Genomic DNA, 288,358 nt, shown 5'->3' with positions numbered 1-288,358 from the left:
CGCAACAAGGTCCTTCTGGTACTGCCCCATTTTTGTACACCTGTCCGCCTCATGAATAAGAGATATAAAGTTCTTCCTGTAGCCTGGGCCTTGAAGTGTCACCAACCAGTAATGACTGTCACCCAAAATTTTGAGAACGCGAGGGTCATGGGAAAGGCAGCGTAACATAAACTCAGCCATGCGTGCCAGACTACTAACAGGCAAGACTTCCGTGTCCTCACCCAGAGGATGACTGACCATGCTCTCCTCCTCCTCCTCTCTGTCCTCTGGCCATCCACGCTGAACAGACGGTATGACAGCTGTGCAGGTAGTACTGTCTATAGTGCATGAAACTAGCTCCTGTCCTTCCTCCTCCTCGTCACCCAATCCACATTGGGATGAGGCTTGGCTGTGTGTAATCACCCTGTATGGTTCCTTGCTCCATCTCATCGTGCTCCGCCTGCAATGCATCCTCTTTGATTGTGAGCAGAGAGCGTTTCAGAAGACAGAAAAGCGGGATGGTGACGCTAATTATGGCCGCTCTCCATCTTGGTGGAGTCCTCAAAGTTTTGGAGGATGGTACATATGTCTGAGGTCTTATGTGTGGAGTCTGAACTGAATACCGACGGCCTTGTTGATGCTGGTACTCAACAACTGCCCTCTTCTGCTCACAAATCCTTCCCAACATCTGCATTGTAGAGTTCAAACGCATAGGGACATCACACACCAGTCTGTGAGCCGGAAGCTGCAAACGCTGCTGAAACACTGCAAGGGCGGCGGAAGCTGTAGCTGACTTTCTAAAATGGGCACACAGGCGGCGTACTTTAACAAGCAGATCTGGCAGCTCCGGGTAGGAATTGAGAAACCGCTGAACCACGGGGTTAAGCACATGTGCCAGGCACGGTACATGTGTGAGCTCGCCTCACCTCAGAGCCATCACCAGGTTCCGGCCATTGTCACACACGACCATGCCTATCTGTCGGTTCATCGGTGTGAGCCACAGATCTGCCTGCTCTTTCAGAGCTGTCCACAACTCTTCAGCATTGAGCGGTTTTTCACCTAAGCTTATTAGCTTTAGCCCACCTGTTGCCGATTGGCCGAGGCAGTGCTGCAGTGCTTCCAGCTTGTGACTGATGTGGTCATTTTGGAGGTGGAGGCTGAAGAGGAGGAGGAGGATGAGGAGGATGAGGTGCAGGAGCTGTAGACTGTGGGGGCAACCCTGATTGACCTAGGGCCCGCAATCCTTGGCGTCCTGAGGACGTGTTCCGTCCCAAGATCCGACTGGGTCTCGGCTTCCACTATGTTAACCCAGTGTGCCATCAGCGAGATGTACCGTCCCTGCCCACAAGCAATTGTCCACGTGTCCGTGGTTAGGTGGACTTTACCGTTAACTGCGTTGTTGAGAGCACGGCTAATGTTTTGGGACACGTGCTTGTGTAATGCGGGGACACCAAACCGGGAGAAATAGTGGTGGCTGGGGACCGAGTACCGAGGGACGGCCACCGCCATCAGGTTGCGGAATGCTTCCTTTTCCACGAGCCTAAAAGGCAATATTTAGAGAGCAAGCATTCGTGAAATGTGAGAATTTAGTAGTGTGGCCTGTGGGGCGTTGGCTGCATATTTGCGCTTGCATTCCAAGGACTGGGGTATGGACAACTGAAAGCTGTGCAGGGACAAGGACGTGCTTCCTGATGCTGCTACTTGAGAGTGTGCAATGACAGGTGCAGGGCAGGAGTCATCTTCGCATGCACCATGGACAGGGGATTGGCTTGCATGCACAACAGTGGAAGAAGCAATGGTGCCACCCGCAGACACTGTTCCTGGACCCTGGGGTTCGGCCCACAAAGTCGGGTGCCATGTACCTGATCATGCTGATGGTGGTCAGGCTAGTCGTTTTGCCAACCCTGCTGATGCTGGCCTGGCAGTTGGTGCAAATGGCCTTTTTGGGGTTATCGGCAGAGTCTTTAAAAAACAACCAGACTCGGGAAGACTAACAGTTGTACTGGCTACTTACTTTGTGTTGGTGTTACGGGCAATGGTTGCCTGCCTACTTTCTGCGGCCACCACACTGCTTCTTCCTGCCTGTTGGGGTGCTCTGCCTCCCTCCCCCTGTGTGCTGCTGTCCTCGCTGTGCATGTCCTCCTGCCAGGTTGGGTCAGTTTCTATGTCATCCACCACCTCATCTTCTACTTCAGCACCCTGGTCCTCCTCCTGACTTTCTGGCAATTATCTGGCAATTATCTGGCAATCATCGTCCACCTCTTGTGACACTTTCCCACCGTCGCCTTTGTGTGACCATGGCTGCTCTAATATTTGGGCATCGCTACACGCGATCTCCTCTTGCCCCACTTCAAGTGGACCGGGCGAGAGGCCCGAATCTATAAATGGAAAAGTGAACAGCTCTTCAGAGTGTCCAACTGTGGGATCAGTTGTCTCTCGGTACTTGGCATGGTGGGAGGAAGGGTGAGGAATATGCGGTCCAGACTCACGGCTACTGAGACTTGACCATGTGGAAGACAGGGTGGTGGTGGTGGCTAAGTGACTGGAAGCATTATCCGCTATTCAACCAACAACCTTTTGACACTGCTCTGGGTTCAATAGTGGTGTGCTGCGGTCCCCTAGAAATTGGGACAGGAAGGTCAGGCGAGAAGATGTGGATGTTTGTTGTGGCACAATTTCGGCTTGCCCACGGCCTTGTACTCGGCCTCTGTATGCACCATTACCATCACGTCCAGTTCCCCGTTCCTTGCTACGTGCCTTGCCCATTTTAAATGGAGTTTGGAGTGAACTTATTTGTGATCTGTGTGATGGAGAAAACAGAGTTTTAAATACCTGGCCTGTAGGTAAGTAGTTTGACCAGCAAACTGCTGTGAATTGCTTCACTGACACACTAAAAGAAATTTTTAATGGAGGCCAGAAATGGTAGTATTTTCTGACGACGTATAAGTGATCCGTGTGACGGAGAAAACAGAGTTTTAAATACCTGGCCTGTAGGTAAGTAGTTTGAACAGCAAACTGCTGTGAATTTCTTCACTGACACACTAAAGGAAATTTTTAATGGAGGCCAGAAATGGCAGTATTTTCTGACAACGTATGTGTGATCCGTGTGATGGAGAAAACAGAGTTTTAAATACATGGCCTGTGTTAAATATTAATTATGGATATTCATTTTATACTGAATTCTGAATTCTGTACCATACATACATAGGATTGCATCAGTCATTGTGCTATGGTTTTTTGAATGACATGCGCTATTTGTGTATTTTTAGTTCAGCACCATAATTAGAAGAGCAGGTGCTATAAAAGCCCATGTCAGAGACGGAGGGGCTCTCTTGCCATTCCACAGGACACAGGATGAGGGGCTGTGTGTAAACCAGCTGCTGATGTAGGCCCACGGAAACACGTTCTTCACCCGGACACATGTGCTGGACAGAGACAGACGCAATCTACCATCCAGGATCCCAGGGAAAGATGGGTGAATCTGAACAATTAAGCTAATTATGGACAAATGGACAATCACTTTGTAACTAATTATTGTATGTACCTTCTATAATAATTCTTTTTAATGGACAACCTGAGAATAAATAGATACATTTTTTTATAAGAATATCTTGATATTTATACTTTGAGAAGTCCTTGATAGAGAAAAAATACAGCCAGTCCTGATTTTTCGTGTTTGCAAATGAATTTCCTTCTTGAACAAAGGGGGAGAGAAGAGAAGAGACGAGCTGAACAGCTGTTGTTCACGTGTCAGGAAATCCACTAACTTGTCACAAGAATCAGAAAGAACCTACAGATTGAGGACTGATCTATTCTACAGATGGACTGACAGGCACCAGAGGTAATACAAGGATCAGATCAGACGAACTGACGATAGTACGTGCTGATCATCAGAAGCTAAGAAATCTGAAGATAAGCAAAATATGGATATATTTTCTTCTTTTTCTAAACAAAGTAAGATTAACTTCAAAGTTAATGAAGGAAATGACTTAGATGTTTTGTGGCTTAGTTTATATAGAGAATGTGAATTGCAGAATTTACAGTTAACTTATAAATTGGTAAATAGAGACAAACACAAATTGAGGAATATTCTACATTTAATACATGTATTTCATCGTCTTATGCTTGAGAGGTCTAAGCAGGACAATAGTGTAGAAATAGTGTCAAATGGTGATACTGATTCTGACTGTAATGTGGAAATTGAGCAAGAAGTAAGACACATGTCTGTAAATGAAGGTGACCTTCGGTCTGACGAAGAGATGGACATACAAAAAACTGACATGGAAGGAGACATGAGTGACATACGAGAAACTGACATATTAGGTGATTTGGGGGGAGACATGAGTGACGTAGGAGGAGGTGATGTACAAGGGCCACTAAAAATAGCAGAAAATTTAGGAGCTACCGAGGCCCAACTTCAAATTAAAATGAGGAAAAATTTGCTAAAATTATACAAAATCATGCCAAAATATGATGTCAAAATCCATGTCTGTAGAAATTCAGAGATATTTGAGAGCTTTTCTGATAAGTTTGATCTATCCAATGAGGAGAGGAACTAATTATTTAAAATGTGGATTCCTGTGACATTTTCCAGACGTTTAAATTTAATGCCCTGTGAAAATGACTCTCCTAATGAATGGAGAAATGATTCGGACAGATTAAAATATTTGATTTATTGTGCCACAAAGGATTTCCCCAACATAGATGATCTACGAAAATTAAGGATTGGTAGGAAAGAATGTAAATACAGTGCCTACAAGTAGTATTCAACCCCCTGCAGATTTAGCTGGTTGACACATGCGGAATTAACTTGGCATTGTGACATTTGTACTGTAGATCAGCCTGGAAGTGGGAAATGCACTGCAGCAAATTTTTTTTTTTTTTTTTTTTTTAAAAACGTTAAAAGTTAATTCAGAGTGTCATTTATTATTCAACCCCTCAAACCACAAGAATTCTGTTTGGTCCCTCAAAAGTATTAAGAAGTAGTTCAGGCACCAAGAATAATGAGCTTCACATGTGTGGATTAAAGATCTCTTTTGCCAGCCTTTTCTGACTATTTAAGACCCTCCCCAAACTTGTGAACAGCACTCAGACATGGTCAACATGGGAAAGACAAAGGAGCATTCCAAGGCCATCAGAGACAAGATCGTGGAGGGTCACAAGGCTGGCAAGGGGTACAAAACCCTTTCCAAGGAGTTGGGCCTACCTGTCTCCACTGTTGGGAGCATCATCCGTAAGGGGAAGGCTTATGGAACTACTGTTAGCCTTCCACGGCCAGGACAGCCTTTGAAAGTGTCCTCCCGTGCCGAGGCCAGGCTTGTCCGAAGAGTCAAGGCTAACCCAAGGACAACAAGGAAGGAGCTCCGGGAAGATCTCATGGCAGTGGGGACATTGGTTTCAGTCAATACCATAAGTAACGTACTCCACCGCAATGGTCTCCGTTCCAGACGAGCCCGTAAGGTACCTTTACTTTCAAAGCGTCATGTCAAGGCTCGTCTACAGTTTGCTCATGATCATTTGGAGGACTCTGAGACAGACTGGTTCAAGGTTCTATGGTCTGATGAGACCAAGATCGAGATCTTTGGTGCCAACCACACACGTGACGTTTGGAGACTGGATGGCACTGCATACGACCCCAAGAATACCATCCCTACAGTCAAGCATGGTGGTGGCAGCATCATGCTGTGGGGCTGTTTCTCTGCCAAGGGGCCTGGCCATCTGGTCCGCATCCATGGGAAGATGGATAGCACGGCCTACCTGGAGATTTTGGCCAAGAACCTCCGCTCCTCCATCAAGGATCTTAAGATGGGTCGTAATTTCATCTTCCAACAAGACAACGACCCAAAGCACACAGCCAAGAAAACCAAGGCCTGGTTCAAGAGGGAAAAAGTCAAGGTGTTGGAGTGGCCTAGTCAGTCTCCTGACCTTAACCCAATTGAAAACTTGTGGAAGGAGCTCAAGAATAAAGTCCACATGAGACACCCAAAGAACCTAGATAACTTGGAGAAGATCTGCATGGAGGAGTGGGCCAAGATAACTCCACAGACCTGTGCCGGCCTGATCAGGTCTTATAAAAGACGATTATTAGCTGTAATTGCAAACAAGGGTTATTCCACAAAATATTAAACATAGGGGTTGTATAATAATTGACCCACACTTTTATGTTTAAAATTTAATAAAATTCAACTGAGCAACATAACTTTTTGGTTTGTAAGATTTATGCTTCTCTTCATAAAACCTACTCTCGTTTGCAGTTTGAAGGCTCTAACTTATTTGCATCTTATCAAACCAGCTAAATCTGCAGGGGGCACTGTATACATTCATGTCCATATTTGAACGGTTGTACAAAGCTCTCATCAAAAATGGAAAATTACAACAAATGATAGCAACTTTTGTACAAAAATTCAACTTCTTAAATCCAGTATCTCGAGTTACAAAAAGTTTCTCTATTTAAATGTGCGCAGTTGCTTGATTTTGTTAGAAAACATGAAAATCGTGAAAAGAAAATAAATCAAGCTAAATTTGTAAAACCAGAAAAGAAATCTTACCAAAAGCCAATGAGTCATCCTCAAAATGAAATCTATGAAATAAGCAGAAGATTTCAAATATGTTATAAGCCATATCAGATGATTCAAAAGTCAATTTCTTCACAGAAAGAGTTAACACTCAGTTAGAACTGTGACTAAAAAGGAAAATGGCCGAAATTGACGGACAGAGGCAGGTGAAGCGACCAGCTGAGAGTGACGTCATGGAATGTGGACTGAAGAACAGGCAGTTATCTGAGCTTTTGAAGGATAGGAAGATGTATTTTCTAAACAGAGCTTTTCTGGAGATTTTTGACAGAGACAGAAGATTTGGTTTAGGGAGTGGCTAAGAAAAAATTGTAATTATATGTTGTGTCAAAGTGTTATACAATGTATCATTAGCAGTGTTGAGCGAGCATGCTCGACACTGCTCGGTACTCGCCCGAGCATCTCACTACTCGGGATGTTCGGCGAGCACCGAGCATTTCCGGGTTACTCGGACGGGAGCTCGGGTCTCCGCCCTGCACGTTTGGCGCTCTTTACAAAGCCAATGAACATGCAAGGATTGCCAGTCACTGTAATGCCACAGCCATGTTGGTTGTGGGCATTACAGTGATTGGCTGGAAGCACAGCGTCACCTCGAGTATTTAAAACCGGGCGCCGCGATCTTGGACACAGTCATTCCGCATCAGACGGTGTAGGGAGAGTTCCGCTGAGCTAGGGAGAGATTTATACTGCAAAATAGGTAGTGTAGGGTCTCTAAAGCCGGCAAAATCAAACAAACAGTCCTTCTCGGGACTAATATCCATCCCAGATATCAGGCAGGCAGGCAGGCTGAATAGGAGACGCAGTGGTTATACCAACAAACACTGCATTACAGTCCTGTGTGCTGCTTTTCAAATTGCTAGACTTAGCCCCAGGTCTCAGGGGCCAGGAAAAATCCTTTTTTTTTCATCTAAATCCTCTTTTTTTTTTTTTTCCTCAGTCAGACTGTACAAATACCCGTCTTATTAACCTTTTGGTATCCCCCCCCTCAAAAAAAAATTAGTGTGTTTGTGAGTGTTCAGACACAAATATATCTGTTTAAAAGAGTCTGGTGTAGACCAGATAACTAGAACTGTGGTTTTGCAGTTCCATGGTTCAAATCTCTGTATTATCCACTTTTTTGCCTTTTTTACATAAAAAAAAACATTTTGAGTGTCTCGATGACTGTTCAGACACAAATATATCTGTTTAAAAGATTCTGGTGTAGGCCAGATAACTGGAGCTGTGGTTTTCCTCTTCCACGGTTCAAATCAGGGTGTAATCCACCTTTTTGCATAAAAAAAACAGTTTCAGTGTCTCGCTGACTGTTCAGACACAAATATATCTGTTTAAAAGATTCTGGTGTAGGCCAGATAACTGGAGCTGTGGTTTTCCTCTTCCACAGTTCAAATCAGGGTGTAATACACCTTTTTGCATAAAAAAAAAACATTTTGAGTGTCTCGCTGACTGCTCAGACACAAATATATCAGTTTAAAAGAGTCTGGTGTAGGCCAGATAACTAGACCTGTGGTTTTCCTCTTCCATGCTTCAAATCTGGGTGTAATCCACCTTTTTGCCTTTTTTCCATAAAAAAAACATTTTCAGTGTCTCGCTTTTTGGTCTGTACTGTATATAATCTGCTAGTTTATATACATATATATATATATATATATATATCTACAATATATATGTATACACACTTGTATACAGTAGAGATTGTGTATAATTGTATTTATATATACAGTACAGACCCAAAGTTTGGACACACCTTCTCACTTAAAGATTTTTCTGTATTTTCATGACTATGAAAATTGTACATTCACACTGAAGGCATCAAAACTATGAATTAACACATGTGGAATTACATACTTAACAAAAAAAGTGTGAAACAACTGAAAATATGTCTTATATTCTAGGTTCTTCAAAGTAGCCACTTTTTGCTTTGATGACTGCTTTGCACACTCTTGGCTTTCTCTTGATGAGATTCAAGAGGTAGTCACCGGAAATAGACTTCCAACAATCTTGAAGGAGTTCCCAGAGATGCTTAGCACTTGTTGGCCCTTTTGCCTTCACTCTGCGGTACAGCTCACCCCAAACCATCTCTATTAGTTTCAGGTCTGGTGACTGTGGAGGCCACGTCATCTGTCGTAGCACCCCATCACTCTCCTTCTTGGTCAAATAGCCCTTACACAGCCTGGAGGTGTGTTTGGGGTCATTGTCCTGTTGAAAAATAAATGATTGTCCAACTAAACGCAAACCGGATGGAATAGCATGTCACTGCAAGATGCTGTGGTACCCATGCTGGTTCAGTATGCCATCAATTTTGAATAAATCCCCAACAGTGTCACCAGCAAAGCACCTCCACACCATCACACCTCTTCCTCCATGCTTCATGGTGGGAACCAGGCATGTAGAGTCCATCCGTTCACCTTTTCTGCGTCGCACAAAGACACGGTGGTTGGAACCAAAGATCTCAAATTTGGACTCATCAGACCAAAGCACAGATTTCCACTGGTCTAATGTCCATTCCTTGTGTTCTTTAGCCCAAACAAGTCTCTTCTGCTTGTTGCCTGTCCTTAGCAGTGGTTTCCTGGCTGCTATTTTACCATGAAGGCCTGCTGCACAAAGTCTCCTCTTAACAGTTGTTGAAGAGATGTGTCTGCTGCTAGAACTCTGCGTGGCATTGACCTGGTCTCTAATCTGAGCTGCTGTTAACCTGCGATTTCTGAGGCTGGTGACTCGGATAAACTTATCCTCAGAAGCAGAGGTGACTCTTGGTCTTCCTTTCCTGGGGCTGTCCTCATAGGAGCCAGTTTCTTTGTAGCGCTTGATGGTTTTTGCAACTGCACTTGGGGACACTTTCAAAGTTTTCCCAATTTTTCGCACTGACTGACCTTCATTTCTTAAAGTAATGATGGCCACTCGTTTTTCTTTACTTAGCTGCTTTTTCTTGCCATAATACAAATTCTAACAGTCTATTCAGTAGGACTATCAACCTTGTATCCACCAGACTTCTGCACAACACAACTGATGGTCCCAACCCCATTTATAAGGCAAGAAATCCCACTTATTAAACCTGACAGGGCACACCTGTGAAGTGAAAACCATTTCCAGTGACTACCTCTTGAAGCTCATCAAGAGAATGCCAAGAGTGTGCAAAGCAGTCATCAAAGCAAAAGGTGGCTACTTTGAAGAACCTAGAATATAAGACATATTTTCAATTGTTTCACACTTTTTTGTTAAGTATAGAATTCCACATGTGTTAATTCATAGTTTTGATGCCTTCAGTGTGAATGTACAATTTTCATAGTCATGAAAATACAGAAAAATCTTTAACCCCTTTACCCCCGAGGGTGGTTTGCACGTTAATGACCAGGCCAATTTTTACAATTCTGACCACTGTCACTTTATGAGGTAATTACTTTGGAACGCTTCAACGGATACCCCCTGATTCTGAGATTGTTTTTTCGTGACATATTGTACTTCATGATTGTGGTAAAATTTCTTCGATATCACTTGCGTTTATTTGTGAAAAAAATGGAAATTTGACGAAAATGTTGAAAATTTTGCAATTTTCAAAATTTGAATTTTTATGCTCTTAAATCAGAGAGATATGTCACATAAAATAGTTAATAAATAACATTTCCCACATGTTTACTTTACATCAGCAGAATTTTGGAACCAAAATTTTTTTGTTAGGGAGCTATAAGGGTTAAAAGTTGGCCAGCGATTTCTCATTTTTCCAACAAAACCATTTTTTTAGGGACCACATCACATTTAAAGTCACTTTGAGAGGTCGTTATGACAGAAAATACCCAAAAGTGACACCATTCTAAAAATTGCACCCCTCAAGGTGCTCAAAACCACATTCAAGAACTTTATTAGCCCTTCAGGTGCTTCACAGGAATTTTTGGAATGTGGAAGAAAAAAATTAACATTTAACTTTTTCGCAAAAATGTTACTTTAGACCCAATTTTTTTTATTTTCGCAGGGGTAATAAGAAAAAATGGACCCCAAAATTTGTTGTGCAATTTCCCCTGGGCACGCATATAACCCATATGTGGGGAAAAAACACTGTTTGGGTGCACGGCAGGGCTAGGAAGGGAAGGAGCGCCATTTGACTTTTTGATTGAAAAATTGGCTTGAATAATTAGCGGACGCCATGTTGCGTTTGGAGAGCCCCTGTGTGCCTAAACATTGGAGCTCCCCCACAAGTGACCCCATTTTGGAAACTAGACCACCCAAGGCACCTATCTAGATGCATAGTGAGCACTTGGAACCCCCAGGTGCTTCACAAATTAATCCGCAAAGATAAAAAAGTGTTTTTTTTTCCACTTTTTAATTTTTACGAATCAATTTGTGAAGCACTTAGGGGTTCAAAGTGCTCACTATGCATCTAGATAGATGCCTTGGGGGGTCTAGTTTCCAAAATGGGGTCACTTGTGGGGGAGCTCCAATGTTTAGGCACACAGGGGCTCTCCAAACGCGACATGGTGTCCGCTAACAAATTGAATGGAAAATCGGCTCAAATTGTTAGCGGACACCATGTCGCGTTTGGAGAGCCCCTGTGTGCCTAAACATTGGAGCTCCCCCACAAGTGACCCCATTTTGGAAACTAGACCCCCAAAGGCACCTATCTAGATGCATAGTGAGCACTTGGAACCCCCAGGTGCTTCAAAAATTAATCCGTTAAAATGAAAAAGTGGAAAAAAAAACACTTTTTTATTTTTACTGATTAATTTGTGAAGCACCTGGAGGTTTCAAGTGCTCACTATGCATCTAGTTAGGTGCCTTGGAGGGTCTAGTTTCCAAAATGGGGTCACTTGTGGGGGAGCTCCAATGTTTAGGCACACAGGGGCTCTCCAAACGCGACATGGTTCCAATTTGTTATCGGACACCATGTCGCGTTTGGAGAGCCCCTGTGTGCCTAAACATTGGATCTCCCCCGCAAGTGACCCCATTTTGGAAACTAGACCCCCAAGGCATCTATATAGATGCATAGTGAGCACTTTGAACCCCCAAGTGCTTCACAAATTAATCCGTAAAAATGAAAAAGTATTTTTTTTCCACTTTTTCATTTTTATGAATCAATTTGTGAAGCACCTGGAGGGTCCAAGTGCTCACTATGCATCTAGATAGGTGCCTTGGAGGGTCTAGTTTCCAAAATGGGGTCACTTGTGGGGGAGCTCCAATGTTTAGGCACACAGGGGCTCTCCAAACGCGACATGGTTCCAATTTGTTATCAGACACCATGTCGCGTTTGGAGAGCCCCTGTGTGCCTAAACATTGGATCTCCCCCACAAGTGACCCCATTTTGGAAACTAGACCCCCAAGGCATCTATATAGATGCATAGTGAGCACTTTGAACCCCCAAGTGCTTCACAAATTAATCCGTAAAAATGAAAAAGTATTTTTTTTCCACTTTTTCATTTTTATGAATCAATTTGTGAAGCACCTGGAGGGTCCAAGTGCTCACTATGCATCTAGATAGGTGCCTTGGGTGGTCTAGTTTCCAAAATGGGGTCACTTGTGGGGGAGCTCCAATGTTTAGGCACACAGGGGCTCTCCAAACGCAACATGGTGTCCACCAACAATTTGAGCCGATTTTCCATTCAATTTGTTAGCGGACACCATGTCGCGTTTGGAGAGCCCCTGATGTGCCTAAACAGTGGAGCTCCCCCACAAGTGACCCCATTTTGGAAACTATACCCCTCAAGGATTTTATTAAGGGGTATAGTGAACATTTTGAACCCAGAGGTGCGACACAGAATTTGATAACATTAGGTCATCATATTGAATAAGTTGTCATTAGTCTTGAGCGCAAGTGCTCGCTATTGAGTTTGCATCGGGTACTCAGGTATGCACCATGTACTGCGTGTGCTCGAGTGACATGCTCGAGTCCCTGCCCCGCATGCTTCACGGTTATTAGACACCCCAAAAAAAACATGCTGGGATCGCTTGCGCATGGCAGGCAATCCCCGCAAAGTTTTTTTGGCCGCGAATCATATGGGGCGGAGACTCCAGCATGTCACTCAAATACCCACGATACTCAATGCATACCAGAGCACCCGATGCAAACTCAAGTAGCGAGCACTTGCGCTCAACACTAGTCGCCATATCGTCATCTTTTTTTCTTACTTTTGAAAAAAATCACAACCCCATCACAACCCTAACCCCAAACCCAGCCCTAACCCTAGCCCAACCCTAACCCTAGCACAAACCTAACCCGAGAGTTTATTTTTTACTCCGTTCCTCGTGCGGTATAAGTGATTAGACGACTTTATTCTTCGGGTCGGTGCGACTACAGCGATACCAGAATCATATGGGGTTTTTATGATTGACAGCTGTCACACACTAAAAGACGCATTTTTTGTAAAATCTAGTTTTTGCATCGCCATATTTTGAGAGCTATAATTTTTCCAGATTTTGGCTGACAGAGTCATGTGATGGCTTGTTTTTTGCGGGATGAGCTGACGTTTTTATTGGTGCCATTTTCAGGCAAGTGACATTTTTTGATCGCTTTCTATTCCGATTTTTGGGAGGCAGAATAAACAAAAACCAACAATTCAGGAATTGTTTTTTTTTGTTTTTTATTCTGTTCCGCATGTGGTAAAATTGATAAGGCAGCTTTATTCTTTGGGTCCGTACATTTACAGCGGAACCACATTGATATCGTTTTTCTATGTTTTGCACTTTTACATAAGAAAAGCAATTTTATAGAAAAAATTATTTTTTAGCATCGCTTTATTCTGAGAGCTATAACTTTTTTATTTTTCGGCTGATGGAGCTGTATGGCAGCTTGTTTTTTGCGGGATGAGATGATGTTTTCAGCGGTACCATTTTTATTTATATTTGTCTTTTTGATCGCGTGTTATTCCATTTTTTGTTTGGCGGTATGGTGATAAAGCATTGTTTTTTGCTTCGTTTTTTTTTTTTACCGTGTTCACTGAAGGGGTTAACAAGTGCTACAGTTTTATAGGTCAGGTAGTTCCGGACGCGGCGATACCAAATATGTGTACTTTTGTTGTTTTTTTTTTATAATAATATTTATTGATGGGTACATTATATTTTTATTTTTGGTGGATTATTTTTTTTATTTTTTTTTTATATTTTTACAATTTTTTTTTTTTTCTCTTTATGACAGTTTTTTTACTTTTTTACTTTGTCCCACTATGGGACTTTCACTTCTTTTTCTCTGATCGCCTGCATGGCACAGGAATGGAGCACCATCCCTGTGCCATGCAGGCTGTCAGCGCTGGAGAGGGAGAAGATAGTTTGGAGATGCACTGCGCATGTCCAAAAAATCTTACTGCTGTCTGGTGACCCGGATGTTGTCATGACGACATCGGGTCATCATGCCAACATCCTAGAAGCCACGGCAGACAGCGCTGGAGGCCAGAAGAGGAGGTGAGTATCCCAATCACCTCCCCTTGCCACCGCAATGCTGCGATCGACTGTGATCGACTTCGATCGCAGCATTGCGGGGGTTAATGTGCCGGAAGCGGTGCGGGACCGCTCCCTGCACATAGTACCGGGTGTCAGCTGTGACAATCAGCTGACACCCGGCGGCGGTCGCGCCTGCACAGCCTGTGTGCGGGCGAAATCGCCAGGGCGTATAAATATGTATCTGGTCCATAAGTCCCAGGGCACAGATATGTACTAATACGCCCTATGTCGTAAAGGGGTTAAATGAGGTGTGTCCAAACTTTTGGTCTGTACTGTATATTTATAGTAATAATTAAAAACTAATTAATAAATCAGAACCTCATATATAAATCAAAGTAGCAATATTTTGAATTACATTAGAACAAATATATGTATAAGATATTTAAATAATTCTGTTTCTGTATGAATTTGATATTTAATTTTATTTTTTATATTTCCTTAGAGTTTTCATTCCAAAGCAGGATTTGATCAAACAACTCTAAAATGGATTTATTTCTTTATTCACACAGGAAGTTGGAAAAATTGCATGATTTTATGTGTATAACATTTTTAAAAAATAACAATATAACTAGTTAAACTATATTATGTGTAACACTTATTAATTAATTCTTCTGTGCATGAAGTGTTTGCTTTATAACTAAAGTAGCTTTACAGCATGACGTGTGACAGCTGCAGCCTTTGAACTTTGAGCAAATAGTATAGAATCTCATTCATTCTATTTTCAGCTGAGGTAACTAAAAACCTGTTAGCCAGTGAAAAGAGAATCTAAGACATTTCTATTTTTGCAAGTCAAGAGTATTTTTTTTCAAGCGTCTTAAATTTCAGGAAAATCTTATATTATATCATATGTACTTGGGGAATATTCAAAGAAATATTAAGACATTACATTTAATAGTTTACTATGCGCATTGATAAATTATACAAAAAAATTGGGTTAAATATATATATATCTATAAGTTCATATGTGGAATGTTTGAGTTGAGCGAATCTGTGACAGTCAGAGTGAAATGTGATGAATTTATCAGCAGCTGCTAAGTGTGATTTGTGTGACAGAGGCCTCATGTATGCTAGGAAAAGAAACGTTTCTTTATGTGAAGGTACACAAATATACTTTAATTCAGCGGCTTGCTGCATTGCTAGAATGTCCAGGGGGTGTGCTCTAGCTGACCATTTACCTCCCCCTCAGGTGACTGATCACTAGAGATGAGCGGTGTTCGACTCTAACTGTTCGCCAATCTCAAATTTGAGCTGTTTTGGGCGGTGTTCGAGCCGTTCGGCGAACACAAACAATTTGAAAAAAATTCGGATGTTCGAGGTTATGTTCAATAACTGTTCGTGCACCAAAATCTTAACTGGATTTTTTCTCAGTAATGCTGAAAATTAATGTTAATACGCAGTTTGAGTGTACAGCGAGGCGGGGGGAGGGGCAGGGGATGGATCTCTGCATAAATAATGAAGATCTCCATTTTTTTTTCTCTTTCCCGCATTTACAGTGGGGAGGTGCAATCTGTCAGCTTATCAGCAGCGCACACACGGAGCGAACTGCTTTTTTTCACACAAGCAAGGGCATGTGTCATTGGCAGTGTATGTCACATGTCCTTGCCCTATAAGACCCAGCCATTTTCCACGTAGCCACCATTTTCTCACTGCTGAAGCTGCGTGTTAGACGGCACCGCTGTTGCTGTGTGCGCTATACTTTGAGTGTTAATTTCAAGCCAATTTTCGCACAAATCTACAGATAGCTTGGAAGTAGGGAACAGTTGTGATTGCAGTCCTTTTCAGGGCTAGGTTACATCAGTTCCCATCACTTTTATCAGGCAGGTCTGTGCTCTTAAATAGATAGGTTGGGAGTAAAGACTAATTGTAATTACAGTCCTTTTGAGGGCTAGGTTACATCAGTTCCTATCACTTTTATCAGGCAGGTCTGTGCTCTAAAATAGATAGGTTGGGAGTAAAGACTAATTGTAATTGCAGTCATTTTGAGGGCTAGGTTACATCAGTTGCCATCACTTTTTGCCAGGCAGGTCTGTGCCAGTGCTGTGCAAGTTTTTTTCACAGCATTTGGCTAAATCTAGCTAAGCAAATCCTTTTTGGCCTTTTGCAGTGTGTGTTAGTCAGGGGAGTAGCCTATCTGTGTTGCAAGCTACACAACCTGTGTATAAAATAATTTTTTTTTTACTGCACCTAGCCAAGTAAAACCTTTTGGGCTTAGCATCATTCTATTAGTCCATCTATACTAACTTCCACCAGGTTTCAAATTCAAAATAATTTTTATCTGCATCTAGCTCTGAAAAAATATTTGGGCTTGTAGCAGTGTGTGGGACTTGTTCTATTAGTCCATCTATACTAACCTCCACCAGGTTGCAAATTCAAAATAATTTTTATCTGCATCTAGCTCTGAAAAAATGTTTGGGCTTGTAGCAGTGTGTGGGACTTGTTCTATTAGTCCATCTATACTAACCTCCACCAGGTTGCAAATTCAAAATAATTTTTATCTTCATCTAGCTCTGAAAAAATTTTTGGGCTTGTAGCAGCATGTGGGACTTGTTCTATTAGTCCATCTATACTAACCTTCACCAGGTTGCAAATTCAAAATAATTTTTATCTGCATCTAGCTCTGAAAAAATATTTGGGCTTGTAGCAGTGTGTGGAACTTGTTCTATTAGTCCATCTATACTAAACTCCACCAGGTTGCAAATTCAAAATAATTTTTATCTGCATCTAGCTCTGAAAAAATATTTGGGTTTGTAGCAGTGTGTGGGACTTGTTCTATTAGTCCATCTATACTAATGTCCACCAGGTTGCAAATTCATAATAATTTTTATCTGCATTTAGCTCTAAAAAAATATTTGGGCTTGTAGCAGTGTGTGGGACTTGTTCTATTAGTCCATCTATACTAACCTCCACCAGGTTGCAAATTCAAAATAATTTTTATCTGCATCTAGCTCTGAAAAAATATTTGGGCTTGTAGCAGTGTGTGGGACTTGTTCTATTAGTCTATCTATACTAACCTCCACCAGGTTGCAAATTCAAAATAATTTTTATCTGCATCTAGCTCTGAAAAAATATTTGGGCTTGTAGCAGAGTGTGGGACTTGTTCTATTAGTCCATCTATACTAACCTCCACCAGGTTGCAAATTCAAAATAATTTTTACCTCCATCTAGCTCTGAAAAAATATTTGGGCTTGTAGCAGTGTGTGGGACTTGTTCTATTAGTCCATCTATACTAACCTCCACCAGGTTGCAAATTCAAAATAATTTTTATCTCCATCTAGCTCTGAAAAAATATTTGGGCTTGTAGCAGTGTGTGGGTCTTGTTCTATTAGTCCATCTATACTAACCTCCACCTGGTTGCAAATTCAAAATAATTTTTATCTGCATCTAGCTCTGAAAAAATATTTGGGCTTGTAGCAGTGTGTGGAACTTGTTCTATTAGTCCATCTATACTAACCTCCACCAGGTTGCAAATTCAAAATAATTTTTATCTGCATCTAGCTATTAAAACATATTTGGGCTTGTAGCAGTGTGTGGTACTCATTGTATTAGGCCATTTATGCCAAGCTCCACCAGCTTTGAAATTAATAATAATTTTTAGCTGCATCTAGCCCGGAAAATAATTTTTCTTCCCAATAGTGGTAGCAATAGAAATATGGGGCGCACGCCTGACTAACAAAAATATACGCTTCATAACAAAAAACACCAGCCTAGCGCACTGCATTAATAAGATGGCATCATCGTCTCTCCCAGAGCTAGGCCTACTACGCCGGCTAGCATTCCTGTGCCTAAAACACAATGTATGGTTCCGCGCTAGCCACGATGCTGAGGGGTCTAACGCTGCTGCTAACGCTTTATCACAATTCAATTGGCAGATTTTCACAGAGCTCCTCCCCAATGCCCACCCATCGGGCAACAGTTGCCCACCCTCCCTATGGGATCTAGTGGCGAATAGTTGATGCCATTAATCAGAGCGTCAGTTGCCCCGTCGATGTGGCAAGCATACGGTAAGGCATGGGAAGAGTGGACACGACTAGTAGCAGGCAGACGGGTTGACCAAGCCAGATTACAAGTCACCATAGAATTTCTCACCAGCTAATGATGAGGGGCATATCAGGGGCGTCAGCGCAGCGGTGTCTGACCGGAGTAGCATTTCACTTCCAACTACTGAATTGGGGAGATGTGACAAAGAGATTCATCATCAGACAATCCATAAAAGGGTGGAAAAGGGGTCAGCCAAGTCAGGAGTGTAGACGTCCCGTCCCGTGTCACTAAAACTGATTTCTCACATCATATCCCTAACACCATTAACATGACACTCACAATTTGAAGCAACACTACTGTCTACTGCATTTGCGATCGCCTTCTTTGGGGCGCTATGCATAAGCGAATTAGTCCCTCAATCGAAAATTACCACCAGTGGAGGCTTATTACACCAGGTACACATAGTCATAGCCAATAATGCAATACATCTACACATACACAAATCGAAAACGGTTTCAGCGGGCAGGGGCACTTGGGTACTTCTACAACCCACAAACGGTACACTGAGTCGGGTAACAATAGTAAAAACATATATAACCATCAGATCACAAAGTAATTTCTTCCTATCACACATTGATGGAACGCCATTATCAAGATACCAGTTCCAAGCTATATTTAATAAATGCCTAACATCGGCAGGGAACCACCCCAAAGATAAGGGGACACACTCATTCTGCATAGGCGCGGCCACGGAAGCAGCAAGAGCAGGACTGTCAGAAACGGAAGTTCAGAGGATAGGGAGATGGCGATCCACGTGTTTGGCGAGATACCTAAGACCGGACTTGTTATCCTAACGTGGTTTGTTTCTTTTACAGGTGACGCTAAGCCAACAGTGTGGGTGATAGGCCACTCGTATATATATTGGGCAGAAAAAAGGGCGAAAGTCCGCTCAAGCGGGAGGAAATTAGAGTTTCATAACACATATTTCAACTGGAGAGGTATTAGAGGCCTGCTATGGCCACAGGTACTAATGGAGGTAATCAAGGTAGGGAGAGAGGCAAGAGGTCCGGTCATCTTAGTTACACAGGCCGGGGGAAACGACCTAGGTCATCACAAGAGCGCATAACAAATGGCAATAATGAAACTAGACACTGAGCGCTTCAGAGAATTTTTCACAAAACTAACTATAGTATGGTCAGAGATTGTGCCGATAGCGGTATGGCAAGGTGCGCGAGACATCATGGCCATCGAATGGACAAGGCGGGTAATAAATATTCGGATGGCAAAATTTAGAAGAGACAGAGGCGGTGTAGTGATACAACACCGACAACTAGAAGGAGATAAAGCAGGCCTCATACGGCCCGACGGTGTTCACTTAATGGATATTGGACTGGACATATTCCTGTCAGGACTCCAGGACGGAGTGGAACAAGCGTTAAGAGTGATAGATGGGGGTCAGAGTCCTGCATAAGAGTACGCAGGATCCTCCGTGGCCTGGAAATAGAAAGGACATGTTGGAGAGTTACACTTGTTAGCCAACTTGCTGGTGTGGAGACCCAGGGCATGCTGCAACAAGCTGAATTATTTTAGAAATAACATGCCTTTCTAATGGAAAGGGGGGCGGTAAGGGGGCTGAGCATCTGGGTTTGGTTGGGGGTCCCCATAGTCTGCCTAGGCTAGATGCATTTAAAAATTCTTATTAGATACACAGGCGGTGCAGCTTGCTTCGCAGCTGGGCTACTATGCCCAAAGTATTGCCTAAGCTAGATGCAGTTAAAAATTCTATGCTGACTAGCAGACACTGAAGCTTTGGAGCAGACCTCTGAGTAAACAGCTCTTCAGACTCAACCATCTGTGTTACCCCAAGCCATAGTGTATGTAGTTTCTTACAGTTAAAAGGGGGGGGGCACCCAACCCACCTGGAATTGACGATGCCAACGTCAAGCAAAACACAGCAAGGGGACTCCAAAAAGAGTCTCCATTTTTTCCAAAAATTGTGGCACAGACACCACTTAAGTGGCATCAATTGCCCCAGAGTTGCTTAAAACAGTTGGTGAGGTGATTTTACCAAATCCTCAAGCTTTTAGTCTCCCCAGGATGACACAGGGGTAGAAAAGTCCTTGCGGATCCATGATTTGTTTATCTTTATGAACGTGAGTCTGTCTACATTCTCAGTGGACAGCCGTGTGCGTTTATCTGTCAGCACACCACCAGCAGCGCTGAACACACATTCAGAGAGAACGCTGGCTGCAGGGCATGACAAGATCTCCAAGGCGTGAGTGGCGAGCTCCGGACATTTTTCCAGATTGGAATCCCAAAATGAGCAAGGGTCCAGTGACACAGTCATGGCTTCGATGTTCACTTGGAGATACTCCTGTACCATCCTCTCTAGGCGTTGACTATGTGTCAGACTTCTTGTCTCCTGTGGCCTTGCAAAGGATGGTCTAAAAAAGTGGTGAAAGATTCCACAAAATTGCTGTTACCAGCAGATACTGTGTTACTGTTACGGTTTGAGTGATGAAGACTCGACAGTCCCACGGTTTGCAAGTTAGAACTGTGAGATTCACTACGTGCACCACTGGTGTTTTATGGAAAAGCACATGTAAGATTCTGCAACAGCCTCTGCTGATAATACTGCATGCGTGAATCCCTTTCTATGGCAGGAATTATTTCAGCAAATTTACTTTTGTACCGGGGATCTAAGAGTGTGGCTACCCAGTAGTCGGGATTACTTCGAATTCTGACAATCCAAGGGTCATGTTGCAGGTAGTGCAGCAAGAAGGCACTCATGTGTCTTGCGCATCCAGGAGGAACAAGTCCTTGTTGTGTTGGTAGCGAGGTAAGAGTTATGCTTCCTTCCTCTGCCCTCTCCCCCCAACCTCACACAACAGAAATGTGATCAAGGTCTCCCTCATCTGATGAGTCTTACATGCCCATCGCCAGTTCGTCCACCACTTCTTCCTTGGCTCCTGCACCTTCCTCAACAGTTTGGCTGCTACCATGCACCCTGGTTAATCCCTCTCCCCCACACTCCCATGCCTGCCGCCTTGGTGCTGCCGACCGTCTGGACCTTGGAGATGTTATCCCTTCCGCATACAACTCCTCCTCTACTTCCTCCACCTCCTCTTGTCCCACCACCTGACTCTGAATTCTGTTTAACGTGTGCTCCAGCATGTAAATCACCGGAATAGTCATGCTGATAATGGCATTGGCGTCAGCACTAAACATCTTCGTCGCCATTTCAAAACTGTGCTGAAGGGTGTGTGGCGCCCCTGAGGGTTCGGTCGCCACAGAGGTACTGCATCTCACCCAGAGGTGTGGTATCTCACCCTCAGGTAAGGAAGGAGTATGGTTTGGGACCCTAACACCTGCATCCAACACATACCCGCAGTGGGGGTAGGGCGAGATTGCTCCTAAGGGAGAGCACAGTCCCAGGTCCCTAGCTGGCGGGATTGTCCTATGTAGTGGGTGTGGGTGGAGAAAGCAGCTTAGGGGAGCACATGACAGGGAGAGTATAAATAGGAAGCCATCTTAGAAAGAGCAAGCCAGTCAGAGGAGGAGAAGTGACATGAGCTCTGCTCCGGAGGCGGGCCTAGCCTGGGAGGCCCAGGACTGAAGGAGAGAAGAGAGGAGCGGGAGCAGAAAGGCTACAGGAACCGAAGGGACCCTAGGAGTACGGGCCGTGCAGAAGGCCAGCCGTACGCCCGCTGCTACCAGGAGGTAGAGGGGTCAGGCCAGATAAGGGGAACCGGTCCCTCAACTAGCGGAGAAACAGCAAGGCTCAACTAGAAACCTGAGGCTGCAGCATTTCATGTACTGCAGGCCAAAGTCCACACCAGTCTCACTAAGAAGGTAGCCACATAGGACCCAGGGGACGGAACACACGTCGCCCGCCAAGGCCCGAGGATACCGGATAGAAGTGTCATTGGGTGTGAGGTGCAGGGAGAAGGCCAGAGAAAGGACACACAGAAGGGGGTCCTGCTAAGTACTCCGGAGCTATCTGGGGGTGGACTGAGCCCCTCACTGAGTACACACAGCATGACGGGGGAGATTTCTCTGGCACCTGTAATCTGGACTGCAACAACTGTGAGTAAAGATCTTGGGACTGCATCACAAGGACTCTGTGTTCATTACTGACTCCCTGCACTACAACCATCATCATCCACCCACACTGCCCTGAAGCTACACTCTTCCTGTGGGGAGTAATAATACCATTGCTGCAAAACCACCAGCTTCAGAGGACTGTTACGCAGCGGCGGCCCCTTTGGCCACACTCCACAGGTGGCGTAGTCGGACATTATAAAACCCATATATACAAATTACCCTTGGATTGACCACCTTGGGTCATGGACCGGGTCACCGCCACAGTGACTACAACCCCCAGCGTCTACCGGCCCGGCTCCGGGTACCCCACGGCCCAGGGGGCACGTCAACTTCATAGGTCCCTCATCTGAGACCACTCCTGCAGCATGATTTGCCCCACCTCTGGATCTCGTTGGCCCAGGCTATATGTCAGAACGTATTGCACCAGGGCTTGTCGGTGCAGCCACAGTCGCTGCAACATGTGCAGGGTTAAATTGCACCGTGTTGGCACATCGCATTTCAGCCGGTGAACTGGCAGGCCCAACAACTTCTGTAGAGATGTAAGTCATTGAGCTGCGGGATGCGAACGGCGGAAGTGAGCACACAGCAACCGTGCCCTCTCCAGAAGGCCATCTAGTCCGGGATAGTGGGCTAAAAATTGCTGGACAACCAGGTTCAACACGTGAGCCATACAAGGCACGTGTGTGACATTGCCCCGGCTAAGGGCCGCACCTAGGTTTGCAGCATTGTCGCACACGGCCTTCCCTGGTTGCAGGTCCAGTGGAGACAACCATTCATGAAACTGGGTCTCCAGAGCTGACCACAACTTCTCAGCTGTGTGACTCACATTTCCCAGACATTTCAAAGTAAACACCGCCTGATGCCGTTGAGCCCTGATGCCAGCATAGAAAGGAGGTGTGCAGGATTCCTTCTGCGCAGTTAGAAAGCGGGTGGCATTACCAGACAGGCTTTGGGTGCAGGTGGAGGACCGAGAGGAGGTTGAGGAGGCAGAAGCAGTGGAGGAACTTCTAGATAAAGAGGATTGACGCACAACTCGTGGTGATTGCAAGACTTGGACAGCAGCCCCTTGTCCAGCTGTCACCATAGTTAGCCAGAGCCCAGTCAGCGACATGTAACGCCCCTGTCCATGCCTACTCGCCCAAGTGTCTGTGGTGAAATGCACCCTGTCACACACAGAGTTTCTCAAAGAAGCGGTGATGTTGTGTGCGACATGAAGGTGGAGCGCAGGCACACCTTTCTTTGAGAAGTAGTGCCGACTGGGCATCTGGTACTGGGGCACTGCGACGGACATAAGGTCTCGAAAATCCTCTGTGTCCACAAGGCGGAAAGGCAGCATTTCTGTAGCCAACAGCTTGCAGATGGTGAAATTCAACCTCTTAGCTTTGTCATGGCTAGGAGGAAATGGTCTTTTACTTGTCCACATCTGAGGGACCGAGGGATGGCTGTTGTGCTTAGACGGGGTTGAGTAGGGTGTCCCCGGCAAACTTGCCGGTCGGTGAGGAAGATGCAGGCGGAAAAGTTAGGTTGCCTTGATCCAAAGGTGGAGCTCTTGATGTCGGAGAGCGCTCAACACCAGCTGGTGTTTCCACTTCCAAATGAAATGATGACCTGCCAATCACACTGGCTGTTGCGGGTAAAGAGGTGGCAGGTCTGCGTCCCAAAACAGGTGTGACTGCTGTCCCCCCAGTCACAGAGGATGAAGAGGCCGCGGATGCACAAAATGGGGCAGACGGTGGTTGGCCCGGCCCGCTAGGCCGCTTTGTAGCACAGTGAGCTTCCCACTGCAACTTATGCTTCATATCCATGTGACGGTTCATGCATGAAGTACTCAAACTATGGATTTTTTGGCCTTTACTTAGCTTTTGGTGACAAATATTACAGATAACACGAGTTGGGTCATCCTTATTGATCTGAAAAAATGCCCAGGCTATGCAAGGCTTAGAGCCCATGCGACCTGAAGAGCCACTACGACTTGTGGTCAGAGGCAGAGTTGTGGTTGAGGATGCAGTTGTTGACGTGCTTCCAGTACTCCGTCTCTGTCCAGGAAGGCGCGACCTAACCTCGTCGTCAATAGCATCTGTGACGCCCAGCTGCGCTTGGTATCACAGATCCTAGAAGAGTGCATTGATGGAATCCTCCACAAGAGGCCCCCATAAACATTCACACATCTCCACCTTCCACCTCAGACCAGCAGAGGGAGCCCGTTAGGGATATAAATAGGGAAGGTGGAGCTAGGCAGTTCAGTTCCTCTGAAGAGTTCCTGCAGTAGAGAAGCCTAAAAGAGGTCAGTCTGCAGTGGAGCTCAGTCTAGTCTAGAGAACTCAGTTAATAGTTCAGCAGTGGAGCACGAGGCTCCTGTTAGCTAGATTCAGGGAGCCCAGTTAGAGCTTAAGGTGTGCCGGCGGCATAAGATCGGTGAAGCGCGGCAAGCTGCCGTTAGTGTGTATAGCCTAGTGAGGGCCCGAGTAGATCGAAGGCGAGTGGAGAGTTAGTACATAGCTCACCCCGAAGCATTTACCGGACACCGGATCCGAGCTTACCGGGATCTCTATGACCCAGTAAGGCATAACCGAAATCCCTGGAGAACTACAAGTCCCAGGATCGCTAAGGTGCTGATACGTAACAGAGCCAGGAGACGCTTAGGCCCCGCATACTGGGAGCGTGAACTCCAAGACAAGGCCCTACCACAAGGTCAGCCAGCGCAGGACAGAGACAAAGTTAGGCCTAGCTCCAGGCAGGTCAGAAACTTACTACGCAGAGGCAAGAAACAGGAGGTCCTACACCCGCTCATTGGGGAGGATCCTGATATGCACCCTTCACCGTACAGTGCTCCGGGATGTGCCTGAATTTCCACCAGTAAAAGGTACTGAAGTGACTACCGTGTCCGTTCCCGTTCTTGCTCTGACCCAGCTGGGTCTCGCCTGTCCTGCATTCCCCCTGCATACGCTTTTCTGAGGCCTAGCTCCACCTGTGGGGAGCTATATCATCGAGCTGCCTTATCACCGGCCTCAGTGGACTTGTCCAGCGCTGGTGCTTCTCACCAGATACCACAGTGGCATCACGAACTCTTATAAAATTAACAATTATCCACCCTTTTAAAGAGTGACCCCAGGGTACGGGCCCGGGAGCCGACCACCGCGACATCCCCAAGGCCAGGCAAAGGCTCGGGTACCGAGTCATCCCCATCCCCTGGGCTAGTCACATCCTCCTCCACCTCCTCTGCTGACCTCATTGACTGGCTGACTGTGGGTTGACAGTAAGTGGGATCTCCAACCTCGTCATCATCACCCTGTGTGTTCTCACACCCGTCGTCCTCAGAGCCAACCTCTTCCTGCCCTGACCGAAAAGTCAAGTTGTCGCTCCAATCAGGTATTTGAGTCTCATCATTGTCTTTCATCATTGTCTCCACGAACAGGAGTTACAGTTTGGGAACGAGGGTCTACATTATGCTCAGAACCTTCTTCATCTGGTCCTGGATCCGACTCATAAATATTCTGGGCATCAGTGCAGATCATTTCCTCATCTGGATTAACAGAAGCTCTGGAGCAGACCTCCGTTTCCCAGGCTATAGTATGAGTAAATAGCTGTGCAGACTCAACCATCTGTGTTACCCCATACTCAGACGGGCAGCTGGAGACTTGGGAGCTGTGAGGAAGCAAGTGCGATTGGGGTGACACCTCTGAGGACTGGAGTATTTGTGATGTTGAAGTTGAGGTGGAGGAGAGCCCACTTGAAGGAGCACTTGATATCCGTTGAAGCACCTGCTGTTTTTGTGCCTCATCTGGAATTTGTAGCGATGGGCATGTCCGTAAGAAAGGGATCGTATCACATTGTCCACGAAAAGAAGTAGACATCTTAGTTTGGCTGGAAGATGGTCTTTCTTCTGCAGATGTTACTCCCTCCCCACCGCAGGGGCGCTCGACCCACCAGCGGACAGGCACCAGTATTGGGAGAGGGGGGCTGGCAGTCAGGGTCCACTGCGGCTCTGGCACAAACCCTGCGACACGGAGGTCGCACGGGCAGGAACGGACTGGCCGTGTCAGCTTCGCACTCCAGCATAGTCCCTCTGCCCGCTCGCGCCCGTAACCTCAAAGGGATGCGCAAGCGGCTTTTCTTCCCAGGGCTGTTCCCCGCCCAGCAGGAACGAGGGGGAGCTCAGGTCGGCCTTCCACTGTACTCCCTTACCTCCCTCGCCCTGTTTCCTTCTTCCGTTCTCCATCTAACCCCTCGGCTCTGTGGTGTCCGCTCTCCCTCCAGCTCTCTCCTTCTCACAGGTGGACTACCGCGTGTATTCACACTGTGGCGAATCTTTTGGGCCCAGGCATAAGAAGTTGTTGAGGTAATGGATAATATGTGCCCCCTTAGAAACGTCCATTACAACCCATTTTAGGAAGCAACTAAACGCCTCAAATAGTGAGCAGGATCTGGAGCACCCCATGGGCAAACAGCGATCTATATAGTATGCTCCTTCCCAGAAGCAGCCCAATAGGTGGACACTATTCGGAGGCACAGGTAGTAAATAACCGGAACGCCGCATCAATGTCTGTTTTGGCCATTAGGGTGACCCTTCCCAACTTCTTGATCCGCCTGATTGCCTTGTCAAAGGATGTACAGTATATACTACTGTACTTGGTTCCACTTCCATGTTGTCGTTTATGGACCTGCCCCTTGGATATGACAAATGGTGGATTTGTCCAAATGTATTGGGTTACGTTTTTGGCACAACTCACAACGGGGATACCACTACGTCTTGTAAGGAAAGTGTTCTGAATGGAACCGCCATTCTACCTAAAGATATTTCTTTTTTTAATTTTCTTGTCGCGACATCTGGGTGCTGGTAGGCTGATTTTAGATTTTTACTCCAGCCTTTCTTGATTTTAGAAGTGCATGACATGCCTATATCTGTGTCTCCCCCTCCTTTTACTCCTCCACCTCTTTTCTTTTCGCATGACTATATGTACTTGTCACTTTTCCGTGTGTTAGTTGTGTCTTCTGAGCAGTTTGTCAGCTTTTGGGCACCTTTGAAGTGTTTTCTATGTGTTTTTTATGTTTTTCTATGTGTTTTTGTTTGCCTGCCATTGGTTTTGACGGTGTTCGACGAACAGTTCGGCGAACATACGGGTGATCGACGAACCGAACCGAACTCGAACACTACGGGGGTGGCTCAACACTAGAGATGAGCGTTGTTCTACTCGAACTGTTCGCCAATCTCAAATTCGAGCTGTTTTGGGCGGTGTTCGAGCCGGTCGGCGAACACGAACAATTTGAGAAAAATTCGGCTGTTCGAGGTTATGTTCGATAACTGTTCGTGCACCAAAATCATAACTGGATTTTTTCTCAGTAATGATGAAAATTAATGTTAATACGCAGTTTGAGTGTACAGCGGGGCGGGGGGAGGGGCAGGGGATGGATCTCTGCAGGAACAATGAAGATCTCCATTTTTTTTTCTCTTTCCCGCATTTGCAGTGGGGAGGTGCAATCTGTCAGCCTATCAGCAGCGCACACACGGAGCGAAGTGCTTTTTTTCACACAAGCAAGGGCATGTGTGATTGGCAGTGTATGTCACATGTCCTTGCCCTATAAGACCAAGCCATTTTCCCCGTCGCCACCATTTTCTCACTGCTGCAGCTGCGTGTTAGACGGCACCGCTGTTGCTGTGTGCGCTATACCTTGTTAATTTCAAGCCAATTTTCGCACAAATATACAGATAGCTTGGGAGTAGGGAATAGTTGTGATTGCAGTCCTTTTAAGGACTAGGTTACAGCATTTCCTACGACTTTTATCAGGCAGGTCTGTGCTCTTAAATAGATAGATTGTGGGAGTAAAGACTAATTGTAATTGGAGTCCTTTTCAGGACTAGGTTACATCAGTTCCTATCAGTTTTTGCCAGGCAGGTCTGTGCCAGTGCTGTGCAAGTTTTTTTCACAGCATTTGGCTGAATCTAGCAAAGCTAATCCTTTTTGGCCTATTGCAGAGTGTGTTAGTCAGTGGAGTAGCCTATCTGTGTTGCAAGATATACCACCTGTGTATAGAATACCAATTTTTTTACTGCACCTAGTGAAGTAAAATCTTTTGGGCATAGCATCATTCTATTAGTCCATCTATACTGACCTCCATCAGGTTGCAAACTGAATATAATTTTTTTCTGCATCTAGCTCTGAAAAAATATTTGGGCTTCTAGCGGTGTGTGGGACTTGGTCTATTAGTCCATCTATACTGACCTCCATCAGGTTGCAAATTAAAAATAATTTTTTTCTGCATCTAGCTCTGAAAAAATATTTGGGCTTCTAGCAGTGTGTGGGACTTGGTCTATTAGTCCATCTATACTGACCTCCATCAGGTTGCAAATTAAAAATAATTTTTTTCTGCATCTAGCTCTGAAAAAATATTTGGGCTTCTAGCAGTGTGTGGGACTTGGTCTATTAGTCCATCTCTACTGACCTCCATCAGGTTGCAAATTAAAAATAATTTTTTTCTTCATTTATCTCTGAAAAAATATTTGGGCTTCTAGCAGCGTGTGGGACTTGTTCTATTAGTCCATCTATACTGACCTCCATCAGGTTGCAAATTAAAAATAATTTTTTTCTGCATCTAGCTCTGAAAAAATATTTGGGCTTCTAGCAGTGTGTGGGACTTGGTCTATTAGTCCATCTATACTGACCTCCATCAGGTTGCAAATTAAAAATAATTTTTTTCTGCATCTAGCTCTGAAAAAATATTTGGGCTTCTAGCAGTGTGTGGGACTTGGTCTATTAGTCCATCTATACTGACCTCCATCAGGTTGCAAATTAAAAATAATTTTTTTCTTCATTTATCTCTGAAAAAATATTTGGGCTTCTAGCAGCGTGTGGGACTTGTTCTATTAGTCCATCTATACTGACCTCCATCAGGTTGCAAATTAAAAATAATTTTTTTCTGCATGTAGCTCTGAAAAAATATTTGGGCTTCGAGCAGTGTGTGGGACTTGGTCTATTAGTCCATCTATACTGACCTCCATCAGGTTGCAAATTAAAAATAATTTTTTTCTGCATCTAGCTCTGAAAAAATATTTGGGCTTCTAGCAGTGTGTGGGACTTGGTCTATTAGTCCATCTATACTGACCTCCATCAGGTTGCAAATTGAATAAAAAAATTTTCTGCATCTAGCTCTGAAAAAATATTTGGGCTTCTAGCAGTGTGTGGGACTTGGTCTATTAGTCCATCTATACTGACCTCCATCAGGTTGCAAATTGAATAAAAAAAATTTCTGCATCTAGCTCTGAAAAAATATTTGGGCTTCTAGCGGTGTGTGGGACTTGGTCTATTAGTCCATCTATACTGACCTCCATCAGGTTGCAAATTAAAAATAATTTTTTTCTGCATCTAGCTCTGAAAAAATATTTGGGCTTCTAGCAGCGTGTGGGACTTGTTCTATTAGTCCATCTATACTGACCTCCATCAGGTTGCAAATTAAAAATAATTTTTTTCTGCATCTAGCCCAGCCAATAGTTTTGGCCTAATACCACAGTTTGGCCACTCAGCTCTGCTCGGTTACCATCCATTGTTTTTTTGTGCAAACAACTCCAGAGTTGTGAATTAGTTAACCACCAAAATGAGTGGAAAAAGGCCTGCTGCTGGTGGAAAGGGGAATAGGCGTGTTGGGAAGGGGAAAAAAGGTTGTGTCCATGGGGTAGGTGCAGAAGAAAGACCATCTTCCAGCCAAACTAAAATGTCTACTTCTTTTAGCGGACAATGTGATAAGATCCCTTTCTTACGGCCACGCCAATCGCTACAAATTCCAGATGAGGCACAAAAACAGCAGGTGCTTCAACGGATATCAAGTGCTCCTTTAAGTGGGCTCTCCTCCACATCAACTTCAACATCACAAATACTCCAGTCCTCAAAGGTGTCACCCAAATCGCACTTGCTTCCTCACAGCTCCCAAATCTCCAGCTGCCCGTCTGAGTATGAGGTAGAACAGATGGTTGAGTCTGCAGAGCTGTTTACTCATACTATAGCCTGGGAATCAGAGGTCGACTCCAGCGCTTCTGTGAATCCAGACGAGGAAATGATCTGCACTGATGCCCAGAATCTTTATGAGTCGGATCCAGGACCAGACGCAGAAGGTTCTGACCATAATGTAGACCCTCATTCCCAAACTGTAACTCCTGTTGGTGGAGACAATGAGGAAGACGATGATAAGACTCAAATACCTGATTGGAGCGACAACTTTAGTTTTTTGTCAGGGCAGGAACAGGTTGGCTCTGAGGACGACGGGTGTGATAACGCACAGGGTTATGATGATGAGGTCGGAGATCCCACTTACTGTCAACCCACAGTCAGCCAAGAGATGAGGTCAGCAGAGGAGGTGGAGGAAGATGCTAGTGACGACGAGGTCAGGTTGCGCCTTCCTGGACAGAGACGTAGTACTGGAAGCACGTCAAGAACTGCATCCTCAAACACAACTCTGCCTCTCACCACAAGTCGTGGTGGCTCTTCAGGTCGCATGGGTGCTAAGCCTTGCATAGCCTGGGCATTTTTTCAGATCGATAAAGATGACCCAACTCGTGTTATCTGTAACATTTGTCAGCAAAAGCTAAGTAGAGGCCAAAAAATACATAGTTTGAGTACTTCATGCATGAACCGGCACATGGACATGAAGCATAAGTTGCAGTGGGAAGCTCAGTGTGCTACAATGCGGCCTAGTCGGCCGGGCAAACCACCGTCTGCCATATCTTGTGCATCCGCGGCCTCTTCATCCTCTGTGACTGGGGGGACAGCAGTCACACCTGTTTTGGGGCGCAGACCTGCCACCTCTTTACCCGCAACAGCCAGCGTGATTGGCAGGTCATCATTTTCTTTGGAGGTGGTAACACCAGCTGGTGTTGAGCGCTGTCCGACATCTATAGCACCACCTTTGGATCAAGGCAACCTAACATGTCCGCCTGCATCTTCCTCACAGACCGGCAGTTTGCCGGGGACACCCTTATCAACCCCGTCTAAGCACAATAGCCAGCCCTCGGTCCCTCAGATGTGGACAAGTAAAAGACCATTTCCTCCTAGCCATGAGAAAGCTAAGAGGTTGAATTTCACCATCTGCAAGCTCTTGGCTACAGAAATGCTGCCTTTCCGCCTGGTGGACACAGAGGATTTTCGAGACCTTATGTCCGTCGCAGTGCCCCAGTACCAGATGCCCAGTCGGCACTACTTCTCAAAGAAAGGTGTGCCTGCGCTCCACCAGCATGTCGCACACAACATCACCGCTTCTTTCAGAAACTCTGTGTGTGACAGGGTGCATTTCACCACAGACACTTGGACGAGTAGGCATGGACAGGGGCGTTACATGTCGCTGACTGGGCACTGGGTAACTATGGTGACAGCAGGACAAGGGGCTGCTGTCCAAGTCTTGCCGTCCCCACGAGTTGTGCGTCAATCCTCTTTATGTCAAAGTTCCTCCACTGCTTCTGCCTCCTCAACCTCCTCTCGGTCTTCCACCTGCACCCAAAGCCTGTCTGGTCATGCCACAAGCTTTCTAACTGCGCAGAAGGGATCCTGCACACCTCCTTACTATGCTGGCAGTAGGGCTCAACGTCATCAGGCGGTTTTTACATTGAAATGTCTGGGAAATGTGAGTCACACAGCTGAGGAGTTGTGGTCAGCTCTGGAGAACCAATTTCATGAATGGTTGTCTCCACTGGACCTGAAACCAGGGAAGGCCGTGTGCGACAATGCTGCAAACCTGGGTGCGGCCCTTCGCCGGGGCAATGTCACACACGTGCCTTGTATGGCTCACGTGTTGAACCTGGTTGTCCAGCAATTTTTAGCCCACTATCCCAGACTAGATGGCCTTCTGCAGAGGGCACGGTCGCTGTGTGCTCACTTCCGCCGTTCGCATCCCGCAGCTCAGCGACTTACATCTCTACAGAAGTCGTTGGGCCTGCCACTTCACCGGCTAAAATGCGATGTGCCTACCCGGTGGAATTCAACTCTGCACATGTTGCAGCGACTGTGGCAGCACCGACAAGCCCTGGTGCAATACGTTCTGACGTATAGCCTGGGCCAACGAGATTCAGAGGTGGGGCAAATCACGCTGGAGGAGTGGTCTCAGATCAGGAACCTATGCACCCTTCTGCACAGTTTTGAAATGGCGACGAAGATGTTTAGTGCTGACGATGCCATTATCAGCATGACTATTCCGGTGATTTACATGCTGGAGCACATGTTAAACAGAATTCGGAGTCAGGTGGTGGCACAAGAGGAGGTGGAGGAAGTAGAGGAGGAGGAGTTGTATGCGGAAGGGCTAACATCTGCAAGGTCCAGACGGTCGGCAGCACCAAGGCGGCAGGCATGTGAGGGTGGGGGAGATGGTTTTACCAGGGCGCATGGTAGCAGCCAAACTAGTGAGGAAGGTGCAGGAGCCCAGGAAGAAGTGGAGGACGAACTGATGGAAGACTCATCAGATGAGGGAGACCTTGATCACATTTCTGTTGTGCGAGGTTGGGGGGAGAGGACAGAGGAAGGAAGCATGATTGTTACCTCGCCACCAACACAACAGGGACTTGGTGCTCCTGGATGCGCAACACACATGAGTGCCTTCTTGCTGCACTACCTGCAACATGACCCTCGAATTGTGAGAATTAGAAATAATCCTGACTACTGGGTTGCCACACTGTTAGATCCCCGGTACAAAAGTAAATTTGCAGAAATTATTCCTGCCATAGAAAGGGATGCACGCATGCAGGAGTATCAGCAGAGACTGTTGCAGAATCTTACATGTGCTTTTCCACAAAATACCAGTGGTGCACGTAGTGAATCTCACAGTTCCAACTTGCCAACCGTGGGACCGTCAAGTGTTCAGCACTCAAACCGTAACAGAACCACAGTATCTGCTGGTAACATCAATTTTGCGGAATCATTTCACCACTTTTTTAGCCCATCCTTTGCAAGGCCACAGGAGACAAGAAGTCTGACACATAGTCAACGCCTAGAGACGATGGTACAGGAGTATCTCCAAGTAAACATTGAAGCCACGACTGTGTCACTGGACCCTTGCTCTTTTTGGGCTTCCAATCTGGATAAATGGCCGGAGCTAGCCACTTACGCCTTGGAGATCTTGTCATGCCCCGCAGCCAGCGTTCTGTCTGAACGTGTGTTCTGCGCTGCTGGTGGTGTGCTGACAGATAAGCGCACGCGGCTCTCCACTGATAATGTAGACAGACTCACGTTCATAAAGATGAACAAATCATGGATCCGAAACGACTTTTCTACCCCTGTGTCATCCTGGGGAGAGTAAAAGCTTGATGATTGGTTAAAATCACCCTAACAACCGTTTTAAGCTTTCAAATTACTAATCATGTTTATCTGTATCTTGACTGGAAAATAATTTGGGCTTTGTAGCAGTGTGCAGCACTGATCCTATTAGGCCATCTATAATAAGCTTCACCAGATTTAAAATTAAAAATAATTTTTAGCTGCATCTAGCCCGGAAAATAATTTTGGGGCTCCGAGATGCGCAAGACACATAAGTGCCTTCTTGCTGCACTACCTGCAGCATGACCCTCATATTGTCAGAATTCGAAGTAATCATGACTACTGGGTTGCCACACTCTTAGATCCCCCAAACTTTTCGATCAACCTTTTCATTTTAATAAAGACCAAAAAAATGGTCATTTTTGAAATTATAAGCATTAGCAGGTTGTTAGAAACTGAAATCAAACAGTTTTCAACTCAAAACTTTATTCTAGGTGATGTTACATTTTCACATAGGACCCCTTGTTCGAAAGGAGCTTCTGAACTCTCTCGTCCATTGAATTTGTCAGGTTTTGGATGGTTTCTGCTTCAATTGTTTTGCATGAGGACAGAATACCCTCCCAGAGCTGTTGCTTAGATGTGAACTGCCTCCCGCCATCATAGACACTCCTTTTAATGATGCTCCAAAGGTTCTGAATGGGGTAGAGGTTAGGGGAGCATGGGGGTCACACCATAAGTTTGTCCCCTTTTATGCCCATATCAGCCAGAGATGCAGATGTTTTATGTGCAGCATGAGATGGTGCATTATCATGCAGAAAAATGATCTTGCTGTGAAATACACGGTTCTTCTTCTTGAACCATGGCAGGAAGTGCTGTTTGAGAAAATCCACATACATTATGGAGTTCATCTTTAGCGCCTTCAGGGATCCTAAAGGGGCCGACAATCTCTCTCCCCATGATTCCAGCCCAAAACATTACTCCACCTCCTCCTTGTTGGCGCTGTAGCCGTGTTTGCGTGGGGTGTCCATCAACCAGCCATCCTCCACTCCATTCATCTGGACCATCGAGCGCTGCACGGCACTCATCCGTGAACAAAACAGTTTTGAAATCAGTCTTCATGTAATGTTTGGCCCACTGGAGCCGTTTCTGCTTGTGTGAAGTGGATAGAGGAGGTCGACAGGATGGCATATGCACAGCTGCAAACCTCTGAAGGACCCTGCATCTTGTTGTTCGGGGGACGTTGGAGGCACAAGCAGCTTCAAAAACTTGTCTGCTGCTATGACAAGGCTTTTTTGCCGCTGCTGTTTCAACCTGACGTAATTGCCTGTAGGAAAGAGTCCTCAATTTGCCCTTATCAGCACGCACACGTGTGTACTGTGAATCAGCTACATACTTCTTGATTGCCAAGACACTTCATCCAGATCATCGCACAATGTTGATTGTAGTCATGCCTTGACCTAAACACTCCACAATTTGTTGCTTCTCAGCAGCCGACACATCCTTTTTCTTTCCCATTTTGGCAGAAAATGTAGGCTGCTTAATAATGTGAGAGAGCCTTCTTAAGTAGTCTTGCCTTTCATTGGACACACCTGCCAAACTAATTAGCACAGGTGTCTGCAATTGCTTACAGTGATATAAAGAGCCCTGACACACATCACCATCAATGAGTTTAACTGACAAACAAATTCTTCCCTTATCACTCCTAAACACTTTTTGCATAATAATTTGGAACGCGGTGTACATGTGCTTTTCCACAAAACACCAGTGGTTCACGTAGTGAATCTTACAGTTCTAACTTGCCAACCGTGGTCTGTATGGAATTGTTCAATAAAGGGCCCAAAATTAAGATAACATAGATGGGAGAGGTCTCTATGAATAGGAATTCCTAAGTATTTGATACCCTGTGAGGGCCAGGCAAAGGGAAAGTTGGACTGGATGGAATCCTATATGGATTTAGGGAGGGAGACATCGAGGGCCTCAGACTTCGCTGCATTGATTTTAAAATTTTACCATGTAACAAAGTGATCTATTTCAGCCATAACAGCAGGGATGGATATATGTGATTGAGTGATATATACTAGGACATCATCAGCAAATAGAGAGCACTTGTACTCGGTGCCTCCCACCTCAATCCACCTAATATTGGGGTTATGGCGAATTGATGAGAGCAGGTGCTCCGTCACTAGGATGTATAAGAGAGGGGACAGAGGACATCCCTGCCTTGTCCCATTGGTGATTGTGAAAGGTGATGAAAATGTTCTGACGCACCCCCTGGGCCTTGGGACACCCGGAGCCGGACCCTTTTTGGTGGATGCTGGTGGTTGTAGTCTTCGTGGCGGCGATCCGGTTCCGTGGCTCAGGGCGGTCAAACCAGTGGCGGAACTATTTATGTGGTTTTGATGTTTAAATGTCCGACTACGCCACCCGTGGATTGCGGTCAGAGTGAACCGCCGCTACAGGGCAGACCGCTAAGGCTGGTGTTGTGGGTGCAGCAGAGCGTAGCATAACTCCCCACGGGAGGAGTATAGCCTCAGGGCAGTGTATGCGGAGGATGGGGGTGATGGTGCAGGGCAGCAGCAGTAACGACACGGAGTCAGTGATGCAGTTCAGGGCCTTTACTCACAGTTCTTATTATCCAGACCACGTCTGCAGGTAACGGCTGCCCACGTCGTACTGTGCTCACCAGGTGAGGGGCTCAGACAACTCCCAGATAACTTTGGAGCGCTTCACAGGACCCCCTTTGTGTGTCCTTTGTCTGGCCTTTCTTACCAACACTTCTGTCCGGCTGCCTCGGGCCTCCTCTTGGTAAACTTGGCGCCAGTTTCCCTGACCCTATGTGGTGCCTTCCGAGCGGGTGGAGCAAGGGGCTGCGCCACATAAAATGTCAGAGCCTCCGGTTTCTAGCTGAGGGTCGTTTCCTGCCTCCACTAGTTCGGGGACCGGTCTCCCCCTTTGGCCTGACCCCTCCACGCAGGTGGATTCGGGCGTGCGGTGGCGACTCGCCCGTCCGCACCCCTGGGATCCCTTCATTCCTCGTTCCTGGAGCCCTCTCCGCTCCTCTTCCTTCCTTCTCCCTCTTGCAGGCCTGGGCCTCTGTTACTAGGCCCGCCTCCGGAGCAGAGCTCATGCAGAGCCCCTGCTCCCTGCCACTTCTGCTCAGACTTCTCTGCACTGAACTAAGATGGTGCCCACCTTTTATACTCCCTTCTCAATGCACCCAGGAACTGCTTCCTCCCTGCTCCTGCACTGCAGGGTTCCCCTTCCTCAGTGTTCCCTCCCCCCACTCCAGCCAGGGACAGGGACTGTCGTGCCCATCTCAGGGGCATATTGGTCGCCCTGCCCCACGGCAATGTGGTGTAATGCATGCAGGTGTCGGGTCCTGATCCACACTCCATCCTTATCTGAGAGTGAGATATCACACCTCTGGGTGAGGTGCAATACGTCTGTAGCAACCGAGCCCTCGGTGCTACAGTTCCATTTATCTTCAGCCTAGGTGACGTATTGTGATACAGGGCCGTGATTTTGGCTATAAAAGGGTCCCCTAGACCCCTACCCCAAGCTTTTTAAGAGAATCATATATGGCGTGCCAGGAGACTCTATGGAATGCTTTCTCAGCATCCAACGAGAGTATCTACTTACAAATTTTTAACTGCATCTAGCCCAGGAAATACTTTGTGCCTAGTAGCAGTGTCTGCTAGTCAGCGGATTATCCCGGCTGTTAAGCAAGCTACACCACCTGTAGTTTGGACACTTAATTTTTTCAAAGGAAATGCTTCGGGACCACGGGATACTTAGTGAAGAGCATCAGGAGGCACCCCAAGGCATAGGGGCTGGGACTGGCACTAGGATGCCTTGCGGTGGACAGCCGAGCTCGATCCTTATAAAAGCTTTTTAACTGCAGCAGCTTTAGTGGACGCTACTGGAGCTGGAATTACGCGGCTGCTGGCATGAGACTTGCCCTCCAATAGATCCTTGTAAATGGATTTAAAGTGTATTCATTCAAATTAGAGGGACAATTTAAATTAAAAAGCTTAGAGCTGCCTCCACCACAGGGGGGCTCTCTCGACCCACCAGCGGACAGGCACCAGTATTGGGAGAGGGGGGCTGGCCGTCAGGGTTCACCGCGGCTCTGGCACAAACCCGGCGACACGGAGGTGGCACGGGCAGGAGCGGACTGGCCGTCTCGGCTTCTCACTTTTTGGATTTTAGAAGGGCATGACATGCCTATATCTGTGTCTCCCCCTCCTTTTACTCCTCCACCTCTTTTCTTTTCGCATGACTATATGTACTTGTCACTTTTCCATGTGTTAGTTGTGTCTTCTGAGCAGTTTGTCAGCTTTTGGACACCTTTGAAGTGAAGGTGTTTTCTATGTGTTTCTATGTGTTTTTGTTTGCCTGCCATTGGTTTTAACGGTGTTCGAAGGTGTTCGACGAACAGTTCGACGAACAGTTCGGCGAACACACGGGTGTTCGACGAACCGAACCGAACTCGAACACTACGGGGGTGGCTCAACACTACTCAACACTACCAGAGATATCTGGGATCAGACTCAGGAGTCTTTGTGTGCTGCTAAGGAGCGTATGAGAGTCATGGCCGATAGGCATTGGCGTCCTGCTCCAAGTTATGCTCCTGGGAACTTGGTGTGGCTTTCTGCATGCAATATTCGCCTCCGGGTGGTTTCGACTAAATTTGCTCCCCGGTATTTGGGGCCATTTAAAATCTTGGCCAAAGTGAATGATGCGGCCTATCGGCCGAAATTGCCGGCCGCTTGGCGAATTTCTAACACCTTCCATGTTTCCTTACTCAAACCGGTTACTCTCAATGAATTCTCTGGTTCCTTTCTGGCTGAATCGGAATCTGCACAGGATGACTTTGACGTAAGTGAAATCATAGCTTCTAAGGTGGTTAGGGGCAAGAAGTTTTATTTGGTGGACTGGCGAGCTTATGGTCTGGAGGATAGGACTTGGGAGCCGGTAGACAAAATCAACGCTCCGGATCTTATTGCCGCTTTTGAGCGTATCCATAATTCCGGGGGGGGGAGCCCTATAGAGGGGGGGTAATGTTAGGCCAGTACGCAGGAGAAGGGCTTTCTCGCGGCGTCCGGCCAGGCACTTTCTTGCTGGTCAGTAATTGTCAGCATTTAGGTAACGTTCTAGGGATTCTAAGTGTGGTTTCTGCGTTTCTGCTCATGTGCCACTAAGCCACACCCCCTTGTGGTCATGTGCCGCTAAGCCACGCCCCATTGCGGTCATGTGCCGCTAAGCCATGACCCCTGCTGTCTGGTACAGTGTAGTTGGTTGTCCTGGGGGGCTGGGGCTGTCTCTAGTGTATTTAAGGGCTCCGTGGGCTCTGCCCCGGTGCCTAGTCTATCTCTTTCTAACCTGGGGTGAGGTCTCTGGCAGTAAATGCAGTGTGTGAGAGTCGTTGTCAAGGGTTCCTGCTGAAAGCTCCCTAGTCATCCTAGCCATCAATTAGGGCTAGGGGAATGCTGTGAGCAGCACGCTCAACCGTGTCGGTTCACCAGTTGGTGTCCACACCACGGAGGCGTCCTTGCTGCCGATCCAGTATTCCAGGGTCCGCCATTGTATGTGCGGTCACACTGCCACTTTTACACCCATGTGTTGGGTGCTGCAGAGATTCTCCTCCTCTTTAGGAACTTAGGTTCCAGGCCTTTCCTGGCCAGCAGCTATCTGCAGCTCTATACACCGCCATCTAGTGCTCAGGCGTTTCATGCTGCCAAATCCTTTCTGCTCTGCACAGCTGTGTCTTGCAGTGCAGAAGTTTATTAGTTTAGTTTCTGGAGTGTTGTTAACTCCCAGTATTGTACCTTGTTTAATTACTACTAGTGTGTGCACTTAACACACTAGTTCATTTCTTTCTCTGTGCTTAGCTGAACATTCCTCTGGGACTCAGCTGCTGCAGCTCCTCTGCAGTCCGGTGGAACCCGACGTGTCCTTTAAGTTTTATTTTATTAAAGGACACGCCAGCACAACATTGTGTTAGGGTTGTGTTTGGGTTAATGTTGCGTTAGGTTTAGGATTAGGGTTATGGTTAGGATTGGGGTTAGAGTTGTGTTAGGGTTGAGTTGGGATTTTTTCAAAAGTAAAGGAAAAAAATGGTGACTAGTTTTGAGCACAAGTGCTCGCTACTTGAGCTTGCATAGGGTGCTCAGGTATGCACCAAGTATCATATCTGCCCCATATGTTTCGCTGCTGATAAACCGCCAAAAAAAACACGCGGGATTGCCAGCCATATATGAGCAATCCTCGCATTTTTTTTTTTGGGTGTCTAACAACCGTGAAACATGCGGTGTGGGGACTCAAACATGTCACTCGAGCACCCATAATACTTGGTGCATACTTGAGTACCCGATGCAAACTCAAGTAGCGAGTAGTGATGGGCGAGCACTAAAATGCTCGGGTGCTCGATGCTCGGGTCGAGCACATTGGAATACTCAGGTGCTCGACCCAAGCAACAAGCCCAATATAAGTCTATGGGAAACTCAAGCATTTTTCTGGTGGCTCCACCCAGTGGAGGGGGCCTAAAAATTGCTCGAATTGATGGGAACAGTGCTCAAATGACATGGGAACAGCATGGGGAAGACGCCTGGAAGAATTTCTGACTCCCAGGTCACTTCTGTCAACAACGTTGTCAGAGGTATTACGCCACTTTTACGGACTCACAATAAAACATACAAAAACGAAACCAAAATGGATTTTCCTGGGAAATATGTTAAGGAACATCCTTTCCAGGGTAATGACTTGTATATAAAGCAAAATAAATAACCAAACACAAAAATACTCCTCAACACCTTTGGCTATGTTCACACTTAGTGTTTTTGATGTGGTTTTTCACTTTTGCATTGCTTTCAACCGTGACAAATGCATTCACCAGGAAATGTCATTTTAACATTTTACAACCTTATCTGGCCATGTGGTGTGTGAAAGATCATCAGACACATCGTGTTTCATTTATGAAGGAGGGACTCTGAAAGTCACAAAGCCTATTTTTATAGGGCCATCAGGCTGCCTTTACTATTCTTAAAGGGCCAGCAGTCGGCCCTCACTATTCTTTCCATTACTAAAGAGTGGGATTCCTATACTGTTATTGCGTATGTAGTGAGTTGCAGGGCTGCCCAAATTTGGACACACCCGAATACCACTTTGAAAATTTGGACACACCCCAATGCCGCTTTGAAGAGACTTAGAGGAGGGCCTCCTGAAAACAATGTTCCCATTATTAGGAAGTAGGTCTCCCATTGTATTTGCCTGTGCAGTGAATGCAAGGGTTGCCAAAAATTGTGAGGCACTCCAATGCCCCTTGGAAGAGACGTGGAGGAGGGCCTCATAAAAAATGTTCCCATTACAAAGTAGTGGGTCTCCTATACTTATAATGCCCATGCACTAAGTGTATGGGCTGACAAACATTTACCCCTGGGGGGTATACATGAACATACTGTATACATTTTTATTTTTTACGGGTATCATAAACACCCTTTAAAAAAATTATGTGGGTGTTGCATCACGGACCACTGTCACCCTGGTGATATGGTGGTGGAGGATGAGGATGAGGAGTAGCAGAAGGACAAGAGCAAATAGCCAAAATCAGGAAGCATAGACCCATGTGTGGGTGTGAAGAGGTGCATTGGAATACACCTCCCAAAAAAAGACACTGGATTTGGGTTTATGTTACGCTGCTATCATTCAGTGGTGTTGAGAAGTCTGGCCCAATCCAGCCCTTGTTTTTTTTTATAAGAGTCAACCTGTCAGCATTTTCCGTTGACAGACGGATGCACTTATCAGTTATAAGGGTATGTGCCCACGATGCAGAAATGAAGCAGAAAATTTCTGCTTCAGTTCTGCATGTCCTTTCCCGGAAAAACGTGTGCGGAGTTTGACACGCGTATTTTGCGCGTTTTTTAAGCGTTTTGCACATGCGGAATTGCGTTGCGTTTTTTAATGCATAGAGAAGGCAATTCCGCAAGCGGAAACCCACAAATAATGAACATGCTGCGGATTTTTCAGCGCATCAAAAACACTGTGGAAAAATCCGCAGCATGGGCACTGAAATTGCGGATTGTCATTGGGGACCATGGGGGACGGCTTGCCAAGCGTTTTACAAGCATTTACGCTGCGCAAATTACACAGCATAAACGATTGAAAAACGCATCGTCGGCACGCAGCCTAACTCCACCAGCGGCACTAAAAACCCGCTCTGATAAAACGCTGACGGCAGGGCAGCCCAGGACCTCCAAGGCGTAGAGAGCCAGTTCATTCCACGTATTCAGCTTGGATTCCCAATAATTATAAGGCACAGAGGAATCACGGAGGACGTTGGTACGGTCGGCAAGGTACTCCCTCAGCATCTATCCAAACTTTGCACTCTTTGTGAGAGTACCCCGCGTGTCAGGGCTTGTGCGATGGGAAGGGCTGAGAAAATTCTCCCAGAACTTTGACAGTGTTCCCCTGCCTCTGCTGGATTGGAGTTGTGTCTCTCTCGCCTATACTCCTTGGTTGTTCAAAGAACTATAACCTCTGCCGCCAGCGTTTTCATATGGGAATTTTTTTAATAATTCCGCAACAAGGGCCTTCTGGTACAGCCCCATTTTTGTACACCTGTCCGCCTCAAGAATAAGAGATATAAAGTTCTCCTTGTAGCGTGGGTCTAGAAGTGTCACCAACCAGTAATGTCTGTCACCCAAAATTTTGAGAACGCGAGGGAAATGGGAAAGGCAGCGTAACATAAACTCAGCCATGGGTGCCAGACTGCTAACAGGCAAGACTTCCGTGTCCTCACCAAGAGGACGAGTGACCATGTTCTCCTACTCCTCCTCTCTGTCCTCAGAGCATCCACGCTGAACTGACGGTATGACAGTTGTGCAGGTAGTACCGTCTATAGTGCATGAAACTAGCTCCTGTTCTTCCTCCTCCTCCTCATTGTCACCCAATCCACGTTGGGATGAGATGAGGCTGGGCTGTGTGTAATCACCCTGTATGGTTCCTTGCTCCATCTCATTGTGCTCCGAATGCAATACATCCTCTTTGATTGTGAGAAGAGAGCATTTCAGAAGACAGAGAAGCGGGATGGTGACGCTAATTATGGCATCATCGCCGCTCACCATCTTGGTGGAGTCCCAAAGTTTTGGAGGATGGTACATATGTCTGACATCCATGTCCACTCCTGAGGTCTTATGTTTGGAGTCTGAACTGAATACCGACGGCCTTGTTGATGCTGGTACTCAACAACTGCCCTCTTCTGCTCACAAATGCTTCCCAACATCTGCAGTGCAGAGTTCCAATGCATGGGGACATCACACACCAGTCTGTGAGCCGGAAGCAGCAAACGCTGCTAAAACACGGCAAGGGCGGCGGAAGCTGTAGGTGACTTTCAAAAATGGGCACACAGGCGGCATACTTTAACAAGCAGATCCGGCAGCTCTGGGTAGGATTTGAGAAACCGCTGAACCACAAGGTTAAACACATGGGTCAGGCATGGTACGTGTGTGAGCTCGCCTTGCCTCAGAGCCGCCACCAGATTCCGGCCATTGTCACACACGAGCATGCCTGGCTGTAGGTTCAGCAGTGTAAGCCACAGATCTGCCTGCTCTTTCAGAGATGTCTTCAGCAATGTGTGGTTTGTCCCCTAAGCATATTAGCTTCAGCACAGCCTGTTGCCGCTTGACCGAGGCAGTGCTGCAGTGCTTCCAGCTTGTGACTTATGTGGTCATTTCGGAGATGGAGGCTGAAGAGGAGGAGGAGGCTGAGGTGCAGGAGCTGTAGACTGTGGGGGCAACTCTGATTGACCTAGGGCCCGCAATCCTTGGTGTCGGGAGGACGTATTCCGTCCCAAGGACCGACTGGGTCCCGGCTTCCACTATGTTAACCCAGTCTGCCGTCAGCGAGATGTACCGTCCCTGCCCACAAGCACTTGTCCACGTGTCCGTGGTTAGGTGGACTTTCCTGGTAACTGCGGTGTTGAGGGCACGGCTAATGTTTTGGGACACGTGCTTGTGTAATGCAGGGACAACACACCGGGAGAAATAGTGGTGGCTGGGGACTGAGTACCGAGGGACGACCGCCGCCATCAGGTTGCGGAATGCTTCCGTCTCCACGAGCCTAAAAGGCAACATTTCAAGTGCAAGCAGTCATGAAATGTGGGAATTTAGTAGTGTGGCATGTGGGGCGTTGGCTGTGTATTTGCGCTTGCGTTCCAAGGACTGGGGTATGGACAACTGAACGTTGCGCTGGGACAAGGACATGCTTCCTGATGCTGCTACTTGAGAGTGTGCAATAACAGGTGCAGGGCAGGAGGCATCTTCGCATGCACCATGGACAGGGGATTGGCTTGCATGCACAACAGCGGAAGAAGCAATGGTGCCACCCGCAGACACTGTTCCCTGACCCTGGGGTTCGGCCCACAAAGTCGGGTGCTTTGCTGCCACGTGCCTGATCATGCTGGTGGTGGTCACGCTGCTAGTTTTGCCACACCTGCTGATGCTGGCCTTGCAGATGGTGCAAGTGGCCTTTTTGGGGTTAACAGCAGAATCTTTAAAAAACAACCAACTTCCTTCGTGTTGGTGTTACAGGGAACGGTTGCCTGCCTTCTGTCTGCAGCCACTACACTGCTTCTTCCTGCCTGTTGCGGTGCTCTGCCTCCCTCCCCCTGTGTGCTGCTGTCCTCGCTCTGCATGTCCTCCTGCCAGGTTGGGTCATTTACTATATCATCCACCACCTCGTCCTCCTCCTGACTTTCTGGCAATTGCGTCTCATCATCGTCCACCTCTTGTGACACTTTCCCACCGTCGCCTTCATGTGACCGTGGCTGCTCAAATATTTGGGCATCGCTACATACGATCTCCTCTTGCCCCGCTTCAAGTGGACCAGGCGAGAGGCCCGAATATATAAATGGAAAAGTGAACAGCTCTTCGGAGTGTCCAAGTGTGGGATCCGTTGTCTCCGGGCATTTGGTATGGTGGGAGGCACGAGGATCAGGGTGAGGAATATGCAGTCCAGACTCACGGCTACTGAGACTTGACCGTGTGGAAGACAGGGTGGTGGTGGTGGCAAAGTGACTGAAAGCATTATCCGCTATCCAACCAACAACCTTTTGACACTGCTCTGGGTTCAATAGTGGTGTGCTGCGGTCCCATAGGAATTGGGACAGGAAGGTCGGGTGAGAAGATGTGGGCATTTGTTGTGGCACAATTTCAGCTTGCCCATGGCCTCGGCCTCTGCATGCACCATCACCATCACATCCAGTTCCCCGTCCCTTGCCACGTGCCTAGCCCATTTTAAATGGAGGACAATATCTTCCACGCTCACTACAAATGACTGAATTTGGAGCGAAGTTATATGTAATCCGTGTGACAGAGAAACCACAGTTTTAAATACCTGGCCTGTAGGTAACTATTTTGAACAGAAAACTGGTGTCAAAAACTTTGCTGACACACTGAAAAAAAAATTTAATGGAGGCCTGAAATGGCAGTATTTTCTGAAAACGTATATGTGATCCGTGTGATGGAGAAAACACAGTATTAAATACCTGGCCTGTAGGTAACTATTTTGAACAGCAAACTGGTGTCAATTGCTTCACTGACACACTGAAACTAATTTTTAATGGAGGCCAGAAATGGCAGTATTTTCAGAGCAATTATAGGTGAGCCGTGTGACGGACAAACCTCAGTTTTAAATAGCTGGCTTTTTAGCGCTGTAATATGGAAAGGACCTGGCTGTATTCTGAAGTGCCAACAAGCAAATGGCGCAGAACAACGGTGTTCTCTGGATTGCTTTTTAAGCAAATAATGAGGATTAAGATCCAAAAAAAAATTATTCCTGGCCCCTGAGACCTGGGCCTATTTCTAGAAATATCTAACAGCAACAGACAAAACTGGAATGGAGCCTCTTGTGCTATGTGCACTGCAGTCTGCTATATACCCTGCCTGCCTATATACACTGTCTGCCTGATATCTCTGCAGATGGATTAGTCCTCAGAAGGACTGTTTGTTGAGATGGATATGTGTCTATAATATAGTTTGGTACACCTACACTAACTAGAAACAAGCAAATCTCTCCCTAGCTCAGCAGCACCTCTCCCTACACTGTCTGATTCCGGAGTGACTGTGACGAGCATGTCAGTGCCAGGTCTGATATAGACCTGAAGCTGTGTGGCCAGCCAATCAATGTAATGCCACAACCAACATGGCTACGGCTTTACAGTGAGTGGCAGGCAATCCCTGCATGTTCATTGGCTCTGTAAAGAGCGCCAAACATGCAGGGAGGAGACCCGAGCTCCCGCCGAGCAACACCGGAAATACTAGGCGAGCGCCGAGCATCTCAAGCAGTGAGATGCTCGGGCGAGCACCGAGCAGTAGCGAGTATGCTCGCTCATCACTAATAGAGAGCACTTGCGCTCAAGACTAATGACAACATATTCAATATGATGACCTCATGTTATCAAATTCTGTGTCGTACCTCTGGGTTCAAAATGTTCACTATACCCCTTGATAAAATCCTTGAGGGGTGTAGTTTCCAAAATGGGGTCACTTGTGGGGGGTTTCCACTGTTTAGGCACATCAGGGGCTCTCCAAACGCGAAATGGTGTCCACTCTCAATTCCAGCCAATTTTGCATTCAAAAAGTCACACAATGCTCCTTCCCTTCTGAACCCTGCCGTGCATCCAAACAGTGTTTTTTCCCCACATATTAGGTATCAGCTTACTCAGGAGCAATTGCAAAACAAATGGTTTGGTGCAATTTCTCCTGTTACCCTTATGAAAATGAAAAATTTGAGGCTGAAAACATTTTTGTGGGAAAAATGTGAAAATTTTATTTTTATGGCTCAATGTTCTAAACTTCTGTAAAGCACCTGGGGCTTCAAGGTGCTCACCACACATCTAGATAAGTTCCCTGAGGGGTCTAGTTTCCAAAATGGTGTCACTTGTAGGGGGTTTCCACTGTTTAGGCACATCAGGGGCTCCCCAAATGCGAAATGGCATCCGCTAATTATTCAAGCAAATTTTACATTCAAAAAGTCAAATGGCGCTCCTTCCCTTCCGAGCCATGCCGTGCGCCCAAACAGTGTTTTTTCCCCACATATGGAGTATTGGCGTGCTCAGGAGAAATTGCACAACAAATTTTGAGGTCCATTTTTTCCTGTTACCCTTGCAAAAATAAAAAAATTTAGGTATAAAGTAAAAATTTTTGTGAATAAAAGTTAAATATTCATTGTTTTCTTCCACATTCCAAAAACTCCTGTGAAGCACCTCAAAGGTTAATAAACTTCTTGAATGTGGTTTTGAGCATCTTGAGGGGTGCAAATTTTAGAATGGTGTCACTTTTGGGTATTTTCTGTCATAAAGGCCCCTCAAAGTCACTTCAAATGTGATGTGGTCCGTAAAAAAATGGTTTTGTAAATTTTGTTGCAAAAATTAGAGATCGCTGGTCAACTTTTAACCCTTATAACTTCCTAATGAAAAAAAAAATGTTGGTTCCAAAATTGTGCTGATGTAAAGTAGAAATGTGGGAAATGTTATTATTAACTATTTTGTGTGACATATCTTATTTAAGAACATGAAAATTCAAAGTTTGAAAAATGCTACATTTTTAAAATTTTCACCAAATTTCCATTTTTTTCACAAACAAACGCAAGTCATATCGAAGAAATGTTACCACCATCATGAAATACAATATGTCATGAAAAAACATTCTCAAAATCAGTAGGATCCGTTGAAGCGTAATAGAGTTATTACCTCATAAAGGAACACTGGCCAGAATTGTAAAAATTGGCCTAGTCATAAACGTGCAAACAGCCTTCAGGTGTAAAGGGGTTAATATCACTGTGTTTACGTTAAAAAGTTCAAAATGGATTCAATACAGTCCTAAGAGATACAGTGTTATGCAGGTATTTTATAGGCAGTCTTTTCAGCACTGTGAAATTCATCACATATCAAATGTTTTGGTAACGTTTGGTGAAACAAGCATATCTGAATTTCAAACAATCCAATCAACTCTACTTGTAAGACAAAACCAGAAGTGGAACAAACAGAAAAATCGTGTAATACAAACATCTGCATCACTTCTAAATTTTCCATCCACTCCTGGTTTTAAAATATTAAAATATTAAATATATACAGCACAGACCAAAAGTTTGGACACACCTTTTCATTTAAAGATTTTTCTGTATTTTCATGACTATGAAAATTGTACATTCACACTGAAGGCATCAAAACTATGAATTAACACATGTGGAATTATATACTTAACAAAAAAGTGTGAAACAACTGAAAATATGTCTTATTTTCTAGGTTCTTTAAAGTAGCCACCGTTTGCTTTGATGACTGCTTTGCACACTCTTGGCATTGTCTTGATGAGCTTCAAGAGGTAGTCACCGGAAATGGTTTTCAATTCACAGGTGTGCCCTGTCAGGTTTAATAAGTGGGATTTCTTGCCTTATAAATGGGGTTGGGACCATCAGTTGTGTTGTGCAGAAGTCTGGTGGAGACACAGCTGATAGTCCTACTGAATAGACTGTTAGAATTTTTTTTGGCAAAAAAAAAAGCAGGTAAGTATAGAAAAACGAGTGGCCATCATTACTTTAAGAAATGAAGGTCAGTCAGTCCGAAAAATTGGGAAAACTTTGAAAGTGTCCCCAAGAGCAGTTGCAAAAACCATCAAGCGCTACAAAGAAACTGGCTCACATGAGGACCGCCCCAGGAAAGGAAGACCAAGAGTCACCTCTGCTTCTGAGGATAAGTTTATCCGAGTCACCAGCCTCAGAAATCACAGGTTAACAGCAGCTCAGATTAGAGACCAGGTCAATGACACACAGAGTTCTAGCAGCAGACACATCTCTTCAACAACTGTTAAGCGGAGACTTTGTGCAGCAGGCCTTCATGGTAAAATAGCTGCTAGGAAACCACTGCTAAGGACAGGCAACAAGCATAATACAATTGTTTGGGCTAAAGAACGCAAGGAATGGACATAAGACCAGTGGAAATTTGTGCTTTGGTCTGATGAGTCCAAATTTGAGATCTTTGGACGCAGAAAAGGTGAACGGATGGACTCTACATGCCTGGTTCCCACTCTGAAGCATGGAGGAGGAGGTGTGATGGTGTCAGGGTGCTTTGCTGGTGACACTGTTGGGGATTTATTCAAAATTGAAGGCATACTGAACCAGCATGTCTACCACAGCATCTTGCAGCGGAGAGTGATGGGGTGCTACGCCAGATGACCTAGCCTCCACAGTCACCAGACATGAACAAAATCGAGATGGTTTGGGGTGAGCTGGACCACAGAGTGAAGGCAAAAGGGCCAAGACGTGCTAAGCATCTCTGGGCACTCCTTCAAGATTGTTGGCAGACCATTTCTGGTGACTACCTCTTGAAGCTCATCAAGAGAATGCCAAGAGTGTGCAAAGCAGTCATCAAAGCAAAAGGTGGCTACTTTGAAGAACCTAGAATATAAGACATATTTTCAGTTATTTCAAACTTTTTTGTTAAGTATATAATTCCACATGTGTTAATTCATAGTTTTGATGCCTTCAGTGTGAATGTACAATTTTCATAGTCATGAAAACTTTTGGTCTGTACTGTATTTATATATATATTTAATATTAATATTAAAATAATATCCTGGCTTACAAATATTGAGGTGACTGATATAATACCAAAATATTTCATATGAACAATGTACTGTATTAAGATGCTTTGAAAGGCCTTTACTGCAGGTGTCTTCAGTTAGTACTTGTTTGTCAGTTTTATTTTGGTTTTGTCAGGAAGTGGGGACAGAATGAAGGCAAAGCTGGTCTTTAGCATCACAGTCTATTCGCTTATAGCACTGCCTCTGCATAGAAGTGTGCCTTGAGCATCATACACTGCCCAGAAGTGCTTCATAGCACTGAACTGTGCCCATAAGAGCCTCCTTACTGATCAGAAGTTCCCATTTTACACCCTATTGCGTCCTTGGTGGCATAAAGTTTAAAAAATAGTTTCCTCAGTTGCTATGTCAGGTTTGTTTGACTTGGCCTATTGCCTGTATGGTCTGCATAGAGAAAAACACTGACACAATGACATAATCCCAGCCAGTGTCTCAAGATTCACCAACTCCAACATCAGCACTTTTGGCCTATTTATTAATCTGAGAGCCAAAGTCTTACTTGCACTCAACAAAGTCTAAAACCTTCAGTTACTGTATGTGTTCAGGTTTTCTAGCTGTTACTCACCTGTCCCTGCTCCGGAGACAGCCCTTTCACTCTTCTTCTATGGCCACCTCCCATTGCAGTCATCCATATCAGGTTTCCCAGGAACTCCTCTGACATGATCCCACCTGGCCTTTTAAGGCTGGCTTCAGCAGAATCCAGAATTGACCACAGTTGCCTCAAGCTTGTCAGGAGTTTGCAAATATTTAACTTGGCTCTGACAGATATATGTCTATCATCTCCCCTTCTACTCCTGACTTACATGTTACAACCAGAATTATTCCCAAGCTAAGCCCAGCTGACTAGGTGCTGTCAACACTTACTTCTTGAGAAGCAAGTTATCAACTTCTGACAACTGTTGTTAGTGATGTCCACACCTGGCCTCTGCAATCAAGATACCATTCTTTTACAGAAAGTCTCCGGTGTGCCAATACTACACAATTATGGTGTGGATTTCCTAGCTACAAGTTACATTTTGCATACATCACTGCTATTAACTTCCTCCTGACAGCTGTAAAACACCAGTGTGCATTTATTTCTTTTTTATTTCTGTAATTAACAACTAACCAGCTGTGATTATCCATTGACTTGCTGGAAGACACTAGACTGCTTCCTATGATTAACTATTGCCCTTCTGGAAGATACCAGTTTTCTATACAGTTACTGTTCCCATGTATATCTACAGAACTGGCTCTGCTTATTTGTCTGTCATCCTGCATATCTTGCTGTCATGGTACTCTCATACCAACTTGTTGTTCTTCAAGACCCGCTCTGCTGTACTATTGCCTCTAGTCCATGCTGCCTTCCCAGACATTTGGCCTAGAGAATCCAACTCTCTATGTGAGCTGATAATATCTAGAAGATGAATAAGGAAGATGGCTACCATGTGCATCAATGTAGAATAGGGCTGTTTTCAAAACATCTTCTATATTTGATTGCTACTAATATACATTTTGTTTGACAAGAGGTACAATATAATTTGATATGATTTATTAGACATATTATGATTAGTGTTGAGGGAGGACTAAATTGCTCGGGTGCTCGAAGCTCGGGCCGAGCTCACGGTAATACTCGGGTGCTCGACCCGAGCAACGAGCCCAATGTTAGTCTAAGGGAGACCCGAGCATTTTTGCGGCGGCACCCCCGGCAGTCTGTAGAAAGCCTAAAAAGTGGCCAAAACGATAGTGACAGTGCTCAAAAGACATGGGGACAGCATGGGCATCGCCCCAGGAAGTATTTCTGACCCCCAGGTCACTGCTGTCAACAACGTGATCAGAGGTATTAAACCACTTTAACGGGCTCACAATAAAACGTTCAATAACGAAACTGAAACGGTTTCCTGTGAAATATGTTAAGGAACTTCCTTTCCAGGGTAAAGACTTGTGTATAAGGTAAAATAAATAACCAAAAACAAAAATACTCCTCCACAACTTGGGCTATGTTCACAAGTAGCATTTTTTATGCGTTTTTGCACTTTTGTATTGTTTTCAACCATGACAAATGCATTCACCGGGAAATGTCATTTTAACATTTTACAATCTTATCTGGCAATGTGCTGTGTGACACATATATACAGTGTTGAAAAGACATGGGAACAGCATGGTGAAGACCCTGGAAGCATCTCTGACACCCAGGTCACTGTCTAAAAGTGTGCCCATCAGAAGTGATCCTTTCCGCATCAGAAGATGCAGACTTGCAACTATCCCAGTGCAAGTCCTTGTCCCAGGGCAGTGTTCAATTGTACCTCCCCCATTCCTTGCAAAGCAAGCGCAAGTATGCAGCCTGCTACCCACCAACCCCCAGGCTGCAATATCATACTGCTAGCTTGCTTGCACTTCAAATGGGGCCTTTTAGTTTGGAGGAGGCCAAAGCTGGCCACTACCTCATGGCTGCTTCGGCAGTGAGGTATCCATACTCAGTCCCCAGCCACCCAGCGTCCGGGTGTCCACGCTCGGTCCCCAGCCACCAGGAGGCGGCCAGGTGTCCATACTTGGTCCCCAGCCGCCCCGCGGCCGGGTGTTCACACACGGTCCCCAGCCGCCTGGGGGCGGCCGGGTGTCCATAGACGGTCCTCAGCCGCCCCTATTTCTCCTTGGAACATCCCCCCACACACTTTTCTTAGCCCGGCCTGCTTTAGGGCAGCATTGGATGAGCCCACCAGAGAATGAGACTCCTCCTGTGGGCCCTGGCTTCTACATCAGGGGAGTTGAGAGTGCCAAGGTGAGGAGCATGATGATGATGATAGAAGTTAGCATCTGCTTTGTTTTCTTGGAATGCAAGCGTAAGTGTGCAACCTGCCACCCACCCACCCCCAGGCTGCAATACCATACTGCTAGCTTGCTTGCACTTGAAATTGGGCCTTTTAAGCATGTGGAGGCAGACGCCGGCCACCATGTCATGGCTGCGTTGGCGGCCTGGTATCCATACTCAGTCCCCAGCCGCCCGGTGGCCGGGTGTCCACGCTCTGCCCCCAGCCGCCAGGGGGCGGCCGGGTGTTCATACTTGGTCTTCAGCCGCCCCGCGGCCGGGTGTCCACACACGGTCCCCAGCCACCTGGGGGCGGCCGTGTGTCCATAAACGGTCCCCAGCCGCCCATATTTCTCCTTGGTACATCCCCCCACACACTTTTTTTAGCCCGGCCTGGTTTTAATGCCCCTTGGAGAAGTGGTGGAGGTCGCAGTAGCTTAACAAGACAGTTTTAATGCCCCTTGGAAGAGCGGTGGAGGTCGCAGTAGCTTAACAAGACGGTTTTAATGCCCCTTGGAAGAGACGTGGAGGTCGCAGTGGAATAAAAAGAAAATAACAATGCCCCTTGAAAATGTGGTGGAGGTCGCAGTAGCTTAACAAGATGGTTTTAATGCCCCTTGTAAAAGTGGTGGAGGTCGCACTAGCTTAACAAGACAGTTTTAATGCCCTTTGGAGAAGTGGTGAAGGTCGCAGTAGCTTAACAAGACGGTTTTAATGCCCCTTGGAAGAGCGGTGGAGGTCGCAGTAGCTTAACAAGACGGTTTTAATGCCCCATGGAAGAGACATGGAGGTCGCAGTGGAATAAAAAGACAATATCAATGCCCCTTGGAAGAGTGGTGGAGGTCACAATAGCTTAACAAGATGGTTTTAATGCCCCTTGGAAAAGTGGTGGAGGTCACAGTAGCTTAACAAGACAGTTTTAATGCCCCTTGGAGAAGTGGTGGAGGTCGCAGTAGCTTAACAAGACGGTTTTAATGCCCCTTGGAAAAGCGGTGGAGGTCACAGTAGCTTAAAAAGACGGTTTAAATGCCCATTGGTAGAGACTTGGAGGTCACAGTGGAATAAAAAGACAATATCAATGCCCCTTGGAAGAGTGGTGGAGGTCACAGTAGCTTAACAAGACGGTTTTAATGCCCCTTGGAAGAGCAATGGAGGTCGCAGTAGCTTAACAAGACGGTTTTAAAGCCCCTTGGAAGAGACGTGGAGGTCGCAGTGGAATAAAAAGACAATATCAATGCCCCTTAAAAATGTGGTGGAGGTCGCAGTAGCTTAACAAGACGGTTTTAATGCCCCTTGGAAAAGTGGTGGAGGTCGCAGTAGATTAACAAGACGGTTTTAATGCCCCTTGGGAAGTGCTGGAGGTCGCAGTAGCTTAACAAGACGGTTTTAATGCCCCTTGGAAGAGCGGTGGAGGTCGCAGTAGCTTAACAAGACGGTTTTAATGCCCCTTGGAAGAGACGTGGAGGTTGCAATGGAATAAAAAGACAATATCAATGCCCCTTGAAAATGTGGTGGAGGTCGCAGTAGCTTAACAAGACGGTTTTAATGCCCCTTGGAAAAGTGGTGGAGGTTGCAGTAGCTTAACAAGACGTTTTTAATGCCCCTTGGAAGAGACGTGGAGTTTGCAGTAGCTTAACAAGATGGTTTAAATGCCCCTTGGAAGAGCCATGCAGTACAGCATCTCAAAAACATTATTCCCATTATTGGGGAGTGGGTCTCCCATAGTCTTTGCCTATGCCTTCCAAGGAAAAGCTGCCAAAAATTAGGACGGAGGAACTTACAATGATGGCAACACGGACCAAGGTCACCCTGGTGGTATAGTGGTGGTGGAGGCTGAGGATAAGGAGAAAAGCAAAATACAGCCGAAATGAAGAAGCGTATACCCATGTGTGGGTGTGAAGCGGTGCATGGGAATACACCTCCCGAAATAACACAGTGGATTTGACTTTATGTTACTCTTCTGTCATTTGGTGGTGATGAGAAGTCTGGCCCAATCCAGCCCTTGTTCATTTTGATAAGGGTCAGCTTATCAGCATTGTCAGTTAACAGACGAGTGCGCTTATCTGTTATAATTCCCCCAGCGGCACTAAAAACACGCTCCGATAACACACTAGCGGTAGGGCAGGCCAGGGCCTCCAAGGCGTACACAACGAGTTCATTCCAAGTGTCCAGCTTGGATACCCAATAATTAAAAGGCACAGAGGAATCACGGAGGATGCTGGTACGGTCGGCAAGGTACTCCCTCACCAACTTTTGAAACTTTCCACTCCTTGTGAGAGTACCCCACGCCTCAGGGCCTGTAAGCTGGGTGGGTCTCAGAAAACTGTCCCAGAACGTTGGCAGTGTTCCCCTGCCTCTGTTGGATTGGAGTTGCGTCTCTCTCGCCTGTACGCCTTGGTTGGGCAACGAACTGTGACCTCTGCCGCTAGCGTGTTCAGATGGGAATTTTTTTAACAGTTCTGCAGCAAGGGCCTTCTGGTACTGCCCCATTTTTGTAGACCTCTCCACCTCAGGAATAAGAGAGTGAAAGTTCTCCTTGTAGCGGGGGTCTAAAAGTGTCACCAACCAGTAATGGCTATCACCCAACATTTTGACAACGCAAGGGTCACGGTTAAGGCAGCGTAACATAAAGTCAGCCATGCGTGCCAGACTGGTAATGGGCAAGACTTCCGTGTCCTCACCAAGATGGCGACTGACCATGCTCTCCTCCTCCTCCTCCCCCCTGTCCTCATGCCACCCACACTGAACCGATGGTATGACAGTTGTACAGGTACTACCGTCTACAGCACATGATACCAGCTCCTGTTCTTCCTCCTCCTCCTCCTCTCCCTCATTGTCCCCCAATGCACGTTGGGATGAGATGAGGCTGGGCTGTGTGTGATCGCCCGATACGGCTTCTTGATCCATCTCATCATACTCTGGCTGCAATGCCTCCTCTTTAATTCTCCGCAGAGAACGTTGCAAAAGACAGAAAAGTGGGATGCTGACGCTAATGATGGCGTCATCGCCACTCACCATCTTGATGGACTCCTCAAAGTTTGTCAGGATGGTACATATGTCAGACATCCAGGTCCACTCCTGAGGTCTTATGTGTGGAATCTGACCTGAATATCGACGGCCTTGTTGCAGCTGGTACTCCACAACTGCTCTCTTCTGCTCACAAATCCATTGCAACATGTGGAGGGTAGAGTTCCAACGTGTGGGGACATTACACACCAGTTGGTGTGCCGGAAGCTGCAAACGCTGCTGCAACACAGAAAGGGCGACGGAAGCTGTAGCCGACTTGTGAAAATGAGCTGACAGGCGGCGTACTTTGACTCGGGGTATGATTTAAGAAACCGCTGAACCACGAGGTTAAGCACAAGAGCCAGGCATGGTACGTGTGTGATCTCGCCTCGCCTCAGAGCCACCACCAGGTTACGGCCATTGTCACACACGACCATGCCTGGACGTAGGTTCAGCGGTGTCAGCTACAGATCTGCCTGCTCTTTCACAGCTGTCCACAACTCACAAGCAGTGTGAGGTTTATCACCTAAGCTTATGAGTTTCAGCACAGCCTGTTGCCGCTTGGCTGAGGCAGTACTGCAGTGCTTCCAGCTTGTAACTGATGTGGTGATATCTGAGATGGAGGCTGAACATGAGGAGAAGGAGGACCATGATGCGCAGGAGCTGTACACTGTGGGGGCAACTTTGACTGACATAGGGCCCCCAATCCTCGGTGTGGGGAGGTTGTGTTCCATCCCAAGGTCCGACTGGGTCCCGGCTTCCACTATGTTTACCCAGTGTGCCATCAGGGAGATGTACTGTCCCTAGCCACAAGCACTTGTCCACGTGTCCTTTGTCAGGTGGACTCTCCCAGTAACTGCGTTGTTGAGGGCACAGCAGATGTTTTGGGACACGTGCTTGTGTAGTGCGGGGATGGCAAACCGGGCAAAATAGTGTCGGCTGGGGACCGAGTACCGAGGGACGGCCACTGCCATAAGGTTGCGGAAGGATTCCATCTCCACCAGCCTAAAAGGCAGCATTTCCAACGCAGGCAGTCGTGAAATGTGCAAATTTAGGACTGTGGCATGTGGGGCGTTGGCTGCGAATTTGCCCTTTCGTTCAAAGCTCTGGGATATGGACAATTGAACGCTGCGGTGGGACGTGGACGTTGATGCTGTTTCTTGAGAAACTGCCATAACAAGTGAAGACTGAGAGGAGGGGGCATCTTTGCATGCAGTATGGACAGGGGATTGCCTTGCACGCACAACAGGGGGTTCTATTACACGCACAAGAGCGGAAGAAGCAGTGGTGACACCCGCTGACACTGGTCGTGGACCCTGGGGTTTGCCCCACAAAGTCGGGTGCTTTGCTGCCATGTGCCTGATCATGCTGGTAGTGGTCAGGCTGGTAGTTTTGTCACCCCTGCTGATGCTGGCATGGCAGGTGGTACAAATGGCCTTTTTGGGGTTATCAGCAGAGTCTTTAAAAAAATTTCAGACTCAGGAAGACCTACCGGTTGTACTGGCAACGTCCCTCGTGTTGATGTTACGGGGAAGTGTTGCCCGCCTTCTGTGTGCGGCCACCACACTGCTTCTTCCTGCCTGTTGGGGTATTCTGCCTCCCTCCCCCTGTGTGCTGCTGGCCTCGCTTTGCGTGTCTTCCTGCCACGTTGGGTCAGTTACTAGATCATCCACCACCTCCTCCTCTTCCACTTGCGCACCACGATCCTCCTCCTCACTTCGTGGCAATTGTGTCTCGTCATCGTCCACCTCTTGTGACAAATTGCCAGCGTCGACTTCCTGTGGCCGTGGCTGTTCAAATATTTGGGCATCGCTACATGAGATCTCCTCTTCCACCACTTCAAGCGGAGCAGGCGAGGGGCACAAATATGGAAATGGACCAGTGAACAGCTCTTCAGAGTGTCCAAGTGTGGGATCAGTTGCTGTCTGACGAAACTCGGCATGGTGGGAGGAAGGAGCATCAGGGTGAGGCGGAGTATGCGGTCGAGACTCACAGCTGGTCAATGCACCAGATTTCAATGCAAGACACCCTACGAGACCACCCATCCCCATGCTACAGTTAGCAAACTGTTTGTCAAATTTCGTAAAACAGGTTCAGTGTTGGATTTGCCAAAATGTGGACGCAAGAAAGCTGTCACTAATGAAGAAACATGGTTTTAATGCCCCTGTGCAAGTCCCCTGAGTGGTCTAATTTCCAGAATGGTGTCACTTGTGGGGTATTTCCACTGTTTAGGCACATCAGGGGCTCTCCAAACGAAACATGGCACCCGCTAATTATGCCAGCAAATTTTACATTTAAAATGTCAAATGGCGCTCGTTTCCTTCTGAGCCATGACTTGCACCAAAACAGTGGTTTTCCTCCACGTATTGGGTATCAGTGTGCTCAGGAGAAATTGCACAACTAATTTTGGGGTTCATTTTCTCCAGTTACCGTTGAGAAAGTAAAAAAAAAATGGATCTAAAACTAAAATTTTTGTGAAAAAAAGTTAAATGTTTATTTTTTCCTTACACATCTCATTAATTCCTGTGAAGCACCTGGAGGGTTAATAAACTTCTTTAATGTGGTTTTGAGCATCTTGAGGGGTGCTGTTTTTAGAATGGTGTCACTTTTAGGTATTTTCTGTCATATAGACCAATGAAAGTCACTTCAAATGTGATGTGGTCCCTAAAAAATGGTTTTGTAAATTTTGTTGTAAAAATAAGAAATCGCAGGTCAAATTTTAAGCTTTATAACTACCCAACAAAAAAAATGATGTTTCCAAAATCGATGTAAAATAGACATGTGGGAAATGTTATTTATTAACTATTTTGTGTGACATGACTCTCTGATTTAAGGGCATAAAAATAAAAAAATGTGAAAATGACAAAATTTTCACAATTTTCGCCAAATTTCAGATTTTTTCACAAATAAACGTAAGTCATATCAAATAAATTTTACCAGTGGCATGTCATGAAAAAACAGTCTCAGAATCACAGGGATCCGTTGAAGCGTTCCAGAGTTACCTCATAAAGTGACAATGGTCAGAATTAAAAAAAATTGGCCTGATTAGGAAGGTGAAATCAGGCTTGAGGTGAAGGGGTTAACTATAATATATTAATAGAGTATAATTATTCAACACCATTATGTCTATGTTGTATTTACTAGAATACAGAAAAAAATAAAAATAGAAAGTACCAGCACATAATGTTTAGACTATCACCCCTGGCAAATTTGCAGCAGGGAAATACAGCAGATGGCACAGTCATATGTCATTTCACCTGTTTCTGTTCCCTCTATAATAAACCTCTGACTTATTGAGGGCACACTGATTCAGTCAGCATGCGGTAAAAATATGTTAGAAAATAAAATGTCAGACAACGCCTAGTTCAAGATAGAAGTTATACTTAGCTATCATTCATCTTTGTTGATTTCCACCTATAAATTATTATTAAGTACACCATTAAGCAAGCTCTTGGGTGGATATAATGAATTGTGCAATAGAACTGCTATATATAAACTATGTGAATTATAAAATACATAAAACTTTACAATGATTTCTACCCCAAAAAATTAAAAATGTCTATACATAACAGTATTACAGAAACAGATTCTCAACACTTGCGAATAAACTTATTAAAAAATGACAAAATACCAGCATCTCACTGTCACTATTAGGAACGTGACTGCTCAAGAATGAAGAATGAAGAAAATGAAAATGAAAAAACTTTCTTGTTCACAATAATGATGACTTAGACACCTTTTACATGTAATGTTTTAAAAATATACTGAGAAATGTGCGTAGCTAAAAGGAGTACTCTAGCCAAAGGCAAGGGGTAGGAAAAGTAGTGTGTCACACTCCTACAGAGCTGCTCCAAATATGTCATGTTGTATGCACCATCTTGATACATTTTAGAACAATTTGGTAAATCTCCAGTTATTTTGCAGAGATAATCAAAGAGTTGACTACTGACATACATCCAGTGAATAATATATACTCTCAAATCCTTCGTGAAGCATTAAGCTTCAAAGTTCTGACATTTGTGTGCTCCTACTTCTATTGCCATTATGCTACAGCATGCACAATCAGCGCTCATTGTTTCTAACATCCTGCTTTCACACATAACTCAAACATTTGCAAATTATTTTTTTTGTCATATGTATACCTCATTTATATAGAGAAACAAAGTAACAATAGCTATGGTGCCTACAACACAATAACTGGAGGTTAAGTGAAGGTTTATAGATTATACGATGTACATGGTGCACCCCTTCATATCACATAGGCTATTGATATGCAATATAGTCAAGGTTTTAGAAGCGCACAGAGGGTAAATTGCAGGAGTTTGTCTCTATTAAAGGGAGTCCATCAGCACGTTTTTGCTATGTAATCTGAAGATAGCATGAGGTAAGAGTTAAAACACAGATTTCAGAAATGCCTCTCCATGGTTTTGTTTGCTTGCAATGATTGGTTTAGCACCAGGAGTTTATCATTGCTGGGACACAATAGCGCATGCATGCTAGTCCGACAAGCCTCTTCCTGTGATAGGCACATTGTATATAGCATATAGGAAAGGAACATTGTATATAGAGCCTGGTGTGGGCGGGGTTAGCTTCCTCAGCTCTGCTGGTATGCTAAATCTAAAAACTCTGATTGAGTTAGAACAGCTTCACCCAGTAAACTAAGTGATACATCATTAGATTCAGCTTCACTTTGCCTACATCAGGCTACTCTCAGATGAGGTAGCAAAAACCTGCTGACAGATTCCCTTTAACATGAATTATTAGAATCAATCAATTCTTAAGATATTGTCTTGCACAAAATGATTTTTTTATATACAGTACTCTTATTATGGATTTTCCATCCACTGGATATGCCATGAATGCTTAAAGTTAAAGAAGCACTCCCATCTATATTTTTTTTATTAATTATATGTATGTATGGATGTAATGTAGTGTGAGTGTATTAATATACTGACCTACCACCGCTCTTCCCAGTGTCCAGCACTGTTCCCCTTCTTTTTATCAGTGACGTCACCGGAATTGCGACTAGTTGGCTCATTCTATGCTCTATGCGTGAGGCATAAGTCTCTTTTATAATAAAAGCCTATTGAGCCTCGTTCTGAAGCTCCATAGGCTTACATTATAAAAGCCACTTCCAGTTCACGCAGGCTGCAGCATGACCAGGACAGTCTGCAGAGAGGTGGCGTCAGTGAGAAGAGGAGAAGATCAGAGCTGGACAGTGGAGAGAGCGGGGGTAGGTCAGGATATAATACACTCATACTACATTACATGCATATATACACACATGTAATCATAGAAATATTAATGGGAGTGCTTCTTTAAGGTGGTTTTCCACGCTAAGAAAAGTGGAACCCAAACTCTTTTATTTATGTATCATAACATACAGAGCAAGTACTTACTTTCTCCTGGCCCAGCTCCGATGCTCCGTTGCTGCTCTACTGTACTCTCAGTGTTTAAAACATAATGGTGAGGTCACACTTACAGCTCAGATCACCGCTGCAACCAATCACTGAGCTCAATGGCTCTGCCGCTGTGGATGGCACAAGTCATCAAGCTCAGTGATTTGTTGCAGCAGTACTGTGAATAGTGGATACGAAATCATCACTTAAATTGAAAAAAACAAACAAATCAGAGCAGCAATGGAGCACTGTAGTTGCACCCAGGGAGGGCGAGTCCCTGATCTTTTTGTTATGTTATGTAAATAAAAGCATTTGGGGTCCATGTTTCTTAAAGTGGAAACCCCATTTAAGGGGTACCAACTCTGAGACCCCAGCAATCAGGAGAAAAAGAAGTTCCATGAATTTCATTTACCAATATGAAGTCAAACACTGTCAAGGGAGTCATTATTCTCTCAATAATTGGGGTCCCAGACATTCAAACCCAGGCATCAGGTATTTATGGCATTTCCTGTGGACAGAGGGGTGTCTTAGATGGGGAAATCTGGAGTGCTGCCCAAAGAACTCACTTACTGTATATTAATAATTGGATTGGAATGATTTATTGTTGTGTGGCAATATGAGACTGTTGATGCTTGCTGCAACACCAAGTAAACTATTTAAAACTATTCCATAAGCAATATATTAACTTGATATATACATATGGAGAAACAGCCATGCAAATATTTTCATGTAAAAGTGTAAAAATCAGGAATTAAAAAGGGGAAGAAGATAAGATCCATTGATCAGCATGATAACAATATAATAAATAAAGCACCATGACAGGTGCACAGGGTCACAAATCCGAGCCGTCATGTGTTTCTATGGAGTACAGACAAACAATAAATGAAGTATAAGAACTAAACTAAAAGCCATGACTAGTCAGCATGCAAAATTCTCACATTTATCTTATTTCTTTGGCACATAAGAAAATACATAGGGAACAACAATTCATAATACAAGACACAGGCCATGCATTTGCATTTCAACCTATAGGGAAAAGGGTGGAAAGAGCATATCAAATCACAATATTTTAATCAAATATATGTTTGTGTGTATTAACGCCATTATGTAACTCTAATAGAAAAAAGTTCCTTCAAAAACTCAAATCTAGGCAAACTAAGTCAACTTTGCATATTAACATTTGCAAATGTGTCTTTTACCTTTTCTTAGTTAATTGTTGGGTACATTAATGCTAAAGGATGACTGAAATAACCTTTAACAAAATAACCATCCACTTCTCTCGCATAAAAAATTAGCCCCAAGGTTACACATTATGTATGAAAAAAGAATGAAGCAGGTGGACCAATTCTGGTAGCTCTTAAAGTAATATACAATCTTTTTGTACAAGGTTAACAGAGTCTATGTAATACCAATGCTGGCGTCCCTGCATTGTCCCTCTCCCTCCTCCCTGCAGGGACGCCGACATACTCATCACCCCGGTCGTGCACCGATATCCCCGTTCCCTGCTGTGACTTTGTGCTTCTCTTGGCCTGTGCACGCTGCGCAGGTCTCCCGGAGGCTCGCCTAGTGCGCGCGCCCTCCCCGATTCTTAAAGGTGCAGTGCACGCACTTTGGAAATGCCCCCAGCCAATAGATGAGAGGCATCAGGTATATAAGGCACCCTCCCCAGTAGGGTGGTGCCGAGTAACCCCTGTAGTTTCCCTACTTAGTGTGTGTGCAACTAGTATTTTGACAGGTCCCCGTCCTCAAGTCCCATTTTGTCTGAATCTGAACCTGTCACTGAAACTCATGTTGTCTGTACTAGAACCTGTTCCTGAAACCCGTGTTGTCTGAACCAGAACCTGCTCCGTGTTACCTAAACATGAAATCGCCCCGGCGGTACCTGAACCTGAAACCACTCCAGCGGTACCTGAACCAGAAACCGCTCCAGTGGCACCTGAACTTGCAACTGCTCCAGTGGTACCTGAATACAGTAAGCTTCAGTGTCCATCCTGTCTGGTGACCTAGAATTCGTGTTGTCTGAACAGGTTCTAACATCTAATCTACCTGTGATTCCGAATCCTGTCCTGCCAGTGACTCCAAGTCCATGTCAGTGACTGCGATCCAGACCCTTGGGGTCAGCTGCTTTGTTTCCATCAATTTCTGGGTGCTTCTTGAAGTAGATTTGGGGTCATTGTCCTACTGGAAGACCCATGACCAAGGACGCAAACCCAGCTTTCTGACACTGGGCACTACATTGCTACCCAAAATCCGTTGGTAATCTTTAAATTTCATGATGCCTTGCACACAGTCAAGTCACACAGTGCCAAAGGCAACAAAACAACCCCAAAACATCTTTGAACCTCCACCATATTTGACTGTCAGTACTGTGTTCTTTTCTTTGTAGGCCTCATTCCATTTTTGGTAAACAGTAGAATGTGCTTTGCCAAAAAGCTCTATCTTGGTCTCATCAGTCCACAAGACACTTTCCCAGAAGGATTTTCGCTTACTCACGTACATTTTGGCAAACTGCAGGCTGGCTTTTTTATGTCTCTGTGTCAGCAGTGGGGTCCTCCTGGGTCTACTGCCATGGCATTTAATTTCATTCAAATGTCGACGGATAATTCGCGCTGACACTGATGCACCCTGAGCCTGCAGAACAGGTTGAATTTTTTTGGAGCTTCATTGGGGCTGCTGATCCACCATTGGACTATCTGGGGTTTCAAACTTTCATCAATTTTTCTCTGCCGTCCAGGGAAATTAGCTACAGTGCCATGTGTTGTAAACTTCTTGATTATGTTGCTCACCGTGGACAAAGGAACATCAAGGTCTCTGGAGACGAACTTGTAACTTTGAGAGTGTTGATATTTTCAACAATTTTGGTTCTCAAGTCCTCAGACAGTTCTCTTCTCATCTTTCTGTTCTCTGTGCTTATTGTGCCACACACAGACACACAATACAAAGATTGAGTCAACTACTTCCCTTTTTATCTTGTTTCTGGAGTGATTTTCATAATGCCCACACCTGTTACTTGCAACAGGTGAGTTTGAGCAAGCATCACATGCTTTACCCACAACATTTTTGGGGTTTTATGTGAAATGATGTCCAATTTGCCTTTTTTTCTGTTTTTTTGTATTGTTCCAATACACACAAATGAAATAAACACATGTATAACAAAACATACAAAACATGTAATTGCAATAATTTTCTGGGAGAAATGCTTCATTTTCTGGAACAATTTCAAGAGTGCCAACACTTTTGGCCATGACTGTACCTTCCTGTTGTGCCCAATGCCAATCTCTTCTGGCTCAGAGCAGTCACCAACCGCTCCTGCTGGCGATTCTGCGGCTTCCTTTGATGTGAAATCAACAGTGCAACAGCTTCTCACCCACTCTGCTCTGTTGACGGATCATGACTCTCAACGTCATGCTGATTTACAGCTGGCTCCCCGCTAACTGGAGGAAACTGGCTGTTATTCAGTATGACATCAGCATTCACGCCCCATCGACAAATCAGCCCAAAAGAAGAGCTGATCTGTTGACATGGAACAGCGGCACATACAAAAGGCAGGTAGTTAGCAACTACCTGCCAGTCACTTTTTAGGCCCATACTAAAAAAAATCCTAGACAACCCCTTTGACTCCGTAGAAATACACCCCAATGCAAGCCCCATATGTGTGCATTTTTAATACTACATAGCCACCCCCTCCATGAAATGGCAGGTTTGTGAGTGGCTGTTGCATTAGTATTTTGCACCTGTGCTGACCTCTCCTTTATCATGGGGCTCTGTTGCATCCTGCTAGTGCATTGGTAATCTGACCTGGTGTTGTTAAGGCTGTTTTCTTTTCTGTGATGTTTTTTGAAATTATGTCCTTTTCTGCAAGCTCGCAACCCACGCCAAGGGTCCTTATACTTGCGAGCAGAGTTGAGGAGTCGGAGTCCATTTTATACCGACTCCGACTCCACTAAAATGGGCTCCGACTCCACAACTCTGCTTGCAAGTATAAGGACCCTTGTCGTGGGCTGCGAGCTTGCATATTTTGGCAAAAATATCGACCAATACCTCATGTAATGTATTTATCTTATACATTATTTTTCTTCATTTTATTGGACATTTTCATTTTTATGCAGGATGCAGCCAGGTCCTTTAGTGCTGGTTAGATGAATTGGGGTGTCTGTTTTGTGGGGTGCACGTATATAGTGCTGGGCAGCCCGCCTGATCTAATAGTATGGGCATCACCAATAAGCTGTAAGCCAAACACTGTGCATCACATGTATCTGTGTGACTGGTGTCCTATGCAAGCCCTATGTGTGTGCATTTTTTAATACTACACCGCTATCCCCATGAATTGGCAGGTTTGTGAGTGGCTGTTGCATCAGTATTTTGCACCTGTGCTGCCCCTGCCTTTATCATGGGGGTCTGCTGCATCCTGCTAGTGCATTGGTAATCTGACCTGGTGTTGATAAGGCTATTTTCTTTTCTGTGATGCCCATTGCACAGTGCTACGACCCATACTGATTATTGGAGCTTATGAGTCAAAGTACCAGTTATGAGTAGTGTTGAGCATTCCGATACTGAAATATCGGGTATCGGCCGATATTCGCGGTATCGGAATTCCGATACTTAATTCCGATACTTTTACAATATCGAATACCGGAATCGGAAGTTCCCATAATGCCTGCGCTCTGCAGTGTCTCTGAAGGATGACAAGCTGGGTGGCAGCGCTCAGCTGAGATCCAGCCTGTCATCAGAATGCCATCCCAGCGTGGGAGAATTCTCCTGATTGTTTAAAAGCCGGCGGGCGGTAAAAAGCCTCCGGCTTTTAAACAATCACACGGCCCCATACTGCTTCCCCGCAGCCTCCCACCCCGATCCTCCGCTCCCCTCGCCACCTCCCATCCCGATCGTAAGTTAGGACCGGGCGGGGAGCACAGCACCAAGGAGCGGGGAGCGAAGGACCCGGGCGGGGAAGCCGGCAGTGAAAAGACTTCACCGCCAGCTTTCCCGTTCTGTGCTGCGCTTTCCCGCCGGTTATTTCAAATGAACAGCTGAGGTATCAGGTGATGCCGATCAGCTGTTCATTTGAAGTAGCCGCGGTGCCCTCAGAGGGTTCATGTGAGTTCATGCTTGACTGCATTGCATGAACTCACATGAACTTTCCCACGGCCACATAGGTCAGCCTCACCTCCCAGACCATCAGCCCGTCATGATTGGTGTGTGCGGGTGTGCGCGGTGTCTGTGCGATGTCTGCGAGTGTGTGCGGGTGTGCGCTGTGTCTGTGCGATGTGTGCGGGTGTGTGCGTGCAGGCAGACATAGGCCGATGTGACACTACTACTCCCATCGGCCTATGTCTGTCCCCGGTCCACTCGTGCCAGCAGGATCAGCTCGATGGGAGCAGTAGTTCCCATCAGCCTGATCCTGCTATTTAAATTGCCCTACTGTGTCCCCAATAAATTTTAAATACATGTCATTGGTGGCCAGTGGTTACCTACAATAAATTAGTTTATACATTACCTGTCCCCGCCGATCGCCACCTAAAATAAAGTAAAAATTAAAAAACTACACCTATACTCACCTAGACACCTAATTCCCCGAAGCCATCGATCTCCTGTAATAAAATATAAAATAATAAACCACAACCTTATCCTTACCCCTCCGTAGCAGTCCACGAGTGTCCCACGAAGATCTCCAGTTCAGAGCGGCCACATAGAATGTGACCGCTCTGAACCGCTGCCGCCGCTAGAATGACGGGGCCGTAAAGCAGCCCCGTCATTGCATAAGCGGGTTCACCGGAGTTCAGGCAGCGCTGCTCCGGTCAGCTCCTTTACGGCCCTGCTGTATCGTGAGAAATTCCCACGGTACAGCAGTGCCGTAAAGGAGGTCTCCGGAGCAGCGCTGACTGAATGCACTCCGGTGACCTCAGTCAGTGGCTCCCGCTGCCGGGAGCGGACGTGTTCCCGGCAGCGTGAGCTTACAGCAGCCATGCACAGCTGTCACCATCTCCAGCTGTCACCATCTCCAGCTGTCACCATCTCCAATTTTTTTTAAAATAAATCCTTTATTTTAACACTAAATGACATTTGAGGAGTTAATAAAGATGCAGTCCCTAAATTATTATTTATTTTTGAATAAATTTTTCCCAAAAATTTTGACGTGGGCTTTGCTATATTTTTGTATGCCAGCCAGGTACAGCATCCAGCTTCTATGAACGCGCCATTTTCCGGGGTGGCTGCGGACTGCAATTTGCAGCGGGGGGGGCCGAGAAAGCTTGGGCCTCCCTGCGCTGCAGATTCCATCCCCCAGCTGCCTAGTTGTACCTGGCTGGACACAAAAATAGGGAGAAGCCCCACGTATTTTTTTTTTTAATTATTTCATGAAATTCATGAAATAATAAAGAAAAAAAGGGCTTCCCTATATTGTTGTGTCCGGCCAGGTACAAATAAGCAGCTGGTGGTTGGGGGCAGCCCGTTCCTGCCTGCTGTACCTGGCTGGACCCAAATATAGTGCGAAGCCCCACGTCAATTTTTTTTTAATTATTTCAGGAAAATCATGAAATAATTAAAAAAAAATTGATGTGGGGCTTCGCCCTATATTTGTGTCCAGCCAGGTACAGCAGGCAGGAACGGGCTGCCCCCAACCACCAGGTGCCTATTTGTATCTGGCCGGACACAACAATATAGGGAAGCCCTTTTTTTCTTAATTATTTCATGAATTTCATGAAATAATTAAAAAAAAAAATACGTGGAGCTTCGCCCTATTTTTGTGTCCAGCCAGGTACAACTAGGCAGCTGGGGGCTGGAATCTGCAGCGCAGGGAGACCCAAGCTTTCTGGGCCCCACCCGCTGCAAATTGCAGTCCGCAGCCGCCCCGGAAAATGGCGCGTTCATAGAAGCGCCATCTTCTGGCGCTGTACCCAACTCATCCAGGGCCCTGGTGCAGTGGCTCACTGGGTAATAAAGGGGTTAAGGCCAGCTTGGCATTATCAGCTGGCCCTAAGCCCGAAATTCATGGGGTCACGCCAATATTAGACATGACCACCATGAATTTCTAGTAAAGTATTTAAAAAAAACACAACACCCAGAAAAAAGTCCTTTAATTGAAATAAAGACACAATTCTTTATTGTTCTAAATTAAACTATACTTACCATCACGCCCATTCCAGCTGAAGCCAACGATCTCCTGCAATAAAAGAAAAATAATAAACCAACCTCATCCTTACCTTTCCATGGTTCCCACGACAGCTTCAGCTCTGCTACATCGAGATGACAGGCTGGACCGCAGCAGAACGCTGCCATCCAGCCTGTCATCCCGCAGACACTGAGAAGCGCAGGCATGCTTGCGCTCCTCAGTGTCTCTCTGTGACGGCATCCAGATGAGCCGAGGTCATGTCCAATGAACTCGGCTCACCTCATGCACGTCACTGACAGCGTGGGAAAATTCTCACGCTGAAGCGCTGAGTGCAGGAGAATTCTCCCACGCTGTCAGTGACGTGCATGAGGTGAGCTGAGTTCATTGGACATGACCTCACCTCATGCACGTCACTGACAGCGTGGGAAAATTCTCACGCTGAAGCGCTGAGTGCAGGAGAATTCTCCCACGCTGTCAGTGACGTGCATGAGGTGAGCCGAGTTCATTGTCGGCTCATCTGGATGCCGTCACAGAGAGACACTGAGGAGCGCAAGCATGCCTGCGCTTCTCAGTGTCCGCGGGATGACAGGCTGGATGGCAGCGTTCTGCTGCGGTCCAGCCTGTCATCTCGATGTAGCAGAGCTGGAGCTGTCCTGGGAACCATCGAAAGGTAAGGATGAGGTTGCTTTATTATTTTTCTTTTATTGCAGGAGATCATTGGCTTCAGCTGGAATGGGCGTGATGGTAAGTATGGTTTAATTTAGAACAATAAAGAATTGTGTGTTTATTTCAATTAAAGGACTTTATTCTGGTTGTTTCTGGTTTTTTTTGTAACTTTAACTATGGGGTTAATAATGGGGGTGTCTTATAGACGCCTCTCCATTACTAACCTGGGCTTGATGTCAGCTGGCATTATAAGCTGACATCAACCCCAGCCCTATTACCCCACTGCCACCGCTACAGGGCAGTGGGAAGAGCGAGGCTAAGTGCCAGAATTGGCGCATCCTATGGATGCGCCATTTCTGGGGCGGCTGACGGCTGGTGTTTCTAGCCTGGGAGGGGGCCAATATTCATGGCTCCCTTCCTGGGTTATTAATATCAGCCCCCAGCTGTCTGCCTAGCCTTTGCTAGCTATTAAATTAGGGGGGACCCCACGTCATTTTTTTGGGGGGGTCCCCCATTTTAATAGCTAGTAAAGGCTATGTATTCAGCTGGGGGCTGATATTAGTAGCCTGGGAAGCTCCGTGGGTATTACCCCCTTCCCAGGCTTCAAACATCTGCCCCAGCTGTCTGCTTAACCTCCGCTAGAGACTAAAATTATGGGGAACCCCACGCCAATTTTTTTTAAAATAAATCCTTTATTTTAACATTAAATGACAAGTACAGTAATCAACACTGTCACTGTACTTCATATATATGTGACTGACATGTTTCTATCTATCTAATCTATGTATGATTCTCTATTCCTTCTATTCTAAATTGTCGGGTACAGATGCTGAATTGTCGGCCGGCTTTCTTAAAGAGACGGTGCATGAAAACACTATTATTTTTTTTAATAAATCCTTTAACACTAAATGACAAGTACAGTAAGCTACACTGTCACTGTACTTCATATATATGTGACTGACATGTTTCTATCTATCTAATCTATGTGTGGTGCTCTATTCTTTCTATTGTAAATTGTCGGGTACCGGTGTATGCCGCTGATGAATTGCCGGCTTTTTGCATAATACATTCTACATTATTCTTAGTTGTTTTACTTCATGTAGAATTAACTTACAAGGAAAGAAAGGGTTTATTTTCATTCTGATATTAGTGTCCCATTGACTTGCATTGGTTTCCGGTATCGGAATCGGCGATATCCGATACTTTTTGAGTATCGGTCCGATCCAATCCGATACGATATTTCCTGATATCGGAAGGTATCGCTCAACACTAGTTATGAGTAGTCATCTGCACGATTGGCACAAGCTCCAGGTTGCTATTTAGCAGCAGCATTTGCTATGTAAGTAATTTAGAAAGACAATCTTTCTTCTACACTTTAATATTTCTTGATATATTGAAGGTACACTTTAAATGTACTGCTGATGTTCCTAGTGCTGTTAGTGGAGTGTGCTGCCTAATGAGAAGTTAGGTAGGTAAATAGTTCTGTTAGTTGTAGGTAACAGTAGATTATCTGGTGACTGGTGGACAGAACAGTCTATCTGCCTGTTCAGGAGGGAGTAGGGCAGGTAGTGATCTGATATTCTGTGGATAACGGATAGGTTGGTGACACGTATGCCAACACGACTTGTGAAAAGGAATTTAGGTGATTCAGTTCGGAGACAGGTAAGCATGCACTGTGCCCATTAGGAATGGTTGCTACATATCTTGTATCAATGTGTGTAGAGTGGATAGTTATTAGGGTCCAGTTGGGGATGTTAGACAGACTTGCAGGTATGATTCATGAATCCAGAATTTTCACCTACTAATCAAATATGGTTTTACGTAGTATCTGTTATTTGAATATTAAAGGGTTACTCTGAAAGAGAGTCAGGTCAAACTGACAGTATAAACTAAGCACATAGCCTTGTAGAAGATATAGTCCTATTAAAATGGCACCTTTAAGGCTACATTCCCACAATGAGCTTTTGGTGAATTTTTGATATTGAACAGAAAATTCATTATATAATAGCACTGTTTTGAGGACAAGTACCGGTTTACATGAAAACTTCAAAAAAAGAAAATTTTAATGGAATATGTTTAAACCCCTTTACCCACGAGGGTGGTTTGCACGTTAATGACCAGGCCAATGTTTACAAATCTGACCAGTCACTTTATGAGGTAATACCTCTGGAACACTTCAACGGATCCCGCTGATTCTGAGAATGTTTTTTCGTGACATATTGTACTTCATAATAGTGGTAAAATTTATTTGATATCACTTGCGTTTATTTGTGAAAAAAATCAGAAATTTGGTGAAAATTTTGAAAATTTCGCAATTTGAATTTTTATGCCCTTAAATCAGAGAGATATATCACACAAAATAGTTAATAAATAACATTTCCCACATGTCTACTTTACATCAGCACAATTTTGGAACCAAATTTTTTTTATATTAGGGAGCTATAAGGGTTAAAAGTTGACCAGCGACTTCTCATTTTTACAATAAAATTTACAAAACCATTTTTTTAGGGACCACATCACATTTGAAGTGACTTTGAGGGACCTTTATGACAGAAAATACCCAAAAGTGACACCATTATAAAAAATGCACCCCTCAAGGTGCTCAAAACCACATTTAAGAATGAACATTTAACTTTTTTCACAAAAATGTTACTCTAGACACAATTTTTTTTATTTTTGGAGGGGTAACAAGAAAAAATGGACCCCAAAATTTGTTCTGCAATTTCCCCTGAGCACGCAGATACCCCATACGTGGGTAAAAAACACTGTTTAGGCGCACGGCAGGGCTCAGAAGAGAAGGAGCGCCATTTGACTTTTTGAATGTAAAATTTGCTTGAATAATTAGCGGACGCCATGTTGCGTTTAGAGAGCCCCTGATGTGCCTAAACAGTGGAAACCCCCCATAAGTGACACCATTTTGGAAACTAGACCCCTCAGGAAACTTATCTAGATGTGTGGTGAGCACCTTGAACCCCCAGGTGCTCCACAGAAGTTTATAACATAGACCCGTGAAAATAAAATTTTCACATTTTTCCCACAAAAATGTTTTTAAGCCCCCAGTTTTGCATTTTCATAAGGGAAACAGGGAGAAATTGCACCATGCAACTTGTTGTGCAATCTCTCCTGAGTAAGCCGATACCCCATATGTGGGGAAAGTACACTGTTTGTGTGCACGTCAGGGTTCAGAAGGGAAGGAGAACTGTGTGACTTTTTGAATGCAAAATTGGCTGGAATCAAGAGCGGATGCCATGTCGCATTTCGGGAGCCCCTGATGTGCCTAAATAGTGGAAACCCCCAACAATTGACTCCATTTTGGAAACTAAACCCCTCAAGGATTTTATCAAGGGGTATAATGCACATTTTGAACCCGGAGGTACGACAGAATTTGATAACATTAGGTCATCATATTGAATAAGTTGAATAAGTTGTCATTAGTCTTGAGCGCAAGTGCTCGCTACTTGAGTTTGCATCGGGTACTCGGGTATGCACCATGTACAGTATCACGGGTGCTCGAGTGACATGTTAGACACCCAAAAAAATGTTGCACAGCTTCTGGATACCCACAGTTGCAGTAGAAACTTCACAGGGCAGATTACATGGGATAACAAGCTTTTACTTCTCAGAACATGAGGTAAAGAAAAGAACGCACAGTCACACAGTACTGCACCAGGAAGTAAGTGCAAAACAGAAAATACAAGAGAAACTTTTTTCTTTTACAATACAGTAAACAAGGAAACTTTACACAACATTGCCATCTACTGTCAGATCAGCATAAAGTCCTCCATCACACAAACAAAGATGTCCACAACTGTTGCATATACCAACAAAAAAAACATGTGGGGATCGCTCGTGCATGGCAGGCGATCCCAGCAATGTTTTTTTTGACCGCGAAGCATATGGGGCAGAGACTCGAGCATGTCACTAAAACCCCCCTCGATACTCAGTGCATACCTGAGCACCCGATGCAAACTCAAGTAGCGAGCACTTGCGCTCAACACTGGTTGCCATATCGTCATCATTTTTTTTTCTTTACTTTTGAAAAAAATCCCAACCCTAACCCCAACCCTAACCCCAACTCTAATACAATCCCAATCCTAACCCTAGCACAACCCTAACCCTAGCACAACCCTAACCCTAGAGTTTATTTTTTTACGCCGTTCCTCGTGTGGTATAAGTGATTAGATTACTTTATTCTTCGGGTTGGTGCTATAACAGCGATACCAGATTCATATTGAGTTTTTATGATTGACAACTGTCACACACTAAAAGACGCTTTTTTTGCTAAGACTAGTTTTTGCATCGCCATATTTTGAGACCTATAATTTTTCCATATTTCGGCCAACAGAGTCATCTGACGGCTTTTTTTTTGCGTGACAAGTTGACGTTTTTATTGGTACCATTTTCAGGCACGTGACATTTTTTGATCGCTTTCTATTCCGATTTTTGGGAGGCAAAATAAACAAAAAACAGCAATTCCGGAATTGTTTTTTTGGGGTTTCTTTTATGCCGTTCCGAGTGTGGTAAAATTGATAAGGCAGCTTTATTCTTTGGGTCAGTATGTTTACAGCGGTACCGCATTCATATTGTTTTTTTTGTTTTGGCACTTTTACACAATAAAAACTATTTTGTAGAAAAAATTATTTTTTTGCATCGCTTTATTCTGAGAGCTATAACTTTTTTATTTTTCGGATGATGGAGCTGTATCGTGGCTTGTTTTTTGCGGGACAAGATGACGTTTTCAGCTGTAGCATTTCTATTTACATTCGTCTTTTTGATCGCGTGTTATTCTATTTTTTGTTTGGCGGTATGATGATAAAGCATTGTTTTTGGCTTTGTTTTTTATTTTTATTTTTTTACTGTGTTCACTAAAGGGGTTAACTACTGAGACAGTTTTATAGGTGAGGTCGTTCCGGACGCAGCGATATCAAATATGTGTACTTTTATTGGTTTACTTTTTTCTTTTCATAATAAATAAATATTATGGGTACAATATATTTTTATTTTTTAAGGATTATTTTTTTCATTTTTTTTTAAAATATTTTTACAATTTATTTTTTTTTTTCACTTTCCTACCCTTTTTTTTACTTTTACACATTGTCCCACTATGGGACTTTCACTTTTTTGCAGCTTGATCGTCTGTATAGCATAGAGAGAAGCAGCTCCCTATGCCATGCAGCCTGTCAGCACTGCACACAGGGGAGGCATTACTTTGGTCATGCACTGCGCATGACCAAAGTAACTTCCTGCCTCCTGGTGACCTGGATGTTGTCATAACAACATCGGGTCGCCGCCGCAGACATCGCTGGAGGCTGGAGAGGAGGTGAGTACTGGCGCTTACCTCCCCCCTTGCCCCCGCAATGCTGAGATCAACTTCTATCGCAGCATTGCAGGGGTTAATGTGCTGGGAGACAGCTCCCTGCACATAGCACCGGGTGTCAGCTGTGATAATCATCTGACATCCGGCGGCGATCGCCCCGCACCGCTACTATGCGGGCGCGATCGCATTATGCGTAAGTCTTCTGTGCAGATTTTCCGCATAGACTTACATTAGATGTGGAAAATGCGCAGGTAAGAAATGAAAGTATGTTTTTAGTGCATTTCCGCTGTGGAAATGCATGTGATCCGTGCATGGCGGTATCAATAATGTTTTGTTAAAGCCAAATACCAGGAAGTATTAAAAAAAATCAGCTTTATTGAAAGCGTGACACACCAAAAAGAGACCAAAAACACAGCGCCAAAAATGCGAAAAAACGCATGGTAAAATAAAGCACATAAATACACAATAATAGGTGCAGAAATTCTGCAACATCAAAAACTCACCAAAAGCTCATCGTGGGAACGTAGCCCAAGACCTTTCACACGTTCAGTTTTTTACCTCAGTACCTGTAAGCCAAAACCAGGAGTGGGTGAGAAACACAGAAGTGGTGACGTGTTTCTATTATACTTTCCCTCTGACTGTTCCACTTATGGTTTTGACTTACAAATACTGATGTAAAATACTGACCAAATACTGATTGTGTGAACGTGGCCTTACAAATACTGAGGTAAAACTCACCAGATAATACTGAACGTGTGCACGTAGCCTTACAAATACTGTGGTAAAATACTGACCAGATAATTCTGAACGTGTGCACGTGGCCTTACAAATACTGAGGTAAAATGCTGACCAAACACTGAAGGTGTGAATGTGACCTTACAAATACTGAGATAAAATACTGACCAAATACTGAAAGTACTTTTTTCTGCATAGAATTCCTGCAGTGAGGGGAAATAGGAGCCTTATGACTAGTGAGGCACTGACATGATTATTAGGGCGACACATCCTTAAAAGTAAGGAACAGTGCAGCTGCACTCACAGAAGACTACTACCTGGATCTGATGGGGTAGTAGTACTGCTCTGAGCACTCGCCCTGTGCAGAGGAGGCTCCCTCCCTCTCCTTCTGCTGAGTGACAGCAGCATCACCGGGGGCGGGTCAGCAGTGACAGCCGGAACGCTTCCCTGTGGTGGTGGAGCTGCTGCTGCGCTGTGTACGGCTCCTGGACACACACATACAGGACAAGCGCTGGCCATTCCTCCTCAGCCTCACTGGCCTGTGGCTTGCATGTCCCTCCGATGCCCTGTCTGTGACATCCATGGATGGGAAGCCAGGATATCATCAGTGACATCTCATTCACTATTGGATTATCATTCCCAGCAGCTGCAGATGATGAATTTCCTTGCAAGGTCAATGCTGGCTGTGCTGTGTGCAGCACTGAGGGTAAGACATGCACTCACTGCCTTTGTTTCCATCATTGCTCCAGGTATTTCTTGCAGATCTCCCTGTAACCTACCAGTCAGTGATTGCTAGTTGTGATCACTCCAGAGGAGACCCAGGGGATTATGCAGCATCACATATTAGTGTGTTTAATTACATGGCAGGGATAAAGCAGAGGATGATGATGATGATGATGACCTTTGTTGGATGCATCACTATGTAGTTGCATTCATTCTGTCATGTATTCCTAACACTGACATTAATAATAGAAAGTGGAAGCTAAGCCAGGAAAATACAAGTTGAAGCAGCTAATGCATTGCTGTGCTGTCTGCAGTGTGGATGCGCCTGGGAATGCTAATGGCCAGTGACATAGGGTCCTTCTATACTGGGAGTGGTGTCATCAGCTGGATCCCACTGCATAGAACATCTGTGCTACCCAAATGAAAGGGATACCCCTCATTAACTAGGGTACAATCAGAGAAGAACTGTTTACAAGTCAGAGTTAATCAATCCCCTGTGGGCATGATTGCCTAATAGACCATGCAACTCTATGTTGTCTAGCTTGGGATGCTGCAAGCTCTTTGGGATTTGTTGCCTGCCGTGTAGAAAGTGTGAAGGATTGCTTGCCATTAGAATCCTTCAGAATAACAGCAATTAGCTAAGGGAACATACCTGTATGTCAGTGTTCGTTTTGCTAGGTTACTAATTTTTTTATGATGTGCATCAAATTTACTAGCCGGATGTGCTTCTTTTTTTTAACCTTTTCATTATTTCTTTTCATGTAATTTTTTTATATATAAAATATAAATATAAGTTAAACAACCAAGGACCATTATTTAGAATATAGGCGATAGCGTGGCATAAACCAGTTTACTTAAGTTAGGTATGGCTGTAACTGTCTGATCCTGATTTACGCACCACATAATGTTAGTATTGCAGGGTTTTTGTTGTGTTTTTTTTTTTAAATACTGAGAAAAATCCATCATGTTTTTTACTCAAGCCTCATTCAGACCTCCATGATTTTTCTCGAACGTAAAAACATACCGTTGTTCACCAGTGTTTTGGCTCCAAATGACATTAGTGTTTTGTATCCAATTTTCATCATTGTGGGGCTGGTGCCTCAGTTTTTACCATCAATGTTTCAACAGTGATTTTTCACTGGACAAAAAAAAAAATTTCCCCAGCTATTATAGTGTTAATCACGGACGGCAGACGTGTTGCACGCGGATGGCATAGACTCATAGACTTGCATGGGTAATTTTGATCTGTGACTCAGAACAAAAACAGAACTGGGTCAGCATAAAAAAACACAGATATCTGAACAGCCCAACAGAATATGTCATGCATGTGTTCTATCCATAAACGAAACGTGACTCGCAGTGTCTGGATGATGCCTTAGTGTTACTAAAATACTATGTTAGTGCCAATGAAGTAAATTATATCCTGCATAACTATATGGTTACATTGTATGTAGTTGTAACTGTAAATGCAGCACAGGACACTCAATGGGATATACAATATTTTTGATTAAGGAGATGGATAGATGGGCAAACATACCATTGGTGCAGGGCCCAAGAGGTAAGTGGGCCCACTTCCAACTCCAAAGCAGGTGGAATTGTGCATTATGATGAGATATTTGACTGCAAGAGGCCAATATAATGTTCTTGCATAGGGGCCCTCATCTGTCTGCTTCCGCCGGTGCGTAGATAGCTAGATATTGGATGGATATCCCATATCTAACTTGAAAGTATATAGTATACCGCTTTAAAAGTCTAACAGCTTGCTACCATTTTTTTATTTTACTCACTTATATAGCGCCATTAATTCCACTGTGCTTTACAGTCATTATTGACACTGACCCCATTGGGGCTTACAATCTACATTCCCTAGCAGTATGTCTTTGGATTGTGGGAGGAAACCCATGCAGACACAGGGAGAACATACAAACTCCTTGCAGATGTTGTCCTTGGCGGAATTAGAACCCAGGACCCCAGTGCTGCAAAGTCACAGTGCTAACCACTGAGCCACCATGCTGCCCTACCATTTAGTTATAAAAAAAATTCCTATCACAATCTTCCAATATTACCCATTTCTATGTCCTCAGTATATCCACTCTATTGCTAATCATTTCAGTCCACTATTGTGTGTAATATACAGACCACTGTGACACAAGACTTGGATGACAGTGATGTCATCTGCATTAGAAGTGGAGAATAGGTGCCAAGCCTAAATCTATTGCTTCTACTGATGTTGTACAGGTATCGTGATGACATTAAATATTAATATTTTGGATTATACAATGAATATCCACCAACAGATGGGAATCAAGGGCTATAGATTTACATCTCCCCTAGTTTTATACACATGTTGCATGTACAGTAAGTGCAATGTTGTTTTATTTCAATTATAGAATCTATTACAAGTTTTTCAGCCATCATGCCATATAGCCTTGGAGTAGCCAATATTAACTGCCAAGTATTTAGAGTAATTCTAAAGGGCCAGGGCAGAATACAAACATCATTTCGATTGTGATATTTAAATTTATATGAATTATTTGAAATGCTACATTGTTTGACAAAGAGAAATATATCTTATATGTATTTGCAGACATCAAGATAAAAGGATTGACATGTAGTAGTGAATGTGCAAGAAAAGAGACAGGCAGTGTGTCCGTCATTTCATCATGATAAAATTTCAGTGCAGGAGACATTTGCAATGGAAAAGAGCCAAACAAAAGAAAACGGACGGTCCTTCGATTCGCTTACATTCTTCTCTTTAACAAATGCAGAGATAGTATTTGCACATTGTCTTTGGCGCCTAAAATGGCGCAATGCTCCTTTGACATTTAGGAAGACACTAGTATTATAAATGGGACATGGTAAGTGGGAACCCTGTTTCTGCATTGGGACTCAGAAGCCTAATGTTATGTCACTTACATCCTCTACCTTTTTGAACTCACATGGCAGATGGTAGCAGTAGGGTGAAAGGACTGAAATAGAAGTGAGGAGCATGCATATTTTGGTTACACATGAGTCAGAAACATAGTGATACCTTAAGAGCTAGTGGGCACAAAACACCTTGCACCATAGACCCCTTTCATTAAAAAACTCACTCAAAAATGATACCAAGTAAATTAATATACACAGTTAAGGGGTTGTCCAGGACTGTGATATTAATGACTTACAGTACCTTAGGACCCCCTGTTACCTACTGAGGCAGTGGTCAGACGGCATTGGGCATGGGCGGCATTCACGGTGTAGTGGCCGTTCCTGGGTACTGCTATTGAAGTAATATATGTGATTGCTTCCTGTGCTGCAAACAATTCATCTTCTACTGCTGTCCTATGTGAAGGATAGTTTTCAGTAAAGAAGTAATGGGCAAACCCTTTAACTTGAAATAAATCAATAATACTGAACATGAGCTAAAATCCACCACTAATATTAAATTATACATGCCATACAGGGACACATACGGACACATGTCCAATGGACAATCTGGCAATGGTTGTGTTATACATCTTAAGGTACTGACTGATGAAAAGAAAATGCAAAGCACTTGCAAATTGTACTATGATCACTAGATTAAACAGTAACTGAGGTGATTATGACCACTTAGAGGATCTGTCACCAGGGCGAAAGTGGACAGTTTTTGCTCGTATTTTATTCTCGCTGATTTCTTACATACACCATTTTTATTTTATTTTTTTTTAATTTGCCATATGGTTCCAGAGATACGGGCCTTTTTATTTAGTGCTGACTTTTATTATCTTTGCTCACAGGATTTTCTGGAGGCGTGTCTTTAGGCTGCTCTGCATAATTACCCTGTGAACCACGCCCCCTTTGTAAAGCCCATAAAAATGAGCACTAAATATAAAGGCCCCTATCTCTGGAACCTAATAACAGATTTACAAAAAACAAAAACTGAAATAGTCAGGGGAGTATGGGGAGAAAAATAAAAGCAAAAACTGGGCAATATTGACCTGACGACAGGCTGCTTTTATAGTTAAATCTACCAATACATTTAGTTTACCCTCTTGATTGAAAATTTTGTATTTTTCTGCCTAAACTGTAGATATTAAATCTAAGCCATTCATTTCAGCCCTGAAAAGAAACCTTTGTGTGTATGAATGGAGAGTATTGTCACTTACATGGGAAGTTTATTGGAAAATAGAGCCCTAAACATGTAGAAAATGTAGATTTCAAATGATCAGGCAGTTATAAGACGAACACGTGAAGGAGTACTGGACTTGTTAGATAATGCTGTGCTAGGTGATGTAACCTTTACCAGGTATAGGACTGTAATAAAATAGAGAATGTATATGGTTTATTGAAGGGGTAGGCCACTTCATTTTTTATTTTAACAAATGTGTTGGGGAAATGATTTTTGGACTCATTAATATATTAGTAATACAGATTTTTCTCCTGCACTGCTCTCAAAATTAGCTGCTTGTGGAAGAGCACGTGACCAGGCCTGTCCATAAGCCTCCACCAATTGAAAAAAAAATTTCCATACGCAGTGTTTTCCAGTTGGAGGAAGCTGTTGGACAGGTTTGATCACACGCTCCTCCATCAGTGGTCATTTTGAGAACAAGAGAGCTGCACAGTCTGTGAAGAAGACAACACTAACAAGTGCAGGAGGAGAATGTTTATTACTGATTGTAAGAGGTACAATAACCATTGATGCCAAGACAATATTTAAAATAAAGATAAAGTGGTCAACCCCTTTAATTAAATTACTTATGGCTACTTACATGTAAAGCTGGCTATATACATGAGATAGCTGAGAGGAGTAAGCTGCTGCCAGACTTATCTCCACAGAAGTGATAGCCTTGGTCAAATCAAATTGAATTTCTCAATCTCTACTTCGTCTTTAACTGTCATCAGAAACAGTTTGGAGGCCCCATACCATTATTTGGTGAGCGAGTTTGGCCAATATACAGCTAAGGGCTCGCTCAAACCAGCGTATACATCAGACGAGTGCTATCCGACTTTTTTATCGGATGGCACTCAGACCTATGTTATTATATGGGGCAGAGCTGATGCACGATTTTTTTTCACTGACAGAATCTGTCAGTGAAGAAAATCGCAGCATGCTGCAATTTCACTTTGAAATCGAATACCGCTCATCCATTCAAGTCTATTGGTGCGTGGAAAAAATAGGCCTGGAGTGGTGCTACTAAACTAAGTTCCCTGCCCCTGGTTTTATACTTCCCAGCCTCCGTATTCATCTTTTATTAGCGCCGCTCCTGCTGATCTCCAGCAGTTTGTAACCTGCCGGATCGCTCCAGTCTTTGCTAGATTAGTAGCGCCACTCCAGCTCTGCAATAAAAAAATGCCGGAGCAGTGCTTTAATGATGTCTGTGATAGTGTTTGAAATGCACGGCTCATATAGAATAATCTACTTAAAAGTAAAAAGTCTTATACACAAGATGAGAAAATCCAAATTTGGATCCTGTACTGGTTTATAATATTTGAACCCATGACAGAACATGGTTTACATGCCGATTATAATAATATAATAATTATTGGCACAATAAGAGAAGGGAGTTTGCCACCAAGATTCCTTCCTATTTGGAGCCAAATAGCAACAGCATGACCTCCATCTATGGCAGGGACAGCAGTGTGCAAATAAGATACTTAGCATTCCTTGGTGAGAATTACATTTTTAAATTGCATTCGTTCCTTAGTTCTTTGCTGCCAAGTATGTCTTTAGTAGGTGTGCTCTAGTAAACATACAGTAGCACTTATTGTGTATTTATTGATAAGAAATTCAGTAACATTGGTAGCAAAGTATAATCAACAGACTCCGCTAAGTAAGGAAAAAAGAGGGCGCTACACATCATAACACAATATGAGGAGAAAAGGCAAAGAACACAGTAAGAGACACATGTATATTAACCACATCCCCAAGCTTTAGGGTATGTGCACACGGTCAGGAGCCGCTGCAGGTTTGACGCTGCGTGTTATGCAGCGTCAAACCCGTAGCATCCAGATGTTACAGCATACTGGATGGATTTCTAGAAATCCCATGTCCACTATGCGTCTCTGTGCACCTGCGGATCACCCGCGGAAACTGACATGCGGCGCGTCTTTCAGACCCGCAGCATGTCAATTTCTCTTGCGGCTCGGCATGTGGACTTTCCCCATAGACTTAACATCTATGAGGAAAGTCCGCATAATGAGGGTGGAAGCTGTGCGGCTATTCTGCAGCGTCGGGGCTGCTGGCGGCTCCTGACCATGTGTACATACCCTTAGTAAGTAATTCAAAGGCCAGAATTTAAAGCAATTAAAGATATAAAGATCTATTATGTAGATGACCCCATTGTAAAACAGATCGTTAAGGTGATGCTTGCCAGCAAGGTGAGGAAAAGCACAGTCAGTTTGGTGCTGCCTAATCCAGACAGTGCGTGTTAGTGATCCCTGATTTTCACTCCTTAAAGGGGTTGTCCAGGCTTGGGATGAAGTCTGTAGTCACTCTATATAACTGCAAACTTTTGAATCCTCACAATGTTCACCAGCGGCAAGAGTGGGCAGTCACGTGACCACAAGTATGCGACTTGCACATTTCGACTAGACTTGAATGACTTCACTCAATACAAGTGAATTGAGTGAGGCCGTGTATGTCTAGTCGGTGCATAATTGCATGCATGCAAATTACATAGTTGCGGTCACGTCACCACCTGCTCTCGCTGCCAGCATCGGTGCATGCTGTGAGGATTCAAAAGTCTGCAGTCACTTAGAATGACTGTAGACTTTTATCTCAAATCTGAATAACCCCTTTAACCCCTATGCATAAATCATTAAGTCCACAGGTTACAAATTCCGACTGCCAATTTATTGCTGATGGTCAAGATGTGATTAAAGATAAAAGCCAGGCCTTGCGCACAAGTCAGGCAGAAGGATGAGAAAACATGGGATAAGGCAAGAAGTAGGTCAGGAGCAAGCCATGGTCAGTATCCTGCAGCAGTACAAAAAGTACCAAAAGTCAAACAGTCCTAATGTCAAGAATACTGGCCAATAAGGGGAAAACTAAGTGAGGTAACAAACTAGCATCATATATTATCAAAGCGTAAACTTAAAGATGCACTGATAAGTGCCCCTGAAAGATGGAAATAGAGCTCTTTGATTGGAGCTCTTGATTGAACAGGCGACCCATCTGACCAACTAATTGTCCGACACACTGGGTTCTCAAATTAGCTCATCAGCCAAATGCACAGATATAAACCAACAGATACAACTGTACTGTGAGTATACTAAGGTACAGTTTGTGAAAATGTACTATATTATGAAATGTAATACTGCTCTACGACGGTACACACCGTTTAATCAAATTGTGTGAGTCCACTTGCCTCTAAGAAGACATTCTCTTTAGATGGGATTCTACAGAGACAGACTTAACTTTCCTAGGCTTAGACTTACAAATATAATGTGCTGGTAGGACAATTTAATGATACACAATTCCAAAATTGCATGCAGAAAAATGTGTGGCATCCACATATAGCAAATAGAGAAAAAGATGCAACAAATTAGGCAATTTAAGTGAGAAAAGAAATTCAAAGCAATATTACATGATTGTGAATGACAACTGATAAAGCTACAATAGTAGGCTGCAATACATGGATGACTCTACCTGATGTACCCGAGGTCAAATGTATTTCAGTACTAAATATTAAGGCTATGTGCCCACGATGCAGAAATGCTTCGGATTTTTTCCTGAGCGTTTCTGCATCTCCCTGGCAGAAAAAATACATGCGGATTGTACATGCGGATTGTACATGCGTTTTCCTGCCAGGGACAAGCGGATGTGAAGCGTTCTTCACATGCATTTCTGCATGCGGGTTGACAAGCGCTTTCCAAGCGATTTTAGCATCACTTGGAAAGTGCTTGACAACTTGGTCGCACTATATAAATCCATGCAACCGACATGGATTTATATAGTGTGACCAAAAGAATGTTAAAAAATAAATATATACTTACCTTCTGATGGCCCCCGGAGTCCTTATCTTGGCTTGCCGGCAGCTCGCGGTAGATTTAAGGACCTGCCGACGTCAGCGGTCGCATGACCTGTCACATGACTAAATGACATCAGCGCAGGTCCTTTAGTCTACCTCGAGCTGCTGGCAAGCCAAGACAAGCACACCGGGGGCCATCAGAAGGTAAGTATAATATATATTTTTTTATTTTATTCTTTTTTTTTACAGGTACTATGGTACCCGGGTCCGGAGGAGAGTCTCCTCTTCTCCAAACCTGGGTACCATCCGCACATTGAAACGCATGGAATCCGCATGTACAGATGCAGTGATGCGGATTCCATGCGTTACAATGCAAGTCAATGGCAGCAAAAACGCTGCGCTTCCGCAAAATAATTGGTAGTGCTGCGTATTTTTCCGCAATGATAATCCGCAGCGGAAATTTCCGCAGCATGTGCACATGGCAGGCCTTCTACCAAGCGTTTAAGCGTTTCCGCAGCAGTAATTCCCCTTACTTGCCTGGGGCGTATTAGTACGCCCCAGGCCATCACCCCCGGTTCAGTGAGGGCTCCGGCGCTGAGCCCGCACTGAACCGGGCACATGTCAGCTGATTATTACAGCTGACATGTACCCGCAACAGCCGCGGGTGGAATCGTGATCCACCCGCCGCTATTAACATGTTAAATGCTGCTGTCAATCTATGACAGTGGCGTTTAACATCGCCGCGCCGGAAGCGCGGCATTAGCCCCTCCCATCGGTGACCCGTCACGTGATCGCGGGTCACCGATGGGTGGTCATGACAACCCTGGGTCTGCAGCAGACCTCAGTGGTTGTCATGTACTGATCGCTATGAGCACCACCTAGTGGTCGGCCGTCAAAGCAAAGAAGCATTTCTGCTACATAGAGGTGATCTGCTGATCACCTCTATGTTGCAGAGGCGATCAGACAGTTGCTGCTTCTAGTCTCCTATGGAGGCTATTGAAGCATGCAAAAAGATTAAAGAAAATGTTTTTAAAAATATTAAAAAAATATAAAAGTTTAAATCACCTTACTTTTGCCCCATTCAAAATAAAATAATAAAAAATAAACCCCACATACACATATTTGGTTTTTCCGCGTTCAGAATCGCCCGATCTATCAATATAAAAAATAAAATAATCTGATCGGTAAACGGTGAAGCGAGAAAAAAATTCCAAACGCCAGAATTACGTTTTTTTGGTCGCCGCAACATTGCAATAAAATGCAATAACGGGCAATCAAAACATCGTATCTATCTATCTATAAATAAAAACGTCAGCTCGGCGTGCAAAAAATGAGCCCTCACCTGGCCCCAGATCCCGAAAAATGGAGACGCTACGGGTCTCGGAAAATGGCTCCATTTTTTTTTATTTATTTTTTTAGCAAACTTTGGATTTTTTTTTCACCACTTAAATAAAAAAGAACCTGTACATGTTTGGTGTCTACGAGCTCATAATGACCTGGAGAATAATAATGGCAGGTCAGTTTTAGAATCCATTGAACGTGGAAAGAAAAAAAAAAAAAAACAACTGTGGAATTGCATTTTTTTTGCAATTTCACCGCACTTGGAATTTTTTTCCCATTTTCCAGTACATGATATAGTAAAACTAGTAATGGCGTTTAAAAGTACAACTCGTCCCGCAAAAAATAAGCCCTCACATGGCCATATTGACCAAAAAATAAAAACTCTATGGCTCTGGGAACAAGGGGAGCAAAAAACAAAAATGCAAAAACGGAAAATCCCAAGGTCGCGAAGGGGTTAAAAAACGCATCGTGGCCACACAGCCTAATTCTCACATAGATTAATTTTTATAAAATCTACCTTTTCTGATTTGGTAGAGAATTAATAGGACTTATTCTATACATCCACTGTTGAAGAAGAAGTTTGTTTTTGTTATTGATTTTTTTTTAACAGAGAACAGGATTTCCAAGATGGCCGGTCCTAGATCTCTACTAATGCCTCTCCGCTCAACACCAAGCAATGTGGACAGATTGATTCAAGACCGGTTGTATGTTTTTGCTTCAGTCTGAAAATTACAGGAAAGTGTTACAGCAAGTCATTAAATAAGATATATTACATATTTGACTTATTAACTTTGCTGCAAAGTGACATTGCAGCAAAGAGACAAGCTGACATTGATAAATTCTTCATAGGACTGCGGTTTATTAGCAATCTGTCATTTACGATTCGTCCTTTATATTTTGAGATGTATTTTGATCAGATCACAGAGCTATGCATTAACATTAAGTAAAAGAAACAGGATGTTTTCGTGTATTAACACTGTAGGAAAATCCTTTGAGGTTTTGGTTGTCACTTGAAATCTGTCTGGTTCAGTAGAAACCAAAAGGTATTGACAGCAGAGTGGCTAAAAGCTGTTGGAAGCCGGTGTGATTTCAATTAGTGGCTTCAGTTCGCTCTGGAAAAGAATTTTACATCTGAGAAATAAATGTCTAGCGCCCAGGCTGGCCACTTCACAGAAAAGAATATCTTTTATAAGAGCTTAGGGGGGTGTTAGATGTGACTGACACAGATCATTTGTCAATTTCTAAGCTTTTCCTGATGGATGAACAGGTATTAAATCAAAACGTGAACAGCTTTTCAGAACCTAAAATCATGTCAGAGGATAACGCTATGGATTATGTGCGTTTCATTTAATATAGACTACTCATTAAACTGTATAAATGTGTTCATCTATCGATATATTGTATACAGGGCATACTGTGAGAACGCACGAGAGACATAAAAACTGTAAATAATTGATTACACGAACACTAAACAAAGGCAGGAAAAATAAAACATCAGTCAACTGAAAGACAAACCTTAGAGATCATCTGGCAGAGGTTTGTATTTCATGGCCATTGAACTTCACAAGGCTGCTTTTATATTGGTATATTTGGGATAAATTATTCATGATGTGTGGTTTTGTTGAAGAAGCCCAGCATTGATTAAAGCCTAACTTAACTCAAAACCTAGAAACTCAAATGTGACTTCAGCTGACCCCAGTATTTCACTATTCCGTACTGTTATAATCACAAAGGTGCAGAAAGCTGAGGCATTGGGTTTATTGAGTCCTTTCACTATTGGGTCCCTCCCTTACCATTCCAGCAGTATAGAAAAAACAAGGGTGTCCATAAGGATAATGTGGGGAAAAATGGATTTGTCTGGCAGTGTAAATCCACAAGTTTGTTAGGAAATGAAATGGGAGCTGAGATGCAGTACCTAAGAACAGCCACTATATGGTTGTTAAGAGTTGAGGTGTTCCAGTTCCATACACTCTGTACCTGAGCCTGCAAACAGCTGATCGATGGAGGAGCCTTGTATCCGACCTTTACCTGAATGATACCGATGATCTATCCTAAAGATAGGTCATCAATATCTTAGTCTTGGACAACCATGTAAAGGCAATCTATCACCAGGCTTTTGCTACATAATCTGAGAGCAGCATAATGTAGTGGCTTAGACCATGATTCTAGCAATATATCACATACTGGGCTTCTTGGGAGATATGATAAAATCACTGTTTTATCCGTAGGAGATTATCACCAGAGGACTTGTAAACCTGCTGCCATGTGGTCTTCCATATTCATGAGCTCTGTATAACCTGACCTCCACCACTGATTGGCAGCTTTCTGTCTACACTGTGCATGGAAGAAATCAGTGGTGTGGGCCGGGTTATACACAGCTCAGCATTTAGAGAACTGCAAGATCTGCAGAAGATAAAACAGTGATTTGGTCAAAATGACAGCATGCAGCCTAGTAAGTGACACATCATTGGAATTAGGGACTCTGTCCCTATTTTATGCTGCTTTCAGAAGGGGTATCAAACTCCTGATTCCTTTTAATATGAGAGAGGGGGATATTACGCTTAGCTATTTACAATGCCAGGTTTTATGTTAGACTTTAGATTTATAGGTATAATACAGCTCATATTACACATATTATCTTGTAGTTTATTCAACTATTTTATGGACTGTTACAATTTTCACCTAATGTCCCATTAAACAGGACCTGCCACCAAGTTAGGAGTTGACAAGCTTTGCTCAGATATTATTCCCACTTCTCCCCTAAATATTCTGTTTTCTATTTTTTTTTTTCTAAATCCATCTTACGGTTCCGGAGATATTGGCCTTTTTATTCGCTCCTAATTTTTACAATCTTTACAAAACGGCAGTGCTCACAGAGTATAATGCATAGCAGCCTGAAGATACTCCCCAACTTGTGAGCAAGGCCCTCGTATACCATAATGGGCCTTTGACTACTCCACATCATTTGGGCATCATACCAATACTTGAAGATCGCCTCCTGATGATCCATCATATGGTGAAATGCGTAGAGGCACAGTGTATCATGAATGACCATCTACTGACATAAGTTGTTTTTTTTTTCTATTCTATCTTGATGTGCTTATATATCTCCTAGTATAGGAACTATGTTGTCTAGTCTAGCATTTTATTGTTGTATTTAGCAGGGAAAACTAGGACAAGTGAAGGAGAGCCGCCAAGGAGCGGGGGCGCCAAATCCCGTATTACTAGGGTGCCAACCTCCGCTGTTAGACAGGTACAGCGTCTATCCTAGGAAGACACAGTCCCATTTATTGTGTTATGACCTGGGATGTTATAAATATTTATTGCATTATTATTATGCATTTAAAACATAATAATTGGCCTATCCAGGGATAGTGTCCTTTGACAGGTTTTATACCTGTCTCCCTGTTTATACCATTTATATCCGTTCTGACTATACTATCTATTGGCTATGAGTATTGAATCAGACATTTATGTTGGGGTTTGTGCTATATATTTAAACACGATAATTGGCTGCCTTAGGGGTGACTATTATTGGTAGGACTTATAAATGTTTTCCTGTCGACATTGGCTACATGAATTCTGATCATATCAGTTGTGCACATTTTGAGTATAGTCATTTTGTGGCCTTTATTATCTTTCACACCACAATAATCATCCCATATAGGGATAATCTTGACTGTCTAAATCTTTGCTTCCCTATTTTTTGTCATTTTTTATGTGCTCTGATTATACCATTCTATGTCTCTGAGCGTTTGAGCAGACATTTATATTGTGACTTTTTTCTTCACGATATGTGAGGTGCTTTTTAATATATCTAAATTAAAAATAAAAATCTTTTAAAGGGTTTATCTTTACACGTTTTTCTACCCCCCTTTTTGGTTAAACAAATTATACTCTGAGAAGATACTCCCCAGAGAATCTTGTGAGCAACGCCCTCTTGGTAAAGACCATAAAAAGTAGCATCAAATAAAACATGAACTGTACATCAGACTGTACTCTCTGATGAAGGAGATCGGAACATCTCAGAAATGCGTAATGGACAGGATGGAACAGGCAGGCTTCCGTCCCTTTGCGGACCAGTGATGTCACACGCCACTGCCATCACCCTACACGCGGTTTGCTTAGCGGCAGGTCTGCCACCGTCCGGCGCTCCCTGGACGCACTGCACCCCTATCTGTACTGACTCCTCACCAAGCCTCTGGACCGCAGCTAATACAGCCACGATGAATTCAGACTGATTCCTCGGTACAGTGAGTGATCGGAAGTGTACTCCCTTTCTTTATGCACCGATACTACTGCGTATTTGTGGAGATTTGGATGTCATCACAGCTAGCCCATGGACTTGGTAAGCTGGCTGGGTGACCATTTTTAGTGTTTTTCCTGCGTTTGGCACCAGCCAATTCTTTAGTACCCCAGGTACACCACACTGGTTGATGATTATCATTGGTTGTATATACCTTTTTAACCACAGATATATGTTTTAGTTAATATTTGCACTTGGTTAATTTACATTGGTACAACCAGTCTGGTAATTAGCTACTTAATGATGGTTCTTAACATCCAGCTTTATGTTAATAATCTAAAACAGCAGCTTTTCTCTTTATAGCTGTTTTTTGTACTTCTTTATGATAATACTGGTTGGGCTAAACCCTAAGGGGCTCACCGCAACATATACTAATATCTCACTTTTAGATACCGTATTTTTCAGACTATAAGACGCACCAGACCATAAGACGCACCTAGGTTTTAGAGGAAGAAAATAGAAAAAAAATGTAAGCAAAAAATGTGGTCATCATGCCCTGTTAAGGGGGAGGGGCTCTGCTGCTGACACTGTTATAGGGGTAATGTCCCCCAATTCTGTTAATATCTCCCATCCTGGTATATATGGCTCCCTTTTTCCTGTTATACATGGCCCTCACCCCCATCCTGATATGCATGGCACCCCAATCCACCATCCTAATATGCATGGCACCCCAATCCCTCATTCTGGTATTCATGACCCCCCTTATCTCTCTTCCTGGAATGTATGGCACGCTTCATCCTGGTATGTATGGCCCCCGTCACACCCATCCCGGTATGTATGGCACCTTCATACCTCTTCCTGGTATGTATCGCACCTTCATTCCTCTTCCTGGTATGTATGGCACCCCTCACACCCATCCTGGTATGTATAGCACCTTCATCCCTCTTCCTGGTATGTATGACACCTTCATTCCTCTTCCTGGTATGTACGGCACTCTTCATCCCTGTATGTATGGCCCCCCTCATCCTGGTATGTATGGCCCCCTTTCATCCCTGTATGTATGGCCCCCCTCATCCCGGTATGTATGGCCCCCTTCATCCCTGTATGTATGGCCCCCTCATCCTTCATCCATGTATGTATGGCCCCCCTCATCCTGGTATGTATGGTCTCCTCATCCATGTATAGGTGAGTATAACTGTTTATTTTTTTTCTGTGCAGTGTGACGGGGAACAGGGGGTGCCAAGCATACCAGGATGAGGGGGGCCATACATAAAGGGATGAAGGGTGACATACATAACAGGAAGAGGGATGAGGGGGGCCATACATACCGGGATGAAGGGTGCCATACATGCCAGGAGCCATGCTGCAGGCACAGTGTGCCGGCTACTAAGAAAAATGAATATTCACTGCTCCCCACGCCCATTTTCTTTAGTAGCGGGCACAATGTAGGCTTCAGCAGACGGCTGCTGCCTCCTGTGCCCCACTACTCCGCCGCTGTGGCTTCCCCACAGCCACAGTATTTATGTATATCGGACTGTAAGACACACACCCCACTTTCCTCCAAAATTTGTGGTTTTATCTGTGTATATGTATATGTATATATATATATATATATATATATATATATATATACAGTACAGACCAAAAGTTTGGACACACCTTCTCATTTAAAGATTTTTCTGTATTTTCATGACTATGAAAATTGTACATTCACACTGAAGGCATCAAAACTATAAATTAACACATGCGGAATTATATACTTAACAAAAAAGTGTGAAACAGCTGAAAATATGTCTTATATTCTAGGTTCTTCAAAGTAGCCACCTCTTGCTTTGATGACTGCTTTGCACACTCTTGGCATTCTCTTGATGAGCTTCAAGAGGTAGTCACCGGAAATGGTTTTCACTTCACAGGTGTGCCCTGTCAGGTTTAATAAGTGGGATTTCTTGCCTTATAAATGGGGTTGGGACCATCAGTTGTGTTGTGCAGAAGTCAGGTGGATACACAGCTGATAGTCCTACTGAATAGACTGTTAGCTGCTTTTTTATTGCCATAATACAAATTCTAAGTAAAGAAAAACGAGTGGCCATCATTACTTTAAGAAATGAAGGTCAGTCAGTCCGAAAAATTGGGCACACTTTGAATGTGTCCCCAAGTGCACTTGCAAAAACCATCAAGCGCTACAAAGAAACTGGCTCACTTGAGGACCGCCCCAGGAAAAGAGGACCAAGAGTCACCTCAGCTTCTGAGGATAAGATTATCTGAGTCACCAGCCTCAGAAATCGCAGGTTAACAGCAGCTCAGATTAGAGACCAGGTCAATGTCACACAGAGTTCTAGCAGCAGACACATCTCTACAACAACTGTTAAGAGGAGACTTTGTGCTGCAGGCCTTCATGGTAAAATAGCTGCTAGGAAACCACTGCTAAGGGCAGGCAACAAGCAGAAGAGACTTGTTTGGGCTAAAGAACACAAGGAATGGACATTAGACCAGTGGAAATCTGTGCTTTGGTCTGATGAGTCCAAATGTGAGATCTTTGGTTTCAACCACCATGTCTTTGTGCGACGCAGAAAAGGTGAACGGATGGACTCTACATGCCTGGTTTCCACCGTGAAGCATGGAGGAGCAGGTGTGATGGTGTGGGGGTGCTTTGCTGGTGACACTGTTGGGGATTTATTCAAAATTGATGGCATACTGAACCAGCATGGCTACCACAGCATCTTGCAGCGGCATGCTATTCCATCCGGTTTGCATTTAGTTGGACCATCATTTATTTTTCAACAGGACAATGACCCCAAACAAACCTCCAGGCTGTGTAAGGGCTATTTGACCAAGAAGGAGAGTGATGGGGTGCTACGCCAAATGACCTGGCCTCCACAGTCACCAGACCTGAACCCAATTGAGATGGTTTGGGGTGAGCTGGACCTCAGAGTGAAGGCAAAAGGGCCAACAAGTGCTAAGCATCTCTAGGAACTCCTTCAAGATTGTTGGAAGACCATTTCCAGTGACTACCTCTTGAAGCTCATCAAGAGAATGGCAAGAGTGTGCAAAGCAGTCATCAAAGCAAAAGGTGGCTACTTTGAAGAACCTATATTATAAGACATATTTTCAGTTGTTTCACATTTTTTTGTTAAGTATATAATTCCACATGTGTTAATTCATAGTTTTGATGCCTTCAGTGTGAATGTACAATTTTCAAAGTCATGAAAATACAGAAAAATCTTTAAATGAGAAGGTGTGTCCAAACTTTTGGTCTGTACTGTATATATATATATATATATATATATATATATATAATATACACACACACTTATTTTTCCCACTGTGTGTGTATATATTATATATATATAACATAAAGAGCAGCACGGTGGCACAGTGGTTAGCATTGCCACCTTGCAGCACTGGGGTCCTGGGTTCAAATCCACCAAGAACAACATCTGCAAGGAGTTTGTATGCTCTCCCCATTTTTGCATGGGCTTCCTCCGGGTTCTCAGGTTTCCTCCCACACTCCAAAGACATACCAATAGGGAAAGTAGATTGTGAGCCCCAATGGGGACAGCCGTGATAATGTATGTAAAGCGCTGCGGAATATGTTGGCGCTATATAAAAATAAAGATTATTATTATTATATAATATATATTCACACGGTGGGAAAAATAAGTGTGTATATATGCTATATATGTGTATATATAATATATATATATATTATATATTACACACAGTGGGAAAAATAAGTGTATATACAGTACAGACCAAAAGTTTGGACACACCTTCTCATTTAAAGATTTTTCTGTATTTTCATGACTATGAAAATTGTACATTCACACTGAAGGCATCAAAACTATGAATTAACACATGTGGAATTATATACTTAACAAAAAAGTGTGAAACAACTTAAAATATGTCTTATATTCTAGGTTCTTCAAAGTAGCCACCTTTTGCTTTGATGACTACTTTGCACACTTTTGGCATTATCTTGATGAGCTTCAAGTTGTAGTCACCAGAAATGGTTTTCACTTCACAGGTGTGCCCTGTCAGGTTTAATAAGTGTGATTTCTTGCCTTATAAATGGGGTTGGGACCATCAGTTGTGTTGTGCAGAAGTCTGGGGATACACAGCTGATAGTCCTACTGAATAGACTGTTAGAATTTGTATTATGGCAAGAAAAAAGCTGCTAAGTAAAGAAAAACGAGTGGCCATCATTACTTTAAGAAATGAAGGTCAGTCAGTCCGAAAAATTGGGCAAACTTTGAAAGTGTCCCCAAGTGCAGTTGCAAAAACCAGTCACCTCTGCTTCTGAGGATAAGTTTATCCGAGTCACCAGCCTCAGAAATCGCAGGTTAACAGCAGCTCAGATTAGAGACAATGCCACACAGAGTTCTAGAAGCAGACACAACAACTCTACAACAACTGTTAAGAGGAGACTTTGTGCAGCAGGCCTTCATGGTAAAATAGCTGCTAGGAAACCACTGCTAAGGACAGGTAACAAGCAGAAGAGACTTGTTTGAGCTAAAGAACACAAGGAATAGACATTAGACCAGTGGAAATCTGTGCTTTGGTCTGATGAGTCCAAATTTGAGATCTTTGGTTCCAACCACCGTGTCTTTGTGTGACCCAGAAAAGGTGAACGGATGGACTCTACATGCCTGGTTCCCACCATGAAGCATGGAGGAAGAGGTGTGATGGTATGGGGGTGCTTTGCTGGTGACACTGATGGGGATTTATTCAAAATTGAAGTCATACTGAACCAGCATGGCTACCACAGCATCTTGCAGCGGCATGCTATTCCATCCTGCGTTTAGTTGGACCATCATTTATTTTTCAACAGGACAATGACCCCAAACACACCTCCAGGCTGTGTAAGGGCTATTTGACCAAGAAAGAGAGTGATGGGGTGCTATGCCAGATGACCTGGCCTCCACAGTCACCAGACCTGAACCCAATTGAGATGGTTTGGGGTGAGCTGGACCGCAGAGTGAAGGTAAAAGGGCCAACAAGTGCTAAGCCTCTCTGGGAACTCCTTCAAGATTGTTGGAAGACCATTTCCGGTGACTACCTCTTGAAGCTCATCAAGAGAATGCCAAGAGTTTGCAAAGCAGTCATCAAAGCAAAAGGTGGCTACTTTGAAGAACCTAGAATATAAGACATATTTTCAGTTGTTTCACACTTTTTTGTTAAGTATATAATTCCACATGTTTTAATTCATAGTTTTGATGCCTTCAGTGTGAATGTACAATTTTCAAAGTCATGAAAATACAGAGAAATCTTTGAATGAGAAGGCGTGTCCAAACTTTTGGTCTGTACTGTATGTATGTGTATACAGTGCCTACAAGTAGTATTCAACCCCCTGCAGATTTAGCTGGTTTGATAAGATGAAAATAAGTTAGAGCCTTCAAACTGCAAACGAGAGTAGGTTTTATGAACAGAAGCATAAATCTTACAAACCAAAAAGTTATGTTGCTCAGTTGAATTTTATTAAATTTTAAACATAAAAGTGTGGGTCAATTATTATACAACCCCTATGTTTAATATTTTGTGGAATAACCCTTGTTTGCAATTACAGCTAATAATCGTCTTTTATAAGACCTGATCAGGCCGGCACAGGTCTGTGGAGTTATCTTGGCCCACTCCTCCATGCAGATCTTCTCCAAGTTATCTAGGTTCTTTGGGTGTCTCATGTGGACTTTATTCTTGAGCTCCTTCCACAAGTTTTCAATTGGGTTAAGGTCAGGAGACTGACTAGGCCACTCCAACACCTTGACTTTTTCCCTCTTGAACCAGGCCTTGGTTTTCTTGGCTGTGTACTTTGGGTCGTTGTCTTGTTGGAAGATGAAATTACGACCCATCTTAAGATCCTTGATGGAGGAGCGGAGGTTCTTGGCCAAAATCTCCAGGTAGGCCGTGCTATCCATCTTCCCATGGATGCGGACCAGATGGCCAGGCCCCTTGGCTGAGAAACAGCCCCACAGCATGATGCTGCCACCACCATGCTTGACTGTAGGGATGGTATTCTTGGGGTCATATGCAGTGCCATCCAGTCTCCAAACGTCACGGGAGGACACTTTCAAAGGCTGTCCAGGCCGTGGAAGGCTAACAGTAGTTCCATAAGCCTTCCACTTACGGATGATGCTCCCAACAGTGGAGACAGGTAGGCCCAACTCCTTGGAAAGGGTTTTGTACCCCTTGCCAGCCTTGTGACCCTCCACGATCTTGTCTCTGATGGCCTTGGAATGCTCCTTTTGTCTTTCCCATGTTGACCATGTCTGAGTGCTGTTCACAAGTTTGGGGAGGGTCTTAAATAGTCAGAAAAGGCTGGCAAAAGAGATCTTTAATCCACACATATGAAGCTGATTATTCTTGGTGCCTGAACTACTTCTTAATACTTTAGGGGGACCAAACAGAATTCTTGTGGTTTGAGGGGTTGAATAATAAATGACACTCTGAATTAACTTTTAACGTTTTTAAAAAAATAAAAATAAAATTTGCTGCAGTGCATTTCCCACTTCCAGGCTGATCTACAGTACAAATGTCACAATGCCAAGTTAATTCCGCATGTGTCAACCAGCTAAATCTGCAGGGGGTTGAATACTACTTGTAGGCACTGTATATGTCTTGTGTGTGTGTGTATACAGTATACTTACAGAACTTCTTGGTGACTTTCATTATTCTTAGAAATTACAATGGTGTGTGTGTACATTGACCCATTTTTCTATAATGTCACAAATCTGTGTTGATATATATGGCTAAAGCATTTTCGCATTGTGTTCATTGCACATAAGTTATAGCTTATCTGTCTGAAAAATGCAAATTGTGAAAGCATTGTACCTGTGACAATTTATCCTGCTATACAGCATACACAATCTGTGACTATGGATCAGCCTTGGTTAATGTATTGCAAACTCTTTGTTGACTGCTGCTGATCTGTTGCCATAGACAGGTGAGAGTAAAGTCGCCTGGATCATGTGTTTTTGAACTTCTTTAAAAACAATTGAGCCTCAATTAAAGGGAACCTACCAGGCGATTCATGCTGACCAAACCATGGGCAGCATACCAGGTATATTTTTGTTTCAAATTTAAGGGCAAGTTCTCACGATGAGTATTTGGTGAGATTTTGTTGTTGCAGATTTTCTGCAGCATGTCTGCACCTATTAGGTAAATTAGGTTACTCATGGGTTGTTTTTTTCATTGCATTGTTTTGGCTCTTTTTGGTATGTCATGTTAATAATAAATAAAGCTGCTGTTTTTTTTTTTATACTTTCTGATATTTGTTTTTCACAAAACTTTATTGATACAGTCGTGTGGTTTACATGTGTTTTTAGTCTGTTTCCACAGAGAAAACTCAGCGGTTAGAACTGTTGCTTTGCAGCGCTGGGGTCCTGGGTTCAAATCCCACCAAGGACAACATCTGGAAGGAGTTTATATGTTCTCCCCTTATTTGTGTGGGTTTCCTCCAGGTTCTCCAGTTTCCTCCCACACTGCAAACAGGGGTGTATAAAAAGGGAGGGTGAGAAGGTGGGGCATTTGCCACAGGCGCAGCCGGCACCTGATTCAGTATTTTGTGGTGTCTCCCCGGTGGCTACGTTTTTTCACTCCACCCCTTCCCCATAGTGGGAGCCAGAAGTTCTCTGAGCTGACTGTCAAGCTGACAGCTGGCTCAGAGAAGTTGCGGCGTGCTGGCTCAGAGAAGGTGCAGTGCGCCGGCTCCAAGTGATCAACTGTACCAGTTTCTTTCAGATGTGAGTACAATTGAAGCCCTGCCCGCTGGCACTTCCGCAGAAGGGGAGATGTATGACGAAACAGTGTAAGGAATGTAATGGGTGCAGCTACAATATTGGGAGAGAGTGTCAAAGATGGGTGCGGACACAGTATGGCGAGCGGGGGAGAACTGTGAGGAGACAGAATATACACAGAAGGGGTAAATATGTGAGGAGACAGTATAAGGGGAGAAAAGGTGCAGACACAGTATGGGGAGCGAGAGGCGGGGATGGGTGCAGTCACAGTATGGGGAGCGGGGGGGTCTGAGTATTCAGAATAGACACAGAGGGGGTAAAAATGTGAGGAGACAGGATGGTTTGCAGGGGTGGGAGAATGTGTAAGGAGACCATATGTGGGAGGCGGGAAATGTGTGAGGAGACTATTGAGGGAAATTGTGTGAGGAGACATTATAGGGCAGGAAAGTCTCAGGGGGGACAGAATAGAGACTAGGTGGGGGGACCAGTATAGTATAGTATAGTATAGTATAGAGACTAAATAGGGCCCTGTATGGAAAAGAGAGGGCAGTGTGGAGGGAATGTACCATAACAGGGACAGTGTGTGGAAGTAATATTTTGTGCAGGGAACACACTGAGAGGCAATTATTTATTCAGAAATACAGTGTAGGGCCGATACCATATTTTTCGAACTATAAGACGCACCTATGTTTTAAAGTAGAAAAATAGGAAAAAAAATGTAAGCTAAAAAATGTGGTCATGATGCCCTGTTATGGGGGAGGGGATCTGCTGCTGACACTGGTATTGGGGTAATGTCCCCCAATTCTGTTAATATCCTCCATCCTGGTATTTATGGCCCCTCCTTCCTCGTATAAGTGGCCCCCATCCCATACTGGTATGCATGGTACCCCTTGATCCCCCATCCTGGTATGCATGGCGCCCCTTTATCCCCCATCCTGGTATGCATGGCACCCCTTTATCCCCCATCCTGGTATGCATGGCACCCCTTTATACCCCATGTTCGTATTCATGACACCCCTTGATTCCCCATTCTGGTATGCATGGCACCCCTTTATCCCGCATCCTGGTATGCATGGCACCCCTTGAGCCCCCATCCTGGTATGTATGGCACCCCTTGAGCCCCCATCCTGGTATGCATGGCACCCCTTGAGCCCCCATTCTGGTGTGCAGGGCACCCTCTGAGCTCCCATCCTGGTGTGCATGGCACCCTCTGAGCCCCCATCCTGGTATGCATGGCACCCCTTGAGCCCCCATCCTGGTATGCATGACACCCCTTGAGCCCCCATCCTGGTATGCATGGCACCCTCTGAGCCCCCATCACGCTGCCTACAAAAAAATAAACACTCATACTCACCTCCTCTCTCCTCCAGTGCTGTCCCTCTCTGCTGCCGACACTCTCATTGTGTGAGCCGCGCATGGCAGGGCGCGCATGGCGTCCCTGCCATGCGCCCTCACACAGTGTGAGACGTTGTGCTGGAATAGTCACTGATCCCCACGCCGGGACTCTGTGCTTGGGGAGCAGTGACCATTCAGTCTGTTCAATAGCCAGCACACTGTAGCAGCAGTGCGGCTCCTGCTGCCGCTCTGCGGTCTGTGTGCCCTCTATTAAAGACCATGGATATTCACTACAAACCATGGGAGTGGGTTGTAGGGAATATTCATGAGCTTTAATAGCGGGCACACAAACCACAGAGCGGCAGCAGGAGCCGCGCTGCGGCTACAGTGTGCCGGCTATTAAGAAAAATGAATATTCATTGCTCTCCACCCCATGGACGTGGGGAGCAGGGAATATTCATTTTCTTTAGTAGCGGGCACAGCGTTGGCTGCAGCAGGCGGCTGCTGCCTCCTGTGCCCCGCTGATGCCCCACTGCCACTCCCCCACACCCACCACCACGCACAGCCATGTATATAGTATTCGGACTATAAGATTCACCCCCCACTTTCCTCCAAAATTTTGTGCTGCGGATGTCTGTAAAGACGAGCTGTGATTATGAAAAGCCATTATGGCGTCTGGACAAGATGAAGAAAAGAAAGAGAATGATTCCTAACAGACACGATACCTGGATGCAAATGTATATTTGTCATACTGACTAATTCCCATCAGTACTCTGGTTCATGTATGGTCCGCAGCCTGATGATAACTGATAACAACAACTCCCCACCATCTTTTACCATTGTTAAGGACATACTGGGAGTTGCAGGTTCATGCGAACAAATATATATGGGTCTAACCAGACATTACAATTAATGTACCATGAACTGATGGTTGCTTTGGTGATGTATTCATGTACTGATCATGGTTTAGGTGATTTATTAATCTAATTATGGTGTTCCTGGTGATGTATTTCTGTAGTGATGGTGGTTCCTGTGATTTATTTATGTACTGATGGTGGTCCTGGTGATGCATTAATGTACTAATGGTGGTCCTAGTGATGTATTTCTGTACTGATAGTGATTCTGGTGATGTGTTTCTGTACTGCTGGTGCTTCTGGTGATGTACTTCTGTACTGATAAGGGTTGTGATGCTGTATTTCTGTACTGATGGGGTTCTACTGATGTATTTCTGTACTGATGGTGGTTCTGGTGATGTATTCTTGTGCTGTTATTGATTCTGATCCTATACTCATATAACAATTCATAACTTGTAAGATTATGTGATATACGAGTATGCTGATAAAGTGTTATGTAGTCTGACAAGTTAAAGGTTGCTATGTTTTTATTTATGTTATGAGCATTAGAGGTTCTCCAAGTTTGTGATAAAAGTCTACAGTTATGTGACTGCAGACTTCTGAATTCTCACAGCGCACACTGCATGCTGTCAGTATTCTCTGGTGCCAGCGGTGAAAGTGGGAGATCATAAAACCCCAAGTATGTGATCTACATACATGCCAACTAGACATGAATCTAATCGGAAGGTGACTGGAGGTTTGTAAATCGTATACTTGTGCTCACATGACCATCCACTTTTGCTGCCGTCATGGGAGAAAAGTGTGCAGTGCGGCCTGCAGTAACATAACTGTAGACTTTCATCACAAACTTGGACAACCCCTAATGCTCATAACATAAATTTTTGGCTCACAAATACTGATGTAAAATACTGAACATGTGAGAAGCTTGCACAGATCGAGATTTCAGCTCAGTTCAGAGCCAAAATCTCAATCTGCACATGCGCCGCCTCTGGCGCTATTTTATTGAGGTCCAGCACACAGGACACCAATTCACACTTCGCATGCACCGCAGGACGCCAACTCAGACTGCGCACGCACTGTCCACACAATGATGGCGGCGGCGCGGAATTATAAAAAGGAGGCAGGTCAGTGAATAATCAGTGACATGCACAAGAAGCAGAGGAGGCTGGTGGGGGGCAGAGAACCAAAAGAAGACCCTGCCCCCTCGCCTGCCCCAAAGCACACAAGACGTCACTTTATGAAAACTTCACAAGGTGAGTATTCAGCAGCCACTGAGTGGATCCCTTCACATCAGATTAATTAGCATTATGGCCATGCCTTTAGTTTATAGGGCTAAATCCTGCTGACAAGTTCTCTTCAAATAGTTGACTCCACTGTGAAGCATCGAACACCTTTACTTGGTTTGAACAGTCATTCTGTGTTGTCAGAGTCCCTTTAAGTGATTGTGCAGTGAAAAACAATAGAAAGACTGCTGCAGTTAACTGTAGTGTTGAGCGAATTTGTTCGGCATTTCAAATTCGGGTTCACGCAAAAAAAATTGGCTCCGCCCATGAACATCGCTGATTTGCCACAGTTTCACTTTTTTATTTCCTTGTTTACTGAGCGCTATCTCTGTCTTTGACAACTGTTTTTTTAAGCATTTTAACAGCATTTTTGGGGGTGTCTTTTTGTTCTAGCTTTTGTTGGACTTTTTTTCACTCCATTCAACAATGCAGAAACAGCTAATAGAATGCTGACAGAAAAGATGAAAAGCCTTCCTATTGACTTTGTATTGTACATCATAGAGGTTCTCCAGAACAGAAGAAGCCTTATGAATTGTCAGGTCACTTTTAGCCGCCTGGAATTTTTGGAAACCTGAAGAAGTGAAAAGATGCTCAAACGCCTGCATATATGAAAAGCATTTCTTTTTTTGCATAGACATAAGTATGTTCATTCTTCTGGGCGTTTTGTTAGTGCTTTTTCGGGTGGGTTTAAGAGCGGGACCGCACCAAACCTACCTGAAGAAAAAATATGTGAACATACCCTTAAGCCATGAAAATCACAGTTAGAAGATGTACGTGACAAATGGATGTCCGAATGAGACCTTAGGTTGGATTCGAACATTGTATTTGCAGTGCAGCCTTGTCAAAAACCTCAGCGAACACATCGTGTGAACCCAATCTGAAACGCCTATAAAACAATATCCAATTTTCACTGCACATTATAAATTGGTTGGGACAGCTCAACTCTTTCCTGACAGATGGGTAGAGAAGGATCAAATATGTTGAATTAAAACACCTGGGCCCCGATTAATCAAAGTGATTGCATCATAATTCTGGTGTAACATACTTGAAAAGTTGCAATTTTTTCTCAATAGTAAGTAGCACAAAAATTTGGGGAAAATTTTGTGACTTGCCATTTTCATGCCAGTCCGCCAAAGGTAGCAGAGAATGAGTGGAATGGGGCATCACAAATTCTTCAAAAGTTACGCCACTTTAGTAAAAGAAATGTACTCCAGTCCCTGACTGGAGTAGCATTACCAGCAAGGAGCGAGGCACATGTCAGTCATAAGTCAAACTGCTCAGTGGATCGGGATTTTCTGAAAGGAGACAAATCCTTTAAGCACACCCTGAGACTGTTCAGATAACATGTTCACAATCTGTTTTTTTTTTGCTGCGATTTGCTGAATACATTGTAAAATTGCAACATTTTTGGCACATTTTTAGGAAAACTCTTTGCAAACACATTATGTGAACACCCCCTTATGGTGTATTTACATGTAGTCTTTGTGACTTTTCTATTCTTTCTCCTTTAGTTTAGTCAGCCAAAGTTCTAATATATGCGAGAAATATGAAAACTATATTTGCTCTGAAGGGGAAGCTTTGAGGAAGCATTATGTAGGAAATGTAGAAATAGCACGATAATAAATATTCACCTTGCGGTAAACATCATTTTTTAGGTTCAAAGTTAAGTGTTCATTCATTTCAGAATATATTTAAAGGGAACCTGTCTCTATAAAAATGCAGTCTAATCTGCAGGTCCCATGTTATAGAGCAGGGGGAACCGAAAGGATTAGTTTTGTGAGAAAAGATTCGTTATAACATGTGATTTCATCCATTAATCCCCTGCTTTTCTGGGAATTTCCAGTCCTGTGGGCAGTCCTATCAGTGACTGGCAGCTATTTTTGCATGCACAGTTATACAAAGAAAGCTGTCAGTCATTGATAGGACTTCCCACTGGACCAAAAATCCCGAAAGAGCAGAGGTTTAAATGAATAAACAATGGGTTATACTGAATGTTTTCTCATATCTGTATCTCAATCTACTCAGCTTTCCCCACTCTGTAACAGATTAGGCTGTGTTTTCATGGTGACAAGTTCCCTTTAAATTGAGGTGAGCTTCATTTCCTAATCTCTTACATAAACATAGAGATAAAAATAAAATACTGTCTATAGCAGCCAGTAAGTTTCTCATATTGAGTTTTTCAAATGTTTTTTATTTTAACGAGACGAGTGGTATTTTTAGGTCAACATAAACATTTGAAAGCATTACATTTGTTGTTATGAGTTAAATAGAGGGGAAAAAAGAATGGCACCATTGTACTTGCGCCATTTACTGATCAACATAAAATGTTGACAGCATTGTACCAGCTGTTACTTTAACAGGAATACCAAATTTGTATATATTAATTACTTGTTTGTAATGTTTGTTTAAAAATGTGTGTAAATAAAAATTGATTATTATATTTGTTTTTGCTCAATTATTCTCAAGTAATTTTGGAAATTATGGAAATAAAAATCTCTGGCTTATACTATTGAGCTTTTTTCATCCTTAATGTACTGATATATAAAGATATAACTCTATTTACCACATTATGCCTCTTACACATACAGTTGCATCTCACTAAATTAGAATATCATCAAAAAGTTAATTGAGTGATCTATTTCAAGTGTTTATTTCTGTTAATGTTGATGATTATGGCTTACAGCCTATGAAAAACACAAAAGTCATTATCTCAGTAAATTAAAATAATAAACAAAAAACACCTGCAAAGGCTTCCTAAGCGTTTAAAAAGGTCCCTTAGTCTGTTTCAGTAGGCTGCACAATCATGGGGAAGACTGCTGACTTGACAGATATCCAGAAGGCAGTCATTGACACACTCCAGAAGGTCCCAGAGTTCCAATTTTCATTTGGAAATCAAGGTCCCAGAGTCTGGAGGAAGAGTGGAGAGGTACACAATCCAAGCTGCTTGAGGTCTAGTGTGAAGTTTCCACAATCAGTGATGGTTTGGGGAGCCATGTCATCTGCTTTTGTAAGTCCACTGTGTTTTATCAAGACCAAAGTCAGCGCAGCCGTCTACCAGGAAATTTTAGAGCACTTCATGCTTCCCTCTGCCGACAAGCTTTTTGGAGATGGAAATTTCATTCTCCAGCAGGACTTGGCACCTGTCCACACTGCCAAATGTACCAATACCTGGTTTAAAAACAACAGTATCACTGTGCTTGATTGGCCCGCAAACTCGTCTGACCTTAACCCCATAGAGAATCTATGGGGCATTGTCAAGAGGAAGATGAGAGACACCAGACCCAACAATGCAGACAAGCTGAAGGCTGCTATCAAAGTAACCTGGGCTTCCATAACACCTCAGCAGTGCCACAGGCTGATCGCCTCCATGCCACGCCGCATTGATGCATTAAATTGATGCAAAAGGAGCCTGACCAAGTATTGAGTGCATTTACTGAACATACATTCAGTAGGCCAACATTTCGGATTTTAAAAACATTTTTCAAGCTGTTGTTATAAAGTATTCTAATTTACTGAGATAATGACTTTTGTGTTTTCATTGGCTGTAAGCCATAATCATCAACATTAACAGAAATAAACACTTGAAATAGATCACTCTGTTTGTAATGACTCTATATAATATATGAGTTTCACTTTTTGTATTGAAGAACTGAAATAAATTAACTTGTTGATGATATTCTAATTTTGTGAGATGCACCTGTAACAGTGTAGCCTGTCGCTCACTGCTAGTTTCTGCCATCCAGGTTAGGGTGCTGAGTTGTAATCCTGGGTAACACCAGGTACAAGAAAGTTAATTAAATATTTAAAGCGCCACAGACCACATTCAGATGCTGGGAGAAATAACCCATCTACATCGGGAGATGAATTCACTCTAAAGATAGATAGCTCTTGTTAAACTATTCACCCCTTTGGCATTTTTCGTGTTTTGCTACCTCACAACCTGGAATTTCACTATTTTTTTTAGGGTTTAAAGAACATGCCTACAACTGTGAACATTTGGTTTTATTTTTATTGTGAAGCAAACAAAAAATTGGTAAAACTAACTGAAAACTTCAGTTTGCATAACTATTCAATCCCCTAAAGTCAGTACTTTGTAGAGCCTCCTTTTGTTGCAATTACAGCTGCAAGTCGCTTTGGATAAATCTCTATAAACTTTTCACATCTTGCCACTGGGATTATTGCCAATTACTCAAGGAAAAACTCCTCCAGCTCCTTCAAGTTAGATGGTTTCCTCTGGTGAAAATCTATCTTCAAGTCTGACCACAGATTCTCAGTTGGATTAAGGTCTGAATTTTGACTAGTCCACTCTAAAACATTTACACATTTCCCCTTAAACCACTCGAGTGTTGCTTTGAGCAGTCTCAAATCACCGACAGACTGAAATATGTTTTTCTCAAGAATATCCCTGTATTTCCCACCATCCATCTTCCACACGACTTGGACCATTTTCCCTGTCCCTACTTTGAAAAAGCATCCCCACAGCATAATGCTGCCACCACCATGTGATGAGCTGTGTTGATTTGGCGCCAGACATAGCATTTACTTTGGTGGCCAAAAAGTTCAATTTTGATCTCATCTGACCACAGCAGCTTCCTCCATACATTTTGGGAGTCTCCCACATGTCTTTTAACCAACTAAAAACAAGCCTTATCGATGTAAATACTTTTATGCCAAAAATGACAACCGTATTCTTGGAGTGATACCTTTATTGGCTAACCAGAAAAAAAATATATATATGCAAGTTTTCAGAGCACAGAGGCTCCTTCGTCAGGCAAGATTACAAATGAATTCATAAGACAAAAGGCAGAACATTTGAAAGATGTTACAACAAAACATTTGTTCATAAGGTGTAAGGTGTGATGCCCCTACTGATAAGTTAGGGAGATCAAATTAGGTTTTTTTGCTGCAAAATGACAAAGGAGCCTCTGTGCTCTGAAAGCTTGCATATATATATATATGTATATTTTTAGCTTAGCCAATAAAGGTATCACTCCAAGAATACTTTTGTCATTTTTGGCATAAAAGTATTTACATCGATTTTTCTGGCTAACATGGTACCACAATATAACTTTGTATTGTACATCATCAAAACATGCCTTGCAATTTTGTGTATAAGTAAAGACTTTTTTCTGCCCACTCATCCATAAAGGCCACCTCTATGGAGTGTACGGCTTATTGTGATCATATGGACAGATACTTCAGTCTCTGCTTGGGAACTCTCCATCTCTTTCAGGGTTACCTTTGGTCTATGTGCTGCCTCTCTGATTAATGCTTTCCTTCCCCAGGCTGAGAGTTTTGGTGGCTGGCTCTTTCTTGGCAGGTTTGTTGTGGTACCATGTTCTTTCCATTTGATGATATTGGATTTGATTAGTTGGTTAGTGGTGCCTCTTGCTTCATTGTGTTGCAGCCTCTGTGGCCTTTCAGAAAACGTGTGCATATACTGACAGACCATGTGACACTTAGATTGCACACAGGTGGACTTCCTTTCACTAAGCATGTGACTTATGAAGGTAATTGCGTGCACCAGAAATTTTTAGGGGCTTCATAGCAAAAGTGGTGAATACATATACACATGCCAATTTTTAGTTATTTCATACCATAAATTTAATTTACACCTATATTTTTCTCACTTCACTTCACCAAATTAGACTCTTTAATGCTGATGCATCACACACAAATTGGAATACGAAAATATTTAAACACAGGTTGTAATATAACAAAATAGGTAAAAAACCAAGTGGGTGAATACTTTTGTGAGCCACTGTATGTGTGTTTTATAGATATCAACAAACCCGTTGTGTTTTTGAAGCAGAAGACACATCATGAACACTGCTGGAGGTGTTTTTCCTGAGGCATCTTATTTGGTGCTTTTTGGTTGTATTTTTAGCTGCGTTGTTTCCGGCGTCTATTTTTTTTAACTGTGTATATATATATACTAGTGATTGACTTCCAAACAAAAGAATCATCGGGTCACTTTTTAGCGTCTTCACGACTTTCAAAGCCTGACTGAACAAATGTACAGCAAGTCGTTTTTCCATTGTTATGCATATGTTCATTCTGTTTGCCATTTTTTCAGCTCTTTTTCAGGAGGGTTCCAGGCGTAATCCACCTGAAAAAGACATTGTGTGCACATACCCTAATAAGGATGTTAAAATATGGCTTTAATGCTGCAACTTGAAACCAAGAGGGCCACAGTACAACTTGATGATGTCATAGTCAGCCAGATAAGAAAATGAACATCTGCGTGGTATTTACGACCTTGATGAAGGTTGATTTGATATCTAGAATGCAGATGCTATCGCATGTGGGAAAACAATTTATTGCTTCTAATTTGACTTGTATAGTTTCCACCATGAGATAGCATCTGTTGCTACTTTATGAGGTTCATGCCATTAAACCGGATTAGTTTAGGCTCTATTTACATCAGCAGTATTTTAATGTCTTTCCTTTTTTATTTTTACATGATACTCAATGTTCTTTCTAAAATATTATCTATCCCTGAAAGTTTATTTTTACATGTGGAAGCAATAAGGGTTTCACCATCTATGAATTGGGTGAGAATCTCACCCTGGGAGACTCTATAAGAGGACGGCAGTGGGTGACAATTTAGCTTTCATCTATACACTAATGCACACTTCTGCACACATTTGTACCATGGGTATTATCCTACATAAATCACTGCAAAAAAACTGCACCAAAGCTGCAAGGTACAATGATCCCATGTGAGCAAGAGCTGTTAAAGGCCTTGCAGAGGTACCGTTACTTCGTCATATCAGTATATATTTTCAGGTCGAGAAGCCACTAAATGGAACAGTGTCATTCTCAAGTGTAAATCTGGTCTTATTCTGAAGTCATACATTTACCTGAACCATAGTCATTAAAACTTTTATACATTTTCAAATTTTTTGTCTAGTTTTTGGTGTTTTTCATTTGTGTCTTACTCTTTATTTTATTTGCAACTCTTTTAAAATCAATTTCATATATATATATATCTTTGTCTGAAAAAAGCGTGACCGCCAGAAAAAGATGCAGTGTGAACATACCGCTTTGCTCACTTAGTTTAAGATTGTGATGTACAATACAAAGTTATATTGTGGTACCATGTTAGCCAGAAAAATCGATGTAAATACTTTTATGCCCAAAAATGAAAAAAGTATTCTCGGAGTGATACCTTTATTCTGGTTAGCCAATAAAGGTATCACTCCGAGAATACTTTTGTCATTTTTGGGCATAAAAGTATTTACATCGAGTTTAAGATTGTGAATAATAATGGAGACAATAATTTATTTCAACCTTTTTTCATCCTAAACTTCTGAGCCCCTGGAAAAAAGACTCAAAAGTCTGCAGTCATATACAGTGACTGCAGACTTTCATCCCAAACTATACAACCCCACTAAGCCATTTTACCCTAACCTTGGAAGAATATTTGGGGACATTGTCCCCATTAGAAGACTCATTTGCGCCAATGCTCTAATGTCTTGGCTAATGAGTTCAATATCTCCACATAATTTTCCTTCCTCATAATGTAATTTTTTTTTTAAAGTTTACCAGTCCTTCTTGTAGCAATACACAATCCACATCATGATGCTGCTGCCTCCATACTTCATGGTTGGGATAGTATTCTTTAACTTCCAAGCCTCCATCTTTTGCCTCCATATGTAATTGTGGTCATTATGACCACAAGGAAGACAGAGGTAAAGTCACATGACTTTTCTCAGAGTATGATTACTATTTTGGCTGTGAATTAATGGATGCCTATGTATGCAATGGATGAAGTGTGACCTGCTGCTTACATATCACATATACATAAGAGGGTGTTTTGAGGGGGTATTTTGAGCCATGGTTTCTAAAAAGTTGTGGATCTTATAGTTGACCCATTATTTTAGGTTCAGTGTTCCAGAAAAAAAAGAAAAGGAAATTGGAGACCTTGGATTGAGGTCTGGTCTGGCTTTGTATTTATTCAGACATTTGATGTCTGTATTCAGTATTTATTTTTGAGTCTGTAGGTATTGTGGACTAGGGTCTGGGGTCTGTATTCATTCTGAGGTTTGTATTTATTTCCAGAATCTGAATCGGGTCTGTATTTACTCCTGTATTTACTACAGGATTTTTATATATTTCAAGATCAGATCAGATTCTGATTAGGCTTTTATCCTAAGTCTTATTGCACGACTTGTTAAAGGGTTGATTGTGACTTGTAGGATTGCTGCTTCCAATAGGTGGCGCTACAGAGTTCAAGTCCTCATTTTCTCTGAAGAGGCAATTTGCATATAAAACAGTTAAGACACTCAAAAACCTAGCATTTTTACATAGAAATGCTTAAGTCCAATCTATTGAGCATTTTCTGAGCACTATTTCAGATGGATTTCAGATGGAATCCATCTGAAACAAATCATCTAGTGCACACAAGCTTAGGATTTATTCATGATGACTTTTGTCCATTCACAACATTTCAAAAAATTTTACCTGAAAGTGACAAATCCCTTTAAATAATGTTCATGGGAACAATCAGATATGTGCCAAAAGAACAAGACTATGTGAATGAGGACCAAATAGGTGAATATTGTTTTTTTTTCTAAATATTTTGCATTTAAGGGAACCTCTCAAGGTCCCTAACCACCATTAAAAAAGCTGCTGTCAGCATACTCATCAGTTTAATAAGGTTTCCTATGCTGCTATCAGCATATACAGTACTATGCAAAAGTTTTAGGCAGGTGGGGAATACTGGGAATAGAAGGTAACAACACGCTCCACAATTCTGGTCAGTTTGAAAATAGTGCTTGCAAACTCAATAGAAAAAAGCTTATAAGCAGTGCGTCTGTCCTGGTGTCTAGCAGCAATGGTCGGTGTCCAAGGCAACGAGCTGTAAACAAAAGAAAATAAAAGTTTTAAAAAATGAAGAGGGGGCCGAAAATTTTAATGAGCATTAAATTGCAAAATTACTTGTACTTACAATGACTATCCAGCAATTCCCATCTATGAAAATGGGAATAACCCTTTAATTATTGTGTACATTTTTGCAGCGTTCTATTATACTTTGGATTTGTTTTCATCATTTTCAAAATATGTTTGACTATTGTGAATTGAAATCCACATACCGTATCTAATATTTTGTAGCAATTTAAGCATTTGAAGTAGTTTTAGTTCCAGTCTAGACATCGATTTGTAAAATATTACATCGGCAATATAACGCTTTCTTATTCTGAAGAGCCATGTCTCTACAGATTTTTAATCCCTGCACATAAACTAAAATGCTCCCATTCACAGATAATTAGCAATGATGGTAAAGTAATTAGAAAAATATTTTAAAGTTTTATATATTTTTCAGTATAGAATGACTGTATCTGTGAACTCCCTCCCTCACTCCTCTTTCCTGGTAATTTTGGTAGGAATAGTAGAAAAAAAGCTTTTAATTATATTTCCGTCATAAACCCCACACCAGTTCCTCACTGGTGTTCATCTCTATGATTGGATTGAAAAATAGTAACATCACAAAACTGTATCAAAGTAGAGCTTGGTAGGATGGCGATAAAGTCACAATAGCAGTGAGCAGTGATTGGCTGTGTTCAAGTGATGTCACTACTTTATACAACAGAAGACAGGCACTTGTGGGTCTTACACATTATGAGTTGCCATAATGAAATTCACACAAATTGGATCCTCATGTAATTTGGGCAAATTTGGAATCCAGCTCTCAATTGGTTGATGATTGTGGTATCCATTGACTATTGATACCTCTTTTTGTTCACAATGGATTACATAATTTACATCAGTAAGAATTTTCAACTTGAATGTTTCTTTCATCAAGAGATAGATATACAGTTGCTTCTCACAAAATTAGAATATCATCAAAAAGTTAATTTATTTCAGTTCTTCAATACAAAAAGTGAAACTCATATATATAGTCATTACAGAGTGATCTATTTCAAGTGTTTATTTCTGTTAATGTTGATGAAGTCATTATCTCAGTAAATTAGAATATTTTATAACACTAGCTTGAAAAATGATTTTAAAATCCGATGTGTTGACCTACTGAAATGTATGTTCAGTAAATGCACTCAATACTTGGTCGGGGCTCCTTTTGCATCAATTACTGCATCAATGCAGTGTGACATGGAGGCGATCAGCCTGTGGCACTGCTGAGGTGTTATGGAAGCCCAGGTTGCTTTGATATCAGCCTTCAGCTTGTCTGCATTGTTGGGTCTGGTGTCTCTCATCTTCCTCTTAATAATACCCCATAGATTCTCTATGGGGTTAAGGTCAGGCTAGTTTGCTGGCCATTCAAGCACAGTGATACTGTTGTTTTCAAACCTGGTATTGGTACTTTTGACAGTGTGGACATGTGCCAAGTCCTGCTGGAGAATGAAATTTCCATCTCCAAAAAGCTTGTCAGGAGAGGGAAGCATGAAGTGCTCTAAAATTTCCCGGTAGACGGCTGCACTGACTTTGGTCTTGATAAAACACAGTGGACCTACCCCAGCAAATGACATGGCTCCCCAAACCATCACTGATTGTGGAAACTTCACACTAGACCTCAAGCCGCTTGGATTGTGGCCTCTCCACTCTTCCTCCAGAATCTGGGACCTTGATTTCCAAATGAAATGCAAAATTTACTTTAATCTGAAAACAACACCTGGGACCACTGAGCAATAGTCCAGGTCTTTTTCTCCTTGGCCCAGGTAACACGCTTCTGGCGTTGTCTATTGGTCAAGAGTGGCTTGATACTAGGAATGCGACACTTGTAGCCCATGTCCTGTATATGTCTGTGTGTGGTGGCTCTTGAAGCAATGACTCCAGCAGCAGTCCACTCCTTGTGAATCTCCCCCAAATTTTTGAATGGCCTTTTCTTAACAATGCTTTCAAGGCTGCAGTTATCCCAGTTGCTTGTGTACCCTTTTCTACCACACTTTTTCCTTCCACTCAACTTTCCATTAATATGCTTGGATACAGCACTATGTGAACAGCCAGTTTCTTTAGCAATGATCTTTCGTGGCTTACCCTCCTTGTGGAGTGTGTCAATGACTGCCTTCTGGACATCTGTCAATTAAGCAGTCTTCCCTATGATTGTATAGCCTACTGAAACAGACTAAGGGACCTTTTTCAAACACTTAGGAAGCCTTTGCAGGTGTTTTTTGTTAATTATTCTAACTTACTGAGATAATGACTTTTGTGTTTTCATTGGCTGTAAGCCATAATCATCAACATTAACAGAAATAAACACTTGAAATAGATCACTCTGTTTGTAATGACTATATAATATATAAGTTTCACTTTTTGTATTGAAGAACTGAAATAAACTTTTTGATGATATTCTAAATTTGTATATTCAGTGTATCGCTAAACACTGCTGCATGAAGTATAATTGCTTGGTAAAGATAGTATAGGATTAGCAGAACAAACATCATTATTGCTATTAGAGACAGATACAGTTCAGGGTTTTCCAGACTTCATTTATTTAGAGCATGGAAATTATCCAGGCACAGAGAACGCAAATCACATATAGGAATGAAGAACTCACTAAATAGATTCTGAGAAATAATAGGTGTATTATCACAAGCTACTCAGCGCTATTAACTCCTTTGGAAATAATAGTTTTTACATGTTTGTGCTCAGCATGAGTTCAAAAAGTTGCACTAAATTTCAGCCTGCAATCTCGATTCTTTCATTCATTTTCAGATCCTTCTGATATATAGTTCATATCCTGCTCCTAGTTTCTGACTTTTCTCATGTGTGACTTATGCCTTCCAGTAATACATGTTGGATGTAAGAGCTGTGAGTCCAGGGTGATGCTGTCTTGCCTAGCTCTCATATATCAGCAGCACAGCTGATTTCCTCCATGTACTTTAAAACTCTTAGTAAGCTTCTATAATCAGCCCTCTCTAAAGTTTTGGATGCTTCCATCATCTTCCTCCCCCTTCCAGTTGGAACAGTAGCCTATTTATTGCAATTGACAGGTGAATCACCAACAGGTGACATGTCGGTTCAGTCATTACTACAGAAAATTGATTTTGTAGTACTGATTGAACAGGGGAAGCCTCTTTTGCTTAAGGGTTAAACAGCAATGAGATCTACAGCTGAGCGGCTCGTTGAAGGATCTATAGCATACATTTTTTTTTTTTTGCTTCGGCTCCTTCTTCACACGACGAACAGTTAACTAGATCGTGAGATGAGCTTTATAAACACTCAAAATCTTCCTGCTCAAACTGCTCTCCACCAATCCAGTCACATTTCACCAGATCTTCCTTTTAACGGAGACAGCCTGAGTAGATCCTAGAAAGGTGAGTAATCACAAGAACACCCCATAAGGGGTGCGTAATACACCAACATTTAAAATAGAGGAACACAATGAATAAATACTTGAAGGGGGAATATTAAGGGGTTAAGACTGACAGAATGGAAGCATTAACATTTAAAGAGAAAAAGACTAAGGAGAACCTGTAACCATGAAGGAGAATAGAAGTGGTGGATGTCATGGTCCCATGACCCCCCCCCCCACCCCTCACGCACGCTATGGGCTCTAAGGGGGAGTCTCTCCCATACAACATGAGATCAGATGAGCTCAACGGTGCACTGGTGTAACATACCTGGCGGCGTCCTTGCATGGTGGTCCATCTCCCACTGTGCAAGAGAGCGCACTTGATCTCCTGTCCAGAGTGTCTCTCTGGCTTCCCTCCATGCTGTCTGTTTGTGTCTGTCTCTGCTGCTTAAAGGCGGCGCCCGATCACTTCCTGCTTTTTGTACCTGCTGTGGGTCACACCCCTTGTGCGTCCTCAGCCTATTGCTGTCTGACACTTGCTATATAGCTCAGCAGCTCCCTTCTATCCCTGCCTGAGCATAGTGTTTTCCTTCAGTGTGTGCTTGCACTCTGAAGGTGCCAGGTCCCGTCTTTGTTTCCTTGTCTGCCTTTCCTGGAGGCTGTATTTCCAGGCCTGTCTGAACTTAGTCCTGTATGTCTCCTGCTTTGCGGTATTAGTTCCCGTGTCTGAACTAAGTCCTGTATGTCTCCTGCTTTTCGGTATTTGTTCCCGTGTCTGAACTGAGTCCTGTATGTCTCCTGCTTTTGTATCAGTTCCCGTGTCTGAACTGAGTCCTGTATGTCTCCTGCTTTTGTATCAGTTCCCGTGTCTGAACTGAGTCCTGTATGTCTCCTGCTTTGCGGTATCAGCTCCCGTGTCTGAACTGTGTCCTGTATGTCTCCTGCTTTGCGGTATCAGCTCCCGTGTCTGAACTGAGTCCTGTATGTCTCCTGCTTTGCGGTATTAGTTCCCGTGTCTGAACTGAGTCCTTTCTGTGTATCTTGTCTGTCCTGTCTGAACATGCTCCTAGCCTGTTCCTCCCGCCTTCTAGGGGCCGATTACCTGGACCCGCTCCTGTATCTTGTCTGTCCTGTCTGAACACGCTCCTTGCCTGTTCGTCCTGCCTCTCTGGGGGCAGTATTCCCAGACCTGCTCCTGTATCCCGCTGCAGTGTCGGTCTCCTCCGTACACTCAGTTCCAGTCTGAACTCTCTCCTATCCTTTACCTGTTTTGCCTCTATGTCCGTTCCCTTCCTTTTTCTGCAGAGTCTGAACTCGTACCTAACTCCTGCCTGTTGTCTCTGTACTCCCGTTTGTGAGTTTGTGGTCCACTCGCTACTTCACTGCAAGTACCCTGTGGGTGTCTGGCTCTGTCTTTCCCTTCCTGTCTGTTCCGTGTGAACAGAGTCCTGTCCTGCCCTGCTTCTGCCCGCTGCTCTGGCAGTCCTGTCCTGCCCTGCTTCTGCCCGCTGCTCCGGCAGTCCTGTCCTGCCCTGCTTCTGCCCGCTGCTCCGGCAGTCCTGTCCTGCCCTGCTCAGCCTTGTCTGCACTCTAGCTGTGCTTGCCTGTAACCCTCTGCCTGTATTGTTCCTGAGTCCCGGTGTGTACTGGGTCCTATCCCGCCTGTGTTCCTACCTGCTAGTGCCTCCCTGTCTGCACTCTAGCTGTGCTTGCCTTTACCCCCCTGCCTGCATACCCGCCTGCCTGCATACCAGTCGTGCCTGCCTATACCCACCAGTCTGTGTGCCAGCCTACCAGCCTGTTCCTGTATTCCCCTGTGTGGGTCAACAGCCGTGTCCGGGGTCTGTCCTGGAGTAGCACCTGGTCCCTCTGCTCGGTTCCTCCTTGGTGCACTGGCGTCGTATGCCGTCGTGCGACCCTGGTCGGATCGGGTGAATACTTAGTCACGCCCCTCCAGGCATTCACTCTCCGGCACGGTCCAGTGGAATCACTACCAATCACACGCACACGCCGCTTAGCCCGGGCGTGTGCATAACAACTGGCACTTCAAGAAGCAATATTCTAATAGGTATTAAGTCCATTTCATTGAAAGTGGTGCAAAGGAGTCTTACTGAAATGTCTATAGCACTGTCAATGTGGATGTAAGAGTATTGGTCATTGACCCTGGAAAGCAGCACCAAATTGGTGGTTACAGACTGGAAAATGTTGGTGAATTTCTGCCAACAATTAGTACATTATATGTCAGATAAAGACAACCCTGCGATTGAGCAGATTATGGAAGCAAATTCAGTTACTACTGCAGAAAGTTTATTATGCAGTACTGACTAAACAACAGGCATGCTTCCCTAACTCTAGTGTCACAATGTTAAAATCCCTTCTGGACCTTGGCATGTGCAGCCTGGGGTGGACAGTCAGAAAACAGTAATACTGGGGGAAGCAAACATGACAGAACTGGCTTTGGGAGAGCAATGTTTTTCATGTAGGAAAAGATCAAGAAAGGCTGCTCTGGCCTATTTTCTACAGTTCCTGTTGAGACATGGAGGGCACAGACTACGTAGGCTTACACAAAGCCTTTTCTGTGTTCTAGAACTGATTGGGGCATCATGTCACACACTGGTGAATTTCCAGATGTTCTGATATCTAGCTCAGGTTAGGTACCTCCACTGATTTCTTTGGGAAACAATAAGCCCTAAATTTCAAACCTTCATGGTATTCTGAAAGATATAATAATCTTGGGAAACCTGAAGGCAAGGTAAGAGTTAATATTACTGCAATGTGTACAGAGGACCACCTGGTTTATAACTTTTTTTGTCTTCAAAAGTAGGATTTATAACGTCAAGGTACATCATCCGGTTCTATAAAATCAATTACAATTTCGTTAAATGCGCAAGCTTTTGTAATCTAAAAAGCATTCCAGCGCTCCCCAAACGAAAGTGTCACACATAAGCAAACTAATTAGAATAGATTTTTTTTTTATCAGGCAAACTGCAACCTGCAGAAAACACAGTATTTTTTCTTTTCATTTTTCTTCCCTTGGTTATATAATAGCCCAGTGACAAAGTACAGTACAGACCAAAAGTTTGGACACACCTTCTCATTTAAAGATTTTTCTGTATTATCATGACTATGAAAATTGTACATTCACACTGAAGGCATCAAAACTATGAATTAACACATGTGGAAATATATACTTAACAAAAAAGTGTGAAACAACTGAAAATATGTCTTATATTCTAGGTTTTTCAAAAGTAGCCACTTTTTGCTTTGATGACTGCTTTGCACACTCTTGCCATTCTCTTGATGAGCTTCAAGAGGTAGTCACCAGAAATGGTCTTCTGTAGCGTCGGCGTCCCTGCCTCCTGCTAGGCAGGGAAGCCTTTCCCATCACCTCTCCGCTCCGTGCCCGGCGTCTTCCTCCCGCTCTGTTGGCAGCGCGCGCTGCTTCCCGGTCACTGTGCTTAGGGCGCGCGCGCTCCCTCTCTCTTTCAAGGGGCCGCGCGCGCCGTCCTAAGGAGTCCCCAGCCAATGGCCGGAGGACCTCACCATATATAAGGCACCTCCTCCAAAATTGAGGTGCCCGAGCAATGTTGTTGCAAAGCCTTTCAACTCTGCTTCAGCCCTCAGGTCCCGTTGCCTGATACCTGCCTGATGCCTGCCTGATATCTGCCTGATTTCTCTCTACCTGCTTGCAATCCTGTGGTCCGACACCTGCCAGTCTGTCTATGGATCAGTCCGCCCGCGGACCAGGAAGTACCTGCCAGATACCTGCCTGATACCTGCCTGCCTGTCCAGAGACTCTCACTCGCTCACCTGGGAGCGCTCTCCTTCTACCTGCCTGCTAGCCTACCTGGAGGCTTAGCCGTCACTTTCTGTGACCACCTGCCTGTCCAGAGACGCTTACTCGCTCACCTGGGAGCGCTCACCTGCTACCTGCCTGCTAGCCTACCTGGAGGCTTAGCCGTCACTTGCTGTGACCACCTGCCTGTCCAGAGACTCTTACTCGCTCACCTGGGAGCGCTCACCTGCTACCTGCCTGCTAGCCTACCTGGAGGCTTAGCCGTCACTTGCTGTGACCACCTGCCTGTCCAGAGACTCTTACTCGCTCACCTGGGAGCGCTCACCTGCTACCTGCCTGCTAGCCTACCTGGAGGCTTAGCCGTCACTTGCTGTGACCACCTGCCTGTCCAGAGACTCTTACTCGCTCACCTGGGAGTGCTCACCTGCTACCTGCCTGCTAGCCTACCTGGAGGTTCTGCCGTCACTTGCCGTGACCCCCTGCCTGCCTAGAGACTCTTACCCTGTTGTCACTTGCCGTGACCACCCGCCTGTCAAGAGACCGTTCCCGCCACTTGCCGTGACCACCCGCCTGTCAAGAGACTGTCCCCGTCACTTGCTGTGACCGCCCTGCCCTTCTACCCTGAGACTGTCCTTGTCACTTGCCGTGTCTACCTACCCGCCTTCCCTGGGAGCCACCCGCTTCCTTACAAGGACTGCCCTTTGTATAGTAGCTCAGAGGTTCCACCTCCCAGACCCGTTACATCTTCCAACAATCTTGAAGGAGTTCCCAGAGATACTTAGCACTTGTTGGCCCTTTCGCCTTCACTCTGCGGTCCAGCTCACCCTAAACCATCTCGATTGGGTTCAGGTCTGGTGACTGTGGAGGCCAGGTCATCTGGTGTAGCACCCCATCACTCTCCTTCTTGGTCAAATAACTCTTACGCAGTCTGGAGGTGTGTTTGGGGTCATTGTCCTGTTGAAAAATAAATGATGGTCCAACTAAACGCAAACCAGATGGAATAGCATGCCGCTGCAAGATGCTGTGGTAGCCTGCTGGTTCAGTATGCCTTCAATTTTGAATAAATCCCCAACAGTGTCACCAGCAAAGCACCCCCACACCTTCACACCTCCTCCTCCATGCTTCATGGTGGGAACCAGGCATGTAGAGTCCATCTGTTCACCTTTTCTGCGTCGCACAAAGACACGGTGGTTGGAACCAAAGATCTCAAATTTGGACTCATCAGACCAAAGCATAGATTTCCACTGGTCTAATGTCCATTTCTTGTGTTCTTTAGCCCAAACAAGTCTCTTCTGCTTGTTGCCTGTCCTTAGCAGTGGTTTCCTAGAAGCTATTTTACCATGAAGGCCTGCTGCACAAAGTCTCCTCTTAACAGTTGTTGAAGAGATGTGTCTGCTGCTAGAACTCTGTGTGGCATTGACCTGGTCTCTAATCTGAGCTGCTGTTAACCTGCGATTTCTGAGGCTGGTGACTCGGATAAACTTATCCTCAGAAGCAGAGGTGACTCTTGGTCTTCCTTTCCTGGGGCGGTCCTCATGTGAGCCAGTTTCTTTGTAGCGCTTGATGGTTTTTGCAACTGCACTTGGGGACACTTTCAAAGTTTGCCCAATTTTTCGCACTGACTGACCTTCATTTCTTAAAGTAATGATGCCCACTCGTTTTTCTTTACTTAGCTGCTTTTTTCTTGCCATAATACAAATTCTAACAGTCTATTCAGTAGGACTATCAGCTGTGTATCCACCAGACTTCTGCACAACACAACTGATGGTCCCAACCCCATTTCTAAGGCAAGAAATCCCACTTATTAAACCTGACAGGGCACACCTGTGAAGTGAAAACCATTTCCGGTGACTACCTCTTGAAGCTCATCAAGAGAATGCCAAGAGTGTGCAAAGCAGTCATCAAAGCAAAAGGTGGCTACTTTGAAGAACCTAGAATATAAGACATATTTTCAGTTGTTTCACACTTTTTTGTTAAGTATATAATTCCACATGTGTTAATTCATAGTTTTGATGCCTTTAGTGTGAATGTACAATTTTCATAGTCATGAAAATACAGAAAAATCTTTAAATGAGAAGGTGTGTCCAAACTTTTGGTCTGTACTGTAGATGTCAGAGTTTCTGCAAGTTACAGCAATGGATCTCCATCTAACCAATCTTGCCTACCCCTTCTCTAAACAATGAGAAAAGGTAGGAAGGCTGGAGTGATTAAGGACACAGCCAAGAGCAATCTACTCAATGATATAATGCATCAGATCTGCCATGCTCAGCATAAATGAGTACACCCCCTTTAAAAAATAAGATTTTAATATACCGTATCATTAAACACAAAAGCAATATCCAAAATTTTGACAAGACTGAGTTTCATAGAACATTTTTTTAACCCATAACATGAAAGTAAGGTTAATAATATAACGTTCATTGCAAAATCTTCAGTTTTGCTCTAATTAGTTGATGCAAAAATGAATACAACCCACATCAAAAACTACTACATCTAGTATTTTGCATGACCTCCATGATTTTTAAGGACAGCACAGAGTGAAGAAGTTGGCGACATATTGCAACATCTATCTTCTTCTATTCTTAAAGAATCACCTATTTTAGAGCCTGGATGATGGATGGAGAGTGATGGTTAGCTTGTCTCTTCAGAATTCCCCATAGGTGTTCGATTGGGTTCAGATCAGAGACCTACTTGGCCACTGAATCACTTTCACCTTATTCTTCAGAAATGCAACAGTGGCCTTAGATATGTGTTTTGGATCATTGTCATGTTAGAAAAGTGCACGTCTACCAAGGACATGGAGTGATGGTAGCATCTTCTCATTCAATATAAAGCAGTACATCTATGAATTCAAGATGAAATGAAATGTGCTCCATGTCACCAGCAGCACTCATACATCCCCACATAAAGACACTGGCACCACCATATTTCACTGTAGGCACCATGCATTTTTCTTTGTATCCCTCAACTTTACAACACCATACAGTTTTGAAGCCATCCGTTCCAAAAAGCATCACTGCTGAGTATAGAATTTGTGCATGGGCTTTAGGAGAGACTTACTTTGTAGATTACCCCATACCATTCCTCTGCTTTGTTTGCCTTATTGTGTCACGGGTAACACTCACCTCGGTTTGGCTTTCTACTTCTTTAGCTAACTGCAGTGAACTTGCATGTCATCTTCTTCAACTCTTCTCATGAGAAGATGCTACTGTTTAGGTGTTGACTTCAGTGGCCGGCCTAGACATCTCTGTGAAAGGGGGTAGTTCCATCTTTGTTACAATGTTTGTATTACTTTTGCTACAGTATTCTGACTGATAAGTAAAGCTATGCTGATCTTCTTGTAGCTTTCTTTATTTTGAGTGACAAATTGGACAATTTGAACATTGCATTGGTACATTGGTACAATTGGAGTGATGAGCAACATTTAATATTTTTCTAAAATTGTCAGGGGCTATTTTGGTCTAAATAAATAAAATAAGGCTTGACCAACAGACTTACTAGATACCAACTTAAAGTGAATAATTTTAGATCTACTCTTAAAGAGGACCCATCACCATGTGAAAAGTAGCCACTTTTTGCTCTATTTTGTTCTTACTGCTCCCCTAAGTATTCCATTTTTTTTTTAATCTACCATATGGTTCCGGAGATGTGGGACATTTTACTTGGCAATGTTTTATTGTCTTTACCAAGGGGGCTTTGATTTCAGGATTGTGTATTATTAGCCTGTGAGCACCTCTGGACATGCGCAGTGCACTTCTGAAGCTGGGAAGTGTACACCCGATCTCTGAGGCGCAATGACATGGGTGAAGAAAGCCTTGTGCATGCACAAGATTTGCAGAGAGCTGGCGATGATGCTGTCTTTTGCAAATCATGTTATCACGCCCACAGGAGCCCGATAACATGCTGTGAGGGCTGACTAGTCTGGGGAAAACAATGTCCCATCGACTAGTCAAACGGCTAATTAGCATAGGAAAAGCGAAGCTTATAAAGACTTTTTTTAAACGTGTATTTAGGTGTTACACACTAAAAAGGGCTGGTTACGCAGGGGATTTAACAACAAATACACACATGCTGGTGGGTTGGAGAGCATGGGGGACCTGCCAGGTTCCCTTTAACTGTGACCAGAGGGAGTAGTGGTCAGTACAGTGTGAGTGAGCAGGTATTTAGAAATATGGCCTATGACAAGGTCACTGCTCAAATGCATATAAAACGTGGCCGATAATGACAACAACATACTGTAGAGGCCTGCAGCACAAATACCTGAATTTTGAGAGGAAAATGTTCCATAAGGTGCAACACATAAGGAGCTGAAATCACTATAAAGTTTTTATTTTCACTGGAGATACAACTCTAAGCAGGGAGGAAATGATTTCAAATGAATAGAACATGAGAGATATAGGTACAAATTGTCTTGAAAAGAAAAACATACGAAAAGTTGTGAAGTTTCATATGACATGCTACAACTCTTCAACTCTTTTTTATGTTATGTTTTAAAAATAGCCCTATTGTGTTTTACCCATTTAACCATTCTACCTGTGAAGTGAAAACCATTTCCGGTGACTACCTCTTGAAGCTCATCAAGAGAATGCCAAGAGTGTGCAAAGCAGTCATCAAAGCAAAAGGTGGCTACTTTGAAGAACATAGACTATAAGACATATTTTCAGTTGTTTCACACTTTTTTGTTAAGTATATAATTCCACATGTGTTAATTCATAGTTTTGATGCCTTCAGTGTGAATGTACAATTTTCAAAGTCATGAAAATACAGAGAAATCTTTAAATGAGAAGGTGTGTCCAAACTTTTGGTCTGTACTGTATATAATTTGAAAATCAGTTCCAATAGGGTCCAATTTGAAGTTCATTTAAGAACATTTTTTACCCCCTGATCCCTGAAAGTAAGAAGTATACTGTGTGAGAAATCACAAGTTAAAGAATAACTTTATATGCCATGTTTTTTTTAATAAATTAAATGGAAACTTTTAACCTGCATTAAAAAAATATATTTTTAATACTATCAGTTTAAGTTAAAGTAGCACTCCTATCAAAGTTTTCATCCTCTCAATATACTGTAATCCTCGTATTATATAACACTTTGTACTTAGAATTGCTCATTTTGACTTTCTACCCAGTTAATTATTGTATTTTCTCTACTCTATGTAGAAACATTAATTCTCTTTTTCCCTGCATGAATCATCCCCTATTCAAATCCTGACCTAGCTGCTCTGCTCCTCCTCCCTGCCAGGGACTTTTGCAGTGACTCATAAATCACACAGGGAAAATTGACCTCCTGTTTCTACATAGAGCTTAGAAGGATTCAGCAAGTCAGATTTTAATCACGTGATCTCATAGACCTAATAGAAAAGAGAAGAATTAGATCGATAGAAGGGCAAAATGAGTAATTGTAAGTACACAGTGCTATATAATATGATGATTGCAATATATTAAGAGGATAAAAACGTTGATGGGAGGGCTTCTTTAATTAACACATCAAAGAAAATGTCAATTGCAATTAAAGTACTGCTACCTGGAAAAAAGTGTGAAGAGGATTGGCTGTCCACAGAGCTCACCTAAAACATTGATCTGAATCCTCTGATAGTTTGTTAGAATCAGCCTTGTAGGCTGCGGAATAGAGTGCAGAATCTGAGATTTTAACACTTTCTGCATTAATCCCTGACATTCTCCAAGATCTCTGCTTGTAATCAATAATATCTTCATTGTTTTCATCCAGGGGATAAATATCCTGTACAGCTAATGATCGGCATGGGTGTAGTTATCCTTCCTGTTATCAGCCCTGTACATGTGTGATCGTCATATGACAAGGACAGGTTTGTATACAGTGGATGGAAACCCTGAAAGTTCCTATTAAATGGTAGCAAGCAAAGGTTTTAAGACTGTGAAGACCTGATACAGAAAATCCAATCAAGCAAGACTTGATTAGAATATTGTAATTGTTTAGTATACAATGAATACCCTTCATTCATACCTCCCAACTTTTGAAGAATAGAAAGAGGGACAAATTACGCGTAGCAGCAAATTTTGGCCACGCCCTTGCCAATACCCCAATCCATGCCCATTTACCATTATCTTTCTCCCCTGGCAGGAGGAGTTGTCAGAGGGGCGCTGGTAGTGAGAGAAATTCAGCAGACGGCCGAGACTGCAGGTTGTACACCCAAATCCAGGACTGTCCACTGTATCCGGGACAGTTAAGACTAGAGATGAGCGGATTAATTCCCGGGTCTCCAGTCCAGCGTCCAGATCAGTGCTACCTGGTGGCTGGACAGGAGGCTATTAAGCTCTTATCTTCCGGGGCAGCGCAACATCATCTGTGCATCCTACTCATCTCTAGATGGGACCTGTAGATTATTTCTTGTTCCTCATTCACACTCGGAGCCGTCAGAACTTTCCCATCATTATGTGGCTTCACTATACTACATCCGGCTTTTCTGTGTCTGTATGGCCGTGTTCACACATTGCATAAATACTGTGTTATATGTTTTCAGCAGATGTCCGCACCAAACTCTACAATAACAATCTCTTCCCCCTTATTTGATGCATTTCTGGTGCAAATGTGAAGCCGCATTTTTAAGGTGCTTTTTATAGTACAGAAAAGCTTTCATTTTGCACTTAATGAAGTATCTGCATTTTTTTTAGGCTCCACATAGAAGCGTCTGAAGACGCTGCTAAACTCTGCGGTAGTGATGAGCGAGCGTGTGTTGTTAACCCTTTTGGCAAGCACGCTCTGCATTTATGTTAGTTCCGCCGTGGCTGCATGTGTCACAGCTGTCTAACACCCGCAACACATGCAGCTGTGGCGGCTTAAACATAGATGCCGAGCTTGCTTGCCAAAAGGGTTAACAACAAACGCTCACTCATCACTACCGCAGAATTTAGCAGCGTCTTCAGACGCTTCTATGTGGAGCCTAAAAAAAATGCAGATACTTCATTAAGATGCAAAGATGCCAAACACGCTGAAAATAGTCGGTGAACACCCGAGCGTGCTTGCCGAAAGGGTTAACAATACACGCTCGCTCATCACTACTGGTTTTGGTGCATTTTCTCTATAGGCTTCTTCTGAAAAAAAACACATGAAGAAAAAAAACGACGCTGCATTTTTAAGTGCAAAATCAAAGTTTTTCTGTACTATTAAAAAGAGTTAAAAACTCTGCTTCATATCTTCCCCAAAATCACATTAAATAAGCGGAAAAACGCATAAAAGAAATGCAGCAAACACACAATAATCAGAGAAGATTGTTACTGCGCTGTCTGGTGCGAACACCTGCAAAAAAAAAAGTAGCAAAAAGAACGCAGCATTTATGCTACGTGTGAACACGGCCTCAGCATTGCAATTTTATTACATTTTTATCGGTTTAATAAAGAAAAAATATTAATCAGACCATTTTTTTTAATGCTATTTACCGATCCCCGTAAATAATCTGATTGCTGTGTTCTGCGGGTCGTTAAGATTACAGGGACACCAAATATGTCCATGTCATTTGCTGATTTGTGATGTTCATTTTTAGAAAAAGCATTAAAAATTACGATATTTTTTTCATTATCAAATGTTTTTCTTTATTATTTTATAGCAATTTTGCAGGCTGAAAAAATCTTTTATTCTCCCTGTAAAATAAAATTTCATATATAGTACCCAGCAGTGTATTTACATCAGTACAATAAGCCTATAGTCAAAGCCTGCAGTACAGTTCAAGTAGACAGAATTCTAGCAATGGTTTCACTAGAGCTGGTGACTCAGCTGGATAAGTGTCTGCTGTGTCAGTAATATTTTAAGGTTGTGGTTTCAAGAGCAGGGACTCCCAGGAAAAAAATATATTTTTGTAATTGTTCACAAATTTACTACTTTTCTTTATAGGATCAAAAAATTATTTTCTTCAGCTCAGTATACAGGCACCATAAAAATACATTGCTATACACAATGTATTTCTATGGAGATGTATAGTCTGCTTCTGTACTGTGCTTCTTGAGTCTACAGTCATGGCCAAAAGTATTGAGAATGAGACAAATAGTAATTTTTCCAAAGTTTACTGCTTCATTTTTTGTAATGGCAATTTGCATATACTCTGAATGCCAAAGAGTGATCAGCTTAACAGCAATTACTGTACTTGCAAAGTCAATATTTGCCCAGAAAATGAACTTTAACCCCCAAAACACATTTCAACATCATTGCAGTCCTGCCTTAAAAGGAGCAGCTAACATCGTTTTAGTGATTGATCCATTAACACAGGTGTGGGTGTTGATGAGGACAGGGCTGGCGATCAATCAGTCATGATTAAGTAAGAATGACATCACTGGACACTTTAAAAGGAGGCTGGTTCTTGGTATCATTGTTTCTCTTCAGTTAACCATGGTTATCTCTAAAGAAACACGTGCAGCCATCATTGCACTGCACAAAAATGGCCTAACAGGGAAGAGTATCGCAGCTACAAAGATTGCACCTCAGTCAACAATCTATCGCATCATCAAGAACGTCAAGGAGAGAGCTTCCATTGTTGTCAAAAAGGCTCCAGGGCGCCCAAGAAAGACCAGCAAGCGCCAGGACCGTATCTTAAAACTGTTTCAGCTGCGGGATCGGACTACCAGCAGTGCCGAGCTTGATCAGGAATGGCAGCAGGCTGGTGTGAGTGCTTCTGCACGCACTGTGAGGCAGAGACTCTTTGAGCAAGGGCTGGTTTCAAGGAGGGCAGCAAAGAAGCCACTTCTCGCCAGAAAAAACATCAGGGACCGACTGATATTCTGCAAAAGGTACAGGGAGTGGACTGCTGAGGACTGGGGCAAAGTCATTTTCTCTGATGAATCCCCTTTTCGATTGTTTGGGACATCTGGAAAACAGCTTATTCGGAGAAGAAGAGGTGAGCGCTACCACCAGTCTTGTCTCATGCCAACTGTAAAGCATCCTGAAACCATTCATGTGTGGGGTTGCTTCTCAGCCAAGGGAATCGGCTCACTCACAGTCTTGCCTAAAAACACAGCCATGAATAAAGAATGGTACCAGAATGTCCTCCAAGAGCAACTTCTCCCAAACGTCCAAGAGCAGTTTGGCGCCCAACAATGCCTTTTCCAGCATGATGGAGCACCTTGCCATAAAGCAAAGGTGATAACTAAATGGCTCATGGAACAAAACATAGAGATTTTGGGTCCATGGCCTGGAAACTCCCCAGATCTTAATCCCATTGATAACTTGTGGTCAATCATCAAGAGACGGGTGGACAAACAAAAACCAACAAATTCTGGCAAAATGCAAGCATTGATTATGCAAGAATGGACTGCTATCAGTCAGGATTTGGTCCAAAAGTTGATTGAGAGCATGCCAGGGAGAATTACAGAGGTCTTGAAGAAGGGGCAACACTGCAAATATTGACTTGCTGCATTAACTCATTCTGTCAATATAACCTATTGGTACTCATAATATGATTGCAATTATATTTCTGTATGTGATATAAACATCAGACAAACACTAATAAAAACCAGAGGCCAGCAGATCATGTGAAAATATAATTTTGGTGTCATTCTCAAAACTTTTGGCCATGACTGTACAATGCATTGCCTGCATTGTAGAGTCCAGTTAACTAAATCCTCCTATGTTTGCTAGTGAGTGCTGTAGCTCAGTGGTTAGAGCAGCAGACACTGGCCACTGAGTTCCCAGTTTGAGTCCTGGCTGATGTGATCACAGTAAAAAGAAGAGGTAATTTAATTTATTCACTAACCAGTGAGCGGCCCCACTCCTTGAGGAGGAGCTACAGAGCAACATTGGAGAGGCGAGTATAAATAGAACCCGGGAGAACAGCTGAGCCGTGATGGGACAGTCCTGCAGAATACCGGACAGTTGGGAGCTATGCTTCATTTGCTGAAACTGATATTGGCAGCATATCCCGTTTACTTGGGGTGATGTGCTGCTAATAACTTCTTTTTTTTTTAATGACGGCATTAAAAATCTAATCACCTGAGGCGTGTTTTGCTAGTTTACACAGGCTGATAATCGATTGTCCTCAAATTTAAAACAGGCTTAAAATGTTATCAAATGTATTATTAACCCCTTTACGACATAGGGCGTATTAGTACGTATCTATGCCCCGGGCCTTATGGACCAGATAGGTATTAATAGGCCCTGGCGATTTCGCCCGCTCACAGGCTGTGCGGGCGCGATCGCCGCCGGATGTCAGCTGATTGTCACAGCTGACACCCGGGGCTATGTGCAGGGAGCGGTCCCGCACCGCTCCCGGCACTTTAACCCCCGCAATGCTGCGATCGAAGTCGATCCCAGCATTGCGGTGGCTAAGGGGAGGTGATCGGTGTACTCACCTCCTCTTCCGGCCTCCAGCGCTGTCTGCCGCGGCTTCCTGGATGTTGCCATGACAACCCGATGTCGTCATGACAACATCCGGGTCACCAGACAGCAGGAAGATTTTTTGGACATGCGCAGTGCATTTCCAAACTATCTTCTTCCTGTCCAGCGCTGACAGCCTGCATGGCACAGGGATGGTGAAAAGTGAAAGTCCCATAGTGGGACAAAGTAAAAAAGTAAAAAAACTGTCATAAAGTGAAAAAAAAAAATTGTAAAAATATTAGAAAAAAAATCTAAAAAATAATCCACCAAAAATAAAAATATAATGTACCCATCAATAAATATTATTATGAAAAAAAACAAAAAAAAACAATAAAAGTACACATATTTGGTATCGCCGCATCCGGAACGACCTGACCTATAAAACTGTCCCACTAGTTAACCCCTTCAGTGAACACGGTTAAAAAAAAAAAAAAAAAAACGAAGCAAAAAACAATGCTTTATCACCATACCACCAAACAAAAAATGGAATAGCACCCGATCAAAAAGATGAATATAAATAAAAATGGTACCGCTGAAAACGACATCTCGTCCCGCAAAAGACAAGCCGCCATACAGCTCCATCAGCCGAAAAATAAAAAAGTTATAGCTCTCAGAATAAAGCGATGCTAAAAAATAATTTTTTCTATAAAATTGCTTTTATTATGTGAAAGTGCAAAACATAGAAAAACAATATAAATGTGGTACCGCTGTAAACGTACTTACCCGAAGAATAAAGCTGCCTTATAAATTTTACCACACGCGGAACAGAATAAAAAAATAAATAAAAGAAAAACAATTCCTGAATTGTTGTTTTTTGTTTATTCTGCCTCCCAAAAATCTGAATAGAAAGCGATCAAAAAATGTCACGTGCCTGAAAATGGCACCAATAAAAACGTCAACTCATCCCGCAAAAAACAAGCCATCACATGACTCTGTCTGGCAAAATCTGGAAAAATTATAGCTCTCAAAATATGGAGATGCAAAAACTAGATTTTACAAAAAATGCGTCTTTTAGTGTGTGACAGCTGTCAATCATAAAAACCCCATATGATTCTGGTATCGCTGTAGTCGCACCAACCCGAAGAATAAAGTCGTCTAATCACTTATACCGCACGAGGGACGGCGTAAAAAATAAACTCTATGATTAGGGTTGGGCTAGGGTTAGGGCTGGGGTTGGGGTTAGGGTTGTGATGGGGTTGGGATTTTTTTCAAAAGTAAGAAAAAAAGATGATGATATGGCGACTAGTGTTGAGTGCAAGTGCTCACTACTTGAGTTTGCATCGGGTGCTCTGGTATGCATTGAGTATCGTGGGTATTTGAGTGACATGCTCGAGTCTCCGCCCCATATGCTTCGCGGCCAAAAAAACTTTGCTGGGATTGCCTGCCATGCACGAGCGATTCCCGCATGTTTTTTTTTTGGGTGTCTAATAACCGTGAAACATGCGGGGCAGGGACTCGAGCATGTCACTTGAGCACATGCAGTACATGGTGCATACCTGAGTACCCGATGCAAACTCAAGTAGCGAGCACTTGCGCTCAAGACTAATGACAACTTATTCAATATGATGACCTAATGTTATCACTATACCCCTTGATAAAATCCTTGAGGGGTCTAGTTTCCAAAATGGGGTCACTTGTGGGGGGTTTCCACTGTTTAGGCACATCAGGGGCTCTCCAAACGCGACATGGTGTCCGCTAACAAATTGAATGGAAAATCGGCTCAAATTGTTAGCGGACACCATGTTGCGTTTGGAGAGCCCCTGTGCGCCTAAACATTGGAGCTCCCCCACAAGTGACCCCATTTTGGAAACAAGACCACCCAAGGCACCTATCTAGATGCATAGTGAGCACTTGGAACCCCCAGGTGCTTCACAAATTGATTAGTAAAAATGAAAAAGTGGAAAAAAAATACTTTTTCATTTTCACGGATTAATTTGTGAAGCACCTGGGGGTTTCAAGTGCTCACTATGCATCTAGATAGGTGCCTTGGGGGGTCTAGTTTCCAAAATGGGGTCACTTGTGGGGGAGCTCCAATGTTTAGGCACACAGGGGCTCTCCAAACGCAACATGGTGTCCGCTAACGAAATTGAGCCGATTTTCCATTCAATTTGTTAGCGGACACCATGTTGCGTTTGGAGAGCCCCTGTGTGCCTAAACATTGGAGCTCTCCCACAAGTGACCCCATTTTGGAAACTAGACCCCCCAAGGCACCTATCTAGATGCATAGTGAGCACTTGGAACCCCTAGGTGCTTCACAAATTTATTTGTAAAAATGAAAAAGTATTTTTTTTTCCACTTTTTCATTTTTACTAATCAATTTGTGAAGCACCTAGGGGTTCCAAGTGCTCATTATGCATCTAGATAGGTGCCTTGGGGGGTCTAGTTTCCAAAATGGGGTCATTTGTGGGGGGGTTTCCACTGTTTAGGCACATCACGGGCTCTCATAACGCAACATGGCATCCGCTAATTATTCAAGCAAATTTTACAATCAAAAAGTCAAATGGCGCTCCTTCCCTCCCGAGCCCTGCCGTGCGCCCAAACAGTGGTTTTTCCCCACATATGGGGTATCTGCGTGCCCAGGGGAAATTGAACAACAAATTTTGGGGTCCATTTTTTCTTGTTACCCCTGCGAAAATAAAAAAATTGGGTCTAAAGTAACATTTTTGTGAAAAAAGTTAAATGTTCATTTTTTTTCTTCCACATTCCAAAAATTCCTTTGAAGCACCTGAAGGGTTAATAAAGTTCTTGAATGTGGTTTTGAGCGCCTTGAGGGGTGCAGTTTTTAGAATGTTGTCACTTTTGGGTATTTTCTGTCATAAAGACCTCTCAAACTGACTTCAAATGTGATGTGGTCCCTAAAAAAATGGTTTTGTAAATTTTGTTGGAAAAATGAGAAATCGCTGGTCAACTTTTAACCCTTATATCTCCCTAACAAAAAAAAATTTTGGTTCCAAAATTGTGCTGATGTAAAGTAAACATGTGGGAAATGTTATTTATTAAGTATTTTGTGTGACATACACTACCGTTCAAAAGTTTGGGGTCACCCAGACAATTTTGTGTTTTCCATGAAAACTCATACTTTTATTTATCAAATGAGTTGCAAAATGATTAGAAAATATAGTCCAGACATTGACAAGGTTAGAAATAATGATTTTTATTAGAAAGAATAATTTTCTCCTTCAAACTTTGCTTTCGTCAAAGAATGCTCCCTTTGCAGCAATTCCAGCATTGCAGACCTTTGGCATTCTGTTAATTTGCTGAGGTAATCTTGAGAAATTTCCCCCCATGCTTCCTGAAGCCCCTCCCACAAGTTGGATTGGCTTGATGGGCCCTTTTTGCGTACCATACAGTCTAGCTGCTCCCACAACAGCTCAATGGGGTTGAGATCTGATGACTGCGCTGGCCACTCCATTACAGATAGAATACCAGCTGCCTGCTTCTTCCCTAAATAGTTCATGCATAATTTGGAGGTGTGCTTTGGGTCATTGTCCGTTGTAGGATGAAATTGGCTCCAATCAATCGCTGTCCACAGGGTAAGGCATGGCATTGCAAAATGGAGTGATAGCCTTCCTTATTCAAAATCCCATTTACCTTGTACAAATCTCCCACTTTACCAGCACCAAAGCAACCCCAGACCATCAAATTACCTCCACCATGCTTGACAGATGGCGTCAGGCACTCTTCCAGCATCTTTTCAGTTGTTCTGCGTTTCACAAATGTTCTTCTGTGTGATCCAAACACCTCAATATTTGATTCGTCTGTCCGTAAAACTTTTTTCCAATCTTCCTCTGTCCAATGTCTGTGTTCTTTTGCCCATATTAATCTTTTCCTTTTATTAGCCAGTCTCAGATATGGCTTTTTCTTTGCCACTTTGCCCTGAAGGCCAGCATCCCGGAGTCGCCTCTTAACTGTAGACGTTGACACTGGCATTTTGCGTGTACCATTTAATGAAGCTGCCAGTTGAGAAGCTGTGAGGCGTCAATTTCTCAAACTAGAGACTCTAATGTTGCTCAGTTGTGCAGTGGGACCTCCCACTTCTCTTTCTACTCTTGTTAGAGCCTGTTTGTGCTCTCCTCTGAAGAGCGTAGTACACACCGTTGTAGGAAATCTTCAGTTTCTTGGCAACTTCTTGCATGGAATAGCCTTCATTTCTAAGAACAAGAATAGACTGTCGAGTTTCACATGAAAGTTCTCTTTTTCTTGCCATTTTGAGAGTTTTATAGAACAAACAAATGTAATGCTCCAGATTCTCAACTAGCTCAAAGGAACGTCAATTTTATAGCTTCTCAAATCAGCCAAACCGTTTTCATCTGGGCTAACATACTTGTGCAAGGGTTTTCTAGGGTTTTCTAAACATCCATTAAACTTCTTACACAGTTATCAAACACAATGTACCATTAAAACACTGGAGTGGTAGTTGTTGGAAATGGGCCTCTATACACCTATGTAGATATTGCAATAAAAACAAGATGTTTGCAGCTAGAATAGTCATTTACCACATTAACAATGTATAGAGTGTATTTCCGATTGATTTAATGTTAGCTTCATTGAAAAAAAATGTGCTTTTCTTTCAAAAATAATGAAATTTCTAAATGACCCCAAACTTTTGAACGGTAGTGTATCTCTCTGATTTAAAGGCATAAAAATTAAAATTTTGAAAATTGCAAAATTTTCAAAATTTTCGCCAAATTTCCGTTTTTTTTCACAAATAAACGCAAGTGATAACGAAGAAATTTTACAACAATCATGAAGTACAATATGTCACGAAAAAACATTCTCAGAATCAGGGGAATCCATTGAAGCGTTCCAGAGTAATTACCTCATAAAGTGACAGTGGTCAGAATTGTAAAAATTGGCCTGGTCATTAATGTGCAAACCACCCTCGGGGGTAAAGGGGTTAATAGGCTAACGGCATATATCTGGCCAACTGTGAGTTGGAAAGTCATATCTTTTTGCTTAAATTATTGTATTTATCAGGCAACAGGAAGCCTCTCACACTCCATCAAAGCCACTCATTAAAAAAAACTAAGCGAGAAAACTGGAAGATGTTGCAAATTATTGCACAATTATGCGTCGTAAATTTTCTACCAGAAATTTATTTGCAGCCATGGATAAATTCACCCTTTGTGTTTCAAATCTTTACAATGTCAAACTCTGCAGACCAAAAGTGAATAAACCATTGGTGCAACCTTTGCAGCCGCATGGGGGCCTAATAGGTAAATGGGCCCACGTCCACCTCTAAAGCAGCAAGCAGCTTCTTCTTACAGATAAATAAAGGCAGTGGCATAACTTGAAGCGTGTGAGCCACAATGCAAAATCTCAAACAGCGGCCCCAATTATCACATGTCCCTAATAGTAATACTGTTTTCATATGGGCAAAAGGGACCTTTTGGACCCTCTTAGGCTCCAAGGCCCAGGTGAAATTACAGCCATTGCACCTATTATAGTTATGCTCATGCATAAAGGAATTCATTATTGGACTTCTGATCTTCCTTAGCTCGGAAGGGCTTACCCAACTTCATCTATGGCCGCTGCCCTCCGCTATGCTCCTCACCAGGTTTTACAAGTGGCCCAGCGTGCTCCCATGTCATCATCTGCCTAGGCCTATATAAGGCCCATTTAGACACGCCCTTGTGTCTTGGCATTGAGACTCTTGGTTCTGTTCATTTTACTGTGTGCTACTACCTGCTCCCAGTCTGCCTCTGCCTGCATTGTGTTGTGCTTTCCTGTGGTCTGTTTGCCGCCTCCAGTGCTTCAAGTTCCCGCTCTAAACATGCCTTTCTGCTGCTGCAGCAACACCCGTGTGCTCATCCGGACCTAGGCTTAGAGGATCCACCTTGCAAGGTTAACCCTAGCAACTGCAAAGGGTTCATATACTGTTCTTGCACATGGGCCCTCTTCTCTTTTTGTCCGCCTCTGGAGCAGATGGTTCACATGAAGGAACTAAGGTATCCATTGCATAGCAATAAGCAGCACCTGCATCAAATTCAGACACAGACTCACTAAATGCATTTTTTTGAGCTGCATTTCTATGGGTTGTGTTGTACTCCATTTATATGTAGTGTACAATAGTTTAAATGTGGAAATGTGGCATTTTGGTGAAGGTTCCACATGGAAAATTTGCAAGTAATATGAAGAAATTCATTGCATAGCCGTGTGGCCTATTAAATAGGTAGCATTAGGTAATTCATTTAAAAAGTACCTTTTAAAATAGAGCAGCCATTGCTCACCATGACTGTGTCCCTGCACCCTCTATACACACATTACTGTATATACTTATATACTTTATGCTAAAACTAGCTGGGACAACTGAGTATTGTGCCGAATGATCTTTAATAGTTTTGCTGGAAGTATGTGAACTCTCATGGGGATGCAGTGGCCTACATTTAGGAAAATCATTTATATATTGTAAAATATGGCATCATGCTATCCCATTCCATTCTTCATTGGGTAGTGATTTAGATCCTCTGAGTAATTTTTCTCTGAGCCATTATTTCCTAATGTGAAGAAGGACTATATAGATGTGGGTTATCAGCAGGGGCTTTTCACCTTCATCGCTGCACTGGAGAACTTAATCACTGCATCTAGGTCAAGTGTGTGAAACATGGCCATGTCACACCATCATATGTTCCTGCCTGTTACCTGCTGTAATTCAAACAGGAAATCCATAGCGTGACATTTTTCTAAAATCCATCAGGATTGACTGGATTAAAGAGAATAAACATTTTTTAACTTGTGTTTTTTAAGCTTTGAAAAAATGGTAGCCAGATGGAAATGAATATGCAGTGTCAGAAATCCCCATACTGTTATGGACATCACAGTTGGTGAAAATGAAATACTGACAAAAGAAGGATTCTTGTGCTTTCTCTTGTAGAGAGCAAAGTCACCTGTGCATTTCAGTTTTTATACATTTCAATGTAACAAACATGTGTAAGAAAATAATCTAGTGAAACACACTAATCGCACAGCTTCGCATGAGCAAGCCTCGTTAATATGGGTAAGCAATATGGATGTATTGTAGATGGAATTTCACGAATATGTCATAAGTATATCAGCAGTATTGCATCACTTTGCTGTTTTCAAAGCAGGAAATTGAATTACTTAGAGCTTTGTTCACATCTGTTTTGGAAAATCCATTTGGAGCCACAGATCTAGTAAAAAAATACCTGACAAAATTGTAAAGCATGCTGCATTGCTTTGTTTTGTAAAATACTGGGCCCCATTAAGTTTTTCCAAATCTATCAATTGTAAAAAACACTTATGTGTAAAAAAAAATCCTTAAACACCCACTGTAAAGCATCCAATATGATGTAAATACCAGTGATATACTGATGCAGTAAGGGTCAATTATGGATTACATACAGTTGCATCCATATTTTATTCAATCTTCATATGCTTCAGTTTAAGTTAGCCATCCACAATACTAATTATTTTCAAAATACATTCATATTTTATGGAGAGGATTGGTTTGCTCAAACCAATGGTACCACAATGGGTACTCCCATGATCTAGAGCTCACTAAAAACACTGATCAGGACCCTCGTACTTCATTAGAATCAACCTTTGTATGATGGAGGACAGAGTGCAGACAATAAATAGACCTCTGCTTGAAGACAATTATATCTTCATTAGTGTTGAGCGAGTATGTTCGAGTATGTTCGGTTAACCCTATTGCCGAGTATACTCGGCCGAGCACCGAGTATTTATAGAATGCTCGGGCTTTAAGTTTTCGTCGCTCCGTGAACATGATTTGCAACTGTTTGACAGATTTAATACATGAGAGGAATGCTGGAAAAACAGGCATTCCTCACATTTTGTTAAGTATATAATTCCACATGTGTTAATTCATAGTTTTGATGCCTTCAGTGTGAATGTACAATTTTCAAAGTCATGAAAATACAGAAAAATCTTTAAATGAGAAGGTGTGTCCAAACTTTTGGTCTGTAATGTACCTGTGCCACAAAATGGCACAAATTGCTCTGATAATGTGAGGCAAGGTTGACAATTAGAATAGGTGCACTATGTGTATTGGGTTTGAATGATAAAAATGAACAAAGTACCATATTTTTTGGACTATAAGACGCACCGGACCATAAGACGCACCTAGGTGCACCATGATGCCCTGCTGACACTGTTATAGGTGTAATTTCCCCCAATTCTGTTAATATCCCCCATCCTGGTATATATGGCCCCCTCCTTCCTGTTATACGTGACCCTCATCTCCATCCTGATATGCATGGCACCGCAATCCTCCATCCTGGTATTCATGGCACTGCTAAGGACAGGCAACAAGCAGAAGAGACTTGTTTGGGCTAAAGAACACAAGGAATGGACATTAGACCAGTGTAAATCTGTGCTTTGGTCTGATGAGTCCAAATTTGAGATCTTTGGTTCCAACCACCGTGTCTTTGTGCGACGCTGAAAAGGTGAACGGATGGACTCTACATGCCAGGTTCCCATCGTGAAGCATGGAGGAGGAGGTGTGATGGTGTGGGGGTGCTTTGCTGGTGACACTGTTGGGGATTTATTCAAAATTGAAGGCATACTGAACCAGCATGGCTACCACAGCATCTTGCAGCGGCATGCTATTCCATCCTGGTATGTATGGCACCTTCATCCCTCTTCCTGGTATGTATGGCACGCTTCATCCCTGTATGTATGGCCCCCCTCATCCTGGTATGAATGGCACCCTTCATCCCTCATTCCAGTACGTATTGCCCCCTTTATCTCTGTATGTATGGCCCCCACCATCCTTCATCCCTGTATGTGTGGCCCCCCTCATCCCGGTTTGTATGGCCCCCTTCATCCCTGTATGTATGGCCCCCCTCATCCTGGTATGTATGGCGCCCTTCATCCCTGTATGTATGGCCCTCCCCTCATTTTTCATCCTGGTATGTATGGCACCTTTCATCCCTGTATGTATGGCCCCCCTCATCCTTCATCCCTGTATGTATGGCCCCCTTCATCTCGGTATGTATGGCCCCCTCTCCCTGGTATGTATGGCACCCTTCATGCCTGTATGTATGGCCCCCCTCATCCTGGTATGCTTGGCACCCCCTGGTTCCTGTCACGCTGCACAGAAAAAAATAAACAACTATACTCACCTCCTCTCTCCTCCAGTGCTATGTCCTGCTCTGCTGCCGAGAGGGTTCTCAGTGTGTGAGCCACGCATGGCGTAACTGCCATGCGCCCTCACACAGTGATATGTTGTGCCAGAATAGTCACTGCTCCCCATGCCGGGACTGTGTACTGTGTGCGTGGGGAGCAGTAACCATTCATTCTCCCTAATAGCACGCAGTTACGCCATGCGCGGCTCACACAGTGAGAACACTGTCAGTAGCAGAGTGGGATACAGCGCTGGAGGAGAGAGGAGGTGAGTATAATTGTTTATTTTTTTCTGTGCAGTGTGACAGAGATCAGGGGATGCCAATCATACCAGGATGAGGGGGGCCATACATACAGAGATGAAGGGTGCTATACATACCATAAAGGGGGATGAGGGGGGCCATACATGCAGGGATGAAGGGTGCCATACATACCAGGAGCCGCGCTGCAGGCACAGTGTGCCGGCTATTAAGGAAAATTAATATTTACTGCTCTCCACGCCCATGGGCCTGGGGAGCTGTGAATATTCATTTTCTTTAGTAGCGGGCACAGTGTAGGCTGCAGTAGGCTGCTGCCTCCTGTGCCCCGCTACTCCACCGCTATTGCTTCCCCCACATCCCCCACCACCCACATCCACAGTATTTATGTATATCGGACTATAAGACGCACCCCCCACTTTCCTCCAACATTTTGGAGGAAAAAAGTGCTTCTTAGGCTGTGTGCCCACTATGCGTTTTTTAAACGTTTCCGCAGATGCAATTCCGCTGCAGAAACACTTAAAAAATGCTTGGTAGAGGGTCTGCCATGTTCCCCAATGATGATCCGCATATGCTGTGCACATGCTGCGGAAATTTCCGCTGCGGATTATCATTGCGGAAAAATACACAGCACTACCAATTATTTTGCAGAAGCGCTGTGTTTTCACTGCCATTGACTTGCATTGGAACGCATGGAATCCGCATCACGGCATCTGTACATGCGGAATCCATGCGTTTCAATGTGTGGATGGTACCAGGGTTTGGAGAAGAGGAGACTCTCCTCCGGACCCGGGTACCATAGAACCTGTAAAAAAAAAGAATAAAACAAAAAATAAATATTATACTTACCTTTTGATGGCCCCCGGTGTGCTTGTCTTGGCTTGCCGGCAGCTCACGGTAGACTAAAGGACCTGCGCTGACGTCATTTAGTCATGTGACGGGTCACGCGACCACTGACGTTGGCAGGTCCTTAAATCTACCGCGAGCTGTCGGCAAGCAGAGACAAGGACTCCGGGGGCCATCAGAAGGTAAGTATATATTTATTTTTTATTTTTTAACATTCTTTCGGTCACACTATATAAATCCATGCCGGTTGCATGGATTTATATAGTGTGACCAAGTTGTCAAGCACTTTCCAAGTGATGCTAAAATCGCTTGGAAAGCGCTTGACAACCCGCATGTGGAAATGCATGTGAAGAACGCTTCACATCCGCATGTCCCTGGCAGGAAAAACGCATGTACAATCCACATGTACAATCTGCATGTACAATCCGCATGCATTTTTTCTGCCAGGGAGATGCAGAAATGCTCAGGAAAAAATCCAGAGCATTCCTGCAGTGTGGGCACATAGCCTTATAGTCTGAAAAATACGATATATTTTTATAATATTCGTCCCTTTATCTGGTTGCTATAGATATGTGCTTATATGTATCTTCCCAGGATTTAATGCACTTTCTGTAAACTGTTTATATTTTTTTAACTGTATGGTTAGCATAAATTTGTAATGAAGAGCGATAGTAAGATTTCTGGTGTAAGTAAGGTATGCCATACTCATCATGAATCAGACAAGTTTTGGGGTCAACCCCCTGTCCTGCCCAAGCTCCATCCACTCATTTTGGCATAGCTCAGAGAAACGGGCAAAAACGCTTTGATGAATCGGGGTCAAGTAAGCAGTAGGGGTCACTCCTAATTTAACTGTTTAAACTGTCTTAACTTGTATTGAATTTATTTTCTGTACATGTCCCCGCTTAATTGTAAAGTGCTGTGGAATATGTTGGCGCTATATAAATAAAACTTATTGTTATTATTATCAAAGTCCTCAGCCAACTTTTTAGGGAATGTTTACTCCACAATGTTTCAGAGTAAAACATAGTTGGCTGCAATCACGCACTTAGTATCTGATGCATGCTGCTCATGGTTAGGGTAGTACAAATCTGATAACAGATTCCGTTTAGTCCGCTAAATCTCAGAGGTATCAGAAGACCGGTGTGATGATAAAGGAAATTCCTAACACTTGGTAAATTAACTATATTAGAAAGTCTCTTAAAATGTAAGAATAATGTAGGGAAGCGCCACTGGTGGGCACAGAAAGAAAAGGGCCCCTGTGCAAGAACAATATATGGGCCCCTTGCAGCCCCAGAGCTCCTAAAAATCCTTTGGAAGTAGAAGTGGGTCCTCTTATCTCATGGGCCCTTGTGCGGCCACACGGGTTGCACCAATGATATGTCTGCCGCTTGGAAGCGCCACTTATAGTACAATATTCTACAGTTTAAATTTACATAAAATGTTGAGTTGAGTGGTTCTTTTCTTTACTTATTTTGTGTTGCTCTGTGCTTTATTAGAGTATCTGTAAGAACAAAGTGCTGAAGGTAAATTTCTGCTGAATTCTTGGTTCAGATGTGTTAGAGCTCAGCTGTGTTGTCAAATGGCTGCCTGCAGAGTGCAGATCAGGTCACATCTACATTAGGTTTTTTCAGTATGTTTTGTGAAAATAACTTCTTATGACAGATCAGTCATTGTGTCCTATTCATTTCTATGTGACAGAATTCTGCCATAGTGCATTAATTTGCCTTCATAATGCATACAGGCACAAGGAACATGCTGAATTTTTATGTTGTTAGAAAATTACCTTCATTTTTATTTAGCGTTGAGCTGTAAGTGTTGTACAGAAATGATAGGTAATAGTTTAACGTTGATGATATATTGTTACATTTTTTTTTTTTGTAAATTAGCACTTTGCTGTGAGCTCAGGTTCCTAACATTACATTTTGTGTAAAGAAAATGTACACATTTTAACAAGGTGTTCCAACCTATTTTAAAATATTGCCTGTGTGTACACTAAAAAAAAATGAATAGCACATACAACGGGTGAAAAAAGTATTGAACACTTCACCAACTTTCTAAGTGAATATACAGCTCTGGCAAAAAATTAAGAGACCACTGCAAAATTTTCAGTTTCTCTGATTTTTCTTTTTATATTTTTGAGTAAAATGTACATTGTTGTTTTATTCCATAAACTACTGACAACGTGTCTCCAAAATTCAAAGCTAAAAATGTTGTATTTATTTGCAGCAAATGATAAAGCGTCAAAATACTAAAAAAGAATCAGTGCTTTCAGACCTCAAATTACTCATGTTTTAACTCAGGAACATTTCAGAAATCAATATTTGGTGGGCTAACCATTTTTAATCACAGCTTTCATGCGTCTTGGCATGCTTTCCACTGTCTTTCCATGCTTTCCAATAGATAACTGTTCAGCGGTCTCTTAATTTTTGCCAGAGCTGTATTTGTAAAGGTGCTATTGACATGAAATTCTGGCCAGATGTCAGTAACAACCAATCCAATCCACAAAGGCAAATAAATCAAACCATAGATGTCCATCAATGAAGTTATTTCACCCATTGTTCCCGTAGAAATGGAATTATATAATAATAATATTAATCTCTGCAAAAAAGATTAATTAAAGGCGTTGTCCACCAGAGTCGGTATTGAGGTTGGGGTGATAACCTGGGCAATTGCCAAGAAACTAGACTGATAATGCTAGTCCTGCAGTTTTTGAGGTTATAAGTAAAGAACTTTTGGTGACGACATAGTCACATGACCAAAGATCTTTTACCCTATGGCAGTCTGGAAGGACTCAATAGGAGGAGAGAGCCTGGAATGTCCTTTATAGTTTGTGTGTGTTACATGGGGTGTGTGAAGTGTGTATATTGCTGTGGTGTGTCTGTAACATGCATTTTGTGTAACATAGTGTGTGTGAGACAAACTGTATATGTACCATCCACATTTAAAAATATGCAGATGAGCGTTCGTAGGTGTAAACATGTCAACAATCCTAATCGAACAAGCAAAACACTCTTTTACCAGGTGAAATCCTTATTATAAAAATCATAGTTATTAGCAGCACATCGGCTAGTGAAAAAAGTACATGTGCTGTCGATAATAAGATACTGTTTTGGGAAAGCGTGAACATATTATTAAATGACCGATTAGGGATCATTCTGTCCCCAACATTTTTTGTCAGCCTGAATAAACAGGCCGGTAAACAAGCTCCAGACGACTTAAAGGGGTATTCCCATCTCCAAGATCCTATCCCAATATGTAGTTGGTGTAATAATAACAATATTAGCAAATACCTCCAATTAGAAATGCAGTATAGTATTTTTGATTTGCTATCTCTCTTACCTCATGTGAAGGCATCGCAGGACCTTAGGTATCCATGGTTACGACCACTAGCAACTAGCTAACTAACTGACTTTATCAGTGGACGTAACCATGGATGCCTAAGGTCCTGCGATGCCTGCACATGAGGAAAGAGATCGCGAATCAGAAAAAATATACTACATTTCTAATTGGAGGTATTTGCTAATATTACTATTATTACACGTACTACATATTGAGATAGGATCTTGGAGATGGGAATACACCTTTAAGTATAGTCAACCAACGCTCATTTAATGATTTGAAATCAGCTCATGAACATTGTCCTTTCTTAGATTTTTGATTTTGCATCAGTAAATTGCTAATTAAAAGTGTATTCCCAAATTTGTTTTATCCCCTATGGATGGAGAAAAACTTGCTGATTGCCTGGGGTCCAAACACTAGGAACCCAATCAATCCTGAGAACAGGGCTTCGGAACCTCAAAAATTCATTGTCAATGAGGATGCCATAAATAGCTGAGCGCTGTATTCAACTTTCCCTGGTAGTCCAATAGACACTGAATGGAGGAGAGGCTGGACAGGTGCACCGCCACTGGATTTATGATGAGGTTCACCATAAGTAAATCTGTAGAACTTATCAGTAGGATCAAGCTGTCTACATGGGCATGTAGGTCATAGGAGGCTGAATAAAATGATTCCTTGATATGTTGTCTGATGTCTTATTCCAGAGAAATCCATGTTTTTCTTATATGTAAATGAGCTGTTCCAGGCTATGAGCTGGATACTAATCAGCATAAGAATCTGCCTCCAGAGGGGGAGTCACCAGTGTGAACCATGTACAGTGGTGGCCAAAAGTATTGGCACCCCTGCAATTCTGTCAGATAATACTCAGTTTCTTCCTGAAAATGATTGCAATCACAAATTCTTTGGTATTATTATCTTCATTTAATTTGCTTGCAAGGAAAAAAACACAAAAGAGAATGAAGCAAAAATGAAATCATTGATCATTTCACACAAAACTCCAAAAATGGGCCAGACAAAAGTATTGGCACCCTCAGCCTAATACTTGGTTGCACAACCTTTAGCCAAAATAACTGCGAACAACCGCTTCCGGTAACCATCAATGAGTTTCTTACAATGCTCTGCTGGAATTGTAGACCATTCTTCTTTGGCAAACTGCTCCAGGTCCCTGATATTTGAAGGGTGCCTTCTCCAAACTGCCATTTTGAGATCTCTCCACAGGTGTTCTATGGGATTCAGGTCTGGACTCATTGCTGGCCATCTTAGAAGTCTCCAGTGCTTTCTCTCAAACCATTTTATAGTGCTTTTGGAAGTGTGTCTTGGGTCATTGTCCTGCTGGAAGACCCATGACCTCTGAGGGAGACCCAGCTTTCTCACACTGGGCCCTACATTATGCTGAAAAATTTGTTGGTAGTCTTCAGACTTCATAATCCCATGCACACGGTCAAGCAGTCCAGTGCCAGAGGCAGCAAAGCAACCCCAAAACATCAGGGAACCTCTGCCATGTTTGACTGTAGGGACCGTGTTCTTTTCTTTGAATGCCTCTTTTTTTGTCCTGTACACTCTGTGTTGATGCTTTTTCCCAAAAAGCTCTACTTTTGTCTCATCTGACCAGAGAACATTCTTCCAAAACGTTTTAGGCTTTCTCAGGTAAGTTTTGGCAAACTCCAGCCTGGCTTTTTTATGTCTCGGGGTAAGAAGTGGGGTCTTCCTGGGTATCCTACCATACAGTCCCTTTTCATTCAGACGCCGACGGATAGTACGGGTTGACACTGTTGTACCCTCGGACTGCAGGGCAGCTTGAACTTGTTTGGATGTTAGTCGAGGTTCTTTATCCACCATCCGCACAATCTTGCGTTGAAATCTCTCGTCAATTTTTCTTTTCCGTCCACATCTAGGGAGGTTAGCCACAGTGCCATGGGCTTTAAACTTCTTGATGACACTGTGCACGGAAGACACAGGAACATTCAGGTCTTTGGAGATGGACTTGTAGCCTTGAGATTGCTCATGCTTCCTCATAATTTTGTTTCTCAAGTCCTCAGACAGTTCTTTGTCTTCTTTCTTTTCTCCATGCTCAATGTGGTACACACAAGGACACAGGATAGAGGTTGAGTCAACTTTAATCCATGTTAACTGGCTGCAAGTGTGATTTAGTTATTGCCAACACCTGTTAGGTGCCACAGGTAAGTTACAGGTGCTGTTAATTACACGAATTAGAGAAGCATCACATGATTTTTCAAACAGTGCCAATACTTTTGTCCACCCCCTTTTTTAGGTTTGGTGTGGAATTATATCCAATTTGGCTTTAGGACAATTATTTTTGTGTTTTTTCATTGAAGACAAATTAAATGATGATAATAATACCAAAGAATTTGTGATTGCAATCATTTTCAGGAAGAAACTGAGTATTATCTGACAGAATTGCTGGGGTGCCAATACTTTTGGCCACCACTGTAACTAACACAGAACAGTAGAATTGAACTTCGCCTTCTTGCAAACATATTTTTGCAGCTTTCACAGCTCTGCTGTATTGCAACAATATTGTAACCCTGTCTGCCTGTTAGATGGAAGGTGAAGCTGAGAGGAACTTGCAGATGTGTCAGTTATATTCACACACAGCTCTGCAGTGAGATCATGAGAGCAGAGAACGGCCATTACATGTCACACTAGTAACCATTACACATCACACTGGTAACGCCCCTTTTCATTTAAAATAATCTCTGGGTGCAGATTCTCATGCAGATCGATGTCTGGCCCACAGCCTGGAACAGCTCATTTACATATAAGACAAATGTGGATATCTCTGAAACAAGAAAACAGATTGCAGATATCAAGGTATCATTTTATTCAGCTTCCTATGACCTACATGCCCATATAGACTGCTTAGGAGGGTTGATCCTACTGACAGATTCTTTTTAAGTCAAGTTGTTGTAACTTCTGTTGCTAGTTTCTACAATATATTACATGGGTTTCCTCCATGCACACAGGTTGTCCCCAAGCCTTTATAGACTTCAAATAGCAAATTTGACTTTTTATGGGGCAACAAAGGTTCTTTCACACAGACAGATTTCTGCTCATACCAAGCACTGATCAATGTATGTAAAAAGTTGATCAGTGCTCATTCCATAGCACAATAATGATGATTGGCAGCATGTTTACATCGGACAGGGATCAGAAATTAATGCTCTTCTTGTTACCTTTTAAAATCAGAGACAAATGCTAATCAGCTGAAACCTGAAAGAAAAGGGTAACTCAAAGGCTGGTACTTACTGTTTTGTAACCGTGTGTGCTATGTATTTTTTTTACACTCTGTTAAGTAATGTTACTAATATTTCGGTAGCCAATAAATAGTTCCTTATTTTTGTTGTTATAATATTTACTAACAGTTCATTTTCTTACAGCCCAAAAAAAAGTAGTGATAGTATATTGACTTTTATAAACCTGGTTTCAGCTAACAATTGGACCCTAGATTAGACACAATCCTTTGCCCTACATGTGAAGAAATGTCCTGTTTTCCCTTCACCCTTGACAGCACACCTGAGAGAGGGATCCGCTCTCCAAGGACAGGAAACCTACTGAAATAAAAGGGCGACACCTCACCCCTGCATCAGTTGGTTTCCTGTCCTTGAAGGCAACCTATTGCTGAAGTAGGCGGTGAATGAAGCGAGGAAAGACACTTTCCCAGCATCTGGAAGAGCAGGCTGCGTGACTGTAACGCCGATCTTCATGTCTTGGAAGACCGTCTGTTGGTCCACTGTGGGCTCATGCGTGTGTGTGGGTGGTGATGAGAAGATGCCTGGCATGTCTCCAGCCGCTGCGCTTCTGAAGTCTGCGAGAGGCATGCCGGAAGTTGGCCTGCCAGATGACGTCAGGGGGGCGCACAGGAAGATGGCAGTGCGTTCCACTGATGTCACGGGCGCAGGGAACACTGGGAATGGGAGTGCACGCGTGACTTCGATGGGGGCATGGCAGGAAAAAATGGTGGCTCGCTCCACTGGCATTGCTGACCAGGGCGCACTGGTGTGTTCTTGCAGAGGGACAGTCCGGAAACTGGGGGCAGGGGAGGCGGTTCAGGAGGGAGACACTGTAGTGGTCCCTCATTTAAAATGAGGTCTGACCACAAGCACAGCACTCGTGCTCTGGCTCTCCTTCCTGGTTTACCATGGAGGATCAGTAGCAGCTTCATCAGTGTGGACATAGTGGAGGTAGCCATTCAAGTGGCAGGAGCAATAGCCGTCCCAATCAGAGGAGCAGAGTAACTCTGGACTCCTCAATGTTCAAAGAGGATATTTCATGTATCCCAGAACAGCCTCTGAATCTGGTACCCTTGAAGTGACAGCAGGTGGTGAGTGATCAACGTGAATTACACCATTTTAATAGGTCCTCATTCTTTGTTTTATCACTAGCGAAGGCCTAAAAAAGCCAGCCCCAAAAGGAACAACAGGGGACCAGTCCCAATTCCAAGGGTTCCCCCATGGGATCTAAACTTAGTACTGAAGGTATCAACAAAAGTTCCATTTGAACCTTTATTACAAGATTTATCAATTAAGTAACTTACCTTAAAAAATAATATTAGCAGCACTGACCTCAGCCCATAGGGTTAGTGATATTCAAGTCCTTTCAATAAACCCTCCTTATGCTCAGGTGTACGATGATAGAATTGTGTTAAGACCTGGTCCAGCCTACCTCGCCAAGGTAGCATTGAAATTCCATAAAAGTCAAGAGATTATCCTACCTTCCTTCTGTAGTAAACCTAGAAATTCAAGGGAGTAAAAATTCCATAATCTCAATGTCAGAAGAACTTTGATAGAATACATGTCTGTAACCAGTCAGTGGGGGAAAAAACAGTCCTTGTTTGTAGCCTTTCAGGGTAGCAGGAAAGGGTATAAGGTCTTAAAGAGTACCATAGCAAGGTGGATCAGGGAAGCTATTAGTTTAGCTTACTCTGCTAGTTATGTTCCAGTTCCTGAGGGCATCAATGCTCACTCCACCAAAGCTGTTGCAACCTCCTGGGCAAAAAAAGCGGAGGTATATATTAATTAGATTTGTAAGGCCGCAACCTGGTCCTCACCTTCTAATTTTTAAGCACTATAGACTAGATCTATCCTCCTCCACTTAAAGGGAATCTGTCAGCACTTTGGAGTTATCAGACCTCTACTATGGGCATACCTAGAAAAGTAAATCTATACATACCTGTATGGCCCATAGCAGAGGTTTGATTGCAGAGAAAAGTACTTTAATCAATTCAATTCCAGGGGACGCCAAGCAATCCCCGATTCTCTGTTTATTATTCACCCAAATCCCCGCCTATATGCTTAATTATCATATTCCCCCCTCTCCTGCATGTCTCAGGGCCCTGTGACAGGCCCTGTGACGTGCACTGTGCTCCCTGACTTCCGGGCATGTGCAAAGCGCCGCTCACATAGAGCACGCTTTGCTTCATCCTGGACCCATCTGCCTGTGCACTGCGCTGCAGGGTTCTATTGCGCAGGCCCCGGGAAATGACAGTGACTCCTCATTAACAGCTTACTTTCCTATGGGAGGTGGTCCTTACTTGAAAAGGTACCATATGCTGGGAACTGTAATTTTATCTGCTTTTATGAATTAAGTTTGGAGCATGACTATTGGCCATGAAGTGTGAGTCTCTAAGATAGGCCAATGGATAGGAAATATGAGACCAATGGAGTAATTGGATGACTTTTGGATGATGAGGTCACTACAAAGGTTTTAAAAGGTCAGACAGCATTTTGATTAGCTCAGTATAGCCTCTTTCCCCTGATGACGCTGCATGGTGAAACATGTTGGGGAGGCTATGTGCCCACGATGCAGAAATGAAGCAGAAAATTTCTGCAGCATTTCTGCATCTCCCTGGCAGAAAAAACGCATGCAGATTGTGCATGCGTTTTTCCTGCAGAACACATACGGATTCACATGCGTATCCACATGCGTTAACGCATGTGTTTCCGTATGCGGACTGACAAGCACTTTCCAGGCGATAGCATGCGGAAACGCATGAAAAACGCATCGTGGGCACGCAGCCTAATAGTTGCTATTTTTAATTAGCATGGTCTAGATGGTGAACACAGCAATTTAAAAGTGAAAGATGTGCTTGTATATGAACCTAAAGAAAAGCTAGATAGGCATTTGCAGAGCAGTTGACTACAAGTGCCATAGATGATAAGCCCATGAGATCAAATTTACTGAAGAGAGTGTAAGTAGATTATGGGAGCTATGTGGGACTAAATTGGGCATTTGAAGCCAGTGATTGTGAGCTTAACAGTTCCTCATGTATGAATTTGGAGACTGATGATTACCTATATGATCAGTGACATGCTTTTTTTAGCAATCCCTATATGCTGAGTGGAGTACAATTACATACTGTATAGCAGAGGCTAGATAAATACTCACTTTTCACATGATAAGAGGGTATTTAGCATTATTAGAATCTCAGTGTGTAGTTCCTGAGAATTATAATAGAGGAGAATAATAAAATACAAGCACAAGCACTTTAGTACGATTAATTAGGGGTTATGAAGGCCCTCGCTGAAGGTTCATCCATATCTAGTACTATCTGTTTTTAAAGTATATGCATCCCCTTGTTATATCTATAAATTATAATAAAAGTTATGTTTTATGATTAGGTCTTTATTAGGGATCTCTATTTGCCTTTGGCAATTTGTGTGTAAGTCAGATTCGATACACATGCAAATCAAATCTTCCTGATCATGCTCTGGAGTCTTTCCAGACACTAGAGCCTAACAAACAAATGGTAAAAAAAAGCCTCACTGCCTACCTGTCTTACCACTGCATCCTCCCATTCTTTCCTCCACAAAGCTTTGTCCGTGCTCTTCTTTCCTTAGACACCCAGCTCACAATATCCTCTTCTAACATGTTTACTCTGACATCTCAATGCATGTTGACTAGGCCTGGGCAACAAACATTGTGACATCAGGGGTCTACTTGATGCCAGAAGCCCTGGCACAGAGCAAAAAAGTTCAAACAGGTTGAAAGAGTTTAGCAGCTGATGGTGGATTGCGCTGGCTGGACAGGTGAATGGCAAAGACCTCTACAAGTCAGCAAATTGGCGATCAGCCGTTCGCTTTATAATATATCTTATCAGAGAAATCTGTTTCTTTCTCCTCCAGGACTGATCATTCTCCAAATTCAGTGAAGATAGAGTTTAACATTACTGAGATAGAATTTATCAGTAGCAACTGTTCTCTCCTACATCGAGAGAAGAGGAGGAGAAGCTAAAGGCAGAGCTCCTCCCATATCCCCTTTATATAGAATCTTATCAGTAGCGGTTGTCAGCTCCTATCTCAGTAATAAAATAATATGTCTTCACTGAATACATATTTTACCTGTGAATTGAGAATTTTTTGAAAATGAATGATCAGTTCTTGGGGAGAACGAAGCAGATTTCTCTCATACGATATATTAAAAAGTGTCTTATTTTTATGTTTATTATGACAGTTATACATAAGTAATTTTATTGGCTTTTTTTTACAATTTTCATCATACTGCACAAAGGGCACAAGTGATTATTACATTTGCACCTTTTTCGTTTCGTTTTTGATGTTTTCTATTTGCTCCTAATTCGTCTTGTATTTTTTGTGTGTTTGCCATTGTGGGTGGAATTTAGGATTTCCAATATTTTTGCTTGATTCATCATTTGTGACTTTTCAAAAAGTCCTTCCCTCAAATGATTTTTATGTTATACCAGAAATTTATTGAGAAATTTTTGCATAATTTTATAAAACATAAATGTCCTCCAGTTCTCCCTTGAGTGTTTTTATGTTATGCTAGAAATTTTTTGAGCAATTTTTGCATTATTTTGTTAATTGGGCCAACACTTTTTCTTCTTGAGTGCTATATTTTGCACCAGATTCTTCAAAACAGCACACGTGGTTCATGAATTTTGTGAAAAGTAAAAAATGATCTATGTTTTAATTTTTAACCTTTTTGCTTTTAGTACAAACATTTGTATGTTTCACACTATGGCACAAAAGTGTGCTAAAATATCTGGTGTACACAAAGTCACTCTGGGGGAGAACTGGAGTACATTTGCAACAAATTTTGAGATATTTTGAAATATAGGTAAAACCTGTCATGCCAAGCCAAAAAAAATAAAAAGATGAAACCAAGTAAAGTTAGCTTGAAATTCAAATTACGGTAAATAATGAATAAGGCATAACTTAAAAAAATTGAGAATTAGCACCTTTTTACTGCAGAAGAAAAGCTCAGAAGGAAAATGGGATCCAAAATGGGATACAGTTTAGCTACAAAAATGTTGGCAATTTTGAAAATATATTGTAGTAGTTAATTTTTCCATAGTTTCATACACAATTAAACAGGCTTCAATCTCCCAACATTCTTTGCTGGCTCAATGTTGCATTGAGCGTCCTCTGGTAATTTACAGTATAGTGCCTGATTCAGTAAGACTGGCATTGTGCATGCCAGTCTTAATGAATGGGACCACTGGTATAAGATGCACCCAATTCTTTAGAGGTGCGCGACAGTTAAACAAATTAGGCACATCTTACAACTGCCATGCGCCTCCACCAGGAATGTTAAAGTGGTCTAAATCTTGATGAATTTTTCCAGGGCGGATTTTGACCCAGCTACATCCGTATTGGTAAAACTGGACAGAACTGACGTAAAAACACCAAAGGTCGACAAATTTTGCAATACAAAAAATTTGCAACATATTACGGTGTTTTATGGCAGTATTCTGGTGAAAACACCTTCTTGAATCAGGGTCATTTAGTTTACTTCAGACACTAATATTCGGAAAACTGTTAAATGATTGTATAATATTAGAAAGACATTAACTGCCTCTTCCAGAACTAGCACCGCTGTGGACTATGGGATGTGTCTGGGGTTAGAATCATTGAGTTATTTTGTAGTGTTTTTCCTTTACAATTAGACTGTTCTGATTCTCTGCCTCAACAAAGCAAATGGATCATATTTGATAGGAGTTTCCCCTTAGGCCGGGGTCACACGAACGTATTACACGGGCAAGTTCTATGTGATAAAACATCACATAGTACTTGGACTAATGTTATTCTATGGGGCATCTCACATCTGCGATTATTGCCGATTCGGTATGAGAGAACAATCGCAGCATGCTGCGATTGGAAGCTCGGCTCACACGCACCCATACAAGTCTATGGGTATGTGTGATACATCGGACTGCACTCGAATGTTATCCCAGTGCAGTCCGATATACGCCGAGACAGGCAATGAAGGAAATGGAGAAATTACTTTCTCTTGTCTCCTCCACACCTGTGGTGCGATTCTCTCATGCGAATGGATCGGAGCTCAGTGCACTGACTCTCAGCTCATGTTCGCGGCAGAGTTAGAGCCGAGTGACATTAGCATATCGCATCTGATGCTCTCGCATTGGATGTTATACGCTAGTGTGTATCCATCCTTAAAGGGAAACTGTCAAATTAAAAAAAAGCTACTTACTTACAGGTATAGTGGTAATCGGCACGTAATTAGAATTTGAATCCTATATGGCTACCTTAGTGGAGCTACGGCTACAGGTAGAAAACAAAATTATATTCTCCCTGCAGTCACTTGGTTGTAGTCATCATAAATATGCAGGAAGGTGTTATAGTGACTACTTATTATACCCCTGCATGTTGATTAATAGTCTGCTCTGCAGATTGTGTGTGCAGACTGTCAATGTGCCAGAGAGTGATAACAGCCACACTTATTATATAATGAGCAGTGACTGTAATCGCTCCCTGCAATGCCCCAATGACTAGAAGAGCGACTGCAGGGAAAATTTAACTTCAATTTCTCCTTGTTGCCGCTGCTCCAATAAGGCAGCCAGGCATGATTTAAATGCTGTTGACTGCTGGTTATCATGATATCTGCAGGTAAATAGTATTTAAGCAAACGACAAGTTCCCTTTAAATCCTCACAATACCGTCCATCTATATATTGTACTCAATAGTATAGCAAAAGAACTATTACTCAGATGTCAACATACCGACTTTCATCATATGGATATCTAGATTGCTTTGGGAAATGACACTGACTTTCTGAATGAATTAACTTGGACTTGGTTAATTAACTGATGGAATAGGGTTGCAGTTTAATTATTGTGCCTAGGTTAACTCAGAAAGAGACAGCTAGTGTCAGGAGATAATGAACATTGACTAGATTAAATTGTGAATGTTGACTTCTCTGCTTCTATAAAAAATTAATTATTTTGCCTGTGGCAGATAATATAGGCACAATGCTGTTCCAGCAGAAATTTCTGCAACAAATCTGTGACTAGGCTTGTGAAGTCAAATAGGGGCTGTACTTTCAGACTGCTTGATTTAATTTAATATATAATGTGCTACATGGGCAATCTGCAATATATGTTTTCTTGCTATCAAAAAATCATCCCGCTACAGACTAGGTGTCTCTATTCTGGGTAACTTGCTGTCCTGTTAGCTGCAGAGATGTCAAGATGGATTACAGAAAGTGGGATCGGGTCAATGCCTGCCTGCTCCCTATATCTTATTTGTCAAATTGCATACAGGCATAATTAAGAGGTGTTCTTTTAGTTCAGGACATGCAAGCCATTGTACAATGGCAGAAGTTTCGACACCTCAACTCATGGAGCATAAAAAATCAGGACCGTTTCTGCACATATTAGGTTTTTGTTTGAAAAGCAGAATAGTTTGATAATTTAAAGAATACTTATCATTCCACACAAAACCTGTAAAAAAGTACTGACAGAATAATGAAAGCATGGCATTTCTTACATTCTATGTAAATGGTTCTATTACATTTTTTCTTTCTTTTTTTTAAGGGTAAGGAATGACATGATAAAGAAAGCAAATGTGCTCTCAGTAACACGTCAGTGTATGAATAATGTATGGAAAACTGCAGTTGCTCTGAGTTCAAAAGTCCAAAGAAAACTTTCCACACATACAAAAATATGAGAACACAATTAGAGGATAATCAAATAAATGGAAAAAAAAGGACGAACGATTGAGAAAAAGCATATATTTATAAATTGTTCAACATTAAAACATAGAAATATTGTTACAAATCTGTTTGATTGGTTCTGCCAACATTCAGTTATCACAGCATTTACATAACTGCTTTCAATCTTTGACTTCTCTCCTTCACATAACACAAAAGTTTCAGGCAGATGTGAAAAATTGCTGTAAGGCTGTGTTCACACGATGCGTATTTCATGCGTTTCCGCGGCGTTTTTGCAGTTGCGTAAACGCCGCGGAAACGCATGAAAAACGCATGGTAGAAGGGCAGCAATGTTCCCCAATGGAAATCCGCATGTGCTGTGCCCATGATGCGGATTTTTCCGCAGCGTTAACGCTGCGGTCAAAAATCCGCAGCATGTCAATTAATTTTGCGGAAACGCGGCGATTTCGCCGCCATTGACTTGCATTAGAACGCGCCAATTCCGCAAGACAGCATTTGTACTTGCGTAATTGGTGCGTTCTAATGTGCGGATGGTACCCGGGTGTGGAGGAGAGGAGAGTCTCATCCACACCCAGGTACCATTAAAAAAGCTGTAAAAAGAAGAATAAAATAAAAAATAAATGTATTCTTACCTTCTGTCGGCCCGCGCAGCGCTCCCGCTTGGTTCCCGGCACTTGCAGTGAGTTGTAGGACCTGCGGTGACGTCAGAGTCATGTGACGGGTCATGTGACGCTGACGTCGGCAGGTCTTTCAATTCAAAGTTGCCGGCAGCCGGGAGAACGGAGTGAGCAGGACAGCGCGGGCCATCGGAGGTAAGTATATACACTCTCTCGGTTCACACTGTATAAATCCATGCTGTTTGCATGGATTTATATAGTGTGACCTAGTTATCAAGCACTTTCCAGGTGATGCTAACATCGCCTGGAAAGCGCTTGTCAATCTGCATGCGGAAACGCATGTGAATCTGCATGTGGATCCGCATGTATTCTGCAGGAAAAACGCATGCACAATCTGCATGCGTTTTTTCTGCCAGGGAGATGCAGAAATGATGCAGAAATTTTCTGCTTCTTTTCTGCATCGTGTGCACATACCCTAACAGAAGAATGCCTTAAAATATGGATGTGCTAGTTTATTTCTATCATTAACAAAATGTAAAGTGAATGAACAAAACAGAAATCTAAATCGAATAGATATTTAGTCTGACCGTTTTTTAGATTCAAAAGAACATCAATTCTTCTAGGTACACTTGCACACAGTTTTTGAAAGAATTCATCTGGGAGGTCATTCCAAATATCTTGGTGACTGAACCACAGATCTGTGATTGTAGGCTTGTGCAAATCCTTCTGTCTTTTCATGTAATCCCAGACAGACTCAATGTTGTTGCGTCTGTCCAGGACTTCTCATTCTTGTTTACACTGAAGATATTTCTTAATTACATTAACAGTATGTTTGGTTGTCCTGTTGCATAATAAATTTGGTGTCAGTCAGATGCCTTCCTGATGTGTTTGCATTATGGATAAGTATCTGCCTTTTTCTCTGAGCATTGAGGACACCATTAATCTTGACCCAATCCCCAATTCTATTTGCTGAAATGTAGCCTGAAATTGCAAAGAACCTCCACCATGCTTCACTGTTGCCTGCAGACACTCATTATTGTACTGCTCTCCAGTGCTTCTGTGAACAAAGTGCCTTTTGTTACAGCTAAATGTTGACTCATAAGTCTACAGTACCTTCTACCATTTTTCTCCACCCCAGTTTCATGTTTTTGTGCAGAGTTGAGTCACTTGGCCTTGTTTCTATGTCGAAGGTATGGTTTTTGACTGAAATTCTGCCATAAATTCCACTTCTGGCCAGGCTTCTCTACGCAGTAGGTGGGTATAGCTGGGTCCCACAGGTTGCATGATGTGTCTTTTCTCTGCTGTTTACTTGACTGACCACTTTGCCTATGGTTCTCACCATTTCCCATTGCTTGGTGTACTCAATGCTGAGAAATACAAGTAGATACCAACATAATACAATATTATCAGAGAGGCATCTGATTGGCTCCAAACTTATTTTGCAGCAGGAAATTTACTACAAACATACAGTCTACTTATTTAAGAACTATTCCCTCATAAAAAAGAACAAATAGTGCTAAAGGTGATTATATGGCCCCACTGAGCCCTGATCTCAAAATCATTGAGTTTGTCGGGATTTATATGAAGAGACAGAAAGATTTATACAAGCCTACATCCACAGAGGATCTGTGGTTCTTTTAGTAAGCATTCTTACTTTGCAGAAATTTTCCACACCTGCCTAAAATTTTTGAAAAATATTATTTGCCTTATGAGGAATTGCTCTTCCCAAAGCTTCGCACATAGTTCACTTTTTACTCAACATATATTAAACACATAATTTAATCAGAATTCCTCACCAAAACAAACTTCTTTAAAAAGGTAGCTGCGGATCAGCAGATCGACAGAGTTCCTACAGCCCAAGTGAATTGGTAGTTATGGCAATGGAAGCCAGCATAAGGTTACTATATACCACAATGTAGCATACATGGTAATCATTCATATGATTGTCCGTGTAATGCAAAGACTGACAGGGCTCATAAGGGGGTGCCCAAAGTGGAGCACTATTTCTGTGATACCCTAACTGCAAATATGGACAGGTGTTGTGTTTATAAGACCACTTGTTTAAAGAGTGTGGTTCACAAAGCAGACATGGTGCAACCAAATCATTTATCGTATGTTCCTTTATTGACTACCAGTTTTTGGAGTGTGGCTAAGTTCTTCAGATCAACTGATATTTAAAGCGTTATTTCCAAAATCACAATGTGGTTTTATAAAATTTACATATATAGTTATTTATTTGTGCCAATACAACTCTATATCTGTTATATATTGTTATATATGTCCCATTTGGCATATATCAATTCCCTATATACCAGTTACCCTACCGGGCTCTATTTACCCTCCAGTTGCCTTTGGACCCATCCTGCCATAGTTTGACTGTTCCTGGTCAAGCATGCACCATGATTGCAATCTCAGTAGGCTTCCAGAATACCTTTGCTATGCCTTCACCACTACCAAAACAAGATAAAAACACATTTAAAAATTGATTGTGCAGCTGGAAAATAGTTTGTTGCTGCGATATTCATAGAAGCTTCTTTATTATTGATTATGCATTTCAATCTGGCTATAAAAACCTTTATAGTGATTGCGTCTTCACACCACCACCCAATGTGAGAAAAACTATTGTTTATACTATCTCCTTTATTAGGGTTTTACCCTATTGTGCACTTCTCTCTTCACTGGAACGGTTTCCTCACCACAGATAGAATGTATTCTATGTTTAGAATACACTCTTTCATCTGTGCACTGTATAATCCTGTATAGTAGTCTATCAGCCCTATTCTGTCTTCTGCCATCTACATCAACCTAATTTCACATTATTGATCTGTTAGCTGGCTTCCAGCAGAGATGAACAGTCCTGCACTCCTTCCTGCTCTGCACAACGCAGCTTGTAATAAATAAGAACTGCAAAGCTGAGATAAGTGGGGCTGAGCTGTTTTTGATGCCTGCTGCTAACAGATCAATGATGTGAACCTAAAAATGCCACTCTGTTGATGCATGTGGCAGAAGGTAATCTTCTACCATATGCATCAGCAGAGCAAAAACAAGGTGCTGGTGGGAAATGTAGTTTGAGCAGTGTAAGAATAGGACTACCCAACTATGTGAAGCTCAGTACATAGATGGGCAGATTGAGATGAAAAAAGACAGAATGTATGAGAAAGGCATATTTGTTTGGCTTGGTCTCTATATTTTCAATAAATGTGCATATATAGTGCTTTGTGAAAATAACGCGATTGTGAGAATAACCGTTTAATATCATACAAATGACACAAACTGGATCCAACAACTCTCTGCACCACCTCAGATATCCATAACATACATAATTTGTAACAAAATATAATATTTTCAGACATGTTAAAAGGCCTAAAATAAATACATTCAATTGTACCATGATCATATAAAATCAAGAAATGGTCTCGATGGTCCAGATGGATGGAGTGGAGGATGGCTGGTTGATGGACACCCCATGCAAACACGGCTACGGCACCAACAAGGAGGAGGTGGAGTAATGTTTTGGGCTGGAATCATGGGGAGAGAGATTGTCGGCCCTTTTAGGATCCCTGAAGGGGTAAAGATGAACTCCATAATGTATGTTGAGTTTCTCAAACAGCACTTCCTGCCATGGTTCAAGAAGAAGAACCGTGCATTCCGCAGCAAGATCATTTTCATGCATGATAATGCCCCGTCTCATGCTGCACATAACACATCTGCATCTCTGGCTGCTGTGGGCATAAAAGGGGACAAACTTATGGTGTGGCCCCCATGCTCCCCGGACCTCAACCCCATTGAGAACCTCTGGAGCATCATCAAAAGGTTGTGTCTATGATGGCGGGAGGCAGTTCACATCTAAGCAACAGCTCTGGGAGGGTATTCTGTCCTCATGCAAAACAATTGAAGCAGAAACCATCCAAAACCTGACAAATTCAATGAATGAGAGAGTTCAGAAGCTCCTTTCGAACAAGGGGTCCTATGTGCAAATGTTACATCACCTAGAATAAAGTTTTGAGTTGAAAACTGTTTGATTTTAGTTTTTAATAACCTGCTAATGCTTATAATTTCAAAAATGACCATTGTTTTTGTTCTTTATTAAAATGAAAAGGTTGAAAACTCTGCTGTGCATAATAATTTGGAACATGCATTTTGAGTGCAGTTTGAGTGTTTTATTTTTTTTTAAATATACTGTTATCATAGGCAGTTTGTACAAAAACCTTTCAATTGTACTCTAATAGTTATTTGGAAAATTACAATGACTGCAATTCATATAGGTAATTGGGGAAAATCTGAGAAAATATTATTTGCATAATAATTTGGAACACAGTGTGTGTGTATATATATATATATATATATATATATATATATATATATATATATATATATATATACAGTACAGACCAAAAGTTTGGACACACCTTCTCATTTAAAGATTTTTCTGTATTTTCATGACTATGAAAATTGTACATTCACACTGAAGGCATCAAAACTATGAATTAACACATGTGGAATTATATACTTAACAAAAAGTGTGAAACAACTGAAAATATGTCTTATATTCTAGGTTCTTCAAAGTAGCCACCTTTTGCTTTGATGACTGCTTTGCACACTCTTGGCATTCTCTTGATGAGCTTCAAGTGGTAGTCACCGGAAATGGTTTTCACTTCACAGGTGTGCCCTGTCAGGTTTAATAAGTGGGATTTCTTGCCTTATAAATGGGGTTGGGACCATCAGTTGTGTTGTGCTGAAGTCTGGTGGATACACAGCTGATAGTCTTACTGAATAGACTGTTAGCTGTTTTTTTCTTGCCATAATACAAATTCTAAGTAAAGAAAAACGAGTGGCCATCATTACTTTAAGAAATGAAGGTCAGTCAGTGCGAAAAATTGGGAAAACTTTGAAAGTGTCCCCAAGTGCAGTTGCAAAAGCCATCAAGCGCTGCAAAGAAACTGTCTCACATGAAGACCTCCCCAGGAAAGGAAGACCAAGAGTCACCTCTACTTCTGAGGATAAGTTTATCCGAGTCACCAGCCTCAGAAATCGCAGGTTAACAGCAGCTCAGATTAGAGACAAGGTCAATGCCACACAGAGTTCTAGCAGCAGACACATCTCTTCAACAACTGTTAAGAGGAGACTTTGTGCAGCAGGCCTTCATGGTAAAATAGCTGCCAGGAAACCACTGCTAAGGACAGGCAACAAGCAGAAGAGACTTGTTTGGGCTAAAGAACACAAGGAATGGACATTAGACCAGTGGAAATCTGTGCTTTGGTCCAAATTTGAGATCTTTGGTTCCAACCAATAACCTATCTCCTCCGTACATCTCCAAACTAATCTCCTGATATCTTCCCTCACGTAATCTTCGGTCCTCCTAGGACATCCTTCTCTCCTCAACACTTCTCCCGGATATTCCCCATCATTTATCCATCCTCGCGTAACTACCTACTGCCCTTAACTACCACACTGGGATCCTTCAGACGTAACCTCAAAACCCATCTCTTCAAGAAAGCTTACAACCTGCACGCTGCCACCTCAACACCACCGGAACTACTGCAACCCACAACCTACTGTCTCATTCCCCATCCAGTAGAATGTAAGCCCGCAAGGGTAGTGTCCTTTTCCCTCTGCTCCAGTCTATCATTTTTAGTTTGTTTACTGTTAAACTGTATTTTTTATATACCCCCTTCTCATGTTCAGCACCATGGAATCAAAGGTACTATATAAATAAATAATAATAGTAATACTTGCCATCTCCTATCTCAGTAATGTAAATATCTGTCTTCACTAATTAAACATTTTACCCAGGAATTGAGAAGTTTGAGAATGAATAATCTGTCCAGGAGGAGATAGAAGCAGATTTCTCTTTTATATTACAAAGCTTCTTATTTTCACGTGTAGTATTGTTATAGGGAATAAAAATTAAAAGAATGGTTACTCTTTAAAGCTCCACTCCAGTGTTTTTTTTTTGTCTCGGCACTGGAGTGGTGCTACTAATCTAAGTTCTCCAACCCTAGTAATATACTTATGGTAAAATGTTCTTTCCAGTTCCGGATTATGGCCCCATCAGTGCACACTGGAACCGTTTAGAAATACTTTCCATGGGCTTTTTACACCTCTATTTCTTCATGTGGTCAATACTTTTTTCCCTGTGTTATTTCTTATTATTACACATAACAATTTATGGACATCTATGGTTTGATTTATTTGCTTGGATTGGTTTGGTTGTTACCAACATCTAGTGAGAATTTCATGTCAATAGCACTTTAGAAATATATTTACTTCGAAAATTGGTGCCGCGTTCAATACTTATTTCATTCACTGTGTGTATGTATGTGTAATATATATATAGATATTGCCTATCTATGTACACTATATACACATACATAATGTGTGTATAATATATACACTCAAATATACAGTATGTATGTGTATATACATAAATATACTGTATATAGACATTCGGTATGTATATGCTCATATATATATTTACATAGCTATATAGATAGATAGTAGCAAGCATATAGAGAGTTGCCTTACAATCACACTTCCCTATTCTACCTGTTTTAGTCTTTAAAACATGAGCTGTGTGTCATTATAAGCCAGGCACTAGATGAAGTATAAAAGCAATTATTATTGTAAAGATAAAGTTTCAGCCATGATTCCTCTTTTTTAAAGGAATAACACATTTTAATATAAAGTGTGTGACAGCATGAGACCTGTATACTATGTTTCTTTAGGTGACCATTAATATTAGGCAATTGTGCTCCATTTACTGTAAGTCTATGGCACTGCTAAAGCTAGCCTATAGCAGAACAGTGATCTGCTATTTCTAAATCTTCAGTGCCAAAGACTCTGAACATAGTGAAAGGGCTCATTCACGACCTAACACTCCTTTGGCTGTAATTAGGAGAACGAACCCACACCGATCTTACAGTTGTCACCTATGCAGTGGACAGGAGATATCTTGCATAGACCAGAGTAGTACTAAAACTTCAGTTACTTCTATTGACGAGTCAGATTTATCTGCAGGAGTCCAGAGGACTTCCACTATAGATGTGCTATAGATTCTTGACATTTGCTAATGCACGTACATTAGTTGATATAATGTATTAGGTAACCATACTACATCTAACAAATCTGAAATCTATGAAGCAATGTTAAGCCTGGCAAGAGGTTTACTGCTTGGTGCAGGATTTATCATGTTATACAACAGTTAATGCTATACATCATCTGTCAAACCTAAATTGAGCTTTATTGCAGTACAATCTATTAAAAAGGGGAAGAGATAGAAAAAATGTAGCATTGTAAATGCAGTATGTCACATAAATGTTGTTTTATGTATGTGTAAAGTAAGTAATGTAGTTTAGGCCATATGTGGAGGTTTTAGAATCGGGTCTGTAACACCTCTATATAAATTGGACTGCACAAATGGGAACCCTACAGTAATAGAAAGGAGCTACCTGGGTTGATGTTCTGCTCTCTGGTGCATCATTATGTCTCACATTGTGGTCATAAAGCTGATTGCTGGCTTACATGCTGGCAGTCTGGTGCTTCCAGCGGATGGTGGCAGTCCTGGAGGTGGCTTTCAGATTCAGCAATAGAGGAGGTTCTGGTTTATACATGCCTTAATTGGTCATGACTAGTAAAGCTAGGCCAGGTTTCCATATATCTATGCCATCTGGATCAGTTTTCATTTGGCTTAGCTGATAAATTATAACAGCAGTTTGCTCATGTAAGGTTTTCTATTGGACAAGGCTGACGGACAGGTCTGGTCACATGTTCCTCCACCAGCCGCTATTGTTTGGATTGGAGAGCAGTGCAGTCTGTGAGGAGAGCTGCAGTAACGAACAGGAGGAGAACTTGTTATACCAATAACATGATCATGTCCTGTCCTTAAAGGGAATCTGTCACCCTCTGGGAGTTATCAGACCTCTAATATGGGCATACAGGTGATAGAAATGTAAATCTATACATACCTGTAGAGGTCTGATTGCTTTGATATATCTTTTTATAAAATTCGCTTTCCTATGCTTGGCCAAGAAATCCCCTCCTACCTACTAAATGTAAATATTCCCCCTCCCCTGCACGTCACAGGGCCCTGTTACGTGCAGTCTAGGTCTGCACATTCCGCACATGCGCAATGCGCCTATGATGCAAGGCGCGTTTTTTGTTTCTCTTGGCCCTATTTTAGACTGCTTGGCTCTATTTCGCAGCCGTGGGCGAGTCACTGTGACTTCCGCTCCAATGACCTCCGGCGTGCGCAACAATAAGGTTTGATCCCCACTTTCTCCCGGCATCTTGATAGTTAGGAACTATATTGTATATGTATACACGTGTATATGTATATACATACATCTATGACGTGCAGGGGAGGGGGGCAATATTTTTATTGAAACCCAAATTCAAAAATTATTTTTAGCCTCAATTGCATGCATTTGTAGCACCACTCCAGTTGTTGTTTTTTATTGCAGAGTTTTAGTGGCACTTCTAATGTAAGGCCCCTGCACCTAGTCTGATTCTTACCCTTCGCCGACTTCACCTTCTATCACTGCCTCTCGAGTCAGTCTCCAGCCGTTTGTGACCTGCCAGTGTTTCATGGAGCGAGCCGGAGGTCACAACTCAATATGAGTCTATGAGAGACTCGGTCTTTCTCTCATATACTTGCATTGAGAGCTTGTGACTTGGCTTCAGACTTCCAGCTAGTCAGAAGCTTGGCTCACAAGACGATGCTGCGGGACCGGAGCAGCGGCAAAAAAGGTGAAGACAGCGGCTGATAAGTATAAGACACAGGGCAGGTATCTTAGTTTAGTAGCACCACACGAGTGCTGAAAAAAACAAAACGCTGGAGTGGTGTTTTAAGTAACAAAAAAATGTCCACAGTCCCTTTAACGGAAATATGTGCTATTGAATGATGAATTTACCAGAGATAACCAGTCCATACAAAGGTCTATCTAGGTACAAAATAGTTTGGTCCTGCTGCAACTATTGTAACCTGTAACGGGTCTGGGAGGCGGAACCTCTGAGCAACTGTACAAGGGGGCGGTCCTTGTAAGGAAGCGGGTGGCTCCCAGGGAAGACGGGCAGGTAGTCACGGCAAGTGACAGGGACAGTCTCTGGGTAGAAGAGCAGGTAGTCACGGCAAGTGACAGGGACAGTCTCTGGGTAGAAGGGCAGGTAGTCACAGGGACAATCTCTGGGTAGACTAGCAGACAGGTAGCAGGTGGACGCTCCCAGGTGAGCGGGCAAGAGTCTCTGGACCGGCAGGTGGTCACAGCAAGTGAAGGCAGAGCCTCCAGGTAGGCTAGCAGGCAGGTAGCAGGTGAGCGCTCCCAGGTGAGCGGGCAGGAGTCTCAGGACAGGCAGGTGGTCACGGCAAGTGACGGCAGAGCCTCCAGGTAGGCTAGCAGGCAGGTAGCAGGTGAGCGCTCCCAGGTGAGCGGGCAAGAGTCTCTGGACTGGCAGGTGGTCACGGCAAGTGATGTCAGAGCCTCCAGGTAGGCTAGCAGGCAGGTAGCAGGTGAGCGCTCCCAGGTGAGCGGGCAAGAGTCTCTGGACTGGCAGGTGGTCACGGCAAGTGACGGCAGAGCCTCCAGGTAGGCTAGCAGGCAGGTAGCAGGTGAGCGCTCCCAGGTGAGCGGGCAAGAGTCTCTGGACTGGCAGGTGGTCACGGCAAGTGACGGCAGAGCCTCCAGGTAGGCTAGCAGGCAGGTAGCAGGTGAGCGCTCCCAGGTGAGTGGGCAGGCTGGTCCATAGACAGACTGACAGGTGTCGGAAGGCAGACCGTCGGACCGCAGGCTTGCAAGCAGGTAAGCGGATATCAGGCAGGTATCAAGCAGGAATCTGGCAGGTGACTGGCAGGTAACTGGTAACGGAACCTGAGGGCTGAAGCAGAGTGAAGGCTTTGCAACAACATTACTCGGGCACCTCCATTTTGGAGGAGTTGCCTTATATATGGTGAGGTCCTCCGGCCATTGGCCGGGGACTCCTTAGGATGGCGCGCGCGGCCCCTTTAAGTGAGGGGGAGCGCGCGCGCCCTAAGCACAGTGGCCGGGAAGCAGCGCGTGCTGCCAGCAGAGCGGGAGGAGGACGCCGGGCACGGAGCGGAGAGGTGAGGGGAACAGCGTCCCTGCCTAGCAGGAGGCAGGGATGCCGACGCTACAGTAACCCCCCCTTTAGGCCCCCCCTTTTTTAGGCCAGACAGAAATTTATTAAGGATGAGAGGGGCATGGATGTTCTCCTGGGGCTCCCACGTTCTCTCCTCAGGACCAAACCCCTTCCAATCTACCAGAAAAAAGGTTTTTCCTCTTACCCTTTTGGTGGCCAGAATGTTCTCTACCTCAAACTCGTTTTCAGCGGAAACCAGAGCAGGAGGCGTACCTGTAGACTTGGAAAAAGAGTTAAGTACCACGGGTTTGAGGAGAGATACATAGAAGGAGTTAGGGATCCGCAAGTTGGCTGGGAGTTTCAATTTATAGGCCACTGGGTTGATTTGTTTGATAACTTCTAGTGGGCCGATGAACCGAGGCCCTAACTTGTAGGAAGGAATCTTGAGCCGGACATACTTGGACGAGAGCCAGACTTTATCTCCAGGACGGAATTGTGGAGGATCCAGGCGTTTTTTGTCAGCGTGTTTTTTCATCCGCTCGGACGACTGAAGGAGTGCGGATCGGGTACTCTCCCAAATGGAGGAAAATTTGCTAACGAGAGATTCCGCAGCCGGATTGTCCACCGAGGTGGAGACGGGAAAAGGGATCCGAGGATGCTGACCGAAGACTACAAAAAACGGGGATTTGGAGGAAGATTCGCTCTCGTGATTATTGTAAGAGAATTCGGCCCATGGCAGGAGATCCACCCAGTCTGAATGGTGGGCATTAACGAAGTGCCGGAGGTAACTGGTCAGGATCTGATTGATCCGCTCCACTTGACCATTGGACTGTGGGTGGTATGCGGAGGAGAAGTCCAGGGTGACGTCCAGCAGCTTACATGTGGCTTTCCAGAAGCGTGAGGTGAACTGAACCCCATGATCCGACACGATGTGGAGGGGCAGGCCATGGAGACGGAAGATGTTGCGGATAAAGTCTTTAGCCAGCTCGGGTGCAGACGGGAGGCCTGGCAGGGGAATGAAATGAGCCATTTTGGAAAAGCGGTCAGCGACCACCCAAATGACCGTACAACCGGCAGAGACAGGGAGATCTGTTATGAAGTCCATAGCTATATGCTGCCACGGGGCAGCAGGTACTGGAAGAGGAAGGAGGCGACCGGCTGGCAGGTGTCTCGGAACCTTGTTGCGGGCGCAGGACACACAGGCAGAAACAAAGTCTATTACGTCCTTGTGCAGGGTAGGCCACCAGTAGTGCCGGGTGATAAGCTGGAGGGTCTTTTTCTGACCGGCATGGCCAGCAAGCTTAGACGAGTGACCCCAGTGTAGGATCCTCTCCCGATCAGGTACCGTTACGAACGTCTTTCCGGGAGGGAGACGATTTAGACTCACGGGGGCCACCTGCATTACTCTGGCGGGATCGATGATGTGTTTGGGTTCCTCCTCAAGATCAGACACCAGGAAGGATCGGGACAAGGCTTCAGCTTTGATGTTTTTGTCAGCCGGGCGAAAATGAAGAACAAAATCAAAGCGAGCAGAAAACAAGGACCACCGGGCTTGGCGCGGGTTAAGTCTCTGGGCACTCTGGAGGTAAGCCAAGTTCTTGTGGTCCGTGTAAATTATTACCGGATGAAGAGCCCCCTAGAGCAGGTAACGCCACTCCTCCAATGCCAGCTTGATGGCCAATAACTCTCGGTCTCCTATAGAATAGTTGCGCTCGGAAGAGGAGAAGAGTTTGGAGAAGAAGCCGCAAGTTACCATTCTCCCGGAAGACGATTTTTGGGTAAGTACCGCTCCGGCTCCAGAGGAGGAGGCGTCAACTTCCAGGAAGAATTGTTTGTTGCCGTCCGGGCGATGCAGCACCGGGGCGGAAGAGAAAGCCTGTTTTAAGGAAAGAAAGGCTTCCTCAGCTTCGGGCGGCCATTCTCTGGGATTAGTGCCCTTATGGGTGAGCGCAGAGATTAGGGCAGTCCGGGAAGAGAAGTGCGGTATGAAGAGGCGGTAGTAGTTGGCGAAGCCCAGGAACCGCTGAAAAGCCTTCAACCTCTCTGGTCGAGGCCACTTCTCGATGGCAGACAGTTTCTCAGGATCCATTCGTAGGCCGGTCTGAGAAATTATGTAGCCCAAAAACGGAAGCGAGGTCTGCTCAAAGAGGCACTTCTCATATATAGCGTAGAGGTGGTTCTGCCTGAGCCTGAGCAGAACCTGACGAACATCCCTTCGGTGTGTGGGGAGATCCGGAGAGAAGACCAAGATGTCGTCCAGGTACACCACTACGCAGGAGTAGAGAAGGTCCCGGAAGATGTCATTGACCAACCCTTGAAAGACGGCGGGAGCGTTACAGAGACGGAAGGGCATTACCAGGTATTCATAGTGGCCGTCCCGGGTGTTGAATGCCGTCTTCCATTCATCCCCCTGACGGATACGGACCAAGTTATACGCCCCACGGAGGTCCAGCTTGGTGAAGATTCTAGCCCCCCTCAGACGGTCAAATAATTCCGGAATGAGCGGAAGGGGGTATTTATTCTTCACCGTGATCTGGTTAAGGCCTCTATAGCCTATACAGGGACGGAGTGAGCCGTCCTTTTTGATGAAGAAGAAACCTGCTCCCGCCGGGGAAGTAGATTTCCGGATGAATCCCCGGGCCAGATTCTCCTCAATATATTCTGACATGGATCGGGTCTCCGCAGCGGATAAAGGGTAAATGCGCCCACGGGGAGGAGTAGCGCCAGACATCAGGTCGATTGGGCAGTCGTATGGTCTATGAGGGGGTAATGTCTCTGCCTCCTTTTTATTAAAGACGTCCGCATACGACCAATAAGGAGCCGGAAGACCAGGTAGATTGGCTGGAGTAGGAGAAGGACGGACAGGATGGACGGGAACTAAACAAGTCTTATGGCAGTCCTGTCCCCAGCGAAGGACTTCTCCGGTCTGCCAATCAAGCACGGGTGCATGTCTCTGAAGCCAAGGCAGGCCTAGTAAGAGTGCAGCATTCCCACCTGCAGGGTTATGGATTCGGTGATGAGTTGGATGGGATGTGGTAAGAGGCCCCCATCCACGGCAGCGACAGATAAGGGTACAGCTAGAGGTTTGGTGGAAATGCGGTATTTCTCTACCAGAGACTGAGAAATGAGATTTCCGGCAGCTCCAGAGTCAAGTTGGGCTAGTTCAAAATAACGGTTCTCCCCGCAGATGATAGAGACCGACAGCAACAGAGATGGAGAGGATTTACTCTTGTCTAGGACGACCTCTCTGAGCGATCCTAGACACAGGCGTTTCCCGACCTCTCCGGGCAGGAACGGATCCTGTGCTCCTTACTGCCACAGTAGAAGCAGCTCCCCTCGGCACGGCGTAACTCTTGACGGGTTTTGACCATCTTGGTCTGGTCGACCTGCATAGGCTCGGGTGAGTGCGCCTGGGGAGTAGCGGGAGAAGTGACAGGTTTCTGAAAGGTAGAGGCTAGACGTGGAAACCTCCTCTCACGGGTGACCTCTTTGGCGCGTTCCTGGAACCGGATGTCAATCCGGGTGGCAAGAGTTATTAAGTCGTCGAGAGTGGTAGGTATGTCCCGACCGGCGAGTTCATCTTTAATACGGCCGGACAGACCCTCCCAAAAGACAGACACCAGGGCGTCGTTATCCCAGGCCAGCTCCGAAGCAAGGGTATGGAACCGTATGGCATATTGGCCCACGGTGAGATTTCCTTGATGGAGGCGTAGCAGAGATGATGCGGATGAGGTCTTCCGTCCCGGTTCGTCGAAGACTTTCCGGAAAGCCGTGAGAAAGGCTGGCAGGTTGGACACCAGGGGGTCTCCTCTCTCCCATAGAGGATTTAGCCAAGCCAGTGCCTCCCCCGTGAGATGGGACATGATGAAGGCTACTTTGGCCCGGTCGGAGATATACTGGTGGGACAGGAGTTCAAAATGCAGGGTGCACTGGTTTATGAAGCCCCGAGCTTGAGCGGGGTCGCCTCCGAAGTGTGGAGGTGCAGAATGCCGGGGTCCGGGGCAGGATGCCATGGTATTGGTGGGCAGCGGCGCTGCCTGGCTGCGAGTCATGACACTAGCGGTGGTTGCTGATGGAGCAGTCAGAGTGTCCAGGCGAGAGTTGACATTCCGCAGATGACTCAGGATGGACTCCTGTTGGGACCTCTGACGGGACAGTTCATGACATAGGTCCGAGAACGAGGGAGCTTGGGTGCCACCGGGTTCCATGGCCCGAGCAAACTGTAACGGGTCTGGGAGGCGGAACCTCTGAGCAACTGTACAAGGGGGCGGTCCTTGTAAGGAAGCGGGTGGCTCCCAGGGAAGACGGGCAGGTAGTCACGGCAAGTGACAGGGACAGTCTCTGGGTAGAAGGGCAGGTAGTCTCTGAGTAGACTAGCAGACAGGTAGCAGGTGGACGCTCCCAGGTGAGCGGGCAAGAGTCTCTGGACGGGCAGGTGGTCACAGCAAGTGACGGCAGAGCCTCCAGGTAGGCTAGCAGGCAGGTAGCAGGTGAGCGCTCCCAGGTGAGCGGGCAGGAGTCTCAGGACAGGCAGGTGGTCACGGCAAGTGACGGCAGAGCCTCCAGGTAGGCTAGCAGGCAGGTAGCAGGTGAGCGCTCCCAGGTGAGCGGGCAAGAGTCTCTGGACTGGCAGGTGGTCACGGCAAGTGACGGCAGATCCTCCAGGTAGGCTAGCAGGCAGGTAGCAGGTGAGCGCTCCCAGGTGAGCGGGCAAGAGTCTCTGGACTGGCAGGTGGTCACGGCAAGTGACGGCAGAGCCTCCAGGTAGGCTAGCAGGCAGGTAGCAGGTGAGCGCTCCCAGGTGAGCGGGCAGGCTGGTCCATAGACAGACTGACAGGTGTCGGAAGGCAGACCGTCGGACCGCAGGCTTGCAAGCAGGTAAGCGGATATCAGGCAGGTATCAAGCAGGAATCTGGCAGGTGACTGGCAGGTAACTGGTAACGGAACCTGAGGGCTGAAGCAGAGTGAAGGCTTTGCAACAACATTGCTCGGGCACCTCCATTTTGGAGGAGGTGCCTTGTATATGGTGAGGTCCTCCGGCCATTGGCCAGGGACTCCTTAGGACGGCGCGCGCGGCCCCTTTAAGAGAGGGGCCCTAAGCACAGTGGCCAGGAAGCAGCGCGCGCTGCCAGCAGAGCGGGAGGAGGACGCCGGGCACGGAGCGGAGAGGTGAGGGGAACGCTACATAACCCAAGAATATAGCTGTATGTAAAACTAATAATTAGTTCTAACACCCCCAATATGTTATCCCAAAAGAAGAAATTATTGAAATCCCAAAAGAAGAAATGACTGAAATCCCAAAAGAAGAAATAAATGAGATAAAGCAAGTCCATACATGTAACAACCAGAAAGAGCTGCTGGAAGCTGTAAATCATTTTCTGTGTTGAGAACAAAATTTTCTTTAGGATTCTGTACTTTACACACAATGAGTTACTTGTAACACAACAGTTACTATTGCATTCATACCAGATTCTAATAGTAAATTGTGTCAGAATTTTGCCACACAAAATTTGCTCCAATTTAAGAATACCACTTTTAGAAATTACAATAAGAGTACCAAAATTAGTGGCTAAATTCAACAAGCCCTATACTTTTGCCTTTTCTTCTCCAACCTGTCTAAATGTTCGATACATTTCTTAAGCAGTATCTTTCTCAAAACTGTTGGTGCAAAGTAAATTGGTGAATTTCCATCAAATTTAAATGAGTGTAAAACACCAAAGTTTCTCCAAATGATGCATCTTAAGCCTTTTATTTTATTGTTTTTCATTTTAGAAAACTTTAGAAATAATTTTGTTATATTTTTTTTCAAATAACTTAAATGCCAAAATAAAAATATTTTAAAACTGTAGTAATAATAATAGCTCTATGTAAATAAAAATGATCAGATCTCTTGGCCTAATTAAAACCTTTTATAATTTTTGTATGTATGGTTTTGTTCAGACACAAACAGTAAAAGCAAAAAACACCTTTATTTAATGGCATTCCTTTATTTAATGGCATATAACGTAAAAAGATTTTTTTTTTCTTTTTCATCTTCGATTCAGATCTTCTGTAGTAAGTACTTCCTCTGATATATTGTTGCCAAATTCCTCCACATATTTACTGATAGTTTACATCAGTCTTGTGATGTTAAAACCACACTTGAGCTGTGTACCCACTATGTGTTTTTTAAGCGTTTCCGCAGCGGCAATTCCGCCGCAGAAACTCTTAAAACCTGGGGCCATCGGAAGGTGAGTATAATATTTTTTTTTATTTTTTACCATTCTTTTACTATAACTTGGTCGCACTATATAAATCCATGCCGTTTGCATGGATTTATATAGTGTGACCAAGTTGTCAAGCACTTTCCAAGTGATGCTAAAATCGCTTGGTAAGCGCTTGTCAACCCGCATGTGGAAATGCATGTGAAGAACGTTTCACATCCGCTTGTCCCTGGCAGGAAAAACGCATGTACAATCCGCATGTACAATCCGCATGCGTTTTTTCTGCCAGGGAGATGCAGAAACGCTCAGGAAAATCCAGAACATTTCTGCATCGTGGGCACTTAGCCTTATGGATGCATTAGATGTCACAATACTCTCTACAAAGAAAAATTAATTCTGTTAATTGATATGGTGTCTTTCACTTCACCTTGTTGTTTCATTCTATCTCTATGCTGCTCATATAATCCACCAGTTTGTAAAATGAGACAAAATTTGGGCAAGAATTTCTGACTCAAATTGTTGGTGCCAACGTAGACTAGACAGTAGAGATGAGCGGATCAGACAAAATTTGAATTCACCTGTTCACACATTTTTTTTCCTGGGAAATTTGACTTACAGAGAAGTTATTGTTTGTGAAATAAATGTCCTTTATTATATTCTGATCCCAGAGTGTAATGAATGTAAGGTGTAAAGGAGAAAACAAACTTATATTCACTGTTCACCTGTCCGGCCCTTTTGTCGAATGCCGATTTTTGTAATATTCGAGTAGAATTCAGTTCCACTTGTTTATTTTCTTTCATCTTTCTCATGTCTGGTAGACAATCTTAAAATGGTAAAGAAAAATTCCTTCAATGCCAGCAGCAATGTTGGTTACTATGGTTTTATTGACTGGGACTTGTCAAGTTTAGTCAATGCAACAATGTATATGCCATGTTGTCTGAATTTCAGATTCAAAGCAAGCATATTTTTGCTTCGGATCTATTTTTGCCTAATAGATGTCTTTAAAGCCATACTAATGTCCATATTTGACCCAGCTGTGTATTATTAAAAAGTGAATTGAACATCCAGCATACATTAATATAGACAAAATAAAAAGACAAATTTAGGCTAAAATGCAGATGTAAGGCATCTGTATTCTGCATCCGTATTTAGCATCACACTCCATCTATATTTAAACAGTCATGTAAACCAGGTCATTCAGCTGCTTCAAGAACCCGGTTATACATATGTGTCATGTAAAGATATGCGGCAACAGAAGGCTATAGGATTATATGTGGCGAGCATTAGAGTCATGCTGGGCACAGGATTGAATGTGGTGTGGAGAACTTTAATGTGTTTTCGAAATCAAAAACCAATGTATTTCCACTTATAATCTGACAAAAACCTGCAATTGAGAAAACACAGCGTATTATCATTTCCCAAGATAAGTGGCTATTCACAGCAGGGTCGGACTGGCCTGGTGGTATACCGGAGATTTCCCCGGTGGGCCCTGCCCCTTCCTGCAGAGGAGAGGAGGAAGAAGAGGATTTAAAAAAAAAAAAAAACGCACGCGGAGTATGTGAAGGGACGTGTGCACACAGCTTTCATTACCTGAACTGCCACGGCGACCGTCCCGATGGAGCAGCTGAAGCTGTGCATCTGAAGTCGCCGGAGTATGACGTCATTGCCATGCTCCTGCTGCTATGGGCGGACGCTCATCAGCCGCCGTCCTCGTCTACAAGCACACCGGATCTCAGCAGAGGAGGACACCGCACGGCACTGGGAGCGCTAGAAGATGGCAGGAATTTTTTTTTTCTGTGTGGATGCAGAATGGTATGGGGGGGCCTGTATGGATGTATGGGGGGGAAGCCTGGCAGGGTGGACACATGATGGGGGGGAGGCCTGGCAGGCTGGACACATGGGGGGCCTGACATTCTGGACACATGGAGGGCCTGGCAGGCTGGACACATGGGGGGCCTGGCAGGCTGGACACATGATGGGGGAGCAGGTTGGACACTTGGGGGCCTGGATGGATATATGGGGGGGAGCAGGCTGCACATATGATGGAGGGAGAGCAGGCTGGGCATATGATGGGGTTGAGCAGGCTGGACATATTATGGGGTTGAGCAGGCTGGACATATGATGGGGGGAGTAGGCTAGACACTTGGGGGCCTGGATGGATATATGGGGGGGAGCAGGCTGGACATATGATGGGGGGAGCAGGCTGGACATATTATCGGGGGGAAGCAGGCTGGACATATGATGAGGGGAGCAGGCTGGACACTTGGGGGCCTGGATGGATATATGGGTGAAAGCAGGTTGGACATATGATGAGGGTGGAGCAGGCTGGACATATGATGAGGGGCAATCTGGACATATGGGAGGCAGCAAGCTGGACATAAGATGGGGGGAGCAGGCTGGACACTTGGGGGCCAGGATGGATATATGGGGGGGTGCAGGCTGGACATATGATAGGGGAGCAGGCTGGACATATGATGGGGCGAGCAGGCTAGACATATGATGGGGGAACAGGCTGGACACTTGGGGGCCTGGATGAGTATATGGGGGGAGCAGGCTAGATATATGGGGAGGTGGAGCAGGCTGGACATATGATGGGGGAGGAGGCTGGACATATGATGAGGGGGGAGCAGGCTGGACATATGATGGTGGAGCAGGTGTGGATATATAGGGGGAACAGGTGTGGATATATAGGGGGCAGGCTGGACGCATGGGAGGCCAGGCTGGACAAGTAACTTAATTACTGTTTGAGGGCCAGATTGAGAAACATACATTATTAGTTCATGGTGGCAAGTGGGTCCAATTAGGGACATTATTACTTTTGTAATATAATTTACTTTTTAGGAAGCGGTTCTCCACAGGGGCACAAAAGGGGGGGCTTGTTACTGTGCAGGGCAGCTGTTAGAACCCTCCTGTTTGTTTTTTCCATCTTGTGTTTTGCGGTCATGTGACCATCTGCCTTTATATTCCAGCTCCGCCCTTTTGGCTGTGCTGGACTTCAGTGTTTGACTGTTTCTCTAGCCAGGTGCTTCTGTGCCTTTCTCTGTCAGTTCGTTTGGTCCTTCTGGGACCTCTAGTACTTTTTTGTCTGTTTGTCTTTTTGTGTTCTGCAACAACTTCTCTGTTTAGGAGGTGTCCCATTTTTGTCCCAGTCCTTAGTTCTTTTAGGGACCCCTCCCCTTATGCTATAGGTCTTCTTTCAGACTAGCCGAGGACTAAGGCAGGTCTGTTCGCTAGGAACAGGCAGCCCGCTACTTCGTAGGGATTCAGATTAGTTTTACTCTAGGGACAGTTTTTCCTTATCTTTCCTTAGTACATGTTGCAGATCATAACAGTAAGTCCAGCCCAAAAAAACTAAAAGGAAAGAAATTCGAGGATCAGTATGGTTTCTGTCCAGGATTTGGCTCAACGCTTGCAGGGATTGTCTCTGTAGGTGTCCAAGCTCCAGCAGTCCTGAAGCGCATTTTGTGGAACCCAAGGTAGGACTGCCTGATGTTTTTTATGGTAAACAGCAACATTTTTTTTCCTTTAAAAATGCTTGTTTGTTATATTTTCGTTTGAGACCAAAGTCCTCTGGGAATGAATCACAGCGCATTGGTTTTAGTATGTCACTTTTGCGCAAAGAACCACAGGGGTGGACCTTTTCTCTCCAACCTAATGATCCATGTTTAAGGTCTGTAGAAGAATTTTTTTCTGCCATGGGGCTATTGTATGATGATCCGGATCGAATCTCATCTGCTGAGGCTGAACTCAGGCGTTTGAATCAGGGGTCAGGTGATGTCGAAAATTATTGCACACACTTCAGAAGATGGGCCTCAGAGGTTAAATGGAATGATCCAGCTCCGAGATGTCTATTTCTTGCTGGTCTGAGTGAAAGGGTTAAGGATTTGCTAATTGCATTCCCGGCACCTGAGACTCTGCAGGATGCCATGCAGTTAGCTGTTCGTGTGGATAGGAGACTGAGATTTAGACAGAATGAGGTAAAGACTCCTGTAATGCCAGGTCCTAGTCCCCAGAAAATCTTCTCTGACGGCGGAGAACCGATGGAAGTTGGGGCGAAGTCGCTCCCCTCTCAGGAAAGAGACCGGAGGTTCGCTGAGGGATTGTGTCTTTATTGTGGTAAAGCTGAGCATTTGATTAAGTATTGTGAGCTTCGTTTAAGTAAAGAAAAAAAAAGGCCAGTTACGTCCGTATAGCTTGTTTACGCTCTGCAGGAGTATTTCTTTCTGGGAGTACTACTTTGCAGGAAAATTTGATTGAATTTCAGGTATTGTGGTTCAACACTTAATGTGATTGATAAAGGGTTTTTGGAAAACCTTAAATTGAAATCCAAACATTTGTCATCACCTATTTCTGTGATTGCAATTGATAACACTCCCTTGAAATGTATTACTCACAAGGTTGCTGCATTTCCCCTCACTATCAATGGAGTTCACCAAGAAATTTTGGACTTGGTTGTATTAAATAATTTACCCTCTCCGGTCGTTCTAGGATTGCCTTGGTTAAAACTGCACAATCCTTTGCTGGACTGGTCTACTAATGTGATTAAGCCTTGGAGTCCGAAGTGCTATGATAAATGTTGTAATGGTTGCATTGCGGCTGTGGTAAAATGGGAATTACCTGTACCTATTCAAGATTTTTGGAGGGTTTTTTCAGAGGAGGAGTCACAAGTTTTACCTCTTCATAGGGATTATGATTACGCCATTGAGTTTGTTCCTGGAGCTACTCTTCCCAAGAGTCTCTTGTTTAATCTGACTATCCCTTAAAGAAAGGCCTTGGAGGAGTACATACAGACTATCCTGGCTGCTGGTCACATTAAACCTTCTAAGTCGCCTGTGGCAGTTGGATTTTTCTTTGTTAAAAAAAGGACGGGGGTTTACGTCCATGTCTGGATTTTCGTGAAATTAATAAGATTACCGTACGCAATTCCTACCCATTGCCGTTAATTCCTGACCAGTTGGTGGGGGCCAAGTGGTTCTCTAAAATTGATCTCCGGGGGGCATACAATTTGTTACGAGTGAAGGAGGGTGATGAATGGAAAACTGCTTTTAACACTCCGGTAGGTAATTTTGAGAATCTGGTGATGCCTTTTGGTCTTACCAATGCACCTGCATTTTTTCAGAACCTTATTAATGACATCCTGAGACCTTTGATTGGTAAGAATGTGGTTGTGTATTTGGATGACATTTTGATTTATTCACCAGATCTAGAGTCCCATTGGCAGAGTGTATGTGAAGTCTTGCAGTTATTGAGTGATAATTCACTCTTTGCTAAGCTGGAGAAATGTGAGTTCGCTGTGCAGAAAATTAGTTTTTTGGGCTACATTGTCTTCAGCGAGGACTTTGAGATGGACCCGGTGAAGGTCCAGGCTGTGCAGGAATGGCCTAGGCTTATTGCTTTGAAATCTATACAGAGATTTTTGTTTTTTGCCAATTATTACAGGAAATTCATTAAGAATTTTTTTGTAATTGTTAAGCCTCTGACCGATCTCACCAGGAAAGGTGCGAATACGGTCCAGTGGACTACTGAGGCCATTGAAGCGTTTGAGTATCTCAAAGAGAGGTTCAGTTCTGCCCCTATCCTTGTGCAGCCTGATGAGACCTAGCCATTTTTGGTCGAGGTCGATGCTTCATTGGTGGGGGTCGGAGCAGTTTTGTCTCAGGAGAACAAGGATGGAGTACATCCTTGTGCCTTCTTTTCGAAAAAAATTTCGGAAACCGAACTGAATTATGATGTTGGAAATCAGGAGTTGCTGGCTATTAAACTCGCGTTTGAACATTGGCGTCATTTTTTAGAAGGCGCTAGATTTCCTATTCAGGTTTTCACAGATCATAAGAATTTGATCTATCTGGATGCTGCCAAGCGCTTGAATGCCCGTCAAGCTAGTTGGGCACTTTTTTTTTCTCGGTTTCATTTTTCTGTTACCTATATGCCTGGTACTAAGAATGTTAAAGCCGATGCTTTATCTTGCAGCTTCTCTCCTACGGTCGGTGCCGAGGAGTAGAGCATTTTACAGAAAGGAGTTGTGGTGGCAGCATTGGACTCTGTTTTGGAGAATGGGAATCTGAAAGCTCAAGTTGATGCTCCATCTAACACTCCCCATGGTAGGTTGTTCGTGCCTAGAGCCTTTAGGAGAGATTTGTTTGTGGAGTGTCATGAGTCTCGGTTGGCAGGTCACCCAGGAATTTCGGAAACCAAGAGACTTATCAGTCGCAGTTTTTGGTGGCCTGGATGGCAGAAGGAAGTCATCAAGTGGGTGCGTCAATGTGCTGTGTGTGCTAGGTCAAAGGCTTCACATACTCCTGCTGCGGGGTTGCTTTGCCCTCTTGAGGTTCCTAGTGCGCCTTGGACAAATTTCACATTGAATTTTATTACTGATCTTCCTGTGTCCGAGAGTTTTACTGTCATCTGGGTGGTCGTGGACCGTTTTAGTAAGATGTGTCATTTGGTTCCATTCATTAAGTTGCCCTGCGCCAAGACACTCGCTAAGGTGTTTGTTAAAGAGATTGTCAAGCTCCATGGCGTTCCCACGGATATTGTTTCTGATAGAGGACTTCAGTTTGTGGCTCGCTTTTGGCGTGCTTTTGTGACAGGTTGGGAGTCCATTTGTCATTTTCGTCTGGGTATCATCCTGAGTCTAATGGACAGACTGAAAGAAGAACCAGATGTTGACGTTTTTGCCACAAAATTGCTGCAGCGAAAATGCTTAAAAAACGCTTGGTAATACGTGCCCCATGGTCCCCAATGATAATCCGCATGTGCTGTGCACATGCTGCGGAACTTTCCGCTGCGGATTATCATTGCGGAAAAATACGCAGCATGTCCATTAAATTTGCGGACACGCAGCATAATCGCTTCCATTGACTTGCATTTGACTTGCATTGGACCGCGTGACATCTGCATCACTGCATCTGCACAAGCGGATATCACACGGGTCAATGTGCAGATGGTACCCAGGTCTGGAGGAGAGGAAACTCTCCTCCAGACCTGGGTACCATAGACACTGTAAAAAAAAGAATTTAAAGTAAAAAATAAAGATTATACTTACCTTCCGATGTCCTCCCGGTGTTTTCTCCCCTCGGTCTGGTCTGCTGTATGGGTCGCAGTGTTGTGAAGGACCTGCCATGATGTCATTGAGTCATGTGACCTGTCACATGACTCAATGATGTCACCGCAGGTCCTTCACACCACCGCGAGCCACCCAAGACACCGGACACAGCGGAGAATACACCCGGAGGACATCGGAAAGTAAGTATAATCTTTTTTTTTTTTTTTTTACCATTCTTATTCTTTTTTTTTTTTTTTTAACTAACTTGGTCACACTGCTATAAATCCATGCCGGTTGCATGGATTTATATAGTGTGAACAAGTTGTCAAGCACTTTTTCAAGTGATGCTAAAATCGCTTGGAAAAGCGCTTGATAACCCACATGCAGAAATGCATGCAAAAACGCTTGGCAAACGCTTCTACCTGGCGGGAAAAACGCATGTAAAAGCCGTATGCGTTTTTCCTGCCAGGGAGAAGCGGAAAAAATATGCAGCATTTCTGCATCGTGGGCACATAGCCTAACAATCATACATCCTCCTCTGCTGGGTGTTCTCCTTTTTTTTGTTGTACTGGGAGACATCCGTCTTTTGGTTCGTTCTCCAAATTGGGGTCGGCGGTGCCGAAGGAGGAGAATTTTTCCGGTGATTTGGAGAGAGTTTGGACTAATATACATTGCAACCTTCAAGAGGCTAACAAGAAGTCCAAGAAGTATTTTGACAGGAAACTGAAGGAGGTTTTGTTTACTGTGGGTGACATGTTTTGGTTGTCCTCAAAGAACCTGCGGTTGAGGATTCCCTCTAAAAAACTGGGACCTAAGTTTGTGGGTCCATTTAAGGTGCTTCAGGTTGGTAACCCATCTGCTGTTAGGTTGGATATCCCTACTTCCTGGAAGATTAATCCTGTGTTTCATGTTTCCTTGTTGAAAAAGGCTGATGTGTCAGATAGGGAAGCAACTGTCACAGTTCCTCCTGTGGTGGAAGACGGCGAATATGAAATTTCTCGTATCTTGAATTCTAGATTGCATAGAGGGAGATTACAGTATCTTGTCTCCTGCAAGGGTTTCGGTCCCGAAGACAACTCCTGGGTAAGGATGGATGATGTCTCTGCTCCTAGGCTTGTTAAGCTTTCCACAAGAGGTTTCCGGATAGACCTGGGCCTGGAGGATCCGGAGGATCCTCATAAAAGAGGGGGTACTGTTAGAACCCTCCTGTTTGTTTTTTCCATCTTGTGTTTTGCGGTCACGTGACCATCTGCCTTTATATTCCAGCTCCGCCCTTTTGGCTGTGCTGGACTTCAGTGTTTGACTGTTTCTCTAGCCAGGTGCTTCTGTGCCTTTCTCTGTCAGTTCGTTTGGTCCTTCTGGGACCTCTAGTACTTTTTTGTCTGTTTGTCTTTTTGTGTTCTGCAACAACTTCTCTGTTTAGGAGGTGTCCCATTTTTGTCCTTAGTTCTTTTAAGGACCCCTCCCCTTATGCTATAGGTCTTCGTTCAGACTAGCCGAGGACTAAGGCAGGTCTGTTCGCTAGGAACAGGCAGCCCGCTACATCGTAGGGATTCAGCTTAGTTTTACTGTAGGGACAGTTTTCCCTTATCTTTCCTTAGTACATGTTGCAGATCATAACAGCAGCATTATGTCGCATTTTTTCTTCATCTGGTGTATTTTAGAAGTCTGGGAAAAGGTGTGGAATGTGATCTAGAAGATATGAGTTATTGATAATTGTGTGTTATTTTCTGCAGAGATGAGTCCTGGCTGGAAGAAGTGATGTATTAGTCCCTTTTCTATGTGGTATTATTGGTGTTGGTATAGTGGATTGTGTTGTGTATGGCAATCATTTGTTCTCTCTGATATTAACTAGGAGAAGATTATTAACTTTAGGCCACAGCCCAACTATCAGTATTTTGTCGGTATTCGGTCAGTATTTTTTCTCAGAGGTGGCAGCCAAAACCAGGAGTGGTTGATAAATGCAGAATTGGTGACTTGTTTCTATTATACCTTTTCTCTGATTGTTCCTCACCTAGTTTTGGCTCCCACTCCTGAGAAAAAATACTGACCGATAACTGCCCAAATACTGATAGTGGGGCCATGGCCTTAGAGATTAATTACTTGGACCAGAGCAGCAGAGAAGCACTTACAAGGGTTCTCCAGTGAAAACAAGTAATCATCCCTCCACAGGATCAGTGATAACTTATTGATTGGTGGGGGTCTGACTGCTGGGACCCAATCGGCAGAATGTGGAGCCTTTGTCCCCATTTTACTGCAGCGGCATGTGCGACTTGACCACTGATCCATTCATTCCCTCAGTGGCTGTGAGCACTACTCTTTTTTTTTTTGGAAGCCCCCAAGAGAATGAATGGAGCTGCGGTCAGACGTCCTACCTGCTGCTGCATTTTAAAATGGGGATAAGTGTCCTGACAGAGATAAAACTTTCACATTCTTCCGATCAGTGTGTTTTCCAATGGTCGGACCCAAGCAATCAATGTTATCACCTATACTGTGGAACCCATGGATCGGTGACAACTTGTTTTAACCAAAGAACCCCTTTAATGCAAATTACCGGAATTGTACATCCTATTTATGGTGGCGCACATTAGATGTGCAGGAGCCAACTGTGTTTTACAGTCGACGCTCCACTATAACAGAGATAACGGCTAACAGGTATTTGCATATAGCTGTAGGTGGGCCCCTAAAGTCAATTCCGCTGTGGGCCCCAGACTCCCCAGTCCGACCCTGATTCACAGCATCTGTGCTGTTTCCATGCCCACTCTGTTTTGATTGATATCCTGCTAACTTCAGTATCTTAATCCTAGTAAACTGATGGATCTCCGTAAAGGTATTACAAGGTTCCTGTCAGTAGGATCAACCCTCTATATGGGCATGTAGGTCATAGGAAGCTAAATAAAATGATACCTTGATATCTGCTATCTGATGTTTTATTCCAGAGATATCCATGTTTTTTTTACATGTAAATGAGCTGTTCAGGACTTTAAGCCGGACACTGATCTGCATGAGAATCTGCCTCCAAAGCTTATTTTACATGAAAGGAGGCATTACTAATGTAAGACATATAATGACTGACAGTCTGATTTCCATACCTCACTGCAGAGCTACAGGTGCATCTCACTAAATTAGAATATCATCAAAAAGTTAATTTAGTTCAGTTCTTCATTACAAAAAGTGAAACTTATATATTATGTAGAGTCATTACAAACAAAGTGATCTATTTCAAGTGTTTATTTCTGTTAATGTTGATGATTATGGCTTACAGTCAATGAAAACAGAAGTCATTATCTCAGTAAATTAGAATACTTTATAACAACAGCTTGAAAAATTATTTTAAAATGCGAAATGTTGGCCTACTGAAATGTATGTTCAGTAAATGCACTCAATACTTGGTTGGGGCTTCTTTTGCATCAGTTGCTGCATCAATGCGGCGTGGCATGGAGGCGATCAGCCTGTGGCCCTGCTGAGGTGTTATGGAAGCCCAGGTTGCTTTGATAGCAGCCTTCAGCTCATCTGCATTGTTGGGTCTGGTGTCTCTCATCTTCCTCTTGATAATACCCCATAGATTCTCTATGGGGTTAAGGTCAGGCGAGTTTGCTGGCCAATCAAGCACAGTAATACTGTTGTTTTTAAACCAGGTATCGGTATTTTTGGCAGTGTGGACAGATGCCAAGTCCTGCTAGAGAATGAAATTTCCATCTCCAAAAAGCTTGTCGGCAGAGGGAAGCATGAAGTGCTCTAAAATTTCCTGGTAGACGGCTGCACTGACTTTGGTCTTGATAAAACACAGTGGACCTACGCCAGCAGATGACATGGCTCCCCAAACCATCACTGATTGTGGAAACTTCACACTAGACCTCAAGCAGCTTGGATTGTGGCCTCTCCACTCTTCCTCCAGACTCTGGGACCTTTATTTCCAATTGAAAATTGGAACTCTGGGACCTTGTGGAGTGTGTCAATGACTGCCGATTGCACATCTGTCAAATCAGCAATCTTCCGCATGTTTGTGTAGCCTACTGAAAAGACTAAGGGACCTTTTAAAATGCGTAGGAAGCCTTTGCAGGTGTTTTTTGTTAATTACTTTAATTTACTGAGATAATGACTTTTGTGTTTTCATTGGCTGTAAGCCATAATCATCAACATTAACAGAAATAAACACTTGAAATAGATCACTCTGTTTGTAATGACTCTATATAATATAGGAGTTTCACTTTTTGCATTGAAGATCTGAAATAAATTAACTTTTTGATGATATTCTAATTTAGTGAGATGCACCTGTATGTACGATTACAAAGTGCCCAGAGTATGATTACATAGACTTTTTTTTAGCTTTTATCTCGCAGCATGTGGGGAGAGGCTGTACAGCAGAACTGACAGCACCTATGAGAGGAGAGCTGCTAAAAATGTTTGTAATGAAACAAAGCTCAGTGAAGAGAGCAGACTGTCCGTCATTACATGTCTTGCACAGGAGAGTCTGCTCTCCTGATTTCACTGCAGACCTGTAACTTATTACAAAAACATTTCTTCAGCTTCCATCTCACAGTCAGTCACTGCGAGACGTATCTGTAATGAAACAAAATTCTGTTGTATTGCCACTAATCCCACACTAGCTGGCAGTGAGATGGAAGAAGTGTTAGATGTAATCAGGCACAGCTCTGCTGCAGGGCTGACAGCAGAGATGACAGCTGCAGATGTGTAAATAATTAGACAAATTTTAGCTCTGCTGTACTGTGTTAACTGTAATCACACACAGCTCTGCATTGAGATCAGGAGAACAGTCTGTCAGTCATTACATGTTTCGCACTGGAAACACCCCCTTTCATTTAAAATAATCTCTGGAGTCAGATTCTCAGGGAGATCTCTGCCCATAGATCTTAACAGCTCATTTACATTTTAAGAAAAGCGCAAATTTCCCTGGAATAATGCATCAGATCACAGATGTCAAAGTATCATTTTATTCAACTTTCCATATCTTGCATGCCCATGTAGACGGCTTAGAAAGGCATCCTGCATATAACTACGTATTGTGATTTTAGGTTCCCTTTAAGATTCAACCCAATGTAATCAACTTGTCACTGGGAGGGAGTTGAATTAAAAAAAAAAATCCTTGACAATCATGTTAAAATTATCATATTATAATTTTAGCCTACTAGCATAATAACCAACCACATTCAATGACAGATTTTCATTATTTGCAGTACATTACTGTCAATACTATGGTTTATGGATTCATTAGCTACTGCTAGTTCTGTTCCCATTCTAGCATACTATTTCTTCTCACTTTTACCATCCGACCCATTGAAAAGCATAGGTAAAAATGGTGTAAACCTGCAATAAAAAATGCACCATATGCGATACAGGATATTATTTTTAAACAAAAAATTACATTTTCCAACACAGAATACAATTTTGAGACAAAATATATTTTTGAGATGCATAATGTCATTTTCTGCCTGACTCACTATATATTTTTAATATTTTATTTTGGGACAAATAATTTAATTTTGTAACTGTAGGTTTCTGTGAGACATATTTATCAACTTTTAACCTGTTTCGGAGCACTGCATCCCACTTGGTTACTGTCACTTTAAACAGTACACATGCTTGGTAAATACCATGATAATTAGCGCAAAAAAAAACAACCCATGAATCTGGAACTGTATGTCGGATTTTAAAAAAACAAAAGCTGGAATACTCAGAGGAGCAACAGGAAAATAATAATAGCAAGAACTGGTCAGGTGGCAGATGCTCTTTAAATCCTTTTAACAATAGCAAAAAGTTAGCAATTAAATAAACCAAGTGACAATATTTATATTTAATCTATAGACTTCATTGATCCTATATATATTTATGATTATATGTATATACACTACCGTTCAAAAGTTTGGGGTCATTTAGAAATTTCATTATTTTTGATAGAAAAGCACATTTGTTTTCAATGAAGCTAACATTAAATTAATCAGAAATACACTCTATACGTTGTTAATGTAGTAAATGACTATTCTAGCTGCAAACGTCTTGTTTTTATTGCAATATCTACAGGTGTTTAGAGGCCCATTTCCAACTACCACCACTCCAGTGTTTTAATGGTACATTGTGTTTGTTAACTGTGTAAGAAGCTAATGGATGTTTAGAAAACCCTAGAAAACCCTTGCACAAGTATGTTAGCCCAGCTGAAAACGGTTTGGCTGATTTGAGAAGCTATAAAATTGACCTTCCTTTGAGCTAGTTGAAATCTGGTGCATTACATTTGTTTGTTCTATGAAACTCTCAAAATGGCCAGAAAAAGAGAACTTTCATGTGAAACTCGACAGTCTTTTCTTGTTCTTAGAAATGAAGATTTCCTACAATGGTGTGTACTACTCCCTTCAGAGGAGAGCACAAACAGGCTCTAACCAGAGTAGAAAGAGAAGTGGGAGACCCCGCTGCACAACTGAGCAACAAGACAAGTACATTAGAGTCTCTAGTTTGAGAAATCAACTCCTCACAGATCCTCAACTGGCAGCTTCATTAAATAGTACACGCAAAACGCCAGTGTCAGTGTCTACAGTGAAGAGGCGACTCCGGGATGCTGGCCTTCAGGGCAAAGTGGCAAAGAAAAAGCCATATCTGAGACTGACTAATAAAAGGAAAAGATTAGTATAGGCAAAAGAACACAGACATTGGACAGCGGAAGATCGGAAAAAAGTTTTATGGACAGACGAATCAAAGTTTGAGGTGTTTGGATCACACAGAAGAACATTTGTGGGACGCAGAACAACTGAAAAGATGCTGGAAGAGTGCCTGATGCCATCTGTCAAGCATGGTGGAGGTAATGTGATGGTCTGGGGTTGCTTTGGTGCTGGTAAAGTGGGAGATTTGTACAAGGTAAATGGGATTCTGAATAAGGAAGGCAATCACTCTATTTTGCAACGCCATGCCATACCCTGTGGACAGCGCTTGATTGGAGCCAATTTCATCCTACAACAGGACAATGACCCAAAGCACACCTCCAAATTATGCTTGAACTATTTAGGGAAGAAGCAGGCAGCGGGTATTCTATCCGTAATGGAGTGATCAGCGCAGTCACCAGATCTCAACCCCATTGAGCTGTTGTGGGAGCAGCTTGACCGTATGGTACGCAAAAAGTGCCCTTCAAGCCAATCCAACTTGTGGGAGGGCCTTCAGGAAGCATGGGGTGAAATTTCTCAAGATTACCTCAGCAAATTAACAGCTAGAATGCCAAAGGTCTGCAATGCTGTAATTGCTGCAAAGGAGCATTCTTTGACGAAAGCAAAGTTTGAAGGAGAAAATTATTCTTTCTAATAAAAATCATTATTTCTAACCTTGTCAATGTCTGGACTATATTTTCTAATCATTTTGCAACTCATTTGATAAATAAAAGTATGAGTTTTCATGGAAAACACAAAATTGTCTGGGTGACCCCAAACTTTTGAATGGTAGTGTATGCATCTCATAGAATGTGCTATCATCATAGATCAGTTGCATTGTAAAGTGATAGTCCATTATCCAATTCCCATATTCTTACATAATACCGACATTTTATAATATATTCGAGAAGGTTTTTGGTCTCCTATAACTTCCTAAGCTTTCCCAAGAATAATGGATCCCCCTATTTAATAGAAGTTCACATGATGATTATAATCTACACTGCTGTAATTTGGAAAACATACTAGGAGATTATTATAAACAGTGAATAATATCTAACCTACTTAGTACCCGTGTCAATGTGTGACCTATTTTCCATGAATTTAGGTTCCAGTGATACATTCCAGTTTGTGGAATTAATTCTGCTGCACGCTGACTAGAGAGACTGTAAGCATTTGGCAGAATGCATGATTAGATTATTTCCAATTAAGCTTCAGCAATGTTTGTTTTTGGGGACAAATCTATTAATTTAATGTAAACTGCAATAACCAAAGGCGACTTTCAACACTTATTAAAATGATTTACACTGTATTTTTGTAAGTCTGTCTTACAGCAAAAGTCTTGTTGTTTTAATTGTCTTCTGACTTTTCCCTAAGCCATTGTCTTTGTGTGTTATCTTTTCTGTTATATTAAAGAATAAGCCGTTATTATATTCCATTAACTGGACACTTTTATTTAAAATGCCTATTATTTCCTGAGAATAATTCTACATTTACCAGATAAAATTATAGAACTATTGAGGATACTGTCTAGTTACACTTCCCCCTTTAAAGAGAACCTGTCATCACTATGTAACCTGGCCATAATGACCCTGTTATACTTATTTAATGGATACCTTTAGTGAAAAAATCAGTAGCCTAGTTCTTAATTCGCCTTAGAAGTTTTGGTGCAATAGCCTCTTCGTGCATCAGAGCGGAACGGTGGGTAGGGTCTTAGGCTCTGCCGTGGCTCCTTTGCATTTGTATGAGCTTCCTTTTTTAAATTTCACTGTAGCGCTGCCCTTGTCGTGGTCGAAGCTCGCACAAATTCATGTCCTGGCATTCTCCAGCAAAATAGCACCGGAGGCTGTGCATGTTCAGATTAACCACTGGTGGTCTCCAGCAAAATGGTGCCGGAGGTGGCGCATAATCAGATTAACCTTACAGTGTCCAGTAAAATGGTGCTGCTGGCAGCACATGCGCAGATCGAGATCTCGGCTCGTCATTTTGATGGAGACCGCCGGAGGTTAATCTGAGCATGCGCTATCTCCAGCGCCATTTTGCTGGAGAACGCCAGGACAGGAATGTGTACGAGCTTCGCTATGGCGAAATTTAAAAAAGGAGGTTCATACAAATGCGGAGGGGCTGTGGTCTACCCACCTACAGTCCCGCCCCGATGCACGAAGAGGCTATTGCACCAAAACTTCTAAGGAGAATTAAACAAGAACCTACAGATTTTTTCACTACTGGTAACCAATAAATCAGTATATCAGGGCCATTATGGCCATACCTTTACTTTAATAGGTTAAGTCGTGATGACAAGTTATCTTTAGCTTACAAGGATAATCTCAAGGTTAAACATAGGTGCATAACTTATTGGGACCAACCTAGTACCCATGTCTTACTTTTAACAGCTGCACTATTTAGATGTACAGCCTATTCTTTGTACCTGATAGCTTAAGTTTTTTATAATTGGGGATCCTAGCCCCATTAAGAAGTGAAAAAAGAGAAGGGTCGTCAAAAAAACAATATAGAAGGAGTGCTGGTCAAAATGTAACACCTCTCTAGGGGTGTGTCTTGAAAAAATCTAGGACTGAAAATTAAATCTTCGTAGCTCTGTACCTGGCTGTGACATCTCACTCAGGAGGATTAGAGGGTATACACAGCAGATCATAGAGAGGATTTATTTGAGAGGGGACAAATAATGGCAGTAGTTAGGATGATAGAGTACATGATCTTCATGAATTGAAGAAGGGGAAATCACTCCAGGAAATAAAAAGGTTTTACTAGGCCAAAGTTGCCACTGTTTGCTCTTTTTTTAGTCCCACTGCTCCCCTTAGTCTGCTTTTTTAAATATAAAATCCACCATAGAGTTCCCTGAGATACTGGCCTTTTTAGTAATTGTTAATTTTGATGATCTTTACCAAGAGGGTGTGGCTCACAGGCAGTGTCGGACTGGGGTGCCAAGGGCCCACCCGTAGCCAACTCCATGGCTCCACTGTTCAACTACATGCAAATGTGACATTATACTCAATAAAAAATTTATATATCAATGAACTGGGTAGATTGTTAAATGAATAAGATGCTGCCTTTGTCTGTACATCGTGATTCAAGTATATAGTTCCAAGTACTGCTCATATAAGAGGGTGGTGGCCCACTCTTGCACAGGGACTCAATAGAGGATTCTATTTTTCTCTTGTGGGCCAGTCCAAGCCTGCTCACAGGATTCTCTGGGGGTGTATTTTTAGGCTGCATTGGATAATTATTTTGTGAGTACCACCCCCTTGGTAAATTACAATAAAAATAGCACTAGATAAAAAGGCCCATATATCTGAAACTGTATGATGGATTATTAAAAACAATACAACAATTGGAATAGTCAAGGGTGCAGAGGCAATAAAAGAGCAAAAAGTGGCCATTTTTGACCTGGTGACCAGTCGTCTATAAGCTGTGCTGATACATTGCTAGAGAAACCAGCAGCTTACTGAACACACAGAACTCACATGCATTATTTTTGGTAAGGATATACGTGAGTAAAGTCAGTCTGAAACTTGGCATAGGTTGTAAACTTGATTTCAGCATGAAATATAGTCCAAGTTTTTTTCAAAAAAGTTAACTAGTTTACAAAAAATGTTTTCCATGTCAAAAGCTGTCCATGGCCTTTAAATAACCTTTTTATGTTAGAGAATGTCTACACCTTTGCAACCAATTTCTTTTACTGTACCAGTACATCTAAAATAGAGTAACCTTGCAATCAGTCCTGTTAAAAAATGTATTATTTTGTTTATCCAAACCTATGCATTTCCATTGTAACAGTCAGTATACAAATCCTACAGTAGTAATAAGTCTACACCCTCCTTTTTCAATGCTTTTTGTCATGTTAAAAAATTATACCAAGAAGAATCTTTTGCACCGTTAATGTCTCCTATAATTTGTACGATTCAATCAAAGCAAACTGAAATTTTTAATTTCAAATAAAAAGTACTAAAATAATGTGATGGCATTTATATGCACACCTTCAAATAATACTTTATTGAAGTACCTTGTAAATGTATGATAGCATTCAGAGTTTTTGGATTCAAGTCTATTAACATGGCATGTCTAAAATTGGCAGTCTTTGCCTACTCTTTATTGCAAGACTACTTCAAATATGTCAGATTTGAGGACGTCTCCCATGTACACCACTCTTCAGGTTAACTCATAGATTTTTAATTGGATTCATGACTGAGCTCTGACTGGCCCATTTCAAAATTTTGTTCTTTTGCCGAAGCCATTCTTTACTGATTTGGAGGTTTGCTTAGTTTAGGGTCATTTTGTGCTTAAAGGTGAAATTCATCTTCAGCTTTTTAGAACTGAAGATTTTGATGCAAAAGTGACTGATATTTGGAACTGTTCATACTCTCTTCACCTTGACTAAAGCTGCTCCTGCTGTCGAAAAACAGCCCCGAAGCATAATGCTGCCTCCACCATGCTTCACTGAGGGTATGGTGTTCTTTTGGTGATGCGCAGTCAATAGACCATAACACGTTTTCCCACATAGTTTTCGCAGACTTGATTGAGGTTTTCGAAAAACATAGCCGTGCTTGGATTTCATTTCTAACAAAAGGCTTTTGTCTTGCCACCCTGCCCCACATGCCAGAAATATGAAAAATATGGGAGATTTTTGTCACATAGTACAGAACCAGTTATTTTGAGAAATTTTACAGCTCCTTTAATGTTGCTGTAGACCTCCTAGCTGCCTCCTGGACTAATTTTCTTATGTTTTCAGCAATTTTTGAGGGACATCCAACTGTGTGTAATGTCACTTCTGTACTAAATTTAAGCCACTTCTTAATGACCAGCTTCACAGTGTTCGATTGTATATCTAATGTCTTGGAATTTTCTTTGGACCCTATTCCTGACTGATAACTTTCAACAATGATATCTCTTTATTGTGTTGTAAGCTATTTACGGACCATGGCTTTTGCTGTAAAATGCAACTAGTAGAATGTCAGGAAAATTCTAGCTAAAGTTTATATGAGGTTATTCGGAGTCACTTTAAATGATGGTAGCTGTTTACTGACAGCTATTTAACACAAATTTAAATGAGATTGGCTAATTCTGAACTCAACCACATCCCCAATTATTTGTGTTTATACTCATGCAACCACATTTTAGTTTTGTTATTTTAATATTCCCCTAAAAATGATTTCAGTATGTTTCTCAATGGATTTGTACAAAATATGGGTTTCCCTAAAAGTGAAAAAAAGTTCTGAAATGATTCTTCTTGATATGATTTTTTTACATGACAAAATAACTTTCATTAACAGGGGTGTGTAGTCTTTTTTTATCCACTGAATATTGTCTGATTCTGCAGTCATAATTTTCCATAATGTCCATCAGTCCCCTACTTGATGACCTAGTGACTGGATGTTGGCAGCAAACAGAAGAAAGTATGCTGTGGTATCAGATTATGCAGGTTTTATTTGTTGTCTGTTACCAAGTTGATGCATGGGTGCACGCATGAAGCTGTAGACCATAAACAAATACAAAATTGTGTTTTGACCCTTAGCAAAAGTTTCTTATTTTTTCATTTTGGATGCAAATATTTAAAATTTAAATTAGTTGGCATTGTTTTTTCAGATTTCTATGCCTCGTTGTATATTAGTCTATTCCTGCCATGACCCATTTTCAATTGAGTGGTTTCATTTTTACCTTTCTTTCAAGAGCAAAAAAATGTTTATTCTTCCATCAATATAACTGGGACAAACTGTATTTTGCCATATTATTCTACTGAAAAATAGGAAAGAAATTCTAAGTAGTGTAAAAATGGTAATTTTATCATTTTGGGAGGACTGTCTTTACTGCGTTTACTGTGCCGTAAACATTTTGTTGTATTTTGATTCTGTCAGTACAATTTTAGAGCTGTAGAATATCTACCGTATGTGTATACTGTATATATTTAGTTATTTCATTCTGCTTTGTAAAAAAGTTCTGAACCTTAAAAATATTTGTTTCACATTTTTCTGAAACCCAAACTTTTATTTTTCCTATAATGTATACTACTGTTTTGCAAGCAAACTGTTTAACTTTTATTGACTCCATTTAGGGGTTTATATGATTTTCTTTATCACTTGTTATTCCATTTCCTTGCATTGGTACCTTTAAAAATTACAATTCTGTTAAGGTTTTTTATGTTTTTACAGTGTTTGTGCTTTGTGTGACTTTTATTCGTAATTGGAATAGGGGAATTGAATTAAACTTTAGGGTGTATTATTTTTGACATATTTTATATTTTTTTAAACTATGTTTTACAGATTTTGTAGTCCACCTAAAGGATCTGAACCAAATTGATCACAATATATTAGTGTTGTAGTATATTGTCAAATAAACAATTTACTATGATACAAAGGAAAATACTGAAGTGTCAACTTTAAGTAGGATCCATGGCAACACCAATGCCCCGCAATTGTATCATTGGGGGGGGGGGAGCTGGGCTGCTAAACAGATTTACCTACATGCCCTTTCCCCAAATCTAGACCTTTTAAATGTCTGTTAGTAATTGATAGCTGCCCCTAAGGGGTTAAACAGCAGGCTTTTTTTCACTGCTATCAGTTCCTAAATTCACTCCATACGCCATACTTCACATGTCGGAGAAGGGATGTCTAAGGAAAAGCTAGAAGCAGATATTGTAGGATAAAACAAAGGTATAGCTTACTTCTTGTATCTAACCCCTCCCTGCATAGTCACCTCTACATATCTCAAAAAGCAAACTCACAACACTCCCCCATTGAAATTAGCGTGTTACGGATCCGGGTGGTGGAACCTCTGTGCTGCGGTGCAAGGAGGGACCCAGAGGGGCGTAACTAGGTATCAACTAGGACCGACCAGGGTAATACAGCGGCTCAGTCAACTCTGTGACCAGGGAGGGACCGAGCAGAGGGACCAGGTGCTACTCTGGGGATAACCTTGTAAGAGAGCAGATGACTCCCACGGGTCAGATGGCAAGGACTGACCGGTTCAGCAGATGAGCACGGCAAGCAGGCTGACGGGTGGTCCGGACAGACGGACTGGCAGACACAGCTAGAACAAGCAGGAGCCTCCAGGTAGGCTGACAGGTAGGCATGGCAGGTAACAGGCGGGAGCCTCTAGGTAGGCTGTCAGGCAGGCAAGGCAAGTAACGAGCAGGAGCCTCTAGGTAGCCAGTCAGGTGGTCACGGCAAGTGACAGGCAGAAGCCTCTAGGTAGGCTGTCAGGTGGTCACGGCAAGTGAAAGGCGGGAACCTCCAGGTAAGCAGGCGGACAGAGCCCATAGACAGACTGGCGGACTGGACTGTAGACAGACTGTCGGGCTGGAGAGTAGACAAGCAGACGGGCTGGACTTGTAGTCAGGCTGGTGGGCTGGACTTGAAGTCAGGTTGGCGGCTTGGACTCGAAGTCAGGTTGGCGGCTTGGACTCGTAGTCAGACTAGCAGTGGGACCTGAGGCCTGAAGCAGAGAATCAAACACAAAGCTACAACCTTGCATGGGCACCTCCATATGGAAGGAGGTGCCTTTTAAGTGAGAGGTCCTCCGGCCATTGGCCGGGGACTCCTTAGGACGGCGCGCGCGGCCCCTTTAAGAGGGAGGGAGCGCGCGCGCCCTAAGCACAGTGCGCGGGGAGCTGCGCGCGCCGGCAGCAAGAGAGGCAGGCGCGCCGGAGGACGCCGGGCAGGGAGCGTGGCGGTGAGTGGGACGGCGTCTCTGCCTGGCAGGGGGCAGAGACGCCGATACTACATAGGGCATCATTTTTTTATGAAGTCTGCTATGTCCAGGTCTAAGTAAATGTCTGAAAAGTGCACAAACAGAAAATAAAAACGGATTAGAAAAAATATGTTTCAGGATAGATTTTTAGTTAGCAACCAAAAATATTAATAATGGTGATACATTGATGCTTAGATGTTCTTCTACCCTCCAATCTTTGTTATATATTTAATAAACAAATTACGTACAGACCAAAAGTTTGGACACACCTTCTCATTTAAAGATTTTTCTGTATTTTCATGACTATGAAAATTGTACATTCACACTGAAGGCATCAAACCTATGAATTAACACATGTGGAATTATATACTTAACAAAAAAGTGTGAAACAACTGAAAATATGTTTTATATTCTAGGTTCTTCAAAGTAGCCACCTTTTGCTTTGATGACTGCTTTGCACACTCTTGGCATTCTCTTGATGAGCTTCAAGAGGTAGTCTCCGGAAATGGACTTCCAACAATCTTGAAGGAGTTCCCAGAGATGCTTATTGTAACATACCTGGTGGCGTCCTTGCATAGTGGTCCATCTCCCACTGTGCAAGAGCGCGCACTTGATCTCCAATCCAGAATGTCTCTCTGGCTTCCCTCCATGCTGTCTGCTTGCTTCTGTTTCTGCAGTGGAAGTGATCTCCTTGAAGTGAAGGATTGGCCCTTGAATTCCCTGCGGAACATTCTGGCAGGCCTGAAGAAGAGGGGGCGTAAGGGGGGGGGTACTGTAACATACCTGGCGGCGTCCTTGCATAGTGGTCCATCTCCCACTGTGCAAGAGCGCGCACTTGATCTCCAATCCAGAATGTCTCTCTGGCTTCCCTCCATGCTGTCTGTTTGCTTCTGTTTCTGCTACTTAAGGGCGGCGTCCGATCACTTCCTGCTTTTTGTACCTGCTGCAGGCACACCCCTTGTGCGTCCTCAGCCTATTGCTGTCTGCCACCTGGTATTTAAACCAGCTGCTCCAATTAACCCATGCCTGAGCATTGTGTTCTGTCAGTTGGCTTCTGGTCACTGATATGCCAGGTCCCGTTTATGTTTCCTGCCTTCGGTATCAGTTCCCGTGTCTGAACTGTGTCCTGTCTGTATTATCTTCTAGCCTGTTGTCTTCTGCCTATCCTGGAGGCTGTATTTCCAGGCCTGTGTGAACACGCTCCTGCCTGTTCGTTCCGCCTTCTAGGGGCCGCTTACTTAGACCCGCTCCTGTATCTTGCTGCTGTGTCTGTTCTTGTCTGAATACTCTCCTAGCCTGTTTTGTTTTTCTCTATGTCCGTACCTTCCCTTTTTCTGCAGAGTCTGAACTCGTACCTAACTCCTGCTCGTTGTCACTGTACTTCCGTTTGTGAGTTTGTGGTCCACTCGCTACTTCTCTGCAAGTACCCTGTGGGTATCTGGTTCTGCCTTTCCCTTCCTGTCTGTTCCGTGTGAACTGAGCCCTGTTCCCTCCGCTCTGCCTAGCTTGCCGCTTCGGCAATTCTTGCTTGCTCAGCCCTGTCCACCGCGTCTGCGGTTTCTCTTTGCTCAGCCCTGTCCACCGCGTCTGCGGTTTCGCTTTGCTCAGCCCTGTCCACCGCGTCTGCAGTTTCGCTTTGCTCAGCCCTGTCCACCGCGTCTGCGGTTTCGCTTTGCTCAGCCCTGTCCACCGCGTCTGCAGTTTCGCTTTGCTCAGCCCTGTCCACCGCGTCTGCGGTTTCGCTTTGCTCAGTCCTGTCCACCGCGTCTGCGGTTTCGCTTTGCTCAGCTTTGTCTACCGCGTATGCGGTTTTGCTCTGCTCAGCCTTGTCTACCGCGTCTGCGGTTTTGCTCTGCTCAGCCTTGTCTACTGCGTCGGCGGTTCTGCTCTGCTCCGCCTTGTCTACCGTGTCTGCGGATCTGCTCTGCTCAGCCTTGACTACCGCACCTGCGGTTTCGCTTTAGACCCTGGTCCCTCTGCTCGGTTCCTCCCAGGTGCACTGGCGTCGTATGCCTTCGTGCGACCTTGGTCGGATCGGGCAGATACTTAGTTACGCCCCTCCAGACACTCTCCGATTCATGGCACAGTGGAACCACTAAACACGCACACGCCAGTCAGTCCGGGCGTGTGCATTACACTTATTACTTGTTGGCCATTTTGCCTTCACTCTGCAGTCCAACTCACCCCAAACCATCTCGATTGGGTTCAGGTCTGGTGACTGTGGAGGCCAGGTCATCTGGCGTAGCACCCATCTTGGTCAAATAGCCCTTACACAGCCTGGAGGTGTGTTTGGGGTCATTGTCCTGTTGAAAAATAAATGATGGTCCAACTAAACGCAAACCGGATGGAATAGCATGCCGCTGCAAGATGCTGTGGTAGCCATGCTGGTTCAGTATGCCTTCAATTTTGAATAAATCCCCAACAGTGTCACCAGCAAAGCACCCCCACACCATCACACCTCCTCCTCCATGCTTCATGGTGGGAACCAGGCATGTAGAGTCCATCCGTTCACCTTTTCTGCGTTGCACAAAGACACGGTGGTTGTAACCAAAGATCTCAAATTTGGACTCATCATACCAAAGCACAGATTTCCACTGGTCTAATGTCCATTCCTTGTGTTCTTTAGCACAAACAAGTCTCTTCTGCTTGTTGCCTGTCCTTAGCAGTGGTTTCCTAGCAGCTATTTTACCATGAAGGCCTGCTGCACAAAGTCTCCTCTTAACAGTTGTTATAGAGATGTGTCTGCTGCTAAAACTCTGTGTGGCATTGACCTGGTCTCTAATCTGAGCTGCTGTTAACCTGCGATTTCTGAGGCTGGTGACTCGGATAAACTTATCCTCAGAAGCAGAGGTAACTCTTGGTCTTCCTTTCCTGGGGCGGTCCTCATGTGAGCCAGTTTCTTTGTAGTGCTTGATGGTTTTTGCAACTGCACTTGGGGACACTTTCAAAGTTTGCCCAATTTTTCGGACTGACTGACCTTCATTTCTTAAAGTAATGAGGGCCACTAGTTTTTCTTTACTTAGCTGCTTTTTTCTTGCCATAATACAAATTCTAACAGTCTATTCAGTAAGACTATCAGCTGTGTATCCACCTGACTTCTGCACAACACAACTGATGGTCCCAACCCCATTTATAAGGCAAGAAATGCCACTTATTAAACCTGACAGGGCACACCTGTGAAGTGAAAACCATTTCCGGTGACTACCTCTTGAAGCTCATAAAGAGAATGCCAAGAGTGTGCAAAGCAGTCATCAAAGAAAAAGGTGGCTACTTTGAAGAACCTAGAATATAAGACATATTTTCAGTTGTTTCACACTTTTTTGTTAAGTATATAATTCCACATGTGTTAATTCATAGTTTTGATGCCTTCAATGTGAATGTACAATTTTCATAGTCATGAAAATACAGAAAAATCTTTAAATGAGAAGGTGTGTGCAAACTTTTGGTCTGTACTGTAGATAGCATGCAAACTGACTCTAGGTTTCCCTAATATTACTGAAAACCTACCTAGCAGCGGACGTTTAGCACCCTTGCGATACGGTTTGGTGTCCCCGCTCAATGTCGGCTCTCCCTCATTGACCCTATTTGGCCCCTAAACAAACATACTGTAACATACCTGGCGGCGTCCTTGCATAGTGGTCCATCTCCCACTGTGCAAGAGCGCGCACTTGATCTCCAGTCCAGTTTGCTAGCCTGGCTTCCCTCCATGCTGTCTGTTTGCCTCTGTGTCTGCTGCTTAAGGACGGCGCCCGATCACTTCCTGCTTTTTGTACCTGCTGCAGACACACCCCTTGTGCGTCCTCAGCCTATTGCTGTCTGCCATCTGGTATTTAACCCAGCTGCTCCAATGAATCCCTGTCTGAGCATTGTGTTCTGTCAGTTGGCCTTTGGTCACTGATATGCCAGGTCCCGTTTATGTTTCCTGCCTTCGGTATCAGTTCCCGTGTCTGAACTGTGTCCTGTCTGTATTATCTTCTAGCCTGTTGTCTTCTGCCTATCCTGGAGGCTGTATTTCCAGGCCTGTGTGAACTCGCTCCTGCCTGTTCGTTCCGCCTTCTAGGGGCCGCTTACCTAGACCCGCTCCTGTATCTTGCTGCTGTGTCTGTTCTTGCAAAAAAGAAGCAAGACAAAAATATATCTCATACCCTACCATAATTATATATAAATGTAAAGCAAAATTGCATAATAAATATAGGGTACTTAGTGAACTATTTTTGATCAAAAAAAGTATACAAGCCGTCCCACCAGCGGCAAGGTGACCCTAAATTGGGACGGTACCTATACTGCCTATATTAAAAACCTTACTGTATATCAAAGTTGAAGTAATGCATATAAAAGGGTAGACAAATAGGACCGGGTCCCAACTCCAGACCACCTAGGCCCGTGGTAAGCTACATATATACCAATCAGCTCAACAAAGGGCATGCCACACCCTTAAATTGCACAGAATGCAAACAAGTCAAAAAACCAGACAATGTGAACTGAGGTCTAAGATGGCAGACATACAAGAAACAGAGGCATGTTCACACTAGCAAAAAAGAAGCAAGACAAAAATATATCTCATACCCTACCATAATTATATATAAATGTAAAGCAAAATTGCATAATAAATATAGGGTACTTAGTGAACTATTTTTGATCAAAAAAAGTATACAAGCCGTCCCACCAGCGGCAAGGTGACCCTAAATTGGGACGGTACCTATACTGCCTATATTAAAAACCTTACTGTATATCAAAGTTGAAGTAATGCATATAAAAGGGTAGACAAATAGGACCGGGTCCCAACTCCAGACCACCTAGGCCCGTGGTAAGCTACATATATACCAATCAGCTCAACAAAGGGCATGCCACACCCTTAAATTGCACAGAATGCAAACAAGTCAAAAAACCAGACAATGTGAGCTGAGGTCTAAGATGGCAGACATACAAGAAACAGAGGCATGTTCACACTAGCAAAAAAGAAGCAAGACAAAAATATATCTCATACCCTACCATAATTATATATAAATGTAAAGCAAAATTGCATAATAAATATAGGGTACTTAGTGAACTATTTTTGATCAAAAAAAGTATACAAGCCGTCCCACCAGCGGCAAGGTGACCCTAAATTGGGACGGTACCTATACTGCCTATATTAAAAACCTTACTGTATATCAAAGTTGAAGTAATGCATATAAAAGGGTAGACAAATAGGACCGGGTCCCAACTCCAGACCACCTAGGCCCTTGGTAAGCTACATATATACCAATCAGCTCAACAAAGGGCATGCCACACCCTTAAATTGCACAGAATGCAAACAAGTCAAAAAACCAGACAATGTGAACTGAGGTCTAAGATGGCAGACATACAAGAAACAGAGGCATGTTCACACTAGCAAAAAAGAAGCAAGACAAAAATATATCTCATACCCTACCATAATTATATATAAATGTAAAGCAAAATTGCATAATAAATATAGGGTACTTAGTGAACTATTTTTGATCAAAAAAAGTATACAAGCCGTCCCACCAGCGGCAAGGTGACCCTAAATTGGGACGGTACCTATACTGCCTATATTAAAAACCTTACTGTATATCAAAGTTGAAGTAATGCATATAAAAGGGTAGACAAATAGGACCGGGTCCCAACTCCAGACCACCTAGGCCCGTGGTAAGCTACATATATACCAATCAGCTCAACAAAGGGCATGCCACACCCTTAAATTGCACAGAATGCAAACAAGTCAAAAAACCAGACAATGTGAACTGAGGTCTAAGATGGCAGACATACAAGAAACAGAGGCATGTTCACACTAGCAAAAAAGAAGCAAGACAAAAATATATCTCATACCCTACCATAATTATATATAAATGTAAAGCAAAATTGCATAATAAATATAGGGTACTTAGTGAACTATTTTTGATCAAAAAAAGTATACAAGCCGTCCCACCAGCGGCAAGGTGACCCTAAATTGGGACGGTACCTATACTGCCTATATTAAAAACCTTACTGTATATCAAAGTTGAAGTAATGCATATAAAAGGGTAGACAAATAGGACCGGGTCCCAACTCCAGACCACCTAGGCCCGTGGTAAGCTACATATATACCAATCAGCTCAACAAAGGGCATGCCACACCCTTAAATTGCACAGAATGCAAACAAGTCAAAAAACCAGACAATGTGAACTGAGGTCTAAGATGGCAGACATACAAGAAACAGAGGCATGTTCACACTAGCAAAAAAGAAGCAAGACAAAAATATATCTCATACCCTACCATAATTATATATAAATGTAAAGCAAAATTGCATAATAAATATAGGGTACTTAGTGAACTATTTTTGATCAAAAAAAGTATACAAGCCGTCCCACCAGCGGCAAGGTGACCCTAAATTGGGACGGTACCTATACTGCCTATATTAAAAACCTTACTGTATATCAAAGTTGAAGTAATGCATATAAAAGGGTAGACAAATAGGACCGGGTCCCAACTCCAGACCACCTAGGCCCGTGGTAAGCTACATATATACCAATCAGCTCAACAAAGGGCATGCCACACTCTTAAATTGCACAGAATGCAAACAAGTCAAAAAACCAGACAATGTGAACTGAGGTCTAAGATTGCAGACATACAAGAAACAGAGGCATGTTCACACTAGCAAAAAAGAAGCAAGACAAAAATATATCTCATACCCTACCATAATTATATATAAATGTAAAGCAAAATTGCATAATAAATATAGGGTACTTAGTGAACTATTTTTGATCAAAAAAAGTATACAAGCCGTCCCACCAGCGGCAAGGTGACCCTAAATTGGGACGGTACCTATACTGCCTATATTAAAAACCTTACTGTATATCAAAGTGGAAGTAATGCATATAAAAGGGTAGACAAATAGGACCGGGTCCCAACTCCAGACCACCTAGGCCCGTGGTAAGCTACATATATACCAATCAGCTCAACAAAGGGCATGCCACACCCTTAAATTGCACAGAATGCAAACAAGTCAAAAAACCAGACAATGTGAACTGAGGTCTAAGATGGCAGACATACAAGAAACAGAGGCATGTTCACACTAGCAAAAAAGAAGCAAGACAAAAATATATCTCATACCCTACCATAATTATATATAAATGTAAAGCAAAATTGCATAATAAATATAGGGTACTTAGTGAACTATTTTTGATCAAAAAAAGTATACAAGCCGTCCCACCAGCGGCAAGGTGACCCTAAATTGGGACGGTACCTATACTGCCTATATTAAAAACCTTACTGTATATCAAAGTTGAAGTAATGCATATAAAAGGGTAGACAAATAGGACCGGGTCCCAACTCCAGACCACCTAGGCCCGTGGTAAGCTACATATATACCAATCAGCTCAACAAAGGGCATGCCACACCCTTAAATTGCACAGAATGCAAACAAGTCAAAAAACCAGACAATGTGAACTGAGGTCTAAGATGGCAGACATACAAGAAACAGAGGCATGTTCACACTAGCAAAAAAGAAGCAAGACAAAAATATATCTCATACCCTACCATAATTATATATAAATGTAAAGCAAAATTGCATAATAAATATAGGGTACTTAGTGAACTGTTTTTGATCAAAAAAAGTATACAAGCCGTCCCACCAGCGGCAAGGTGACCCTAAATTGGGACGGTACCTATACTGCCTATATTAAAAACCTTACTGTATATCAAAGTTGAAGTAATGCATATAAAAGGGTAGACAAATAGGACCGGGTCCCAACTCCAGACCACCTAGGCCCGTGGTAAGCTACATATATACCAATCAGCTCAACAAAGGGCATGCCACACCCTTAAATTGCACAGAATGCAAACAAGTCAAAAAACCAGACAATGTGAACTGAGGTCTAAGATGGCAGACATACAAGAAACAGAGGCATGTTCACACTAGCAAAAAAGAAGCAAGACAAAAATATATCTCATACCCTACCATAATTATATATAAATGTAAAGCAAAATTGCATAATAAATATAGGGTACTTAGTGAACTATTTTTGATCAAAAAAAGTATACAAGCCGTCCCACCAGCGACAAGGTGACCCTAAATTGGGACGGTACCTATACTGCCTATATTAAAAACCTTACTGTATATCAAAGTTGAAGTAATGCATATAAAAGGGTAGACAAATAGGACCGGGTCCCAACTCCAGACCACCTAGGCCCGTGGTAAGCTACATATATACCAATCAGCTCAACAAAGGGCATGCCACACCCTTAAATTGCACAGAATGCAAACAAGTCAAAAAACCAGACAATGTGAACTGAGGTCTAAGATGGCAGACATACAAGAAACAGAGGCATGTTCACACTAGCAAAAAAGAAGCAAGACAAAAATATATCTCATACCCTACCATAATTATATATAAATGTAAAGCAAAATTGCATAATAAATATAGGGTACTTAGTGAACTATTTTTGATCAAAAAAAGTATACAAGCCGTCCCACCAGCGTGTCTGTTCTTGTCTGAATACTCTCCTAGCCTGTTTTGTTTTTCTCTATGTCTGTACTTTCCCTTTTTCTGCAGAGTCTGAACTCGTACCTAACTCCTGCTCGTTGTCACTGTACTTCCGTTTGTGAGTTTGTGGTCCACTCGCTACTTCTCTGCAAGTACCCTGTGGGTATCTGGTTCTGCCTTTCCCTTCTAGTCTGTTCCGTGTGAACAGAGCCCTGTCTCTACCGCGTCTGCGGTTTTCGCTTTGCTCAGCTCTGTCCACCGCGTCTGCGGTTTTCGCTTTGCTCAGCTCTGTCCACCGCGTCTGCGGTTTTCGCTTTGCTCAGCTCTGTCCACCGCGTCTGCGGTTTTCGCTTTGCTCAGCTCTGTCCACCGCGTCTGCGGTTTTCGCTTTGCTCAGCTCTGTCCACCGCGTCTGCGGTTTTCGCTTTGCTCAGCTCTGTCCACCGCGTCTGCGGTTTTCGCTTTGCTCAGCTCTGTCCACCGCGTCTGCGGTTTTCGCTTTGCTCAGCTCTGTCCACCGCGTCTGCGGTTTTCGCTTTGCTCAGCTCTGTCCACCGCGTCTGCGGTTTTCGCTTTGCTCAGCTCTGTCCACCGCGTCTGCGGTTTTCGCTTTGCTCAGCTCTGTCCACCGCGTCTGCGGTTTTCACTTTGCTCAGCTCTGTCCACCGCGTCTGCGGTTTTCGCTTTGCTCAGCTCTGTCCACCGCGTCTGCGGTTTTCGCTTTGCTCAGCTCTGTCCACCGCTTCTACGGTTTTCGCTTTGCTCAGCTCTGTCCACCGCGTCTGCGGTTTTCGCTTTGCTCTGCCCTGTCCACCGCGTCTGCGGTTTCAAATTTGTCTCCCAGTCTGTACTGGACCCTACCCAGCCTGCGCTCTAGTCTGCCTGTTCCTGTATTCCCCGGTGTGGGTTAACAGTCGTGTCCGGAGTCTGACTTGGAGTAGACCCTGGTTCCTCTGCTCGGTTCCTCCCTGGTGCACTGGCGTCGTATGCCGTCGTGCGACCTTGGTCGGATCGGCCAGATACTTAGTTACGCCCCTCCAGGCACTCTCCAGTTCATGGCACAGTCGAATCACTACATAAACACGCACACGTCAGTCAGTCCGGGCGTGTGCATTACACATACAAATAAAAACAGGATCACAAAAATTAAGATCCAGACAGTGGTACAGAGTCAACCACGCTGAGTCCTATCAAAAAGCGGTATTGATCAGTCTCTCTAATACAGTTTGAAGGGATGAGTGGCCCTCATAGTAGGTTTGAAAATAGCAATTATATATGAACCATTAATGCAGAAATTCACAATGACAGTTGCCTGTATATATGAAGATCTATGCAGATGATAGTATAAACCAGTTTTACCCAAGCTAGAAATTACCCAGTGGGAAGTCTAATTCAGATGTTCTGGTCTATAAAGTGACCAAGGGAAAGTCTGACCATTCAAAGGTGATTAGTATATAGATTGTACACTGCTCAAAAAAATAAAGGGAACACTTAAACAACAGAATATAACTCCAAGTAAATCAAACTTCTGTGAAATCAAACTGGCCACTTAGGAAGCAACACCGATTGACAATCAATTTCACATGCTGTTGTGCAAATGGAATAGACAATAGATGGAAATTATTGGCTATTATCAAGACACCCTCAATAAAGGAGTGGTTCTGCAGGTGGGGACCACAGACCACATCTCAGTACCAATGCTTTCTGGCTGATATGTTGGTCACTTTTGAATGTTGGTTGTGCTTTCACACTCGTGGAAGCATGAGACGGACTCTACAACCCACAGAAGTTGCTCAGGTAGTGCAGCTCATCCAGGATGGCACATCAATGCGAGCTGTGGCAAGAAGGTTTGTTGTGTCTGTCAGCGTAGTGTTCAGAGGCTGGAGGCGCTACCAGGAGACAGGCCAGTACACCAGGAGATGTGGAGGGGGCCGTAGGAGGGCAACAACCCAGCAGCAGGACCGCTACCTCCGCCTTTGTGCAAGGAGATACAGGAGGAGCACTGCCAGAGCCCTGCAAAGTGCCATCCAGCAGGCCACAAATGTGCATGTGTCTGCTCAAACGGTTAGAAACCGACTCCATGAGGGTGGTATGAGGGCCCGACGTCGACAGATGGGGGTTGTGCTCACAGCCCAACACCGTGCAGGATGCTTAGCATTTGCCACAGAACACCAGGATTGGCAAAGTCGCCACTGGCGCCCTGTGCTCTTCACAGATGAAAGCAGGTTCACAATGAGCACATGTGACAGACGTGACAGAGTCTGGAGATGCCATGGAGAGCGATCTGCTGCCTGCAACATCCTTCAGTATGACCGGTTTGGCAGTGGGTCTGTAATGGTGTGGGGTGGCATTTCTTTGGAGGGCCGCACAGCCCTCCATGTGCTCGCCAGAGGTAGCCTGACTGCCGTTAGGTACCGAGATGAGATCCTCAGACCCCTTGTGAGACCATATGCTGGTGCGGTTGACCCTGGGTTCCTCCTAATGCCGGACAATGCCAGACCTCATGTGGCTGGAGTGTGTCAGCAGTTCCTGCAAGATGAAGGCATTGAAGCTATGGACTGGCCCGCCCGTTCCCCAGACCTGAATCCAATTAAGCACATCTGGGACATCATGTCTCGCTCCATCCACTAACACCACAGACTGTCCAGGAGTTAGCGGATGCTTTAGCCAGGTCTGGGAGGAGATCCCACAGGAGACCATCCGCAACCTCATCAGGAGCATGCCCAGGCATTGTAGGGAGGTCATACAGGCACGTGGAGGCCACACACAATACTGAGCCTCATTTTGACTTGTTTTAAGGACATTACATCAAAGTTGGATCAGCCTGTAGTGTGTTTTTCCACTTTAATTTTGGGGGTGACTCCAAATCCAGGCCTCCATTGGTTAATAAATTTGATTTCCATTGATAATTTTTGTGTGATTTTGTTGTCAGCACAATTCAACTTTGTACAGAGCAAAATATTCAATGAGAACATTTCATTCATTCAGATCTAGGATGTGTTATTTGAGTGTTCCCTTTATTTTTTTGAGCAGTGTATATATGATAAAGTGCATTCATGCCAAAGTAACCCTTTTACATCAACCTTCTTAAGTAGAAGAGTGTAGGTAAACAGACAGTATTAACGGGGATAAGGATATGCTTGTCTCAAAGGTTAAGCCATGCACGTGTAAGTTCTCATGGACGGTACAGTGAAACTGCGAATGGCTCACTAAATCAGTTATGGTTCCTTTGATCACTACAAACCGTTGACTCGGACAACTGGGGAATTCTAGAGCTAATACGTGCAAACGAGAGCTGATCGCCAGGGATGCGTGCATTTATCAGACCATAACCAATCCTCTGTGGGTTACTTTCTTTGTTTTGGTTTGATTTATGATTCTAACCTAATTTTAGCATCTTGCCTTTTGGCACTTTGTCTTTGTGGCTGAATGCAAAAGCATAATTTTAAAATGTATATTTCTAAAATATTTAGAATTACATGTATCATTTCCTTTACACTTAACAAATACTTGCTACATTGTGTTGGTATATCGTATAAAATCCCAATAAAATACATTTAAGTTTATGGGTGTAACGTGAAAAAATGTGGAAAAGTTCACCGGGTAGGAATACTTTTTAAAGCCACTGTACTAGCATAATAAAATAGCCACTCATGGCATGGACTCAGCAGCGTTCTTTCTTGAAGCAGTCCTTATAGAGGTTGTTTTATTCATTTGAAATATGAATTCAGTCATTCATTTGCGTAGTCTCCATATAGTACTACATGACTTTCCCATAGCTTTTTTACTAGTCTTTTTTGAGTTATAGTTATGGTAATTAGGAAAGACTTGTTATAATATTATGTGGGACAAATCCACTCTCAGTCCATTCTTGGCTTCTATTTTGTATAAGTTCATGATGAGTTATGCTACACAGCGTAGAATGTATTAATGTCTTCTCCTAGATATGTCTGTTGCCATGATTCTTAGATTTACTTTTGCATATTATAAAGTTAGAGCACATTATATTCACTTTTCAAATAACTCTATACTTGTTGCTCTGAAGATTCACTCCAAGGCACAGTGTCTGTACTTCTGAGAGCTAACTTCTTGCATGAATAATAATGAGTAATGAATAATTCTGTAAGGTGTAGTGTGTTTCATTGTAAACCATATGCTCATAGCCAGCAGGCCTCTGTGATAAAACTAGTACAAAAAATAGTGATCTGCCCCTATCAGTAAAGTAGATTAATGTTGTCATTTTCTAACATGGGCTAAAAAAATCCAACGTTACTTTGGCTTATATTAGTTAGATATTTGATTATTTAAAACAGTTTTCCCATTTACTAAAGTGGTCTTATTGAAGCTCCCTTAAATAAAAAATACTTTGTAATTAAAAATATTTGACTGTTTATGAGATGAAAATTTTTTAAAGAGCAACCCTCATTTTAATTTTTATTTTGCACATCAATAGTACAGATGAAAATAAGCAACTTTGTAATATATCTTATCAAGGAAATCTATTTCTTTATTTCTTTCTCTGTCAGGACATTCAGTCTCAAAATTCTCAGTTCATGGTTAAAATCTGTACTCAGTGAATACAGACTTTCCCATTACTGTAAAAAGTCAGCTGCATTATATTCCAAACCATGTACAGTACAGACCAAAAGTTTGGACACACCTTCTCATTTAAAGATTTTTCTGTATTTTCATGACTATGAAAATTGTACTTTCACACTGAAGGCATCAAAACTATGAATTAACACATGTGGAATTATATACTTAACAAAAAAGTGTGAAACAACTGAAAATATGTCTTATATTCTAGGTTCTTCAAAGTAGCCACCTTTTGCTTTGATGACTGCTTTGCACACTCTTGGCATTCTCATGATGAGCTTCAAGAGGTAGTCATCGGAAATGGTTTTCACTTCACAGGTGTGCTCTGTCAGGTTTAATAAGTGGGATTTCTTGCCTTATAAATGGGGTTGGGACCATCAGTTGTGTTGTGCAGAAGTCAGGTGGATACACAGCTGATAGTCCTATTGAATAGACTGTTAGAATTTGTATTATGGCAAGAAAAAAGCAGCTAAGTAAAGAAAAACGTGTGGCCATCATTACTTTAAGAAATGAAGGTCAGTCAGTCCGAAAAATTGGGCAAACTTTGAAAGTGTCCCCAAGTGCAGTTGCAAAAACCATCAAGCGCTACAAAGAAACTGGCTCACATGAGGACCGCCCCAGGAAAGGAAGACCAAGAGTCACCTCTGCTTCTGAGGATAAGTTTATCCGAGTCACCAGCCTCAGAAATCGCAGGTTAACAGCAGCTCAGATTAGACACCAGGTCAATGCCACACAGAGTTCTAGCAGCAGACACATCTCTACAACAACTGTTAAGAGGAGACTTTGTGCAGCCGGCCTTCATGGTAAAATAGCTGCTAGGAAACCACTGCTAAGGACAGGCAACAAGCAGAAGAGACTTGCTTGGGCTAAAGAACACAAGGAATGGACATTAGACCAGTGGAAATCTGTGCTTTGGTATGATGAGTCCAAATTTGAGATCTTTGGTTCCAACCACCGTGTCTTTGTGCAACGCTGAAAAGGTGAACGGATGGACTCTACATGCCTGGTTCCCACCGTGAAGCATGGAGGAGGAGGTGTGATGGTGTGGGGGTGCTTTGCTGGTGACACTGTTGGGGATTTATTCAAAATTGAAGGCATACCGAACCAGCATGGCTACCACAGCATCTTGCAGCGGCATGCTATTCCATCCGGTTTGCGTTTAGTTGGACCATCATTTATTTTTCAACAGGACAATGACCCCAAACACACCTCCAGGCTGTGTAAGGGCTATTTGACCAAGAGGGAGAGTGATGGGGTGCTACGCCAGATGACTTGGCCTCCACAGTCACCAGACCTGAACCCAATCAAGATGGTTTGGGGTGAACTGGACCGCAGAGTGAAGGCAAAAGGGACAACAAGTGCTAAGTATCTCTGGGAACTCCTTCAAGATTGTTGGAAGACCATTTCCGGTGACTACCTCTTGAAGCTCATCAAGAGAATGCCAAGAGTGTGCAAAGCAGTCATCAAAGCAAAAGGTGGCTACTTTGAAGAACCTAGAATATAAGACATATTTTCAGTTGTTTCACACTTTTTTGTTACGTATATAATTCCACATTAGTGGAATAGTTTTGATGCCTTCAGTGTGAATGTACAATTTTCATAGTCATGAAAATACAGAAAAATCTTTAAATAAGGTGTGTCCAAACTTTTGGTCTGTACTGTATATATATTTATATTTATATATATATATATATAGTTATATGAAAAAGTTTGGGCACCCCTATTAATCTTAAGCTTAATGTTTTATAAAAATTGTTTTTTTTGCAACAGCTATTTCAGTTTGATATATGTAATAACTGTTGGACACAGTAATGTTTCTGCCTTGAAATGAGGTTTATTGTACTAACAGAAAATGTGCAATCTGCATTCAAACAAAATTTGACAGGTGCATAAGTATGGGCACCTTTATCATTTTCTTGTTTAAAATACTCCTACCTACTTTTTACTGACTTATTAAAGCACTTTTTTTGGTTTTGTAACCTGATTGAGCTTTGAACTTCATAGTCAGGTGTATGCAATCATGAGAAAAGCTACTTAAAGTGGCCACTTGCAAGTTGTTCTCCTGTTTGAATCTCCTCTGAAGAGTGGCATCATGGGCTCCTCAAAACAACTGTCAAATGATCTGAAAACAAAGATTATTCAACATAGTTGTTCAGGGGAAGGATACAAAAAGCTGTCTCAGAGATTTAACCTGTCAGTTTCCACTGTGAGGAACATAATAAGGAAATTGAAGAACACCGGGACAGTTCTTGTTAAGGCCAGAAGTGGCAGGCCAAGAAAAACATCAGAAAGGCAGAGAAGAAGAATGGTGAGATCAGTCAAAGACAATCCTCAGACCACCTCCAGAGAGCTGCAGCATCAACTTGCTGCAGATGGTGTCACTGTGCATCGGTCAACTATACAACGCACTTTGCACAAGGAGAAGCTGTATGGGAGAGTGATGCGAAAGAAGCCGTTTCTGCAAGCATGCCACAAACAGAGTAGGCTGAGGTATGCAAAAGCACTTTTGGAGAAGCCAGTTTCTTTTTGGAAGAAGGTCCTGTGGACTGATGAAACCAAGATTGAGTTGTTTGGTCATGCAAAAAGGCGTTATGCATGGCGGCAAAAAAACACAGCATTCCAAGAAAAACACTTGCTACCCACAGTAAAATTTGGTGGAGGTTCCATCATGCTTTGGGACTGTGTGGCCAATGCCGGCACCGGGAATCTTGTTAAAGTTGAGAGACGCATGGATTCCACTCAGTATCAGCAGATTCTTGACAATAATGTTCAAGAATCAGTGATAAAGTTGAAGTTACGCAGGGGATGGATCTTTCAGCAAGACAATGATCCAAAACACCGCTCCAAATCTACTCAGGCATTCATGCAGAGGAACAATTACAATGTTCTGGAATGGCCATCCCAGTCCCCAGACCTGAATATCATTGAACATCAAACTTAACTGAACTGGAATTGTTTTGTAAAGAGGAATGGTCAAAAATACCTTCATCCAGGATTCAGGAACTCATTAAAAGCTACAGGAAGTGACTAGAGGCTGTTATTTTTGCAAAAGGAGGATCTACTAAATATTAATGTCACTTTTCTGGTGAGGTGCCCATACTTATGCACCTGTCAAATTTTGTTTGAATGCAGATTGCACATTTTCTGTTAGTACAATAAACCTCATTTCAAGGCAGAAACATTACTGTGTCCAACAGTTATTACATATATCAAACTGAAATAGCTGTTGCAAAAACACCAATTTTTATAAAACAATAAGCTTAAGATTAATAGGGGTGCCCAAACTTTTTCATATAACTGTATATATTAAAGCCACATATATTTTTGGAGTTTGTTCTGTAGAGCGACAAAATACTGTAAAGCGAAAACTTTTCAAGCCTTTGAATCTGCAGTATATATGGAGGAGGAAGAATGAATCAAATGCTGAAAGACCACCCTACTTACAGTGAGGCATGGCAATGGCTTGCTGATGTTCTGAGGCTGCGTGCAGAGGGAAAGATGGATTCAATGAAGAATCAGGAAATCCTAAGAGAAAAAACATCATGCCTTCTGTGCGGAAAATGAAGCTTGGTCATGATTGGACATTCCAACGGGACAATTATCCAAAACATGCTTCAGAGTCAACCAAGGCCTGGTTTCAGATGAAGTCCTGTATGATTTTGGAATGGGCGTCACAGGATGCTGTGGGCTAAGATTAGTCAAGAATACTGCCAGAAGCTGGTGTCTGACTATACATCACATTTGCTGCAGGTCATAATATCCAAAGAATGTTCTATACCTTGTACTAAAGACACTTGTTATGAAGGAGTTTAATAAATCTAGGACTGCAGTAGTCAATTAAAGTGCCATTCTTTGTTGACTTTTGAGAAACCACTTGTTATATTAGTTGTGATGAGGTTTTTAAATTCTTCTTTTGTGATTATTTGATTGCAAGCAGTAGATAAACCTAATTTTCAATGAGGGTTGAATCATTTTGATTACAATTATATATACAGTAATTTCTATAATATGTGGCTGCAAGAAGGTGCAGAGAGCCCATATTGCCTACACCTTCTAATACATTTAATTTTTCTGCTAATAAGGGTACTTTCGAGGATGGGAGAGGATGGGGTTGTCTTTGGCCTTGTCCCTGCTTGCCACTACATGGGTGCCCTGACACACAGGGGGCGAGTTCCCTCACACACAGTGTTCTATGAGAAAAACACTGCTTTTTTTGCAGTGAGTTTTTTATTGGTCAGTTGTGTACTGGAAGATGTTATTTGCTGCTTTTTTCACAAAATTTTCTTTTAAAAAAATATAGCATGCTCTGGTCATGTTTTTTTTTCCATTAATTGGTGACAGTTTTCTTCCATTGACCTTCATAGTTTTCTTTTTCTTAACTGATTAAAAATGCATGTATTAGTGTTACAGATGTCTTTTGGTTGTACTTTTGTGATTCATGCAATGACTAAAATCACATAAATGAGGAATCACATCACAATGGAGGTAATTAATTATTTAGAGGCTGATTTACAAAGCAAATTGAGCCTGGTGCAAATGCTCTAGACGTATGCGCCCAATATAGGTCACAGTAGGGATGGATGCCCAGGCATCCGTCCACCTTAGTGGTCCATTGTAACACAAGAATTAACGTATAGCGCATAATATATATTTCTTTGCAGCAGCCTTCCACATAGAAAAGTGCAGTCTGCTGTGCTTTTCTTTACAGTAAAACAATACTCAGGCGCACAGCTGCCAGATAAACACCAAAAGAACATACTGGTGAATGGGGCCTATGGCAATGTTCCAGTACTTATCGAATAAAGCTCCCTATGTATACCGTACTCTTTGTGAATAGATGCAGTGTGCACTTAGCCTTAGACACGTTTTCTCACCTGCTCGATTGGAAGTTGACCTATAGACAAGGATGTATTGTTTATCAGGAAAGAGGTATGATCTTAATTAAAATACGATGGGCCGAAATTGCAGCAAAATTGTGCAAAATTAATAGGATCAAATTAAGGCAAATAATAAGTAAAAATAATAGTAAAATAATAGTAAACCTATTCTAAGGCTGTGTGCCCACGATGCGTTTTTTAAGCGTTTCCGCAGCGGCAAAAACGCTGCAGGAAAGCTTAAAAAACGCATGGTAGAAGGCCTGCCATGTCCCCCAATGATAATCCGCATGTCCTGTGCACATGCTGCGGAAATTTCTGCTGCGGATTATCATTGTGGAAAAAAACGCAGCACTACCAATTATTTTGCGGAAGTGCTGCGTTTTCGCCGCCATTGACTTGCATTAGAACGCATGGATTACGCATCACTGCATATGTAGATGTGCATTCCATGCGTTCCAATGTGCGGATGGTACTCAGGTCTAGAGAAGAGGAGACTCTCCTCCGGACGCGGGTACCATAGAAACTGTAAAAAAAAGAGCAAAATAAAAAATAAATATGATACTTACCTTCTGACGGCCCCCGGTGCACTCCTCCTCCCTTGCCGGCAAATCGCGATGGACTGAAGGACCTGCGCTGACGTCATAGTTATGTGACGGGTCACGCGACGCTGACGTCGGCAGGTCCTTCAGTGTACCGCAATCTGCCGGCAGTCAGCACCGAGCGAAGCAAGACACCGGGGGCCATCGGAAGGTAAGTATAGATTTATTTTTTATTTTTTTACATTCTTTCGGTCACAGTATATAAATCCATGCCGTTTGCATGGATTTATATAGTGTGATCAAATTGACAAGCACTTTCCAAGTGATGCGAAAATCGCTTGGAAAGCGCTTGACAACCCGCATTCGGAAATGCATGTGAAGAACGCTTCACATCCGCATGTCCCTGCCAGGAAAAACGCATGTACAATCCGCATGTACAATCCGCATGCATTTTTTCTGCCAGGGGAGATGCAGAAACGCTCAGGAAAAATCCGGAGCATTTCTGCATCGTGGGCACATAGCCTAAATATTCTAGAGATGAGCCACTTTGATAAATCGGGCACATTTTAAAACTGTCTAAGTTTATACTGTCTAAAAGTTAGTGTTGGAGAATGGAAAAGTGACATGAGGACAAAAAAATGCCTTTTTTTACCTTTTTACATCAAAAACACTTAAAAATATTGTGTATGATTGTACCCTTTAAATCAGGGCGAGAGGGGGGCTTACAGTGATTTTTGTACAAGTTTTTTTTATCCTCACAGCTATGAGGATGATGTTACACAAAATGGAAACATTTAATAGAAAGGTATTAATAAAATGCTTGTAAGCTAATTAAAAAAATGTCAATGACAACTTTTGTACTTTTGTTTTAAATGTTCCCCTGGTAACACTGTGCCCTGAAAAGGTATAAGAATTTTATCTAATCTTTTTCAAGATAGCTTTGAGGAACACATCCTTCAAAAGTCAGAGCTGTTTATTTTTTTACCTTTTTTCTCCTTGAGAAATGGCGTCACAGCGAATATCAATAAAGATTATCAGTAAATACAGAGAAAAAGCTCTTGTAGTATGTGAAACATTTTCATAGAGATATTTAACACAATATTTACAAATAAACATGTAGAACAAAATGATAATAATGTTACTTGTAACATTAAATGCAATCTGGTATCCAGGCAAATGTTTTTTAAAAGGGTATTCAGTTTTAAGCAAACAAAATTTCCAAAGAATAACATTGTCCGGAAGAGAAAAAAGCACTGCCAAACACTTCTGGTACTGAGGATGACTTATCACCACTGAAGTCAAGTGAACTGCCCAATGCTTCTTCCCCCCACTAATGTCAGAAAGAATCAAGAGGCCCTCATACATGTCAGATGGTCGGCGACTGCGTGGATTCAGACAATTTTAATCTATTCTGTAAAGAGGTAAAAGTTGGCCAGTTTTTGCTGTTATTTTATTCCCCTGAGCATGTATTCCTGAGTATTCAGTTTGTTTTTGTTCTTCTTAAATCTGCTATAACATTTTAGGGGAGAAGCAGAAGTAAAATAAGAACAAATATTGAACACTTCTAATCTGGTCCTTTTTAACCCCTTAGTACATTTTCACGTACATGTACGTCAGTGCCGGCGTGACCATGTGTTTAGAGGGCTCTGAAGCTGAACTTCCCCAACATACAGTAGATACCAGCTATACGCGTGGTCAAAATTGTTGGTACCCCTCGCAAATCGCACCATCCGTCGTTGTTGAACCAAAGTGGACTTCAAGGGAGACGACCAAGGAGAACACCATTGTTGAAAAAAAATCATAAAAAAGCCGGACTGGAATTTACCAAACTACATGTTGACAAGCCACAAAGCTTCTGGGAGAATGTCCTATGGACCGATGAGGCAAAAATGGAAGTTTTTGCAAGGCACATCAGCTCTATGTTCACAGATGGAAAAATGAAGCATATCAAGAAAAGAACACTGTCCTTACTGTGAAACATGGAGGAGGCTCTGTTATGTTCTGGGGCTGCTTTGCTGCATCTGGCACAGGGTGTCTTGAATCTGTTCAGGGTACAATGAAATCTCAAGACTATCAAGGGATTCTAGAGAGAAATGTGCTGCCCAGTGTCAGAAAGCATGGTCTCAGTCGCAGGTCATGGGTCTTGCAACAGGATAATTACCCAAAACACACAGCAAAAAACACCCAAGAATTGCTAAGAGGAAAACATTGGGCTATTCTGAAGTGGCCTTCTATGAGCCCTGACCTAAATCCTATTGAGCATCTTTGAAACATGGCGTCTGGAAAAGGCAACCTTCAAACACGAGACAACTGGAGCAGTTTGCTCATGAGGAGTGGGCCAAAATACCTGTCGAGAGGTGCAGAAGTCTTATTGACAGTTACAGGAATCATTTGATTGCAGTGATTGCCTCAAAAGGTTGTTCAACAAAAGGCCTAGTTCATGAGTTTAATTTTTTTTTAAATTCTGTGGAAGCAGGGTTGAAAAGCAATGTCTGACTTTCATTTGTTCATTTTCATAGATTTTTAATTTATTACTTTTGTCAGATTCAAGTTATTTCTGTGACCATTGTGGGTTTTTCTTTCATTAAATGAGGGGTACCAACAATTTTGACCATGTGTGTATGTTACATAGACGACATATGTGTCTAACAGCAGCTGGGGCTGAGCTCCCATTGCTGCTGTTAAATGTTTAAAGGGCATCTGTTAGCAGGATCAACCCTCCTAAGCAGTCTATATGTGCATGTAGGTCATAGAAAGCTGAATAAAATGATACTTTGATATTTGTGATTCGATGTCTTATTTAAAAAAAAATTTGGTTTTTATTATAATGTAAATAAGCTGTTAAGATCTATGGGCCGGACATGGATCTGCATGAGAATCTACATCTAGAGTGTTACCACTGTGAGACCTGTAGATCAGGAGAGCAGACTGTCAGTTATTACATGTTTCATGCTGGTAATGCCCCCCTTTCATTTAAAATAAACTCTGCAGGCAGATTCTCAGGGAGATCAGTGTCTGGCCCAAAGATCTTAACAACTCATTTACATATTAAGAAAAACATGGAGCTCTCTGGAATAAGATATCAGATCACAGATATCAATATATTATTTTATTCAACTTTCTATAATCTACATGCCTACATAAATGCTATGTTCCTAGTGACAGAATCCCTTTAAATTTCAATATCAGACAGTGGCATTTAAATCGGCTCCCATTGACCCACTGTGACGAACTTCAGAGGACTGTTAAATTACCTTGGTAACTTGGGACCTTGCGAAGGCCCTGCTGCTGCCATATTGGTCGTCCGGTGAAGCTTCCTGGCTGAGCTTTATATGAGACCAAGATATTCACTATATACTACAAAACCGCAGTATATAATATAAGCAATCAGACGAACGCAGATTCAACTCATATAATGGGCCTAAAAATAAGGTAAACTATTTAAAATAAAACTTTGTTAACAATATAAAAAGAAAATTAAAAAAATATGTATAAAAATGTGAATTGCCCCTCATTTAAAAATAAAGAGATTGAAAAAATAAACATTTGGTATCAACGTGTCTGTAAAAGTCAGGTCTATCAAAATATAAAATGAATTATTCCATACATTAATTGCCACAAAAAGAGAAAAAAATCAAAACGCCAAAATTCGGGGGATTTTTGGTCGCCATAAATCCCTAAAAAATGCTAGAAAAACACAATTAAACATTACATGAATCACAAAATAGTATAAATAAAAATAAAACTGTCAGCTAAGGACACAAAAACAATCCTTTACACATTCACTGCAAAATAAAAAAAAAATGGATCTTGGAAAATGGTGACACAAACGAAAATTGTCTTTTTTGCATTTTTTTTCACCTCTTAAATACAGTAAAAACGAAGCCTAAAAAAAAAAAAGCAAAGATGCAAATAGTTTTTTTTCCCCATTTTTCAGTACATTGTTTGGTAAAGTGCATAAGGTCATTTAAAACTAAAGCTCTTCTTACAAAAAACAAGCCCTCATATGGGTATGTGTATAAAAGAATAAAAAAGTTATGATTATTGGAATAAGGGGAGTGAAAAATGCAAATGTAAAAATGAAAATTGGCTTTGGAGGCAAAAGGGTAAAAAATCCTGGTTATGAAGGTTTCTGTTGAAAGGCTGCATATAAAGATCCTAAAAAACTGATTAATTGAAAACAAATTGGAAAATTTGTAACTTTTAATTTATGAAAAATAAGTGAGGGATTCATGTCAGCTGGAGGCTTGGACTGAGAAGTTTAATTTCAAGAAATGTAAGGCTCTGCACTTGGGCTTAAGAAATAAAATGTACAATTATGTACTAAATGGGAAAACTGGGTAAAACTGTCACTGAAAAAGAATGGGGCATATAGGTGGACATAAAACTCAACTTTAGTGACCAGTGTCAGGCAGCTGCTGCCAAGGCTAATAAAATAATAAGATGCATTAAAAGAGGCATAGATGCTCATGACGAGAATATACTTCTCCAGAAAATAAAGGGAACACTCAAATAACACATCCTAGATCTGAATGAATGAAATATTCTCATTGAATACTTTGTCCTGTACAAAGTTGAATGTGCTGACCACAAAATCACACAAAAATCATCAATGGAAATCAAATTTATTAACCAATGGAGGATTTGGAGTAACCCCAGAACTTAAAGTGGAAAAACACACTACAGGCTGATCCAACTTTGATGTAATGTCCTTAAAACAAGTCAAAATGAGGCTCAGTATTGTGTGTGGCCTGTATGACCTCCCTACAACGCCTGGGCATGCTCCTGATGAGGTTGTGTATGGTCTCCTGTGGGATCTCCTCCCAGACCTGGACTAAAGCATCCGCCAACTCCTGGACAGTCTGTGGTGCAACGTGACATTGGTGGATGGAGCGAGACATGATGTCCCAGATGTGCTCAATTCGGATTCTGGGGAACGGGCGGGCCAGTCCATATCTTCAATGCCTTCATCTTGCAGGAACTGCTGACACACTCCAGCCACATGAGGTCTGGCATTGTCCTGCATTAGGAGAAACCCATGGCCCACTTTACCAGCATATGGTCTTACAAGGCGTCTGAGGATCTCATCTCGGTACCTAATGGCAGTCAGGCTACCTCTGTCGAGTACATGGAGGGCTGTGCGGCCCTCCAAAGAAATGCCACCCCACACCATTACTGACCCACTGCCAAACCGGTCATACTGAAGGATGTTGCAGGCAGCAGATCGCTCTCCACGGCGTCTCCAGACTCTGTCACGTCTGTCACATGTGCTCAGTTGAACCTGCTTTTATCTGTGAAGAACACAGGGTGTCAGTGGCGACTTTGCCAATCCTGGTGTTCTGTGGCAAATACCATGCGTCCTGCACGGTGTTTGGCTGTGAGCACAACCCCCATCTGTGGACGTCGGGCCCTCATACCACCCTCATGGAGTCGGTTTCTAACCGTTTGTGCAGACACATGCACATTTGTGGCCGGCTGGAGGTCATTTTGCAGGGCTCTGGCAGTGCTCCTCCTGTTCGTCCTTGCACAAAAGCGGAGGTAGCAGTCCTGCTGCTGGGTTGTTGCCCTCCTACGGCCCCCTCCACGTCTCCTGGTGTACTGGCCTGTCTCCTGGTAGCGCCTCCAGCCTCTGGACACTACGCTGACAGACACAGCAAACCTTCTTGCCACAGCTCGCATTGATGTGCCATCCTGGTTGAGCTGCACTACCTGAGCAACGTCTGTGGGTTGTAGAGTCCGTCTCATGCTACCACGAGTGTGAAAGCACAACCAACATTCAAAATTGACCAAAACATCATCCAGAAAGCATTGGTACTGAGATGTAGTCTGTGGTCCCCACCTGCAGAACCATTCCTTTATTGAGTGTGTCTTGATAATTGCCAATAATTTCCATCTATTGTCTATTCCATTTGCACAACAGCATGTGAAATTGATTGTCAATCAGTGTTGCTTCCTAAGTGGACAGTTTGATCTCACCGAAGTTTGATTTACTTGGAGTTATATTCTGTTGTTTAAGTGTTCCCTTTACTTTATTGAGCAGTGTAGTTCTGCCTCTATACAAGTCACTAGTGCGGCCACACTTAAAATGATGTATACAATTTTTGACTCCAGTGTATAAGAAGGGCATAGCTGAACTGGAGCAGGTGCAGAGAAGAACAATCGAGGTTATTAAAGAAGCACTCCCATCAAAGTTTTTATCCTCTTAACCCCTCTCTGGCCCAGGGCATATTAATATGTGTCTGTGCCCTGGGCCTTACGGGCCTGATACGTATTAATACAGATTTTGCCAGCACACAAGTGGTGCGGGCGAGATCGCCGCCGGGTATCAGCTGATTGTTACAGCTGACACTCGGTGCTATGTGCAGGGAGCAGTCCAGATAATTCAGGTTATTAAACTTGAGGTTATCCAGTTTGGAAAAATGAAGGTTTAGGGACGTTCATATTACAATGTTCAACTATATGAGGGGACAGTACAGAGATGTTTCTAATGATCTTTTTACACCTAGGTCTGCGATGATGATAAGGGGGCATCCTCTACGTATAGAGGAAAGAAGGTTTAATCATAATTAACTATGGAGATTCTTTACTGTAAGGTTAACTTCACACTTAGCGTTTTTGAAGCTTTTTGCGGCTTTTTTTCCTGCCGCGAAAACGCTTGTTAATCGGTCTGCCATGCATAGCAATGCGAATTCGGATGTGCTGTTCATATGATGCATTAATTAATGCGCTGAATTCGCGTTGCAAAATGCTGTATGGCCATTTCTAGCGTGATCACGCCCTGAATTTCGCGGCCATTGAGTTACATTGAAACGCAGCAAACCCGCAGGTAAATGTGGATTTGCTGCGTTTCAATTAAACTCAATGGCCGCGAATTCGCATTGCAAACGTGGTGTGTGTGCTACCCTTGATGAAGAGGAGACTACAACTCCTCTCATCCCGACCTCCGATCCTGCTGATAACAGGGCTTCACGTCAGCCACCAATACAAGGCTGACATGAACCCCAACCCCATTTCCCCACTGCCACCGCTACATGGCAGTGGGAAGAGCGAGGCTAAGCGCCAGATTAGGCACATCTTATGGATGCGCCATTTCTGAGACTGCTGTGGGGTGATATTAATAGCTGCGGAGGGGGCTAGTATTCATGGCCCCTTCCCTGGCTATTAATATCAGCCCACAGCTGTCTAGTTTAGCCTTTGATGGTTAGATTTTATAGGGGGACCCCACGTCAATTTTTTTCTGGGTTCCCCCTGTAATCTAGCCAGTAAAGGCTAAACAAAGAGCCGTGGGCTGATATTAATAGCCAGGGAGCATTGTTGGCTAATGGCCCCTTCCCTGACTACTAATTTCAGCCCCCAGTGGTCAGCTTTCCCTCTGCTGGTTATAAAAATTACTCGGGAGCCCAAGACATTTTTTAAAAAAATTTCGGCTCTGTGCCCACGATCCTGACGTAGCAGCGCTTTGGACGCATATTTTTTGCTGCTTCCAAAACGTTGCGTTCTATTGAACGCAGGTAAATCCACATGTGTTCACTGAACCATGCATATTTACCGCATTCAATACTTTCTAGTGGTTACATTTCTGTTGCGGAGACTAGCAACTTCGCAAGAGAATTTGCTGCGATCCTGAAAGACGTGCAGCATGTCAGTTTCCACAGGTGATTCGCAGCCTCTGATGCACGCATAGTGAACATGGGATTTCTAGAGATCCCATCCACTATACTGTAACATCTGGATGCTGCAAATTTGATGCTGTATAAACACACAGCTTTAAACCTGCAGCGGTTCCTGATTGTGACCACGTACCCAAACTCACCCGCAGCATATCAATTTCTGTAGCAGACACGCTTGTCTCCATTGCAGATTTTGACCTATTGAAGTGTCATTATATGCGGTGGATTCACATTTACCAACAACAAATGTGCGGCATTAGAACACTGCTTTTTGGATGCAGCAAAAATAAGCTGTGTCCAAAGCGCTGTTGAGTGCTGATCGGGGGGATGTAGTGACTAATGAACCAGCTGTGAGATGTTATTAATGGCCAGGGACCACGTTTGCAAATGGCACTTACCCAGGCTAAAAATAGCAGCTCACAGCAGCCGCATAAATTACGTGAATAGAAATGCTAATGAAGATTGGGTGAATGGGACTAGCTGACATCTAGCTCTTTTGTTTGATGATGTCAAGGTGTCAATCAGACCTTTTCATGACCAAACTTAATTAAAGTAAAGAGTTAAATAAACACACAGACACAGAGCAAACACTTTATTTGAAATACAACAGTCATATTCTTTAATCATTCAAATTATCCAATATATTCACCCCAGTTTTGATGGTAATCCAAGGTTGCAATGTCCCACCAAATAACTTTATTTTGCTCCAAGAAGCATTAATTGATGTACAAAAAAAGCTTCAAAAAACACTTTAAAAAACGCATCAAAAAACGCATCAAAACCGCGTCAAAAGCGCATATAAAAGCACATGCGTTTTTCCTGCCAAGGAGAAGCAGAAACGCACAGAAAATTTCCACTTCAAACACTCATCGCGTGCACAAAGCCTAAGGCTATGTGCCCACGATGCAGAAATGAAGCAGAAAATTTCTGCAGCATTTCTGCATCTCCCTGGCAGAAAAAACGCATGCAGATTGTGCATGCGTTTTTCCTGCAGAATACATGCAGATTCACATGCGTATCCACATGCGTTAACGCATGTGTTTCCGCATGCGGACTGACAAGCACTTTCCAGGCGATAGTGCTTGACAACTAGGTCACACTGTATAAATCCATGCAAACGGCATGGATTTATATAGTGTGACCGTAAAAATAAAAAAATAAAGCTATACTTACCTCCGATGCCCCGCTGCGTGTGCTGTCGCGCTCGTCCTGGCTTCTTCCTGGTTGCCGGGCTCTCGCGAGACAGCCTGCGGTCACATGACCGCGACGTCATCTCAGGTCCTGGAAGATAAGCGCTGCCGGCAAGCAGAGAGAAGCCGCCGGACAGGTGAATATAAACTTTATTTATTATTTTATTCTTTTTTTTACAGGTACAATGGTACCCAGGTCTGGATGAGAGTCTTCTCTCCTCCAGAACTGGGTACCATCCGCACATTGAAACGCATATAATCCGCATGTACAGACACGGATTCTATGCGTCTCAATGCAAGTCAATGGCGCCAATTCCGCTGCGCTTCCGCAAAATTAATGAACATGCTGCAGATTTATGAGCGCTGCAGAAACGCTGCTGAAAAATCCGCAGCATGTGCATTGACATTGCGGAATGCCATTGGGGACCATGGGGTGCGGATTACCATGCCTTTTTTATGCGATTCCGCAGCGGAAACGCATGAAAAACGCATCGTGGGCACGCAGCCTAAGAGTAGTAAGATTATGGAACTCTCTGATACACGATGTTGATTCAATACAAAAGTTCAAGGAGGGCCTGGATGTTTATGTTCAAAAATATAATATTACAGGTTATGGCCACTAGATTCTGTAATGAGATGTTGATCCAGGAAACTAGTCTGATTGCCGTATGTGGAGTTGGGAAGGAATTTTCCCCTAATATGGGGAAATTAGCATCTGCCTCATGGGGTTTTTGCCTTTTTCTGGATATATATTAGGCTATAGGTTGAATTTGATGGATTTGTGTCTACCTTTAACCTTAAAAACTATGAAACTATGAAGGGCGCAATTAGGAGCTTTGCCTTCCTCAATATTAACATGTTAGGTTGTAAAAAATTGATTTATGTCTTCGTTCAATGTTAAAACTATAAAACTATGAGTTTAATTCTACAAATCAAACTTTTAAAGTGCAATTTCTAGGGCAAAACAAAAGTGCCTTACTGCATCTCTGTGTAGTCAACAGTCCCACAATGGTTCAGAAAATAACATTTTGCTTGGGTTCACGGCTAGTAAAGTGTCCAGGAGATTTATGTCTACTTCATCGGAAAAGAATAACTTTGCTTTAGTTGCCCACATATTTTTTGAGCCCCTAACTTTTTTGATGTCCAACCCTAAGGCCTGTGCAACTCAAAATCAAGGTGACATTGCGTAATTAATATGATGGATATGACTTGTTCATCCAGGCCTGACATCACTGTTATAATATCTATTTTGTCATAATTTTTTTATTGTATTTCCATAGAAATTTCCATAGAAAATAATCCTGTAACCAGTCCTATGGTAGCCGTGACATGGCACCTATAAAACAGGCAGATTCTCATTGACTTCAATGTTAGCTAAAATGTTAAAGCATTTATTCTAAACCAACAACTTATCCTCATTAGAAACACTTCCAAGCTGCCGATTCAGCGCTTTTAGAGTTTCCTATATATACCCTATGTAAGAAAGATTCCATGCTGACAGATTCTAACATATGTTCCTATCTCCTTAATCCTCCTATTTACATGCCATCATTTCGTAACAAATGCACACAATATTTTAAGAGATGATTGTGTGGATCTTATAATAGGTAGTTACGTGGTATGCAGTGTATATCATAGTTACATAGCTTCATAGGATTGGAAAAGATACTGGCTTATCAGTTTTACAATATTTATAACTAGATTATTTATAATAACCCTTATGGTTATATGAAAAGCATCCAGCCCTTTCTAAAATGTGATGAATGTCATGTATCAGTTCTTTGCGTTGGCAACACATATAGTTATACCTGTAAATTAGATGATTTCTGATGCATATTTTTAACCCCATTCTGACGTGGGGCATAATAATACGTACCTGTGGCCTGGGCCTTATTGACCAGGTAGTATTATTACGCCCCGGCGATCAAACCCGCACAGGGGCTATTAAGGCACGATCGCTGTTGGGTGTCAGCTAATTCTTACAGCTGACATCCGGTTCTGTGTGCCAGGAGTGGTCCCGCACCGCTCCCTTTCATTAACCCCCGAAATGCTGAGATCGAAATCGATCGCAGCATTTCCGGGGCAAGCAGAGGTAAGAGCACCCCTCTTACCTTGGATCGAAGACCCCGTGCTCATAGCCTTATCGTTGCCATGGTGACCCGATGTCATCAAGACGACATCCGGGTCACCAGGCATCAGAAAGTTAGATAAATCGTGCTCAGTGCACAATCTATGTAACTTGTGTCTGCAGGGGCTGACAGCCTGAAAAGCATAAGGATGCTGGTGCATCCTTATGCTATGCAAGCGATCAGCCTGCAAAAAATGAAAGTCCCATAGTGGGACAATGTGTAAAAGTTAAAGAAAGTGTCAGAAAGTGAAAAAAAAATAATTTAAAAACACTAAAAAAAAAAAATTAAACAATAATCCCAAAAAATAAAAATATTCTGTACCCATAAATATATATTATTATGAAGAAAAAAAAAGTACACATATTTGGTATCGCCATGTCCGGAACAACCTGACCTATAAAACTGTCCCACTAGTTAACCCCTTTAGTGATCACGGTAAAAAATAAAAATAAAAAACAAAGCAAAAAACAATTCTTTATCATCATACTGCCAAACAAAAATGGAATAAAACGCTATCAGAAAGCTGCCATGCAGCTCCATCAGCCGAAAAATAAAAAAGTTATAGCTCTCAGAATAAAGCGATGCAAAAAAATTATTTTTTCTATAAAATAGTTTTTATTGTGTAAAAGCGCCAAAAAATAAACTATATAAATGTAGTATCGCTGTAAACGTACTGACCCAAAGAATAAAGCTGCCTTATCAATTTTACCATATGCGGAACGGCATAAAAAAAAATTCCTGAATTGTTGTTTTTTGTTTATTCTGCCGCCCAAAAATTGGAATAGAAAGTGATCAAAAAATGTAATTTGCCTTAAAATGGTACAAATAAAAACGTCAACTTGTCCCGCAGAAAACAAGCCCTTACGTGACTATGTTGGCCAGAATATGGAAGAAAAATTATTGCAAAAACTAGTCTTTGCAAGAAAAAGCGGCTTAATGTGTGACAGCTGCCAAACATAAAAACCCGATATGAATCTGGTATCGCTGTAATCGCACCAACCCAAAGAGTAAAGTCATGTAATCACTTATACCGCTTGAGGAACGACATAAAAAATAAACTCTAGGGTTAGGGTTGTACTAGGTTTAGGGTTGTGTTAACGTTGGGGTTGTATTAGGGTTGGGGTTAGGGTTGTGTTGGGGTTGGGATTTTTCCAAAAGTAAAGAAAGAAAAATGATGACGATATGGCAACTAGTATTGAGCGCAAGTGCTCGCTACTTGAGTTTGCATCAGTTACTCAGGTATGCACCGAGTATCGCGGGTGCTCAAATGACATGCTCAAGTCTCCGTCCCATATGTTTGGCAGCTGTTATACAGCCAAAACCTCGCGGGGATTGCCTGCCATTCACGATCGATCCTCGCATGTTTTTTTTGAGTGTCTAACTATGAAACATGCGGGGCGGGGTCTCGAGCATGTCACTCAAGTACCCGCGATACATAGTGCATACCCGAGTACCCGATGCAAACTCAAGCAGCGAGCACTTGCTCAATACTAATGACAACTTATTCAATATAATTACCTAATGTTATCAAATTCTGTGTCGTACTTCTGGGTTCAAAATGTTCACTATATCCCTTGATAAAATCCTTGAGGGGTCTAGTCTCTAAAATGGGGTCACTTGTGGAGGGTTTCCACTGTTTAGGCGCTTCAAAGGCTCTCCAAACACGACATGGCAACGCTCTCGATTTGTGCCAATTTTGCGTTCAAAAAGTCACACAGTGCTCCTTCCATTTTGAATCCTGCCTTGCGCCCAAACAGTGTATTTTCCCCACATGTGGGGTATCGGCGTACTCAGGAGAAATTGCACAACAGTTTTTGTGGTCCATTTTCTCCTCTTACCCTTATGAAAATAAAACATTTGGGGCTGAAAAATCATTTTTGTGGAAAAAGTTTGATTTTTTTATTTTTACGGCTCTACGTTCTAAACTTCTGTGAAGCACCTGGGGGTTCAGGGTGCTCACCACACATCTAGATAAGGTCCTTGAGGGGTCTAGTTTCCAAAATGGTCTCACTTGTGGGGGTTTCCACTGTTTAAGCATATCAGGGGCTCCCCAAACACGACATGGCGTCCGCTAATTATTCAAGCAAATTTTACATTCAAAAAGTCAAATGGCTTCCTTCCCTTCCGAACCCTGCCGCGTGCCCAAACAGTGGTTTTCCCCCACAAATGGGGTATTGGCGTCCTCAGGACAAATTGCGCAACTAATTTTGGGGTCCAGTTTTTCCTGTTACCATTGCAAAAATTAAAAAAAATGGGTCTAAAATAACATTTTTGTGAAAAAAGTTAAATGTTCATTGTTTTCTTCCACATTCCAAAAATTCCTGTGAAGCACCTGAAGGGTTAATAAACTTCTTGAATGTGGTTTTGGGCACCTTGAGGGCTGCAGTTTTTAGAATGGTGTCACTTTTGGGTATTTTCTTTCATAAAGGCCCCTCAAAATCACTTCAAATGTGATGTGGTCCCAAAAAAATGGTTTTGTAAATTTTGTTGCAAAAATGAGAAATCGCTGGTCAACTTTTAACCCTTATAACTTCCTAACAAAAAAATTTTGGTTCCAAAATTGTGCTGATGTAAAGTACACATGTGGGAAATGTTATTTATTAACTATTTTGTGTGACATATCTCTCTGATTCAAAGGCATAAAAATAAAAAATTTGAAAATTTCAAAATTTTTGCCAAATTTCCATTTTTTTCACAAACAAATGCAAGTCATATCAAAGAAATTTTACCACTAACATGAAGTAAAATATGTCATAAAAAAACATTCTCAGAATCAGTGGGATCCATTGAAGGGTTCCATAGGTATTACCTCATAAAGTGACAATGGTCATAATTGTAAAAATTGGCCTGGTCATTAACGTGCAAACCACCTTCGGGGGTAAAGAGGTTAAGCTAAGAGCAACCAAATGGGGTCTGTTTGGTTTTCATTCAGGTGCTTGTCATTAGCAGAATTAATAGCCCAGCGTCCTGCGCTTAGCAATATGATTACTGCAGCCTTGATGCCTAGCTTTCCAATGTTTCATGTTTTAATGTTGAACCAATCCCTTCAAGTCTAAAGAAGGGATCAGCTCAATGCTGAAATTTGAAGAATTGGAATAAATTTTTTTGCCATGATCATCAGATTTGTCCTTTGTAGCAGGGACCTTTTTCACCTACTTGATCCTATATTCCTGTGAAAATGTCCTTCTACTCCTTACTTTTGAGTGTTCGCAGCAGCCTCACAGTTATCTCCTGCTACAATACTTTGGCAATTGCTCACAGTTTATGAAAATAGGAAGTATTGTTTGTATTGACAGAATATTACCTTTTTAAAAAAACAATAATTTTATTAAACATTAAAAACACCCAGTGTAAATGCACACAAAGCAAAAAATTGCAATAAGGAAAGGGATGTAATGTATAAGATATATTCTCAAGGAGCAGTTGTACCCAGTTGACCTATCCCCAGTAGAAAGAAGGACAAATGGAAAATAGGGGGGAAGGAACACAGTAACCCAACCAAAACCAAATGTCTAATAGCCCTATTAAAATCCCTACAGTTGTTCCCTGCCTTGCCGTGGAGGTTGGCACCCTAAGATAAGATATGTCGCCCCAACTCAACGTTGGCTAACCCTTAATAAAGCCCCTATATGGAGTCACTGTGCTAAAGAAAGGCAAACAACAAAACCCTTAAATGCAAAATGAAAATATTGTTGTACTCATCTCATGCATCAAGGGTCCCCCTACATAGACAAATCCCCAAGGAACCCACTTGGAGGTATAGTCACATATGAAGAAAGAAGACAGCGTCCATTCCAGGGTGTTCAGTTGCAAAAGTAGTGTTTATTCCGCCATCCCATAAACAACGTTTCAACCCGGTGTGGGTCTTTATCAAGTATATCTCCTTATAGAGTCGGCGTTTAGGTAGGGCAAACTGTCCAATTGCCCAGGGCTCTTATCAGGGCCGGCTCCAGGTTTTTGTGGGCCCCGGGTGAAAGAATCTCAGTTGTCCCCTTTAACACATACCACAATTCATGATGCAGAGAAATCTAGGTATAGTACAAGGCCAAAGACTTCACTTCTTACATTACATGAGTGATATCTATTGCAAATTCTACAATAGCTCAGAAATCGGTTAATCCTCGCAGCGCACAGTGCAGACCGGACAATATAGTCCTCCATACAGTATAATGGACCCCATATAATGCTCCATACAGTATTATGGGCCTCATATATTTCTCCATACAGAATAATGAGCTCCATATATTGCTCCATACAGAATAATGAGCCCCATATAATGCTCCATACAGGATAATGCACCCCATATAATTCTCCATACAGAATAATGGACCCCATATAATGCTACATACAGAATAATGGACCTCATATAATGCTCCATGCAGAATACTGGCCCCCATATAATGCTCCATGCAGAATACTGGCACATATATATTGCTCCATGCAGAATACTGGCCCCCATATAAATGCTCCATGCAGAATACTGGCCCCAGACATCGCTGTCTTCCCGCTCTCTGCGATGTGACTGCTCCGCAAAGGGAGCACTGGAAAGATGTCATCCCGTCCTTTCATCTGAGATGTCACAGTCAGGAGACACAGAAGAGACAGAACCTGCGGATGAATGGGGAGAGGTAAGAATTGTGCCGGGGCCCTGAGCTAGCGAGAGGGCCTACTTGGGGCGCTGGGCCCGGACTCCTCTTCTCACGGGCCCCATAGCGCGCATCGGGTGCTGAAGCCAGCCCTGGCTCTTATCCTCATAAGGGTCTCTAGCATTTGCAAGCAGAAACTGCATTGGTAGTAGTAGCCTTGCATTATCAGTGCAGTTTCCAAGGTTAACATTGCAGCAGGGCCTTTGGTGACATCGCAGTCATGTGACCATGATGTCACTAAAGGTCCTTTACTCTGCAGGATCCTAGAAGAACAGGAGAAGACAGACTGATAAGTTATCTATAGTAATAATAATAATAATTTGTATTTATATAGCGCCAACATATTCTGCAGCACTTTACAATTAAGTGGGGACATGTACAGACAATAAATTCAATACAATTTAAGACAGTTTAAACAGTTAAATTAGGAGTGAGGTCCCTGCTCACAAGTTTACATTCTACAAGGAAATGGGGCAACACAATAGGTGAAAAGTGCTTGTTATTTCAGGTCAGGCAATTGTAATAATTAGGGATTTTCATATAAAGTTGCATGATCCGGTCATCAGCCAGTATGCTTAAGTGCAATAATCAAGTATTGAGTGCAGCTATCGTGTGCATGGAGGGTGTGGAGACAGATGAATAATAGGGTGCAGATATTGAGTAATATTTTGAAGGAGGGGACAGGGGAAAGTTAGTTTACTGAGTAGTTGAAGAGGTCTTGTTTAAGGAGATGGGTTTTTAAAGCGCGCTTGAAGACATGGGGGCTAGGCATCAGTCGGATTGTCTGGGGTAGTGCATTCTAGAGAACTGGCGCAGCACGAGAGAAGTCTTGGAGATGGAGATGCGAGGTTCAGATTATGGGTGATGTTAGTCTTAGGTCATTTGTAGAATGGAGGGCACGTGTAGGGCGATAGACACAGATGAGATAGGAGATATAAGTCAGTGCAGAACTGTGGAGAGCTTTGTGGGTGAGAGCGACGAGTTTATATTGGACCCTGTAGTGAATGGTCAACCAGTGTAATGACTGGCACAAGATGGAGGCATTGGCAAAGCGGCTGGACAGAAATATGACCCTGGCTGCCGCATTCAGGACTGATTGGAGAGGGAAAAGTTTGGTAAGAGGGAGACCAATTAGAAGAGAGTTGCAGTAGTCCAGACAGTAAGAATTTTAGCAGTTTCAAAGGTGAGAAAAGGTCGGATTCTGGAGATGTTTTTAAGATGCAGGTGACAAGAGCGAGTGAGTGATCGGATATAAGGAGTAAAGTAAAGGTTAGTGTCAAATATGACCCAAACGCACCTGGCGTGCTGGTTAAACCCTCCAAGGTCATTTTGATGTTAGGTAGAGTTAGGTTAGTAGAGGGGAGAAACACAAGAAGTTCAGTTTTGGAGAGATTCAGTTTAAGATAGAGGAAGGACATGATGTTAAAGACAGCAGACAGACAATCCTTGGCATTTTGTATTAGGGTAGGGGTGATGTCAGGGGAAAAAGTGTATAATTGGGTGTCGTCAGCATAGAAATTATACTGGAACACAAATCTGCTGATTGTTTGTCCAATAGGGGCAGTGTATAGAGAGAAGAGGAGGTGGCCTAGGACTGAGCCCTGCGGAACACCAATAGTAAGGGGATGAGGAGAGGAAGAGGAGCCGACAAACCATACAGTGAAGGAGCGGTCAGAGAGGTAGGAGAAGAACCAGGAGAGAATGGTTTCCTTGAGGCCTATAGAGCGGAGCATAGTGAGGAGTAGCTGGTGATCCACAATGTCAAATGCGGCAGAGAGATCCAGGAGAATCAGCAGGGAGCAGTGACCTTTGGATTTAGCTGTTAGTAGATCATTAGAGACTGTAGTGAGGGCAGTTTCAGTGGAGTGTAAAGAGCGGAACCCAGATTGTAGAGGGTCGAGAAGAGAGTTATGTCAGAGATAGCGGATTAGACGGGAGTGGACCAAGAGTTCCAGGAATTTAGAGATGAAAGGAAGGTTAGAGACAGGTCTGTAGTTAGCAGTGCAGTTCTAGTCCAGGGTTGGCTTTTTAAGTAAAGGGGTTATGATGGCATGTTTAAGGGAAAGATACCTGAAGAAAGAGAGAAGTTAAATATTTTAGTCAGGTGAGTGGTGACCACCGGTGAGAGAGACTGCAGGAGATGTGAAGGAATGGGGTCACTGTTGCAGGTTGTAGGTCGAGAAGAAATGAGGAGCTGGGTAACTTCTTCTTCTGTGACAGGCTCAAAGATGGCTAATGAGCTTGAAGTGCGGCAGGGAAGGGGATCCAGGCACTGAGGAGATTGAGCTGAGATGTCCTGATGGATGTGGTTGATTTTTTCTAGGAAATAAGTGGCCAGATCCTCACCGCTGAGGTTGGTGATGGGGGCCTGTGTTTTAGGGCTCAGGAGGGAGTTTAAGGTTTCAAAAAGTCATTTTGGATTGTTGGATAGTGAAGCGATGAGGGTGGTGAAGTAGGATTGTTTGGCCAGATGAAGGGCAGAGTTATAGGTTTTGAGCATGAATTTATAGTGGATGAAATCCTCTGCTAAAAGAGATTTTCTCCACTGACGCTCAGCACACCTTGAGCAATGCTGAAGAAAACGTGTTTGCATTGTGTGCCAGGGCTGCCGTTGTCTGTGTCGGGTCTTTCTGCGTGTTGAAGGTGCTGTTCATCTAGGGTACTCTTCAGTGTATTATTGCAGTGTGATAATGCTAACTCTGGACAGGAGAGGGAGGGGGGCTAAAGATATGTGGAGATTGTCCATAAGCTGTCCATTAATGGTCCATAAGCTCCATAAGCTGTCCATTGTCCATAAGCTGTCCATTAATGGTACGTGTATTCCTATAAGTGTGGTAAGTGGCTGTGCCCCGGGTGAGGAGACAGTTCTTGACAGAGAAGGAAAGAACGTTGTGGTCCGAGAGCAGGAGAGAGGAGTTAGTAAAGTCATGCAGCAAGCAGAGATGGGAGAAAACCAGGTCCAGAGTATTCCCGTCTTCTTGCGTAGGAGAATTAGTAAACTGCGAGAAGCCGAATGAGGAGGTTAGAGAAAGTAGATGAGAGGCATATTGGGAGAGGGGATCATCGATGGGGATGTTAAAGTCTCCCATGATGAGGGTGGGGATGTCACACGATAGAAAGTGAGGAAGTCAGGTGGCAAAATGATCCAGGAACTGGTGGGAGGAGCCTGGAGGGCGATACACAACCGCTGTTAGAACTCTCCTGTTAGTTTTTTTCTATTTTGCTGGTCACATGACCTTTTTGCCTATTTAATCCTGCTCCGCTCTTCTGGCCATGCTGGACTTCATTGTAATTTGTACTCTTAAGCTAGCCAGGTGCTTTGTAACCTTTCTCAGTCAGTTTAGCTAGGTCTTTTGACCTTTATGTTCTGGGTTGTGTGTTTGTCTTTTTACTGCTACAATTTCTGCTAGGAGGTGTCCATCTTTCTCCCAGTCCCTAGTTCTTGTAGGGATCCCTCCCTCACATCTACAGGTCTTCGTTCAGACTAGCTGAGGACTTTAGCGGGTCTGATCGCAGGATCAGGTTCCCCGTTACATCGTAGGGATCTAGCTTAGTTCTATTGTAGGGACAGATCTCCTGTCTTTCCTTAGTGCTTGTAGCCTATCATAGCAGTAAGTCCAGCCCAAAAATATCTCTAAGGAAAGACCTCCAGTTTCCATCATGGTGTCGGTTCAGGATTTGGCTCAACGCCTTCAGGGACTCTCTCTGGAGGTGGCCGAGCTCCAACAACACGTGAGTAGCTGTTCTGGAGCGCATTTTGTGGAGCCAAAGGTACGATTGCCTGATTTATTTTTTGGTGAACAACAAGATTTTTTTTCCTTTAAAAATGCTTGTTTATTGTATTTTCGTTTGAGACCCAGATCCTCTGGTGATGAATCACAGCGCATAGGGTTCATAATGTCACTTTTGCACAAAGAACCTCAGGGATGGGCCTTTTCTCTCCAACCTAGTGATCCGTGCTTTAGATCAGTGGATAGTTTTTTTTCTGCTTTGGGGTTGTTGTATGATGATCCTGATCGTGTCTCATCAGCTGAGACGGAATTGAGACTTTTGAGACAGGGATCAGGTAATGTGGAAAATTATTGTACTCACTTCCGTCGGTGGTCTGCTCAGGTGGGGTGGAACGATTCAGCTCTGAAAAGTTTGTTTCTTGCTGGGCTAGGTGAAAGGGTTAAGGATCTGCTTATTGCCTATCCTACACCTGGAAACTTGCAGGAGGCAATGCAATTAGCTATACGGGTGGACAGGAGACTGCGTGCAAGGGTTAATGAGAGTAAATCCTTTGCCATGTCAGCTCCTAGTCTTGAGAGGGTCTGTACTGACATTGGAGAGCCGATGGAGATTGGGGCGATGTCACCCCGCTCTCAGGAAAAAGACCGCAGGTTTTCTGAAGGTTTGTGCTTTTATTGCGGAAAATCTGACCATTTCATTAAGAACTGTGTGCTTAGTATGAACAAAGAAAAAAAAAAAAGGTCAGTTACGCCCGTATAGCCTGTTTAAACACTAAGGGGGTATTTCTTTCTGCTACTACTGCAGCTCAGGAAGAATTAATTGAATTTCGGGTATTTGTCGATTGTGGTTCTACTCTGAATGTGATTGATGGGGGATTCTTGGAAAAACTTAAATTAAAACCCAAACCTTTATCATCCCCTATTGCCGTGGTTTCTGTCGATGGCTCTCCCTTGAAATGTGTTACTCACAAGGTTTATGAATTTCCCCTCACTATTAATGGTATTCACCAAGAAAATTTGGATTTGGTAGTATTAAATAATTTGCCTTCTCCAGTAATTTTGGGGTTACCCTGGTTAAAATTGCACAATCCTGTACTGGATTGGTCTACTAATGAAATTAAGTCCTGGAGCCCGAAGTGTTATGACAAGTGTTGTAACGGGCGCATTGCTGCTGTGGATAAAGGGGAATTACCTGTACCTATTCAGGATTTTTGGAAAGTTTTTTCTGAGGAGGAGTCGCAAATTTTGCCTCCCCATAGAGACTATGATGGTACCATTGAATTTGTCCCTGGAGCGACTCTTCCTAAAAGTCGTTTATTTAATCTTACTATTCCAAAGAGAAAGGCTTTGGAGGAATACATACAGACGAGCTTGGCCGCCGGTCATATCAGACCCTCTAAGTCACCTGTGGCTGTTGGATTTTTTTTTGTTAAAAAAAAGGACGGCGGTTTACGTCCTTGTCTGGACTTTCGCGAGATTAATAAAATTACTGTACGTAATCCCTACCCACTGCCATTGATTCCTGATTTGTTTAACCAGTTAGTGGGGGCCAAGTGGTTCTCTAAAATTGATCTCCGGGGGGCATACAATTTGTTGCGCATGAAGGAGGGTGATGAATGGAAGACTGCTTTTAACACTCCTGTGGGTCATTTTGAGAATCTGGTTATGCCTTTTGGTCTTACCAATGCATCAGCATTTTTTCAGAATCTTATTAATGACATCCTTAGACCTTTGATCGGCAAAAATGTGGTTGTGTATTTGTATGACATTTTGATTTATTCGCCTGATCTGGAGTCTCATTGGCGGAGCGTACGTGAAGTATTACAGTTATTAATTGACAATTCGCTTTTTGCTAAGCTAGAGAAATGTGAGTTCGCTGTACAGAGAATTAGTTTTTTGGGCTACATTATCTCCAGCGAGGGCTTTGAGATGGACCCGGTGAAAGTTCAAGCTATGCAGGAATGGCCTAGGCCTATTGGTTTGAAATCGATACAGAGGTTTTTGGGTTTCGCCAATTATTACAGAAAATTCATTAAAAATTTTTCTATTATTGTTAAACCACTGACCGATCTCACCAGGAAAGGTGCTAATACGGTTCAGTGGACTACTGAGGCCATTGAAGCGTTTGTGTTTCTAAAGGAGAGGTTCAGCTCTGCCCCCATCCTTATGCAGCCTGATGTGACTAAGCCGTTTTTGGTTTAGGTTGATGCTTCTTCTGTGGGGGTCGGTGCGGTGTTGTCTCAGGAAAACAAGGATGGAGTACATCCCTGTGTCTTTTTTTCAAAAAAATTTTCTGAGACTGAACTTAATTACAATATTGGTAATCGGGAATTGCTGGCTATTAAACTCGCATTTGAACACTGGCGTCATCTCTTGGAAGGTGCTGAATTTCCCATTCTGGTTTTCACTGATCATAAAAATCTGATCTATCTTGATGCTGCCAAGCGCTTGAATGCCCGTCAGGCTAGGTGGGCACTTTTTTTTTGCGGTTTAATTTTTCCGTTACTTACATCCCGGGTACCAAGAATGTTAAAGCTGATGCGTTGTCTCGCAGCTTTTCTCCCATGGTCGGTGCTGAGGAGGAGGAGAGCATTTTACAAGAAGGTGTTGTGATTGCTGCATTGGACTCCGTTTTGGAAGATGAGATTCTTAAAGCACAGGAGAATGCCCCATCTAACACTCCCCATGTGAGGTTGTTTGTGCCTAGGACCTTTAGGAGAGATTTGTTTGTTGAGTGTCATGAGTCTCGGTTGGCAGGTCATCCAGGAATTTCTGAGACCAAGAGAATTGTGGGTCGCAGTTTTTGGTGGCCTGGATGGCAGAAGGAAGTCATTAAGTGGGTGCGTCAATGTACTGTGTGTGCTAGATCTAAGTCTTCTCATACTCCTGCTGCGGGGTTGCTTTGCCCTCTGGAGGTTCCTAGTGCACCTTGGACACATCTGGCTATGGACTTTATTACTGACCTTCCCTCCTCTGAGGGTTTCACGGTCATCTGGGTGGTCGTGGACCGTTTTAGCAAGATGTGTCACTTGGTTCCCTTCATCAAACTGCCCTGCGCTAAGACACTCACTAAGGCCTTTGTCAAGGAAATTGTCAGACTCCATGGTGTTCCTACTGACATTGTTTCTGATAGGGGACCTCAGTTCGTGGCTCATTTTTGGCGTGCCTTTTGTGACAGGTTGGGAGTTCATTTGTCGTTTTCATCTGGATATCATCCTGAGTCTAATGGCCAGACAGAAAGGAAGAATCAGGATGTTGAGCAGTTCTTGCGTTGTTTTGTGGCAGACAATCAAGAGGGGTGGTCTGAGTTTCTGCCGCTTGCTGAATTTGCTCTTAACAACCATACATCCTCTTCTGCTGGGTGTTCGCCTTTTTTTTGTTGTTCTGGGAGACATCCGTCTTTTGGGTCATTCTCCAAATTGGTATCGGCTGTGCCTGAGGAGGAGAGTTTTTCCGGTGATTTGGAGAGAGTTTGGACGGATGTGCGTGGTAATCTTCAGGAGGCTAACAAAAAATCTAAGAGGTACTTTGACAGGAAACGTCAAGAGGTTTTGTTTACGGTTGGTGACATGGTTTGGTTGTCCTCTAAGAATCTGCGGTTGAGGATTCCTTCTAAAAAATTGGGTCCCAAGTTTGTAGGGCCCTTTAAGGTGCTTCAGGTAGTTAACCAATCTGCTGTTAGGTTGGAGGTTCCTACCTCCTGGAAGATTAATCCGGTGTTTCATGTTTCTCTATTGAAAAAAGCTGATGTATCAGATAGAGACGCCACTGCCACTGTTCCTCCGGTGGTGGAGGACGGGGAATATGAAATTTCCCGCATCCTTAATTCTAGACGGTATAGGGGGAGTTTACAGTATCTCGTCGCTTGGAAGGGTTTCGGTCCCGAGGATAACTCATGGGTGAGGGCGGATGATGTTTCTGCTTCCAGACTTGTCAGAGCGTTTCACAAGAGGTTTCCGGATAAGCCTGGGCCTAGGGGATCCGGAGTATCCTCTTTGAAGAGGGGGTACTGTTAGAACTCTCCTGTTAGTTTTTTTCTATTTTGCTGGTCACATGACCTTTTTGCCTATTTAATCCTGCTCCGCCCTTCTGGCCATGCTGGACTTCATTGTAATTTCTACTCTTAAGCTAGCCAGGTGCTTTGTAACCTTTCTTAGTCTGTTTAGCTAGGTCTTTTGACCTTTATGTTCTATGTTGTGTGTTTGTCTTTTTACTGCTACAATTTCTGCTAGGAGGTGTCCATCTTTCTCCCAGTCCCTAGTTCTTGTAGGGATCCCTCCCTCACATCTATAGGTCTTCGTTCAGACTAGCTGAGGACTTTAGCGTGTCTGATCGCAGGATCAGGTTCCCCGTTACATCGTAGGGATCTAGCTTAGTTCTATTGTAGGGACAGATCTCCTGTCTTTCCTTAGTGCTTGTAGCCTATCATAACAACCGCCACTCGCAGGGAGAAGGGTTTGAAGAGTCTGACGGTGTGGACTTCAAAGGAAGGAAACATAAGTGAGGGAACTGGGGGGATGACCTGGAAAGCACATTGTGGTGAAAGGAGCAAACCAACACCTCCACCCTGTCTATTCTCAGGTGTGGCGGTATGTGAAAATTTCAGCCCACCAAATGAGAGAGCAGCAGCTGCGGTGGTGTCTGAATGCTGGATCCAGGTTTCTATAATAGCCAGAAGGTTAAGGGAATTAGAGAGGAAAAAATCGTGAATGTAAGTTAGTTTGTTACACACAGACCGTGCGTTCCAGAGAGCACAGTGGAAAGCAATAGGAGAGGGCATGCACTGAATGTTAATAAGATTTGTAGGGTTTCTATATGCAGCTGGAGGAGAGTAGTGTATGCTAGTGGAAGGAGGCCCAGGGTTAGGGAAGATGTCGCCAGTGACTAGAAGGAGAAAAAGAGAGAGAGAGCAGGTAGTGCAATGATTGGTATGAACATTTTGAGTGCTGTATGGAGGTAGTAGATGGTTTGGAGTGGGTGAGAAATGTCAGTAGAGCCTCAGAGTTATACATGGGAGAGGGGAGAAGGGAGGGGTGGATATAGAAAGAGTGCACAGAATGTGTTAAAGGACGGGTTTTTAAAGAGATGGGTTTTTAAGTAAGTAGCAGATTGCTATGACCAATGCATAATGCAATACAACTAGTGATGAGCGAGCACTAAAATGCTCGGGTGCTTGAAGCTCGGGTCGAGCACATAGGAATACTCGGGTGTTCGACCCGAGCAACGAGCCCAATGTAAGTCTATGGGAAACTCGACCATTTTTCTAGCAGTCCCACCCGGTGGTCTGCAGAAGGTCAAAATTTGCCCAAATCGATGGGAACAGTGCTCAATTAAACGTCAGGCAGAATATATAGGCAGACAGGCAGGCAGGGTATATAGGAAGGTGCATGAAAAACATAGCAGGGCACTTGGAACACACTAGTGCCCTCCGATTTTCATGCACCCGTCTCTTTAAAAAAGCCGGCCGGCAATTCATCAGCGGCATACACCGGTATCCGACAATTTAGAACAGAAAGAATAGAGCATCACACATAGATTAGATAGATAAAAACATGTCAGTCACATATATAATAAGTACAGTGACAGTGTAGGTTACTGTACTTGTCATTTAGTGTTAAAATAAAGGATTTATTAAAAAAAAATTGGCGTGGGATCCCCCGTAATTTTAGTCTCTAGCGGAGGTTAAGCAGACGGCTGGGGCAGATGTTTGAAGCCTGGGAAGGGGGTAATACCCACGGAGCTTCCCAGGCTACTAATATCAGCCCCCAGCTGAATACCTAGCCTTTACTAGCTATTAAAATGGGGGACCCAAAAAAAAATGATGTGGTGTCCCCCTATTTTAATAGCTATTTTAATGTACTTATTATATATGTGACTGACATGTTTCTATCTATCTAATCTATGTGTGATGCTCTATTCTTTCTGTTCTAAATTGTCGGGTACCAGTGTCTGCCGCTGCTGAATTGTCGGCTTTTCATGTTTCACTGTGAGCACTGTTCCCATCAGTTTTGGCAATCACTGTAATGCCACAACCACCATGGCTGTGGCATTACAGTGAGTGGCGGACAATCCCTGCATGATTGTCGCTCTAAAGAGCGTCAAACATGCAGGATGGGGACTCGAGCTCCTGCCCGAGCATCGCGCAAGTACTCTGCGAGCTCCAAGCATCTCATGTACTGAGATGCTCGGGCGAGTACCGAGCAGTGGCGAGCATGCTCGCTCATCACTAAATACAACATATAATGTGTATATGTGCTGTGTGTATATGCAGTGGGGAAAATAAGTTTTTGATACACTGCTGATTTTGCTTTTCCCACCTAAGAATGGAGAGATCTGTAATTTTTATCGTTGGTACACTTCAACTGTGAGAGACAGAACCTAAAAATAACAGAAAATCACATTATATGATTTTTAAATAATTAATTAGCATTTTATAGCATGAAATAAGTATTTGATCACATATCAACGAGCAAGAATTCTGTATCTCACAGGCCTGTTAGTTTTTCTTTAAGAAGCCCTCCTATTCTGTACTCATTACCTGTATTAATTGCACCTGTTTGAACTCATTACCTGTATAACATACACCTGCCCACACACTCAGTCAATCACACTCTAACCTCTCCAACATGGCCAAGACCAAAGAGCTGTCTAAGGACACCAGGGACAAAATTGGAGACCTGCACAAGGCTGGGATGGACTACAGCAAAATAGGCAAGCAGCTTGGTGAGAAGGCAAGAACTGTTGGCACAATTATTAGAAAATGGAAGAAACACAAGATGACTTTCATTCTTCCTTGGTTTGGGGCTCCATGCAAAATCTCGCCTCTTGGAGTAAGGATGATTCTGAGAAAGGTCAGGAATCAGTCCAGAACTACATGGAAGGCCCTCATCAATTTCCTGAAGAGAGCTGGGACCACAGTCTCAAACATTACCGTTAGTAACACACTATGCCGTCATGTATTAAAATCCTGCAGGGCACGCAAGGTCCCTCTGCTCACGCCAGCACATGTCCAGGCCCATTTGAAGTTCACCAATAACCATCTGGATGATCCAAAGGAGGCATGAGAGAAGGTCATGTGGTCAGATGAGACCAAAATAGAAATATTTGGTATCGACTCCACTCGCCGTGTTTGGTGGAAGAAGAAGGATGAGTACAATCCCAATAACACGTTCCAACCATGAAGCATGGTGGGGGAAACATCATACTTTGGGGTGCTGCAAAGGGGACAGGACGACTGCACCATATTGAAGGGGGGATGGATGGGGTCATGTATCGCGAGATTTTGGCCAACAAGCTCCTTCCCTCAGTAAGAGCATTGAAGATGGGTTGTGACTGGGTCTTCCAGCATGACAATGACCCAAAACACACAGCAAGGTCAACTAAGGAGTGGTTCTGTAAGAAGCATTTTAAGTGGCCTAGCCAGTCTCCAGACCTGAACCCAATAGTAAATCTTTGGAGGGAGCTGAAACTCAATATTGCCCAGAAATAGCCCCAAACCCTGAAAGATCTGAAGAAGATCTGTATACAGGAGTGGGCCAAAGTCCCTGCTACAGTGTGTGCAAACTTGGTCAAGAACTACAGGAAATGTCTGGCCTCTGTAATTGCAAACAAAGGTTTTTGTACCAAATATTAAGTTCTGTTTTTACAAATACGTATTTCCTGCAATCAAATGCAAATTAATTATGTAAAAATCATACAATGTGATTTTCTGGATTTTATTTTAAGATTCTGTCTCTCACAGTTGAAGTGTACCTACGATAAAAATGACAAACCTCTCCATTCTTTATAGGTGGGAAAACTTGCAAAATCCGCAGTGTATCAATTACTTATTTTCCCCACTGTACATATGTGTGTGCACCAGGGCCGGCTCCAGGTATTGGTGGGCCCTGGGCGAAAGAGTCTCAGTGGGCCCCTTTAACACATACCACGATTCATGAAGCACAGATACCGCAGAGAAATATATATGTAGTACAAGGCCAAAGATTTCACTTCTTACATTACATGAGTGATATCTATAGTAAATTCTACAATGTCTCAGAAACCGCCGAATCCTCGCTGCGCACAGTGCGGACCGGACAATATAGTTCTCCATACAGTATAATGGGCCCCATATATTGCTCCATACAGAATAATGGACCCCATATAACGCTCCATGCAGAATGCTGGTCCCCATATAACGCTCCATACAGGATACTGGTCCCCATATAACGCTCCATACAGGATACTGGTCCCCATATAACGCTCCATACAGGATACTGGTCCCCATATAATTCTCCATACAGGATACTGGCTCCCATATAATGCTCCATATAGGATACTGGTCCACATATAACGCTCCATACAGGATACTGGCCCCCATAAAACACTCCATAGAGGATACTGGTCCCCATATAGCGCTCCATGCAGGATATTGGCCCCCATATAACGCTCCGTAGAGGATACTGGCCCCCTTATAATGCTCCATACAGAATACTTGCCCCCATATAATGCCCCATGCGGGATGTCACCCCCCCATATAATGCCCCGTGCAGGATGTCACATCTCCCCCCCATATAATGCCCCATGCATGATGTCACTTCCCCCATATAATGCCCCATGCAGGATGTCACTTGTCCCCCCCCATTATAATGCCCCATGCAGTATGTCACCCCCCATATAATGCCCCATGCAGTTTTTCACCCCCCCATATAATACCCCATGCAAGATGTCACCCCCCCACATAATGCCCCATGCAGGATGTCAACCCCCCATATAATGCCTCATGCAGGATGTCACTTGTTCCCCCCCATATAATGCCCAATGCAGGATGTCACTTGTTCCCCCCCATATAGTGCCCCATGCAGGATGTCACTTGTTCCCCCCATATAATGCCCCATGCAGGATGTCACTCGTTCCCCCCCATATAATGCTCCATGCAGGATAACACTTGTTGCCCCGCCATATAATGTCCCATGCAGGATGTCATCACCCCCCCCATATAATGCCCCATGCAGTATGTCACTTGTCGCCATCCCCCCATATAATGCCCCATCCTGTATGGCCCCCATATAATGCCCCATGCCTCCATACATATAAAAAAAAAATCAAATACCTCACTTCTCACCTGCTGCCACCGCTCCGGCCCCCTCACCCGCGCCAGCGTCTTCCCACTCTGCGCCGTCTGTGACTGCTCAGGAGAGAGTGCCTTGTAAAGACGTCACCGCACCCTCTGACCTGAGACGTCACAGTGCAGCATCCACGGAAGAGACCGAAGCTGCTGCGGAGGCATGGGGAGAGGTAAGTATTGTGCCGCCGGCTGCCGGGGCCCTGAGCAAGCGGGAGGTGCTGGCACCACACCGCTCACGGGTCCCATAGCACGCCGGGGTGCCCAACGGCGAGTGGGCCCCCCACCTGCTCAGGGCCCCGGCACTTGCCCGGGTGCCCTGGGTGCTGACGCCGGCCCAGGTGTGCACTACTGTATGTGTATATAAATATGTGAGTGTGCTGTTTGTGTATATATGTGCTATGTGTATATATATGTACTGTATGTATGTGTGTGCAATGTGTATATGCAAACGTGTGTGTGAGCTACGTGTATATACATATGTGTGTGTGTTATGTGTATATGCATACGTGTGTGAGCTATGTGTATAAACATTATTACACAGAACTTTAATTCATGGACATCTATTGTTTGATTTCTTTGCCTGTGTGGATTTAATGGGTTGCTTGTTACCGACATCTGGTGAGAAATTCATGTCAATAGCACCTTTAGAAATATATTTACTTAGAAAATTGGTGACGTATTCAATACTTATCTTACCTGCTGTGTATACACACATAACATGCCTGGATCTAATTATATATTACAAACTTATCTGACTAACTAGAAAGCTGATAAAGCATCATTTTTATATGACTATTTTTTAGCAGTTGCATAATAACCAGTTACTCAGAAGAAACTGTAGATTTGGTTGTGTCTTGCATTTCCTAGAAGGCAACAGATGGCAATTTGCCAGAAATCTGTGATTGACCTTTCTGTGAAGTTTCCATGTGACGATAGCCTTGATCTGTTGTGTAAGACAACTATATTGAAGTGTTAGATGTAAGAAATATATAAAATGATAGAACCCCCTTCTGACACTGAAGCACACATCTTCAATATGTTATGCAGCTAGCCCTTAAGTTTACAGTGGTGTTTGCCCCCTTCCTGATTTTTTATTCTTTTGCATGTTTGTCATACTTAAATGTTTCAGATCACAAAACAATAGTTAACACAAATGTTAAATATTAGACAAAGATAACACAAGTAAACACAAAATGCAGTTTTTCAATGAAGGTCGTTATTATTAAGGGAAAAAGAAATCCAAACCTACAGGGTCCTGTGTGAAAAAGGGATTGCCCTCTCACCCCTTTAAAACATAAATTAACTGTGGTTTATCACATCTTTGGGAAGCTGAGTTCAATTTCTCTAGCCACACACAGACCTGATTACTGACACACCTGTTTTCAATCAAGAAAACATTTAAATAAGACCTGCCTGACAAAGTGAAGTAGACCAAAAGATCCTCAAATGCTAGACATGCTACGATCCAAAGAAATTCAGGAACAAATGAGAAACAAAATAATTGAGGTCTATCAGTTTGGAAAAAGTTATAAATCCATTTCTAAAGCTTTGGGACTCCAGCGAACCACAGTGAGAGCCTTTATCCACAAATGTGAAGACATGGAACAGTGGTGAACCTTCCCAGGAGTGGCCAGCAGATCAAAATTATCCTGAGAGCGCAGCGATGACTCATCCAAGAGGTCACAAAAGACCTCACAACAACATCCAAAGAACTGCAGGTTCACTTGCCTCATTTAGGTTTAGTGTTCATGACTCCACCATTAGAAAGAGACTGAGCAAAAATGGCATGCATGGCAGAGTTCCAAGACGAAAATCACTGCTGGGCAAAAAGAACATAAAGGCTCCTCTCAGTTTTGCCAGAAAACATCTTGATGATCGCCAAGACTTTTGGGAGAATACTCTGTGGACTGACGAGACAAATTTTGAACTTTTTGGAAGGTGTATGTCCCATTACATCTGACGTAGAAGTAACATAGCATTTCAGAAAGGAACATCATACCAGCAGTAAAATATGGTGGTTGTAGTGTGATGGTCTGAGGCCGTTTTGCTGCTCAGGGACCTGAAAGACTTGCTGTGGTAAATAGAACCATGAATTCTGCTGTCTACAAAACAATTCTGAAGGAGACTGTCTTGCCATCTGTTCGTGACCTCAAGCTGAAGCGCACTTGAGTTATACAGAAGGACAATTATCCAAAACACACCAGCAGGTCCACCTCTGAATGCTTAAGAAAAACAAAATTAAGACTTCGGAGTGGCCTAGTCAGTGTCCTGACCTTAATCCGATTGAGATGCTGTGGCATGAACTTTAAAAGGCGGTTCATGCTCGGAAACCCTCCAATGTGACTGAATTACAACAATTTTGCAAAGGTGAGTGGGACAAAATTCCTCCAAAATGTTGTAAAAGACTCCTTGCCAGTTATTGCAAACACTTGATTGCAGTTGTTGCTAAGGGTGGCCTATCCAGTTATTAGGCGTAGTGGGGCAATCACTTTTTCACACAGGGTCTTGTAGGTTTGGATTTCTTTTTTCCTTATAAAGACCTTCATTCAATTTACTGATGGGTTCTGGTGCAAGATTTGGACCGGGATTCCCCCCATCCCATAAGTTCTATCTATCTATTTATCTATCTATCTATCTAACTATCTATCTATATATATACAGGTGCATTTCACAAAATTAGAATATCATCAAAAAGTTAATTTATTTCAGTTCTTCAATACAAAAAGTGAAACATATTATATAGAGTCATTACAAACAGAGTGATCTATTTCAAGTGTTTATTTCTGTTAATGTTAATGATTATGGATTACAGCCAATGAAAACACAAAAGTCATTATCTCAGTAAATTAAAATAATTAACAAAAAACACCTGCAAAGGCTTCCTAAGTGTTTAAAAAGGTTCATTAGTCTGTTTCAGTAGGCTCCAGAATCATGGGGAAGACTGCTGACTTGACAGATGTCCAGAAGGCAGTCATTGACACTCCACAAGGCCCCAGAGTTCCAATTTTCATTTGGAAATCAAGGTTCCCAGAGTCTGGAGGAAGTGTGGAGAGGCACACAATCCAAGCTGCTTGAGGTCTAGTGTGAAGTTTCCACAATCAGTGATGGTTTGGGGAGCCATGTCATCTGCTGTATCTGCTGTCAAAAGTACCATTTCCTGGTTTAAAAACAGCAGTATCATTGTGCTTGATTGGCCAGCAAACTCGCCTCACCTTAACCCCATAGAGAATCTATTGGATATTGTCAAGAGGAAGATGAGAGACACCAGACCCAACAATGCAGACTAGCTGAAGGCTGCTATCAAAGCAACCTGCACTTCCATAACACCTCAGCATTGCCACAGGCTGATCGCCTCCATGCCACGCCGCATTGATGCAGTAATTGATGCAAAAGGAGCCCTGACCAAGTATTGAGTGCATTTACGGAACATACATTTCAGTAGGCCAACATTTCGGATTTTAAAAACATTTTTCAAGCTGTTGTTATAAAGTATTCTAATTTACTGAGACAATGACTTTTGTGTTTTTCATTGGCTGTAAGCCATAATCATCAATATTAACAGAAATAAACACTTTAAACAGATCACTCTGTTTGTAATGACTCTAAATAATATAGGAGTTTCACTTTTTGTATTGAAGAATAGAAATAATTAAACTTTTTGATGATATTCTAATTTTGTGAGATGCACTCGTGTGTGTGTGTGTGTGTATACATATATATATATATATATATATATGTATATATATACAGTACAGACCAAAAGTTTGGACACATCTTCTCATTTAAAGATTTTTCTGTATTTTCATGCCTATGAAAATTGTACATTCACACTGAAGGCATCAAAACTATGAATTAACACATGTGGAATTATATACTTAACAAAAAAGTGTGAAACAACTGAAAATATGTCTTATATTCTAGGTTCTTCAAAGTAGCCACCTTTTGCTTTGATGACTGCTTTGCACACTCTTGGCATTCTCTTGATGAGCTTCAAGAGGTAGTCACCGGAAATGGTTTTCACTTTACAGTTGTGCCCTGCAGGGTTACAAAGTGTGATTTCTTGCTTTATAAATGGGGTTGGGACCATCAGTTGTGTTGTGCAGAAGTCTGGTGGATACACAGCTGATAGTCCTACTGAATAGACTGTTAGAATTTGTATTATGGCAAGAAAAAAGCAGCTAAGTAAAGAAAAATGAGTGGCCATCATTACTTTAAGAAATGAAGGTCAGTCAGTGCGAAAAATTGGGAAAACTTTGAAAGTGTCCCCAAGTGCAGTTGCAAAAACCATCAAGCGCTACAAAGAAACTGGCTCACATGAGGAAGGCCACAGGAAAGGAAGACCAAGAGTCACCTCTACTTCTGAGGATAAGCCTCAGAAATCGCAGGTTAACAGCAGCTCAGATTAGAGACCAGGTCAATGCCACACAGAGTTCTAGCAGCAGACACATCTCTTCAACAACTGTTAAGAGGAGACTTTGTGCAGCAGGCCTTCATGGTAAAATAGCTGCTAGGAAACCACTGCTAAGGACAGGCAACAAGCAGAAGAGACTTGTTTGGGCTAAAGAACACAAGGAATGGACATTAGACCAGTGGAAATCTGTGCTTTGGTCTGATGAGTCCAAATTTGTGATCTTTGGTTCCAACCACTGTGTCTTTGTGCGACGCAGAAAAGGTGAACGGATGGATTCTACATGCCTAGTTCCCACCGTGAAGCATGGAGGAGGAGATGTGATGGTGTGGGGGTGCTTTGCTGGTGACACTGTTGGGGATTTGTTCAAAATTGAAGGCATACTGAACCAGTATGGCTACCACAGCTTCTTGCAACTGCATGCTATTCCATCTGGTTTGCGTTTAGTTGGACCATCATTTATTTTTCAACAGGACAATGACCCCCAAACACACCTCCAGGCTGTGTAAGGGCTATTTGACCAAGAAGGAGAGTGATGGGGTGCTACGCCAGATGACCTGGCCTCTACAGTCACCAGACCTGAACCCAATCGAGATGGTTTGGGGTGAGCTGGACCACAGAGTGAAGGCAAAAGGACCAACAAGTGCTAAGCATCTCTGGGAACTCCTTCAAGATTGTTGGAAGACCATTTCCGATGACTACCTCTTGAAACTCATCAAGAGAATGCCAAGAGTGTGCAAAGCAGTCATCAAAGCAAAAGGTGGCTACTTTGAAGAACCTAGAATGTAAGACATATTTTCAGTTATTTCACACTTTTTTGATAAGTATATAATTCCACATGTGTTAATTCATAGTTTTGATGCCTTCAGTGTGAATGTAAAATTGTCATAGTCATGAAAATACAGAAAAATCTTTCAATGAGAAGGTGTGTCCAAACTTTTGGTCTGTACTGTGTATATATATATATATATATATATATATATATATATATATATATAGCAAAAAACGGCAGGGAGCACTCTAAAATTTCTTTTTAAAAATGTGAACTTTATTAGCCCGGGAATTTATTAATCATATTGTAAATTGAGACTATAATATATACCATGCACTTGCACTTTGTATACTGCTTGATGAAGGCTGTCTGCAGCCGAAACATCGCCACACTGGGCTAATAAAGTCCACAATTTTCAAAGAACCTTTGGAGTGCTGCCTGCCATTTTTTGCTATATTAACCACACTAATCACACTAATGGATAATTGTTTGGGGGCCTTGCACCCGACGTTTTGAAGATATGGTGCTGTTCCAATTTTGACTTTACAGATATATATATATATCTAGATATATATGTGTGTGTATATATATATATATATATATATATATATATATATATATATATATATCTAGATAGATAGATATATATACATATATATATACAGTGGCATGTAAAAGTTTGGGCACACTTAATCAAAATTAATATTGTAATTGTGGACAGTTAAGCAAGTTGAAGATGAAGTCATCTCTTAGGCTATGTGCCCACGATGCAGAAATGAAGCAGAAAATTTCTGCAGCATTTCTGCATCTCCCTGGCAGAAAAAACGCATGCAGATTGTGCATGCTTTTTTCCTGCAGAATACATGCGGATCCACATGCTTATTCACATGCGTTTCCGCATGCAGATTGACAAGCGCTTTCCAGGCGATAGCATCACTTGGAAAGTGCTTGACAACTAGGTCACACTGTATAAATCCATGCAAACAGCATGGATTTATATAGTGTGAACCGTAAAAATGAAAACAAATAAAGCTATACTCACCCCCGAGGCTCCGGCGTGGCTGCAGCGCTCGTTCCTGTCTGGTTCCTGGATGCCGGCATATCGCGAGACAGAGCGGTGAAGGGCCTGCGGTCACATGACTGTGACGTCACAGCAGGTCCTCAAGCGATGCCGGCATTCAGAGAGAAGCCGCCGGACAGGTGAATATAACTTTATTTGTTATTTTATTCTTTTTTTACAGGTACAATGGTACCCAGGTCTGGATGAGAGTCTCCTCTCCTCCAGAACTGGGTACCATCCGCACATAGAGACGCATAGAAGCCGCTTCTAAAAATGTACAGTGGCGGTTTCTGTGCGTCTCAATGCAAGTCAATGGCGGGAGTTCCGCTGCGCTACCGCAAAATTAAATGACATGCTGCGGATTTTTGTACGCAGCATAAACGCTGCGGAAAAATCCGCAGCATGTGCATAGAACATGCGGAATCCCCTTGGGGACCATGGGGTGCGGATTACCTAGCGTTTCACAAGCGTTTATGCTGCGGAAATTCCGCAGCATGAACGCTTGAAAAACGCTACGTGGGCACTCAGCCTAAAAGACCTAAAGTTAAAGATTACACATTTCCTTTGTATTTAAAGCAAAATGGATACATATATATACAGTACAGACCAAAAGTTTGGACACACCTTCTCATTTAAAGATTTTTCGGCATTTTCATGACTATGAAAATTGTACATTCACACTGAAGGCATCAGAACTATGAAGTAACACATGTGGAATTATATACTTAACAAAAAAGTGTGAAACAACTGAAAATATGTCTTATATTCTAGGTTCTTCAAAGTAGCCACCTTTTGCTTTGATGACTGCTTTGCACACTCTTGGCATTCTCATGATGAGCTTCAAGAGGTAGTCACCGGAAATGGTTTTCACTTCACAGGTGTGCTCTGTCAGGTTTAATAAGTGGGATTTCTTGCCTTATAAATGGGGTTGGGACCATAAGTTGTGTTGTGCAGAAGTCAGGTGGATACACAGCTGATAGTCCTATTGAATAGACTGTTAGAATTTGTATTATGGCAAGAAAAAAGCAGCTAAGTAAAGAAAAACGAGTGGCCATCATTACTTTAAGAAATGAAGGTCAGTCAGTCCGAAAAATTGGGAAAACTTTGAAAGTGTTTCCAAGTGCAGTTGCAAAAACCATCAAGCGCTACAAAGAAACTGGCTCACATGAGGACCGCCCCAGGAAAGGAAGACCAAGAGTCACCTCTGCTTCTGAGGATAAGTTTATCCGAGTCACCAGCCTCAGAAATCGCAGGTTAACAGCAGCTCAGATTAGAGACCAGGTCAATGCCACACAGAGTTCTAGCAGCAGACACATCTCTACAACAACTGTTAAGAGGAGACTTTGTGCAGCCGGCCTTCATGGTAAAATAGCTGCTAGGAAACCACTGCTAAGGACAGGCAACAAGCAGAAGAGACTTGCTTGGGCTAAAGAACACAAGGAATGGACATTAGACCAGTGGAAATCTGTGCTTTGGTCTGATGAGTCCAAATTTGAGATCTTTGGTTCCAACCCCCGTGTCTTTGTGCGACGCAGAAAAGGTGAACGGATGGACTCTACATGCCTGGTTCCCACCGTGAAGCATGGAGGAGGAGGTGTGATGGTGTGGGGTTGCTTTGCTGGTGACACTGTTGGGGATTTATTCAAAATTGAAAGCATACTGAACCAGCATGGCTACCACAGCATCTTGCAGCGGCATGCTATTCCATCCGGTTTGCGTTTAGTTGGACCATCATTTATTTTTCAACAGGACAATGACCCCAAACACACCTCCAGGCTGTGTAAGGGCTATTTGACCAAGCTGGAGAGTGATGGGGTGCTACGCCAGATGAACTGGCCTCCACAGTCACCAGACCTGAACCCAATCAAGATGGTTTGGGGTGAGCTGGACCGCAGAGTGAAGGCAAAAGAGCCAACAAGTTCTAAGCATCTCTGGGAACTCCTTCAAGATTGTTGGAAGACCATTTCCGGTGACTACTTGAAACTCATCAAGAGAATGCCAAGAGTGTGCAAAGCAGTCATCAAAGCAAAAGGTGGCTACTTTGAAGAACCTAGAATATAAGACATATTTTCAGTTGTTTCACACTTTTTTGTTAAGTATATATTTCCTCATGTGTTAATTCATAGTTTTGATGCCTTCAGTGTAAATGTACAATTTTCATAGTCATGAAAATACCGTAAAATCTTTAAATGAGAAGGTGTATCCAAACTTTTGGTCTGTACTGTATATATATACAGTTATATGAAAAAGTTTGGGCACCCCTATTAATCTTAAGCTTAATGTTTTATAAAAATTGGTGTTTTTGCAACAGCTATTTCAGTTTCATATATGTAATAACTGTTGGACACAGTAATGTTTCTGCCTTGAAATGAGGTTTACTGTACTAACAGAAAATGTGCAATCTGCATTCAAACAAAATTTGACAGGTGCATAAGTATGGGCACCTCACCAGAAAAGTGACATTAATATTTAGTAGATCCTCCTTTTGCAAAAATAACAGCCTCTAGTCGCTTCCTGTAGCTTTTAATGATTTCCTGGATCCTGGATGAAGGTATTTTTGACCATTCCTCTTTACAAAACAATTCCAGTTCAGTTAAATTTGATGGTCGCCGAGCATGGACAGCCCTCTTCAAATGATCCCACAGATGTTCAATGATATTCAGGTCTGGGGACTGGGATGGCCTTTCCAGAACATTGTAATTGTTCCTCTGCATGAATGCCTGAGTAGATTTGGAGCGGTGTTTTGGATCATTTTCTTGCTGAAAGATCCATCCCCTGCGTAACTTCAACTTTGTCACTGATTCTTGAACAATATTGTCAAGAATCTGCTGATGCTGAGTGGAATCCATGCGTCCCTCAACTTTAACAAGATTCCCGGTGCCGGCATTGGCCACACAGCCCCAAAGCATGATGAAACCTCCACCAAATTTTACTGTGGGTAGCAAGTGTATTTCTTGGAATGCTGTGTTTTTTTGCCGCCATGCATAACGCCTTTTTGTATGACCAAACAACTCAATCTTGGTTTCATCAGTCCACAGGACCTTCTTCCAAAAATAAATTGGCTTCTCCAAATGTGCTTTTGCATGCCTCAGCCGACTCTGTTTGTGGCGTGCTTGCAGAAACGGCTTCTTTCGCATCACTCTCCCATACAGCTTCTCCTTGTGCAAAGTGCGTTGTATAGTTGACCGATGCACAGTGACACCATCTGCAGCAAGTTGATGCTGCAGCTCTCTGGAGGTGGTCTGAGGATTGTCCTTGACTGATCTCACCATTCTTCTTCTCTGCCTTTCTGATGTTTTTCTTGGCCTGCCACTTCTGGCCTTAACAAGAACTGTCCCTGTGTTCTTCCATTTCCTTACTATGTTCCTCACAGTGGAAACTGACAGGTTAAATCTCTGAGACAGCTTTTTGTATCCTTCCCCTGAACAACTATGTTGAATAATCTTTGTTTTCAGATCATTTGACAGTTGTTTTGAGGAGCCCATGATGCCACTCTTCAGAGGAGATTCAAACAGAAGAACAACTTGCAAGTGGCCACTTTAAGTAGCTTTTCTCATGATTGCATACACCTGGCTATGAAGTTCAAAGCTCAATGAGGTTACAAAACCAAAAAAAGTGCTTTAGTAAGTCAGTAAAAAGTAGGTAGGAGTATTTAAAACAAGAAAATGATAAGGGTGCCCATACTTATGCACCTGTCAAATTTTGTTTGAATGCAGATTGCACATTTTCTGTTAGTACAATAAACCTCATTTCAAGGCAGAAACATTACTGTGTCCAACAGTTATTACATATATCAAACTGAAATAGCTGTTGCAAAAACACCAATTTTTATAAAACATTAAGCTTAAGATTAATAGGGGTGCCCAAACTTTTTCATATAACTGTGTATATATATATATATATATATATATATATATATATATACATATATGTGTGAGGAGCTGCCCACTTACTAAAGACTAAGAGACATTCCAACATAGAGCACCGGCTACATCGATATTATTATTGTGTTTTATTAGAGATTTGCTGTCTGTGTTTTATTAATGCTCTGCTTGCTCGTCAGTTTATGTACACTAATTTCATTTGTAAATTGTTCAGCATTCCAGTAATCTCATCAGTATCTCAGGAGCCTTAAATCATTGTCCAAACAGTGACTAGGTCCATTGTGTGAGTGTTGATTGTAGACACAGTGGAGCCACCACCACAGGGGGTCTTACATGCAGTCTCAGGTGAAGGTGTTATGTTCTGCAACTTATAACTAACGAATAGGAGGGAAAAGCTGTCCCAGCACTGAGACTCAGCTTAACCCTACCCTGGGGTGGGTGCCCTATTCCTTGTGAATAGCCCCACCGAAACTCCTTAACTGAACTCAAACGAAGACCTGTAGGAAGGGGAAAGGGGTCCCTAAAAGATCTAAGGACTGGGAGCAAAAACAGGAAACCTCCTAAAAGAAAAGTTAGTTGCAGAAATGAAGATTAAAGGGAACAAAACTGGTGGAACAAGATGTCCCAGGATATCAATTGTCCAAAGCAGAAAGAACTTAACAAGGCAACTTAGCCAGAGCACAAGCGTAACAACACTGATGTCCAGCAGGGATTGGGAGACAGGTGCTGAGTAATAAAGCGTGAAGAGATCACGTGACCAAGACACCCAGCACCAGAGGAAAAGACTAGAAGCCAGCAAACCATAACAAGATGGCTGATAGATAAACTACATGGATTCTAACAGAAGGCTCCTGGAATATTCTTCATTGTTTTAGCTAACAGTAAATGCTTAAGGGGAAGGGTGTCATGACTTCTGACCTTTGAAGGGACTGAGCCCAGAGAGAGAGAAGCGACTTGTTTTAGTAAGGGGTAGATGGATCGATGGGATATGGAGATCAGTACCGAATGGACTGGAAAACGTTCTACAGTTGGGAGATATATCGTTGGAATTTAAACTTTCTTAAAGGACCGTGCTACTAGATACCTGTGCTTCCATCGTTTTATCTGTCGTATGGAGGATTGCGGACTGAGACAATTGTATTTTGGACATTTACCTGGGATTGCTGTATTATCTTGGATGTAAGGAATAAAATATTGTTGCATCGTTAACCTGCCTAGGTGATTATTAAAAACCTACAAACTCAGATCTTCACAATATATATTTTCATTTTTTACATTTTAAAAATTACAAAGAGAAAAATAGGCCAATGCAAAAGTTTGAGCACCCTTGGAGATTTGTGTTCTCAGATAAGGGCATGTGCATACGTTGAGTATTTGGTCAATTTTTTACCTCAGTATTTGTAAGCCAAAACCAGGAGTGGGTAAAAAACACAGAAGTGGTGACGTGTTTCTATTATATTTTTCCTCCGATTGTTCCACTCGTGGTTTTGGCTTACAAATACTGAGGTAAAAAACTCATCAAATACTCAACGTATGCACGTGGCCTAGCTTTGACCAAGGTTTCAGACGTTAATTAGCCTGTTAGTTTTATGGCTTGCTCACTATAATCATTAGGAAGGGCCGGATGATGCAAACTCCCTAGCTTTATAAAAAATCCAGCCTCCTCTAACCTTGTGCGATGGACCCATAGAAGCATTGTATTAACGTGAAATCCGTCGTCTTGTTTCTTCCTCTCCCCGCATTCCTCTGCTTCCCTGCATACCCTGTCCATGTCCCGAAAAAAGGAATAAAGGACAATTAATTTTTATCAGTTTAGTGAGTGACGCTTTCTCTTCTTTATGCTCGATTTATATGCTGCTCAGCAAAGCGCCAAAGCTCAGTCAATATACCTCACAGCTCATAGTACTAGGATTTGACTGCCATGATACCGCATGTTGTTTGGTGCTGATATATCTTCTTTGGCTCAATTGGACTTTAACAGCTTTATTATGCTGCCTGTCGCCTTCATGCAGCGTGGAGAAAATGAACTTTATTCTCCCTTCCAGCATTCGGTTTCACTCATGGAGGTGGGGGTGGTGCCAGTTCAGTCACCGCTCTGGGTATACAGAACGGCCGTAGAACAGCAAAGTGAAAGAAATAAAACATAACTTTTACTTATTACATGTAAATACTACTATAGTAGTATAAAAATGAGATCATCTCCGTCTCTCATGAATATACAGGGTGGGCTATTTATATGGATACGCCTAAATAAAATGGGAATGGTTGGTGATATCAACTTCCTGTTTGTGGCACATTAGCATATGGAAAGGGGAAACGTTTTACAGATGAGTGGTGACCATGGTGGCCATTTTGAAGTTGGCCATTTTGGATCCAACTTTATTTTTTTCAGTGGGAAGAGGGTCATGTGACACATCAAACTTATTGAGAATTTCACAAGACAAACAATGGTGTGCTTGGTTTTAACGTAACTTTATTCTTTCATGAGTTATTTACAAGTTTCTCTTTGTTTACAGCCATTGACATGTCGCAGAGGTTAACACATGAGGAGCGGAATGAAATTGTGTTGATGTCTGTTGAACCCAGTACCCGGGTCATTGCAGCAGATTTCAATGCAAGACACCCTACGAGACCACCCATCTCCCATGCTACAGTTAGCAAACTGCTTGCCAAATTTTGTGAAACAGGTTCACTAATGAAGAAACATCAGTGGCTGTCCTATATTCATTCAGCAAGAGCCCAAAGCGTAGCACTCGCCGCATGTCACTGGAGAGTGGCATCAGTCGAACATCCCTTCGGCGGATGTTAGCTACTCACAAATGGCACCCTTGCAAAATCCAGCTGCTGCAGCATCTCAGCGAGGATGACCCAGATTGGCGCACTGAATTTGCAGAATGGGCAAAACAAAAATTGGAACAGGACCCTCAGTTTGCACAGAACATTATGTTCAGTGATGAGGCAAACTTTGTTGTGAATGGTGAAGTTAACAAACAAAACCACCGCTATTGGTCTGACACTAACCCACAGTGGCTAGATCCCTCCAAGACTGTTGGAACACAAAAATTTATGGTATGGTATGGTTTATGGGGTACAAAGATAGTGCGGCCATTCTTCATCAATGGAAACCTCAATGCCACTGGATATCTGAAATTGCTACATGATGATGTGTTGCCCTCTTTATGCACTGAAGATTTCACGTTCCCTGAGTTTTTCCAACAAGATGGTGCACCACCACATTATGGATGCCAGTTCCGAGCATTCCTACATGAACAGTTTCCTGGAAAGTGGATTGGTCATCATGGGCCAGTTGAATGGCCACCAAGGTCTCCCGATCTGACCCCCTTAGACTTTTATCTTTGGGGTCATCTGAAGGCAATTGTCTATGCTGTGAAGATACGAGATGTGCAGCATCTGAAACAACGGATACTTGAAGCCTGTGCTAGCATTTCTTCTGCGGTGTTGCTATCAGTGTGTCAAGAGTGGGAGAAGAGGGCTGCATTGACAATCCAAAACAATGGGCAGCACTTTGAACACATTTTATAAGTGGTCATAAACTTGTAAATAACTCATGAAAGAATAAAGTTACATTAAAACCAAGCTCACCATTGTTTTTCTTATGAAATTCTCAATAAGTTTGATGTGTCACATGACCCTCTTCCCCATTGAAAAAAATAAAGTTGGATCCAAAATGGCCGACTTCAAAATGGCCGCCATTGTCACCACCCATCTGGAAAAGTTATCCCCCTCCCATATAGTATTGTGCCACAAACAGGAAGTTAATATCATCAATCATTCCCATTTTATTTAGGTGTATTCATATAAATGGCCAACCCTGTAGATTTAAATGAATATACCGACACAGTCGTGGACAGTGTATCTGTAAACACGAAATAGACGTGCAAGAAAAACTTTGTTACAGAGGAAATAAAATTGGAAATCTCTCACCCGAAGTTCAGATCCACATGATAGATAAGAAATTCCTCCTCATCCCAAAAAAAAGCCGGACAAGATCCTCCTCAGGTCTAAGGGGTAGAGCTGGGAGTAATTAGCCCTGTTAGGCCTTATGAATAGGTATCATAACCCTATATGCCCCAAACTCCCACCCTTACAAGGGTAGCTCACAGCTGTCCCTCAGCTGAACTGACTCTACAACATCCTTGTATGCCTCCGACGCGTTTCTCCTCATAGGTCATCAGGGGAGGATATTTATGACATATGATAAGTAAAAGTTCTGTTTTATTTCTCTCACTTTGCTATTCTGTGTCTATAAATATGTGAGTTTTGGGGACCGCAAGATTTGTATGGGCTCATCAGCCCCCGTATTTTTTGCTATTATAGTTATACAGAGGGCCACTGTAATCACGCCCTCGGCACTGACTAACACTGGCTCTACATTGAGTCTGGCTGTCAGTCAGTGCCGAGGGCACGGTTACAGCGGCCGCTCTGTATTCTCAGAGCAATGACTGAACCGGCGCCGACCCCATGACTGAAACCAAATTCTCCCCTATCCTGTTATATATGCTTCCTCATCATGGTATATGCTCCCCCATCCTATTATATGCTTCCCCATTCTGGTATATGCTCCCTCATCTTGGTATATGCTCCTCCATCCTGGTATATGCTCCCCATCCTGGTCCCCTATCCTATTATATGCTCCCCATCCTGGTATATGCTTCTGCATCCTGTTATATGCTCCCCCATCCTATAATATGCTCCCCCATTCTGCTATATGCTCCCCCATCCTTGTATATGCTCCCCATCCTGGTCCCCATCCTATTATATGCTCCCTCATCCTGGTATATGTTTCCCCATCCTAGAATATGCTCCACCATTCTGGTCCCCCACCCTGGTATATGTTCCGCCATCCTGGTATATGCTCCTCCATCCTGGTCCCCCATTCTGGTAAATGCTCCCCCATCCAGATATATTCTCACCCAATCTATATGCTCCCCCCCATCCTGGTCCCCTGTGCTATTATATGCTCCCCATCCTGCCTGCCCTGCTGTTGTTCCATACATAGAGAAAAAATATATATCTTCACCTTTCCCCTGCAGCACATCTTTTGCGTTATTTGAATAAATTGGTTCTGGAATCAGCACGTGCGCTATCCGGCGCCATTTTGTTGAGTACACTGTGCAAATTTCTCTTCAACAAAATGGCGCCGGATATCACATTATGCGCAGGTGCTGACTCCTGCGCCACTTTGTCTTCAATAAAATGGTGCCGGATATTGTGCTATCCGCAGCCGCTGACTCTGGCACCACACTCCTCCTCCAGCAATATCGCAGTATGTCCTCATGGCGCCAGAGATTGCGGTATGTGGTCAGTGCCTACGCGTACCATGATCTCTGGCACCACACTTCTCTATCCTCGTCCTCCTCCATGTCACCTCGGAACGCTGGAAGCATTCTTCTCATTTGGCCACACTGCGCAGGCGCAGTCTATAGAGGCTTCGGACAGAGGGATGCATCCAGTGTAAATATGTTTAACTGAGGCTGTTGGCTTCAGTGATGTGAAACCTGGAAGTTTTCTCCGGCATGTTAACCGCCGAGAGGGTTAATCAGCCATTTTAATGGGCCAGGTTTTATATGAACAACTGTAGAGCGGGTGGGAGGCTGTGGGTTGGTCTAGGATATAAATAACCAGCCTGTTGAGTCATGTGGTGTTCAGTGTATCTGGAGAGGCTAGTTCCAGAAAGAGGAGCTTGTGTTTGGGCTCATCTGGACCATGTGTTTTTGCTAATCCTGAGTAGTCGGTTTTCCGCAGATGTAAGGACTGTGCTGTAGATTTTTGTTGCTCTGCCATAATGCCAGAAGGGCCATGTTTATTTTGATGAACTTTACATTGGTTTATGTCGTATTTTCAAAGACCAATAAGAAATTGAAAGAGACATCATTTCTGTGTCTGCCTCCATGTGCAGCCGAGTGAGCCAATCTATCACAGTATATATATGTACAGTACAGACCAAAAGTTTGGACAAACCTTCTCATTTAAAGATTTTTCTGTATTTTCTTGACTATGAAAATTGTACATTCACACTGAAGGCATCAAAGCTATGAATTAACACATGTGGAATTATATACTTAAAAAAGTGTGAAACAACTGAAAATATGTCTTATATTCTAGGTTCTTCAAAGTAGCCACCTTTTGCTTTGATGACTGCTTTGCACACTCTTGGCATTCTCTTGATGAGCTTCAAGAGGTAGTCACCGGAAATGGTCTTCCAACAATCTTGAAGGAGTTCCCAGAGATGCTTAGCACTTGTTGGCCCTTTTGCCTTCACTCTGCGGTCCAGCTCACCTCAAACCATCTTGATTGGGTTCAGGTCTGGTGACTGTGGAAGCCAGGTCATCTGGCGTAGCACCCCCTCACTCTTCTACTTGGTCAAATAGCCCTTACACAGCCTGGAGGTGTGTTTGGGGTCATTGTTCTGTTGAAAAATAAATGATGGTCCAACTAAACGCAAACCGGATGGAATAGCATGCCACTGCAAGATGCTATGGTAGCCATGCTGGTTCAGTATGCCTTCAATTTTGAATAAATCCCCAACAGTGTCACCAGCAAAGCACCCCCACACCATCACACCTCCTCCTCCATGCTTCACGGTGGGAACCAGGCATGTAGAGTTCATCCGTTCACCTTTTCTGCATTGCACAAAGACACGGTGGTTGGAACCAAAGATTTCAAATTTGGACTCATCAGACCAAAGCACAGATTTCCACTGGTCTAATGTCCATTCCTTGTGTTCTTTAGCCCAAACAAGTCTCTTCTGCTTGTTCCCTGTCCTTAGCAGTGGTTTCCTAGCAGCTGTATTACCATGAAAGCCTGCTGCACAAAGTCTCCTCTTAACAGTTGTTGAAGAGATGTGTCTGCTGCTAGAACTCTGTGTGGCATTGACCTGGTCTCTAATCTGAGCTGCTGTTAACCTGCGATTTCTGAGGCTGGTGACTCGGATAAACTTATCCTCAGAAGCAGAGGTGACTCTTGGTCTTCCTTTCCTGGGGCGGTCCTCATGTGAGCCAGTTTCTTTGTAGCGCTTGTTAAACTTAGTAAACCTGACAGGGCACACCTGTGAAGTGAAAATCATTTCCGGTGACTACTTCTTGAAGCTCATCAAGAGAATGCCAAGAGTGTGCAAAGCAGTCATCAAGGCAAAAGGTGGCTACTTTGAAGAACCTAGAATATCAGACATATTTTCTGTTGTTTCACAGTTTTTTGTTAAGTATATAATTCCACATGTGTTAATTCATAGTTTTGATGCCTTCAGTGTGAATGTACAATTTTCATAGTCATGAAAATACAGAAAAATCTTTAAATGAGAAGGTGTGTCCAAACTTTTGGTCTGTACTGTATATATATGCACCCTCCGTTCTGGTATATATATGTCCCCCATCCTGGTATATGTCCCTTATCCTGGGCCCCATCCTGGTATATATATATATATATATATATATATATATCACCCATCCTGGTATATGTCCCCCCTTTTGCCACTGTTCTTTTATGTATAGAAGAAAATATACCATTATTCTCACTAGAGACGTACATAGAAGTCCTGGGGCCCCATAGCAGAAGTATAATGCACTTCCCATAGTCCTCCATATAGTATAATTCATCCCATAGTCCTCTATATAATATACTGCACAGCCCATAGTCCTCCATAAAGTATAATGGTTTTGACGCTGTTGTAGTTATTTCTTTTTGCTATGTCATGATTTAAACTAAGCTGCTGTTTGATACTCCTTGATATTTGGCTTTGAGAAAACTTTATTATTACAGTCATGTGCAGATTACATGTGTTTTTAGTGTGTTTTCACAGTGAAAATGAAATGCACTTAAAACACAAATCCGCATCACATTCTATGGAGAAAATCCGCACATAAATCCCAGGGTACCTGAAAGAGAAATTGACAGATTGTAGATTTCAAAAAAGTAACGCAGGTCAGTTTACACAGCATAATAAAAAAGCACATTTTTCTATAAATCACATCCACTTTGCTGGAACTGTAAGAGGTTGTGTTTTTTGCGCAGCGTCAGATAGTCATCATGGGAACTTAACTTTAAAGTCCATTTACTCTGCATGATTATCGTGAAACAAGCGTTCCTAAAACATTTTATTTCATTATAATTGTGTAGTCTAAACACGGTGTTGATCACCCTACGAACGAGCAAAATGCTCATTCGTCAGGTGAAATAATCTTTTGTGCTGCACGGGCGGTTAGCCGATTGCGGCGGCCGGATGTACTCAGTTGAAGAGAGGAACTATACAGCTTCGTCAGCAGTATAGTGGCCGCGGCTGGGTACTGCACATCCCCCCTCCCTATTGACTCAAGTTCTTTCAGTTTATGGGTTATCCAGTACTTAAGTGGTGGGAAAATTAACCCCTTTCTGACAACGTCAATAATAGTATGCAGCTGTGTCCTGGGCCTATTGGGCCAGCTACGTACTATTACGTGCTTTGCATTCGCTCCCGCATACTAGCGGTGCGGGGCGATCGCTGCCGGGTGTCAGCTGATTATCACAGCTGACACCCGATGCTATGTGCCGGGAGTGGTCCTACACCTCTCCCGGCACATTAACTTCCAAAATGCTGCAATCGAAATCAATCACAGCATTGCTGGAGCAAGGGGAGGTAAGCGCCGATACTTACCTCCTCTCCAGCGTCCAGCGGCGTCTGAATCCGGTCCCGGACGTTGTCATAACCCGATGTCGTCATGACAACATCCGGGTCACCAGAAGGCAGGAAGTTACACACAGTGCATGACCAAAGTAACTTCTCCCTGTGCAGCACTAACAGGCTGTATAGCACAGGGATGGTGCTGCTCTCTATGCTACACAGCCGATCAGGCTGAAAAAAGTGAAAGTCCCATAGTGGGACAATGTGTAAAAGTAAAAATAAGTGTAGGAAAGTGAAAAAAAAAATTGTAAAAATATTTTAAAAAAATCAAAAAAATAATCCCCAGAAAATAAAAATATATTGTACCCATAATATTTATTTACTATGAAAAAAACCAAACAATAAAAGTATACATATTTGTTATCCCTGCGCCAGGAACGACCTGACCTTTAAAACTGTCCCACTAGTTAACCCCTTTAGTGAACACGGTAAAAAATAAAAAACAAAGCAAAAAACAATGCTTTATCATCATACCGCCAAATAAAAAATGGAATAACACTCGATCAAAAAGACGAATGTAAATAAAAATGGTACCCCTGAAAACTTCATCTTGTTCTGCAAAAAACAAGCCACCATACAGCTCCATCAGCTGAAAAATAAAAATGTTATAGCTCTCAGAATAAAGCGATACAAAAATTATTTTTTTCTAGAAAATAGTTTTTATTGTGTTAAAGCGCCAAAACATAACAAAACAATATAAATGTGGTACCGCTGTAAACTTACTGACCCGTAGAATAAAGCTACCTTATCAATTTTACCACACGCGGAGCGGCATAAAAAAAAAACAAAACACAATTCAGGAATTGCAGGTTTTTGTTTATTCTGCCTCCCTAAAATCTGAATAGAAAGTCATCAAAAAATGTCACAAGCCCAAAAATGGTACGAATGAAAACGTCAACTTGTCCCACAAAAAACAAATCATCACATGACTCTGTTGGCCAAAATATGGAAAAATTATAGCTCTCAAAATATGGCGATGCAAAAACTAGTCTTTGCAAAAAAAAAATAAAGCATCTTTTGGTGTGTGACAGCGGTCAGTCATAAAAACCCGATATAAATCTGGTATCGCTGTAATCGCACCGACCCGAAGAATAAATTTGTTTAATCACTTATACCACACGAGGAACGGGATAAAAAAAACTCTAGGGTTAGGGTTGTGCTAGGGTTAAGGTTGTGCTAGGGTTAGGGTTGGGATTTTTTCAAAAGTAAAGAAAAAAAAAATGATGACGATATGGCTACCAGTGTTGAGCGCAAGTCCTCGCTACTTGAGTTTGTATCGGTGCTTGGGTATGCACTGAGTATCGCGGGTGCTCGAGTGACATTCTCGAGTCTCCGCCCCATATGCTTCGCGGCCAAAAAAACGTTGCTGGGATTGCCTGCCATACACGAACGATCCCCGCATGTTTTTTTTGGGTGTCTAACAACCGTGAAACACGCGGGACGGAGACTCGAGCATGTCACGCGAGCACCTGCAATACTTGTTGCATACCCGAGTACCCAAAGCAGACTCAAGTAATGAGCACTTGTGCTCAAGACTAATGACAACTTATTCAATATGATTGTTATCAAATTCTGTCGTACCTCTGGGTTCAAAATGTACACTATACCCCTTGATAAAATCCTTGAGGGGTCTAGTTTCCAAAATGGAGTCAATTGTGGGGGGTTTCCACTATTTTGGCACATCAGGGGCTCCCAAAATGCGACATGGCGTCCGCTCTTGATTCCAGCCAATTTTGCGTTCAAAAAGTCACACAGTGCTCCTTCCCTTCTGAATCCTAACGTGCACCCAAACAATGTCTTTTCCCCACATATGGCGTATTGGCGTACTCAGGAGAACTTGCCCAACAGTTTTTAGGTTCCACTTTCTCCTCTTAACCTTGTGAAAATAAAAAATTTGGAGCTAAAAGATCATTTTTGTGGAAAAAGTTTGATTTTTTTATTTTCATGGCTCCATGTTATAAACTTCTGTGAAGCACCTGGGGGTTAAGAGTGCTCACCACACATCTAGATAAGTTCCCTGAGGGGTCTAGTTTCCAAAATGGTGTCACTTGTGGGGGTTTTCCACTGTTTAGGCACATCAGGGGCTCTCCAAATGCAACATGGCGTCCGCTAATTATTCAAGCAAATTTTACATTCAAAAAGTCAAATGGCGCTCTTCCCTTCTGAGCCCTGCCGTGTACCAAAACAGTGTTTTTTCCCCATGTATGGGGTATCTGCGTGCTCAGGGGACATTGCACAACAAATTTTGCGGTCCATTTTTTCCTGTTACCCCTCCAAAAATAAAAAAATTGGTCTAAAGTAACATTTTTGTGAAAAAAGTTAAATGTTCATTTTTTTCTTCCCCATTTCAAAAATTCCTGTGTAGCACCTGAAGGGTTAATAAACTCCTTGAATGTGGTTTTGAGCACCATGAGGGGTGCAGTTTTTAGAATGGTGTCACTTCTGGGTATTTTCTGTCATAAAGGCCCCTCAAAGTCACTTCAAATAAGATGTGGTCCCACAAAAATATGATTTTATAAATTTTGTTGTAAAAATGAGAAATTGCTGGTCAACTTTTAACCCTTTTAGCTCCATATTAAAAAAAATTTGGGTTCCAAAATTGTGCTGATGTAAAGTAGACATGTGGGAAATGGTATTTATTAACTATTTTGTGTGACATATCTCTCTGATTTAAGGGCATAAAAATTCAAATTTTGAAAATTTCAAAATTTTCGCCAAATTTCCGATTTTTTCACAAATAAATGCAAGTCATCTTGAATAAATGTTACCACTATCATGAAGTACAATATGTCATGAAAAAACAGTCTCAGAATCAGCGGGATCCGTTGAAGCGTTCCAGAGGTATTACCTCATAAAGTGACAGTGGTCAGAATTGTAAAAATTGGCCCGGTCATTAACATGCTAACCACCCTCGGGGGTAAAGGGGTTAAAAGAAAAAAATTGATACCTACAGGACAGTCGCATGTGCTGTCAAACTCCTGGTTTCTCACTCTAGTATGGAGCCTCTTGTGACCTCTGCAACCAATTAGCTGCAGCCTTTAGTTCTGAGCCAGGTAGGTTCTTTATTCTAGATAATGAAAACACTACAGCCTATCAAGGCCACTGATTTAATTGCATCAGTCATTTGATGCTTCCTAACAGGAGATGGGAATCAGGAGACTGGTGGTGGACACAGTGCAGGTGTCAGCCTGATGAATGAGTATTTTTTAATTTTATATTATTTCCCACCACACTGTGACGAATGAGAATGTGTTTTAAAGTTATAGACAACCCCATTAAGCTCCAAATCCCGTGCATAATTCCTGAATTACGCAGGTTTTTAAATTGATAGGCTGTCAAACTTAGATCGTTGGGGGTCCATTTCTCAGTGCCTTCAGGGATCAGCTGTTTGAAGGGACTCCATTAATTAGGTCTTGCTTATATTGCTTCTTAGTGAAAAACACTGTTTTTTGTAGCAATTTCTGTAATTGACTGCTTCTAATTAATACATTTTTATGATGTAGTGCAGTCAGTAAACATATGTAAGCTACCCCCTAAAACAAGTATCCATATTCAGTGTCTATACAGCAGAGTATGGATTTTACATAGCAACCGTCCACTGCTGAAATCACTTAATAGGATAGAGGTGGCCATTTAGCATGTATTTTAACATGGAAGCTTCTTGAATAACGTTAATAAATATAATTGGTCAAATATATTGGTAAATTTCTCAAATATATTGTTCACTTAATGTGCACATTAATTTCCAACTTAAAGAGGTTGTCCACTACTTTTTCATTGATGACCTATCCTTAGGATAGGTCATCAATGTCTGATTGGTCGGGGTTCGACTGGTTTATTTGCAATCCACAGTGATCATATATGACATTTTGTTCTTAGTTTAGACCTACTTCAGATATATGGATTACCATAGCAGAATATAGGACTCAATGCTGAAACTATACAGGATGCAGTGCATTTGGAAAGTGGGAATACCACTAAAGGTATGGCACCTATAGAAATTAGCATGTGGCCGCAACAGGGTACTGTACAGTACCCGGCCGCGGCCACTACCAGAAGACGGAGCTACTCCGCAAACGAGCAGTTCTGGCTGCCGCCAACACCAAGAGCAGCTGATCAGCGGGGGTGCCGGGTGTCGGATCCCAACCGATCAGACATTGATGACCTATCCTAAAGATGGGTTAATAATGAAAAAGTTGTGGACTACCTCTTTAAAGGTGTTTTCCAGACTTAAGGAAATTTCTGAAGTCACTCTGTGACTGCATATTGCATATGTGTAATGTATATACTGTCAGGATTGCCCTTTATTTTCAGTGTAAGAGGGTAATCAAATTACCAAGTGATTTGCATACTTGTGGCCATATGCTGCCTTGATTCTCATCTCCTTTTCTCAATAGAACATTCTCTTCTGCTTTTCTCAGTCTTCTATTGAGAGAAACGGATGAGAATCTAGTTGCTATGTGAGTGTCCACAATAATAGAGGGGAATCCTGACAGTGTGCACATTGACTGTGGAAAACCCCTTTAACATCACATGATGAACAAAACCACCATGAACTGGATGCTTGTTTCCTCACCGTGATGGCTATATCTCATATTGATCTAGTAGGAACTGCCCACCCTACCCAGAAAAATTCCAGTCAGAGGCTGGCTGTAATACATAGTCTCTAGGGACCCCTGCATCTATAGTATTTGACAGGGGGAGGGAGTTCACTCTGCCTGGCCATCAGGGAACTTTCTAACTAACTGTTGACCTTTGCACTAATACAGAACATCAGAGACATGACCTAATAGGTTGTCTATCAGTATACTAGAGACAATATTACTTTCTAATGCCATAGTATTCTACGAGCAATTATTTCATTTTTTTAAATGGCTCTCCATAAAAAATATACATATTTTGTATGTATACAAATATACTTATTTTGCAAAATTGTTGTTTTTTGCATTGACTACATCCCCCCAAACAGTTCTAGTCATTAAGGGTAACTAGTATACCAAGAATACATTGAATATATGAGTACTTGTTTTAAAAGTTGGCATGTGATGATGAACTTTTGTGAGTGAAAAGCATATGATAGGAGATACCTCCAAAGATGAGTTAAGCTGTAATAATGTTGATGATGTTTTTCTAATTTGAGTCAAGTATTGGCTAAGTTCCTAATCAGAGGCATCCTAATTCCACGTAATGACCATCTGGATGCCTATTGTAATACAAACCCTCTTTTCTACCTCGTGATAATTTATCCCTATACACACATTGCACATCCAGATGGTACAAAATGCACACACTCCAACATAACCACGTGTTTTTTAGCAAGCTCTATTTATATATATATATATATATATATATATATATATATATATATATATATATATAGGTGTGTGTGTATGTATATAAATGAATACATATTGCTGTTACCAGTTAACAAAATGCAAACTGAATGAGCAAAAGAGAAAATTAAATCAAAATCAATATCTGGTGTGACCACACTTTCAAAAGAGCATCAATTCTTCTAGGTACACTTGTACATAGTTTTTGAAAAAACCCGGCAGGAAGGTTGTTCCAAACATTTTGAAGAAATAACCACAGATCTTCTGTGGATGTAGGCTTGCACAAATCCTTTTGTCTCATCATGTAATCCCAGACTCGTTGATGTTGAGATCAGGGCTCTGTTAGAGGTTTATTATCACTTCCAGGACCCTTTGTTCTTCTTTAAGCTGAAGATAGTCCTTAATGACATTGGCAGCATGTTTAGGGAATCATTATCCTTCTTCAGCCAGACCTCTGTGTTTCGGATTGGAGGAGGCACCAGCGGTCAGTCCCCAAGGACCGGGAAGTTATCTCCTATCCCACAGATAGCTTTCAAGCATGAGAATACCTCTTTAAAAGATCGCCGATCAGTTACAATTAAGCCAAATGTTTACTGGCATGTTTACACAGGCCAATGGCTGCTGTAATTGCAGCACCCCGAGGGTTCGGCCACTACAGGGGTATTGCATCTCAAACCAGAGGTGTGATATTCCACTTCCGGGTAAGGATGGAGTGTGGACCAAGACTCAGTAAGCTGCATGCATCACACACACCCCATTTCCGAGGGACAGCTCAACGGTGCTCCCACTAGACAGAAGTGCAGGCACGACAGCATCTGTCCCTGGCTGGAGTTGGGAGGGGGGAGGAAAACCCCGTGATGTAGGAGCAGATAGAGATTGGGTTTCTGGGCATAGGTAGGAGCCCATTGGTTGCAAGTCACCTGGGCTCATACACAGAGAGGGAGGTATATAAGGTGGGCACCATCTTAGCTCAGGGTCTGTTCAGGGAGAGAAGGAGCTCAGCCAAAGAGGGCTGACAGGGAGCTTTGGCTCAGCCTGGGCCCAGCTCCACGAGGCAGGCCTGGAGTGAAGGCCAGAAACAGCAGAGAGGACAGGACTAGCAGAGAGGAACAGAAAGGAGAGGAAGAAAGGTACGGAACACTAAGAGAGGCCCAGAGACACGAAGGCAGAAGGAACCCCAAAGGCCCAGGAGATTGCGGGTGACGGGTTGGCAGAACAGGGTACCGGATCCCAAGTTGGTGGAGGCGACTAATCCTCAGCCAAGGACCGGCGGTCGTGGTCACATCTTGGTGCGACCCCTCACTACACCTACTAGAAAGGCATACCACATAGGGTCAGGGAAGTGGACATCTAACATCCCAAGAGAAGGCCCGAGGCAGCTGGACAAAAGTAGTGTCACTGGTGGGGCACGGCCAGAGAAAGGAATCGAAGGGAGTCCTGTGCCACACTCTGGAATTGCCTGGGGGTTGACCGAGCCCCTTGCCTGGTGGACGCAGCACGGCTTGGGCAGTCACTACCGGTACCGAAGTGATTTGGAATATAAAGAACTGTGAGTAAAGCCTTTGAACTGCAATCCCACGTCTCTGTGCTTCATCGCCGCGCCAGCACTACTAGTGCTGGGACGCTCGCACCATCACTCCCATCATCTACTACACTGCCCTGGGGCTCCACTCTTCCCGTGGGGAGTCACACTACCTCAGCTGCACACACCATCGGCCCCAGCGGTCTGCCTTGCAGCGGCGGTCCGCGCTGACCGCAATCCACGGGTGGCGTAGTCGGACAATTAACCATGAAAATCCCATAAATAGACTGCCACTGGTTTGACCACCCTGAGCCACGGGACCGGGTCGTCGCCACGGAGACTACAACCCCCCCCAGAGACCTGGTTCCGGGTAACCCACACACGTGCGCAAACGCGGCCCAGGGGGCGAGTCATAATCACGCCCCGGCACTTTGACTGCTCACTCTGAATAAGCTGTCAATCAAATTGCTGGGTAATGATTACAATGCAAATCCCTCCTGTGACAAAGCGAGCATGTAAAATAATTTACTCCCAGTAGCCATGCTTTTGGGGCCAGACTAGGCAACATTTTAATTTTACATACCTCCAGATTAGCCCTATCTGCAGGTAAATAGCATTTTTTGACATGACAGGTTCCATTTACTACAATCATTTTGTGCTGGTGACACAACGATATGCTGCCGAGAACAATGATTTTTAAGCAAGCTTAGAAATCATTGCACTCGATAAACGAGCTTTCTGCTCATTGGTAGAGCTCATTCACATGACTGCATTTTCAGTCCATAGACAAAATGAACAGCACTTGGACCAATGTTATTCAATGTTATTCAATGGGTCAGTGCAGATGAGCAATTTTTTTTCACAGAACAAATTGGCATGTGAAAAAATTCACAGTATGCACTAGTGTCTTCCGTGAATTGGCTTAGATTCATCCATTCAAGTCTAGGGGTGCATGAAAAAATCAAATGTCATAAGGAGCCACAGGATAGCACCCGAGTTTTACGGATAAATTACAATACTGTAACATAGGAAAATGGAAATGATTAATAACTACTGCTGTAAGAAACGGATTTCACACGGATGACAAGTGAGAAAAAAGTCATCCCATTTTTCTAGATGAAACTGAATGATTTTTTTATACACTCGTGTGACCATACCCATAAGGTCATTGCTCTTCTGTTAACTTCCTACACTTGCTCCTTCTCCAATTATTATCGCTTGACCAGAGCGAGGAGTAGAAATATTTTAATGTCTGTATAGAAAACTGGGTGTTGATTATCATAGACATAGACCATTATCATAGACATTGTAATGGTCAGTACATGTTACATAACAGAGAGCAGCTGCAGGATTAGAAATAGTGTTTCAGCAGACAGTATGACACATCAGGCCTCAATCAAATATTCGTGATTTTTCTCGTACATAACAAGATGCAAAAAATGGTGTGAATGCACCAAATGGCAATTTTGCACAAAGCACCATTTAACCTAAGGTAGGCATGCTGAAATGCAGCTCCGAAGTTAAAAGGAACCTCCACCATACTTTATTGCTGCCTGCAGACTCTCATTATTGTACTCTCCAGTCCTCCGGGGAAAAACTGCCTTCTAATACAGCCAAATATTATACATTTTTGCTTATCAGTCCTGAGCACTTGCTGCAGTTTTCTGCACCCCAGTTCCTAGGTTTATATGTATAGTTGCAGTCACTTGGCTTTGTTTACATGTTGAAGGTGTGGCTTTTTGGCCGCAATTCTTCGATGAAGACTACTTCTGTAGATGGATATAGCTGGATTTCAGTTGTTACTAACAGTTCTGATCTGCTGAATATCTTTCCTGATGCAGGATAGCTAGCTTGGGTCGTATTTCTGTGCTCAGTCTTGTCATGGTGTATGTGATGAAACGGCAACAGGCAGACCCCGCAGAACCTCTCTGCTGCCACTATTTGTGATGGATCCACACCCCGCCACCCGCCTGACGTCACACCATGCCAGACGGAGCACATGATACGGATCTACCCTTTGCACCAACGTGACGTTCCGCACCCCCCTCAAGGACATGTAAGGTCAGATTTTCTAAGCCGAAACGCGTAGCGTTTTTTTTACTCTGTTTGCTCATATGGTGTGAATTGGCTCTTTTTGTATGTGCATTTTTTATGGAAATATCATCCTTCAAATAAATGAAAATTTTAATTACACCACATCGCTGGAGTCTCCTCACCCGCTGGATTTTGGTCTGAAATTGTGTTCAATGCAGCAGCCTGCTGCTATCCGAGCAGAAAGGAGGAAACACCGGGAAGGAGTTTATAGGTGAGCGGACTTCATCATTTTCTTTGTAAGGTCAGATTGGTACCCTACGGGTACAGAGAGGCACCAGAGAGTGAGCAAATGTGGGCCACTCATTCACTGACGTGGCACCACACTCGCTCACACCCCCTGACAGGATGAGAGGCTCTTTCACTGGCTTCAGTGAAGCAGAGCCTTGTCGGCCTGGTAGAGCCGCCACCAGTTTCTATTTGATATAACGGACTTATAGAAACCAGCCCGGTAGCGTGTTCGTTGGACCGAACAACAGACGTAAGGTTCGTGGACCGAGATAAAAGAACACCCCAAGGTTAACTTATATATCTAATCACCGTAAGGGCACACTAAACAATATACTATAAACATAAGGGTTATACATGCACAGTGGTCAGAGTTACAAATGCAAAAGTATGGTACAACAAGTATAAGCAGAACTTAAGAGTCAATTACCAGTGTAGATGGAAAGGCCTGGCTTGTGGAGGAGGGCTGCCACATGGGAGGCTGTGGGCCCTGGCTTGGTGGATGGACTTTTCCCACACGTCTTGATGTCATGTCCTCCCTAGGAAAAAGACAATAGCTCCAGCTACAGAGACCTTCAAACTCTCTGTGTCACTCCTCCTACTGCCACCCTGTTCGAGACAAAGTCTACACCCCTGTTCTTTCCCAGCTAAGAGCTCCCAAAACTAAAATGGGCCATACGTCCTTACTGGACGGTTCTAGGGAGCTGGTTCTGGAGTCATCGGACCCAGCCGGGCCCCTGCTATGCGTGGATACCAAACATCGGGGTTCAAGGGGCCCCTGCAAGGCTGTGCTGGGTATCTCCTTTTCCTTACATGTTAGACTATGTTTAAAACTAGGGTTACATTCCCCATCCTCTGAGGTTTCCACCAATCTTTTTCATATATCACTGAGATGAATCGTTTTCCCATAACTCGCTGTTGAATTATAGTTTCTTAAAAGGGAGCACATGGCATGGGGGGAGGGACATCCTGTGTAGCTTGCAGCTGCTGTGAGGGATCTCTCTCTTCGCTTCTCAGCCCCCTCCTTTGCAAGCTGCAATGTCAAATTTCCATATGTAGAGCTCTGTAAAACCCACCTGCCAGTGCACAGTGATCGACAGGGGATTACCTTTAATATCTTCACAGTGTATAATCTGTGACATGAAACTGTCATCCACAATGTCCACTTTGTAGCAATGTGTGGCTGGCTGTTCCTCGCCCAGTTTTATGCCTCTTTCACATCTGTTTCTGTTTCAGTTAATGACTATGTTTCAACAACATATGAAAATAATGATCTTTATCACCTGGTTATTCATAAACCTGACTATAATACTACAAAATCCCTGGCTTTGTGAAAGTGTACTTAGAAGAAATTATTTGTTTTAAGGAAAAGGGTGGTCACACCAAATATTAATTAGTTTTAGATTTTTCTTTTGCTCATTCACTTAGTTTTTTTTTTTCAATTAAAAAAATGCTAACACTTCTACACACCTCAGGATGGAAATTTTAACACCAAGAAAAATAAGGTGTGGCATTAAGGAAAGCACAAGATCGATAGACATGTTAGTGATATGCAAATTATGAAAAAATGGCAACAACATTTTTAAACATCTCAATTTATTCAGTTTTAAGTATGAGTACCGAGCACAGAAATATTAACTTACACACGTATTGGCTACCATCACTGAGGTTATTTAGGCCATGTTCACACTATGCATTTTTTCAGTGGTTTTTCTGTTTTTTTTTACCGTACCAGCAAAGTCTATGAGATTTCAGAAATTTCATGCACACATTGGTTTTTGTGTCAGTATTTTGTACTTTGCATGTTTTTTGGCACAATAGAGCATGTCACTTCTTTCAGCGTTTTTCTGCGTTTTTCATTCATTGAAAGTAATGGGTGGTGAAAAAACGCATAGTGTTGACATTGCTGCGTTTTTAGTGAAAAAAAGCAAGTAGAGCAATATGTGAAACTCATTTATTTTTGTGATTTTACCATCTTGTCTTGGTCACCTGAGATGGCAGTTTAGATTAGGGCAGTTTAAATAAATTAATGAGGTGTACAAGGTAAACATTGGCTGAGCTTGGCGTGAGATTCAACAATTCCTGTGGCCCACAGAGTTGTGAAATTGAACAATCCCTGAGCAACTCAATGGTAGACCATAGTGTAAAATAAATAGTGTCCTACAAACTCAATGCACATCCAGTGTCTTAGGTAAACTATTCCTGAACAATTCACCTCCCCCCACTGTTACATTTGTAATTCTGGTTAATATGGTTTCACATATGTCTTGCATTGGTGACCTGTGTTCATGCTTCTGTGGTGAAGCAAAGATGAACTTTGGGATCCCGAAAAAGGCACCAAAACCTACGTGACATCTTATTTCCTGCCAAGAGATCAGGTTTTGATCCGGAAGAAAAAAACACTGAAAAAATGCCTAGTGTGAACATACTCTAATGGTTGTCTGAGGAGTGTTCTGCTACATTGAATACACTTGGGAACATGAATCATCAAGGTAGTTGAACAATGATGTCCCAGATGTGTTCGATTGGAGACAAATCCAGAGACTCTGCCATGCACGCTGCTCAGAGTAGCAGGCACAACATGCGGCCTAGCCTTGTCATCTTAAAAAATAGGGACATTTTAATGTTGTAACATAGTTTTAAGGTTAAAGGAAGACTAGAGCCCCCGTCACACTAAGCGAGATCGCTAGCGAGATCGCTGCTGAGTCACAAGTTTTGTGATGCAACAGCGACCTCAGCAGCGATCTCACTACGTTTGACACTTAGCAGTGACCAGGCCCCTGCTGTGAGATCGCTGATCGTGTCGGAATGGTCTGGACATTTCGTTGATCGTTGAAGCCCCGCTGGGTAGCATGCATCGGTGTGTTTGACACCTTACCAACGACCTTGTTAACGACCCAGACACAAACACATAGGCGTGCATTGTTATACAGATCGTTACGGGTCGCCGCTTCATTGCTGCGTCGTTGGGAAGATCTGACTGTTTGACATCTCACCAGCGACCACATAGCGACGCAGCAATGATCCCTGACAGGTCGTATCATTGTCGGGATCACTGTAGCGTCGCTTAGTGTGACGGGGCCTTAAATCCATATAGTTCAACCCATAGCCTAATATGTTGATCCAGAGGAAGGCAAAAAAACCCATGTGGCAAACACTAAGCTCCACATTGGGGAAAAAAAATTATTGCATTGTCTCCTCATTGTGTTGCCCACGTGATCTCCAGTCCAATCTCTGGCTATCATTGTGTCCAAGACAAAAGTAGGACTCATCGCATAAGAGCACAGACCTTCATTCTTGCCTTCATTGCTCTGCACCATGATAGCCTTGAAGAGTAATGGCATGAGGTCAATGAAACCTCTGCAGCTGGATATCTGGCTCATAGTACGATGTAGTACAATCGCCTTCTGATAGCTTGTGTATACTCTGTTTGATGCCTTAGGCTTGGTATGTGACATCCAACTTCACTTGCCATACAGAATGGATCACTACCCATCATTCATCTAATCTGACAATCCATCTATGCAGAAGTTTGTTTCTGTGCAGCTCTTATCACTCTAGTTTTGTTCTCTCCACCACTGGGACACACAATATTTGAACTGTGCTGACATCTCAGCCCACACGCTTTGCGATCTCATGGAGTGATAAACCAAGGTCTATCAGTTTAAGGATTCAGTCCTACTCAGTGATAAGTGAAAAAACTAGCATAACGACGAAGAGGAGGCATTGCACAATCATTCCACAAGACTTCATGTGATTCTTGAGGTTGCTTGTGGCAAAAAAAAGATTTGCTTTCAATCTGCTTTTTATGCTCCTCTCACATGTCATAAATTGAAGCTAGATGCTTAAAAATGTGAGCATTTGATCTGATTTGATCTTAATCTTACGATTTGGTTTTGCTTTGTGTTTCGATTTCAATGTTAACCGCTTCCAGACCGCCCACTGTATATAAACGTCGGCGCTGCCTGGGCTCTATGCAGCGCCGACGTTTATGAACGGTCGGTGGTCCCTCAGCCCTCAGGACCCCCAGGGTCCTGCAAGCCCTGTGGGTGCAGTGCAGTGCGACAGCTCTGACAGGGGACATCATCGGGACCTGATTGGATCAGGTCCCAATGATGTTAACCCTTTGCTATCTTCTATATGCCGCAATCTATAGTGATCGCGGCATTTAGAAGATAGTGAGAGGAGAGGGGGTCGTCCACTTACCTCTCCGACGGCCCCCTGATGTCTTACAGGACCTGCCGTTGCCATGGCAGCCGGAGGTCACATGACCGCCTCTGGATCTGCCATATATGGTGTCCTGCTAGACTCAGCCTGCAGCTGAAGTCTAGCAGGAGACAGACAGTGTGAAATTGTCAGCTAAGCTCTCATGCAATGCAATACATGTCTATTGCATTGCATGAGAACAGTGATTAGAAAAATAAAAATTAATGTCCCATACAGGACTAAGTAAAAATGGAAAAAAAAAGTCTAAAAAATGTTTACAAACTGTTAAAAATAATCACAAAATAAATAAAAATAAATAAAATATTAAACCAATAAATCCGTATATTTATGCAAAAACAAAAAAAGTACACATATTTGGTATCGCCGCGTCCAAAACAACCCGATCTATAAAACTGTCACACTAATTAACTCCTTCTGTGCACACCGTAATAAAAATAAATAAAAAACGGAGCAAAAAACTATGCTTTTTCATCATATCGCCAAACAAAAAGTGGAATAAAATGCGATTAAAAAGCAAAATGGAAATAAAAATGGTACCACTGAAAACGTCATCTTGTTACGCAAAAAAAAAAGCCACCATACAGCTCCATCAGCCGAAAAATAAAAAAGTTATAGCTCTCAGAATAAAGCGATGCAAAAAAAATATTTTTTCTATAAAATTGTTTTATTGAGTAAAAGCGCCAAAACATAAAAAAATATACAGTAAGTGTAGTATCGCTGTAAACGTACAGACCCAAAGAATAATTCTGCCTTATCACTTTTACCACACGCAGAACAGCATAAAAAAAAACCTCAAAAAACAATTCCTGAATTGTTGGTTTTTGTTAATTTTACCTCCCAAAAAACGGAATAGAAAGCGATCAAAAAATGTCACGTACTCAAAAATGGTACCAATAAAAATGTCAACTCGTCCCGCAAAAAAACAAGCTGTTACATGACTCTGTCCGCCGAAATCTGGAAAAATTATAGCTCTCAAAATATGGCGATGCAAAAAAAGCGTCTTTTAGTGTGTGACAGCTGTCAGTCATAAAAACCGGATATAAATCTGGTATCTCTGTAATCGCACCGACCCGAAGAATAAAGTAATCTCATCATTTATACCGTACGAGGAACGGTGTAAAAAATAAGTAAAGCCAATTCTTCACCTGCTACTGATTTGTTTATTATGTCTCCCAAAGATCGCAGTAAGGCTCTGCTCACATTTATCCTGTGCTCTGCGCTGAGCACTTACACCAGAGTTTCCATGTAAATCTCTGAAATACGTGATTCAGACGGAACCCATGATGTTTCATTCCCTGTAATGAGGCAGATATAGGCCACTGTGGATGCCGTCTGGCCTGTGATCCCACAGTGTCAGTTTTTTTAGGCGTGCATAAAAGTGCGGTTGGCCACAGTTTTGTGCAATTCTGAAAAAAAGGACACCGCTAAACAGAGGCCAGACAGAGTCCAGAGTAACTCTGCTGCCTCATTACAGTGAATGGATCCCGCAGGGGTTTCATCTGAATTACATCACTTGGAAATTTAGATGGAAACCCCGATGTAAGTGCTCAGCATAGAGCGCTGGATAAATGTTACGTAAAATGTTCCCAATAAAAGCTTCAACTCAGTCCTCAAAAAAAGCTAGTCCCCACTCAGGTCCGTCATCTGTTAAAAATATAAGGGACTTCCAAGTTACTGGTGGCAGAAAGCCTCTGGAAAAGCGAAATGGCCCTTGCCCCCCAAAAGAAATTCAGAAAATTTTGTGCTCCCAAATCCAAATGCCTATTCTACAATAATTTGTTCTCCAATTGTCAAATAGCGCTCCGTCCCTCCAAGATCTCGCTGTATGGCTAAGCGGTACGATACAGCCACATATGGGGTATTGCCACTTTTAGAAGAAATTGTGTGACACATTTCGGCACCATTTTTACCCATTGCCCTGTGTGAAAATGTAAAATCTGAGGGTAAAACATTTTTTTGTGGTAAAAATATAATTGTTTTCTTCACTGCCCAATGGTATAAATTAAAAAATACTACTTCCCTAGATGAATTCCTTGAGTGGTGTAGTTTACAAAATGGGGTCACTTGTGGGGGTTTCTGCTGTTTTGGCATGTCAGCGACTCTTCAAATGTGACATGGTGTCTGCAACCTATCCCAGCCAACATAGCGCTCCTTTATCTTCCGAACCCTGCCGTACACCAAAGCAGTGGTTTTCCCCCACATAAGGGGTATCGGTGTACTCAGGAGAAATTGCACAACAAAATTCTTGGTGCAATTTCTCCTGTTATCCTTATGATAATGCAAAATTAGGGGATGAAAAACATTTTTTGTGGGAAAAATGTGAAAATTTTATTTTTACGGCTCAATATTATAAACTTCTGTGAAGCACCTGGGGGTGCAAGGTGCTCATCACACATCTATATAAGTTCCCTAAGGGGTCTAGTTTCCAAAATGGTGTCACTTGTGGGGGGTTTCCACTGTTTAGGCACATCAGGAGCTCTCCAAACACAACATGGCGTCCGCTAATTATTCAAGCAAATTTTACATTCAAAAAGTCAAATGGCGCTCCTTCCCTTCCGAACCCTGCTATGTGCCCAAACAGTGGTTTTCCTACACATATGGGCTATCAGCACGCTCATGAGAAATTGCACTACAAATTGTGTAGTCCATTTTTTCCTGTTACCCTTGTGAAAATAAAAAAATTGCGTCTAAAGTAACATTTTTGTGAAAAAAAGTTAAATGTTCATTGTTTTCTTCCACATTCCAAAAATTCCCATGAAACTCCTGAAGGGTTAATAAACTTCTTGAATGTGGTTTTGAGCACCTTGAGGGTGAGAGTTTTTAGAATGGTGTCACTTTTGGGTATTTTCTGTCATAAAGGCCCCTCAAAGTCACTTCAAATAAGATGTGGTCCCTAAAAAAATGTTTTTGTAAATTTTGTTGGAAAAATGAGAAATCGATGGTCAACTTTTAACCCTTATTGCTTCCTAACAAAAAAAAATTTTGGTTCCAAAATTGTGCTGATGTAAAGTAGACATGTGGGAAATGTTATTTATTAACTATTTTGTGTGACATATCTCTCTGATTTAAGGGCATGAAAATTCAAAGTTTGAAAATTGCAAAATTTTCAAAATTTTCGCCAAATTTCCGATTTTTTCACAAATAAATGCAAGTGATATCGAATAATTTTACCACTATCATGAAGTACAATATGTCACGAAAAAACAATCTCAGAATCAGGGGAATCCGTTGAAGCGTTCCAGAGTAATTACTTCATAAAGTGACAGTGGGCAGAATTGAAAAAATTGGCCTGGTCACGAAGGCAAAAACAGGCTCTGGCGCGAAGTGGTTAAGGAGCTATTTTGAAAGCACTCTTAGGGAATGTGCACACGCTAAGTATCTGCAGCAGAAATTTTTACATCAAAACCGCTGCACCAAAATGCTGCAGTTTACAGTACTAGCAAAAACAAAATAAGATTCTAAAGTCTCATGCACATGCTGCTTATGTTTCCTTGCATTTTTGAAGCAGTTTCAAATCTACATTGTGTCCATTATTTCAGTGTTTTTCAGCATTTTTCACCCACTCAAATGAATGGGAGAAAAACGTAATAAAAAACGCATGTAAAAAACATGCATTTTTTGTACCAAAATATTTTTTGGGGTGCAGAAAGTACCTAGCATGTGCACATGTCCTTATTTTGCAGCATTTTTTCCACATCTGCCTACATTAATATATATATATATATATATATATATATTATACTGTATATATAATATGGACAAAAGAACAGCTACACATTTCAACTTCAAGAGCTTTTATAACATTCCATTCTAAATTCATATGCATTAATATTGACTTGTTCTCCCCTTTGCAGCTAATACATTTTGCACTCTTTTGGGAAGGATTACTATAATATTTTACATTGTGTCTAGGAATTTTTGTCCATTCATCCAGAAAAGCTTTTTATACATCACACAATAATGTTTTAGTTCATCCCTAAGGTGTTTGATGGGGTTGAGGCCAGGGCTTTGTACCGTTTGGTTAAAGGTGTTGTCCACTACTAGGACAACCCCTTCTCAGTCTGAATACTTATACTCACCTCCTGTGCCCGCGCCGTTCCAACGGTTGTCGGCACTCAAGTTCACCAGGCTCTCGTGTAGTTGTTATAACATCTGAACCCTGCGCCCAATCAGTACTGACCTCACTGTCCCCACCTTCAGATAAATTGAACATCAAGAGGAAGTCAGTTGGTCTTCCATACGTCCAGAAGGCGGGGATAGTGAGGCCGGTGTTGATTGGGAGCAGGACTTACCTGTCATAACTACCACACAAGAGCCCCAGAAACGCGAGTGCCGAAACAGCTGGAACAGCGCCGGTACAGGAGGTGAGTATAAGTGTTTTTATTTCATCGGCGCCAAACACTCAGATCGAGAAGGGGTTGTCCTAGTAGTGGACAACCCCTTTAAGTTCTTTCACACTAAACTTGCCCAACCTTGGCTATTATGGACCTTGTTTTATGCACTGTGGCCCAGTCATGCTGGGACAGAAAAGGGCATTCTTCAAACTGTGCCCACAAAGTTGGAAGCAATTGTCCAAAATGTCTTGGTATGCTGAAGCATTAGGAAGAGCTCATTGTCTCGCAAATGTTTGTAAAAGCAGACTACATAGCTACGTGCCTGATTTTAAATACTTATGGCAATGTGACTGAATGAGAAACCTAAATTCAATTTTTAGGAGTTGTGTCCTAATGCTTACATAGATGCACACTTATGTGTGTTACTGTGTGTGTGTGTTTATGCATCTATGTATGAATAATTAGAAATGCACTTTCATTCCTATATACACATGTAGGATCAGAACCTTCCTCCACCGCCCTTCCAATCCCCCTGCCTGACAGCTGCTCCGCACATAGTGTGCTTGAGATTAATATGCTTAAACATTTTACTGTCTGCTTTTAGCTGGTAAAATGCAGAAAGTCAGAAACTACCTAAGCCGGATTGTATTAAAGATGAAGATTTATAAAATTCTGGGGGGATGGGTTGATCTTACAAGATAAGCAACTTACGATTACTCTGGCTCAAACTATAGTAATGCGCAAAAGTAAGAGACAAAGATTTTAGATTGTAGGTAAAACATGCTTTGGTTGGGCACATAATTTTTTTCTGTTACTTCCACTTCCATGCTCAGCTTTTAACTCCTCATTCCATACAATCTCAGATGGCTAGCTGATGGCTTTTATATTGAATGTACTTTATTTTTCTATATTTACTCTTCTAAGTAATGGGTTCCTTTAGGATATACATAATTTTAAACCTATTATTTTTTGTTTCAGTGTCCTTCACATCCTTTTAGACCAATTATTTTTTGTTTCAGTGTCCTTCCAAGACTTTGCACAGTTATTTTGTATCCCACTGTCAACAATGTTTGTGGCCTATCAGATTACATATGTTTGTTAAAAGTCCCAATGACTGTATGAAAGTAGATTTTCTTAAGAGGTTGTCCCATGAATAAATTACATTTTAATTAATACATCTTGGAATAAAAATAAGATCCATAATTGGATGCATTAAAAAATGTTCTTGTTTTCGGCTAATGTTACAATTGTGCCCCTGCTATGTACTGTGTAATGGCCATGTGTGATCATGTATAGCTGCTCCAGTTAATGGTTGTCAAATGTCACAACTCTTGAACAGGGAAGGAAGCAAAGAGAGTATTCTGACATTACAGCAAGGGATCGCATCTGATTCTTTCTGCAAAGTAAAATATGTTTTTAAACAGTAGGGGAAATGTTTTTCCTTACAGAAACCAGCAGCTGGGATCCCACGCTGTCCTGTCTGTATACTCTTTTGTGTCCTCCCCTTCCCAGGAGCTGTGGTATGATCATACCATGTTCATGCACGGTCAGACACAGCCATTACACAGAACAACTCTAAAAAGTGATCTACGTTTATTAAATCTGTTCTTTAAAGAAGTTGTCGCACTACAACAAGTACTTTCGAAAACAACGCCAACAAGTGGGTCCAATTATTGCAGTCATCTATTTTTTACTGCAGTAGCTTATCTGCCAATATAAGTAAAAAAAAAATAAGATAAAAAAAATACACAATACAAAGGATCTAGTTTCAATTTATAATGTAAAGTTGTTCTACAACCCCTGGAAAAAATTATGGAATCACCGGGCTCGGAGGATGTTCATTCAGTTGTTTAAAGTGGTTGAAAAAAAGCAGATCACAGACATGGCACAAAACTAAAGTCATTTCAAATGGCAACTTTAGGGCTTTAAGAAACACTAAAAGAAATCTCAAGATTAAAAATGTGGTACTCAGTAAGTATAATTTTTTTCAGACCATGCAGAGGGAAAAAATTATGGAATCACTCAATTCTGAGGAAAAAATTATGGAATCACCCTGTAAATTTTCATTTCCAAAACTAACACCTGCATCAAATTAGATCTGCTTGTTAGTCTGCATCTAAAAAGCAGTGATCACACCTTGGAGAGCTTTTGCACCAAGTGGACTGACATGAATCATGGCCCCAACACGAGTGATGCCAATTGAAACAAAGGAGAGGATTATCAAACTCTTAAAAGAAGGTAAATCATCACGCAATGTTGCAAAAGATGTTGGTTGTTCACAGTGACCGAACTGTAAGAAACCGCCTAAAAGAAATGGGATTTACATACAGAAAACTAAACATAAGCCATCATTAACACCTAAACAGAAAAAAACAAGGTTACAATGGGCTAAGGAAAAGTAATCGTGGACTGTGGATGACTGGATGAAAGTCATATTCAGTGATGAATTGTGAATCTGCATTGGGCAAGGTGATGATGCTGGAACTTTTGTTTGGTGCCGTTCCAATGAGATTTATAAAGATGACTGCATGAAGAGTACATGCAAGTTTCCACAGTCATTGATGATATAGGGCTGCATGTCAGGTAAAGGCACTGGGGAGATTGCTGTCATTACATCTTCAATAAATGCCCAAGTTTACATTGATATTTTGGACAGTTTTCTTATCCCATCAATTAAAAGGATGTTTGGGGATGATGACATCATTTTTAAGATGATAATGCATCCTGCCATAGAGCAAAAACTGTGAAAACATTCCATGAAAGAAGACACATAAGGTCAATGTCATTGCCTGCAAATAGTTCGGATCTCAATTCAATTGAAAATCTTTGATGGAAGTTGAAGAAAATGGTCCATGACAAGGCTCCAACCTGCAAAGCTGATCAGGCAACAGCAATCAGAGAAAGTTGGAGCCAGATTGATAAAGAGTACTGTTTGTCACTCATTAAGTCTATGCCTCAGAGACTGCAAGCTGTTATTAAAGCCAGAGGTGGTACTAGTGATGTATTAGAGTGTTCTTTTGTGTGTTTGTTTTTCATGATTCCATAATATTTTCCTCAGAATTGAGTGATTCCATAATTTTTTCCCTCTGCTTGGCCTGAAAAAAATTACCCTTACTGAGTAACACATTTTTAATATTGATTTCTTTTAGTGTTTCTTAAAGCCCTAAAGTTGCCATTTGAAATGACTTTAGTTTTGTGCCATGTCTGTGATCTGCTTTTTTTCAACAACATTAAACAACTGAATGAACATTCTCCGAGCCTGGTGATTCCATAATTTTTGCCAGGGGTTGTATGTATGTAAAATGCATTCATACGCCAATGGGATACTTTCCCCTATAGACAAAAAAAGGTTCAGTCTCCAGAGTCATCTAGGTGTCTTTACTATAAGAGCTGTAAATATGTAGAAAAGATTACCTCTGCAAATATTTTTAGCAAAAATAGTTTTATTGCCTTGAGGGAAATACCATTCTATAATTCCCAATTCTAAAATTCTATACTCTACCTTCACTTTTAAGTTAATCCATGAAATACAATAGTAGGATTTTTTTTCAAAATCTACAATATATAGTCATTAGTGTTGAGTGAGCGTGCTCGTTTAACCCTTTAAATGAACATGCTCAGGTGCTCGCCGAGTATTTGCGTGCTCGGCATCTAGGTTTGATCCACCACAGCTGCATGTGTCGCGGTTGTTAGACAATTGCGACACATACAGGGATTGCATGCTGTTTGTTAGGCTATCCCTGCATTTGTTGCAGCTGTCTAACAGCCGCAACACATGCAGCCGCAGTGGATCAAACCTAGATGCTGAGCATGCCACAAATACTCGGCGAGCATCCGAGCGTGCTCGTTTAAAAGGTTAAACGAGCATCCTCGCTCATCACTAATAGTCATGTCAGATATCTTTTTTTTGTCTGCATATTTTTTATAAGCTGAAAAAAACTATTTTTCAGAAAAATATGAATCCTTGTTTATAATATTATAATACAAAAGTACAACTTTTTCTCACTTTTCTTTCTATTCTAACAACAGGATTTATATTGTAGCTTTAGTGTTGCAAATAGTTATTTCTTCTTTTCCAAAGGTCACTTAAAGTGTTTGTCCGAAACCTAACAGTGAGCCTAAAACTCAATATTCACTCCCTCGCCGGCTCATCACTTCTCTTTACAGCAGGAAAGGGAGCACAATGGCAGTGCAAATTAAAAGGGAAAGAACATGGTGAGCAGGGAGATCATATTGAGCATGTGTCTTAATTGACACAGTAGAAGAGAGATTAATCCAGCCCCTTAAACAGACATCACTGATGATGTCCCCTTTCAAGGTGATGATAGCAGCTATGGGAAGTGACTGCAGTGCCAGCTTCCTGATGATGTATTGTTTCAGGGTGGAAAAAGAAGCACGGGTGATTGACAGCAGGACAGGCCCACTGATAGCGTTATGTTTAAAAATCCTACTGCATGCTGGGAGATTGAAATGAAATGTCTTCGGAAGTGGAAAATAAACAGACAAAGGAAGTTAAACTACAAGGGAAACGGTTTGGAATTTTTAAATGGTGAACATTACAAAAGTCGTTTAGGTTTTACAATTAAATAATTATATATAGAGTATTAGGTTCAATGTTAGTCTTCAGACAACCCTTTTAATAACCCATATGGAAATTATAATAAGCTTTTAATGGTAAATGAGACAAAAGTATATAAGTTTTATACTAATATACTGGATCTGTGCATAAAACTATGGGCAAAACAGTAGATTCACTTGGATTTTAGATAATATGATGTATGTATTTTTATGTATCAGATTTTTTTTCATTTTTCATTATATTTTTTTTCAGAATTTATAATTAAAACTCTTTATTTTTTCTTATACAGGTTTGAAAACTCAAGACCCCATCCTTATCTGATAAACTGTTGCCTTATAAAACATAGTAATTCTGCCTGAAGATTTTGTCCAAGAAAATCAGATTCCATGGGGACCGTACCAGATCCTTCAGGGTCTGAAAAGTCATCACCTACATCAAAAGAGGAGGAATGCCCTTCTGTATCCCAGGAGGATGTTCTCCAGCTTAAACGAGCAATGTCAAATAACAATGGGAATGTTGCACAAATCAGAGGCATTTGTTCTTCAGATCTAAACTGCAAAGCATCCACAGAAAGTCCTGGCGATGAAAATATATGTGATCTTGAAGAACAGCAAACCAATAACACATTATCATCATTCAGGACTTGTACACAATCAGATGCCTTGCCACCCTTGGATTCAACAAGTACAGAATCACAAGCCATCAATGAAAGTCAAGATGCTTCCACCACTAGCAACGTAATACAGTTACAGTCATCTATTGTATCATCTATTGCTACACATTTGCCGCTGCCAACTGAGAAACCAACAACTGAAGAGAGTCACTTGCCAAAAGATGTAACTGTGGTTCAAACAGCAACTGAAAATCAAGTAGGGAGTAGTAATACAAGCACACAGATGTCTGAAATGTCAAAAAATGTGGACAATAAAATATTAGATAATTACAAAAATGGGCACATTCCTTCCCTGAGCCAAGAAACAGTAACTGAGAATAGACAGACAGAAACAAGTCTCATCTCTGATCCAGTACAAGATAAAGCAAAAATGGAAGATCATGACAATGAACCTACAGCTGAGCATGGTTTACAGTTTAGTCGGACTGAGGAAGACGTGAATACAAATGGCGATCATAATACTCTGGATTTACAGTTAGTTTGCAAGTTTAAGGAAATGGGTACAATGACATCTCAGCTTGAGAGCTGGACTAAGCAAGATGCTGAAGTACAAGCTGTAGCAAATGTAGAAAATAAATCTGTGTCCACTAGTCCAAGCATATTGGCTGCATTTCTGAAATCCAATTCTCCAGGGCTTAAAGAAAGGCAGGAACAAGTGTGTATAATATACCAGGGCAATCCAGGAAATCCTCAGATGGACCGTGCCAGTTTTGCTTTACATTCACAATTGTCTCAAAACCATTTAGCTCCGAAAGTACGTTTTCAGCCTCCTGATGCAATGGGTCCTCAGCCTCTCCAAATGCACACCAAAAGTCCACCTGATATGATACGGTCCCCCTTTCAGAGACCAGAGCTAGCAAGAAATTCACAGGTTTTATATAGAAGTGAGTTAGAAGGACAAGGGTTGTGTCTTAGAGAAAGCCACCCTAAGCCACAGATGCAAATGGCTAATGCCTCGCCAATTTTAATGAATGTAAAACCTGTTTACCAAATAAATATAGAAAATAGTAATCAACCCAAAGCTTGCCAGATGACAAAGGACAAGTTTAATGAGCAGCCTCAGTTCAGGGCAGCTCATGATCTGGGTGGCAAATCTAGGCTCCATCATTTAAGTGGAATAGAAAACATTCAATTACATAATATTCGTCAAGACAATGAACAGACAGACACTCTTAACATCCCCGGGGAAGGTAGCTCTGATCGCAAACCTTTTCATTTCAAAATTACTAATGAACAGGGTTCGACCCAGGCAATAATCACCACAGATATAAAAAAGCCAAAGAAAGAAGAAAGGCCAACTCCACTTCATGTTGAAGTTGAAGTCAACAGTACTATTGGTGCCACTGGAGGTCAAGTAGAAGAAATACTTGAGGTTTTGATTAGGAAGGATCAAGATGAAGGAGAACATGCCAAAACATCAAGTAGTCTAAGTGTGCAAACCAGACCAGCAACAGATCAGAGTGCTGTACAGCTCACACCTCGACTAAGAAAAGCTAAAGAAGAGAAAAAGGAACCAATTCTGGTCACCTTACCTACCTCTGAACCTCCCAAGTCAAGTGGAAAAAAGTCAAGTCCAAGTTCAAGTGGTGAGGCTAAAAGCCAGGCTAAACAGCCATCTAAAAGTGTGAAAGATGTGGTATGGGATGAACAGGGCATGACTTGGGAAGTTTATGGAGCTTCTAATGACCCAGAGGCCTTAGGAATTGCTATACAGAACCACTTACAAAGACAAATCAGAGAACATGAGAAAATGATTAGGGCTCAATTAAAGCAAAACCGAAAATCGATTTGTTCTGATTCTTCAGGTAAAAAGCACAGAAGGAGACAGCACAGGGTATTTCAATCGATACTAAAGAATTTCAGACGACCTAACTGCTGTAGTCATCCTCCTGCTTCTGCTGTCGTTGAATAATTTTCTGTTAAATTGATAAAATCTTTTGCCACATCAACTAGTAGTTAAATTTGTTTTTTTGCACGTAAGAATGTCATGGAAATTTTTTATTTGATTACTGTACAGGGTTTTGGGTGACTATCACATCACTCTATTTTGTAACGCAATCCATTTTATTTTCATTTTCACGATACAGTGAATATTAATGAATAAATTCACGTTGTCTTTCCGGAAGCAGCATTTGATAACAGTTTTATATGTGTTGAATTTGTATTTTCATCTCAGTAGGCAAACAGAATTAAGCTGAGCTCCTGAAATGACAATAAGTGTGCCGTTAAATGCAGTGCCAGAAACGCCTTTTCACATCGGCCTTTTTTGACTCTGAAGTTGATAAAAGAATAAGTGACAATGCGTTGTATATTAGAGCAATATGAGAGCAGCACAGATGTCTGCACCACTTTAGTATTACCTTCAATATTGAATAGCACATTCTTTATCTAGAAACAGGGTCTTTGTACTACATACAGTCCAAAAGAAGAAATATATAGACACGTCAAAGCACCAGCTCAGCGCATAATGGTTACATATTGTAGTGTATCACACTTCACCGGAGGTTCCTCCATACCACCAATAGAAAGTAGAATAATTCTACAATCCATTTTACTTATTTAATATTTAGCCATTGGCCAATTTTCTATGACTTTTATGTACTGTTTTTAGTAGATAAAGGCTCCTGTGAGACATAGGCACCTGACTTTGTATGTTTAGTACAGTACTAAAATGTGTATGTATTTGTGTATTATATTATTTGCATTGAATAAAGGGATCAAAAAATCCACTGTTATAACTTCCAATGACAAAATAACTTGATCTTGAAAATCAGCTCTGGTACCCTTCTTTATAACAATTAAATAATTTATTGGTAGTCTTGGAGAAATACTTAGAATGGGTCACAATGCACAATCGTGCATAGAACAGAAAACATATTATGTTGTTTCAGTAAAAGCATGTGAGCCGAAATATAAAAATGCATATATCTTGGTTTATCATTTGCAGACCCCAACATATTATTTAATGAATTGTTACAATTTGGGAGATAGATTTATTACAATAAGTGGAAAAGAATGTCTCATTGCTTGTAGCTTTTGATCAGTTTCAAATTTTCATTGTTCAAATTATCATTGCAAAATAAAATTGGTGACCTTCATGGATCACCTTCACTACATTGGCCATGCTTTTAATAGGTCTCTTGGGGCTCTTTAACACATCAGATTTTTTGGGCATGGTTTCTGACCTTTGATTTTGTGGATTGATCAATGACTCATCACAATCAACATGCCTTTTCACATGTCCTTTTTTTTCAGAACGGTTGTTGGCAAAAATAAACAGGAGATGTGAACTTGTGAACTCTCAGAGCGCGCGCAGTGCGATTTGCATACTCCCGACCACATTCCGACTAGACATGTCCGGTCTCGTTCAATACACTTGCATTGAGCAAGTCTGCACCCATCTAGTCAGCATGTGAACGCATGTATGCAAATCGCATACTTGTGGTCACATTACCCCCCGGTCCCGCAACCAGAGAATCCTCATAGCCCCACAGTACCTGCATCACATAGAGCAACTGCAGACTTGTACCCTAAGGCCGGACAACCTCTTTAAGTATTTCTCCCTTTATGGATGAATATTTTCAAGTGGCCATACACATATTGCATACAAAAAACTGTACTATGATATTTTTTTATCATGTGAGAGTATTATGGAATTCACAAAGAAAGTAACCTGTCATAGAAATAGTTTCAGTAAATGTCCTTTTTTCCATGAAAAAAGGTTGTAGAGGTGTTACAAGAACATAACGTGGCCATATATATTTTATAAATGTCACTTATGGTAAAATCACACATGATAGAATATTTCTGCATACGATAAATCCTGACTTCAAATCTCTATACACATGTATTATACTGTGATTACCTGTGGATCTTCAATGTGGAATTCATACCGCAAATCCACTAGTAAGGCTATGTTCATACCTGCATTCAGGCATTCTGTTTGTTACTTTTCTGGGGACAAGCAATTTAAATTAAAGGGAACCTGTCACCATGAAAATACAGTCCAATCTGAAGGTGCCATGTATTAGAGCAGAGGGAGCTGACTAGATTGATATATAGTCTTGTGGGAAAACATTCAGTATCACCCGTGCTTTACTCAATCCTCTGTTCTTTCAGGGATTTTTGGTCCAGTGGGTGGTCCTATCAGTGACTGACAGCCACCTCTGTATGCATACTTATACAATTACTGATAGAACCGCCCACTGGTCCAAAAATCCCAGAAAGAGCAGAGGATTAATGGATGAAATTACAGGTTATGCTGAATCTCTTCTTACCAAACTATTTCTCAATCTACTCATCTCCCTCTCCTCTTTCACATGGTGCCTACAGATTGGACTTTATTTTCATGGAAAAGCATTCCATTTAATGTCCAAAATGGATCTGTTGCATAACTGATGTGAACGGAGGCAAAAGGGTCAAATTATTACAGGGTCCATCTAGGTACTGTTTTGTGTAAGTTTTTAGAAAAAAATCTCAATGCCGCATTTTTTCTTCTATTTAAAACAGACAAATAACAGAATCCGGACAGACCCCATAATAATCAATGGTGCCCAACTGCTTCCTCTCATTAATGGTCCTATGCTTTGAACATTAATTATGTTTTTCTCTTCCTGAAAATGACACAGGCAAAGGGAAATGTCTGGACGCAGGTGAACCTTACACATATTTAGCTACTGAGTGGGTTAGTATTTAAAAACAGAGGAAGGGGAATAATTAGTGATGAGCGCAAATGCTCGTTACTTAAGTATGCCTTGGGTGTTCGGGTATGCACTGAGTATCGCGGGTGCTAGCGTGACATGTTCGAGTCCCCGTGGCCACATGTTTTGCAGCTGTTAGCCCCAAAACATGCGGGGATTGCCCTTGTTTGTCACATGTCACTCGAGCACCCGTGATACTTGGTGCATACCCGAGCTCCCTAGGCATACTTAAGTAACAAGCACTTGCGCTCAATACTAATAATAATATATCAGATACCTCTTCGAGGAAATAATGGTGTCATGCCGAAAGCTTGTAGTCAAATTTTAATGCTTTATTACTGACCTCATTTTCATCAAACATGTTACTAAACTGTAAAAGTTAAGAAGCTGTACTTAGGCATGCATATCGGATAATGTGGTACTACTTAGCAACATCTCACATCATCCAAACAACTACTGTTTTTATTTTTGAATCCTTCTGTCTCCAGCACACACAGAACTGCAGTTTTAAAGGATTTTCCATCCATGACTATAGGAGGATTAATCAGAATGACCAAATTATCAATCCATGCTAATCCGAGGACATGCTTAACACTGCGCTGCTATGTGACCCAAATGCATGCTGGGTATAATGTGCATATTGCCCAGAATAAATAAGATAAAATAGAGGGTGCATTTATTTTACAATTAATGTAATTTCTGTTCCTTTCTTGACTATGCTTCCTCTAAAAGCAATATAAAAAGCTTCAATGTAAATAAATGCATTGATTTTAATTTGCAACATATTTCAGAAATGTATCAGAAATGTGTGTGTCCCTTATATGATGACGTATACAATGAGTTAATGTATAGTAACACCCAAGAGGTTCATGTTTTCAACAATCTGTCAGTCTGTGTGATTGTAGTATTTCAATTATTGTAGCCCACAAAATTGAAGCAAATGTTTAAAAGGTGTACTAATAGAATTTGGACTCCATTTTTGTCCCATCTCTCTAGGCCACATTCAGTGTTTTCCAATATGTGAAATAGAGAGATGGAGTTGATCGATGTCAATGTAAACACGTTACATAAATCTAACTGAATAGTCTTCATCAGTTACATTCAAATCCATATAGCCTGTATGTATTGTAATGTTATAAAAACAGATATTACTGAATGTCCTTCTATGTGTAAAGAGATAAAAAAAAAATTCTATTTGAACGAAGAAATATTTTCTGGCACACACTTTTCAGAGCTAAACCATCAAGATAAACTAAAAGATCATGGAAATTATATAAATAATTTTGATTTTTATTATAGTAGTATGTAACATTTATGAAAATATATCTGAAATATGTAAATGCACTTGTGTCACAGATCTGTAATAAATATATATATATACATACCTGAAACTTATTTGCTATTATCAATGGTGTTGCGCATGTTTATTGTCTATCTGTTACTGTGTTGTGAGTTAATCATTACGCTGTTCAGTTTATTATTAAGATTTTTTTTACTTTCTTATAATGTAGAAAATTACCTTGAAATTGTCAGCAAATAGAATGGAAAATTTTCATAGGGGTTTATGGGTGACATTTTAATTTTTTTCACCATGATCTACTGATTGGGCATTTGGTCTCATGGTTTACTTAGGTGCTTAATACTCTCTGCAGGCATGAAAAAAAAAACTCTTGAGATTAGTGATGAGCGAGCATGCTCGCTAATGCTCGGTGCTCGCCCGAGCATCTCACTGCTCGAGATGCTCGGCGCTCGCCGAGTATTTCCGGGGTTGCTCGGCGGGAGCTCGGGTCTCCTCCCTGCATGTTTGGCGGTCTTTACAGAGCCAATGAACATGCAGGGATTGCCTGGCACTCACTGTAATGCCGTAACCATGTTGGTTGTGGCATTATAGTGATTGGCTGGCCGCACAGCGTCATCAGGTCTATATCAGACCCGGCGCCGCCATGCTCGTCACAGTCACTCCGGAATCAGACAGTGTAGGGAGAGCTGCTGAGCTAGGGAGAGATTTGCTTGTTTCTAGTTAGTGTAGGTGTACCAAACTATATTAGAGACACATATCCATCTCAACAAACAGTCCTTCTGAGGACTAATCCATCTGCAGAGATATCAGGCAGGCAGTGTATATAGGCAGGCAGGGTATATAGCAGACTGCAGTGCACATAGCACAAGAGGCTCCATTCCAGTTTTGTCTGCTGCTGTTGTTAGATATTTCTAGAAATAGGCCCAGGTCTCAGGGACCAGGAATAATTTTTTTTTGGATCTTAATCCTCATTATTTGCTTAAAAAGCAATCCAGAGAACACCGTTGTTCTGCGCCATTTGCTTATTGGCACTGCAGAATACAGCCAGGTCCTTTCCATATTACAGCGCTAAAAATTAAGCTATTTAAAACTGTGGTTTATCCGTCACACTGATCACATATAATTGCGCTGAAAATACTGCCATTTCTGGCATCCATTAAAAACTTGTTTCAGTATGTCAGTGAAGCAATTGACACCAGTTTGCTGTTCAAAACAGTTAACTACAGGCCAGCTATTTAAAACTGTGGTTTGTTCGTCTCACGGATCACATATACGTTTTCAGAAAATGCTGTCATTTCTGGCCTCCATTAAACATTTGTTTCAGCGTGTCAGTGAAGCAATTAACACCAATTTGTTGTTGAAAATAGTTACCTACAGGCCAGGTATTTAAAACTGTGGTTTCTCCGTCACACGGAATACATATAACTTCACTCCAAATTCAGCCATTTGTAGTGAGCGTGTAAGATATTGTCCTCCATTTAAAATGGGCAAGGCGCGTGGCAAGGGACGGGCAACTGGACGTCATGGTGATGGTGCATGCAGATGCCGAGGCCGTGGGCAAGCTGAAATTGTGCCACAACAAACACCCACAGCTTCTCGCCCGACCTTTCGGTCCCAATTCCTAGGGGACCACAGCACACCACTATTGATCCCAGAGCAGTGTGAAAAGGTTATTGGTTGGATAGCAGATAATGCGTCCAGTCACTTAGCCCCCGCCACCACCACCACCCTGTCTTCCACACAGTCAAGTCTCAGTAGCCATGAGTCTGGACTGCATATTCCTCACCCTGATCCTCCTTCCTCCCACCATGCCGAGTGCCCAGAGACAACTGATCCCACACTTGGATACTCCGAAGAGCTGTTCACTTTTCCATTTATAGAGTCGGGCCTCTCACCCGGTCCACTTGAAACAGGGCAAGAGGTGATCGCATGTAGCGATGCCCAAATATTTGAGCAGCCACGGTCACACGAAGGCGATGGTGGAAAAGTGTCACAAGAGGTGGACGATGATGAGACACAATTGCCAGAAAGTCAGGAGGAGGACCAGGGTGCGGAAGTGGAAGATGAGGTGGTGGATGATATAGTAACTGACCCAACCTGGCAGGAGGACATGCAGAGCGAGGACAGCAGCACACAGGGGGAGGGAGGCACCCCAACAGGCAGGAAGAAGCAGTGTGGTGGCCGCAGACAGAAGGTAGGCAACTGCTCCTCATAACACGAAGGAAGTTGCCAGTACAACTGTTAGGTCTTCCCGAGTCTGGTTGTTTTTTAAAGACTCTGCCGATAACCCCAAAAAAGCCATTTGCACCACCTGCCAGGCCAGCATCAGCTGGGGTGGCAAAACTAGCAGCCTGACCACCACCAGCATGATCAGGCACATGGCAGCAAAGCACCCGACTTTGTGGACCAAACCCCAGGGTCCAGGAACAGTGTCTGCGGGTGACACCACTGCTTCCGCTGTTGTGCATGCAAGCCAATCCCTGTCCATGGTGCGTGCGAAGATGCCTCCTGCCCTGCACCTGTCATTGCACACTCTTAAGTAGCAGCATCAGGAAGCACGTCCAAGTCCTTGTCCCAGCGCAGTGTTCAGTTGTCCATACTCCAGTCCTTGGAACACAAGCGCAAATACGCAGCCAACGCCCCACAGGCCACACTACTAAATTCCCACATTTCACGACTGCTTGCGCTCAAAATGTTGCCTTTTAGGCTCATGGAGATGGAAGCATTCCGCAACCTGATGGCGGTGGCCATCCCTCGATACTCGGTCCCCAGCCGCCACTATTTCTCCCGGTGTGCCATCCCCGCATTACACAAGCACGTGTCCCAAAACATTAGCTGTGTCCCCAACAACGCAGTTACCGGGAAAGTCCACCTAACCACGGACACGTGGACAAGTGCTTTTGGGCAGGGATGGTACATCTCGCTGATGGCACACTGGTTTAACATAGTAGAAGCCGGGAACCAGTCAGACCTTCAAACAGAACACGTCCTCCCGACGCCAAGGATTGCGGGCCCTAGGTCAATCAGGGTTGCCCCCACAGTCTACAGCTCCTGCACCTCATCCTCCTCAGCCTCCTCCTCCTATTCAGCATCCATCTTCGAAATGACCACATCAGTCACAAGCTAGAAGCACTGCAGCACTGCCTCGGCCAAGCAGCAACAGGCTGTGCTGAAGCTTATATGCTTAGGTGACAAACCGCACAATGCTGAAGAGTTGTGGACAGCTCTGAAAGAGCAGGCAGATCTGTGGCTCACTCCACTGAACATACAGCCAGGCATGGTCGTGTGTGAGAATGGCCGGAACCTGGTGGCAGCTCTGTGGCGAGTCGAGCTCACACACATACCATGCCTGGCCATGTGCTTTGGTTGTGGTTCAGCAATTTCTCAAATTCTACCCAGAGCTGCCGGATCTGCTTGTTAAAGTACGCCGCCTGTGTGCCCATTTTAGAAAGTCACCTACAGCTTCCGCCGCCCTTGCCGTGTTTCAGCAGCGTTTGCAGCTTCCGGCTCACAGACTGGTGTGTGATGTCCCCACGCATTGGAACTCTACACTGCAGATGTTGGGAAGGATTTGTGAGCAGAAGAGGGCAGTTGATGAGTACCAGCATCAACAAGGCCGTCGGTATTCAGTTCAGACTCCACACATAAGACCTCAGGAGTGGACATGGATGTCAGACATATGAACCATCCTCCAAAACTTTGAGGACTCCAACAAGATGATGAGCGGCGATGACGCCATAATTAGCATCACCATCCCACTTCTCTGTCTTCTGAAATGCTCTCTGCTCACAATCAAAGAGGATGCATTGCAGGTGGAGCATGATGAGATGGAGCAAGGAACCATACAGGGTGATTACACACAGCCCAGCTTCATCTCATCCCAACGTGGATTGGGTGACAATGAGGAAGAGGAGGAGGAAGAATAGGAGCTAGTTTCATGCGCTATAGACGGTACTACCTGCACAACTGTCATACCGTCTGTTCATCGTGGATGGCCAGTGGACAGAGAGGAGGAGAAGAGCATGGTCACTCATCCTCTTGGTGAGGACATGGAAGTCTTGCCTGTTAGCAGTCTGGCACGCATGGCTGAGTTTATGTTACGCTGCCTTTCCCATGACCCTTGTGTTCTCAAAATTTTGGGTGACAGTCATTACTGGTTGGTGACACTTCTAGACCCACGCTACAAGGAGAACTTTATATCTCTTATTCCTGAGGCGGACAGGTCTACAAAAATGGGGCAGTATCAGAAGCCCTTGTTTCGGAACTATTAAAAAAATTCCCATCTGAAAACGCTGGCGGCAGAGGTCATAGTTCGTTGGACAACCAAGGACTACAGGCGAGAGAGACACAACTCCAATCCAGCAGAGGCAGGGGAACACTGTCAAAGTTCTGGGAGAATTTTCTTAGCCCCTCCCATCGCACAAGCCCTGAGGCATGGGGTACTCTCACAAGGAGTGCAAAGTTTGGGAAGATGCTGAGGGAGTACCTTGCCGACCGTACCAACATTCTCCGTGATTCCTCTGTGCCTTATAATTATTGGGTATCCAAGCTGGATACGTGGAATGAACTGGCTCTCTACGCCTTGGAGGTCCTGGCCTGCCCTGCCTCCAGCGTTTTATCAGAGGGGGTTTTTAGTGCTGCTGGTGGAATTATAACTGATAAGCGCATCCGCCTGTCAACTGAAAATGCAGACAGGCTGACTCTTATAAAAATGGACAAGGGCTGGATTGGGCCAGACTTCTCAACACCACCGAATGATAGCAGCGTAACATAAACTCAAATCCAGTGTCTTTTTTTTGGAGATGTATTCCCATGCACCTGTTCACACCCACACATGGGTATACGCTTCCTGATTTTGGCTATTTGCTCTTGTCTTCCTCCTTCTCCTCATCCTCCACCACCATATCACAAGGGTGACCGTGGTCCGTGATGCAACACCCGCATAATTTTTTTAAAGGGTGTTTATGATGCCCGTAAAAAATAAAAATTTATACAGTATGTTCATGCATATCCCCCAGGGGTAAATGTTTGTCA

General features: G+C 42.8%; 1 protein-coding gene across 1 annotated transcript; it reads left to right on the top strand.

Moving 5' to 3' along the window:
* The first annotated feature begins 74,348 nt into the window (after positions 1 to 74,348).
* GPRIN3 (GPRIN family member 3) lies at positions 74,349 to 283,415 on the top strand. Its single transcript, XM_073638092.1, has 2 exons — positions 74,349 to 74,661; positions 276,941 to 283,415. Exon 2 carries the CDS (start codon positions 277,038 to 277,040, stop codon positions 279,234 to 279,236), a length of 2,199 nt encoding a protein of 732 aa, XP_073494193.1. The 5' UTR covers positions 74,349 to 74,661; positions 276,941 to 277,037; the 3' UTR covers positions 279,237 to 283,415.
* Positions 283,416 to 288,358: the final 4,943 nt, after the last annotated feature.

The sequence above is a fragment of the Phyllobates terribilis genome, unplaced genomic scaffold, assembly GCF_046119375.1.
Source record: "Phyllobates terribilis strain yellow unplaced genomic scaffold, ASM4611937v1 Scaffold_1__5_contigs__length_1240528914, whole genome shotgun sequence".
In the NCBI taxonomy this organism is placed as follows: Eukaryota; Metazoa; Chordata; class Amphibia; order Anura; family Dendrobatidae; genus Phyllobates; species Phyllobates terribilis.
Note: the sequence above shows the minus strand (reverse complement) of the source record. Positions and strands in the feature narration are given on the sequence as shown.

What these genes read in the sequence shown, in the direction of transcription:
- GPRIN3 (XM_073638092.1), top strand. Translation starts at nt 277,038, where the DNA reads ATGGGGACCGTACCAGATCCTTCAGGGTCTGAAAAGTCATCACCTACA.